General features: G+C 45.6%; 2 protein-coding genes across 10 annotated transcripts; one reads left to right on the forward strand and one right to left on the reverse strand.

Annotated features, from left to right (window-relative positions):
• Positions 1–7,646: 7,646 nt before the first annotated feature.
• On the reverse strand, positions 7,647–63,598 carry LOC144487211 (uncharacterized). Of its 4 annotated transcripts, none has more exons than XM_078205273.1 (5): positions 60,551–62,171; positions 60,133–60,209; positions 57,716–57,801; positions 57,439–57,497; positions 7,739–8,028 (listed from the first exon to the last, which is right to left on the reverse strand). In XM_078205273.1, exons 2-5 carry the CDS (start codon positions 60,150–60,152, stop codon positions 7,828–7,830), a joined length of 366 nt encoding a protein of 121 aa, XP_078061399.1. In that variant the 5' UTR covers positions 60,153–60,209; positions 60,551–62,171; the 3' UTR covers positions 7,739–7,827. The 4 variants fall into 4 exon arrangements, 1 of the variants encoding a protein (XP_078061399.1); XR_013496377.1 differs by lacking the exon at positions 7,739–8,028 and adding an exon at positions 32,971–33,413 and having other exon boundaries at positions 60,551–63,598; XR_013496376.1 differs by lacking the exon at positions 57,716–57,801 and having other exon boundaries at positions 7,647–8,028; positions 60,551–63,598.
• LOC144487210 (NACHT, LRR and PYD domains-containing protein 3-like) lies at positions 52,794–149,648 on the forward strand. Of its 6 annotated transcripts, none has more exons than XM_078205266.1 (11): positions 52,794–52,974; positions 77,210–77,304; positions 78,433–78,596; positions 87,930–88,101; positions 88,191–88,256; positions 108,514–110,251; positions 122,525–122,611; positions 131,459–131,629; positions 138,249–138,419; positions 144,254–144,421; positions 148,089–149,648. In XM_078205266.1, exons 1-11 carry the CDS (start codon positions 52,919–52,921, stop codon positions 148,198–148,200), a joined length of 3,000 nt encoding a protein of 999 aa, XP_078061392.1. In that variant the 5' UTR covers positions 52,794–52,918; the 3' UTR covers positions 148,201–149,648. The 6 variants fall into 6 exon arrangements, with proteins under 6 accessions (XP_078061392.1, XP_078061393.1, XP_078061395.1 ...); XM_078205267.1 differs by lacking the exon at positions 52,794–52,974 and adding an exon at positions 63,583–63,760; XM_078205268.1 differs by lacking the exon at positions 52,794–52,974 and adding an exon at positions 64,120–64,321.
• Positions 149,649–244,000: the final 94,352 nt, after the last annotated feature.

Below are 244,000 nucleotides of genomic sequence, written 5' to 3' on the forward strand. Positions count from 1 at the left end.
ACACACATACATTAATACACACATTTGTTGATAGAAGCAATCAGATTTAGACACTTACTCCCACTCACACACAAATTCAAGAACCAAAATTGCTGCAACACTCCAGAATAACGCACACTTAGGAACACTCGTCAGGTACTCTGTTGCTCACACACAAACACGCACACACACACTTGCATACTGGTACAGACAATATAGACACACGCAACACACACACGGTAGGGGGGCAGGATAACAGCTACTCCCTGTCCATTGATGGTGGGGTGATCAAGTAAAACCGCGTGACAGCCTGGAACTCAGGTCCACGTCCCATTTCTCACCTCTTGCAGCCTTCACCGACAATGGATAAACAGCGGATTCAGTCTCCTGCCCATTTCCGGCAAGAGGCTGAATAAATTATTTCAATTTATTTTAAAACAAATTTAAATGAAATTATCGAGCCTGGGATGGAATTGTGCGCCACACTTGCCTTTGCAGCCTCACCGTGAGAGGTTGGGTCCGGTGAGGAAAACAGCTGGCCACATGTATGAGGACGAGTCATGATGACCTCGCCGGGAGCACTGAAGGCCATTGAGGGCACCGGGCAAGGTCGAGGGCAAAGTTAGGTGCCCCTTGGGCAATGCCCACCGGGCAGTACCAGGGAGTGGGGCATGAGGTGGCGTGGTCTACAGGGGCGGAGCCTGAAGGTAACGGGGCCGACTCTGAACGTCGTTGCTGGGTCGGAGAGGGTCCCGTAACCATTGTGCCCGCTGTCTGTCGGGTGGGGTGGTCCCCGCTGCCACTCTGCACGTGATTGATGTTGGTAGGGAGGGGGACATCACTGCCTCTCTGCATCCACAGGGGGGTAGGGAGAGGGTCTCACTGCCTCTCTGCATGGACAGTGGGGTAGGGAGCGGGTCTTGCTGCCTCTCTGCATGGACAGTGGGGTAGGGTGGGGGGCATCACTGCCACTCTGCATGCACAGTGGGGTAGGGAGGGGGTCTCGCTGCCTCTCTGCATGCACTGTGGGGTAGGGAGGGTCTCTCTGCGTCTCTGCATACACAGTGGGGTAGGGAGGGTCTCTCTGCCTCTCTGCATGCACAGTGGGGTAGGGTGGGGGTCTCGCTGCCTCTCTGCATGGACAGTGGGGTAGGGAGGGGTCTCGCTGCGTCTCTGCATGCACAGTGGGGTAGGGAGGGTTCTCGCTGCCTCTCTGCATGCACAGTGGGGTAGGGAGGAGGTTTCGCTGCCTCTCTGCATGCACAGTGGGGTAGGGAGGGGTCTTGCTGCCTCTCTGCATGGACAGTGGGGTAGGGAGGGGGGTCTTGCTGCGTCTCTGCATGCACAGTGGGTTAGGGAGGGGTCTCGCTGCCTCTCTGCATGGACAGTGGGGTAGGGTGGGGGGTCTTGCTGCGTCTCTGCATGCACAGTGGGGTAGGGAGGGGGTCTCGCGGCCTCTCTGCATACACAGTGGGGTAGGGAGGGGTGTCGCTGCCTCTCTGCATACACAGTGGGGTAGGGAGGGGTGTCGCTGCCACTCTGCATGCACAGTGGGGTAGGGAGGGGGTCTCGCGGCCTCTCTGCATACACGGTGGGGTAGGGAGGGGTGTCGCTGCCTCTCTGCATACACAGTGGGGTAGGGAGGGGGTCTCGCTGCAGCTCTGCATGCACAGTGGAGTAGGTAGTGGGTCTCGCTGCCTCTCAGCATGGACAGTGGGGTAGAGAGGGGGTCTCACTGCCTCTCTGCATGGACAGTGGGGTAGAGAGGGGGTCTCACTGCCTCTCAGCATGGACAGTGGGGTAGGCAGGGGGTCTCGCTGCCTCTCTGCATGCACAGTGGGGTAGAGAGGGGGTCTCACTGCCTCTCTGCATGGACAGTGGGGTAGGGAGGGGGTCTCGCAGCCTTTCTGCATGCACAGTGGGGTAGGGAGGGGGTCTCGCTGCCTCTCTGCATGCACAGTGGGTTATGGAGACGTGCCCTGCTGACACTCTGCATGCAATTGGTGTGGGGGAATGGAGGGTGATTGGTCCAGGTGGTGGGGCGGGGGCTGGGTCTATATCTGGTCGGGGGCTGCTCAGAAAGAGCTGAGGACCCCCGGACTACCTGGGGGCAGCTGCTGTGTTGAAGCGAGCTGCAGCAGCAGAGAGCTGACAGATGTCTCTCTCAGACCAGGCAGCTCACTGCTGGCTGCAATTGCGTATTTGCAACCAGGTCGGTTTGGTACATGGTCCGTATCCCAGCCAGCGCTGTGAGAGCTGCAAGTGATGGGGCCACTGCTGTGGGTGGCCTAACAGCCATCGAGTTTTAACAGCACGAAATGAGGCCATTCGACCATTATGTCTGAACTGGTCATCAAACACCTATCCAATCCAATCCCATTTTCCAGCACTCGATCCAGAGCCTTGTCATAGAGTTTACAGAATGGAAACAGGCCCTTCGGCCCATCTTGTGCATGCCGCCCTTTCTTTTTGAACCATTAAACTAATTCCAATTGCCCACATTTGCCCCATATCCCTCTATACCCATCGTGCCCATTTAACTATCTAAACGCTTTAAAAAAAATAAAATTGTACCCGCCTCTACTGCTGCATCTGGCAGCTCGTTCCAGACACTCATCACCCTGTGTGTGAAACAATTGCCCCTCTGGACACTTTTGTATCTTTTCCCTCTCACCTTAAACCTATGCCGTCTAGTTTTAGACTCCCCTTACTTTGGGAAAAGATATTGACTATCGAGCTGATCTGTGCCCCTCATTATTTTATAGACCTCTATAAGATCACCCCTCAGCCTCCTACGCTCCAGGGGAAAAAGTCCCAGTCTATTCAGCCTCTCCTTATAACTCAATCCATCAAGTTCCAGTAGCATCCTCGTAAATATTTTCTGCACTCTTTCTAGTTTAATAATTATATGCTCTGGCGTTTGAGTTGCTGATCTAAATGCCTCTTGTGGTTGTTCCCGCTTCTACCATCCTTTCAGGCCGTGAGCTGCAGATCCCAGCACCCTGTGGATGGAAACATTTTCCCTCAATTCCACACAAAAATCTGCCCTTTACCTTAAATCCACGCCCCTCTGGTTATTGACACCTCTACTGAAGGGAAAAGGTTTCTTCCTATCCGTGTGCCACATAATTTTGTTCATATCACTCAGTCCCCCACCCCCCCGCCCCCACCTGAAAGCGTTCCCCACCACCACCCACTACACCCACTCCACCTCCAGCCGTCTCTGCTCTAAGGTAAAAAACCCAGCCTAACCAGCCTCTCCTCATAGCTGAAACTCTCCAGCCCAGGCAGCATCCTGGTGAATCTCCTCTCCACCGTCTCCAGTGTAATCACATCCTTCCTGTAGTGTGATGACCAGAGCTGTACACAGTTCTCTTGCTCTGGTCTAACCAGCGTTTTATAAACTTCCATCATCACCTCCCAGCTCTTATATCCTATGCTGCAGCTGCTAAAGGCAAGTATCCTACATGTCGTCTTAACCACCTCATCTACCCGTCTTGCTGCTTTTAGGGATCCACATATCTGCACCCCAAATTCATTCTGGTCCTCTGCACTTCCTCAGACTCGACCGGACATGGTGCATTTCCTTGCCCGGATAGTCGTCCCAAATGCATGGCCTCACATTCGTCAGGTGTAAATTACATTTGCCCATTTGCCCAGCCTTTCAGTTTCCTCAGCACGGTGGCACAGTGGTTAGCACTGCTGCCCCACAGCGCCAGGGACGTGTGTTCGATTTCTGGCTTGGACCACATCTGTATGGAGTTTGCACATTCTCCCCGTGTCTGCATGGGTTTCCTCCGGGTGCTCCAGTTTCCGCCCACAGTCGGAAGACTTGTGGGTTAGGTGGATTGGCCAGGATATACTGGACTTACTGTCAGGGAGAATTGCTTGGGTAAATGCATGGGGTTCAGGGGATATCGCCTGGTTGGGATTGTGCTCAGTCCAGACTCGATGGGCTGAATGGCCTCCTTCTGCACTGTAGGATTCTATGATTCCTGTCATCTAAGGCTTTCCTCCTCAATATTTACCACACCACCAATTTTTGTATCATCTGCAAACTTACTGATCACACCTCACACATTCATGTCTCGACCATCAATGTACACTCCAAACAGCAAGGGACCCAGCATCGATCCCTGTGGAACCCCACTGAACACAGGCTTGCAGTCACAAAAACAACCTTCCACCATCACCCTCTGCCACTCAGCCATGTTGAATATAATTTACCAAATTGACCCGGTTCCAATCGGAATCACTTCCTTGTTCAGTCTTCCATATTTGTCAAAAGCTTTTCTGAAGAACACGTAGACTACATCGACTGCACTTCCCTCATCTCCTCATCCAGTCACCTCCTCAATATATTCCAGCGAATTGTTAGACATGATCTCCCCCTGTCAAAGGAATGCTGACTATTGTTCATAAATCCTTACCTCTCGAAGTGGAGATTAATTCTGTCCCTCAGATTGTTTTCCAATCATTTCCCTACCACGGATATGGTGATGATGGTGTCCTGGCCGTGATCTTGGATATCTCCAGGGCACCTTGCAGGATGGCACTATGGCACAGTGGTTAGCACTGCTGCCTCACAGCATCAGGGATCCCATTTCAATTCCTGGGATTCCATCAGCACCAGTGAAGCTTCTTTTTAAAACTTTGTTCCATTCTCACATCTCGCCTGTTGGGATTTCTCCTATTACAAGAACGTGTGGTATTCCTCTGGAAAGAGTCCACTGTGAGCAAGTCCAGTTTCTCGCAGCTCCCCAATGTCCACATTCAGCCTTGTAAATTCAGTCTCGATCACAGCCGTCCCGTGTGCATCATCAACCTGCATAAGTTCATTGGTAAGGTCAGGGCACATCGTCCTGATGTTTCAGCTTGAGATGCGAAAGACTGATTTGATTTGAATTGATTCGGTTTATTATTTTCACATATAATAAATATGTGATCCAAGGCGGGAATCGAACTCAGGTCCCTGTGAGACAGCAGTGCTAACCATTGTGCCACCATGTTGCCGACTCAAGAACAGCTTCTCTGCTGCCATCTGACGTTTTAATGGACCCACATCGCATTCAGATGATCTTATTCTACACCCCAGCTCTGAGTCCAACATTACATTCTGCACTCTCTCCTTCTCTATGGTCGGGGTTACAGTGTTACAGAGTTCAGTGTTGGGCCAGGGAGATGGTGTCTGTGGACCTGTTGGGGAGGTAGGTGAACTGTAGTGTATCCAGGCAATCTGGGAGGCCGGAATTGATTCATGTCATGACTAACCTTTTGATGCATTTCATAACATTGGATATACAGTGAAAAGTGTTGTTGCTTGAGTGCCATACAGACAAAGCATACTGTACATAGAGAGGGAGAGAGGGCAGAATGTAATGTTGCAGTCATAGCTCGGGTGTACTAAAAGATCATCCTAATGCAATGTGGGTCCATTCAAACGTCAGATGGCAGCAGATAAGCTGTTCCTGAGTCGGCAGCATGGTGGCACAATGGTTAGCGCTGCTGTCTCACAGGAACCTGAGTTCGATTCCCGGCTTGGATCACTGTGTGTGTGGAATTTGCACATTCTACCCGTGTCGGCATGGGTTTGCTCCGGATGCTGCGGTTTTCACCCACAGTCCAAAATGTGCAGGTTAGGTTGATTGGCCATGTTAACTGCCCAGTAGCGTCCTGGGATATGTATGTTTGGGGGATTAGCAGGCTACATATGTGGGATTTCGGGGATAGGGCCTGGGTGGGATTGTTGTCGGTGTTGACTCGATGGGTCAAATGGCCCCCTTCTGCACTGTCGTGTTTCTATGATTCTATGAGTCGGTTGGTCCATGTCCTCACACACTTTTTATCTTTTTCTCCAATGGAACAAGTGGGAAGAGTTGATGTCTGTGGTGCGCTATTCCTGAATTAGGCTGGTTGCTTTTGTGAGGCAACGGGAAGTTTAGACAGAGTTAATGAGTGGGAGGTTGGTTTGAGTGATGGACTGGTCTGCATTCATCAAGCTTTGAAGTTTCTCGCAGTCTTGGACAGAGCAGGAGCCATACCAAGCTAGAATGTTATTTATGGTGCATCTGTAAAAGTTGGTGTAGTCACAGCTGACTTGCCAAATGTCAGTAAACCTCTGAGAAAATAGAGGCGTTCGGAGACTTTTTTAATTATAGGGACGTCATGGAGGAACCAGGAAAGGTTTTTCGTGATGTGGACCCTAAAACGTGAAGCTCTCGACTATTTCAACTTCATCCCATTGATGTAGATAGGGGCATGTACTCCACGAGGCTTCCAGAAGTCAATTTGCTTTGTTGACATTGAGGAGGAGATTATTGTTGTCGCCCCAGTTCACCAGATTCTCTGTCTCTTCCTCCGACCCACTGCAGGTGTCATCAGCAAACTTGGGAATCGAGTTGGAGGGGAATTTGGCCACACAGTCACCAGTGTATAAGGAGTATAGTAAGGGGATAAGGACGCAGCCTTACGGGGCACCGCTGTTCAGGATGATTGTGAAGGAGATGGTGTTAACTGTCCTTAATTTTGCTGTCTATGGATTAGGAAGTTGAGGATCGAATTGCAGAGGCAGGAGCCAAGCCCAGGGCCACGGACTTTGGACATGAGTTTCGTAGGACTAATGGTGTTGCAGGCTGAGCTGTAGTTGATAAACACGAGTCTGTGTTCCAGGGTTCACTGTCGGGCCAGGGAGATGGCATTGTGGACCTGTGGTGGATGTCGGTGATCTGTTGTGGATCCAGGCAATCTGGGAAGCCGGAACTGATTCATGCCATGACTAAGCTTTTGATGCATTTCATAATATTGGACATCAGAGTCACCGGACGATAGGCATTAAGGCAGCCTGCTTGGCTTTTCCTTTGGTACTGGCCTTCGTTTGAGTTTTACCTGGTGCATAGATTGGCAACCTTCCTGCCGAGAGAGGACTGATGCAGCTGCACTGTTCCAGTAGACCAATGTGGGACAGCAGTAATCGCACTGAGCATTATGGACGATAGCGATTCGCTGAACCCTGAAGCTTTCTCCCACTCTTCAGAGCAAACACTGGAAGTTGTGTTCTGTGTCAATCGAGTGTGAGATTACTATTTTTTCCTGTGTTGCGCTAACAGTGGCCACAATGCTGTGATCTCCTCTCCAGGGTACAGTTCTGTGTAAATATAATAGAGATTCTGTGCTGTCAGGGCATCAGGATCTCCCTCTGCCAATTGTTAGTATTGTCCAGAGGCAAGGGTCAAACCAGCCCTCTTTGGTACCAGCTCTGTTGCAGAGGTTGTCAGTAAACTGTCTGAGAGACGACAGATTACCATCCACAGGACTCCAGTCTGGATTTTCTGTCAGGGTTTACTCCCTCATCCTTCTTACCCTCCAAATCCCCCACAAGGGAGGGCGGCTATTTACTTGGAGCTGAGTTAGGGTCAATGTCGTGGACTCCCCGGAAATCTCACTCCCAAATATATACCACTGTGTTGCTACCATGGAGCAGCACGGTGACACAGTGGTTAGCACTGCTGATTCACAGCGTCAGGGACCTGGGTTCAATTCCAGGCTTGGGTCACTGTCTGTGTGGAGTTTGGACCTTCTCCCCGTGTCTGTGAGGGTTTCCTCCGGATGCTCCACTTTCCTCTCACACTGCAAAAGACGTGCTGGTTTAAAAAAAATAAGTGATTTTATGTGTATACATTCTTTTTTATTTCAACCCATCCTCAGTCCAAATGGTAACTTCTTTCCCTGAATCCTGTCTAATTTTATTCTTTATTTCCCTTCCTGACAGTGAACATAATCACAATTGTGACTCTGACGAGCAGAAACTGTGGTCTGTCCAAATGTGTGACTCGTTACCTGGTGGCCATGTCAGCGGGGGATCTGCTGGTCATTATCCTCGACCTGATATTCAGACACATTCCCATTGTTTATTGGGAACAGTTTGATTTCCTGCTGTCGCTGCCCGTGTGTAACATCCACGCCGTCCTGCTTTATGCAGCCACTGACTGTTCTGTCTGGTTCACCGTCACTTTCACCTTTGATCGATTTGTGGCCATTTGCTGCCCCAAGCTGAAGAGTAAATATTGCAGTGAGAAATCGGCGGCTGTGGTTCTGGGAACAGTGACGGTGCTGAGCTGTTTAAAGAACATCTTCTGGTATTTTATGTTATTAAATAGATATCTGCTGGGGAACAACCCCTGGTTTTGTGATGTCACAATGGATGTTCTGGAATCTCCGGTCTGGGGAACAATCGAGTTCCTCCACAACATTCTAACCCCGGCTGTCCCGTTCGTCCTGATTCTGCTGCTCAACGTTTTCACCGTCAGACACATTTTAATGAGCAGCAGAGCCCGCAGGAGACTCCGGGCTCACAGCAGTGGGGAGAATCCCAGAGACCCTGAGATGGAGAGTCGCAGGAAATCCATCATTTTACTGTTTGTTATCTCAGCCAATTTCATCCTCTTATGGTCGACATTAATGGTTTATTCAATATGGAGTCGGATGGATGATTTGGGCTATGAGTCGGTATGGTTAGATTACTATGTTATGGAATTTGGTTTCATGTTGCAACTCACAAGTTGTTGTACAAACACTGCCATTTATGCTGTGACACAGACTCACTTCAGGCAGCAGCTAATAAATCTGCTGAAAGCTCCCCTTACTGCAATTCTTCAACTCATCAGACCCTGACAGGAAACTACAGCTACAAGACCCCTGACTCTTTCTAATGGACTTTCAAATATAAATAACGAGCAGCCTCACAGAGGCAGAGAGAGTGACAGATAAAGAGAGAGAGAGGGCAGTGAGAGCAAAACTGGGAGTGATAGAGAGACGGAGGTTGACAGAGAGAGGGAAGGGTACAAATACATGGAGCGTGACACAGTTTGAAAGAGTTTCTAACAGATACAGGGAGGAAACAGAGAGAGAGAAATAAAAAGGACAGAGACAGATAGGGACTCTCAGAGCGAGAAAAACAGGGATAGAGATTGGGGGAAATGGGGAGGGAGATGGACAGGGAATGAGAAAGGGAGACAGAGGGAGACAGATGGCAGAATGTAATGAGAGAGGGAGACTAAGACGGAAAGGGAGACAGAAAGAGAGGCAGAGAGAAACAGAGACAGAGACAGAGAGCGTCAGCGAATTTGAAACAGTGAGACTGAAGGAGTACAATGGACACAGCAAGAGCAAAAGACAGAGCGAGGTAGAGAGAGAGAGAAAGACAGAGAAATAAGAAAAGGGCGACAGAGAAGGAGAGGGACAAGGAGAGTGAGACTGAGGGGGGAGGAGACACAGAGGAAGAGTGTAGAGAGCAGGTGAATGAGGGAGATGCAGAGAGACAGTAAGAGACACAGAGAAACATAGAACATAGAACAGTACAGCACAGAACAGGCCCTTCGGCCCACGATGTTGTGCCGAGCTTTATCTGAAACCAAGATCAAGCTACCCCACTCCCTATCATCCTGGTGTGCTCCATGTGCCTATCCAATAACCGCTTAAATGTTTCTAAAGTGTCTGACTCCACTATCACTGCAGGCAGTCCATTCCACACCCCAACCACTCTCTGCGTAAAGAACCTACCTCTGATATCCATCCTGTATCTCCCACCACGAACCCTATAGTTATGCCCCCTTGTAATAGCTCCATCCACCCGAGGAAATAGTCTTTGAACGTTCACTCTATCCATCCCCTTCATCATTTTATACACCTCTATTAAGTCTCCCCTCAGCCTCCTCCGCTCCAGAGAGAACAGCCCTAGCTCCCTCAACCTTTCCTCACATGACCTACCCTCCAAACCAGGCAGCATCCTGGTAAATCTCCTCTGCACTCTTTCCAGCGCTTCCACATCCTTCTTATAGTGAGGTGACCAGAACTGCACACAAACAGGCAGATATATATATATATATATATATATATATATATATATATATATACACACACACAGAGAGAGAGAGAGAGAGATACAGAGAGGGATGCACAGAAAGACAGAAAGAGACAGAGAGAGAGACATACTTAATGACTTTAACGATAACCATCAGGTGGAGTTATTGGAATATGAGCTCCCTGATTGAGACAGTTAATGCTGTCCAATCCGGGAGTCCTGCAGACGTATATAATATGGTGTGTCTAGGTTACCGGAACTCAGGGTGTGTACACTCTGGGTGTGGATGTGATGGACTGGTGGTTTTATCACTACACTATTAATACAGAAACTCAGCTAAAGTTCTGTGCACCCGGGTTCGAATCCCGTCACAGCAGATGGTGGAATTTGAATAAATATATCTGGAATTCAGAATCAGCTGGTGACCATAAAACCAGTGTCGATTTTCGGAAAAACCCATCTGGTTCACCAATGTCCCAGGGAAGGAAATCTGTCGTCCTTATGTGGTCAGGACTAAATGTGACTCAAAGTGGTTGACACTTAATTGCCCTCTGAACATGGGCAACTAGGGATGGGCAATAAATGCTGGCCGGCCAGTGACACCCAAGTCCCAAGAGTGAACACAAATACTTTGTGCTGGGAAATTTTAAACAAACGGTAAACAGTTTCTCACAGCTGGATAAATACCCAATCCCTCTGATCGAGCACCTAAACTCAAAGCTGGCAGGAGGATTCTTGTTTCCATTTATGAACTTATTCACGTGCACTTATACTGACAGCTAGATGAGGTTTCCCAGCGATATTCAACAATTCATACTCAGAGGAAGTTTAACATTTATAAAGTGTCAAATGTAGGCTTACATTAACACTGCAATGAAGTTAATGTGAAAATCGCCTAGTCGCCACTCACTGGTGCCTGTTCGGGTCACACTGAGGGAGAATTTAGCATGGACACTGCACCTACCCAGCACGTCTTTCAGACAGTGGGAGGAAACCAGAGAAACCAGAGTAAACCCACGCAGATACGGAGAGAATGTGCAGACTCCGCACAGACAATGACCCAAGCCAGGAATTGAACCCAGGTCTCTGGCGTTATGAGGCAGCAGCGCTAACCACTGTGACACCTCGTCTACGGTGATAGTTTGGGCAAAGAAATTCCAGAAGGACCTGCATGGCGGTGCAGCCCATAATATTGGCCCATATCCAGCTGTGGGCTTTATTACTGTCCGCCTACCATTATCGATTGGAACACCTTCCAGGAGGCCGAGTCGTTCAGGTCGGTGCCTTGAGTTGGCTGCGATTAACAGACACTTGTCATATTCCCAATGGAAGAGACGGTAATCATGAACTTTCTCAAAACGCTCCCAGTGGCAGCCAATAATATTCGGCTGTGGACGTAAGATTACCCATTCCTGAATGAATTGAAGCAGCGAGTGCTGATGGGGGAATCCAAATGGCCGTTACAGCCTGAATTACACCCATATTGGAATGGCAGACAGCAGCTGACTGTGGAAGATGGCACACGCCTATGGGGTTCAAGAGTGTCATCCTGAGCCAGGGTCACCATCCCATGGTGAACTTTACCATGGCCACCCAGGAGTGGCAAACTGAAGATCCTCCAAGTTGCCCTGTCTGGTGGCCAGGTATGGGGACGGATATTTGCCCATGGGTCAGTGTTGGCAATATCAACAAGGGCAGAAGTACCACCAATTACTACTCTTCACACGTGGGAATGGCCAGGACATCCGTAGACGTGGCTGCACACGGAGAGTGCCGGTCCGTTCATGGGGTCTATGTTCCTGATAATGGTAGATGCTGATTCAAAATGGATGGCCGTACACAGGGTGAGTTACTCAAACACAAGGACAAGAGTGGAGAAACTTCACACCTCTTTCATGACACCAGGGATCCCGCAGGTGTTTGTTTCTGAAAATGGACCACCCTTCATCAGCCAGGAATTTGTGCATTCGATGAAGTTGGACAGAATCTGACACGTTAGGGCAGTGTCATATTACCCATCATCCAACGGCCTGGCAGAAAGAGCGGCCCAAACAGTAAAAGCAGGTTCAAAATACCATCCCTCAGTCTCTTTGGACACCAAACCATCCAGATTTCATCTTCAATTACAGAATGACACCCTCCAACCCTCCCCCCGACCTCCCCTCTTCAACAACTGGAATAGCCCCAGCAGAGTTGTTGATGGGAAGTTCACTCCGCCCAATGTTAAGTCTGACCTTCTGAGGGCGGGAGCTAACACCCAGTGCCGTTCCCACCAGCCGGGAGAGGCACCTAAAGGCAGGAGATAGGTTATTGGTAAAGAATCATGGCAATGGATCCACGTGGTTATGAGGCACGGTCGAGTCTGGAACAGGGCCAGTTTCCTATCAAGTCCGCTTGGGAGATACCATCCTATGGGAATGCTTCAATCATCTACAAGCCATGAAGCCCCAAGCCGTGCAGGAAAAAGCAATTCCCAGCAGACCGGGAACTTTGGAAAGAATTCCAGGCACTCCGGCTCCTGTTCCTCATCTCCGCCAGTGGGAACCTCGGAGTCTGAAATGGACACAGTGGGTTTAGCCTCTCGACCACATTGTCACCCGATTAAGGGAACTCGGGCCACACGCTCATGGTGGAAGAGGCGAGCTCCGGTCTGCTGAACCCCACTCACTTCCGAGGCTGAGCAGCAGGAACCGGACCCAGCATTGAAACTCCAAAAAATGCTTCCAAGGTGGTCAGCCCTCGGCGGTTACTCAGACCTAGAGGGGGAGGGGGGGCAGTGACTTCAATCAGGTTCATGAGTTGGACACGGGCAAATATAAACTACCAAACTGAGGCCTGTGAAATGTGCCCACTCAGGGAGCTCCACAGAGTGCAAGCTGCAGAGAGTGAAGCACTGAGAGTTGGGGTAAGTGTGGGAGTTTAGGGAAGTGGTGGAGAGGTATTGCTGTGTCTTGTGTCCCTTACTGCCCGGTCCCTTACGGCCAGGTCCAGGGCGGGTAGGTGTCCCCCAGACATTACTGTTCAGAAAGTGACGTGAGCAGATGTGTTTATTGAGACTTTCAGAAGGCTTTCGACAAGGTCTCACATCGCAGACTGCCATGTAAAGTGAAAGCACATGGGATTACAGGCAATGTTTTGAGACGGATAGAAAGCTGGTTCACTGATAGAAAGCAAAGAGTTGGCAATAAATGGGCCTTTTTCTGATTAGCAGTCAGTGTCTAGTGGGGTTCTGCAGGAATCTGTGCACGGACCCCAACTGCTCACATTATATATTAATTATTTTGAAAATGGAACTAGATGTATCATCTCCAAATTTGCAGATGATAAAAGGTGTGTGAGGGTGAGCTATGAGAAACATGCAGACATGCTTCAGTGTGATTTGAACAGGCTCAATGTGTGGGGATGTGCAAAGCAGTTGCAGTAAAATGTGGATCAATGTGAAGTTATCCAATTTAGCAGCAATAATAGGAAGACAGATTATTATTTGAATGGGTGTAAATTGAGAGAGGTGGATACTCAGCGAGGCCTTGGTGTCCGTATGCATCAGTAAGTGAAAGTCAGCGCGCATGTACAACAGGCAGTAAAGAAGACAACTGTAATGCTGCCCTTCATAGGGATAAGATTGGAGTACAGGAAGAGAGATGTGTCATTGCAGTTGTACAGGGCATTGCTGAGGCCACATTTCGAGTATTGTGTGCAGTTTTGGTGTCCTTATCTGAGGAAGGATATCCTCGCTATAGAGGGAGTACAGCGAATGTTTACCAGGCTGATTCCTGGGATGGCAAGTCTGTGATATGAAGAGAGACTAAGTCGGTTAGGGCTTTATTCATTGGAGTTCATTCGAGTGAAACATATAATATTGGACCATGTTTAGACAGGGTAGATTCAGAAAGAATGTTCCTGATGCTCAGGGAGTTGAGGACGAGTGTTCATGGTTTGAGGATAAGCATCAACCTTTTAGAACAGAGGTGAGGAGAAATTTCTCCACTCTGATGACCTATGGACTTCGCTACCACAGAATGTAGCTGAGGCCAAAACCTTTTGTGATTTCAGGAAGAAATTATGTATCGCTCTTGGGGCTAAAGTGATCACGGGATATGGGAGCAAGGGATGGTCAGGATATTGAAGTTGATGATGATCCCTGATCAAACTGAATGTCGGAGCTGGGTCGAAGGGCCGAATGGCCTGCTCCTGCTGTTCCTATATTTCAATGTTTCTATGATTGTGAAGCTGAGGTGAGTCTGTACACGGTGTGAATCTGAACATGATCCGAGTCCGAACCTTGTGTGAATCTGAACAGCGTCTCTGTCTGAACCTGGGTGGGTCTGAACCTGGTGCGGGGCCTCTCGACATGATTGCCAGTATTCCACTTGCCTTCCTAACTGCCGATTGAACCTGCAGGTTAACCTTTAGAGAATCTTGAACAAGGCCTCCCAAATTCCTTTGTGCATCTGATTTTCTAAGCATTTCCCCATTTCGAAAATAGTCTCTGCCTCCATTCCTCCTTCCAAAGTGCATAACCTCACACTTTTCCTCCTTGTATTCCATCTGCCCCCTCTTTATCCACTGTCCTAACCTGTCCAAGTCCTTCTGCAGCCCTCCTCCTCCCCCTCCCCCCTCCCACTTCCGCAATACTCCCTGTCCCTCTGCATATAATTGTATCATCACCAAACTTAGCAACAGCGCCTTCATTTCGTTTTTCCAAATTATTAATGTGTATTGTGAAAGGTTGTGGTCCCAGGACCGACCCCCGAGGCACACCACTTGTCACCGGCTGCCATCCTGAGAGAAGATCCCTTCATCCCCACTCTCTGCCTTCTGCCAGTCAGCCAATCCTCTATCCATGCCAGGATCTTACCCTCAACACCATTGGCACTTAACTTATATAACAGTCTCCTATGCTGCGCCTTATCAAAGAAAGATCACCACCAATGCCACCACAATTTCCTCAGCTATGTCTTTTAGAAACCTGGGGTGTACTCCATCCGGTCCAGGTGATTTACCACCCACAGACCTTTCAGTTTCCCCAGAACCTTCTCCTGAGTGATGGCCACTACACCCACCTGTGTCCCCCGACTCTCCTGGAGCTCTGGCATCCCACTGGTGTCTTCCACCGTGAAGACTGATGCAAACTATTCAGTTCCTCTGCCATTTCTTTGTTTCCTATTATTCCTTCTCCAGCCTCATTTTTTAGTGATCCAATGGCTATTTTTGCCTCTCTCTTAACTTATATTGGAAAACCTTCTCCTCTCCTCTTTTATAATACAAGCTTGCTTACACTCATATTTCATCTTCTCCCCTCTTATTGCTTTTTTAAGTTGTCCTCTGCTTGCTTTCAAAAGCTTCTCAATCTTCTGCCTTCCCACTAATCCTTGCCACTAAGGATGCTTTCCCTTTTGTGTTTTTGCTGCCCTTGGCTTCCCCGTCAGCCATGGATTCCTCGTCCTCCCTGTGGCATGTTTCCTCCTCCTTGGGATGAATTTCTGTTGTGCCTCGCAAATAACTCTCAAGAACTCCTGTCATTGCTGTTCCACTTTCTCCCCTGCTCGGCTCCCTTTACAATCAACTCTGGCCAGCTCCACCTTCATGTCCTTGTAGTTATCTTTATTTAATTCAAATACCTTTACATCTGATTCCAGGTTCTTCCTCTCAAACTGCAGGGTAAATTCTATCATATTGTGGTCACTGCTCCCTAAGGGTTCCTTCACCTTAAGTTCCCTAATCAAGTCTGCCTCATTACACATCGCCAAATCCAGAATTGCCTGTTCCGTAGTAGGCTCTGTCACAAGCTGCTCCAAAAACCCTCTCTTAGACATTCCACAAATTCCTTTTCTTGGGATCCACGACCTATCTGATTTTCCCAGTCCACCTTAGAATCTTAGAAACCTACATATTGAAGTCCCCCATGATGATTGTAACATTGCCTTTTCTATCTCCTGATGTATTTTCTGCCCCTCATTCTCTCACTATCCTCATCCCTACCCTCAGACTGTACTTTACCCTTTACCTCCGCCAATCAGACACGATGTTTACATTTGAAGGCCAGTTTCCAATATTCAAAGTCTCTCTATTTTTCCCTTGCCTCCTTTTTCCCTTTTGCCTGTAATTCAGATTGATTCAATTATTTTGCTTGCTGTTCCTCCCTTTCCTTTTCTTTTCCCTGTAATTCAAATAGTTTTAATTATTTTTTATATTGAGTCACTTTCATTTGTAACTGAATTTCCAACGATTCTGACTGAGCTTCTGACAATTCCAAATGTTGTGCTATTGCCACAATTATCTCTCCTTTCTGTACTCTGTCAGGCAATGTCAACTGGAATGTGTTTCCAATTCCAAAAGCTTTGCTTTCGTCACTATCTGTCAGGTAACTTGCGTGACTTCCTCCACCCGCAGAAACTTCTGAGCCTCTGAAAGAGACATTAATCCAAACCACACTCCCTATTTAAACTGGAATACAACACCTGAAAAGAAAACACAAATCTGCTCAGCGCTCACTGTCTTTGAGTTCACTAATCCAAAATCAATCAAGAAATACAGGTTTCAATCCCGGAGCCCCCAGTTGTTCTCAGTCAGGTTGGATACTCCCAGTTGTTCCATGAAGCTCGAGTGACCTGTAACTCTTTACCTTGAATCTGGCTCGAAGGAGCACGAGAGGTTTCACTTCAGGTGGGAGTGAACTGACCCACGAGGAACTCTTATTCAATACAAAGCTTAATTGAGAATATTGTTGACATGTATAGTAAGACAATTAGCAAGAACATTTAACAATTACAAACAAGAAACACAACAACCACAATAATGTACAACTCTGAAGGAAATATCTCTAGTGTGTTCCAACCAAAGCCAACATCCAATCCACAAAACCCTCCAAATCACCACAATACAGCAGAGGTTAATGCCGAATTATTACACGTGTCCAGCCTCCTGGGCTGAATGCTCAAAATCCCTTGAGAAACTCAGCAGAGGTTGCAGTCGAGTCTGTTCCACAAAACACAGCCTTTTCAAAAGAGAAGGACAGGGAGAGGGAGAGAGATTGCTTCTGAGCTTGCTGCTAAACTGCTTCCCAAAACTAAACTAAAAGACCAAAAAAAAACCACCACCTGACTGCCACAGCTTAGCTCCACCTCCATGTAAGCTGCATGATTTAAACAAAATTGCTGAAAGGTCCACTCACATGACAACATTAACACCCTCACTCTCAACTCAGCACTCCCCATTACCCCAACACTCTCTCTCTCTCACCAACACTATCCTGTCACGTCAACACACCCCCTCACCTCAACACACCCCCGCTCACCTCAATACTCCCCTTCCCCTCTCTGCACAATCTCTATCACACAGACATTACACCCTTTCTCCTCAACACTAGCCGTCTCGCTTCTAAGTTCCCCCTCTCACATTTACATTGTCCCATAGAGGGTTAACATCAATTCCTCTCACCAGAACACGCGCTCTCAATTCAACACTCCCCCAATCAACACAACTCTCCCCCTCTCACCTGAACATGTTCCCCCCCTCACATCAATCCTCCCACTCACTTCTACATTCCCCCACGCACCACAACACTACCCATCTCATCTCGACGCTCCTCACCTCAAGATCCCCAAGATATGAATTTCCCGTCCCACACCGCATGGGAGTCGGAGCAGATGGGCACAGACCGTGTCAAGATCCAATTACCTCTGGTGGGATTATCCGAATTTGGGGAGAGCGCGGGGCCAAATCCGACACTCTGTCTCACATCAACATTCTCCCTCTCTCATATCAGCTCTCTCTTCCCATCTCAGCACTCTGTCTCGCCTCAGCTCCCGCCATCTCCTTTTAACTTTCCCCCTCACCTCAACAAACTCCCCCTCATCTCAATACACCGCCTCTCAACTCATCACTCTCCCCCTCACTTCCATAATAAACTTTCACTCCACACACAGCCCCCCACTCCACACAACTCAAACATCCGCCAGTTGTCCCTGCACTGGGTGTGTTTGCTGGGGAAATTGCAGATGGAGTTTTATCTTGTGTTTCCCCGATGCTACACCTGTCCCTGCAGATGCAGAAATAACCTGATTCTTATTGGAACCAGGTATTTAGGAACAGCAGTGACCGCACTCTCCTTTCACAACCTGCACAGATACATTACTGAATTGCTCTGATTGTCAATACACATCCAGGTGCATGGCTAACCTCATCCCTACTGCCTTTACCTTCCAGGTGTATCACCGACTTCATTCTTATTACCAACTGACAAACAGATACATCACTGACCTCACTCTTATTGTCGCTACTGATTCCCTGCGACCCCCGCGTTACAAAACGAATAAAGGCAACACAGCAGCAGCGTCACACAAACTGTCTCAAAAACCTTCAGCTCCTTCAATCATTCTGATCCTGGGCTGATCTCAACAACATAAAGTTTGAATGCAGAATGTAAGTTTGTTCCTCCACGAATACACTTGGATTAAATAATTGCGGAACAGAGCATCTATTTCAGGTCAAGCAGAGGTGGCAGTGTGGGAGCATGGTGCTAAATATCAGAATTATCTGTATCAATATCTGACTGCTCAGAGACCGGAATTAAAATAAATATATTCACTGCATGTGAAACATGTATAAAATGATATGCATTACAAAGTTACTGCTGGTGTTCAGTGACTGGAACTAATGTTATTCACCTTGAGATCTCTATAAATGTACCTCTTCTGTTCTGTACAGTCAGTTGGAGAAACGGATTTCGAAATGTTTTTCAATTAGATTGTATAAGATCTCCACATGCATTTTCACAAATTCCCTCAATAAATCCCCAGCTGAATTTAACAAGGCAGTCCCCACCAATTGAATTCTGGTTTTCACTCTGCGTGAGATGTCAGCACCACCGGGAATGTCACCCCGCTTGGTTAACGCTGACACACAGACTCACTGTTACTGGGAGATATTGCAAAGTGTTCTTGTGTTGGATCGGGTCATCTCACTGTCCCAATACTGCAAACAATCACAATATGGAACGGGTTCTCAGTTCTACACGGGACAATTATTCCCCATTTGGCATTGATTGCAATCAGTTGATCAATCTGATTTACTTAACTGGGGCAGTTTTCACCTGGCCTTCATCAATCGAGAGATTGAGTTTAGGAGTCCGGGGATAATGATGCAGCTATATAAGACCCTCGTCAGACCCCACTTGGAGTACTGTGCTCAGTTCTGGTCGCCTCATTACAGGAGGGACGTGGAAATTATTGAAAGGGTGCAGAGAAGATTTACAAGGATGTTGCCTGGATTGGTTGGCATGCCTCATGAGGATATGTTGAGAGAGCTCGGTCTTTTCTCCTTGGAGAGATGAAGGATGAGAGGTGACCTGATAGAGGTATAAAAGATGTTGAGTGGTATAGATCAGGTGGACTCACAGAGGCTTTTTCCCAGGGCTGAAATGGCTGCTACGAGAGGACACAGGTTAAAGGTGCTGGGGAATAGCTACAGAGGAGATGTGAGGGGTAGGTTTTGCACTCAGAGGGTGGTGGGTGAGTGGAATCGGCTGCCGCCAGTGGTGGTGGAGGCAAACTCGATGGTGTCTTTTAAGAGACTCCTGGATGAGTACATGGGACTTAATAGGATTGAGGGTTCTAGGTAAGCCTGTATATAAGCCGAGGTAGGTAGGGACATGACCGGCGCAACTTGTGGGCCGAAGGGCCTGTTTGTGCTGTAGCTTTTCTATGTTCTTTACAACAGAAAATGTTTGCAATTCATTCATTCGAATTCCCAAGTGTCTGAACTGTATTTAGGAAAGATCTGAAGGAGTATTTCACAAACTATAACAACAAATTAACAGAAGACAGTTATTATGAAAGCACGTGTGGAAAATATCATTATCAGTGAGGCTGCCCTGGGATTACTTCATGGACAGTGATGGAAACGTGTTTGATACAGAAGATACACGTCCCTTTTATCAGCCTGTTTGAATTGGCAGTGCAGCAAGACCATACACTTTACCCAGTGCTGTCCCTATCCTTGGAAATGTTCAATGGAAGCACAATTTACAGGAACCCAATGGCAAATACAGAAACATGGTTCAGAATGGGGTTCGACACAGAGTAAACACCCTTTGCAGTCAACTATTCAATGGGACACTGCAGAGTGAGCTTTGCTCTGTCTGCAATCCCGTGTGTAACTGTTCTGGGAGGGTTTCAGAGGTCAGTATCAAGAGGAGATGTATCTGTATTGAACTTTTCTTTACCCATACATGGGATTTTTTTCTGGCAATATACAGGGAGAGCAGAACTATATGTATCTCTGTGTCCACCTGCGCTCGAGTTCCTGATAGGACAGTGTGGAGAGATTTTCTGTGGACCTTACCCTGTTCTGCTCTTGCTCAGGTCTTTAGTGTTTGGACAGTCTATGCAGACATTTTTTGTGCATCTCACCCTTGCTACCCCTTCACTGGAGTTCTTGGTGAAACAGTGTGATGGGAGGTTTCTGGAAATCTCAGCCTGAGCTGCATCTGAACTCTCACTAGTTGCATCTGTCTTTGGAGAGTTTGATGGGGACATTATAGAGGGAGATTTATTCTACATTTAACGACGTACTGTCCCTATCCTGGGTATCCTGGGAGTGCTTGATGAGGACACTGGAGAGAGAGGTTTATTATGTATCTACCCCCCCACCCCGGCCAATGCTGTAGCCGTTCTGGGTGGTGCAGAGGGAATTTTACCGTGTGAATGTTTGATGGGCACAGTCTTAAATTTACTCTGTGTCTATCCCCATGCTGTACACGTCCTGGGAGTGTTTGATGGGGACATTGATGAGGGAAATTTACTCTGTATCTAACCCCGTCCAGTACCTGTCCTGTACGTTGCCCGTCTCCCAAGTTAGCATGGCTAATCCAACTAACTCCCACATCTTTGGAGTGTGGGAGGAAATGAGAGCACACAGAGGATTCCCACGCAGACAGGGGAGAACGTGCGCACTCCACACAGAGAGTGACCCGAGGCTGGATTCAAACCCGGGTCTTTGGCGCCATGAGGCAGCAGCGCCAACCAGTGTGTTACAGAACCTCACCCACACCACAAAATTCCCTTCTCACCTCCACACTCCCACTGTCACCTCAACACTCCCCCTCTCGCCTCCACGCTCCCCCCCGCTCGCCTCCGCGCTCCCCCCCGCTCGCCTCCGCGCTCCCCCCCTCTCGCCTCCGCGCTCCCCCCCTCTCGCCTCAGCGCTCCCCCCTCTCGCCGCAGCGCTCCCCCCTCTCCCCCTCTCGCCTCAACGCTCTCCCCCTCTCGCCACAACGCTCTCCCCCTCTCGCCTCAGCGCTCCCCCCCTCTCGCCTCCGCGCTCCCCCCCCTCTCGCCTCAGCGCTCCCCCCCTCTCGCCTCAACGCTCTCCCCCTCTCGCCTCAACGCTCTCCCCCTCTCGCCTCAGCGCTCTCCCCCTCTCGCCTCAGCGCTCTCCCCCTCTCGCCTCAGCGCTCTCCCCCTCTCGCCTCAGCGCTCCCCCCCTCTCGCCTCAGCGCTCCCCCCCTCTCGCCTCAGCGCTCCCCCCCTCTCGCCTCAGCGCTCCCCCCTCTCGCCTCAGCGCTCCCCCCTCTCTCGCCTCAACGCTCTCCCCCTCTCGCCTCAGCGCTCTCCCCCTCTCGCCTCAGCGCTCCCCCCCTCTCGCCTCAGCGCTCCCCCCCTCTCGCCTCAACGCTCTCCCCCTCTCGCCTCAACGCTCTCCCCCTCTCGCCTCAACGCTCTCCCCCTCTCGCCTCAACGCTCTCCCCCTCTCGCCTCAACGCTCTCCCCCTCTCGCCTCAACGCTCTCCCACTCTCGCCTCAACGCTCTCCCCCTCTCGCCTCAACGCTCTCCCCCTCTCGCCTCAACGCTCTCCCCCTCTCGTCTCAACGCTCTCCCCCTCTCGCCTCAACGCTCCCCCCTCTCGCCTCAACGCTCCCCCCCTCTCGCCTCAACGCTCTCCACCTCTCGCCTCAACGCTCTCCCCCTCTCGCCTCAACGCTCTCCCCCTCTCGCCTCAACGCTCTCCCCCTCTCGCCTCAACGCTCTCCCCCTCTCGCCTCAACGCTCTCCCCCTCTCGCCTCAACGCTCTCCACCTCTCGCCTCAACGCTCTCCACCTCTCGCCTCAACGCTCTCCCCCTCTCGCCTCAAAGCTCTCCCCCTCTCGCCTCAACGCTCTCCCCCTCTCGCCTCAACGCTCTCCCCCTCTCGCCTCAACGCTCTCCCCCTCTCGCCTCAACGCTCTCCCCCTCTCGCCTCAACGCTCTCCACCTCTCGTCTCAATGCTCCCCCCCTCTCGCCTCAACGCTCCCCCCTCTCGCCTCAGCGCTCCCCCCCTCTCGCCTCAACGCTCTCCCCCCTCTCGCCTCAACGCTCTACCCCCTCTCGCCTCAACGCTCTCCCCCTCTCGCCTCAACGCTCCCCCCCTCTCGCCTCAGCGCTCCCCCCCTCTCGCCTCAGCGCTCCCCCCCTCTCGCCTCAACGCTCTCCCCCTCTCGCCTCAACGCTCTCCCCCTCTCGCCTCAGCGCTCCCCCCTCTCGCCTCAGCGCTCCCCCCCTCTCGCCTCAGCGCTCCCCCCCTCTCGCCTCAGCGCTCCCCCCCTCTCGCCTCAGCGCTCCCCCCCCTCTCGCCTCAACGCTCTCCCCCTCTCGCCTCAACGCTCTCCCCCTCTCGCCTCAACGCTCTCCCCCTCTCGCCTCAACGCTCTCCCCCTCTCGCCTCAAAGCTCTCCCCCTCTCGCCTCAACGCTCTCCCCCTCTCGCCTCAACGCTCTCCCCCTCTCGCCTCAACGCTCTCCCCCTCTCGCCTCAACACTCTCCCCCTCTCGCCTCAACGCTCTCCCCCTCTCGCCTCAACGCTCTCCCCCTCTCGCCTCAACACTCTCCCCCTCTCGCCTCAACGCTCTCCCCCTCTCGCCTCAACGCTCTTCGCCTCAACGCTCTCCCCCTCTCGCCTCAACGCTCTCCACCTCTCGCCTCAACGCTCCCCCCTCTCGCCTCAACGCTCCCCCCCTCTCGCCTCAACGCTCTCCCCCCTCTCGCCTCAACACTCTCCCCCTCTCGCCTCAACATCCACCCCTCTCGCCTCAACGCTCCCCCCCTCTCGCCTCAACGCTCTCCCCGTCTCGCCTCAACGCTCTCCCCCTCTCGCCTCAACGCTCTCCCCCTCTCGCCTCAACACTCTCACCCTCTCGCCTCAACACGCTCCCCCTCTCGTCTCAACGTTCCCCCCCTCTCACCTGTCCACACTGTCTATCTCACCCTCTGCTATACCTGCACTGGAGATTCGTGTTTGGACAGTGTAGAGGGAGACTGTTTGTGTATCTGGGCCTGTGCTGCATCTACAATGAGGGTATTTGATGGGAGTGTAGAGGCAGCTTATCCTTGTAAATGTCTGATGGGCGCAAGCTGACGGATATCGAGCCTGAAGGTTGCCTGACTAAGTTGAACCTTCACTTTAGCAGCCATGAGACCGCCTGGTCACACAGTTAAGATGGGGTGGGAGTGACACTGGACCTCTGTAGCTGACATTGGAGTGTTTGATGGGATGTTGCAGATGATGTTTGCTCCGTGTTTAAGGGCTGTCACCGTTCCCTCCGCACTCTGGCTGGCAGCGTGAGGGGACAGACTGACTTCACACCTAATCCCTGCAGTAAATATCCTGGGAGTGTTTGTTGGATCAGTGTGTATTGATATAACACCATGTTGTTCCCCTCTCATCTGAAAGCTCCCTCCTCACATCAACACACTCCCTCTCACCTCAGTAACCGCCTCTCACCTCAACTCCCACCGTCCACAGCAACACCCCTCACCTCAACACTGAACCTCTTACCTCAAAATTCCCCTTCACCTCAACACTCTCTCTCTCACCCCACTCACATCAAAAATAGGATTGACCTTGTGAGTTCCTTCAATCTTTCTGATTCTAGGCTGCCATCAACAGCATAACGTTTCACTGTGCACCGTCCGTCTGTTCCTCCAGAACAAAGAACAATACAGCACAGGAACAGGCCCTTCGGCCCTCCAAGCCCGTGCCACTCCCTGGTCCAAACTAGACCATTCTTTTGTATCCCTCCATTCCCACTCCGTTCATGTGGCTGTCTAGATAAGTCTTCAACGTTCCCAGTGTGTCCGCCTTCACCACCTTGCCTGGCAGCGCATTAGAGGCCCCCAGCACCCTCTGTGTAAAATATGTCCTTCTGATATCTGTGTTAAACCTCCCCCCCCCTTCACATTGAACCTATGACCCCTCGTGAACATCACCACCGACCTGGGGAAAAGCTTCCCACCGTTCACCCTATCTATGCCTTTCATAATTTTATACACCTCTATTAAGTCTCCCCTCATCCTCCGTCTTTCCAGGGAGAACAACCCCAGTTTACCCAATCTCTCCTCATAACTAAGCCCCTCCATACCAGGCAACATCCTGGTAAACCTCCTCTGTACTCTCTCCAAAGCCTCCAGTAGTGTGGCGACCAGAATTGGACACAGTAATCCAAATGCGGCCGAACCAACGTTCCATACATCTGCAACATCAGACCCCAACTTTTATACTCTATGCCCCGTCCTATAAAGGCAAGCATGCCATGTGCCTTCTTCACCACCTTCTCCACCTGTGACGTCACCTTCAAGGATCTGTGGACTTGCACACCCAGGTCCCTCTGCGTGTCTACACCCTTTATGGTTCTGCCATTTATGTATAGCTCCTCCCTACATTATTTCTACCAAAATGCATCACTTCATATTTATCAGGATTGAACCCAATCTGCCATTTCTTTGCCCAAATTTCCAGCCTATCTATATCCTTCTGTAGCCTCTGACAATGCACCTCACTTTCTGCAAGTCCTGCCAATTTTGTGTCGTCCGCAAACTTACTGATCACCCCAGTTACACCTTCTTCCAGATCGTTTGCATAAATCACAAACAGCAGAGGTCCCAATACAGAGCCCTGCGGAACTCCACTAGTCACAGGCCTCCAGCCGGAAAAAGACCCTTCCACTACCACCCTCTGTCTTCTGTGACCAAGCTAGTTCTCCACCCATCTAGCCACCTCCCCCTTTATCCCATGAGATCCAACCTTTTTCACCAGCCTACCATGAGGGACTTTGTCAAACGCTTTACTAAAGTCCATATAGACGACATCCACGGCCCTTCCCTCGTCAACCATTCTGGTCACTTCTTCAAAAAACTCCACCAGGTTAGTGAGGCATGACCTCCCTCTCACAAAACCATGCTGACTATCGTTAATGAGTTTATTCCTTTCTAAATGCGCATACATCCTATCTCTAAGAATCTTCAACAACTTGCCCACCACGGACGTCAAGCTCACCGGCCTATAATTTCCCAGGTTATTCTTCCTACCCTTCTTAAATAACGGGACCACATTAGCTATCCTCCAATCCTCTGGGACCTCACCTGCGTCCAGTGACGAGACAAAGCTTTGCGTCAGAGGCCCAGCGATTTCATCTCTCGTCTCCCTGAGCAGCCTTGGATAGATTCCATCAGGCCCTGGGGATTTGGCAGTCTTTATATTCTCTAACAAACCTAACACTTCCTCCCTTGTAATGGAGATTTTCTCCAACGGTTCAACACTCCCCTCCGAGACACTCCCAGTCAACACATCCCTCTCCTTTGTGAATACCGACGCAAAGTATTCATTTAGGATCTCCCCTACTTCTTTGGGCTCCAAGCATAATTCCCCACTTTTGTCCCTGAGAGGTCCGATTTTTTCCCTGACAACCCGTTTGTTCCTAACGTATGAATAAAATGCCTTGGGATTCTCCTTAATCCTGTCTGCCAAGGACATTTCGTGACCCCTTTTTGCCCTTCGAATTCCCCATTTCAGTTCCTTGCTACTTTCTTTGTACTCCTCCAGAGCTCCCTCTGTTTTTAGCTGCCTGGACCTAACATATGCCTCTCTTTTCTTTTTGACCAGTCCCTCAATTTCCCTGGTTATCCACGGTTCTCGAATCCTATCCTTCTTTTTTACAGGCACATGCCTGTCCTGTAGCCCTAACAACTGTCCCTTAAAATACTCCCACATGCCAGATGTGGATTTACCCTCAAAGAGCCTCTCCCAATCAAGAGCTGCCAATTTCTGCCTAATCCCACGAAAGTTAGCCTTCCCCCAATCCAACACCTTACCCTTGGGACACCACTCATCCTTTCCCATCACTATCCTAAAGCTAATAGAATTGTGGTCACGATTTGCTGCATGTTCCCCTACCGAAACTTTGAAGACCTGACCGGGCTCATTCCCCAGTACTAGGTCCAGTATAGCCCCCTCTCTAGTCGGGCTATCTGCATATTGTTCCAAAGAACCCTCCTGTACGCATTTTACAAATTCCTCCCCATTTCAGAGTCCCAGCTCTCAGCGATTTCCACTCTATACCAGGGAAATTGAAGTCTCCCACTACAACAACCCTATTTTTCCTGCACCTATCCAGTATCTCCTGACATATCCGTTCTTCCACTTCCCTCGGGTTGTTAGGGGGCCTGTAGTATAGCCCCAACATAGTGACTGCGCCCTTCATGTTTCTAAGCTCCACCCAGAGTGACTCGTTACACGACCCCTCTGAATTGTCCTCCCTCTGCACCGCTGTAATATGCTCTCCAACTAATACTGCTACTCCCCCACCTCTTTTGGCCCCTCCTCTGTCTCGCCTAAAACACTTGTACCCCGGAATATTCAGCTGCCAGTCCTGTCCCTCTTTCAACCAAGTCTCTGTCACGGCAACCACATCCAAATCCCTCGTGAGCATTAAGGCCCTAAGTTCGTCTGTCTTACCTGCTACGCTCCTTGCATTGAAGTATAAGCACTCCAGACCTCCAGGCTCAGTGAGGTCGTCCTCCCCCAGAGTGCTCTTCTTCTTTGCCAGCTTTGTCCCAGTCCCAAGCTCGTCCCCAGCCTCTACACTTGTAGACCTAATATTTTGATCCCCACCCCCCTGCCATACTAGTTTAAACCCCCCCGAACTGCACTAGCAAAACTCCCAGCCAGGATATTCGTGCCCTTTCAACATAGTTGTGACCCGTCCTTCTTGTACAGGTTCCATCCTCTCCTGAAAACTTCCCATTGATCTAGGAAAATGAAGACCTCCCTCCTGAACCAGTCCTTTAGCCAAGCATTCAATTGTACTAACTCCCTATTCTTAGCCTCACTGGCACCAGGCATCGGGAGCAGCCCGAAGATGGCCACCCTGGAGGCCCTACTTTTTAGTCCATTTCCCAACTCCCTGAATTGCTCTCGTAGGATCCCCCTGCTCTTCCTATCTACGTCATTTGCATCAATGTGTACAATGATATCCGTTTCTTTATCTTCCCCTTTTAAGATGCCTCCTATCCGCTCGGTGACATCCATTTCCCCAGCACCAGGTAGGCAGACTACCATCCTGGAGTCCCGTTCGCAACCACAGAATCGCCTGTCTGTGCCTCTAACCGACGCATCCCCCACCACTATTGCTCTCCTAACCCCTCTCTTTCCTTTCCAGGCCACAGAACCTGACTCTGTGCCAGTGACCTGGTCAGAAATACCCGAGTGTTAAATAATTTCTGAATAGGGCACGAATATCCTGAATAGGGGCGGCACGGTAGCACAGTGGGGGGCGGCATGGTAGCACAGTGGTTAGCACTGCTGCTTCACAGCTCCAGGGTTCGATTCCCGGCTCAGGTCACTGTCTGTGTGGAGTTTGCACATTCTCTTCGTGTCTGCGTGGGTTTCCTCCGGGTGCTCCGGTTTCCTCCCACAGTCCAAAGATGTGCGGGTTAGGTTGATTGGCCATGCTAAAAATTGCCCTTAGTGTCCTGAGATGCGTAGGTTAGAGGGATTAGCGGTTAAAGATGTGGGGATATGGGGGTAGGGCCTGGGTGGGATTGTGGTCGGTGCAGACTCGATGGGCCGAATGGCCTCTTTCTGTACTGTAGGGTTTCTATGATTTCTATGATTTCTATAGCATCTATTTCAGGTCAGGGAAAGGTAGCGGCGTTGAAGCATGATGCTAAATACCAGCATTAACTATACCAATGTCTGATTTCTCCATGTCCCGTGTTATATTGAATTGGATGAGAATTTAGGAGGCATGGTTAGTAAGTTTGGAGATGACATCAGAATTGGTGGCATAGTGGACAGTGAAGGTTATCTCCGATTGCAATCGGATCTTGATCAATTGGGCCAGCGGGTTGACAAATGGCAGATGAAGTTTAATTTAGATAAATGCAAGGTGATGCATTTTGGTTGATCGAATCAGGGCAGGATTTACTGAGTTAATGGTAGAGCGTTGGGGAGAGTTACAGAACAAAGAAATCGAGAGCGGGGGTGAGGGAAAAACAGACATTGACAGCAAAACAGAGGTGTGGGTTGAAGTGAGGAGGTGGGATGAGACACAGGTTCTGGGGGGTGTCCAGTGTGGGGTCAGTGCCCAGCTCCCTGTCTCTGGAGAAAAGCCTCAGTCACAGCCCTCTGGGATTCCCAATTTACAGAAATAAACAACTAAATAAACAAATAAATAAATGTTGGGAGGCTGATTTTAAAAAGTCTCCAAGGAATGGACACAGCTTGTTCCCAGTTTAAAGAGGGGAGTTTATCTCTTTCTGTGACTGAGATGTTGTCCATTCAGACTCGGAATATACGTGGCGTTCAGCGTCTGGGTGGGAGGATTACACCAGGCATGAAGCTGGGAGAATTACATTTCTCCCCTTTGTCCCGTCCGGATATCGTCAAATTATTGCCCATGGGATCTGGCTGTGCATCAATAACCAGCTGCCTTTCCTGAACTCCAACTTGTAAACACGCAAATTTAAAATGGAACTGACTGTAAAACATGTGAGGGATGAGGGAGGGAAACGTTCCCAATTCCAGAGTCCTGACTGTGTTTTTAGAAGGGGTGGTGCCAGGGGCAGGGGCTCAGGACAGGGGATTACTATCACTGCCTCTGTCACTCCAGCTTTCCGGGCTGGAGAGAATTGTTGTGTTTCACTGGAGTGGAGCGAATCCTGCTCTTTGCCCCAAGGTTTAATGCAGCCTCTGTGACTAGGCCACAATTCAAGCCCGAAATGCAGCAGAAACAGATGGAGAGAGAGACAGACAGAGTGAGGGGAGAAATGAGGGGGACATAAAACAGCTGGATGTGGTGGGTTAAACTGAGGCGGTTAGTGGGAGCAGGGCTTCAATGAGGGATAGACTCTGCATTTTAATTCTGAGGGCCCGTTGGGGCGTGTCTCAGTCTCTTTGCCTCTGCCTCCATCTCTGCCTGTTGCAGTCTCTTTGTCTCATTCTCTCTCTCTCTCTGTCGCTGCCTGTAAACATTTACTCAATTGTAAAATCTTTGCAAACTAGATGCCTGTCAGTTTCGACATTACAATCATGCAGGAATTGAGAGAGAGAGCTCCACTATGAGAAAGGCTGCACTGAAATTTAAAATTCCCATTATTTTTGGGATCTTCGTATGCACAGGGTGAAAACTCCACACAGAGTGACCAAAGGTGGGAATGGAACGTGATTCACTGGCGCTGTGAGGCAGCAGTGCGAACCATGTGGCACCGTGCCCTTGAACGAAATGGCTTGCTCGGCCATTTGGGAGGACAGCTGAGAGTCAGCCACGTTGCTGTGGCTCTGGAATGACATGTAGACCAGACCAGGTAAGGACGGCAGATTTCCTTCTCTATGGACATTACTGAAGCAGGGGGAGGGTGAATGGGTGCAGAGAGAAATGGAGAGTGAGAGGGAGTGAGAGTGACAGGGAGAAAGAGGGAGACAGCGAGTTCCAGGCTCCCACCACCCTCTGTGTAAAACAACTTGCCTCGGACAACTCCTTTAAACCTTCCCCCTCCACCTTAAACCTATTCCCCCGAGTAATTCACTCTTCCACCCTGCGAAAAAGCTTCTGACTATCCACTCTGTCCATGCCCCTCATAATCTTGTAGACTTCTATCAGGTCTCCCCTCAACCTCCGTCGTTCCAGTGAGAACAAACCAAGTTTCTCCAACCTCTCCTCATAGCTAATGCCCTCCATACCAGGCAACATTCAGAAAAAACTTTTCTGTACTCTCTCCAAAGCCTCCACATCCTTCTGTTAGTGTGGTGACCAGAATTGAACACTATATTCTACATGCGGCCTGACTAAGATTCTATAAATCTGCAACATGATTTGCCAATTTTTAAACTCAATGCCCCGGCCGATGAAGGCGACCATGCCGTATGCCTTCTTGACGACCTTCTCCACCTGCGTTGCCACACAGTGACCTGTGTACCTGTCAAATTCAACAATAAACTAAAATGTAAAAAAGACAAACAAATTCAACAACAACAAACCCAACATTGAAAACCACGAATAAATTCAACAACAACCCCAACATTGAAATCCCAAATGCCTTCTTGACTACCTTCTCCACCTGCGTTGCCACTTTCAGTGACCTGTGCACCTGTACACCCAGATCCCTCTGCCTTTCAATACTCTTAAGGGTTCTGCCATTTACTCTATATTTCCGATCTGTACTGGACCTTCCAAAATGCATTCCCTCACATTTGTCCGGATGAAACTCCATCTGCCACCTCTCTGCCCAAGTCTTCAACCAATCTATTGAAGATAGATCGCCCCCTGCAATCCCTCACCCGCATCCCCTCCCCGAGCCCCACCGCTTCCTCCACCTCTGCCCCACCCCCCCACGCCTGCAAACCCTCCCCCATGCAACCGCTGCCCCGCAACGCCTTATTCCCTCCCCTACAACCCTTCTTCCGCAACCCCTTTCCCCAACCCCCGCAAACCCTCCCCACTCCAACCACTCTCCTGCCACCCCTGCCCCGCAACCCCTCACCCCCTGCCCCTCACTCCCACAACTACTCACCCCATCCCCCCAACACCTCGCCCGCTTCTCCGCAACCCCTCACTCCACAACCTCTCCACCCGCAACCCCTCACTGCCTGCCCCTCACCCCCATCCCCCGCAACTACTCACCCCAACCTCTCTCCCCCGCCCCCTCAATACCAATTGAGTCTAATCAATGTACTTGGACTATCAGCGACCATACCTTGTGTATTGATGTGTTTGTCCAGAAGCTTCTTCAATCAGAGAGTCCCTGCCTCCAGCAGCCACTCAGGCAGCGAGGTCCAGATTTCCAACACAGTCTGCTCAACATTCTGTCCCCACATCCCCTCTGAAACACACTCACCTTTAACCTCTGCCCTTTGGTCAAACCCAGACCAAGATGGCACTGGGCATGCGCTCTCCCCACATTGCCCCTCACAAAGATGGCACTGAACATGCGCTCTCCCCACATTGCCCCTCACAAAGATGGCACTGAACATGCGCTCTCCTCACATTGCTCCTCACAAAGACGGCGGCGGTGCAGGCGCACAACCCCGCTGTAAACATGGCGGCGGTGAACTCGGGGCAGAAACGGGGAACAATACTGGGCTCCCGCTGGGTACAAACGGGGAACCGGCGATTTCATTCTCTGAGTTTCCGCTGTACACAAACCTGGTTATGAATCCTCTCCGCCCACCCGCCGGACCATCGCTCCCCCGAGTCGCCATTCCACTCACTGACATCATACCCATTGCCATCCCGCACACTGCGCATGCTCCACTCCCAGCCCCGCCCCTCATTCACTCCGATTGGTTGGAGGACCAGCCCCTCCCGCTCGGTCCTCCAGTCTCGCCCCCTTCTCCTCCTATTGGTCCGGAGCTGCCGTCAATCAGCCGGGCATTGTGACTGTGTGAGATGGTGGGCGGGGCCACAGCACCAGGTTAAAGGTCAACAGGTCTATTTGGCAGCACAAGACACGAGCTTTCGGAGCACTACTCCTTGATCAGGGGAGTGGGAGATGTGTTCACAAACAGGGCCGACAGAGACACTAACTCAATTTACACAATAATGGTTGGAATGTGAGTCTTCGGGGAAGCGTTCTCCAAGGCTGCCTTCACCACACACGACAGCGCAGAGTCACTGCGCAGAGACTGATAGTCAAGTTCCACACACATGAGGACGGCCCCAACCGCCATCTTGGGTTCATGTCACACTATCTGGATGATCTGGATGAGGAAGTGGAGGGATGGGTTGGTCAGTTTGCCGACGACACGAAGGTTGGTGGGGTTGTGGATAGTCTGGAGGGATGTCAGAAGTTACAGAGGGACATAGATAGGATGCAAGACTGGGCGGACAAGTGGCAGATGGACTTCAACCCAGATAAATGCGTCGTGGTCCATTTTAGCAGGTCGAATGGGATGAAGGAGTACAATATTAAGGGAAAGACTCTTAGTACTGTAGAGGATCAGAAGGACCTTGGGGTCCGGGTCCATAGGACTCTAAAATTGGCCCTGCAGGTGGAGGAGGTGGTTAAGAAGGCGTATGGTGTGCTGGCCTTTATCAATCGAGGGATTGAGTTCAGGAGTCCGGGGATAATGATGCAGCTATATAAGACCCTCGTCAGACCCCACTTGGAGTACTGTGCTCAGTTCTGGTCGCCTCATTACACGAAGGATGTGGAAAAGTTTGAAAGGGTGCAGAGGAGATTTACAAGGATGTTGCCTGGATTGAGTGGCATGCCTTATGAGGATAGGCTGAGGGAGCTCGGTCTTTTCTCCTTGGAGAGACGTAGGATGAGAGAAGACCTAATAGAGGTATATAAGATGTTGAGAGGCTTTTTCCCAGGGTGGAAATGGCTGCTATGAGAGGACACAGGTTTAAGTTGCTGGGGGGGGGGGGTAGGTACTGGGGAAATGTTAGGGGGAAGTTTTTCACACAGAGGGTGGTGGGTGAGTGGAATCGGCTGCCGTCAGTGGTGATGGAGGCAAACTCAATAGGGTCTTTTAAGAGACTCCTGGTTGAGTCCATGGGACTTAATAGGATGGAGGGTTATAGGTAGGCCTAAAAGGTAGGGTTATGTTCGGCAAAACTTGTGGGGCCGAAGGGCCTGTTTTGTGCTGTAGTTTTCTATGTTTCTATCTGTAACCCCCACGACTTGCCTGGCCTTGCAGAATCTCACTAACTGTCCTGTCTGGAGACAGTACACATCTTTCACCGCTGCTCTACCCTCTCTCCACTCACATTGTCTGTACCTTTCAGACTTGCTTACCTGTAAAGACTCGCATTCCAACCGTTATAATGCACTGGCTAAAGCCAAACACAGTAAGAAGTTTAACAACACCAGGTTAAAGTCCAACAGGTTTATTTGGTAGCAAAAGCCACACAAGCTTTCGGAGCTCCAAGCCCCTTCTTCAGGTGAGTGGGAATTCTGTTCACAGACAGGGCTTATAAAGACACAGACTCAATTTACATGAATAATGGTTGGAATGCGAATACTTACAGCTAATCAAGTCTTTAAGATACAAAGAACGAGAGTGGAGAGAGCATTAAGACAGGCTAAAAAGATGTGTATTGTCTCCAGACAAGACAGCCAGTGAAACGTTGCCGGTCCAGGCAAGCTGTGGGGGTTACAAATAGTGTGACATGAACCCAATATCCCGGTTGAGACCGTCCTCGTGTGAGCGGAACTTGGCTATCGTTTTCTGCTCAGCGACTCTGCGCTGTCGTGTGTCGTGAAGGCCGCCTTGGAGAACGCTAACCTGAAGATCCAAGGCTGAATGCCCGTGACTGCTGAAGTGCATAAACATGAGGAGAGAAACAGTCAGTAACACAGGGTGCTGGGGGGACATGGGTTACTGAATTACAGTGTGAGGGAGCTGCATTAACATCAGTGCAGATTCAGTCAGTAACACAGGGTGCTGGGGGAGAGGGGATACTGAGTGACAGTGTGAGGGAGCTGCATTAACATCAGTACAGACACAGTCAGTAACACAGGGTGCTGGGGGGAGAGGGGTTACTGAATGACAGTGTGAGGGAGCTGCATTAACATCAGTGCAGATTCAGTCAGTAACACAGGGTGCTGGGGGAGAGGGGATACTGAGTGACAGTGTAAGGGAGCTGGTTTAACATCAGTGCCGATACAGTCAGTAACACAGGGTGCTGGGGGGAGAGGGGTTACTGAGTGACAATGTGTGGGAGCTGGATTAACATCATTAGAGACACAGTCAGTAACACAGGTGCTGGGGGAGAGGGGTGACTGGGTGACAGTGTGAGGGAGCTCTACTAACATCAGCAGAGATACAGTCAGTAACACAGGGTGCTGGGAAAAGGGGTTACTGAGTGACAGTGTGAGGGAGCTGGACTAACATCAGTACAGACACAGTCAGTAACACAGGGTGCTGGGGGAGAGGGGTTACTGAGTGACAGTGTGAGGGAGCTGGATTAACATTAGTACAGATACAGTCAGTAACACAGGGTGCTGGGGGAGAGGGGTTACAGAGTGCCAGTGTGAGGGAGCTGGATTAACATCAGTACAGATACAGTCAGGAACACAGGGTGCTGGCGGAGAGGGGTTACAGAGTGCCAGTGTGAGGGAGCTGGATTAACATCAGTGCAGATACAGTCAGTAACACAGGGTGCTGGGGGGAGAGGGGTTACTGAATGACAGTGTGAGGGAGCTGCATTAACATCAGTGCAGATTCAGTCAGTAACACAGGGTGCTGGGGGAGAGGGGATACTGAGTGACAGTGTAAGGGAGCTGGTTTAACATCAGTGCCGATACAGTCAGTAACACAGGGTGCTGGGGGGAGAGGGGTTACTGAGTGACAATGTGTGGGAGCTGGATTAACATCATTAGAGACACAGTCAGTAACACAGGTGCTGGGGGAGAGGGGTGACTGGGTGACAGTGTGAGGGAGCTCTACTAACATCAGCAGAGATACAGTCAGTAACACAGGGTGCTGGGAAAAGGGGTTACTGAGTGACAGTGTGAGGGAGCTGGACTAACATCAGTACAGACACAGTCAGTAACACAGGGTGCTGGGGGAGAGGGGTTACTGAGTGACAGTGTGAGGGAGCTGGATTAACATTAGTACAGATACAGTCAGTAACACAGGGTGCTGGGGGAGAGGGGTTACAGAGTGCCAGTGTGAGGGAGCTGGATTAACATTAGTACAGATACAGTCAGGAACACAGGGTGCTGGCGGAGAGGGGTTACAGAGTGACAGTGTGAGGGAGCTGGATTAACATCAGTGAAGACACAGTCAGTAACACAGGGTGCTGGGGGAGAGGGGTTACTGAGTGACAGTGTGAGGGAGCTGGATTAACATCAGTACAGATACAGTTAGTAACACAGTGTGCTGGGGGCGAGGGGTTACTGAGTGACAGTGTGAGGGAGCTGGTTTAACATCAGTGCAGATACAGTCAGTAACACAGGGTGCTGGGGGGAGAGGGGTTGCTGAGTGACAGTGTGAGGGAGCTGGTTTAACATCAGTGCAGATACAGTCAGTAACACAGGGTGCTGGGGGGAGAGGGGTTGCTGAGTGACAGTGTGAGGGCGCTGGATTAACATCAATAGAGACACAGTCAGTAACACAGGTGCTGGGGGGAGAGGGGTGACTGAGTGACAGTGTGAGGGAGCTGGATTAACATTAGTACAGATACAGTCAGTAACACAGGGTGCTGGGGGAGAGGGGTTACTGAGTGACAGTGTGAGGGAGCTGGATTAACATCAGTACAGATACAGTCAGTAACACAGGGGCTGGAGTAGGGGGGCGACTGAGTGTCAGTGTGAGGGAGCTGGATTAACATTAGTACAGATACAGTCAGTAACACAGGGTGCTGGGGGAGAGGGGTTACTGAGTGACAGTGTGAGGGAGCTGTATTAACATCAGTACAGACACAGTCAGTAACACAGGGTGCTGGGGGGGAGATGGGTTACAGAGTGACAGTGTGAGGGAGCTGGATTAACATCAGTACAGATACAGTCAGTAACACACGGTGCTGGGGGAGAGGGGTTACTGAGTGACAGTGTGAGGGAGCTGGATTAATATCAGTACAGATACAGTCAGTAACACAGGGGCTGGAGTAGGGGGCGACTGAGTGTCAGTGTGAGGGAGCTGGATTAACATCAGTACAGATACAGTCAGGAAAACAGGGTGCTGGGGGGAGAGGGGTTACTGAGTGACAGTGTGAGGGAGCTGGATTAACATCAGTACAGATACAGTCAGTAACACAGGGTGCTGGGGGAGAGGGGTTACTGAGTGACAGTGTGAGAGAGCTGGATTAACATCAGTACAGATACAGTCAGTAACACAGGGTGCTGGGGGAGAGGGGTTACTGAGTGACAGTGTGAGGGAGCTGGATTAACATCAGTACAGATACAGTCAGTAACACAGGGTGCTGAGGGAGAGGGGTTACTGAGTGACAGTGTGAGGGAGCTGGATTAACATCAGTACAGATACAGTCAGTAACACAGGGTGCTGGGGGGAGAGGGTTACTGAGTGACAGTGTGAGGGAGCTGGATTAACATCAGTACAGATACCATAAGACCATAAGACATAGGAGCGGAAGTAAGGCCATTCGGCCCATCGAGTCCACTCCACCATTCAATCATGGTTGATTTCAACTCCATTTACCCGCTCTCTCCCCATAGCCCTTAATTCCTCGAGAAATCAAGAATTTATCAATTTCTGTCTTGAAGACGCTCAACGTCTCGGCCTCCACAGCCCTCTGTGGCAATGAATTCCACAGACCCACCACTCTCTGGCTGAAGAAATTTCTCCTCATCTCTGTTCTAAAGTGACTCCCTTTTATTCTAAGGCTGTGCCCCCGCGTCCTAGTCTCCCCTGTTAATGGAAACAACTTCCCTACGTCCATCCTATCTAAGCCGTTCATTATCTTGTAAGTTTCTATCAGATCTCCCCTCAACCTCCTAAACTCCAATGAATATAATCCCACGATCCTCAGACGTTCATCGTATGTCAGGCCTACCATTCCTGGGATCATCCGTGTGAATCTCCGCTGGACCCGCTCCAGTGCCAGTATGTCCTTCCTGAGGTGTGGGGCCCAAAATTGCTCACAGTACTCCAAATGGGGCCTAACCAGTGCTTTATAAAGCCTCAGAAGTACATCCCTGCTTTTGTATTCCAAGCCTCTTGAGATAAATGACAACATTACATTTGCTTTCTTAATTACGGACTCAACCTGCAAGTTTACCTTTAGAGAATCCTGGACTAGGACTCCCAAGTCCCTTTGCACTTTAGCATTATGAATTTTGTCACCGTTTAGAAAATAGCCCATGCCTCTATTCTTTTTTCCAAAGTGTACAACCTCGCACTTGCCCACGTTGAATTTCATCAGCCACTTCTTGGACCACTATCCTAAACTGTCTAAATCTTTCTGCAGCCTCCCCACCTCCTCAATACTACCTGCCCCTCCACCTATCTTTGTATCATCGGCAAACTTGGCCAGAATGCTCCCAGTCCCGTCATCTAGATCGTTAATATATAAAGAGAACAGCTGTGGCCCCAACACTGAACCCTGCGGGACACCACTTGTCACCGGTTGCCATTCTGAGAAAGAACCTTTTATCCCAACTCTCTGCCTTCTGTCTGACAGCCAATCGTCAATCCATGTTAGTACCTTGCCTCGAATACCATGGGCCCTTATTTTACTCAGCAGTCTCCCGTGAGGCACCTTGTCAAAGGCCTTTTGGAAGTCAAGATAGATAACATCCATTGGCTCTCCTTGGTCTAACCTATTTGTTATCTCTTCAAAGAACTCTAACAGGTTTGTCAGGCACGACCTCCCCTTACTAAATCCATGCTGACTTGTCTTAATCCGACCCTGCACTTCCAAGAATTTAGAAATCTCATCCTTAACGATGGATTCTAGAATTTTGCCAACAACTGAGGTTAGGCTAATTGGCCTATAATTTTCCATCTTTTTTCTTGTTCCCTTCTTGAACAGTGGGGTTACAACAGCGATTTTCCAATCCTCTGGGACTTTCCCTGACTCCAGTGACTTTTGAAAGATCATAACTAACGCCTCCACTATTTCTTCAGCTATCTCCTTTAGAACTCTAGGATGTAGCCCATCTGGGCCCGGAGATTTATCAATTTTCAGACCTTTTAGATACAGTCAGTAACACAGGGTGCTGGGGGAGAGGGGCTACAGAGTGACAGTGTGTGGGAGCTGGATTAACATCAGTACAGACACAGTCAGTAACACAGGGTGCTGGGGGAGAGGGGTTACTGAGTGACAGTGTGAGGGAGCTGGATTAACATCAGTATAGATACAGTCAGTAACACAGGGTGCTGGGGGAGAGGGGTTACTGAGTGACAGTGTGAGGGAGCTGGATTAACATCAGTGCAGATACAGTCAGTAACACAGGGGTCTGGGGGAGATGGGATACTGAGTGACGGTGTGAGGGAGCTGCATTAACATCAGTACAGACACAGTCAGTAACACAGGGTGCTGGGGGAGAGGGGTTACTGAGTGACAGTGTGAGGGAGCTGCATTATCATCAGTACAGATACAGTCAGTAACACAGGGTGCTGGGGGAGAGGGGATACTGAATTACAGTGTGAGGGAGCTGCATTATCATCAGTACAGATACAGTCAGTAACACAGAGTGCTGGGGGAGAGGGGATACTGAGTGACAGTGTGAGGGAGCTGGTTTAACATCAGTGCAGATACAGTCAGCAACACAGGGTGCTGGGGGGAGAGGGGTTACTGAGTGACAATGTGTTGGAGCTGGATTAACATCATTAGAGACACAGTCAGTAACACAGGTGCTGGGGGGAGCGGGGTGACTGAGTGACAGTGTGAGGGAGCTGTACTAACATCAGTAGAGATACAGTCAGTAACACAGGGTGCTGGGAAAAGGGGTTACTGAGTGACAATGTGAGGGAGCTGGACTAACATCAGTCAAGATACAGTCAGTAACATAGGGTGCTGGGGGGAGGGGTTACTGAGTGACAGTGTGAGGGAGCTGCATTAACATCAGTACAGATACAGTCAGTAACACAGGGTGCTGGGAAGAGGGTTACTCAATGACAGTGTGAGGGAGCTGGATTGACATCAGTCGAGATACAGTCAGGAACACAGGGTGCTGGGGGAGAGGGATTACTCAGTCACAGTGTGAGGGATCTCGATTAACATCAGTGCAGATTCAGTCAGTAACACAGGGTGCTGGGGGAGAGGGGATACTGAGTGACAGTGTGAGGGAGCTGGTTTAACATCAGTGCAGATACAGTCAGTAACACAGGGTGCTGGGGGGAGAGGGGTTACTGAGTGAGTGTGAGGGAGCTGGTTTAACATCAGTGCAGATACAGTCAGTAACACAGGGTGCTGGGGGGGAGAGGGGTTACTGAGTGACAATGTGTGGGAGCTGGATTAACATCAATAGAGACACAGTCAGTAACACAGGTGCTGGGGGGAGAGGGGTGACTGAGTGACAGTGTGAGGGCGCTGGATTAACATGAGTACAGATACAGACAGTAACACAGGGTGCTGGGGGAGAGGGGTTACAGAGTGACAGTGTGAGGGAGCTGGATTAACATTAGCACAGATACAGTCAGTAACACAGGGTGCTGGGGGAGAGGGGTTACAGAGTGACAGTGTGAGGGAGCTGGATTAACATCAGTACAGATACAGTCAGTAACACAGAGTGCTGGGGGAGAGGGGTTACTGAGTGACAGTGTGAGGGAGCTGGACTAACATCAGTCAAGATACAGTCAGTAACACAGGGTGCTGGGGGAGAGGGGTTACTGAGTGACAGTGTGAGGGAGCTGGATTAACATCAGTACAGACACAGTCAGTAACACAGGGTGCTGGGGGAGAGGGGTTACTGAGTGACAGTGTGAGGGAGCTGGATTAACATTAGTACAGATACAGTCAGTAACACAGGGTGCTGGGGGAGATGGGTTACAGAGTGACAGTGTGAGAGAGCTGGATTAACATCAGTACAGATACAGTCAGGAACACAGGGTGCTGGGGGAGAGGGGTTACAGAGTGACAGTGTGAGGGAGCTGGATTAACATCAGTACAGACACAGTCAGTAACACAGGGTGCTGGGGGAGAGGCGTTACTGAGTGACAGTGTGAGGGAGCTGGATTAACATCAGTACAGATACAGTCAGTAACACAGTGTGCTGGGGGAGAGTGGTTAATGAGTGACAGTGTGAGGGAGCTGGATTAACATCAGTACAGACACAGTCAGGAACACAGGGTGCTGGGGGAGAGGGGTTACAGAGTGACAGTGTGAGGGAGCTGGATTAACATCAGTACAGACACAGGCAGTAACACAGGGTGCTGGGGGGAGAGGGGTTACTGAGTGACAGTGTGAGGGAGCTGGATTAACATCAGTACAGATACAGTCAGTAACACAGGGTGCTGGGGGAGAGGGGTTACTGAGTGACAGTGTGAGGGAGCTGGATTAACATCAGTACAGATACAGTCAGTAACACAGTGTGCTGGGGGAGAGGGGTTACTGAGTGACAGTGTGAGGGAGCTGGATTAACATCAGTACAGATACAGTCAGTAACACAGGGTGCTGGGGGGAGAGGGGTTACTGAGTGACAGTGTGAGGGAGCTGGATTAACATCAGTACAGACACAGTCAGTAACACAGGGTGCTGGGGGAGAGGGGTTACTGAGTGACAGTGTGAGGGAGCTGGATTAACATCAGTACAGATACAGTCAGTAACACAGGGTGCTGGGGGAGAGGGGTTACTGAGTGACAGTGTGAGGGAGCTGGATTAACATCAGTACAGATACAGTCAGTAACACAGGGTGCTGGGGGAGAGGGGTTACTGAGTGACAGTGTGAGGGAGCTGGATTAACATCAGTACAGATACAGTCAGTAACACAGGGTGCTGGGGGAGAGGGGTTACTGAGTGACAGTGTGAGGGAGCTGGATTAACATCATTAGAGACACAGTCAGTAACACAGGGTGCTGGGGAAGAGGGTTACAGAGTGACAGAGTGAGGGAGCTGGATTAACATCAGTACAGATACAGTCAGTAACACAGGGTGCTGGGGGAGAGGGGTTACTGAGTGACAGTGTGAGGGAGCTGGATTAACATCAGTACAGATACAGTCAGTAACACAGTGTGCTGGGGGAGAGGGGTTACTGAGTGACAGTGTGAGGGAACTGGATTAACATCAGTACAGATACAGTCAGTAACACAGGGTGCTGGGGGGAGAGGGGTTACTGAATTACAGTGTGAGGGAGTTGCATTAACATCAGTACAGATACAGTCAGTAACACAGGGTGCTGGGGGGAGAGGGGTTACTGAATTACAGTGTGAGGGAGCTGCATTAAGATCAGTACAGATACAGTCAGTAACACAGGGTGCTGGGTGGAGAGGGGTGACTGAGTGACAGTGTGAGGGAGCTGCATTAACATCAGTACAGACACAGTCAGTAACACAGGGTGCTGGGGGGAGAGGGGTTACTGAGTGACAGTGTGAGGGAGCTGCATTAAGATCAGTACAGACACAGTCAGTAACACAGGGTGCTGGGGGGAGAGAGGTTACTGAATTACAGTGTGAGGGAGCTGCATTAAGATCAGTACAGACACAGTCAGTAACGCAGTGTGCTGGGGGAGAGGGGTTACTGAGTGACAGTGTGAGGGAGCTGCATTAACATCAGTACAGACACAGTCAGTAACACAGGGTGCTGGGGGGACAGGGGTTACTGAGTGACAGTATGAGGGAGCTGCATTAAGATCAGTACAGATACAGTCAGTAACACAGGGTGCTGGGGGAGAGGGGTTACTGAGTGACAGTGTGAGGGAGCTGGATTAACATCAGTACAGATACAGTCAGCAACACAGGGTGCTGGGGGAGAGGGGTTACTGAGTGACAGTGTGAGGGAGCTGAATTAACATCAGTACAGATACAGTCAGTAACACAGGGTGCTGGGGGAGAGGGGATACTGAGTGACAGTGTGAGGGAGCTGGATTAACATCAGTACAGATACAGTCAGTAACACAGGGTGCTGCGGGGAGAGGGGTTACTGAGTGACAGTGTGAGGGAGCTGGACTAACATCAGTCAAGATACAGTCAGTAACACAGGGTGCTGGGGGAGAGGGGTTACTGAGTGACAATGTGTTGGAGCTGGATTAACATCATTAGAGACACAGTCAGTAACACAGGTGCTGGCGGGGAGAGGGGTGACTGAGTGACAGTGTGAGGGAGCTGTACTAACATCAGTAGAGATACAGTCAGTAACACAGGGTGCTGGGAAAAGGGGTTACTGAGTGACAGTGTGAGGGAGCTGGACTAACATCAGTCAAGATACAGTCAGTAACACAGGGTGCTGGGGGAGAGGGGTTACTGAGTGACAGTGTGAGGGAGTTGGATTAACATCAGTACAGACACAGTCAGTAACACAGGGTTCTGGGGGAGAGGGGTTACTGAGTGACAGTGTGAGGGAGCTGGATTAACATTAGTACAGATACAGTCAGTAACACAGGGTGCTGGGGGAGAGGGGTTACAGAGTGACAGTGTGAGGGAGCTGGATTAACATCAGTACAGATACAGTCAGGAACACAGGGTGCTGGGGGAGAGGGGTTACAGAGTGACAGTGTGAGGGAGCTGGATTAACATCAGTACAGACACAGTCAGTAACACAGGGTGCTGGGGGAGAGAAGTTACTGACTGACAGTGTGAGGGAGCTGGATTAACATCAGTACAGATACAGTCAGTAACACAGTGTGCTGGGTGAGACGGGTTACTGAGTGACAGTGTGAGGGAGCTGGATTAACATCAGTACAGATACAGTCAGTAACACAGGGTGCTGGGGGAGAGGGGTGACAGAGTGACAGTGTGAGGGAGCTGGATTAACATCAGTACAGATTCAGTCAGTAACACAGGGTGCTGGGGCAGTGGGGATACTGAGTGACAGCGTGAGGGAGCTGCATTAACATCAGTACAGACACAGTCAGTAACACAGGGTGCTGGGGGGACAGGGGATACAGAATGACAGTGTGAGGGAGCTGCATTAACATCAGTACAGACACAGTCAGGAACACAGGGTGCTGGGGGGGAGAGGGATTACTGCGTGACAGTGTGAGGGAGCTGGATTAACATCAGTACAGATACAGTCAGTCACACAGGGTGCTGGGGAAGAGGGTTACTCAGTGACAGTGTGAGGGAGCTGGATTAACATCAGTCGAGATACAGTCAGGAACACAGGGTGCTGGGGGAGAGGGATTACTCAGTCACAGTGTGAGGGATCTGGATTAACATCAGTACAGATTCAGTCAGTAACACAGGGTGCTGGGGGAGAGGGGATGCTGAGTGACAGTGTGAGGGAGCTGGTTTAACATCAGTGCAGATACAGTCGGTAACACAGGGTGCTGGGGGGAGAGGGGTTACTGAGTGACAGTGTGAGGGATCTGGTTTAACATCAGTGCAGATACAGTCAGTAACACAGGGTGCTGGGGGCAGAGGGGTTACAGAGTGACAGTGTGAGGGAGCGGGATTAACATCAATAGAGACACAGTCAGTAACACAGGTGCTGGGGGGAGAGGGGTGACTGAGTGTCAGTGTGAGGGAGCTGGATTAACATTAGTACAGATACAGTCAGTAACACAGGGTGCTGGGGGAGAGGGGTTACAGAGTGACAGTGTGAGGGAGCGGGATTAACATCAGTACAGATACAGTCAGTAACACAGGGTGCTGGGGGAGAGGGGTTACTGAGTGACAGTGTGAGGGAGCTGGAATAACATCAGTACAGATACAGTCAGTAACACAGGGGCTGGAGTATGGGGGCGACTGAGTGTCAGTGTGAGGGAGCTGTACTAACATCAGTAGAGATACAGTCAGTAACACAGGGTGCTGGGGGAGAGGGGTTACTGAGTGACAGTGTGAGGGAACTGGATTAACATCAGTACAGACACAGTCAGTAACACAGGGTGCTGGGGGAGAGGGGTTACTGAGTGACAGTGTGAGGGAGCTGGATTAACATTAGTACAGATACAGTCAGTAACCCAGGGTCTGGGGGAGATGGGTTACAGAGTGACAGTGTGAGGGAGCTGGATTAACATCAGTACAGATACAGTCAGGAACACAGGGTGCTGGGGGAGAGGGGTTACATAGTGACAGTGTGAGGGAGCTGGATTAACATCAGTACAGACACAGTCAGTAACACAGGGTGCTGGTGGAGAGGCGTTACTGAGTGACAGTGTGAGGGAGCTGGATTAACATCAGTACAGATACAGTCAGTAACACAGTGTGCTGGGGGAGAGGGGTTACTGAGTGACAGTGTGAGGGAGCTGGATTAACATCAGTACAGACACAGTCAATAACACAGGGTGCTGGGGGAGAGGGGTTACTGAGTGACAGTGTGAGGGAGCTGGATTAACATCAGTACAGATTCAGTGAGTAACACAGGGTGCTGGGGGAGAGGGGTTACAGAGTGACAGTGTGAGGGAGCTGGATTAACATCAGTACAGATACAGTCAGGAACACAGGGTGCTGGGGGGAGAGGGATTACTGAGTGACAGTGTGAGGGAGCTGGATTAACATCAGTACAGATACAGTCAGTAACACAGGGTGCTGGGGAAGAGGGTTACTGAGTGACAGTGTGAGGGAGCTGGATTAACATCAGTCGAGATACAGTCAGGAACACAGGGTGCTGGGGGAGAGGGATTACTCAGTCACAGTGTGAGGGAGCTGGATTAACATCAGTACAGATTCAGTCAGTAACACAGGGTGCTGGGGGAGAGGGGATACTGAGTGACAGCGTGAGGGAGCTGGTTTAACATCAGTGCAGATACAGTCAGTAACACAGGGTGCTGGGGGGAGAGGGGTTACTGAGTGACAATGTGTGGGAGCTGGATTAACATCATTAGAGACACAGTCAGTAACACAGTTGCTGGGGGGAGAGGGGTGACTGAGTGACAGTGTGAGGGAGCTGTACTAACATCAGTAGAGATACAGTCAGTAGCACAGGGTGCTGGGAAGTGGCGTTACAGAGTGACATTGTGAGGGAGCTGAACTAACATCAGTCAAGATACAGTCAGTAACACAGGGTGCTGGGGGAGAGGGGTTACTGAGTGACAGTGTGAGGGAGCTGCATTAACATCAGTACAGACACAGTCAGTAACACAGGGTGCTGGGGGGACAGGGGTTACTGAGTGACAGTATGAGGGAGCTGCATTAAGATCAGTACAGATACAGTCAGTAACACAGGGTGCTGGGGGAGAGGGGTTACTGAGTGACAGTGTGAGGGAGCTGCATTAACATCAGTACAGACACAGTCAGTAACACAGGGTGCTGGGGGGACAGGGGTTACTGAGTGACAGTATGAGGGAGCTGCATTAAGATCAGTACAGATACAGTCAGTAACACAGGGTGCTGGGGGAGAGGGGATACTGAGTGACAGTGTGAGGGAGCTGGATTAACATCAGTACAGATACAGTCAGTAACACAGGGTGCTGCGGGGAGAGGGGTTACTGAGTGACAGTGTGAGGGAGCTGGACTAACATCAGTCAAGATACAGTCAGTAACACAGGGTGCTGGGGGAGAGGGGTTACTGAGTGACAATGTGTTGGAGCTGGATTAACATCATTAGAGACACAGTCAGTAACACAGGTGCTGGCGGGGAGAGGGGTGACTGAGTGACAGTGTGAGGGAGCTGTACTAACATCAGTAGAGATACAGTCAGTAACACAGGGTGCTGGGAAAAGGGGTTACTGAGTGACAGTGTGAGGGAGCTGGACTAACATCAGTCAAGATACAGTCAGTAACACAGGGTGCTGGGGGAGAGGGGTTACTGAGTGACAGTGTGAGGGAGTTGGATTAACATCAGTACAGACACAGTCAGTAACACAGGGTTCTGGGGGAGAGGGGTTACTGAGTGACAGTGTGAGGGAGCTGGATTAACATTAGTACAGATACAGTCAGTAACACAGGGTGCTGGGGGAGAGGGGTTACAGAGTGACAGTGTGAGGGAGCTGGATTAACATCAGTACAGATACAGTCAGGAACACAGGGTGCTGGGGGAGAGGGGTTACAGAGTGACAGTGTGAGGGAGCTGGATTAACATCAGTACAGACACAGTCAGTAACACAGGGTGCTGGGGGAGAGAAGTTACTGACTGACAGTGTGAGGGAGCTGGATTAACATCAGTACAGATACAGTCAGTAACACAGTGTGCTGGGTGAGACGGGTTACTGAGTGACAGTGTGAGGGAGCTGGATTAACATCAGTACAGATACAGTCAGTAACACAGGGTGCTGGGGGAGAGGGGTGACAGAGTGACAGTGTGAGGGAGCTGGATTAACATCAGTACAGATTCAGTCAGTAACACAGGGTGCTGGGGGAGAGGGGATACTGAGTGACAGCGTGAGGGAGCTGCATTAACATCAGTACAGACACAGTCAGTAACACAGGGTGCTGGGGGGACAGGGGATACAGAATGACAGTGTGAGGGAGCTGCATTAACATCAGTACAGACACAGTCAGGAACACAGGGTGCTGGGGGGGAGAGGGATTACTGCGTGACAGTGTGAGGGAGCTGGATTAACATCAGTACAGATACAGTCAATCACACAGGGTGCTGGGGAAGAGGGTTACTCAGTGACAGTGTGAGGGAGCTGGATTAACATCAGTCGAGATACAGTCAGGAACACAGGGTGCTGGGGGAGAGGGATTACTCAGTCACAGTGTGAGGGATCTGGATTAACATCAGTACAGATTCAGTCAGTAACACAGGGTGCTGGGGGAGAGGGGATGCTGAGTGACAGTGTGAGGGAGCTGGACTAACATCAGTGCAGATACAGTCGGTAACACAGGGTGCTGGGGGGAGAGGGGTTCCTGAGTGACAGTGTGAGGGATCTGGTTTAACATCAGTGCAGATACAGTCAGTAACACAGGGTGCTGGGGGCAGAGGGGTTACAGAGTGACAGTGTGAGGGAGCGGGATTAACATCAATAGAGACACAGTCAGTAACACAGGTGCTGGGGGGAGAGGGGTGACTGAGTGTCAGTGTGAGGGAGCTGGATTAACATTAGTACAGATACAGTCAGTAACACAGGGTGCTGGGGGAGAGGGGTTACAGAGTGACAGTGTGAGGGAGCGGGATTAACATCAGTACAGATACAGTCAGTAACACAGGGTGCTGGGGGAGAGGGGTTACTGAGTGACAGTGTGAGGGAGCTGGAATAACATCAGTACAGATACAGTCAGTAACACAGGGGCTGGAGTATGGGGGCGACTGAGTGTCAGTGTGAGGGAGCTGTACTAACATCAGTAGAGATACAGTCAGTAACACAGGGTGCTGGGGGAGAGGGGTTACTGAGTGACAGTGTGAGGGAACTGGATTAACATCAGTACAGACACAGTCAGTAACACAGGGTGCTGGGGGAGAGGGGTTACTGAGTGACAGTGTGAGGGAGCTGGATTAACATCAGTACAGATACAGTCAGGAACACAGGGTGCTGGGGGAGAGGGGTTACAGAGTGACAGTGTGAGGGAGCTGGATTAACATCAGTACAGACACAGTCAGTAACACAGGGTGCTGGGGGAGAGAAGTTACTGACTGACAGTGTGAGGGAGCTGGATTAACATCAGTACAGATACAGTCAGTAACACAGTGTGCTGGGTGAGACGGGTTACTGAGTGACAGTGTGAGGGAGCTGGATTAACATCAGTACAGATACAGTCAGTAACACAGGGTGCTGGGGGAGAGGGGTGACAGAGTGACAGTGTGAGGGAGCTGGATTAACATCAGTACAGATTCAGTCAGTAACACAGGGTGCTGGGGGAGAGGGGATACTGAGTGACAGCGTGAGGGAGCTGCATTAACATCAGTACAGACACAGTCAGTAACACAGGGTGCTGGGGGGACAGGGGATACAGAATGACAGTGTGAGGGAGCTGCATTAACATCAGTACAGACACAGTCAGGAACACAGGGTGCTGGGGGGGAGAGGGATTACTGCGTGACAGTGTGAGGGAGCTGGATTAACATCAGTACAGATACAGTCAATCACACAGGGTGCTGGGGAAGAGGGTTACTCAGTGACAGTGTGAGGGAGCTGGATTAACATCAGTCGAGATACAGTCAGGAACACAGGGTGCTGGGGGAGAGGGATTACTCAGTCACAGTGTGAGGGATCTGGATTAACATCAGTACAGATTCAGTCAGTAACACAGGGTGCTGGGGGAGAGGGGATGCTGAGTGACAGTGTGAGGGAGCTGGACTAACATCAGTGCAGATACAGTCGGTAACACAGGGTGCTGGGGGGAGAGGGGTTCCTGAGTGACAGTGTGAGGGATCTGGTTTAACATCAGTGCAGATACAGTCAGTAACACAGGGTGCTGGGGGCAGAGGGGTTACAGAGTGACAGTGTGAGGGAGCGGGATTAACATCAATAGAGACACAGTCAGTAACACAGGTGCTGGGGGGAGAGGGGTGACTGAGTGTCAGTGTGAGGGAGCTGGATTAACATTAGTACAGATACAGTCAGTAACACAGGGTGCTGGGGGAGAGGGGTTACAGAGTGACAGTGTGAGGGAGCGGGATTAACATCAGTACAGATACAGTCAGTAACACAGGGTGCTGGGGGAGAGGGGTTACTGAGTGACAGTGTGAGGGAGCTGGAATAACATCAGTACAGATACAGTCAGTAACACAGGGGCTGGAGTATGGGGGCGACTGAGTGTCAGTGTGAGGGAGCTGTACTAACATCAGTAGAGATACAGTCAGTAACACAGGGTGCTGGGGGAGAGGGGTTACTGAGTGACAGTGTGAGGGAACTGGATTAACATCAGTACAGACACAGTCAGTAACACAGGGTGCTGGGGGAGAGGGGTTACTGAGTGACAGTGTGAGGGAGCTGGATTAACATTAGTACAGATACAGTCAGTAACCCAGGGTCTGGGGGAGATGGGTTACAGAGTGACAGTGTGAGGGAGCTGGATTAACATCAGTACAGATACAGTCAGGAACACAGGGTGCTGGGGGAGAGGGGTTACATAGTGACAGTGTGAGGGAGCTGGATTAACATCAGTACAGACACAGTCAGTAACACAGGGTGCTGGTGGAGAGGCGTTACTGAGTGACAGTGTGAGGGAGCTGGATTAACATCAGTACAGATACAGTCAGTAACACAGTGTGCTGGGGGAGAGGGGTTACTGAGTGACAGTGTGAGGGAGCTGGATTAACATCAGTACAGACACAGTCAATAACACAGGGTGCTGGGGGAGAGGGGTTATTGAGTGACAGTGTGAGGGAGCTGGATTAACATCAGTACAGATTCAGTCAGTAACACAGGGTGCTGGGGGAGAGGGGTTACAGAGTGACAGTGTGAGGGAGCTGGATTAACATCAGTACAGATACAGTCAGGAACACAGGGTGCTGGGGGGAGAGGGATTACTGAGTGACAGTGTGAGGGAGCTGGATTAACATCAGTACAGATACAGTCAGTAACACAGGGTGCTGGGGAAGAGGGTTACTGAGTGACAGTGTGAGGGAGCTGGATTAACATCAGTCGAGATACAGTCAGGAACACAGGGTGCTGGGGGAGAGGGATTACTCAGTCACAGTGTGAGGGAGCTGGATTAACATCAGTACAGATTCAGTCAGTAACACAGGGTGCTGGGGGAGAGGGGATACTGAGTGACAGCGTGAGGGAGCTGGTTTAACATCAGTGCAGATACAGTCAGTAACACAGGGTGCTGGGGGGAGAGGGGTTACTGAGTGACAATGTGTGGGAGCTGGATTAACATCATTAGAGACACAGTCAGTAACACAGTTGCTGGGGGGAGAGGGGTGACTGAGTGACAGTGTGAGGGAGCTGTACTAACATCAGTAGAGATACAGTCAGTAGCACAGGGTGCTGGGAAGTGGCGTTACAGAGTGACATTGTGAGGGAGCTGAACTAACATCAGTCAAGATACAGTCAGTAACACAGGGTGCTGGGGGAGAGGGGTTACTGAGTGACAGTGTGAGGGAGCTGGATTAACATCAGTACAGACACAGTCAGTAACACAGGGTGCTGGGGGAGAGGGGTTACAGAGTGACAGTGTGAGGGAGCTGGATTAACATCAGTACAGACACAGTCAGTAACACAGGGTGCTGGGGGAGAGGGGTTACTGAGTGACAGTGTGAGGGAGCTGGATTAACATCAGTACAGACACAGTCAGTAACACAGGGTGTTGGGGGAGAGCGGTTACTGAGTGACAGTGTGAGGGAGTTGGATTAACATCAGTGCAGATACAGTCAGTAACACAGGGTGCTGGGGGAGAGGGTTTACTCAGTCACAGTGTGAGGGAGCTGGATTAACATCAGTACAGATAGTCAGTAACATCGGGTGTTGGGGGAGAGGGGTTACTGAGTGACAGTGTGAGGGAGCTGGATTAACATCAGTACAGATGCAGTCAGTAACACAGGGTGCTGGGGGAGAGGGGTTACAGCGTAACAGTGTGAGAGAGTTGAATTGACATCAGTGCAGATACAGTCAGTAACACAGTGTGCTGGGGGAGAGGGATTACTGAGTGACAGTGTGAGGGAGTTGGACTAACATCAGTACAGATACAGTCAGTAACACAGGGTGCTGCGGGGAGAGGGGTTACTGAGTGACAGTGTGAGGGAGCTGGATTAACATCAGTACAGATACAGTCAGTAACACTGGGTGCTGCGGGGAGAGGGGTGACTCAGAGACTGTGCGAGGGTGCTGAATTAACATTAGTAAAGATACCGTCAGTAACACACGGTGTTATGGGGAGAGATTGAGCAGATTGGGTTTGTACTCGTTGGAGTTTAGAAGGCTGAGGGATGATCTTATAGAGGCCTATAAGATAATGAAAGGGCTGGATATGGTAGAAGTGGAGGGAATGTGGTGATATAAACAGGGCCTAGTTTTAAGGCTGATTAAATTGGATATCCTAAATTAAAGAATTGGGCACATTGAAATCAAACACAGTCAAACCGCAGGCAGGCCAATTGTACAATACACAAATGTGTCTGGGCCTGACCCATCAACCACCCATCAAAGGTCGTTACACTCTACTTGAGACTTAGCAGGAGATCATGGCACCTCATTGAAATGCATCGGTCTATTGTTAGAAGCCCAGATCGGGCCAGACTTTCTGTCACCAAGAGATCCTGTAGAAAGCTTACCTGATAACAAGTTTAACAACATGGAGATGGACACCTGGGGGGCGGACCCTGGTGTCCTGTCAGGCAGACATCAAGAAACCCACTGGGTATTGGAACCCCCTCCTGGGACCTCAGAGTAGTGTGAGGTAACGCATTTAGAAAAGGCAAATAAGCCGATGAAATACACAATAAATGGATGGATTGGGGAAAGAGAGGCCAAAGAAACAGAGATATGTTGGAATCCAGGACAAGCTGCATATACAGAATATTGGTCAAGGCATTAAATGTAAGAAGTTACATTAATCTTATCTTCTGTCTGCAAAAAATCCCTGTCTCTTCATTTCTGTGTAGTCTGTGTAATTTCTATCCCTGATCCTCTGCATCAATGAGATAGAAATTTCTTGCAACTTGCTGAAATGAAACAAATTGGAAATGTGATTGTCTCCCTTTTCAGTGAGGCTCACAGCTTTACCCTCTGTGTGAAAGCTGCTGCCCATCCTCAGCATGGAATTCAATTTAAACATTCCCCACTTACTGCAGAGAAGGGAGCGGCCCCATTCCAGGCATCAAATTCAACCAGTTTGACAACCTGCGGCTAATTCAACTGTCAACAAGTTTCATTCGAAATTTTACTTTAACTCTTCTTGTTCCAGAGATGTTCAGTAAATCCGTCAAATGATAAGAAACAAATTCCAACTGGGACTTCGGAATTTTGAGCAAACATTGATTTCCTGATATTTGTGGTTTCACCCCAGAGCCCAGGAGCCAGTTCCTTGTCAATGAGCTGAGAGAAGGACTGTTTCTATACATGGAGATTAACCGTTTAACTTCCAAACTGAATGATCTCTGAGCAACAATGGCTGCAGCTGTTGGGCAGTGAGCACGAACACTCCAGTTACATTTATTATTGTAAACCAGCAACAGAGACACCAAACACGGTGGATTCTGACCCAATGGAGTTATTCAAGAAGATGCTCAGAATTTCATTCACTCAGGATGACAAGTGAAGTGAATCTATGGCAGGTCATCGTCAACTGTCCTTATCGAGGATGACATCTACTCAGGGTAAATGGAGTTAAGATGCAGATGAGGCAAAATATAATTAATTAGAGGAATAGGCTCAAGGGGCAGAATAATTGCCTCCTGTAACTGTATTTAAATGTTGGTTGAATAATGAAGTGTGAAACTTCTGGAGGATTTGCACCTCCCTTTTAATCAGTTGATCTTGGATTGTTTATTTCAGATGGTGCAACATTTTTATTCAGAGAATGATCAGATAATCGGTTTCAAAGGTCAAACTTTAGAAACCATAGTTTGGCAAAAACACTTGCAATGTTCCATCCTGTGCCATTTATAGAATCAAGCCCCTAAACTTACTGATAGTTTTATTCTGGGTTCAACCAAAATCTCTGAACAAGAGATTTGCTGTCGATTGGTTTTATATATACATATTTGGAAATTACTGATTTATAACCTGACCCAATATGCTGAAGATTCTAGATCGGATCCACAAGGTTAAATATCAATTTTAATGTCAAATTGATAACAGTAAGACAGGTGAGAGCAGTGTGCTCTCTAACACTGCTTCCAACTCTCCATCTCTGTTGGGCGAGTCCCACTGGTTCTCCTGCACCCACCTGGCAGGACAAGACAACAACTCAGGTTGTTGTTTTACTGTGTGTAAATTACAGACAGTGTGGGCCTCCAAATGAAAAGAGAGAATCGAGCCAAAGTTTTGAGTCAGGATGACCCTTCATCAGAACTTTTATTTTAGCTCATACTTTAACATCCTAAGGCGTTCTATAAATATGTGAAGAGTAAAAGGATGAGACATGAAGGAATAGGGCCTATAAAACGTGAAGGCGGGAAAATCAGTACGGAACCAGTATAAATGGCAGAGGTGCTTAATGAGAATTTTGTCTCGGTTTTCACAGAGGAGAAGGACATGGGTGGATGTACTGTGGGCATGCGATGGACTGAAAAGATTGAGTATGTGGACTTTAACAAAGAGGTTGTGCTGGAATCTTTGAATGGCATCAAGAAAGATAAGTCGCCGGGTCCGGATGGGATGTACCCCAGGTTACTGTGGGAGGCGAGGGAAGAGATTGCAGAGCCTCTGGCGATAATCTTTGCATCGTCGATGGAGATGGGAGAGGTGCCGGAGGATTGGAGGATTGCGGATGTGGTTCCTATTTTCAAGAAGGGGAATAGGGATAGCCCAGGAAATTACCGACCGGTGAGTCTAACCTCAGTGGTTGGTAAGCTGATGGAGAAGATCCTGAGGGACAAGATTTATGAGCATTTGGAGAGGTTTAGTATGCTCAGGAATACTCAGCATGGCTTTGTAAAAGGCAGATCGTGCCTTACGAGCCTGGCGGAGTTCTTCGAAAATGTGACTAAACACATTGACAAAGGGAAAGCGGTAGATGTGGTTTATATGGATTTTAGCAAGGCGTTTGATAAGGTCCCCCATGCAAGGCTTCTAGAAAAAGTGAGAGGGCATGGGATCCAAGGGGCTGCTGCCCTGTGGATCCAGAACTGGTTTGCCCAAAGGAGGCAGAGAGTGTATATGGATGGGTCTTTTTCTAAATGGAGGTCGGTCACCAGTGGTGTGCCCCAGGGATCTGTTCTGGGACCCTTGCTGTTTGACATTTTCATAAATGACCTGGATGAGGAAGTGGACGGATGGGTTGGTAAGTTTGCCGACGACACGAAGGTTGGTGGGGTTGTGGATAGTCTGGAGGGATGTCAGAGGTTACAGAGGGACATAGATAGGATGCAAGACTGGGCGGAGAAGTGGCAGATGGACTTCAACCCAGATAAATGCATCGTGGTCCATTTTGGCAATTCAAATTGGATGAAGGAGTACAATATTAAGGGAAAGACTCTTAGTACTGTGGAGGATCAGAAGGACCTTGGGGTCCGGGTCCATAGGACTCTAAAATCGGCCCCGCAGATGGAGGAGGTGGTTAAGAAGACGTATGGTGTGCTGGCCTTTATCAATCGAGGGATTGAGTTTAGGAGCCCGGGGATAATGATGCAGCTCTATAAGACCCTTGTCAGACCCCACTTGGAGTACTGTGCTCAATTCTGGTCGCCTCACTATGGGAAGGATGTGGAAAAGATTGAAAGGGTGCAGAGGCGATTTACAAGGATGTTGCCTGGATTGAGTGGCATGTCTTATGAGGATAGGCTGAGGGAGCTCAGTCTTTTCTCCTTGGAGAGACTTAGGATGAGAGGAGACCTAATAGAGGTATATAAGATGTTGAGAGGCATAGATCGGGTGAACTCTCAGAGGCTTTTTCCCAGGGTGGAAATGTCTGCTACGAGAGGACACAGGTTATAGGTGCTGGGGGGTAGGTACAGGGGAAATGTTAGGCGGAAGTTTTTCACACAGAGGGTGGTGGGCGAGTGGAATCGGCTGCCGTCAGTGGTAGTGGAGGCAAACTCAATAGGGTATTTTAAGAAACTCCTGGATGAGTACATGGGACTTAATAGGATGGAGGGTTATAGGTAGGCCTAAAAGGTAGGGATATGTTCGGCACAACTTGTGGGGCCGAAGGGCCTGTTTTGTGCTGTAGTTTTCTATGTTTCTATGTTTAAGTTTCCTGACCTACTAGCTGTAATTGAATTAGAATTTGACTGTATTTAATTCTTAGAAATCAGGAACACAGAGAGACTAAGTGAGTTGGTAAAGCTACAGCACAAAAAAACCCTGCAAATCTATGAATAGTCAGTGTGAGGCCATCCACTTCAGTTCTGATGTTCTAGTAACAGCTAACTGCATTCTAATGTTCCAGTGCAGAGTTAGCTGCGTTCTAATTCAGTAGTTCCAGTGCACTTAGTTACAGGAGCTAAGTTCAGACATAATTGCCCCACTCCCATGAAGCACCTCAGCACAGCTCTGTGCAGTCAGGGTCAAGTGTGGGTCAAGACTGGCAGGCCCCTGTCACATTAGGATCTTCTTTGGGGTATGGATTTCTGGGGACACTATCCCCAGGGGGCACCGCAGGGGTGATCAGTGCCAGTAATAGGAATTTCTTCAAATGTGGACTTACCATCTTAGGAAACAACACCCTCCAAGCACTGGGTGCAATTGACCAAGAACTCGCAGAACTCAGACTATACACACAGCAAGCGAGATATGCAGTAGACTATCAGCTAGCCAGACAAGGAGGGGTATGCACCATCATCAAAGGAAAATGCATCACATATGTACACGACGAGACATTAAACATAACAGCAGCCATGTCCGGGATACAAAAGCAATTGGACAGCTTTAAACAGGGATTTACAGGGACTGATGGGTGGTTAGGGTGGCTGTTTAACACAGTTTGGGGAGCATACATTATGACGGGATTAATTTTAGTAGTAGCCATCCTGTTCACACTCTGCCTGGGCCTAACCTGTATTAAAGTGATATGTGCAAATATTGCATCAAGAATGCTACCCACTGCCAGTATCCAGATGCAAGAATTTAACCACACCACAGAGGAAGAGGAACAACGGCAAGGACGACATCTGTACAAGTCACTGTACCTCTCAAGATCGTCCATGGGGGGTCAGCCATGAATGGGACCCCCTGGACGAGAGGAGGGACTGAAGTAGGCCATTTTCCAAAAGCCATATTTTTATTATCTCATCAATATTCACCTCATTAAACATATTCATTTATTGGACTGATTGGCACCATTTATAACGTGCCCACAATGCAGAGGGGAACACCCGAATGGACATTCGTTTAAATCCCCCTCTGCACAGCTGAGAGACCTTTCATTTCAAAGCCGACAAAAGCTTTGCCCAGCAACAGCACGAAGCTGCATTTTAAACCGGCCTTTGGCCAGAAGATCGGGATATCTGCGAGTCAAGGCCTGGAGTGGGTTATATGGCATAACCGGACTGTCAATAAAATATTACAGGAATAAAATGGCCAAGGCAGGCAAAGAAACTTAATAAACTAGGATAAAAAGAATAAGAGATTAGATTAAATCCCCCTACACACAGCAGGACAAAATGACATTAACACCTAATCTCGCAAGCATAGAATACAGACACAAAACAGTAGAGATCGATGTAGATAAGGGGACACATCGAGAGGATAATGGGAAACACATTAAAACACCGGGGCAAGAACAGGCAGTCCCATTAACACGGACACACACCATACAGATGCAAATTGACAAGTCTCTCCGGGAACTTCCTGACCAGACAGGCCATTTTATAAATATTGTAAAAATGTATGAGCAAATGTTCCCGCTCGAATTTGGATTCCTATAAATATCCAGAGCAAATGTATAACCATTGAGATCAACGTGGCCAAGCACTGTTTCTAAGCTGGCTACAGGGGTCTCCCTGGGTTCCCAGTAATTGTACATGAAAGAAAAACGCTTTGAACCTTGCCTTGCGACTCGACTTCCTTGAATGCACTGGTACAAGGGACTTTTCCCTACAACAAGATAGAGAGAGAGTAACAGAGAGAGGGAAGGAAAGGAATGGAGTGAGAGTCACAGAGAGGGAGAGGAAGTGATTGAGATAGAGTGTGTTCGGCAGAGTTCCTGCAATGCTGAGTACAATGGCCTTTTAAAGTACCACGCAGAACACAACAAATAGGAGCAGAAGTGGGCCATTCTGCTCCTCCCATTGATAAGATCATGGCTGATCTGACTGTGGCCTGAACTCTACTTTGCTGCGTGTCTCCCCATAATGCTCAACTCACTCTCTGGGGAAAGTGGTTAGCACTGCTGCTTCACAGCGCCGAGGACCTGGATTTGATACCCGGCTTGGGTCACTGTCTGTGCGGAGTTTGCATGTTCTCCCCGTGTCTGTGTAGGTTTCCTCCGGGTGCTCCGGTTTCCTCCCATATTCTGAAAGACGTGCTGGTTCGGTGCATTGATCCGAACAGGCGCCAACTAGAGGAATTTCACAGTAACTTCATTGCAGTGTTAATGTAAGACTGACTTGTGACCAATAAATGAATTTTAACTTTGACTTCTAAACACTAACCACCCCCTGAGAGAACAAATTATTCCTCCTCATCTCCATCTTTAATGGGAGCTGTATGAATTTTAAACTGTGCCCTCCCTGATACTAGATTCCCCCATGTTGGCCCTGTTCTGTGATAATACAGATGTTTAAAGATTATTCAGTAGTTCTTTAAGGATAGCAGACACAGGGAAAGAAGAAGTGACTCTGTACACAACAGATATATTTCAAGGGTATATATATGAGTGGGCAGTAATCTTCTCTCAGAATCAGACAGATTGTGGGTTCAGCTCAGAGCCTCAAATACTAGGCCCTCAGCATCGATCAGAGACTCCGAACACAGCATGATGGGAGAGCGGACAAAGGAAACTGGTGTTGAATTTGTGAGCCTTGCTTTGTGGGAAGCTTTAGTGCTTGGGGAGAATGTCAACTTCTGAATGGACCTACCATATATTAAGCTGATCTTTCACTACACACTATCGGTAACTGCAACACTATATTCTGCACCCTTTCCTCTCCTTCTCCCCTGTGTACTCTATGAACGGTATGTTTTGTCTGTATAGCGCACAAGAAACAATACTTTTCACTGCATCCCAATACAAATCAATCAAATCAAATCCAATTAACACGGTGAAGTTTGGACCCTGTGGGGTGACAGTTGTCTGAATACAGATTCTATCTTATTGTAACATTCAGGTACCACGTGTACTGAGCTCACCAGCGTTCTGTCTGTATTGTGTGAATCCAGTCTTGAAATATCCACTAATATTGCTAATTCTGCCAAAACAGAAACAGAAAGAGTGTTTGAATTCTCCGTGATTAGAGCCCTTAATGATAAACAACATGGTGGATGAGAGGGATAGAGAGAGAGAGGAAGAGATACAGAGTAACAGAGAGGTCGGGAGAATGAGAGAGAGCAATGCAGAGAGTAACAGTTGTCTGAATACAGATTCTATCTTATTGTAACATTAAGCTACCACATGTACTGAGCTCACCAGCATTTGCAGAAGCCATTATATAAATACTGTTCTGTCTGTATTGTGTGAATCCAATCTTGAAATTTGCACTCATGTTGCTAATTCTGCCAAGACAGAAACAGAAAGAGTGTTTGAATTCTCCGTGATTAGAGCCCTTAATGATAAACAACATGGTGGATGAGAGGGATAGAGAGAGAGAGGAAGAGAGAGAGAGATGGAGCGATGCAGAGTAACAGAGAGATAGGGAGAGGGAGCAATGCAGAGAGTAACAGTTAGACAGTGAGGAATAGAGATTAATTCAGATGGATAGTGAGTGACAGGGGAGTCCGAGACACTCCATAAGCAAGGTAAAGATTTGAAAATGGAGGAGTGTTTCTTATCCACTTATAATAGATAATCCACACTCACACCACTCACATTTCACACTCTCTGCTCAGTCCTGTGTTGGGGGGTGTTGAGTGTCGGATCAGTGTTTGCTTTTCTCAAACCGCACTGATATTCCCAACAAGGGCAAGAGGTTTGTGTTTAAAAATGTAAACATTTAAAAGCAAAACTAGACCGGATTTGGTTAAATCTCATGGGATCCAGGATGAGGTGGCCAAATGGATACAAAATTGGTTGATGACAGAAGACAGAAGGTGGTTGTCGAGGGTTGTTCTATTTTCAAACTGGAGGCCTGTGACCAGCCTCAGGGATCGGTGCTGGGTCCCCTGCTATTTGTAATTTATATTAATAATTTAGATGAGAATTTAGGAGGCATGGTTAGTAATTTTGCAGATGACACCAGGATTTGTGGCATAGTGGACAGTGAAGAAAGTTATCTCGGATTGCAACGGGATCTTGATCATTTGATCGAGTGGGCTGATGAATGGTGGATGGAGTTTAATTTAGATAAACGCAAGGTGATGCACTTTGGTAGATCGAACCAGCGCACTACTTAGTTAGTGGTAGGGCATTGGTGAGAGTTATAGAACAGAGATCTAGGCGTACAGATTCATAGCTCCTTGAAAGTGGAGTCACAATGGATAGAGTGGTGAAGAAGGCATTCCACATGCTTGGTTTCATTGGTCAGAATACTGAATGGGATTTGGGACATCATGTTGAAGTTGTACAAGACATTGGGTAAGGCCACACTTGGAATACTGTGTACTGTTCTGGTCACCCTATTATACCAAGGATATTACTAAACTAGGAAGTGTGCAGAAAAGAACTACTGGGATACTGCAGGGTCTTGATGGTTTGAGTTATAAGCAGAGGCTGCAAAGACTGGGACATTTTCTCCTGGAGCATAGGAGGCTTCGGGGTGGTCGAACAGTGGCCTCGCTGGATTCACTCTGTCCTTTCAGATTCAGTCTCACAGGCCTGGCTGTGTTCACTGTGTCCTTTGAGATTCAGTGTCACAAGCCTGGCTGGGATCACTCTATCCTTCGAGATTCAGTGTCACAGGCATTGCTGGGTTCTGTCTGTCGCTTGAGATACAGTCCCATATGCCTGGCTGGATTCACTCTGTTCTTTAGGATTCAGTGTCACAGGCCTGGCTGGGTTCAGTGCCAGGTTCACAGGAGTGCCCGTGTCAATTAGTAGTTCCCTCTCGCTCGATTTGAAGTCCCAACTATCTCAATTTGGAGTGCCCCCTATCTCGATTGCGAGTGACCCTCTAACGATTAGGAGTGTCCCATCTTGATTTGGAGTGTCCTGATCTGCAATAAGGGAGCCTTCTATCTCGATTAGGAATGCCCCCCTGTTTAGATTTGGACCAGTGACTATTTCAGTGAGGTGTGCCCCCCGTCATTTCTGAGTGTCCCCGGTCAATTAGGAACGCTGCCTACCTCGATTAGGTCTGCCCCTCCCTCGATTAGGAGTGCCCCGTATCTCGAATGATGGAGCCTTCTATATCAGTTCGGGGTGCCTCCTATTTAGATTTGGAGCAGCGACTAATTCAATTAGCAGTCCCCCCCCCATCGCCATTGGCAGTGCCCCCCTCCCCGTTGCCGTTAGCAGTGCCCCGCCGTCGCCGTTAGCAGTGCCCCCCTCCCCCCGTCACCGTTAGCAGTGTCCCCCCGTCACCGTTAGCAGTGCCCCCCCCGCCGCCGTTAGCAGTGCCCCCCCGCCCCTGTCACCGTTAGCAGTGACCCCTCCCCCCATCGCTGTTAGCAGTGCCCCCCCATCTCGATTGGGAGCACGCCGTATCTCGAATAAGAGAGACTTCTATCCCGATTAGGTGTGCTCCCATTTAGATTTAGAGCAGTGACAGTTTCAATTCTGAGTGCCCGCATATCAGCTCGCACTGCTCCTGTCAATGAGGAGTGCCCAGGTGAATCACAAGTGCCCCCAATTTCAGTTTGGAATGCCCCCATCTTGATTACATGCGCCCTTATCTCGATTAGAAGGCCATGGACCAAATCCTGAGTGGAATGACAAGAATCCAGACTTACCTGGATGAGATCTTGCTCATGGATTTGACTATTTTCCCAGTACTTGGAGAATACCTTAGAGGTTGCAGGAGCACGGCCTGCAAATCAAGAGAGAAATATGAGTTCTTCAAGGACTCCATTGAATGCCTGGGTCATGAAATGGATTGCACAAGGCCCAAGATGGAGGTCATCATGAAAGCCCCAAGACCAGACAATGTGTCCCAATTCAGGTGATTTTTGGGTCTAATTGTTGTACCTGTTAATCTCAGATACTTTCAACCAGTTTACTTACTCCAAGGTTTTACCCCGGTGCCCTTATTTGCAAGGTGGACAAGGACAAACATAAGTAAAGATTCAACAAGTTTATTAAATAACACTATTAACCCTTAAATTACCCACATAAAACAAGAGGATACCCCAGCAGATTCAAGTATACTACCCGTAAAGATGCTTTGGTTAAACTGCAGGCCCGATTCTCTGAGTCCCTCTGGTCTGTCGTCACGAAGGTGAGTCTCGATGGCCGCTTCTTCCTTCCTTCCTTCCTTCCTTCTCTGGTCAGTCTTCCGAATGGTCACGGCTGTCTCCCCTGTCGAGTCTTCGCTCCTTGTGCCTCTGAGTGTGTCCCTTTATCCCCAGCCTGCTTGCCTTTCCAGAAACTTCTCTGGCTTCTGGCCAATGAGGTCCCAGGAGGGGGTTCCAATACCCAGTGGGTTTCTTGATGTCTGCCTGACAGGACACCAGGGTCCGCCCCGCAGGTGTCCATCTCCATGTTGTTAAACTTGTTATCAGGTAAGCTTTCTACAGGATCTCTTGGTGACAGAAAGTCTGGCCCGATCTGGGCTTCTAACAATAGACCGATGCATTTCAATGAGGTGCCATGATCTCCTGCTAAGTCTCAAGTAGAGTGTAACGACCTTTGATGGGTGGTTGATGGGTCAGGCCCAGACACATTTGTGTATTGTACAATTGGCCTGCCTGCGGTGTGACTGTGATTGATTTCAATGTGCCCAATTCTTCAATTTAGGATATCCAATTTTATCAGCCTTAAAACTAGGCCCTGTTTATATCACCACATAATCAATTACTATGACAAGCTCATTCCGGATCTGGCGACAGCATTGAAACTGATGCTCCAGTTGCTGGTGAAAGGAGAGCCGTGGAAGTGAATTAAAAATAGGAGGCTTCTCTGGTGCTAAAGCAGGCTTTGAAGAGATTGGAAATGCGAGTTCAATTTAACCCAAAGTTACCGCTGCACCTTAAATGCGACGCCTCGCCCAATGGGATTGGGGTTGTCCTGTCTCACGTTATGTCAAACGGAGTGGAAGATCCATAGTATTCGCTTCTAGATCATTGACGAAAGCTGAGGAAAAGTTTGCTCGGGTGGAAAAAGGAGGCTGAGGCATCGTCTTTGCATCAAGAAATTAAAAGCTCTGCCATGATGATGTTGTGACGGAGCTCGAAGGGCTGAATTACTGACTCCCATTCATAATTCCTAAATTTTATCTTCCATCCTTGGACTATTCACTGGGATACCGTCCATGGCAGCAGTTTGATTGCAGAGGTGGGTGTTGGTGCTGTCAGTCAGAGAAACACGGCAATGCGGATGCTCTGTCAAGGCTGCCTTTGCCTGGAGATAAAGATGTTCCCGCTGGAATGTGCACACAATGCATTTCACACAAGAAGATAAAGTTCCGGTAACCGCTAACCAGTTACCCGGAATGATCCGGTTATGAGGCAGGGTGTGCAACTTGTCCAGAGAGGGACGACGAGTAGAAAGCACCTGGAGTTACAGCGGTAAATGTGCGGAAGCTGGGAGTTGTCGGTGTTGCTGGATGTTTATTCTGGGCTATGAGAGCCTCAATCCCCCATCATTAAGAGGAAAGGTGCTGGAACGGGAGCACCAAGAGCACCCGGGGGTGCTGCCAATGGAAGAAACAACAAGAAGCTGTATGTGGTGCTGGGGTTGAAAGTGGGATGGTGCGAATGCTGCGCTTGGGGACGGAAGGTGCCGCCCTTGCTGCCTCTTGCTGGCTGGAATGGCAGCGAATCCACAGCGAGTCGCTGCTTCATCACAATCTGCCCGACTCCACCCACACTGGCTGTCAATCACTCTGCTGGAGCGGCTTCCTATTGGCTGTGTTCAGCTGATGGACAGCAGAATGGACCAATGGAGAATGAGGGTGCAGTGATGGATTGTGCAATGAATCAATAAGGCTTTTGACAAGGTACCACATGGCAGGTTGTTGCACAACCTACATCATGGGACCCAGGGTGAGGTAGTTAAATGGATACAAAATTGGCTTGATGACAGAAGCCAGTGAATGGTTGTCCAGTGTTGTTTTTCAAACTGGAGGCCTGTGACCAGCGGTGTCCTCTGGGATCAGTGCTGGGTCCACTGTTATTTGTCATTTATATTAATGATTTGGATGAGAATATAGGAGGCATGGTTGGTAAGTTTGCAGATGACACCAAGATTGGTCGCACAGTGGACAGTGAAGAAGGTTATCTCGGATTGCAATGGGATCTTGATCAATTGGGCCAGTGGGCTGACGAATGGCAGATGGAGTTTAATTTGGACAAATGCGAGGTGATGCATTTTGGTAGATTGATCCAGGGCAGGACTTACTCAGTTAATGGTAGGGTGTTGGGGAGAGTTACGGAACAAAGAGATCTCGGGTACGGGTTCATGGCTCCTTGAAAGTGGAGTCACAGGTGGACAGAGTGGTGAGGAAGGCATTCGGCATGCCTGGTTTCATTGGTCAGAACATTGAATACAGGAGTTGGGACGTCTTGTTGAAGTTGTACAAGACATTGGTAAGGCCCCACTTGGAATACTGTGTACAGTTCTGGTCACCCTATTATAGAAAGGATATTATTAAACTAGAAAGAGTGCAGAAAAGATTTACTGGGATGCTACCGGGACTTGATGGATTGAGTTCGAAGGAGGAGTTGGATAGACTGGGACTTTTTTCTTTGGAGCGTAGGAGGCTGAGGGGTGATCTTATAGAGGTCTATAAAATAATGAGGGCACAGATCAGCTGGATAGTTCATGTCTTTTCCCAAAGGTCGGGGAGTCTAAACCTTAGAGGGCAGAGGTTGAAGGTGAGAGAGGCAATTATTTCACACACAGGGTGGTGAGTGTCTGGAACGAGCTGCCAGAGGGAGGAGTAGAGGTGGGGACAATTGTCTTTTAAAAAGCATTTAGTTAGATGGGTATAGAGGGATATGGGCCAAATGTGGGCAATTGGGACGAGTTTAGGGGTTTAAAAACAGGGGCAGCCTGGACAAGTTGGGCTGAAGGGCCTGTTTCCATGCTGTATGTAAATCTGAATGATGACGCAATGAGGTGCCGCCCACTCAGTGACGTGGCTGGAAGCGGCCGTTAAACGGTTTCCGCGCGCGGCTGGAGGGGGCGTTCTGACGTCACTGCCGACGCACAGCACGTGACCTGGATCTGGCCAATCGGCGAGCGGACAAACAGCCGCCGCCGTCTCGAGTGCGGAGTTCAGGCGCCGCGCCGTTTCTCACTGCGTGTGCGGGGCTTTCCCAGCGGCGTTTCTCACTGCGTGTGCGGGGCTTTCCCAGCGGCGTTTCTCACTGCGTGTGCGGGGCTTTCCCAGTGACGTTCACACCGAATTTTTGAATAACGGTAAGGAATTAAATAAGAGAAAGAGTCTCCACTTCAGCGGCGCCGACTCTCGCTGACTGGGGTTGTCCCCAGTGGCAGCGAGTCGCTGCTTCATCACAAGCTGCCCGAGTGCGCCCCGCACTGGCTGCCAATCATTCTGCTGGAGCGGGTTCCTATTGGCTGTGTTCATTTGACGGACAGCAGAATGCACCAATGGGGAATGAGGGTGCGGTGAGGTCCCGCCCACTCTGAAAGCGGCTCGCGGTCACGTGGGAACGGCCGTTCACGGTTTCTGCGCGCGGCTGGAGAGGGGGGTCTGAAGTCACTGCCGCTCACAGCACGTGACCGGGATCTGACCAATCCACGAGCCGAAAAGCAGCGGCCGCCGACCGGAGTGAGCCTGCGCGAACTTCACTCCGGGAGGGTGCGGTCCGCTTCCTACTGCGCGCAGGCGCACTGCGGTTTTTTCACTGCGTATCCGGGTATTTCCGGGTCTGTGAATCACGGGGAGGAATTAACGGCCCAGAAAAAGTTTGAACTCCAACAACATTCAGCTTGAGGATTAAAATGTCGGTTTCCTGTGTAAATACAGCCTGTCTTTGTATCATATTAACAGAGCGGGGACGGTCAGTTACATTGTGGGCGGCGCGGTGGCTCAGTGGTTGGTGCTGCGGTCTCACAGCGCCAGGGAGCCGGCTTCAATTCCCGGCCTTGGCTCACTGTCTGTGTGGAGTCTGCACATTCTCCCCGTGTCTGCGGCCCTTTCCTCACACTCTCCAAACATCAGCAGCACAGGGGCACTGGCCAGGCTCAGTTGCTGCTCAGTGTCAGGGGGATTAGCAGGGTCAACACGGGGAGAAGGTCTGGGTGGGATTGTGGGCGGTACAGACTGGATGGACCAAATGGCCTCCTCCTGCACTGCAGCAATTGGATGATTAAATGTTTCACAGAAAGATCTGTTATTACAATTGAGGCCTTGTCTGTGTAAACACTGTACAGCACCATCTAAATTATTACAGTTCGATTAAGCAGACGCAGCATGGATTCTGCTTGACGAACTTGTTGGATTTTTATGAAGATGTGAATAGTGCCGTTGACGGAGGGGAACCGGTGGATGCCGTGTTTTTGGATTTCCAAAAGGCGTTTGATAAGGTGCCTCACAAAAGGTTGCTGAAGAAGATTGGGTCACATGGAGTTGGGGGTAGGATGTTAGCGTGGATTGGGGATTGACTATCCGACAGGAAGCAGAGAGTCGGAATAAATGGGTGCTTTTCTGGTTGGCAGTTGGTAACTAGTGGTGTGCCGCAGGGATTGGTACTGGGGCCTCAACTATTTACCATTTATATAGACGATCTGGAGGAGGGGGCTGAGTGTAGGGTAACGAAGTTTGCAGACGACACAAAGATAAGTGGAAAAGTGAATCGTGTGGACGGCGTAGAAGGTCTGCAGAGAGATTTGGACAGGCTGAGTGAGTGGGCGAGGATCTGGCAGATGGAGTATAACGTTAACAAATGCGAGGTTATTCACTTTGGAAGAAATAATAGCAAATTGGATTATTATCTAAATGGAAAGAAATTACAACATGCTGCTGTGCAGAGTGACCTGGGGGTCCTTGTGCATGAGACGCAAAAACCCAGTCTGCAGGTGCAACAGGTGATCAAGAAGGCAAATGGGATGTTGGCCTATATCGCAAGGGAGATAGAATATAAAAGCAGAGATGTCTTGCTGCATCTGTACAGGGCATTGGTGAGGCCGCAGCTGGAATACTGTGTGCAGCATTGGTCCCCTTATTTGCGGAAGGATATATTGGCCTTGGAGGGAGTGCAGAGAAGGTTCACCAGGTTGATACCAGAGATGAGGGGTGTTGATTATGAGGAGAGACTGAGCAGATTGGGTTTGTATTCGTTGGAATTTAGAAGGCTGAGGGGGGATCTTATCGAGACCTATAAGATAATGAAGGGGCTGGATAGGGTAGAGATGGAAAGATTCTTTCCACTTAGAAAGGAAACTAGAACTAGAGGGCACAGCCTCAAAATAAAGGGGGGTCAGTTTAGGACAGAGTTGAGGAGGAACTTCTTCTCTGAGGGTGGTGAATCTCTGGAATTCTCTGCTCACTGAAGTGGTGGAGGCTACCTCGTTGAATATGTTTAAATCACGGATAGATGGATGCCTGATCGGTAAGAGAATTAGGGGTTATAGGGATCAGGCGGGTAAGTGGAACTGATCCACTTCAGATCAGCCATGATCTTGTTGAATGGCGGGGCAGGCTCGAGGGGCTAGATGGCCTACTCCTGCTCCTATTTCTTATGTTCTTATGTTCTTACAATCTAGTGCTTGTATGAGTAAACGCAGCAACAGATCTCTTTTAGTGAATTCAGTCTGGGCCCTGTATGAGATCATGAAACTAAATTGCTTTTACAGCCGCACATTCAGCAAATGCACGGAAATTGACTGAGAGCTTGATTGAAAACGAGGATATGTGCACATTCAAAGTGCAACACGTGTATTGCCACAGCAGCCCCAAATCCCAAACTCTATCTCTAAAGAGAGAGAAAAGAACTGGTACCCACAATGTTTGTGCCTCATGGAAATCCCCTCCCTGCTCTTTTGCCCTGTCTGGGCTTCTACTGCGCAACTTTCACCTCACTGACTTTGTCGGCCTTGGCTCACTGTCTGTGTGGAGTCTGCACATTCTCCCCGTGTTTGCGGGGCTTTCCTCACACTCTCCAAACATCAGCTGCATAGGGGCACTGGCCATGCTAAGTTGCTCCTCAGTGTCAGGTGGATTAGCAGGGTAAACACGGGGATAGGGTCTGGGTGGGATTGTGGTTGGTGCAGACTGGATGGACCAAATGGCCTCCTCCTGCACTGCAGGAATTGGATGATTCTATATTTCATAGAAAGATCTGTTATTACAATCTCGGCCTTGTCCGTATAAATACCATTTAAATTGTATGAGTAAACACAGCAACGGATCTCTCTCAGTTAATTCGGTCTGGGCCCTGTATGAGCATTTGACAAGGTGATCCATAACAGGATGGCGCATCACGGTAAAGCTCATGGAATTGGAGGAAGTGCGTTAGCGTGGATTGAAAACTGACACGCAGAAAACAGAGTTGGAATAAATGGCTCCTTTTCAGACTGGAAAGGTATAACTAGTGCAGCACCGAAGGGATCAGTTCTTGGCTGACAATTGTTTTGTGACCTGGCAGAAGGAACAGAATGTCAGGTTTCCAAATTTGCCGATGATACCAAGTTAGTTGGAAGGGCATGTTGTGATGAGGATATTGTGATGCTGCAAACTGATACAGATAGACTGGGTGACTAGGTGAAAACTTGGCAAGTGGAATTTAATGTGGGCAAGTGTGAGGTCATGCACTTCAAGTAGGTGGAATCAAAAGGCAGATTGTTGTCTAAAAGGAGACAGACTGCAGGTGAGTAAAGTACAGAGAGATCCAGGTATTAGCTGGCATGTCCATCAAGGGGCAACAAGGTTTTGATTTGATTTATTATTGTCACATGTATTAAAATTGAAAAGTATTGTTTCTTGTGCACCATACAGACAAAGCATACCGTTCATAGAGAAGGAAATGAAAGGGTGCAGAATGCCGTGTTAAAGGCATAGCTTGGGTGCAGAGAAAGATCAATTTAAAGCAATGTCCATTCAAAAGTCATGGCAGCAGGGATGAAGCTGTTCTTGAGTCGGTTGGTGCATTACCTCAGTCTTTTGTATCTTTTTCCCGAGGGAAGAAGGTGGAAGAGAGAATGTCTGGGGTGCAGTGGGGTCCTTAATTGTGCTGGCTGCTTTGCCGAGGCAGCAGGAAGTGTAGGCAGAGTCAATGGATAGGAGGCTGGTTTGCGTGATGGATTCGGCTATATTCACGACCTTTTGAAGTTTCTTGTGGTCTTGGGCAGAGCAGGAGTCAAACCAAACTTTGATACAACCAGAAAGAATGCTTTCTGTGGTGCAATTGTAAAAGTTGGTGAGAATTGTAACTGACATGCCAAATTTCCTTCGTCTTCTGACGAGGCATTGGTGGACTTTCTTAACTATAGTGTCGGCAGAGGGAACCAGGACAGGTTGTTGCTGATCTGGACACATGAAAAATTGAACCTCAGGATCCTTTCTACTTGCCCAGGTTGCTGTAGACAGCGGCACGTTCTCCTCTACGCTTCCTGAAGTCAATGACAATCTCCTTCATTTTGTTGACATTGAGGGAGAGATTATTGTTGCCGCACCAGTTCACCAGATTTTCTATCTCATTCCTGTACTCAGTCTTGTCATTGAGATCCAACCCACTGCGGTGGTGTCATTGGCAAACTTAAAAATCGAGTTGGAGGCGAATTTGGCCACACAGTCATAAGTGTATAAGGAATATAGTAGGGGCCGAGAACACAGCCTTCTGGGGCACTGGTGTTGATGAAGATCGTGGAGAAGGTGTTGTTGCCTATCCTTACTGATTGTGGTCTCTTGGTTAAGAAGTTCAGGATCCAGTCGCAGAGGGAGGAGCCGAGGCCCAGGCAACTGAGTTTGGAGATGAGTTTTGTCGGAATAATGTTGTTGGAGGCTGAGCTGTAGTCAATAAATAAGAGTCTGATATAGGTGTATTTGTTATCTAGTGTTCCAGCGTTGAGTGCAGGGCCAGGGAGATGGGGTTTGCTGTGGACCAGTAGTGGTGGGAGGCGAACTGTTGTGATCCACGCAGTCAGGAGGCTGGGATTGATGAATGCCATGACTCGCCTTTCGAAATACTTCACAATGATGGATGTCAGAGCCACTGAATAATAGTCATTAAGCATGCTGCAAAGCTTTTCTTTGGTATTGGGATAATGGTCGTTTTCTTTAAGCAGATAGGGACCTCAGATTGTTGTAAGGACATGTTGAAAATGTCTGCGAATACCCCCACCAGCTGATCTGAGCATGATCTGAGTGCTTGTTCCGGTACCCCATCCGGCCCAGTCGCATTCCATCAGTTGACCATCGAGGAAGCTGCTCTCTAATCTGCAATGATGACCTCAGATACAGCTGGTACAATGGTTATAACACTGCTGCCTCATAGCACCGAGGAACCAGGTTCGATTCCCGGCTTGTGTGACTGTCTGTGCGGAATTTGTACATTCTCCTCGGGTCTGCATGGGTTTCCTCCAAGTCCTCCAGTTCCTTCCCACACTCCAAAGATGTGCAGGTTCTGTTGATTTGGTCATGCTAAATTGCCCCTTCGTGTCAAAGGGATCAGCAGGGCAAATACGTGGGGTGACAAGGATGGGTGGGATTGTGATTGGTGCAGACTGGATAGACTGAATGGCCTCCTTCTGCACAGTAGGGATTCTATGAGGTGTTAAGAAGGAAAATGGCATTTTTGCCTGTATTGTAAATAGCTTGTTTAAAAATAGGGAATTTCCACTTTCTTTCTGGCTAAGATGGAGTCAGCGAGATCAGACAGTGTCTCACCCGGGGAGGATGGAGCCATTGAGATCAGACGGTGTATTACCTGGGGAGGATGGAGGCAGTGAGATCAGACAGTGCATATCCCAGGGAGGATGGAGCCAGTGAGATGATCGTGTCTAACCCGGAGAGTGTGGAGTCAGTGCAATCAGACAGCGTGTAACCCAGGGAGGATGGAGCCTCTGAGATCAGATAGTTTGTGAACTTCATGAATGTGTTGATGAAAATACAGTAATTGAAACATTTCTAACACTCCTGTTGAATCTTCTTTTGATGTCAGGTAGGTGGGCTAATCTAGGTCCAAGCAACGGGAGTTTGGGTGGGTCGTCCAGTTACCCATCGACTGCAGCTATAAGAACATGAGAACTAGGATCAGGAATAGGCCATCTGGCCCCTCGAGCCTGCTCCACCATTCAATAAGATCATGGCTGATCTTTTTGTGGTCTCGGCTGAATTTACTCACCCACTCACCATAGCCCTTAATTCCTTTTATTCAGAAATGTATCTATCCCTGCCTTAAAAACATTCAATGAGTTGGCCTCAACTGCTTCACCGGGCAGGGAATTCCACAGATTCACAACGCTTTGTGTGAAGGAGTTTCTCCTCAACTCAGTCCTAAATCTGCTGCCCTTATTTTCAGGCCATGCCCCGTAGTTTTAGTTTCACCTGCCAGTGGAACCAACTTCCCTGCTTCTATCTTATCTATTCTCTTCATAATCTTATATGTTTCTATAAGATCATTCTTCAGAATTCCAGTGAATACAGCCCCAGTCTACTCAGTCTATCCTCATAAGCCAACCCTCTCAACTCTGGAATCAACCTAGTGAATCTCCTCTGCGTCCTGTCAATATGTCTTTTCTCAAGTAAGGAGACCAAAACTGTACAGTGTTCTAGGTGTGGCCTCACCAGCACCTTATACAGCTGCAACGTAATCTCATTGTTTTTAAACTCCATCCCTCCAGCAATGAAAGACAAAATTTTATTTGCCTTAATTACCTGCTGCACCTGCAAACCAACTGCTAGTGATCCTTGCATAAGGACACCCAGGTCCCTCTGCACAGCAGCATGCTCCAATTTTTTACCATTTAAACAATAGTCCATTTTGCAGTTATTCCTATCCAAATGGATGACCTCACATTTACCAACATTGTACTTCATCTGCCAGACACTCGTCCACTCACTTAGACTATCTATATTCCTTTGCAGACTTTCAGCGTCCTCTGTGCACTTTGCTCTGCCACTCATCATGGTGTCAGCTGTGAATTTTGACATACTGCACGGTCCACAACTTCAAATCATCAATGTAAATCGTAAACAATTGCAGTCCCAACACTGATCCCTGAGGCACATCACTAGTCACTGATCGCCAACCAGAAAAACACCCATTTACCCACACTCTTCTTTCTGTTAGTTAACCAATCCTCTATCCATTACATTACCCGTAACACCGCACACCTTTATCTCATGCAGCAGCCTTTGGTGCGGCACCTTGTCAAATGTTTTCTGGAAATCCAAATACATCACATCCACAGGTTCCCCACTGTCCACTGAGCATGTAATGTTCTCAAAAAATACCACCATCTTAGTCAAACGTGACCTCTCTTTCATGAACCCATGCTGCATTTTTCCAATGGGACAATTTCTATCCAGATGTCTCGCTATTTCTTCCTTGATAGATTCAAGCATTTTCCCGACCACATAATGCATTTGCTATTTTCCCCACCATCTGTTTTAGTACCCTGCGATGCATTCCATCAGGGCCAGGACACTTGTCTGCCTTTAACCCATTAGTTTGCCCAACATACCTCTTTTGTGATAATGGTAGTTTCCAGGTCCTCCCTGCCATAGTCGCCTTGTCATCAGTGATCTGGCAGCTATGTTCCCTGCCAGGTGTGCCTCAAATGGGAGAATGCGATATCTCCCTGAAACATAAAAGCTTTCCATACCTGGTGGAGAGGACCAGAGTGTGTTTGAACTCATTTCATCGTATTTTGCTTTGTTTAAGTTTTCTTTGAGATTCTGCTCATTTTTAAGAAGCCACATTTGAAGTTATCCCTTTGTTGATCTGGTCTATTTTGTTAAGATGCATGTTGCAAGATGCAGAATTTCACTGGCATTTCAATCTCTGAGCTTTTCCCTCGCATGCCAGCGCACCACAGTCTAAGTCACTTTGCAGAAATGTCCCCCCTCATTTTAGCAAAGAACAGAAGGTTTTCCTGTGTCAGCAGCTGCTGCACCCCTGGGAGGGAGAATTGGGAGAGGGAAAAGGTGAGAGAAGAAGGGAAAGGGAGAGAGGGAGTGAGAGGTGGAGGTGGGAACCAATTGTGGTTTTGAGTGGTTAGAAAAAACAAATTGTGCAAATTTATGGTTTCTGAAATTAATAATTTTCAGCAAACTGAGCAGTGGATGTTCGGTGAATTATCAACCTGGTAGATTGTGTTCAGTAACGGGTGAACAATCATCTCATTGAATGAAAATGAATGTTCACTTACTCCTCTTCCTGTAAGTTTGTAAATACCTGGTGTGGTTCCTTGATGGGGTGAGGTTCCTCAATTAACTCCTGCTGATGTTGGAACAGAGTCTGATCAATGAAAAGTAATATTGTCCCACACAATTGGTCAGAGCAGTGGAGAATAGGAAAAGTGAATGGGGAAGATTGAAGAGAGAGGGAGGGAGTCAGTCACAAGGTGTTTGGAAGGAAAGGAGGGAGGAACTCCTTGGTGCCATGGACACCAATGGATCTTGGCACAAGGACAATGAGAAGATGAGGCTTTATCAATTTCCGTTTAAAACTTTCCTCTTTGAACTGTTCTCTCTCTCCGCCTGAACTGTTACCTGTTTCTTTCTCTTATTTTTCTTTTCTGTTTTTGTCTCATATTTTCTGGATTTTGTTTTGTGTCAGTCAGTGACCAGAATGAGACTGAGCTTCCTCGCTGTTTAAGGGAGGGTGATTGACACCGAGATCCATCAATCAGAGAAGGGGAAGCATCGAAGCCCCGGCCTTGGTGTTAACGGATGTGCACGGACCATCATGTCCAGCACTATGCATGTGCATGACCAGAGTGCCCTCCAAGCTTGCACCGACCATGCTGTCTGAACTAAAAAAAAAACTACTCTTCTGGGGGCCATATACCTCTATCCCCATCCTATTCATGTATTTGTCAAGACGCACAAAGAACAAAAATTACAGCACAGGAACAGGCCCTTCGACCCTCCAAGACTGCACCGGCCATGCTGCCCGACTTAACTAAAACCCCCTACGCTTCCGGGGACTATATCCCTCTATTCCCATCTCATTCATGGATTTATCAAGACGCCCCTTAAAAGTCACTACCGTATCCGCTTCCACTACCTCCCCCAGCAACGAGTTCCACGCAACCACCACTCTGTGTAAAACATCTGCCTCGTACATCTCTCTTAAACCTTGCCCCTCGCACCTTAAACCTATGCCCCCTCGTAATTGACTCTTCCACACATGGAAAAAGCTTCTGACTATCCACTCTGTCCATGCCTCTCATAATCTTGTAGACTTCTATCAGGTCTCCCCTCAACGTCCATCACTCCAGTGAGAACAAATCAAGTTTCTCCAACCTCTCTTCATAGCTAATGCCCTCCATACCAGGCAACATGCTGGTATATCTTTTCTGTTCCCTCTCCAAAGCCTCCACATCCTCTGGTAGTGTGGCGACCAGAATTGAACACGATATTCCGAGTGCAGCCTCACTCGGGTTCTGTAAAGCGTCAACATGACTTGCCAATTTTTAAACTCAATACCCTGGCTGATGAAGGCAAGCATGCCATATGCCTTCAGGACTACCTTCTCCACTTGCATTGCCACTTTGTGACCTGTGTACCTGTACACGCAGATCCCTTTGCCTATCAATACTCCTAATGGTTCTGCCATTTATTGTATATTTCCTATCTGTGTTAGACCTTCCAAAATGCATTACCTCACATTTGTCCATCTGCCATCTCTCTGCCCAAGTCTCCAACTGATCTATATCCTGCTGTATCCTCTGATGGTCCTCATCCCTATCCACAAATCCACCTACCTTTGTGTCATCCGCAAACTTACTAATCACTCCAGTTACAATTTCCTCCAAATCATTTATAAATTACAAACAGCAAAGGTCCCAGCACTGATCCCTGAGGAACACCACTTGTCACAGCCCTCCATTCAGAAACGCACCTTTCCACTGCTACCCTCTGTCTTCTTTGACCAAGCCAGTTTTGTATCCACCTTGCCAGCTCACCTCTGATCACATGCAACTTCACCTTCTGCACCAGTCTGCCATGAGGGACCTTGTCCAAGGCCTTACTGAAGTCCATGTCGACAACATCCACTGCCCTCCCCTCATCAATCATCTTCATCACTTCCTCGAAAAACTCGATCAAGTTCGTGAGACACGACCTCCCCTTCACAAAACCATGTTGCCTCTCACTAATATGTCCACTTATTTCCAAGTGGAATAAATCCTGTCTCGAAGAATCCTCTCCAATAATTTCCCTACCACTCATGTAAGGCTCACTGGCCTATAATTACCTGGATTATTCTTGCTACCCTTCTTAAACAAAGGAGAAACATTGGCTATTCTCCAATCCTCTGGGACCTCCCCTGTAGCCAGTGAGGATACAAAGATATCTCTCAAGGCCCCAGCAATTTCCTCTCTTGCTTCTCTCAGTATTCTGGGGTATATCCCATCAGGCCCTGGGGACTTGTCTACCTTAATGTTTCTCAAGAACCCCAATACCACCTCCTCTTTGATCTCAACATGACTCAAACTATCTACACATCCTTTCCCAGACTCATCATCCACCAAGTCCTTCTCTTTGGTGAATAAACCTTGAAAGTCACTGTCGTATCCACTTCAACTACATCCCCTGGTAGCGAGTTCCAGGCACCCACCACCTGTGCAAAAAAACTTGCCTCGTACATTTCTTTTAAACCCAGCCCCTCGCACCTAAAACCCATAGCCCCTAGTAACTGATTCTTCCACCCTGGGGAAAAAGCTTCTGACGCAGCATCAACACTGAATATATCTGGGTGATGTGGTCTGAATACAGAGAGCATTATAACAGAGTATGTTTGGGTGATTATAGAATCATAGAATCCTACAGTGCAGAAGGAGGCTATTTGGCCCATCGAGTCTGCACTGACCACTATCCCACCCGGGCCCTATCCCCACAACCCCATGCATTTATCCCAGCCAGTCCCTCTGACACTAAGGGGCAATTTAGCATGGCCAATGCACCTCACCCGCACATCTTTGGATTGTGGGAGGAAACCGGAGCGCCTGGAGTAAACCCACGTGGACATGGGAAGAATGTGCAAATTCCACCCAGACGGTGACCCAAGCTGGGAATTGAACTCTGGTCCCTGGCACTGTGAGGCAACGGTGCTAACCACTGTTGCACCGTGCAGATTCTGGTCTGAATACGGACAGCATTATTACAGAGTATATCAGGGTGATTCTAGTCTGAATACAGACAGCATCAAACTGAGTGTTTCTGGGTGATTCTAGTCTGAATAGGCACAGCATTATAACACTGAGTATACATCCTGTTACTGTTACATTTTTCAAACACACGCTGTTTCTGTACATCTATCCTCAGCTCGGAGAGCAAATAGCCAATTTCCACTTTTCACCCAAAATGTGAACAGACCCGGGACAGAAACATGGGGAAAGTAGTGAAATATCAGACGGTGTGTAACCCGGGGAGGATGGAGTCAGTGAGATCAGACAGTGTGTAACCCGGGGAGGATGGAGTCAGTGAGATCAGACAGTGTGTAACCCGGGGAGGATGGAGTCAGTGAGACCAGATAGTGTTTAACCCGGGGAGGATGGAGTCAGTGAGATCAGACATTATGTGACCCTGGGTAGATGGAGCCAGTGAGATCAGAAAGTTTGTTAACTCGGCAAGATGTCGTGATTGAGATCAGACAGTGCCCAACCCGAGGAGGGTAGAGCCCATCGTTATCATTCAGACAGACACAATCCCAGGTTGAGGGTTCAAAATATCGGAATCCTCCTCACCATGTGGACTTGCGTTGGAGGGATGTTGCAAGGAGCAATCACTTAGAGCTGTCAGTTGCTTCTGTTCACACACATTCGCAGTTCTTGCTTCATTTGAGGCATTTAGGATTCCATGGAACACTTTTACGGGAAGTTCTCCTTGACTACACACATTTTCTGAAAAGCATGTAACTTAATTTTTGCAGTTCTGCCCCCTGTTTCCGATCTCGGTGCACCCACAGTAGATGAAGCGAAGGGGGGAGTGGTGGAAGTGAAGATGGGGAGGATGTGCGGTAACAGGAGGGAAGCCCCTCCCGTTCCTGCTTTGGCCTTGTAGGCTATTACTGGCTCCAGGAAGACCAGATTCGATAGGGTTCTCCTTCAGATAATTTACTCATTTTCTGTGGCCAGGTTTACTGCTGGTTTCCCTGGAAGGGGAGCGTGCCATGTCCACCGGCACGAGCGAGAAATTCCTTCCCTGGAGGGCATTGCAAGGTCTGGGATAGAGATTGAATCTCTTTACAGAGATTGTGTTTTGACGTTTCAATTTTCTCCTGATAGTCTACCTACTTGATGCCTTATCCCAAGGTAAGTAGTACAAGGAAGGACACCCAGAAACCTCACAGAAATAATAGAAACCCCACAGTGCAGAAAGAGGCCATTCAGCCCATCGAGTTTGCACCGACAACAATCGCATCTTGGACTTATCCCCACAACCCCACGCAGTTACCCCATTAATCACTCTAACTAACACATCCCGCCACACTAAGGGACAATCTTGCATGACTAATCAACCTAAGCCACACATCTTTGGACTGTGGGAGGAAACCGGAGCAGCCTGAGGAAACCCACAATGATACGGGGAGAATGTGCAAACTCCACACAGACAGTGACCAAGCCGGGAATCGAAGGCAGGTCCTTGGAGATGTGAGACAGTAGTGCTAGCCACTCTGCCACTATATCTCCCAATGCTAAACCAGTTTGTTCAGATCCATAGCTCTTAATGAGTATCTCAATTAAAGAAAGGGTTCCACAGGCTGGAAGATGTTTGGGATGAGTATTCCAGAGTGTAGTCTCTTGGCAGCTGAAGGCAAGGGGCCCATGTGTCGAAGAATCCAAATAAGGGCTGGTCAAACTTTCAGGAGTGCGGAAATATTGCCAACATCTAAGGCTGGACTATAATATCTGGCTGGGACGTGTGAGTCAGTGGATATATTTGAAAAGCTCGATTGAGGTTCCAGATGGTGTACAAGGATCTAGGGTTAATGAGACATGGTGCAAGTTAGGATACAAGAAGCAAGTTTCAGGGCAGTTAGTAAGATCATCTTGCATGTGTAACTCTTTTTTAAATTTGCTGACAAGCAATATATTTATGAGAAACAGATAGCCCACTGGTGGGACTCCAGAGAATGGGATAGGGAAGATAAACCAATGCCAGTGATATGTGCTCTGCGATTTACTGGATAAGCAAAAAGACAGGGATAATTTCCACCCAGCTGGAAGGCAGTGAAGAGGATGATCATGTGATCAACTGTGCCAAAGGCTTCAGAGACGCAGAGTCGGCTGAAGATACTTCACTGACCATTTTATTTCTGCTAGAATGTAATGTTTGACTTTGATAAGAGCTGTTTCAGTATTGTGGCATAGGTGGAAACCTAGTTAGATGTATTCAAACAAGCTCCAAGAAAGTTGTGTCTACATTTAGCAGGTAAAGTTATGGTCATGTGTTTTGGAGAAAAGGGAGGCTGGACATGGGCCAGGGATTTTCAAGGGCAAATGAGATCAAGATGATTTTTTGAAGAGGCAGTACCAACAGTCCCAAGGTGGTGGGGTCACCGTCAGATCTACCAGTTTTTTATATATATATATACATGGTGTTTGTGAGATTGTAAATATCAAAAGATCGTCCCCATATAAAATTTGGAAATCACATTGCTGCTTAAAGATACAAACAAGGCATTTTCACTTCACAGTTTCCATTTAACCCTGTTGTGGATTTATTTATTTCAGAGCACCAGAATCGAAAACACCTGTCACAAAAATGGCTGAAGGTTTCAACAGCGGAGTATATCCAATATCTTCAAAAAGATTGACATTGGACAATGGTAGGTTCAGAAAACACTCCCAAGTTTTCACCGTCCTGTTAATGAATCCAGACCTCATTCATGAACCTGCAGTTCACACAAGGAACAGAGAAGAATATAGCAGCAGCAAATTATAAACCAGTAAAGCTGATACAATGAAGTTGTGCTGAAAGCAATGTCTAGTGCATGTCGATAGGCATTGCTTACATAGACATCCAGCAGGCATTTGGACAGAGTTTCTTAAAATGTCTGTCATGCAATTGAAGGCACATTTTTGACCTCATTGTAAAATTGGTGGAAAAGCAAGGGATAGAGATGAGGCAAATGGACATTTAGGCTGACTGTCAGGATGCAACTTGCTGTGTTCCAGAAGCATCTGTGTTAGGCTCACAATTACTAACCAAATTTATTGACAGCCTCGATGATGGAATAAAAAATTGGATATATAAAACTGATTATGACACAAAGTTATTGAAACATCGTAGTCAGTACAGCTGGCAATATGCAAAGAAATATCAGTAAATTAAGTGAACTGGCACATTTGTGGCAAATAGATTAAAATGCAGGCCAATATCAGGTCCTTCACTTTCAATAAGGGATAGAACAGGGCCCTTTCCAAATGTGGAAAACCTAGAAACTTGGAAGCTCTACAGAACCTTGAGAATCCCTGAATATAGATTGTTAAAATATCGTGAAAAGGGAGCAAAAAGTAAAACAAACAATTTAATGTTGGATTTTATGTCCAGAGAACAAGAGCATGTAGGGATAGAAGTGATGTTACAAGCGAGACAAGCTCCTGAATAGACCAATCCCGGCTGTGGCGATTGCAGTTAAAATAAAGGCAAAACCTTTCAGGAATGAAATTGGAAAATGCTTCTAAACGCAAAAACATTTCCTGCAAAAAGTAATTGATATTGGTAATTTAACGTGAATTGCTTCTTACTAACCAGGGGTATGAAGTGATTTGGAGGTCAGCTGGATATATGGGTTTTATTCACAAATGAGATAAATATCACGAATGTTTTCTGAAAGATAGTTGATAACATGGCTCACGTGACATTTCAGTGGGTTGTTTTAAGTTTACGGGAAATTAAAACAGCCTGTATAGGAACTCATTGTGTTTCATTTTTTTCCAATTTCTGTTCACAGATCCAAACTCTAAAATCACTGAGTTCTTGACAAACTGTGAAGATGACCAACTGTTGTTGTTGACCAAATTCTACCAGGACAGACTAGAACAGGCGATTGAAGGAGTGGCGAGACTCTGTCTGATGTTTACAGCATGCGATCATATTGGTGTGAAAGAAAGTCATGTAAGTCCAGGATATAGTGGGTTTAGTGATTTTGTCCATTTTCACATCGCAGACCTGATGAAATTAGAGGAAGAATAATTTGCTGAACAATAAGAAGCCATGGTCTCTCTTGCTGCTCTCCTAAAAAGACAACTGTTCCAATACAGCTACAATGCTGGCAACATGGAATACACCCAACAACGTGTAAAAAAATGTCTATCCCATTTGCCCAAAACAGGACAAATCCATATGGAAAATTTGCACCCCACAAGCCTCCTCCCACTAAGTGGCAGAGATAAAATGAGTAATTACCAGTGACTTAAAGTTGCAGATACTTTGCAGTATGGGACGGCAAAGTGGCACAGTGGTGAGCATTACTGCCTCATAGCGCTGGGAACCCGGGTTCGATTCCTGGTTTGAGTCATTTTCTACGTGGTGTCTGCATGTTCTCCACGTTTTAAAGTTTATTTATTATTGTGAAAAGTAGGCTTGCATTAACTCTGCAAAGATGTGACTGTGAATATCCCCCAGTTGCCATACTCCAGCGCCTTTTCGGGAACACTGAGGGTGAATTTAGCATGGCCAATGCACCTAACCAGAGCACCCGGAAGAAACCCACGCAGACACTGGGAGACTGTGCAGATTCCACACAGTGACCCAAGCCGGGAATTGAACCCAGGTCCGTGGCGCTATGAGGCAGCACTGCTGACTACTTTGGAACCGTGCTGCCGAGTTTTTGTGTGCGTTTCCGTCGGGTGTTCAGCTTTCCTCCTACAGTCTGAAAGATGTGATGGTTAGGTGCATTGACCATGCGAAATTCTCCCTCAATGTACCTGAACAGGCGCTGGAGCGTGACAACGACAGGATTTCCTCGGTCACTACATTGCATTCTTAATGCAAGCCTCTATGTAACATGAATAAATACACTTTAAGCATTTAATAACATGATAATTGAAGTTCCTTTTAGGTACTGCCAGTATCACTTGCCTCCTGATCTCATTAAACCCTTGGTCCATTCATGGACCAACACGAGTGTCTGCCTCTGGCGTCACAACATTATTTGATTGAACTCTGTCATGGAATGCTAAGGCGATAGAAATGAATGGGAACTGCGCTAAATCTCTGCAATGGCTGCAGTCATACCTAGCACAATGATAGTCATGATTGTTTGAGGTCAATCATGGCAGACCCATGGCCCTGATACTAGAGTTCCTCAACGTCCTGTGTTCTCTGAAAATATATCCAGCTGTTTCATGACCTATCTGCTATCAATTGGTCAGAAGTGGAGGTGTTTTAGTATTGATTTTAAAATGTACAACTTAATCTGTAACTCCTCAGATATCAGGAACTGGACAATATCCAGTCTAGTAAATGGTCAGTGATATTCCTGCCACACAACTCCATCCCTGTTTGACACTAAGTCACATTAGCATTGCGGAAACCCCCTTCAACAACCATGAGAGTTACAATTGAAAACAAACTCAACGAGAAGAGTCAGAGGCTGGGAATTTTGCTGCAAGGCTCACTTCCTGAATTCCCAAAGTCTGCAAATAATCCGCAAGACAAAAATGGGCAACGTGACGGAATACACTCCACAATCATGGATTATTGTGTCCAACATTATCTAAGCAGCTAAACACTATCTAGAATAAAGCTGCCCACTTGATTTGCATGAAATTTGTTCTTAAAAATATTTCCTCCCACGTCACAATGTCAGCATGTGCACCTCGTAAAAGATGCACTGCAGCAAATCACTAACACTCCCTTAACAGAACGTCCAAAGCCTACGCCTCTACCACCTTGCAGGACAATGGGTGAAAGATAGGTCCTGTGTACCCAAGAGCTACTCATCTAGCCCCTTCATCCAACTGCCTCCTTCAATAATTATTTTGTACTGAGGCATCTTCAATTACACAATCGTATAAAAATATTTTGTGTTTAAAAATTGATTCATGTCGACCAAGCATCTCCAAACTCCTTGTATTCAATGAAGTAGTTTTGAGTTGCTGTCGTTGTATTATAGGAAACATGTCAGGCAATTTTCATACATCAAATTCCCATAGCTAACAATGTGATAATGAACATATAATGTATCTTCTTACGATGTTGATTGGGGCATAACTCTGACTCTTTTCTAAAATGGTGCTGTGCGACATTTTTCATCCACTGCAATGGGCAGATTGTACCTTGTGTAAACGTCTCATCTGAAAGACAGCACTTCCAAAAATGTAATCCTCCTCACTATTGTGGTTGAGTGTAATCCTAACTTCTGCGTCCCAAAAAAGAAAAGATCTGATTGCAGGAGGAGGAAGGATTATCTCACTGATTCAAATCAGTATTTCGTTGTTAAATACATAATACCACATAATTTTATTCCCACGCTACTAATGATAATGAATGCAACAAGATCTTTGTAGAATTTGACAGGAAGGAAACTGGAAAATAGGAAAGAAAAGGAGACACATAGCAAGTATTGTGATCTCAAAACGATCTGCAGAGGTGAAAATAGCCAAAGGATCTGTCAGCATCTGTGAAAAGGAAACGGTTTGGGTATAATTCTGAAAAAAAAAGAAAATGGTGTTAGTGGCAGTGAAAAAAGTAGAGTGAGAGGTAACAAAGGCAGGTGGGAGAAAAGCAGCTTAAAACACAAAAGAGTTGGAATGATGGAAATGTGTCAAACAAAAACTGGGAAAGGGACACAAATGAAAATTTTGGGAACGAAAACCCAACTGCTCCCCATTGTTGCTGTATATTGATTTCATTACTTGCTTTCAGCATCTTGAAAACTTGCACCAACACATCCTGTATTCTGCTCCGCCCGAGTGGAATTATTCCAACATTCACAAATTCTCACATTAACAATAATTGCTCAACTCTCGTAACATCCTTGTTTTGACTGCATGACAACTTAGAACATAAGAACATAAGAAATAGGAGCAGGAGTAGGCCATCTAGCCCCTCGAGCCTGCCCCGCCATTCAATAAGATCATGGCTGATCTGACGTGGATCAGTACCACTTACCCGCCTGATCCCCATAACCCTTAATTCCCTTACCGCTCAGGAATCCATCCATCCGCGCTTTAAACATATTCAGCGAGGTAGCCTCCACCACCTCAGTGGGCAGAGAATTCCAGAGATGCACCACCCTCTGGGAGAAGAAGTTCCTCCTCAACTCTGTCTTAAACCGACCCCCCTTTATTTTGAGGCTGTGTCCTCTAGTTTTAACTTCCTTACTAAGTGGAAAGAATCTCTCCGCCTCCACCCTATCCAGCCCCCGCATTATCTTATAAGTCTCCATAAGATCCCCCCTCATCCTTCTAAACTCCAACGAGTACAAACCCAACCTCCTCAGCCTCTCCTCATAATCCAAACCCCTCATCTCCGGTATCAACCTGGTGAACCTTCTCTGCACTCCCTCCAATGCCAATATATCCTTCCTCATATAAGGGGACCAATACTGCACACAGTATTCCAGCTGCGGCCTCACCAATGCCCTGTACAGGTGCATCAAGACATCCCTGCTTTTATATTCTATCCCCCTCGCAATATAGGCCAACATCCCATTTGCCTTCTTGATCACCTGTTGTACCTGCAGACTGGGCTTTTGCGTCTCATGCACAAGGACCCCCAGGTCCCTTTGCACGGTAGCTTAACATTGAAATGTTAAAACTGCATACAACCAGGTAAAGTTCCTTACCCCTTTCTCCTCAATCCCCAACATCAACAAGTTGAGCTTCTCTTTCTTTAATTTATACTTTCCTGGATGTGCGTGTCACCATCCAGGCCAGGATTTATTTATTTATTCCTAATTGACTGTGTTGATGATCTGACGTCATGGAGTGCTGCAGCCTATGTGGGGTGTAGAAGTTAAGGTGTTAAACACGAAATCCAGAATTCATGCAATAAGGGTCCAACTGAAATCATGGATGACTTAAATTTACACAGAGATTGGACAAACCAAACTAGCAATGGTATAGTAGAGGAGGCATTCCTGGAGTGTTCGTTTTAGACAAATGCATTGAGGAGCCAACCAGCGAACAGGCTATTCTAAACCAGATACTGTGCAGTGAGTAATGAAGGATTCATTCACAATCCTGTGCCGTTCCCTTGGAGAAGAGCACCTATTAAATGACAGAATGTTTCATTAAGTTCGAGAGTTAAATATTTGAATCTGAAACTAGGGCTCTGAATCTAAACAAATGAAATTAAGAGTGTATGTGAAGCGAATTATCAAGGATAAATGGTGGAACCTTACTAACGTGGTTGATGGTGGATAGGAAATGGTTTATTTTTAAACAACGTTTTCATGAATTACAATAGTGCTGACTTCCTGTCTGGCGCAAAAGAACCTGATGAAATGTGGCTCAAACGTGGCTTATTCAATAAATTAGGGATAATATTAAAACCAACGTGGAGCCATATAAAATTGGCATAGAAAGGCAGCAAGGCTGATGATGGGAAATGTTTTGAATTCAGCAAAAGAAGATTAAAAAATGATCCAGCGCAGGAATTAGATTATGAGATTAAAATTGCAGACAAGTAGAAACGAACAGTAAAAGCCTCAGTAAATATGCGAAGAGAAAAAAATAAATAAAGACAATGGAGGTCCCTTCTTATCAGAAGCAAGGACATTTGCAATGGAAAATAAAGAAATGGCAGAAGAATTGAACATAAACTTTCATTCTGTCGTCACAAAAGAGGGCACAGAAAAGAAAAAAGCAACTTCCAAATATGTTAGGGAACCAAATGAATATATGGAATTGAACGAAATCTGTATTTGTAAGAAAAATGTGATGGGAATATTAATGGGTTTAAAGAGCGGCAAATCACCAGCACCTGATACTCGACATCTGAGTATTAAAGGAAGTGGCTCTGAAAATATTGGATGCACTGGTGGTCATTGTCCAAAATGATATGAGCCCCTGAAGCAGTTCCTACAGAATTGAGGGTTGTAAATGTAATCCCACTATTTAATAATGTAGGAAGAGAAAAAAGAGCGTTACACACCAATTAGCCGGACATCAGTCGTGGGGAAGTTGCCAGAAAAATTTTAAAAACTAATTCGAAAACATTAACGGGAACGAAAAAAGCCAGCATGGGTTTATAAAAGGCAAATAATGCTTTAAAAATCGACAGGAGTTTTGAGGATGTAATTAGTAGAATAGTAAAGAGAGAACCAGTAGAAGAATCGCTTTTGTGCTTTCAGAAGGCTTTTGATATGATTCCTCATAAGTCAGTGGGCAAAATTAAAGCAGCTGGGTTAGGGGATAATTTGTTAGTGTGGATCCAAATTGATTTATACACAAGAAAAAGAGAGTGAGAATAAATGGCAGCAGTGACTTGTTCGGTACCACCGGTATCAGGGCTTCACACCAGCTTTTCTCAAAACATATAAATGATCAGGATGAGGGAACCAAATGTAACAGTTTCAAATTTACTGATGAAACAATACTGGGTGGGATTAAGGGAATGGAGGATACAAGGAGTTGTCAAAGTGGTTTGGACAAGGTGAGTGGGTGAGCAGATGATTGAGTGGCAGATGCAGTAGAATGCCACTAAATGTAAGATTATACACTGTGGTGTGGAAAAACAGGAGAGTATTATTCAAATGGTGAAATAATCGGAAGGGTAAACAGCCAGAGGGATCTGGGTGTCCTTGTACACCAATCAGTGAAAGTGCACAGGCAGATGCCTCAAGCAACTGGGAAGGTAAATGGAATGTTGCCTTCATTGCAAAAGGACTTCTGATCATAATTAGACTTGTCCATCTGCAGCTGTACAGCGCCTTGGCAAGACCACAGCTGTCGTATTGCGTGCAGGTTTGAAAGGATATATTTGTCATAGAGAAAATATAGCGGAGGCTGACACAAGAGTTGCCCGCACTGTCCGAAGAGGGGGGATTTGTTCAAGTTTGCCAGTTTCACTACAGTTCAGAAGGATGAGAGGAGATCTGATTGAAATGTATACAAGTCTAACAGCACTGGACAGACTACAGTTTTCCATGGTTGGGGAATCTAGAACCAGGGGGCACAGTCTCAGGATACGGGAGACTATTTAGGAGAGGAGGAGAACTTTTTTCACTTAAAGGGGAGTAGACCTGTGGAATTATCTGCCATTGAAGGTTGTGGAGGCCAAGTCACTGAATATATTCAAGAAAGAAATGCATTTTTAAAAGATACGGATAGAAGGCGAGAATATGGCATTGAGATAGATGCAGTAAGAAGTCTCACAACACCAGGTTAAAGTCCAACAGGTTTATTTGGTAGCAAAAACCACTAGCTACGAAAGCCATTTGCTACCAAATAAACCTGTTGGAATTTAACCTGGTGTTGAGACTTCTGACTGTGTTTACCCCAGTCCAACGCCAGCATCTCCACATCATTGTGATAGATGGTCAGCTATGATCTCAATGAATGGCGGAGTATGATCGGAGGATAAATGTTCTTCTTCTGCTCCTGGTTTCCATGTTTCTACATATGCACAGGTCATCCTTGCAGAATTCGCAGCCTCTAACCTGCACTTGTTGCCAAATTACCACCACATCCCTTCCTCAATGTAGATAACGGCGTTGACTAATAATGCATAGATCCGGGCTAATGGGCACATGCTTTCAAATAACCAGTATGGAAGATTTTGGAAATGAAAATCAACTAATACATGTTGAATTGAAATGTAGTTTCGGTAATGCTGACCATGAAAACATTATCCATTGATGTAAAAACCCATACCAACCAATAATGTCGTTTGTCGACTGAGATCTGCTGTCCTTGTCTGGACTACATGTGACCCCAGCTCTAAAACAGTGTGATTACGTCTTGAAGAGTCTAACAGGCAACTCAGCTTTATTAAATGGCTGCAAAGTCTAAAAGTATTGAAACCGAATGATTCACCCGGAAATTACAGTTACATTCCCAACCCTGTCGACCCTACAAATTTCATCATGTGGGGCCAGTGCTAAGATTCGGAAAGCTATCCCACTGACTAGTCAACCAGTTCCCTGAAACAATGAACCTCTCAACATCATACTTGCAGACAATGTCCCAAATACAACCATCATCATTGTTGGGTATGACCTGTCCCGCTGACAGGAAAGACCAACAAGACATCCAGTGGGGGGTGGATTGCCCTGGATGTCCTCAACATTGAGTCTGAACTCCCTGAAGTCTCATTAATCCGGTTGGAAGCGTGGCAATGAAATTGCCTGCTGGTTTCATCCTCCCATGCCCACTATCTGATGAACAAGTGCTCCTCCATGTAACACACTGTTTGGAGGAAGCACTGAGGATGGCAAGGGCAGGAAATATACTCTGGGTGGGGACTGAAATATCCATCAACAAGTCATGCTCAGTAGCGCCACCATTGAATGAGCTAGCAACGTCCTAAAGGGCATAGCTGCTGCACTGGGTCTGCAGCAGGCGGTGAGTGAATCAACAAAAGGTTTAACTTATTTCACCTCCTCCTGATCAGGCTGTCTGTTCCAGATGCACATGGTCAAAGTTGTCGGAGTGACCAACAAACTTTCCATTAGGAGGCAAAGTCCTGACTTACCTTCAGGTGTTGTGTGAATTTACCAACGAGTTAAACGTGATAGGTTTTGTACAGATCAGTTGAGTCAAAACTGCGCAGCCATTAGACAGTGTGATCAATCAGTAGGAGCAGCAGAATTGTATTCGACCTTAACGGCCCAGCATATCATCTGCTCTGCTATTGCCAGTGTATCAGTCCTAGTGAATGAACAGTGCAGGAGGGGATGCCATTGATAGCGCCGGGGGTACCTCAACAACAGGTGTCAAACTGGTGAAGGTTCAACGTGGGAATGCTTTTATAGCAAACAGCAGAACAAGCATGAGGGAAGTGACCCGAAAACTAATTAATCGGATCCAAAGCTCTGCATCCCTGCCGGATTCGACCATGGCTGGTGTGATTTATTAACTAACCATCTGGAGTATTAGGCGCCCCAAATATCCACGTCCTTAATGAAATATGTTTCAGTATGTCTGAGCATTCCAGTACAAAAGATAAAGCTGAAACATTGGCAAATATTATTTGCCAGAAGAACGCAGGAGCTGAAAGAAAGAATTAAAGCAAAATAGTGCGGATGCTGCAATGTGAAACAAAAACAGAAAACCCCGGGAAATCTCAGCAGGTCTGACAGCACCTGTGAGGAGAGAATAGAGCCAACGTTTTGAGTCTAGATGACCCTTCATCAGAGCTCTGACGAAGGATTATCTGGGCACGAAACTTTGGCTCTATTCTCTCTCGATGTGGAGATGCCGGCGTTGGACTGGGGTGAACACATTAAGAAGTCTCACAACACCAGGTTAAAGTCCAACAGGTTTATTTGGTAGAAAATACCATAAGCTTTCGGAGCGCTGCTCCTTCGTCAGATGGAGTGGCAATGTGCTCTCACACAGTGCACAGAGGCACAGAAATCAAGTTACAGAATACTAATTAGAATGCGAATCCCTACAACCAGCCAGGTCTTAAAGGTACAGACAATGTGGGTGTACCTTAAATGTGTCTGTACCTTAAAGGTACAGACATTGTCTGTTCCAAATTCCACCCCTCCCTCCTTGGCGGTTGAATTTCATTACAATCATTGAATTCCCCACTATCACGATGCTGGGGGGCGGGGCTGGGGGGCGGGGGGGGGGGGGGGGGGGGGGGGGGGGGGGGGGGGGGGGGGGAGGAGTTGCGGCTGACCTGAAACTGAATTGTACCAGGCACAAAATACTGGTGACGAGAGCAGGTCAGATTCTGTGGAGTGTGACTCGCTTCCTCATTCCCCAAGGCCTATTCATCGTCTAAAAGGCAGAGTCAGAGTGTGATGGAATCGTCTCCACTTGCCTGGATGTGCGCAGTTCCAACAACTTTCAAGATGCTCGACAGCATCTCGGACAAAACAGCCACCTGATTGACACCCCACCTCACCAACATCAGCATTCACACCCTCCACTGTCGACACACATGGCAGCGGTGTTTGCCATTTACATGATACACTGCCACAGCATAATAAAACAGTGGATCATATAGTCTATCAGTAATCTGATGTCATGTTGGGCACGGAAGTTCAGATGAAATTAATCCCATTGAAATTATTGCTGGTTCTCTGGAATTTCTCACTCTCTTTGAAAATTATTTTAAATTAAAAATTGGTTTATTCATATGTCGTTTAAATTAAGGACGGAATCAAAATGTGATCTATATTCAGTTTTCAGAACGGATCAGGACCCAGTCCAGGGACTGCCTCCTGTCCTCAACACCTGGGAAATCCCTGAACAGATCCTTTCCTTCTCATTCCCAGTGCTTACCTTTCACTCTGTTTTCCAATACGCTCCTTATTTTTCTTTACAGAAAGTAAATGAAATCGCAGACAGTGGGAACCTCGCGGACTGTTCCAAACTTATCCTAAATCTGGTGATAGAGAAAGGCCCTCGGGCTCTCAGGGTGATGTGGGAATCCTTTGTGGAAATGCACCGTGGGTTACCAAAGTTGGAGAAAATACTGAGAGAATTACCGACACTTGGTACAGTAAAATCGCACAGTGAATTAAACATTGCAGATTTTTCTGATATTGCACATAGCTGATTTCATGATTGTAATTCCTTTAATCAGGTCCTGATGCATTTGTTTACATGAACATCCCACAAGGTTTATCGGAAGTACCCAGTAACCTAAAAGGTAAGTGATGACAGTGAAGATTGCAAACTAATTATTTCACTTCTCAGAGTCTGAATAGTTAGTTGTCAGAATTTGGAAATCAGAAAATCGAAGTCTCGGAATCAGGGTTAAATATTGTTTGAATTTGTCGACCATCCTCATCTGTTCTGGATAGGTTCAAGTTTGCAATTCATCCGACCATACACATTAGGAGCAAATGTTGACCTCTCGGTCCCTCTAAACTGCTCCACCATTGAACAAGTCCATGGCTGATCGCATCACAACCTTCACGTTGCATTCCTGTTTTTCCCAATCATCTTTCGTCTGTTGTGCTTTATATTTTTTCACTGAACCAACTCTAAATTACCAGAACCTCATTTTCTTGTTCTGTGTATTTTCCACCATAGTCCATAAATATTTCGAATGCCTGAACTTCACTGAACCCCTGCCAAGTTTGTTTTTTCAAGTTTATTCTTTAAATAGTTCAAATCCTCAGTTAACTAATCCATTTAGGGGGATTAGCGGGGGTAAATATGTGGAGTTATGGGAAAGTGCTTGGGTGGGATGTTCTGTCGGAGAGTCGGTAGAGACTCGATGGACCTGGTGGCTTCCTTCCCCACTATCAAGGCTCGCCTTGTTAACATGCTCGTAATGTCTCTGTTTTGCAATTCTTAAACACCCTTCAACTTGTTCTGAAAGCCAAGTATCGAGAGCTCGGCGTGCCTTTGTGAGGGTGACCATCAAAGCTAATGAGTGCTGCTTATTGTGTTGCTGTTCTAAATCGTGAATTACCTTTTTACATTTGATCACTTTAATTTATTATTCTTCCTTTTGGAACAAGTAAATGATATGATGCGGCCCCTTAAATGTTCCTTTACGCTGTTTCATAGGGTCAGGGACAGTATTAAGTTATAGACAACGTTGTAATTATTTTCTCATCATTTAAGGAAGATGCATTCAAACGCCATCTCTTTGCAGTAGATTTTTGACCCAGGTCACAAGCCTATGGACTTATGATCAGAGAGAGTTATAGTGAGAATGTCACTGTCAATGATTCTATGAGACTCTGACTCAATTGTAAATAAATAGTCAATGCGAGAGTGAAAGCAGTGAGTTTTGGAGTAAAATATAAAGTCTCTGTTAACTCTCTCGTCTGAAGAAACTTCCATATGTCCAGCAGCCCAGATTCAGGAACATGATTTCTCAGTGATTTGCTTATATTGGAGCACGGGTTTGATGATGCTGAGAGCCAGTCTCCCATTTGGGACAGAACACAATTCGAATCTCACCCAATAAGAACAATCCTGTACTTTTAGCTGAGATAAGATTGAAGATTAGCTTCATGAATTGTGGGTCATTCTCATTTGGGGCACATGAATGACAGTTCCGTGCCTTCTCCTGTTCCGTTATGCAATACGAATTTGCCTTCATTGTCCGTATGTTGTAAGTGGACACAAAATTTCACCAGTCTGTGAAATACGATTGTTAAACCCCTTATTCCCCCTGATGGGTGAGAGGAAAAGAAGACCTGGTTTGCCCAAGATCTGCCCAACTACTATGTTCTTTATCTGACAAATGTGTTTCCTTTAAAAATGCAATTTTGCAGCTTTGATGTTTCAGCTGAGAGAGCATTTTTCCCTTAAGAGGTTTATATTACCCTTTTACATTCTAGCTAATTACCTTGAACACATCCATAATAATCTGCATTTAATTGATCTGACCGGAGTATCCAGCTCGGCAAGTAGCCTGATATCAGAGAAGAAAGCATTGAGAGAGGGGGAAGGAGAAAAATAAAGAAAAATGTACTGCCAATACAATGGCTTTTACATGGTTCCCTTGGGATCACTGTGATAAAAACTATATACATAAAACGTTTAACTGCAAATTTGATCCATTTCCAAGTGCTGAAAACCAAATGTGCTTAAACCAACAAAAGTGGCTCGCTATTCAACCCATCAAATGTCTACTTGAGTCTCATAACTATAATTCTCCAGAGCAGATGTTCCCATCAGTGTTACACCTTCCATTTTCAGGAACGTCTAAGCAATTTCCAACGGGATTTTGCATTCCAACTGTGGTACAATCAACACCAAAATAATTTTACCGTTCAGCATCCAGTAACTGGCCTTCCATGTGTGAAAATTTCCACTGAATTTTTACTAAGAATCCAATTACCCTTTCTCGACGTTTTGAAATTCCAGGCAGGTCCCCACTTGTGTAACAATTCCAGTCGATGTTATAACAGGATGGGATAATCCCAGAATGAAACTCTGGCTCAAAGGATTGCAATTTTTAAGAAGAAAAAATAAATAAACGTGGACTCAGAGTCACAGAACCACTACTTAGTTTTAGCAACAAGAAAGGAACATTTATTAAAAAATGAAAAATGGATTATAATAAAATACACCTTTACTCCTCATTTAGGTCATCCAATACACACAAGTTCTAAGAAGAACACGAATGACAATGTACAATTGCAGGAAACTATGATGGTCTCATCAGCCCACAAGATACTGTTTGCTATTTCTCCTCAGAATCCGCTCAGGTGCTTGTCATTTGCGAGTTTCCAAACTCCACTCCCCAAAAAAATGCTTCATGTCTTGTAGTATATCTCACATCGACTTTCTTGCACAAATCGTCTCTCGCACACATCCTCTCTGGCACACCCATCCTCTCTGGCACGCGCATCCTCTCTGGCACGCGCATCCTCTCTGGCGCGCGCATCCTCTCTGGCGCGCGCATCCTCTCTGGCGCGCGCGTACTCTCTGGCGCGCGCATCCTCTCTGGCGCGCGCATCCTCTCTGGCGCGCGCGTCCTCTCTGGCGCGCGCGTCCTCTCTGGCGCGCGCGTCCTCTCTGGCGCGCGCGTCCTCTCTGGCGCGCGCGTCCTCTCTGGCGCGCGCGTCCTCTCTGGCGCGCGCGTCCTCTCTGGCGCGCGCGTCCTCTCTGGCGCGCGCGTCCTCTCTGGCGCGCGCGTCCTCTCTGGCGCGCGCGTCCTCTCTGGCGCGCGCGTCCTCTCTGGCGCGCGCGTCCTCTCTGGCGCGCGCGTCCTCTCTGGCGCGCGCGTCCTCTCTGGCGCGCGCGTCCTCTCTGGCGCGCGCGTCCTCTCTGGCGCGCGCGTCCTCTCTGGCGCGCGCGTCCTCTCTGGCGCGCGCGTCCTCTCTGGCGCGCGCGTCCTGTCTGGCGCGCGCGTCCTGTCTGGCGCGCGCATTCTCATCTGGCACACATATCCTCGATGTGGAGATGCCAGCATTGGACTGGGGTAAACACAGTAAGAAGTCTCACAACACCAGGTTAAAGTCGAACAGGTTGATTTGGTAGCACCAGCCACCAGCTTTTGGAGCGCTGCCCCTTCATCAGGTGAGTGGAGTTCTCTGGCACACACATCCTCTCTGGCAAAAACGTCCTCTCTGGCGCCAACGTCCTCTCTGGCGCCAACGTCCTCTCTGGCGCCAACTTCCTCTCTGGCGCCAACGTCCTCTCTGGCGCCAACGTCCTCTCTGGCGCCAACATCCTCTCTGGCGCCAACGTCCTCTCTGGCGCCAACGTCCTCTCTGGCGCCAACGTCCTCTCTGGCGCCAACGTCCTCTCTGGCGCCAACGTCCTCTCTGGCGCCAACGTCCTCTCTGGCGCCAACGTCCTCTCTGGCGCCAACGTCCTCTCTGGCGCCAACGTCCTCTCTGGCGCCAACGTCCTCTCTGGCGCCAACGTCCTCTCTGGCGCCAACGTCCTCTCTGGCGCCAACGTCCTCTCTGGCGCCAACGTCCTCTCTGGCGCCAACGTCCTCTCTGGCGCCAACGTCCTCTCTGGCGCCAACGTCCTCTCTGGCGCCAACGTCCTCTCTGGCGCCAACGTCCTCTCTGGCGCCAACGTCCTCTCTGGCGCCAACGTCCTCTCTGGCGCCAACGTCCTCTCTGGCGCCAACGTCCTCTCTGGCGCCAACGTCCTCTCTGGCGCCAACGTCCTCTCTGGCGCCAACGTCCTCTCTGGCGCCAACGTCCTCTCTGGCGCCAACGTCCTCTCTGGCGCCAACGTCCTCTCTGGCGCCAACGTCCTCTCTGGCGCCAACGTCCTCTCTGGCGCCAACGTCCTCTCTGGCGCCAACGTCCTCTCTGGCGCCAACGTCCTCTCTGGCGCCAACGTCCTCTCTGGCGCCAACGTCCTCTCTGGCGCCAACGTCCTCTCTGGCGCCAACGTCCTCTCTGGCGCCAACGTCCTCTCTGGCGCCAACGTCCTCTCTGGCGCCAACGTCCTCTCTGGCGCCAACGTCCTCTCTGGCGCCAACCTCCTCTCTGGCGCCAACCTCCTCTCTGGCGCCAACCTCCTCTCTGGCGCCAACCTCCTCTCTGGCGCCAACCTCCTCTCTGGCGCCAACCTCCTCTCTGGCGCCAACCTCCTCTCTGGCGCCAACCTCCTCTCTGGCGCCAACCTCCTCTCTGGCGCCAACCTCCTCTCTGGCGCCAACCTCCTCTCTGGCGCCAACCTCCTCTCTGGCGCCAACCTCCTCTCTGGCGCCAACCTCCTCTCTGGCGCCAACCTCCTCTCTGGCGCCAACCTCCTCTCTGGCGCCAACCTCCTCTCTGGCGCAAACCCATCTTCACTGGCACATAGTTCCACTTTGGCACTCACGTCCTTTCTGGCACACACATCCTCTCTTGCGCACATGCATTCTTCTGTTGATTCCTTGACAATCTCTATCACTTTCATAAGAACATAAGAACATAAGAAATAGGAGCAGGAGTAGGCCATCTAGCCCCTCGAGCCTGCCCCGCCATTCAATAAGATCATGGCTGATCTGACGTGGATCAGTACCTCTTACCCGCCTGATCCCCATAACCCTTAATTCCCTTACCGATCAGGAATCCATCCATCCGCGCTTTAAACATATTCAGCGAGGTAGCCTCCACCACCTCAGTGGGCAGAGAATTCCAGAGATTCACCACCCTCTGGGAGAAGAAGTTCCTCCTCAACTCTGTCTTAAACCGACCCCCCTTTATTTTGAGGCTGTGTCCTCTAGTTTTAACTTCCTTACTAAGTGGAAAGAATCTCTCCGCCTCCACCCTATCCAGCCCCCGCATTATCTTATAAGTCTCCATAAGATCCCCCCTCATCCTTCTAAACTCCAACGAGTACAAACCCAATCTCCTCAGCCTCTCCTCATAATCCAAACCCCTCATCTCCGGTATCAACCTGGTGAACCTTCTCTGCACTCCCTCCAATGCCAATATATCCTTCCTCATATAAGGGGACCAATACTGCACACAGTATTCCAGCTGCGGCCTCACCAATGCCCTGTACAGGTGCATCAAGACATCCCTGCTTTTATATTCTATCCCCTTCGCAATATAGGCCAACATCCCATTTGCCTTCTTGATCACCTGTTGTACCTGCAGACTGGGCTTTTGCGTCTCATGCACAAGGACCCCCAGGTCCCTTTGCACGGTAGCATGTTTTAATTTGTTTCCATTGAGATAGTAATCCCATTTGTTATTATTTCCTCCAAAGTGTATAACCTCGCATTTCTCAACGTTATACTCCATTTGCCATATCCTCGCCCACTCACTCAGCCTGTCCAAATCTCTCTGCAGATCTTCTCCGTCCTCCACACGATTCACTTTTCCACTTATCTTTGTGTCGTCTGCAAACTTCGTTACCCTACACTCCGTCCCCTCCTCCAGATCATCTATATAAATGGTAAATAGTTGCGGCCCGAGTACCGATCCCTGCGGCACGCCACTAGTTACCTTCCTCCAACCGGAAAAACACCCATTTATTCCGACTCTTTGCTTCCTGTCGGATAGCCAGTCCCCAATCCACTTTAACACACTACCCCCAACTCCGTGTGCCCTAATCTTCTTCAGCAGCCTTTTATGGGGCACCTTATCAAACGCCTTTTGGAAATCCAAAAACACCGCATCCACCGGTTCTCCTCCATCAACCGCCCTAGTCACATCTTCATAAAAATCCAACATGTTCGTCAAGCACGACTTTCCCCTCATGAATCCATGCTGCGTCTGATTGATCGAACCATTTCTATCCAGATGCCCTGCTATCTCCTCTTTAATAATGGATTCCAGCATTTTCCCTACTACAGACGTTAAGCTGACCGGCCTATAGTTACCCGCCTTTTGTCTCCTTCCTTTTTTAAACAGCGGCGTAACATTAGCCGTTTTCCAATCAACCGGCACTACCCCAGAATGCAACGAGTTTTGATAAATAATCACTAACGCATCCACTATTACCTCTGACATTTCTTTCAATACCCTGGGATGCATTCCATCCGGACCCGGGGACTTATCCACCTTCAGTCCCATTAGTCTACCCAGCACTGCCTCTCTGGTAACATTAATTGTATTAAGTATTTCTCCTGCTGCCAACCCTCTATCGTTAATATTTGGCAAACTATTTGTGTCCTCCACCGTGAAGACCGACACAAAAAACTTATTTAAAGACTCAGCCATATCCTCATTTCCCACTATTAACTCCCCCCTCTCGTCCTCCAAGGGTCCAACATTCACTCTAGCCACTCTATTCCTTTTTATATATTTATAAAAACTTTTACTATCATTTTTTATATTAATTGCTAGCCTAGCTTCATAGTCTATCCTTCCTTTCTTTATCGCTTTCTTAGTCTCTCTTTGTTGTTTCTTAAATTTTTCCCAATCATTTGTTTCTCCACTATTTTTGGCCACTCTGTACGCAGCTGTTTTTATTTTAATACTCTCCTTTATTTCCTTCGTTATCCACGGCTGGTTCTCCCTTTTCTTACAATCCTTGTTTTTTGCTGGAATATATTTTTGCTGAGAACTGAAAAGGATCTCCTTAAAAATCCTCCACGGTTCCTCAGCTATCCTACCTGCCAGCCTGCTCTCCCAGTCTACCTTAGCCAATTCATCCCTCATCCTATCATATTTCCCTCTGTTCAAACAGAGGACACTGGTTTGGGACCAAACTTTCTCCTCTTCCATCTGAATCAGAAATTCGACCATATTGTGGTCACTAGACCCAAGAGGGTCCTTCACAATAAGATCCTTAATTCTACCTACCTCGTTACACAATACCAGATCCAAAATAGCTCGTTCCCTCGTCGGTTCCGTAACATGCTGTTCAAGGAAACTATCCCGACAGCATTCTAAGAACTCTTCCTCCATTCCACCCTTACCGACTTGAGTCTGCCAGTCAATGTGCATGTTGAAGTCCCCCATGATTATTGCCGTTCCGTTTTTACACGCATCCCTTATCTGCTTGTTTATAGCCCTCCCTACCTCAACATTATTATTTGGGGGCCTATATACCACACCTACTAGTGTCTTTCTCCCTCTACTATTCCTCATCTCTACCCATAATGATTCCACGTTTTGTTCCTCAGAGCCTATGTCATCCCTCAGTACTACCCTGATATTATCTCTTATTAATAGCGCGACCCCACCACCTTTTCCTTCCTGTCTATTCTTCCTAAACGCCTGATACCCCTGGATATTCATCTCCCAGTCCTGGTCACCTTTCAGCCACGTTTCTGTAATGGCCACTAGATCGTACCCACTCGTGCTGATTTGCACCATCAACTCATTTACCTTGTTCCGAATGCTTCGTGCATTCAGGCAAAGTGTCCTTATTCCAGCTTTTATCTGGACCCGCTTTGATGAGTCGCGAACACCCTCTCCCTCTACTCCCTTATCTAAATTACCGCCTTCATTCACTTGCACCCTCTCCTCTACCATTAATTTTGTAATTCCCCTTACCCCTGCATCCTCCACCCCATCAATTAGTTCCTTGATCCCAGTCAACTCTTCTAGCTCCCCTCCCCCCAACCTATCTAGTTTAAATTCTCCCCAGTAACCTTAGCCAACCTACCGGCCAGGATATTGGTCCCCGTGTGATTCAAGTTCCACCCGTTTTTTGTATACAGATCACCCCTGCCCCTAAAGAGGTCCCAATGGTCCAGGAACCTGAATCCCTGCACCAGTCCCTCAGCCACACATTCATCTTCCACCTCACTCCATTCCTGCCCTCACCTTCCCGTGGCACAGGCAGTAATCCTGAGATTACTACCTTTCCTTACCTTTCGCACTCTCTCACTCCATAACTCATTCAGTCACTCTCTCTATCACATCCTCCATCTCACACCCATTCACACACTTGCAAACTCTCTCACTCACTCTTTCACACTTTCCCACACACCTTCAGAACCTCTCTCACAGGTTATCTCTCTCTCTCTCAAACTTACTTTCTCTCACACCGTTTTTCATACTATGTTTCTCACCACTTCTAATTCACACCCACACATTCTGCTCACTCACTCTCGCTCGCACACTCTCTCTCATTAAGGTAATAAGGATCCACTTGTCCCGTAAAATGCTCTTGTCTTACCGGTATTACCCAATTATAGTTTCTGCCGGCCTCTGTTTATTGCCTCGTGTTCCTTAACTGCAACAGTTCTCTGGTTTGCGCAAAGTTGACCTTTTTCCCATCATGCTCTGCAGACATTTCGCTGTAAGTCCCCCTTTGATCAATTGAGCATTAGCGAATTGGAGCACAGTTGCGCCTCATCAAACCTCACTCTTGTCATGCAGCTTTAATATAAACACATTCCAAGCATTTCATTTAATGAGGCAAACAAGGACTGCAATTCAATTATTGCTTCATTTTACACTTCTCGTACCAATTCAAACATAAACAGTTGCAACTCATTAAATCTTCACTCTACTTTAACTAACTGAACATCAACTTTCAACTGAACTTTAACCCTTAAACTGCACTTTAACTTTAACTGAATATCAACTTTAACTAAACGTCAACTTTAACTATTTAACTGAAAATAGATACTACCCAGTTGAGGAAAACATTGGCCAAGAAATATCTTCGATGCAGAATCTATTTTCCCCTTCTCTGAAGCATCCTTCAGGGTACAAGTCTACTTGCGATGGTCGTTCTCTTTGAGTTATCGCTGCCAAACAAAGGACTCACATGGCTTTTTATCCACAATTCTTCACTCGCCTCCAGAAGATTATCTGTCATCCAGCCAATTGTGTAACCAGAAACCGATCACATGGCTCGAACATCCACTGAAATTACTTTTGAAAGACGCCTTTACGCTTCGTTCATTTTATATATCCCATACATAACAGCTATATAAATCAGAGACGCAGTGTTTCTGTTAATGTAAACAACTTCCCTTATCTGGGCCAATACAGGAATTTCAGAACACAGCTCCCAGACCAGTCTCTTTACGTCCGGTACCTCGTTTTAATCTATATGTTGAATAAAAATCCCAGCATGCTTCTCTCCCAGCGAGAATACCCTTTTTCCAGTCACTGTTGCCATTATTCTTGTTAAGTCATTGTGGTAGCCGTTCTTTCTCCGTCCACACCCTGTTTAAGCAGATACTCAAATCCATGTCATGTTACATTCGAAGTATATCGATCAGTAGTTCGGGCTTTCTTATGTACAATTATGTTTCTAACTTATTTTCCATTTCATCTCTCCGGAATTCAAATGATCAAAGTATGCATTTGTTACTTTAGCGTCGAAACGACAACAATAATTGCAACATGCAAAGTAATTCTTATCCATTGATGTATGTGTACTTTTGCACCCCAATTCCAAAATTCATCTCACCAGTTGGTTCCGTTTGTTGCTGCAATCAGTTGCCTGGTTTCCCCTCTTTGTTGAATGATTTGGGCAATAGTTTGGTGAATTGTATTTGTTTCTTGATCCATTGCCAGTCTTTATGTAAAATTACAATGTTAGTTTCACACTTATCATCGTAATTGCCCAAAGTAGTGTTTGATTCTTCAGTGACATTATTAATGTTTTCTTCCAGTTTATCTCTGTCGACCAGCTTGAGGTGGGCTCAGCATGATGGGATCTGGGCTTTAAAGCAAAGGATGGTGTTAACAATGGGAAAAGCTCTCACAGCCATATTCCTATTCTTTCAATTAGGTGGTAATACAATATTCCCCGTTTCCCTTATAAGGAACTTGGACACTGTCAATATCGAGGGTTCGGATTCCCATTGTACAATTCAGATGTTTGTCTGTTTTAAATCCACACAAGGCTTTTACGCTGGGATATACAAGATCATACATCATAGATCATAGAATCCTACAGTGCAGAAGGACGCCATTCGGCCCATCAAGTCTGCACCAACCTCAATCCCACCCAGGTCCTATCCCCATAACCCCATGCACTTACACTAGTTACGCACCCTGACACTAATTGGCAATTTAGCAAGGCCAATCCACTTCACCCGCACATCTGGACTGTGGGAGGAAACTGGAGCACCCAGAGGAAACTCACGCAGACACAGGGAGAATGTGCAAACTCCACGCACACAGTGACCCAAGCCGGGAATCGAACCCGGATCCCTAGTGCTGTGAGGCAGCAGTGCTAACGTGCTGCCCATCATAAGATCATAAGATCATGAGAACATCAGACCGTAAGAAAAACATACAGACGTAGGTTGTTCAGCTCCTTGGGCCTGCTCAGCCATTCAATAGAATCATCTGATCTGACATTCCTCATGTCTACATCCCCGCCATTTGCCATAACCCTTGATTCCCTTGCTGATCAAAAATATGTTTCTCAGCCTTAAAAATACGCAATAATTCTTCCGCTGCAGCTCTCTGTGGAAAAGAGTTCCAAAGACTCACAACCCTGTGGGAGAAGAGTCTTTAATTGGCGTCCCTTTATTCGAAGTCTATGCATTCTTGTCCTAGAGTGTCCCATGACTGGAAACATTCCCTCAGCATTTAGCCTGACAAGCCCCTTAAGAATCCTATCTGTCTCAATGAAATGAGTTCTCATTCTTCTAAAGTCCAATGAGTAGAGTCCCAACCTGCTTAACGTTTCTTCATAAGACAATTCCTCCATAGGTTCTGTGAAATGCCGTGAATTAAATCACATATTCCTTAAATAAGAGGACCAAAAATGTTCACAGTACTCCAGATGTGGTCTCACCAACACTTGCACACTTGCAACACGACTTCCCTCCTCGTACTCCAACACCATTGAAATAACGGCCAACATTCCAGTAGATTTCCTGATTACCTGCTGCACCTATGTGCCAGATGTCTGTGCTTCGTGCTCAAGTACCACCAAGGTACTTTGTCTTGTGACTTACTGCAGTTTTTCTCCATTTAGATAATACGCTTTTCTTTTGTTCTCCCTTCCAAAATGAACGACTTGTGTGGGATAGAGGGAAAGTTGGCCGATTGGATAGGTAACTGGCTATCTGATCGAAGACAGAGGGTGGTGGTGGATGGAACATTTTCGGACTGGAGGCAGGTTGCTAGCGGAGTGCCACAGGGATCAGTGCTTGGTCCTCTGCTCTTCGTCATTTTTTTAATGACTTAGAGGAGGGGGCTGAAGAGTCGATCAGTAAATTTGCTGATGACACCAAGATTGGTGGAGTATTGGATGAGGTGGAGGGCTGTTGTAGACTGCAAAGAGACACAGGATGCAAAGCTGGGCTGAAAAATGGCAAATGGAGTTCAACCCTGATAAATGTGAGGTGATTCATTTTGGGAGGACAAATTTAAATGTGGATTACAGGGTCAAAGGTAGGGTTCTGAAGACTGTGGAGGAACAGAGAGATCTTGGGGTCCATATCCACAGATCTCTGAAGGTTGCCACTCAAGTGGATAGAGCTGTGAAGAAGGCCTATAGTGTCTTAGCTTTTATTAACAGGGGGTTGGCGTTTAAGAGCCATGGGGTTATGCTGCAACTGTAGAGGACCTTGGTGAGACCACATTTGGAATGTTGTGTGCAGTTCTGGTCACCTCACTATAAGAAGGATGTGGAAGCGCTGGAAAGAGTGCAAAGGAGATTTACTAGGATGCTGCCTGGTCTGGAGGGTAGGTCTCATGAGGAAAGGTTGACAGAGCTCGGGCTGTTCTCTCTGGAGCGGAGGAGGTTGAGGGGAGACTTAATAGAGGTTTATAAAATGATGAAGGGGATAGATACAGTGAACGTTCAAATACTATTTCCTTGGGTGGATGGAGCTATTACAAGGGGGCATAACTATATTGTTAATGGTGGGAGATATAGGAAGGATGTCCGAGGTAGGTTCTTTACTCAGAGACTGGTTGGGGTGTTAAATGGACTGCCTGCAGTGATAGTGGAGTCAGACACATTAGGAACATTTAAGCGGTTATTGGATAGGCACATGGAGCACACCAGGATGATAGGGAGTGGGATAGCTTGATCTTGGTTTCAGATAAAGCTCGGCACAACATCGTGGGCGGAAGGGCCTGTTCTGTGCTGCACTGTTCTATGTTCTATGTTCTGACTTCACATTTTCTCAATTTATGCTCCAATTGCCAACTTTTTGCCCTCTTACTTAGCTTGCAATAAAATATTTATAGGTTATTTGAATCCATCTTGCAACTTGCCTTTCCACCTATTCTTGTATTGTCTGTAAATTTGGCTACAAAACATTAATTTCCTTCATCCAAGTCATTATTATATATTGTAAAGATTTGCAGTCCCGCACTGATCCCTGTGTAAACCCACTGTTTATAGGTCACCAACCTGAAAAGGAAACCTTTATGCCACTCGCAGTTTCCTGCCCATTAGCCAGTCCTCGATCCATGCCAATACACTGCCTCAAACATCATGGGCTCATATCTAATATCTTGAACTTTTTTGACGTACCTTGTAAAACGCCTTCTGGAAGTCCTAATGCATCACATCTACTGCTTCCCCTCTCTCCACTCTGGTTGAGAGTTCCTCGAAAAAGTCTAATCAATTAGTCAGACATATTTCCCTTTCATGAAGCCATGGTGATGCTGTTTAATTAGATTATAATTTTACAAATGTGCTGCTATTGCTTCCATCATAATTGATTCCAATCTTTTTCCACAATAGATGTTTGGCTATTCGGCCGATAGCTACCTCCTTTTTGCCTCCATCCCTTTTTGAATAGGGGTGGCACATTGGCATGTGGGGAAGGAGCAGGCAATTATCTTGTCTCTTTGATAGAATTCTGCTAATGTGGTACCCACCAGCTTTCCCTTCTACTGTCGTTGACTATTTTTCCTTTAGTTCGTGAATAGCGTGATTGGCGCAAACTCTGTATTTTATTCTTCTTTTAAGGTTTTGAATTCCATTCCATAACTGCAGACAATTAAATGATGGAAAAATCTTATCATCTGTTGCAACTTCATTGTCATTCCCAATATTTAACTTCATCTTCCTATCTGCAGATCATCTCATTGCTCTACACATAACAGCCCTAAAGTGTTACTGTAAAATTACTTTACAGTCATTAATTTCTAACATATTAGCATTTAATTAAGTATAACTTCAGCAACATATTTTTCATGCCTCTGTATATGTTAGCTGAGTTTACATTAACATTACTCCGTATGCATAACACACAAAAAACTTCATATTACCTTTAGAATTTGAGGCCAAGATTCAAATTGACCGTAAGCTGAGAATATGTTTAACTCATCACTTTTCGAACAACAAAAAGGTCTTGAAACTCAAAAGAAACATATAGACTAAATCATATTACTCCTTTTTTCTGAAAAACAATTTTAAAAAATGTTTATTAGCCTCTTAAACAGGATATAACTTCTTAAATACGAGTTGCTAATATCCATACAATCAATTTATTTAAACAGTTAAATATACAGGGATGGCAGTTTTAAGAGAAGGGTTATCAGTTGCAGCAGTGCCTGAGTTGAAATGGAAGTTAAGTGAATTTAAGCACAAATTCTTTAATTCGAAGGGTAACAAATTAGTTTAAATGTGTTCACCTTTTCTACAAAAAGACAAAGCCTTTACATCCCCAATTATCATTATGTTGTGATAAACAATCTTGAAGTCTTGAAGCTGGTCGACTTCCTTATTGTCTTGTGCTTCATGAGATATATATTTGAAAAAAACACAAAATATACATTTGGCTTGGAGCCAAGTTAGTTAATACAGTCCAGATATATCTGTCCATTTGAGAAAAACTGAAAGATAAAATCTGCTCTAAATAAAAAATCGCAATCCGTATATGAGATGTGCAATAAATTTAAACAGAGAATTGTTAAGTTTTTGCTCGTTGGAAATGAAAAAAGAACTAAAATTTTCAGAAGTAGTTACATCATTACTGCCCATTTTAAAAAAAATACAAATAAGTTATCAGCAACCGTGCCCAGGATTAAGGAATTTCAAAGTTTTGCCTGGTTTTAAATTTCATTTTTCATTCTGCTCATGACCCACATTTGATTATAAACTGTTTATTGAAACTCTTATTACAAAATCGTAATTAAGGGAAACAAAACATTAAAGCTACCAAGACAGCAAAGAAAAATCCATACCAGTGTTTTATTGGACATACAGACTCATCGGGCATGAATGCCTTGCATTCACATATCCTCTGCACAGCATTAAACTTTGCTTTCATTCATTGTTAACGATTTATAACTGAAAATAGAATATTAAAATAAAATAAGGGAATAGATTCAGACAGGAGTCATCATTCTTCTTTCTACAAAAACTGCAATTATCCTCCAAGCTAAAGGTAAATTCTGAAGAAATTATAAACAATGCCTTTCTGGTTTAACAGTCAATCTCTCTAAGCCATTGATAGGCTTTGAAGTTAAACCAAAGTGTAAATAATTATATTTATTGTCCCATCATCACCACTCTCCCGCCAAAACAAAGCAGGTGCTTTAAAAACTCCTGTATCATTTTATCACAGTTATCCTCTCCTTACTCAACCTATTTCAACATACAACAGCATGCATTTACCGAGAAACTTTAAACCAGCTAATGGAACCAAATCTCAGAGGGTTAACCAGCACAATTCAATGCCACAGACAGGAGGCACAGATTCGCTGGCAAGAAAAATCACACGGACCTGTCACACAACACAGAAACTTACTCAAACAAAAGTTTCCTTTTCAACGCACATTGTGTTTTAAATGTGCATTCAGAATGCTGTGATTCAAAGCCTTTTTTCCAGATTGTTAGTTAGCTTATCTATACAGGCGTGATATGTTTTATCTTTGACCTGAGCCTCCCACCAATTTACAGCACAGCAGCGGATCAGTATGAACCTCCGCTTGCATTTGCCTCTTGCCAATTTATTTACAACATTTCCAGGTGATGTTTCCAGGGGGTTTAAACTAATTTGTCAGGGGAGTGGGAAAGGGAGTTGTAGTCCAGAGGTCAGTGAGGGTGGTGAGGTATTGGGGAAGGTATCAGGGTCAAGGGTGGGTACTGGTAGACAGGAAGGTGGGTTGAAGTGTGTCTACTTCAATGCAAGGAGCATCCGGAACAAGGTAGATGAACTTGGGGCGTGGATTGGTACTTGGGACTACGATGTTGTGGCCATTACGGAGACGTGGGTAGAACAAGGACAGGAATGGTTGTTGGACGTTCCGGGGTATAGATGTTTCACTAAGTGTAGGGAAGCTGGTAAAAGAGGTGGAGGAGTGGCATTGTTAATCAAGGATAGTTTAACGGCTGCGAAAAGGCACTTCGTGGGGGATCTGCACACTGAGGTAATATGGGCTGAAGTTAGAAATAGGAAAGGAGCGGTCACGTTGCTAGGAGTTTACTATAGGCCCCCAAATAGTAATAGAGATGTGGAGGAAGAAATTGCTAAGCAGATTATGGATATGTGTGGGGGTCACAGGGTAGTTGTCATGGGGGACTTTAACTTTCCAAATATTGATTGGAACCTTTGTAGGTCAAATAGTTTGGATGGGGCAGTTTTTGTGCAGTGTGTGCGGGAGGGTTTCCTGACACAATATGTGGATGGGCCGACTAGAGGTGAGGCCACATTGGATTTGGTACTGGGAAATGAACCGGGCCAAGTGTTAGATTTGGTTGTGGGAGAGCAATTTGGAGATAGTGACCACAATTCGGTGTCTTTTGTTATTGCAATGGAGAGGGATAGGGCCGTACGGCAGGGCAAGGTTTATAATTGGGTGAGGGGTAATTATGATGCGATTAGGCAAGAATTAGGGGGCATAAGTTGGGAACAGAAACTGTCAGAGAAAGGAACTAATGAAAAGTGGAACTTTTTCAAGGAACAAATACTGGATGTCCTTGATAGGTATGTTCCTGTCAGGCAGGGAGGAAATGGCCGAGTGAGGGAACCATGGTTCACAAAAGAGGTGGAATGTCTTGTGAAAAGGAAGAGGGAAGCTTATGTAGGGATGAGGAAACAAGGTTCAGATGGCTCGATTGAGGGTTACAAGTTAGCAAGGAATGAGCTGAAAAAGGGGCTTCGGAGAGCTAGGAGGGGACATGAGAAGTCCTTGGCGGGTCGGATCAAGGAAAACCCCAAGGCTTTTTACTCTTATGTGAGGAATAAAAGAATGACCAAGGTGAGGTTAGGGCCGGTCAAGGACAGTAGTGGGAACTTGTGTATGGAGTCAGTAGAGATAGGCGAGGTGATGAATGAATACTTTTCTTCAGTGTTCACCAAGGAGAGGGGCCATGTTTTTGAGGAAGAGAAGGTGTTACAGGCTAATAGGCTGGAGGAAATAGATGTTCGGAGGGAGGATGTCTTGGCAGTTTTGAATATACTGAAGGTCGATAAGTCCCCTGGGCCTGATGAAATGTATCCTAGGATTCTGTGGGAGGCAAGGGATGAGATTGCAGAGCCTTTGGCGTTGATCTTTGGGTCCTCGCTGTCCACGGGGATGGTGCCAGAGGACTGGAGAATGGCGAATGTTGTTCCTCTGTTTAAGAAAGGGAATAGAAATGACCCTGGTAATTATAGACCGGTTAGTCTTACTTCGGTGGTTGGTAAATTGATGGAAAGGGTCCTTAGGGATGGGATTTACGACCATTTAGAAAGATGCGGATTAATCCGAGATAGTCAGCACGGATTCGTGAAGGGCAAGTCGTGCCTCACAAATTTGATAGAATTTTTTGAGGAGGTAACTAAGTGTGTTGATGAAGGTAGGGCAGTTGATGTCATATACATGGATTTTAGTAAGGCGTTTGATAAGGTCCCCCATGGTCGGCTTATGATGAAAGTGAGGAGGTGTGGGATAGAGGGAAAGTTGGCCGATTGGATAGGTAACTGGCTGTCTGACTGAAGACAGAGGGTGGTGGTCGATGGAAAATTTTCGGATTGGAGGCAGGTTGCTAGTGGTGTGCCACAGGGATCAGTGCTTGGTCCTCTGCTCTTTGTGATTTTTATTAATGACTTAGAGGAGGGGGCTGAAGGGTGGATCAGTAAATTTGCTGATGACACCAAGATTGGTGGAGTAGTGGATGAGGTGGAGGGCTGTTGTAGGCTGCAAAGAGACATAGATAGGATGCAAAGCTGGGCTGAAAAATGGCAAATGGAGTTTAACCCTGATAAATGTGAGGTGATTCATTTTGGTAGGACAAATTTAAATGTGGATTACAGGGTCAAAGGTAGGGTTCTGAAGACTGTGGAGGAACAGAGAGATCTTGGGGTCCATATCCACAGATCTCTAAAGGTTGCCAGTCAAGTGGATAGAGCTGTGAAGAAGGCCTATAGTGTGTTAGCTTTTATTAACAGGGGGTTGGAGTTTAAGAGCCGTGGGGTTATGCTGCAACTGTACAGGACCTTGGTGAGACCACATTTGGAATATTGTGTGCTGTTCTGGTCACCTCACTATAAGAAGGATGTGGAAGCGCTGGAAAGAGTGCAGAGGAGATTTACCAGGACGCTGCCTGGTTTGGAGGGTAGGTCATATGAGGAAAGGTTGAGGGAGCTAGGGCTGTTCTCTCTGGAGCGGAGGAGGCTGAGGGGAGACTTAATAGAGGTGTATAAAATGATGAAGGGGATAGATAGAGTGAACGTTCAAAGACTATTTCCTCGGGTGGATGGAGCTATCACAAGGGGGCATAACTATAGGGTTCGTGGTGGGAGATACAGGACGGATATCAGAGGTAGGTTCTTTACGCAGAGAGTGGTTGGGGTGTGGAATGGACTGCCTGCAGTGATAGTGGAGTCAGACACTTTAGAAACATTTAAGCGGTTATTGGATAGGCACATGGAGCACACCAGGATGATAGGGAGTGGGATAGCTTGATCTTGGTTTCAGATAAAGCTCGGCACAACATCGTGGGCCGAAGGGCCTGTTCTGTGCTGTACTGTTCTATGTTCTATGTTCTATGTGTAGGGACATAGTTCCTTCCCCTCCCAGTTCTGTAACATCGCGCAATCACTTGCTCACTTATTTGTTTTGGTGCAAATGGTCCCTTGGGTTTCTTTGCAGTCCATGTGAGGGTCGTGATCATGGGTGCAAGTGGACCTGATGGTTTCACCAAATACGCACCATAACTCCGTCCCTGTCGCTGTCTTCATCCAGCTCCATATTCCCAAATGTGCATAACAACCCACCACAGGTGACAGTAGCAAATTCAATTTATCACTGATTCCATCCACCCCATGGTTCTCAAAACTGCACATCATACCATTTGAGCTGAGAATATAGACACCAATTTATCACTCTATGTTTGCCTCGATTTCCGTCTGACACGTTGTGTGGTTAGACAATTTTTGACTGTTCTGTGTTTCACTTCACAGTTGCCTCGAATTTACTATATTTCTGCACTATCTCCCCAAATTCTTGTTTGCTGCATCCCTCTATCACAGCTCTCTTTCTCATTATCGTCCTTATCACAGTGTGTATGAAAGTGACTCGCCTGTAACACTTGCATATCATTATTTCGTTCAACTTCTGAGGTCATATGTCAGTTTCCAGTTTTGCTTCACTAAACCTCTGTTTTAACGTTGCATTTTCCAGCTGCTCCCCCTATGCCGTCTCACACCGGGTTCGATTCCTGGTTTGGGTTACTGTCTATGTGGAGTCTGCACGTTCTCCGTGCGCCTGCATGGTTTTCCTCCGGGTGCTCCTTTTTTCTCCCATAGCCCGAAATACGTGCTCTACGGTGCATTGAGTTCAAGAAGGCAGCTCATCACCAGAGTCGCAAAGGCAATCGGGGACGGGCAATATATGCTACCCCAGCCAGTGACATCCCGATTCCGTAAATGATTTTTGAAAAACTATCCCATGGACCCTGTCTCACAAACTATTGCACAATTTCTGTCACAGTACACTCTCTCTCCCTCACACACACACGCTGACCCACATACACAGTTATACACATGTTCTCACATACACATTCTCATACTCACTGTCACTCACTTGCGCACACACTCTCACACTCTATCCCTCACAGAGACTCACACACATGCACTCATACACACATTCTCAGACTCACCGTCACTCAGTCACACACAAAATCTCTGTCACATAATCTCTCGCATTGTCTTCCTGTCACATCCTTCTCACATACTCTCACAATCTCTTTCTTATCTACATCCACAACACCCTTATTCTTCCTCTCACACGCACTCTCTTCCACACACGCTGTGTGTTTCGCTGTTACATTTTCTCTCTTTACCTTACAGACATAGACATTCTCACTCTCACCTGCTCACTCTCACAATATTATCCTCTCGCTTTTTCTCACGCACACTATCTCCCTCTTCATCGCTTCCTCTGTCATTCTCCCCAACACAGTCTCACTCTCTTTATCCCTCAACCTTTCCTCTGTTATTATCGCATTCTGTTTAACACCCACAGTCTCAGGGAATTTTTCACTCTCATGTTCCCTCCCACACATCCTCTGTCAGTTTTTCTCCTTCTCTGTCACTCTCACATAATCTCACACACCCTCTCTCACACACTCTGTTTCTGTCTTTCTCCATCTCTCTCTCTCCTCTCTCTCTCTCTGTGCACTCACTCACACATATATATGCACACACAAACACCCCACTCACGCGCAGTAAGTATTCCTCAGGATTCTCGCCCTTTCTCTGCCCTGACCTGAACTCTGCTATTCGCTGTCGTGATACGAGCTCTGTAAGCTTCAAATTGAAATAGGAAAGTGGAGTTGTCAACACTTTCCTGCTTCTCCAATCACAGCCTCCTTTCTCCCCATATTTTCTTCATTTGTGGCCTAATGCTGTTACATGACAAATTACTTAAAAAGAGAAGATTGCGGAAAAACTTTGCAGATCTATGGAGGCAGAAAGGGAGACGGTGCTGGGATCAGAGTTGACTTCTGCAGAGCTGAGCATTCCGGCCATATTTATTGGACTGAATACACACAGTTCAGGGGCTGAATTTGGCCCATGGGCCATTCGTTGTAAAAGCCAGTTGTACAAAAATCTAAGTTGGAACTGAACTATTGCCTGCAATATTTTATGGATTGGTCAATTTTACCGGGATGTTTGTAAAATGCCAATAGAACTAACTTTCTCTCCGTTCTTATTGAAGATCTCCAACAGAAACACAAGGAGACACTCCGGGTACAAACTGAAACACTGAGAGTGAACACTATCCTCATAAAGGAGAAGGTTAAGATTTTCCAGCTGGTTGATCGATACGCTGAGCTAACAATTATTTCCGCTGTTCGAGATCGGACACTTGTCGAACATGAACTGCTGGCAAGAGGCCGAGACCATGAAGAATGGAGAGAGAAAGATCTGCGGAAAGAACTGGAAAAAATCCGAACTGATCAATTGTTCCAGAGCAGCTTTTCCCAGAGAAAATCCAAATCTGGGAGTTCAGCAGCAGTGAGCGGAGTCCCGGGAATTGGAAAAACAACAATGATACAAAAGATTATTTATGACTGGGCCACTGGGAAAATATACCCACACTTTCAATTTGTTTTCAGTTTTAAATTCCGGGATTTGAACACTATTAACTGTAGAATAAACCTGAGGAATCTGATTTTGGATCAGTATCCCTACTTTGGGAATATTCTGGGAGAGCTCTGGAAGAACCCAGAAGGATTGCTGTTTATATTCGATGGTTTGGATGAATTCAGGGACAGGATTGATTTTGCCGACAATCGGAGGAATACAGAACCTCAGTACATGTGCACAGATCCCGAATGCTGGTGTGAAGTGTCTGACATTGTATACAGTTTAATACAGCACAAGCTGCTCCCAGGATGTTCAGTGTTAGTGACCAGCCGCCCCACTGCATTGCGTTTATTAGAAAAGGCTGAGATCAGTGTCTGGGCTGAAATCCTGGGACTTGTTGGGAATGAACAGAAGGAATATTTCAACAAGTTTTTTGAAGATCAGACGGTGGCAGCAGCTGTTATCAAACACGTGGAGGAGAACGAGATCCTGTACACCATGTGTTACAACCCTTCCTACTGCTGGATCCTCGGTCTGTCACTGGGTCCCTTCTTTACACAAAGCGACAGGAAACGGCAGCAAGTTCCCAAGACCATCACCCAACTATATTCCTACTATATTTACAACATTCTGAAAAACCATGGCCGAGAGATTGAAAACCCCCGTGATGTGTTACTGAAGCTTGGTGGGATGGCCTTCACAGGAGTCTCCAAGAAGAAGATTGTGTTTAGAGATGAAGATTTGATTGAGTACAATCTACAACCTTCCCAGTTCCTGTCTGGGTTCCTGATGGAACTTTTGGAGAGAGATTATTCTGCCCAGAGTGTGGTTTACACATTCCCACACCTCACCATCCAAGAGTTTGTAGCTGCACTCACACAATTCCTGACTCCAGATCCCGGGGAGGTCGGGAAACTCCTCAGTGAAGCCCACAGTGAGGAAGATGGGCGATTTGAGATATTTCTCCGTTTTGTTGCTGGTCTTTCCTCCGCACAGTCAGCTCGACCCCTGGTGGAGTTTCTGGGTCCATTTCTTCATCAAACAACCTGCCGAGTGATTGACTGGGTGAAGGAGAAGGTTGAAGGGCAGATTGGAGACACAGAGACTGAAACTGGGAAGGGGAAGCTCCTGAACACAGTCCACTACCTGTTTGAGTCTCAGAATAAAATACTGGCTCGGAACACAGTGGGATCTGTGGAAACATTTTCATTTAGTGGATTGCGACTGACCCCGATTGACTTTGCGGTCCTGTCTTATGTCATTGGACTCTGTGATACAATAAAACACTTCGAACTACAGAACTGCGACATTCGATGTGAAGGACTGCAGCGGCTTGGATACATTCTGCACAAATGCCAGGAGTTGAGGTAAGTGCTTGTTTGGTCACATATTCAATTTTTGTATGGTTGAATCATTTATTATGTGACACAAATACCTTCCAGTTGGAGCAAAGATGGACAATCAGAAAACAACTTGACAAAATAAGATGAACGTAAAAATGCAAGGTGGAAAATAAGAATGATGCCCTTGCTAAAAAAAATTATAGACTTAATGATAACTCGAAGAGATTAAGTATTGCAATTAAGATGGACTAAATTAATGCCAACTAATTAAAATAACAAAATATTGAGATTCTAAACATAATAAACACATGAAGGTAAAAATCGTTAAAATTAACACACAAAATATACGCTGTACCGATCACAAATGATATCGTGATTGACTGCGTAAAGAAGTTTGTTGAAGGGCACATTGGAGACAGAGTGAAACTTGAAAAAGGAATCCCCTGAACCCATTCCACTACCTGATTGAGTCTCCGAATAAAGCACTGGCTTGGAATACAGTGGGATCTGTGGAAACACTTTCATTGATTGCTCCTGACAACGATTGACTTTGTCGTCCTGTGTCATGTCATTGGACACAGTCATGATGTGGAGATGCCGGCGTTGGACTGGGGTAAGCACAGTAAGAAGTCTCACAATACCAGGTTAAAGTCCAACAGGTTTATTTGGTAGCAAATGCCATAAGGTTTCGGAGCGATGCCCCTTCGTCAGATGGAGTAGTTATCTGCTCTCCAACAGTGCACAGACACAGAAATCAAGTTACAGAATACTAATTAGAATGCAAATCTCTACAGCCAGCCAGGTCTTAAAAGGTACAAATAATGTGGGAACATTAAACACAGGTTAAAGAGATGTGTATTGTCTCCAGACAGAACAGCTAGTGATGTTAATATCACTAGCTGTTCTGTCTGGAGACAATACACATCTCTTTAACCTGTGTTTAATGTTCCCACATTATTTGTACCTTTTAAGACCTGGCTGGCTGCAGAGATTTGCATTCTAATTAGAATTCTGTAACTTGATTTCTGTGTCTGTGCAATGTTGGAGAACAGATAACTACTCCATCTGACGAAGGGGCATCGCTCCGAAAGCTTATGGTATTTGCTACGAAATACACCTGTTGGACTTTAACCTGGTATTGTGAGACTTCTTATTGGACACAGTGACAGACTAAAACAATGAAATGTTGCATCATTATTAATCAGATGGTTTCGGCTGGCGAACGTGGAGTATCTTAACTTTTTTTATTTTGTCGCAACGGATTTTCAGGTCTAATTATTTAAAATATCTTCCAAGTATATATATTTTTATTGATTCGAGTGATATGGACGAGATCAACTTTTATTGTCCATTCTTAAATGCCATTGAGAAGCTGACTTCTTGAACCGCTGTAGTCCATATCTTAGAATCATAGATTTAGTACAGTTACAGAAGGAGGTCATGCAACCATTATGTCTTCATCTGCTCTCAAATGAGCATTCTGACACTGTGCCCTTCTCCCGATTTTTTCCATATCTCTGCAGATTTGTTTTCTGTTCAAATAATCATTGAATGCCCTCGTCATTGCCTCTATTAAACCTGTTTCCTCTTCCTTTGCAGGCGGTGCCTTTCAGAGCTGAACCATTTTGCTTTCTTTGCAAATCAATTTAAATGTTGTTCTTGATCCTTTTCCAAGTGGCACCAGTTTCTCACTATCTGCCCTGTCGCTCTCATGATTCTGAACATGTCTATCAAATCTCCTTAGCCTTCTTCTCTCCAAAGAAAAGAGTCCGAAACTATCAAACCCATCCTTGTTACTGAAGTTTCCCATCCCTGGAACTATTTGTGTAAACTTCCCCTGCTCTCTCTCCAATGCATTCACCTCCTTCCGAAAGTGAGGCACCCAGAACTATAAACAATACACCAGCTGAGGTCTAAATAATGCCTTTTATCAAAATAACCTCCTTGTTTTTGTAAAATAAGCCGCTGTTGATAATGTCATGATTCCAGCTGGACAGTCAGGTCTCAGAGCTGAAATTTGGCTCAATGGATCATAACTTTTATTTTGCTGTTTAGAGATCTTGAGGAACAAAATCACAGCTCTGCTTCTTAATCTTTAACAAAAGATGAACACCTTTATTAAACAAGAAAATTTCACTATAATACCTTTTTACTCACCTCAGTTATTTTATAAAATGTACGCAAATTTGTAAGGATAACACAAGTTACAGTGTAGAACGTATACCTTAATGTTCATAGGAAGCACGCAATTGTTGTAGACCAACATGCCAACTGTGGTACGACACCACACACTTTCAAACCAAGTGACAGATACCACCTAAAGAAACTTCAGTGGATTCCTCATCAACCACCGAGATAGTTGTCACAATGTCAGCAAACTACTCTCACTGGAACTCTGACTTCAACACGCGTGTGTCCAAACTCTACCCTTGAAAAACACGCTTTGGAATATTTTCCCTACCAGCGCTTTCTCAGGTGCCTTCACCAAGAAATTACCTCCAGGATCCATAACTGTCCTTTCACTATTTCTCTGTTGTGGTTTGCCTCGTCCATTAAGCTTCCACAGACCCATCAATGCCACAGAACACCATTGCTTCACAGGCTGTATGAAGTTGTCAACAACCTTATGATTACTTCAGATGGAAAGCGTACAAAAGATTCAGAGTAATTGGCGAAGATCAGGATCTAGATGAGTATACGGCTTGTAGGAAGGGACTAAAGAAGGAAATTAGGAGAGCCAGACGGTGTCACGAGAAGGCCTTGGCAAGTAGAATGAAGGAAAACCCTAAAGCGTTCTATAAATATGTGAAGAGTAAAAGGATGAGAAGTGAAGGAATAGGGCCTATAAAAGGTGAAGGCGGGAAAATCAGTACGGAACCAGTAGAAATGGCAGAGGTGCTTAATGAGTATTTTGCCTCGGTTTTCACAGAGGAGAAGGACATGGGTCGATGTACTGTGGGCTTGCGGTGGACTGAAAAGATTGAGTATGTGGACTTTAACAAAGAAGTTGTACTGGAATCTTTGAATGGCATCAAGATAGATAAGTCGCCAGGTCCGGATGGGATGTACCCCAAGTTACTGTGGGAGACGAGGGAAGAGATTGCAGAGCCTCTGCCGATGATATTTGCGTCGTCGATGGAGACGGGAGAGGTGCCGGAGGATTGGAGGATTGCGGATGTGGTTCCTATTTTCAAGAAGGGGAATAGGGATAACCCAGGAAATTACCGACCGGTGAGTCTAACCTCAGTGGTTGGTAAGCTGATGGAGAAGATCCTGAGGGACAAGATTTATGAGCATTTAGAGAGGTTTAGTATGCTCAAGAATACTCAGCATGGCTTTGACAAAGGTAGATCGTGCCTTACAAGTCTGGTGGAGTTCTTCGAAAATGTGACTAAACACATTGACGAAGGGAAACCGGTAGATGTGGTTTGTATGGATTTTAGCAAGGCGTTCGATAAGGTCCCCCATGCAAGTCTTCGCGAAAAGGTGAGAGGGCATGGGATCCAAGTTGCAGCTGCCCTGTGGATCCAGAACTGGCTTGCCCAAAGGAGACAGAGAGTGTGTACAGATGGGTCCTTTTTCTAAATGGAGGTCGGTCACCAGTGGTGTGCCCCAGCGATCTGTTCTGGGACCCTTGCTGTTTGTCATTTTCATAAATGACCTGGATGAGGAAGTGGAGGGATGGGTTGGTAAGTTTGCCAACGACACGAAGGTTGGTGGGGTTGCGGATAGTCTGGAGGGATGTCAGAAGTTACAGAGGGACATAGATAGGATGCAAGGCTGGGCGCAGAAGTGGCAGATGGACTTCAACCCAGATAAATGCGGAGTGGTCCATTTTGGCAGGTCAAATGGGATGAAGGAGTACAATATAAAGGGAAATACTCTTAGTACCGTAGAGGATCAGAAGGACCTTGGGGTCCGGGTCCATAGGACTCTAAAATCGGCCCCGCAGGTGGAGGAGGTGGTTAAGAAGGCGTATGGTGTGCTGGCCTTTATCAATCGAGGGATTGAGTTTAGGAGTCCGGGGATAATGATGCAGCTATATAAGACCTTCGTCAGACCCTACTTGGAGTACTGTGCTCAGTTCTGGTCGCCTCATTCCAGGAAGGATGTGGAAAAGATTGAAAGGGTGCAGAGGCGATTTGCAAGGATATTGCCTGGATTGAGTGGCATGCCTTATGAGGATTGGCTGAGGGAGCTCGGTCTTTTCTCCTTGGAGAAACGTAGGATGAGAGGAGACCTAATAGAGGTGTATAAGATGTTGAGAGGCATAGATCGGGTGGACTCTCAGAGGCTTTTTCCCAGGGTGGAAATGGCTGCTACGTGAGGACACAGGTTTAAGGTGCTGGGGGGGGGGCGGGGTAGGTACAGGGGAAATGTTAGGGGGAAGTTTTTCACACAGGGTGGTGGACGAGTGGAATTGGCTGCCGTCAGTGGTGGTGGAGGCAAACTCAATAGGGTCTTTTAAGAGACTTCTGGATGAGTATATGGGACTTAATAGGATGGAGGGTTATCTGTAGGCCTAAAAGGTAGGGATATGTTTGGCACAACTTGCGGGGCCGAAGGGCCTGTTTTGTGCTGTAGTTTTCTATGTTTCTCTGTTTCTATTTCTGAATTCTCGTTCGCTAACTTTACCCGGTTTGCACCACTCAGCTCTATCTTTTACTGAGTGCCTCTCTCTGTCCTCCTCTTTAACTTCACTAAGCAGAACCTTCATTAGATTTTGGTTGTCTCTCCCTTTGCCTTCATTTTTCCTGGCACTCCTCTGTTATTTCCCTGCTTTGTTACTGCTAGTTAGCTCTTGGGACTTCTTTCTACATGGCTGTATTGTCAGGCATGTACCGGCAGTCTCTGTGGTCTTTCTGCATGGGCTACTTGTTTCCGATTGAGCACAAAAGCTTCTATCCTTCAGTGTGGGCCTGTGGTTACAAGCAGATGCTTAGTTTTTCTGACCTCAATGACTGTTTCTTATGTCTTAAATATTTAGTTACAATGCAGGCACAGTTTAAAGTGAAAGCAAAACTCACACACATCTATAGACCAGGCAAATTAAAATCAGTGGCAGAGAAATTTCTAGAAACAACTATTCAGGATAGGATTAGTAACAGGGACAAATATGGGTTAATTCTGAAGAACCAACATGTATTTCTAAAGGGGGAACCGTGTTTAACTGATGTACTGGACCTTTTTGAAGAAGTAACAGCAGGGATGATGAGGGTAATGCTGCTGACGTGGATTACATAGACTTTCAAAAGTCATTCGATACAGTTCCACACAACAGAATTGTGAGGAAATTTCTTGGAATAAAATAGCAAGGTGCAGAATAAAAATAGTTGAATAAGCAATGAGTAATGATCAATGGAATTGTTCAGATCGGAAAACGTTTTGTTGTGATGCTCCCCAGTGTTTGGTAATGGACTCCTTTTGCTGATATATACTAATCTATGGAGTGTCGAGGGCAATTTAAAAAATTTATGGATTGCCAGAAAATTGAAAGCATTGTTAACTGTAAGGATGAAAGTGTTGACCTTCAAAACGGACATAGGCTATCTTGTGGAGTGGGCAGATAGCAGCCTTGCTTAACAAAATGCTGAACTAAAGTTGGAATCCTTTATTAGTGCACACATACAGAAACACGAAGTGAGCTTAAAAAATTAAACTTATGCTATATTTCTAATGTCCACAGAGATATAGCACTTAAACAGGGGTTATAACATAACAGTAAAGCCCAGGATACGGCATGCTTCATTAACTTTTGCTTACACCTTCCCTACTAACTCCAATGATCTATGCCTGTAGACTTACAGGTCCCCCTGCTTCTGCACTCCTTTTCAGAATTCTTCCTCTTACGCTGTATTGTTTGTTCATGTGCATCCTAAAACAATGCATCACCTCAATCCTCTCTGCTTTAAAATTCATCTGCCAAATATCTGCCCATTTCACCAGCTTGTCTAAGCCCGTTTTGAAGGTCTACACTTTCATCCTTACAGTTAACAATGCTTTCAACTTTCTGGCAATCCATAAACTTTGAAATTGCTCTCTGCACTCCATAGATTTATATCATTACTACATAGCAGCAAAATGGGTCGATTAGCAAACCCTGGGGAGCTTCACAACAAAACCTTTTCCGACCTGAAAAATTCCATTGATCATTACTCATTGCTTATTCAACTGTTTTTATTCTGCACCTTGCTATTTTATTCCAAGAACTTTCCTCACAATTCTGTTGTGTGGAATTGTATGGAATGACTTTTGAAAGCCTATGCAATCCACGTCAGCAGCATTACCCTCATCAACTCTGCTGTTACTTCTTCAAAAAGGTCCAGTATATCAGTTAAACATGATTTCCTCTTTAGAAATACATGTTGGTTCTTCAGAATTAGCCCATATTTGTCCATGTTACTAATTCTATCCTGAATAGTTGTTTCTCGAAAGTTCTCTGCTCCTGATTTTAATCTGCCTGGTCTCTCGATGTTGGAATTATCCTGTTTGCAATTCGACAGTCCTCTGAACCCTCTCCTTACTTTCAGTAGGGCTGGAACATTTTCTTCAGTGTCCCAGCTTTGGCCACTCTAGTATCCTTCAATATGCTTGGATGCATCTTATCTGGCCCTGGTACCTTCTCAACTATAATTACAGACAGTATGTCAAACAATTTCTCCTCATCAATTTTGAGCTATCCTAGTGACGACATTTCCTTCTCTGTCACCATGCCCTGGGCAACATGTAGATCATTGTTAAAGGGTGATGTTATGTATTAATTTAAAACCTCACCCCGCCTCCATTTGTACCTTCCCTCTTAGCTCCCTAAAAAGTATTTCCTGTCTGTTTACCAGCCTCTCCTATTTATATGCTTACAGAATACATTCGCTGCTAAGAGCATAGCTAATATTAATTTCTTCGGCTTTGCAAAACCCAGAAGGTTTCAATTCTTACTCTTAAGTGCATTTTTACAATTTGTTTAATGTGAGGAAAGATGTGAAGACCAGTGAAGAATGTCTCAGACTCTTTTGTGATTATTTTAAACAAAGCAAATATTTATTACACAGTAAAATGCACAACAAGAAAGTCAGTTAAATAACAGAAATGAATGGTTATCCAAAATATATTTACATTTACATGGTTCCAATTCTTATATATTACTGAATTCCTAGTTAAATTTTAACTTTTAAAACTACATACAAAATCCAGCAATGGGTGGTTTTTGATGCAAGGAGTCTGGATTTGTTTGCCCGACCTTTCCCTTTAAAGGGAAGATACTTCGACGATACCTGAACTATTTTTTAAAGATTGCCCAATGTTCAGCTAAGTTCTTCCAATAAGTTGTTGCCAATAGTTACCAGTAATCTGCAATACCCTCTGAATTGGAGTAGGGACAACTACTTTCTCAAAATTGACTTTCTCCAGACAGAAGTTTTGTGAGAGTGGATACAGCTTCCTGATGTGTGGGCTGCGATCTGAAAATGATTCCCTGCATAGGGCGAATTTGGCTCTGATATGCTGTCTTCATTTTTGATCTTCCCTTATCTGAAATTACCTGTTTAGAATTTACATGTAATTACCTTTATTGCAGGAGCTCAACTTTTAAAATTTCAATGTGAAATCCGCCCCACCTTCCATTGTTACCAAACATGGCTGAGTAAACACTTGTTCTGTGTCGCTATGCTGATCAGCAGATCTAAGCTGTAGTTCTATCAACTCAAAATCTAATTTTGCCATCTTAATTAATAGCTTGTGTTACCTTGAACCATAGACCCCACAGAACACATTCCCAATCATACAACTTCTTATTTGTAACAGGGAAATCTCCTTTATCTTGGCTGTCAGTCTTTTCTCAAAATCCTTCTTCATTTCTTCAATATAATTTTTCACTTCCGCTCTGAACACTCTGAATTCAACCTCAATTGTATGTTTGCACCTGACACCTGTCAAAAATAAACCCTTTCTTTGTTTTCTTAATTTCTATCTTCATTTTCATCCAATGAACTCTGGATTTCTTTGTCCCACCTTTCCCCTGTGAAATAATATATTTTGACTATGCCCAACTCATTTCTTTTTAAAGTAGCCCATTGTTTATCTACGGATTTCCCTTCTAAGTATTCGTTCCAGTCGCTCCAGTCCAGCTCAGTTCTTGTCCCAATGAAGTCAGCTCCCCCCTGGTGAATTATTCTAGCTCTAGATTTCCCATTGCCCTTTGCAATCAGGGCATTCCTTCTTGGGATAATGAAAACAAGAACAAAGAACAGAACAAAGAACAATACAGCACAGGAACAGGCCCTTCGGCCCTCCAAGCCCGTGCCGCTCCCTGGTCCAAACTAGACCATTATTTTGTATCCCTCCATTCCCACTCCGTTCATATGGCTGTCTAGATAAGTCTTAAACGTTCCCAGTGTCCCCGCCTCCACCACCTTGCCTGGCAGCGCATTCCAGGCCCCACCACCCTCTGTGTAAAATACGTCCTTCTGATATCTGCTGCTGTGCAAAACTCTCCAGCAAACATTAGGAATGTTGTTTCCCTCTGTATAACATTTGGTTAATTGAAATCCCCTATTGCACTTATGAAATTTGTTTGCATCTCTCTGTAACTTACCTGTAGCTTTGTTCCACAACATTATTTCCACTCGTTGGCGGTTTATAGATCTCATCAAGCACAGCAACTGCACTTTGTTCCCCTTATATCTAGACAAGTTGATTCTGTCCTTGAACACTCTGGGACATGGCTCTCTCTCCAGCAATGCAATGCTTTCATGGTTTTAGATGGTGTTGTCGAACGGTCCGTGGTGAGTTTCTGTTTGGCACCTTGTAGATGGTACACACTGCTTGCATTATACATCTGTGCCAGGAGGAGTAAATGTTGAAGGTTTTGTGTAAAGTAACAGTCAAGGGAGATGCATTGTGCTAGATGTTGGCAAGCATCTTTATTGGTCCTTTGGAAATCGGGAGGAAAATTAACCCCCACTGGATTCCTGGCATCTAACCTGCTCCTGAAGCCACAGTATAGAAATGGCTGGTCAGTTTCTGGTCATGATAACACCGATAATGATGGTGGGGCATTCAGGACAATGAAAATGTCAATGTCAAATGAGATCGTTGGATTCTCTCTTCGTGTGACAACACTATGACATCGAGAAATGTATTTGTGTCACTTTTATAGTGCAGGAGTTTTTTTTAGCACTTGGTTCCATTATTGATGCCGCTTTCTTTGTAACCGGCAGCCCATGTTGAACCTGCAGAAGCATAATTGTTCCTATTTGCTGGGCTAATGCAGTTTTGTTTTGTAGTTTAGTCTTTTCCTCTGGCGTTTGCAGATTAGGGCTTGATTAGATTGATCGACCCGAAAATTCGCGTGACTGGGAGGGTCTAACCTCACAGAGGGCAAACAAGCTCAGTTGTTTCCTAGAAGCGGTGGCAAGAAGTAGCTCTTTCTCCCTCTGAAGATTAGAGACTGGGACCTGCTCGAAAATAGATCTCATTCTCTGAATTTCTGCTGTTTGTATTTATTCCTTTCTCTCGAGATTGCTGTATGTGTGTCAGAAAACAAGTGTCTATCGGGATCTTTATCCACATGAGCTATATGTTCTTGCTCCAATTGATTCTGAAGAAGGAGATATGTCTGTGGGGAAATTGCTTAAATTGAAACGATAGAGATAGTTAGCTGCTAAGAATTATAAGGCGTCGTGTTTAAGTATGTCAATTCATAAATGTTAAGCTAATTCTAAATTTTAACTGTTGTTAAATAAAGTTTTTTTTTAAAGAAACTACCTCATGCTCGCACTAATGCCCAAAACAAATAACGTTTGGGTTTATGCTAACTTAATAATATACCTTCCAGTTTCTGACCCGGTTCCGAACCCTCAGTCTATTCTGAGAGATTGCCTCTCAATTGTTAGTCCGAGTGACTGAGTGATTGCCTCTCATTTGTCAGCCCGTCCCTAATGCTTGTTCCATATCCTGATGAGTTGGGAATGGTGCTGATTGTCGAAAATTTTTATTATTTTTTGCAGGATATGGGCATCGCTGGCAGGGCCAGCACTTATTGCCCATCCCTACATGTCCTACATTTCAGACGGCATATAAGAATCAACCACATTGCCGTGGGTCTGGCATCATATGTAGCCCAGACCAGGTAAGGACGGCAGATTTCCTTCCCTGAAGGACACTAGTAAGCCAGAGAGGTTTTTACGACAATTGACAAATGTTTCATGGTCATCACTGGACTTTTAATTCGAGATATTTTAATTGAATTCAAATTTCACCATCTGCCACGGTGGTATTCGAATATAGGTCTTCACCCTGCGTCTCCGGACTGCCAGTCCCGTGATAATACCACTACACCATTGCCTCACCTGAAAACCTCTCACTTCATGATAGAGGGAATGTTATTGATGAAGCAGTTGGAGATGGTTGTGCCAAGGGTACTCCTCTGAGGAACTCCAACAGCGAGGTCCTAAAGATGAGATGACTGTCCTCCAACAAATACAACTATCTTCCTTTGTTCTGGTATTAGACTAAGTGGCAGATAGTTTCCCCCCTCATTACCACTGACTCATTTTTTCACGGGCTCATTGATGCCGCACTGGGATAAAATGCTGCCTTGATGTCAATGACAGTCACTCTTGCTTCACCTCCTGAGTTCAGCACTACTCTCCTTAGTTGCATCAAAGCTGAAATGAGGTAGGGGGCTGACTGGCCCTGACGGAACACAAGCTCAGAGTCAGCGAGCAGATTGTTGCCAATTACCTACCACTTAGTAGTTGTCTCGATGACGCCTTCCATTACTTTGCTGATGATCGAGAATAGACAGAGTGGTGATTATTTTTCTGTAGAGGACATAGCTGGACAATTTTCCACATGATCGGATAATTGCCAATGCTGTACCTGCACTCGTACAGGGATATGGCAACTTCTGGAGCAGAAATCCTCAATACAATTACGGAACGTTGTCAATACCCATTATCTTTGCCTTATTTAGTGCCTTCAGCTATTTATTGACATCCATTGGAGTGAACTGACTTCACTGAAGACTGGTATGTGTGATGCTGGGGACCTCTGTATGGGTCAGCCACTCGCACATCATGGCTGAAGATCGTTTGAAATGCTTTTACACTGATGTGTTTGTCTACTCCATCATGAGTATGGAGATATTTACGCAGAACTCCTGCTGTTGTTTTCTCATCCACTAAAATTCACGATTGAAAATGGTAGGGGTGCAGAGCTCAGATCTGATCCGAGGAAACCTGAATTTCCTGAATTAGGAAAATAGCTGCTGTTTTAAAGACACAAACTTCTCCATTACCCAATTATACCCAGGATAAAGGCACACACTGGACAACCGGGAGGAATGACCAGGAATCTGTTCCACGGACTGATTCTCACACGCAGTGGAATGTCTCCACTAAAACTGTCAGTGAGATGTAACAAGATTTTCCAATATTCATTTCCCTATGTGTGGATCTTGCGGGAGGAGGGAAGTCCCGGCAATTTCAGAAATAAAAAGAAAGCAGCCGTACCTGCCGAAAATGCAAATCCTGTTTCATGGGGAATAAAGTGGTGAACACCCCTCCCATAGAAACTAAGAGGACAGGGATATTTCAACTTTGTTATGGGAGAATAAACATTCCTTGTCTAAAATCCAGTGGGATGAATTTTACAGCAGCAGTTCGCACACTTTCTCAACATAACTCACTCCGAGGTGTTGCACAGATTAATAGAATGTAACGAGTTACAAAGTACAGGGAATCTCCACTTTATCATTTAATTCTCAGAAAATTATACTTTTGCATGAAATCCCGGATTTAAGTAAAAGCAAAAATGATTTAAATTCCTGGAAACTTGGCAGGAACAGTCATTGAGATTCAGGAGGGTTGTTCTGATAATCAGGAATTAAGACCAGAATAAAGGACATTTTTCTTTTAAATTGGTTAGTTCACGGGATGAAGGCATCGCAGATTAGGCCAGCATTTATTGACCAAAACTAAATACCCTCACCTTGTCAAGGGCAAATAGCAGTGGGCAATAAATGCTGGTCTCGCCAGTGATACCCATATCCCATCGACAATTCAACCAAAAATACATTTTGAGTGGGATGAAAGTGGTTTTCACCAGTTGTTCATCAATTTTCACTGTTCACTATTTTCTTTTCCATTTAATTGAAAGGAAAATCCAGCGAGGCATAATATTGTAACTTTAATCAGTTCCCCACTGGAGCAAAGTTTCTGATTCAAATATTAATCACGCTCATTTTTTGCTGGTGAAAATTCAGCTGATTTTAATGCATTCCTCTCTCTCTCCATTTAGTCTGAGTAACAATAATTTGGAAGATTCAGGAGTGAAACGACTATCTGCCGCTCTGAGGAATCCAGACTGTAAAATACAGAAACTGCAGTAAGTACCAGACTGTGAGAGATTGTGCTTAGAATAACTGGCTGTCTGACACTCTAAATTACTTTTAGTATCAGTAATAGTGTCTTTAATAAACACGGCATATTATCCTTACTCTCAGTCCGAGTGTTATAGGTAAAAAAAAACACGGAATTAATTTTGTTCCTGTAATTATTTTCTGTCTGATCTCCAGGCCGGAGGGAGCCTCAGATGTTCTCACCTCTCCTCTTATTACAAGCCGGTCACTGATGGGTCTGAACCTGAGTTATAATACACTGCAAGATTCAGGAGTGAATACTTGAAATATTCAATTGAAATTATGCAACAGAATAAAGAGATGTGGAGAACACTTAAATATTTATTCAATTCCAATATATACCATGTCACACGTTGAATTTAGTTGAATTAGTCATTCAGATGATAGATGGTTACGTCTGTAAGCTTTTAATTTTGCTTGAAAATCGAAAACTGCTCTACATTGGAAAAGCATTGAACAAACTACATTGAATTCTGTGAGTCACAGCACAAATTTCTGTTGGATGGAGCTTAAGGATCTTCTTAAAACAGAGGGGAGAGATCAAGGTGGAGAGGATTCGGATGGGAATTCCAGAGCTTACAACCCAGGAGCACAAATGTTTGGCTCACCTGTCAATGACAATTTTCACAGAACAGCATAGTGTGAATTATGTTCCAATTAACAATGGACAGTGTTGTTCATGCAAATGATGATACTAAAAGAACCGTTACTCTCAGTATTTGTGTTATTTAAAACGCTATCCATTATTAATAGACGCACAGGTTTGCCAGCCAAGCTGAAATAAAAGAGGTAGCATGGATTATGAAGTAATCTAGGCTACAGGAAACAGACAGTAGTGGTGACGTCGTTCTTCAATGGGTGTAGCATGCAGTGGTGTTCCCGAACTGTAAGTGCAGTGTTGGTGCGACTATGTTTCTTTTCGTATTTGAATAACTTAGACTTGGATATATCTGAAAATGAGGTGTGAAACTGCAGACGTTTACAGCACATGGCCATTTGCATACCAAACAGCCGAAACAACATATCATAGACCGAGCTCAATCATACCAAAACCATGGCTGAGATCAAACTTCTGCAGTCCTGCCGCATCTTTTCATGAATGTTGTTCGACATGCCAGAAATGATACACGTGCCTCTAACATGTTACAAATATCAACATTGCCACTGATCAGGGAGCCCAGAACATCAGTGCAAACGACGAGACTGAACAATTAGCAGCCATCGTCAGCCAGAAGTACAGAGTGGATGGTTAATCTCAGCCTCCTACTGAGACGCTGAAAATTACAGATGCCAAAATTCAGCCAATTAACTTTGCGATATGAAGAAATGATTGAAGGCACTGTACCCTGTGAGCAAGAGCTCACGACCCACGCTCCAGAACTAGGCCTTCACCTAGCCAAGATGTTCCAGTACAGCTAAAACACTGTATCTACCTCACAATGCGGAAATACGCAGGGCAAATCCAATCTCGCGAATTACTGTCACATCTGTGTACTCTTGTTCATCAGAACAGTGTCATTCTTCCAATGCTTTGTGAACATCACTGCATGAGTTCCTCAGGATAATGTCCTCACCTCAACCACCTCCAGCTTTTGATCAATGACCTTCCTTCCATCATGAGGTCAGAAGTGAGGGTGTTCACTGATGAATGCACAATGCTCAGTACTAATCACAATACCTCAGAGACTGAAGTTGTCCATGTCCATATCAGCAAGGACGGAGCAAAATTCAGAACTGATTCCCTGCACAAGTATCAGCCAATTATCAGCAAGAGGGAATCTAACCACCACCCCCTCAACGTTCAATGGCGTTGCCATTTCTGAAATCCAGCCCCCTCCTCCTCCCCTCACCCCCAGCATGAACATCCTGGGTGGTAGGGATCTCACTGTAACCCTTGACCAAACACTGAAATGTAAAAACTATGGTTCCAAGAGGAGCTAAGATTCTGGAAATTCAGGAACAAATAACTTTTCTCCTGTGTTCCAAATGCATGTCCACCGCCCAGAAGGCACACTCAGCAGTGTGACGGAAACCTCTCCGCTTGCTTTCAACTCCAGTAGGACTCACCACCATTTGGGATGGCACAGTCGCACAGTGGTTAGCACTGCTGCCTCAAAACGCCAGGGACCCGGATTCAATTCCAGCATCGGATCATTGTCTCTGTGGAGTTTACACATTCTCACCATGTCTGACTGGGTTTCCTCCGGGTACTAAGGTTTACTCCTGAAGTCCAATAAAATGTGGGTTATATTGATTGGCAATGCTAAATTGACACTAGTGACAGGTGATCAGCAGTGTAAATGTGTGGGTTTACGGGAGTAGGGCCTGGATGGGATTGTGGTCAGTGCAGATTCGGTGAGCCCAGTGGCCTCCTTCTGCACTGTAGGGAAACTATGATTCTCGAGGGTAATCATTGCCTACAAGATTTGGTTTTGCCAATGACTCCATCATCTCATGAAAGCATTAAGAAAGACAAGCGCTACCCACTGAAGAGATGGGTAATTGTGTCTGTGTGTAACCTAAACAGAGTCACAGCGGATAGGTACAGCAGCTACTACAGGGCAACTTGAGACACAATTGAACAGGCCAGAGGATTTCTGAAGTTAACGTGTTCCTGCCTGGATTAATCGAGTGGAGCCCTTCAATATACTCATCGAATGTCTTGAATGTTCTGGTACTGTGCTGTGCTCACTAGAACCTGAATGGACAAGGGGAGAAGATTTGAAAGATGGGGATGTCGTTGAGTGTAATGACTCTTCTATAATGAGGATATGGATGTTTACCAGACGCTGCAAGATAAGGAACCCCATAGAACAGAGAAGGGATCCCCCAATGACGTGGCTGTTGTCCTCCTTGTTGCCTGAGTCAGGGAAGAGTCCGGCAGACTGCGGACCTTCTGTACAGAAACTGGAGTTGTCTCTGTCATCGCAGCTTTGTGAAGTGTTGGTGTCATGGTCAGAGCGGAGCACACCAGAGGCATCCTGAAAAGTGTCCGAGATGCTGCAGGCAGCTGCTCCTCCATACATTCAGGGCAAACTGGACCCTCAATGCTCATTTGATGGGTCAGAGGACCTGACAGTAACATCAGGCACAATTTACCTCTCTCATAGAAATTCATAGAAACCCTTCAGTGCAGAAGGAGGCCATTCGGCCCATCGAGTCTGCACCGACCACAATCCCACCCAGGCCCTACCCCTACCCCCACATATTTACCCACTAATCCCTCGAACCTACGCATCTCAGGACTCTAAGGGGCAATTTTTAACCTGGCCAATCAATCTAACCCGCACATCTTTGGACTGTGGGAGGAAACCGGAGCACCCGGAGGAAACCCACGCAGACACGAGGAGAATGTGCAAACTCCACACAGACAGTGACTCTCCCAGCCATTGCTCTGCAGAGTTTATTGAGGTGGTGAGAACATGCAGGTTCATGTGTATTTCCTGTGGATGATATGCTGGATGTAACTCTCCATGAGGTCATCACTCTCTCGATGGGGAATGGCATTTGTGCTCATTCATGAAAACTGGTAACACTGCTGGCCTGGATTGACTCCATCATCCTTTGTGTATGGATACACACAGCCTTTGTAAACTCCACGGGATGTTAAAATACCTTACGCTGCAGCTCCAGTATCTGCTGCGTTGTTCAAGACTCCAGCCACATTTCATCTTCCTGAAGGTGGCAATGCCCTGTCTCCTCGAGAGTGTGAGTGAATTCAGCTATTACTGCCTCCATCAGCTCGCGTTTCTCTGTGCTGTCCTGTATTGCCAGATTGTGAACCATCTGCTAATCGTACGAGGCATGATCTGCTGCAGTAGAGGTTATGGGGGAATAATACGAGATTCCACTCTGTGCTTCCGTCCAACTCTTCCGAGGTGGACATCTGTCTCCTGTCCAGAACAGCTGTTGATTTGTGAGAGAGACGGAAGAATGTTGGAGAGGGATCAACATTCCAACATGTCCTTCAGAAAGTTGCTAACCTGAAACTCCATCTGAACAATGGTGAGCACACATTCACCAGAATTTGGATTCGTCAGTGTCTCTGCTGTGCCCATGTGTTCAGCTACTTAGTCTATCTGGGATCTACAACCCATCTCATGATCAACGATTGCCCATCCAGTTTCCACGTATCCCAGCTGCAGCACTATTAAGGAGGAGGCATTTGCAGTCTTAAAGCGCATTAAGGTGGATAAATCCCCTGAGCCTGATTAAGTGCATCCTCAGGTTTTGTGGCAGGTTAGGGAAAAAATTCAGAAGACCTTGCAGAGGTATTTGCCTCTGTTCTTTCCACTCGTGAAGTTCTGGAAGACTGCAGGATGGTTAATGTAGTTCCGTTGTTTAAGAAGGATAGCAAAGACAAGCCAGGGAATTACAGGCCGGTGAGCCTGACATCAGTGGTGGGTGAGTTACTGGAGGGAATTCTGAGACCTATCAACATTTGGATAGCCAAGGTCTGATTCCGGATAGTCAGCATGGCTTTGTGTATAGGAAGTCATTTCTGACAAATCTTGTAGACTTTTCCGAAGAGGTAACCAAGAGGATGGATGAGGGTGGGGCAGCAGATTTTGTTTATATGGACTTTAGCAAGGCCTTTCAAAAGGTCTCGCATGGCAGGCTAGTCTGTAAGGTTAGGTCCCATGGGAGTGAGGGGAAGCTAGCAAATTGGGTCCAATATTGGCACGATGGTAGGAAGCACAGGGTAATGGTCAAAAGTTGTTTGTCGGACATAAGGCTTATGACTAGTGGTGTGCCTGGGTTCGGTGTTGGGACCGTTATTATTCGTAATTTATGTAAATGATTTGGATGTGAATATACAGGGCATGGTTTGTACGTCTGCAGATGACACTCAATTAGAAAGTATTGTTAATACCGATAAGCATAATCAAAAATTACAGGGCGATGTTAATCAGCGAGGGAAGCGGGCTGAGGATTGGCAAATGGATTTCACGACAAGAAAGTGTAAGGTGTTGCATTTTGGAAAGTCAATCCAGGGTAAGAGTTATACGTGAACGGGAGGAATGTTGATGGACAGAAGGACCTGGGAGTACAAGGACATAGTTCATTGAAATCGGCGTCACAGGTAAACAATGGTGAAGAAGGAGTTTAGCATACTGGCCTTCATCAGTCAGGGCAGTGAGTAGAGGAGTTGGGACATTATGTTACAGTTCTATAAGTCGTTAGTGAGGCCGCACTGCATTGTACTGCAGTGGTCGCAATATTACAGGAAAGACGTTGATAAAGTGGAAAGAGTGGAAAGAAAATTTACGAGGACGTTGACAAGACGAGTGGTCCTGCGTTATAGGTAGCGGTTGGCAAGGTTAGGGCTTTTTTCCTTGAAACGTAAGAGAATGAGGGGTGACCTTATTGAGTTGTGTAAAATCATGATGGGCAGAGATAGGATGAACGCATAGCCTTTTTTTCCAAGGGTAGGAGAATTGAAAACTAAAGAGCATAGGTTTAAGGTGAGAGGGGAAAGAATTAAATGGGAACTGAGGGGCAACTTCTTCACGCAGAGCGTGCTGCGTATAAGGAATGAGCTGCACGAACAAGTTGTTGAGGCAGGTTCAATAGCAACATTTAAACAGCACTTGGATAAGTACGTGCATGGGAAAGGATTAGAGGGATGTGGCCTAAATGCAGACAATTGGGACTAGCTGGGAGGGCACCTGGTCGGTATGAACTGGTCTGGCCGAAGGGCCTGTTTCCGTGCTGCATTGCTCTATGACTATGGATCACTGACTCATCTTCCATTGTAAGAAGTTTAACAACACCAGGTTAAAGTCCAACAGGTTTATTTGGTAGCAAAAGCCACACAAGCTTTCGGAGCTCTAAGCCCCTTCTTCAGGTGAGTGGGAATTCTGTTTACAAACAGAGCATATAAAGACACAAACTCAATTTACATGAATAATGGTTGGAATGCGAATACTTACAACTAATCAAGTCTTTAAGAAAGAAAACAATGTGAGTGGAGAGAGCATCAAGACAGGCTAAAAAGATGTGTATTGTCTCCAGACAAGACAGCCAGTGAAACTCTGCAGGTCTAGGCAACTGTGGGGGTTACAAATAGTGTGACATGAACCCAATATCCTGGTTGAGGCCGTCCTCGTGTGTGCGGAACTTGGCTATCAGTTTCTGCTCAGCGACTCTGCGCTGTCGTGTGTCGCGAAGGCCGCCTTGGAGAATGCTTACCCGAATATCAGAGGCCGAATGCCCGTGACTGCTGAAGTGCTCCCCAACAGGAAGAGAACAGTCTTGCCTGGTGATTGTCGAGCGGTGTTCATTCATCCGTTGTCGCAGCGCCTGCATAGTTTCCCCAATGTACCATGCCTCGGGACATCCTTTCTTGCAGCGTACCAGGTAGACAACGTTGGCCGAATTGCAAGAGTATGTACCGTGTACCTGGTGGATGGTGTTCTCACGTGAGATGATGGCATCTGTGTCGATGATCCGGCACATCTTGCAGAGGTTGCTGTGACAGGGTTGTGTGGTGTCATGGTCACTGTTCTCCTGAAGGCTGGGTAGTTTCCTGCGGACAATGGTCTGTTTGAGGTTGTGCGGTTGTTTGAAGGCAAGAAGTGGGGGTGTGGGGATGGCCTTGGCGAGATGTTCGTCTTCATCAATGACATGTTGAAGGGTCCGGAGGAGATGCCGTAGCTTCTCCGCTCCGGGGAAGTACTGGACAACGAAGGGTCCTCTGTCCACTGTGTCCCGTGTTTGTCTTCTGAGGAGGTCAGTGCGGTTTTTCGCTGTGGCGCGTTGGAACTGTTGATCAATGAGTCGAGCGCCATATCCTGTTCTTATGAGGGCATCTTTCAGCGTCTGGAGGTGTCTGTTGCGATCCTCCTCATCCGAGCAGATCCTGTGTATGCGGAGGGCTTGTCCGTAGGGGATGGCTTCTTTAACGTATTTAGGGTGGAAGCTGGAGAAGTGGAGCATCGTGAGGTTATCCGTGGGCTTGCGGTACAGTGAGGTGCTGAGGTGACCGTCCTTAATGGAGATGCGTGTGTCCAAGAATGCAACCGATTCCGGAGAGTAGTCCATGGTGAGTCTGATGGTGGGATGGAACTTGTTGATGTCATCATAGAGTTGTTTCAGTGATTGTTCAACATGAGTCCAAAGGAAGAAAATGTCATCGATGTATCTAGTGTATAGCATCGGTTGAAGGTCCTGTGCGGTGAAGAAGTCTTGTTCGAACCTGTGCATGAAGATATTGGCACATTGAGGTGCGAATTTGGTCCCCATGGCTGTTCCGTGTGTCTGGATGAAGAACTGGTTGTTGAAGGTGAAGATATTGTGGTCCAGGATGAAGCGAATGAGATGTAAAATTGCATCTGGAAACTGGCAGTTGTTGGCGATGAGCACTGAGGCCGTTGCAGCAATGCCATCGTCATGGGGGATGCTGGTGTAGAGTGCCGAGACATCCATTGTGGCAAGGAGCGCTCCTGGTTCAACTGCTCCATGTGTGCCGAGTTTCTGTAGGAAGTCCGTCGCGTCGCGACAAAAGCTCGGGGTTCTTTGTACAATGGGTTTCAAGATGCCCTCGACATAGCCGGAGAGGTTCTCGCACAGGGTCCCATTGCCCGATACGATGGGACGGCCGGGTGTGTTTGCCTTGTGTATCTTCGGGAGGCAGTAGAGATCATCCCCACACCCCCACTTCTTGCCTTCAAACAACCCATCCCCACACCCCCACTTCTTGCCTTCAAACAACCGCACAACCTCAAACAGACCATTGTCCGCAGCAAACTATCCAGCCTTCAGGAGAACAGTGACCATGACACTGCACAACCCTGCCACAGCAACCTCTGCAAGACGTGCCGGATCATCGACACAGATGCCATCATCTCACGTGAGAACACCATCCACCAGGTACACGGTACATACTCTTGCAATTCGGCCAACGTTGTCTACCTGATACGCTGCAAGAAAGGATGTCCCGAGGCATGGTACATTGGGGAAACTATGCAGACGCTGCGACAACGGATGAATGAACACCGCTCGACAATCACCAGGCAAGACTGTTCTCTTCCTGTTGGGGAGCACTTCAGCGGTCACGGGCATTCGGCCTCTGATATTCGGGTAAGCGTTCTCCAAGGCGGCCTTCGCGACACACGACAGCGCAGAGTCGCTGAGCAGAAACTGATAGCCAAGTTCCGCACACATGAGGATGGCCTCAACCGGGATATTGGGTTCATGTCACACTATTTGTAACCCCCACAGTTGCCTAGACCTGCAGAGTTTCACTGGCTGTCTTGTCTGGAGACAATACACATCTTTTTAGCCTGTCTTGATGCTCTCTCCACTCACATTGTTTTCTTTCTTAAAGACTTGATTAGTTGTAAGTATTCGCATTCCAACCATTATTCATGTAAATTGAGTCTGTGTCTTTATATGCTCTGTTTGTGAACAGAATTCCCACTCACCTGAAGAAGGGGCTTAGAGCTCCGAAAGCTTGTGTGGCTTTTGCTACCAAATAAACCTGTTGGACTTTAACCTGGTGTTGTTAAACTTCTTACTGTGTTTACCCCAGTCCAATGCCGGCATCTCCACATCATCTTCCATTGACATAAGGAAAACACGGCCTGGACACAGCCACTCTTGGTGTATTCCCTGATGTTGTGTGTGCTCTCTTCCATAAGCACATAAATATATATTTCAGATTTACAGCATCAATAGTATCTTGCTTGCTGTATGAACTGAACTGTTTCTTGAATGCCTCACGCTGTATTTTATTATTGTTAATAATCTTATTCTTAAGAACGCTGAGGTTTACACTAATTCCAGATTTTTTCCTTTCTCTGATTCTGCAGGCTGGAAAAAAACGCTCTCACAGACTCTTGTGCTGCGGATCTCTCCTCCGCTCTCAGTACAAGCCCCTCCCTGAGGGATCTGAACCTGGGTGAGAATGCACTGGGAGATTCAGGAGTGAAACTACTGTCTGCGGCTCTGAGGAATCCAAACTGTAAAATACAGAAACTGAGGTAAATGTCAAACTCCGTGACATTTTTTTAAAACAATAATGAGATACCTAATGGTATATTGCACACCCTATTATTAGAATAATAAATAAACACAGTCCATTATTATCTGTAAGAAGTCTTACAACACCAGATTAAAGTCCAACAGGTTGGAATTTAACCTGGTGTTGTTTGACGTCTTACTGTGTTTACCCCAGTCCAACGCCGGCATCTCCACATCATTGTTGTCAGTGTCAGGGATAGAGCTGTGCGGAGACAATCAGTCAGATTGTCACTCCACACCCAGCTATTGACGTTCAAATGCGGCCTTATCTTTCTCGCCCCATCTTCTGAATCGGGTCAGGTAGGAATGTGTAGCGCAGAGGGTTCGAGAGCCCTTCAGTCACGGGCAGGAAAGTTTAACGTAAGGAACCATGACTGCAGTTTTGCAGAGTTCAGGGTGCATTTAGGCAGAGGGGTGTAGACAGTACAGTGTGAGTATGAGTCAGCGAGTTGGGGTGTAGTCTGGGGGGTTGTATTCAAGCAGTCAGGGCAATTGGGGGAGTCTCTTGGGAGATGGGGCCAAAGGGCCTCTCCCTGTGCTGTAATAATCTATGACATCCCAGGGATCGGAACTCATATACCAAAAACTGCATTTTCGCTGACTCCTGTGATTTCTCTCTCTGATCCCAAGGCAATGGGATGTCAATCCCACACATTTTTGTGCCGAAAGTTTGGGGGAAGAATGTGACGGGTGTACCCTCTGAGGACTTCTTCACCTGCTCAGAGGGGTACAACTGTCATCCAGTCGCACAGACCTTGGTTTGTGAGAGAAAGAAGACTGAATAGAGACGATGTATAATCCAACACGTCCTTCAGGCTGTTCCTTGTGACCAGTGATGGACACACATGCTGTACGTTTTGTGCTCACTAGAGGGCCTCCTGTGTCCATCCATTCGAACACTCACTGTCAGCCCCACAGCCCTTCTTATTGTCAGCAATTTCCCAGTCTGTCTCCAGGTCTCTCAGCTGCCTTATATGGACGCAAGGGTGGCAAGACCTGAACGCTACCACCATATTTAGTTCATTCCCTGACGTTGTGCGCTCGCTTGTACACACGCATAACTTTCCATTGTTACTCACCCATTAAAGACGCACACTAGGCTAGGCTGGTTGCAGCCTGACTGTCCATCATGTCTCAACAGGGATGCCACCTGCACGCGACCGCTTCATCCTGACAGTGTACCTCTGACTGATTGAGACCCTCCACAGCGAGGCTGACTTGTCTCGGACAGTCCATGCAGATGGCTGGATATTGCCAGAGTCTGGTTGGGGTTAACCTTCCTACCAATTTCACTTCCATTCAGATCTGACCACAAATGCCTCACATTAAATTCTATAAGCTGCTTCACTCATCTTGTCAGAACAGATCAGTTATATAATAAAGTCATCAGGTATATATTGAAGTAAAGGGAATTTGTGTTCTTCACAATGAATGATTTGTTAACATTAATAGGCATAAATATATAAGCTAAGTGTCTAACATAATTACTCTCTTCTACTCCCTGGCTCCAACGGAGGTTTCTCCCCGTCCCAGAACGTGCCACCATGCTCCCATTTGGCTCAGCTTCCCGCCTGGCCTCTCCATAGTATCAAGCCCAATACTCAAAATATCGCCCCCTTAAAGGAGCCACGCACCTTCCCTCGCACCACCCTCCCACCAAAACCACAAACTCCTGAGACCGCCTGTGAATGGACCAGAAGTTGCATCATGAAACATAGGCTTGCATGACACAAGATTACACCAGAAACATCCCAGAGAAAACTCATCACAAAGTGACTTGATCTGGAGACTTCCAGACTCTGGAGATTTGTCGCAACTCGGTACTGGGTCCTTTGGTCAGTAAAGAATCTGGGTGGAGACGCACAATGCAAATGCATCAATCCGGGATGGACAACCTCCTCAGTAGCCATGATGTGCCCACCAGCAGCCTGTACCAGTCCAACGCCAGCATCTCCACAACCTGTTGGACTTTAACCTGGTGTTGTGGGACCAGTTACCATCCTCAGTAGCGGCTGCCGCGTCTGCTTTGGAAACTGTTGGTTGCCTCGGCTCTACATTAAAAACACTAATCGCTGTATCAGCAACTGGCAAACGCAAGTCCACCACAGGACACACCTGCTGGGTTCCCGTATCCCTGCCACTCTCTTCCTCAGATGATCCATATGCTTTTTTATGTGGCGACCATGTACTTCGGCAAGAAGTCTGATCCAGTTTTTCAGAATGAGCATCAACCACAATGAAATAAGCCCCATGAACTGTCCTGTGAATTGTGCATGCAGTCTTGACGACGACTGTCCCAACCACTCCCATGTATGTATATTTGTTAGTGGTGGCAATGACTCCTGGTCTTCACACCTCATGCACTGGCTGGCTATTCTTTCGATTTATCGATGCCTGGCCACAAATTATAACTTCAAGCGAGTGATTTCATCCTACTTTGTCCAGTGCTTGTGTCATGCAATTCGTGTAATAATAGCTGTCGCCCTTGTGGTGGCACTATAACACGAGCCTGCCCAAAACAAAAACACGCCAATCCTGACTTGTTTTCGCCATCCTCTGCTACAGGTATGGTCTGATTTGCTCTGACTTATCGGAACGTCATCCTTGTGACACAATCCTCTTTACTTTTGATAACACCGGGCCCCTTTTGGTCCAAATATTTATATGAGTAGTTGAGACCGGTAAGGTTTCTATTCGGCGCAGCACTGACAGTATTGCTTGTGGTACAGATGTTGACGGCACAGCCTGTGGCATAGGGAGGTGGCCGAGCATGTCCCTATTCGGTATTTACGTCCCGGGCCTATGCTGGAAAGACTAGCTGTACGCAGATAGCAATATGCCCCATCTCTGCAGCCTCACAGACGGAATTGTTGGCACTGGTTTATCTTTTTGGTATAAACCCGTCAATTATTTGTGATCTGATGCTATGTGGAAATGGCTACCAAATATATATAGATGAATTTCCTTCACTGCATGAATTACCGCCATGCTTCTTTGTCAATCTACGTACACATTTTTCAGTTGATAACGTTCGTGGCAAAAATGGGATTTGGCTCTCTGTTACACCTGACATCGTGTGGGATAAGACTGCTCCCACGTCGGATTGTGATGCATCACAGCTAAATACTAATGGTTTGGTTGGATAAAAATGTGTCGATGACACTGTAAGGCTTTGTTTAATTTTGAAAATGCCTCTTTTTCTGCTTCTTCCCATTTCCAGCACTGTTGCTTCATCGAAAGCTGAAGTGGTGCTGAACTTCTATACACGTTTTCTAAGAATCTGTCGTAATAATTCACCATTCCTGTGAAGGATTTTAACTCCGATATATTTTTAAGCCATGGTTACATTCTTAAGGGTTCAACGATATCCTCCAAAGGATACAGACATTTGGTGTCTATCCTGAAATCGAGATCTGTAATTTCATCTGCCTGGAGAATACATTTTCTCTCATTTCAAACGGACCATTGAGAACTGCCTCTAAGTTTGCCCTGTTCTCTGCAGGGCGTGCTCCCGTAATTAGGACATCATCCCGGAACACCACTACTTGAGGAATTCCCAGCAATAATTGTTTCTTTTTACGATGGAAAATAGTACTGGCTGATGAGACTCCAAAGGGTAAACATGTGTACTGTTTATCTCTTTGTGGGCGCTGATAGGAACTAATTGCTGGGAATCTTCATCCAACTCGAGCTGCTAGTTGGCGCGACTGAAATCGAAATTTGTGTACTTAAAGCCCGCTGCTAGTTTAGCATTTGGTCATCAAATTTTAAAGTTTAAGGCTAATGTTTATTGATTAGTATCACTAGTAGGCATACATTAACGCTGCAATGAAGTTACTGTGAAAATCCCCCAGTCATCACACTCCGGTGCATGTTCGGATACACTGAGGGAGAATTTAGCATGGCCAGTACACCTAACCAGCACATCTTAGACTATGGGAGGAACCCGGAGGAAACACACGCAGACACGGGGAGAAGGTGCAGACTCCGCAGTACTCTGCCAACCCTCTCAATCTATCAATCAGACTGGAGAGAGTCTCCGTTGGCTGCTGGAATGCAAAATGAAATTGCTGCCTCAACAGGAAGTCGAGGGTTAAAATAATCTTTCACCATTTCGACGATCTCGTCAAAAGACTTATGACTAATATCAGGCGATGTTGGATACCTCACTAACCTGAAATGTGTTGGACACAAACTGTGAGCAGTATCACCTTTTGCTTTTCCTCCACAACGATCTCATTAGCGGCAAAGGAATAATGCACCCTTTTGATATGCTGTCCCCAGTTTTCCAATGATGGAAAATGGCTCAATCGTTCCGATGAAAGGCATTGTAAATGTCTCTTCTTAGCTTCGACCCTCACTCTCCTCCCACTCTAGCTGCGCACTGCAACCTCCTGATGAATAAGAATATTTTACCTCATCGCTAGTGTAGTAATATCGGAGGTGACATCATTGTGGCGTCAAGTAATTACTGGTTAGAAATAATATTTTTTACATAGGGCCTGACGTAACCGCAATACACGACTACACTCTCCTCCTCCCTGGCTTCGACTGAGGCTCCTCCCCATCCCAGGACGCGTGCCTTTGCTCCCGATTGGCTCAGCTTCCCGTCCAGCCACTCCTTCGGGACCGACCCGATCGTGACCTTGAAAAGATCGCTCCTCAAAGGAGCCACATCACCACAAGGTTATTGATGTTTCTGCCTCACTGCAAACACATACCTCATATCTGCTCAGGTCTTGGCAATCTCCACCCAGGCCTGCTTGGGTTGACATGGCAGATCATCTCCTGAGGGAACTGGACCTCACTCTGAACCCGTGCAGCCTTGAGGAGGACTTCCCATGGATGTATCTTTGAATTGAAGTTTTATCGTCTCCTGCCATGTCAGTCCTTTGTTGGGTTACCAGGGCTCCCTCACTGATCCCTCTAGAGCTGCTGCCGTTGAAAGCGCTGCTGGCTGCCCTTAAATATGTTGTCAGTATTGCCTGAAACGGGACTTGCCCTGCAGTGAATGATTAAGATCTGGAATGCTCTGTCTGTGAGTGTGGTGGAGACACGTTCAACTGAAGCCTACCAAAGGGAATTGGATTGTTGCCTGAAAAAAGCAAGAATGTGCAGGGTTACGAAGGGAAGGTGGGGGAATGACACTTAGTGAACTGCTCATTCATAGATTCTGTGCAGACACCATTGGCTGAATGTCCTCCTTCTGCTCCGCAACAATTCTATGATTCTGCTTGTGCTGCTGGAGAGAATGGCATCCTCGCCTCTCAGATACTAAAGTACCGGTTCTGGTTAAAGTGTGGAGTTGGCTAGTTCAGTCATTTCGGTGTCTGGAGTGTGATGAAGAATGACGCTAATATCGAGGGTTTGATCCACATATCTGCTATGGGGGTCTATAGAGATCCACCGCCACCCATTCTACCACGCTTGCTATGTTGTGTCCCTGAAATATCGGTGAATCTCAAGCTTTTACCGTCATGAAATTGTTACGGTGCCAAAGGACGTCATTTGGCCCATCTTGTCTGCACCAGTTCTCTAAACGAACATGATGAATTGTATCCTTATCCTGCCTTTTCCTCGTTTCCTTAAACATTGCTTCTATTGAAATATTTATCTAATTCCCCCGATTCAATCTGCCTCCACCACAGTTCCGGGCTGTGCATTCCAGACCCCAACCACTGGCAGCGTGAAAAACGTTTTTCAAACATCATCTTCAACCGCATCGCATCACTCCGGGGCCACCGCTTATCCAATCTCCCTCCCGAGTGACTCAGGGTAAGGACGTGGGGATCCTGTACTTTTCTATTTCATCAATGTCCTTTAGGGAAGGAAATCTCTCACCCTCACCTGGTCTGGCCGACATGTGACTCCAGAGCTACAACAATTTTATTGACGCTCAACTGTCTTAAAAGGGCAACTGGAGATGTGCAATTAATACTGGCCAGCCAGTGATGCCCATGCCATAGAATCATAGAATCCCTAGAGTACAGAAGGAGGTCATTCGGCCCATCGAGTCTGTACTGACCACTATCCCACCCAGGCCCTATTCCCGTAGTCCCGCATGCTTACTCTGCTAATCCCCCGGATATTAGGGTCAATTTAGCATGGTCAATCAACCTAACCCACACATCTTTGAACTGTGGGAGGAAACCGGACCACCTGGAGGAAACCCACAAATGAATAAAGAAAAACATCGTTTTTGACATTTAATTACTCCTGCGCTTCCATTTTGATCTTTCCTCGTCATCCATCCATCCCCAGTTCCCTGTGACTTAAAACAACATAATTCCCTGCTATTTCCAAGCACTACGGAAAGCTAATTGAACTCCAATGAAAGCTAATTGAACTGAAACTAACTCTGTTCCTCACTTCACAGATACTGCATGACATGCTGAGAGTTCCCAGCATATTGCTCTTATATTTCAGAATTTCAGCATCAATAGTATTTTGTCCTCTATTAAGTGAAGTCTGTTTCCCGAATGTCTCACGATGTAATGTACATCACTATTTTTAATAATGGTATTCTTAACGAAGCTGGAAGTTCACTGATCCCGTTACTATTAACTCTCTGATTTCCAGTCTCCATAGCAACAGTCTCACAGATTCTTGTGCCAACGACCTTGCCTCTGCTCTCACGACAAACCAGTCACTGATAGATCTGAATCTGGGTGATAATAAACTGGGAAATTTAGGAGTGAACCGACTGTCTATGGCTCTGAAGAAACTGGAATGTAAAATACAGAAACTGGAGTAAGTATCATACTGTTTAAGATTCTACTTAGAATAACTGAATATATTTTGTATTCGTATAAATAAGCGATGTCATTACTGTTGGTGTCAGTTATTAATAAGGAAAACTGCATTTACTCTGGTTCCTGTTATTTCTCTCTCTGACCTCTGGGAAATGAAATGCCCGTGCTATAGTATCATTGTCCGCGGACTGGTAATTCAGAGACGTGGGATAATGCTCCGGATACGTTGGTTCAAATCCCACCATGGCCAGTGGTGAAATTTGATTCAATAAAAATCTAGTTTAAAGAGTCTAATATTGACCATGATCATATTGATCCTCTTGCCCCACTTGTGAATATGATCCTCTTGATCATATTGACAAGTGGGGCAGGCTCAAAGGTTCAAATATTCTAATCGTCCTCTTTTCTATGTTTCTAATAATGGGAAACAAATAATTACGAGAAGAGTTAACAGGAATGTTGGGCCTTCATTCACTGTAGCATACAAAGAAAACATCGCAAGAATATTTGAAAAACAGGAGGTAAATGGGGAGTAAAAACGTAAAACACAACCATTCGGCTGGAAAAACCTACTCAGAATACAATTAGAACTGAAACTTGACAAGTTTATCACTAGGGTCTTAACACAAGTGGCTGCAGAGATAGTAGATGCATTCGTTATGATCTTCCAAAATTCCCTAGATTCTGGCAAGGTCCCAGTGGTTTGGAAAATCAAAAATCAAACACCTCTATTCAAGGAAGAAAGGAGACAGAGAGCAGGAAAAAATATAGTTTTCTGAGCCCATCGCCTCTCAAAGGGGATGTTTGAGAACAGAGTGTAGAAAATGATAATTCAATCATGCAGTCAACACGTGAAATTGAAATCATGTTTGACTGAACTATTTGATATATTTGAGGAAATAACAAACAAGGAGAACCTGTAGGTGTGCTTAACTTAGATTAATGCATGGTATTCAGTAAGGTGGCACATCAATGGTTACTGTACATGATTGATAGAGAATTGTTTAATTTTATTCAGTGGATGTGGTTGGACTGTGATGTGGATTGGCTGGACCAGTTTAATTGAACTGAATGGTTTGTTTGACCATTATAGAGCGAATTTTAGGAGTCCTAATATTTGTGAATCATGATGCAGATTGCCTTCCCTAAAGGACATTAGTATATCAAGGTTTTTTATGACGAAAATTCGACTTTTTAACTCGTGATTTTCATTGAATTCAAATTTCGCCATCTGCCATGATGGCATTCAAACCCGGATCCTCAGAGCGTTACCCGCAAGCTCTGGATTACTAGTCCAGTGACATTGACAGTATATCACCATTTTCCCCATAAACTAGCAACAAGCAGAGTATTGTGTAAAATGGATGATTTTCATTTTGGCAAAGCTGGTGCTAATGGAGTACCGCAGGGGAGAGTGCTGGGGCCTCAAATATTTACTATCTGTACAATGAATTGGAAGAAATGGCCGAATTTGTGCAGCAAGATTTACTGATAATACAACGGTAGGAAAGTAAAGAATCAAGAGGCTATAACTTGACGAAATCCCTTTGTGGATTATTTAAGTTAATGTGAAAAAATATTAGCTGAAGGACTTTAATGTGAGAAGGTGGAGCTTGTCCACTTTGTCAGGAAGAATAGAATAGCATTAGACAATTGAATGGAGAGAGATGGCAACTCTCTGATACAAAGGGATCTGGGTGTCCTGCCACGTCAATGACTAAAAGTTGTTAAGCAGTTCAGCAAGTGATCCGGAGCACAAATAGCACGTTAGCATTGCGACAGCTTAGCCAATTAAAGTGTCTGTGTCGAAAAAAAATATCCTAAGTTCACATTGATCCGAATTCCCATTGAGGTACGTAAAAGGTGTAGCGTTTTCAACAAAAATACATTGATTTAATGTGATGAAAATCAACAGAAGTGTTCCCACCAATGGTGATGAATAAAATCAAGGATTGTGTTAGATGAAAAGAAGATATGCTAAAATCATAAGGCTGAGAATTCTGCAAGGGTGGAGCAAGAGAAAGTTCAAGGAAGGAAAAATAGAATATGAGAGTAAACTAGTGAGAAACATTAAAAACAAACTCTGAAAGATTTTATACAAACATAAATATCAAAAGATTCGCGGAAACAAATGTGGATCCAACACAAACGAAGTCAGTAAAATGTATAAAACGAATAAAGTAATAGCAGAGACTCAAGTACTTACTTTGGGGGGCGATTTCACCGTTGTGCCGCACCGGCCGATGCATGGGCCGAGCCGGTAAGATGCTGACAGGGCAGAAAAGTAAGGTTCACGCCCGATTTTGCGCCTCTCGCGATCTTATCAGTACCAGATATCCAGCGTGATCAGCCATTTCTGGAACAGGGTTGATTTTTTAAAAAATAACATTTAAACCTCATTTTCCTTGAATTAATGAGTCTAGGAAGAAAATATCCGGGGTCATTTTCCTCTGTGACCCTCAGACGAGAGTTTGTCTCCGGTGAGAAACAAAGCTAGTCCCCACCAATGGTGACCAGCGTGATGCCCACGCCGGTAGAAGTGGAAACCATTGAGTCCCCTGGGGCCGCCGAGGACAAGGGGCGCGGAGGGGGGGGGGGTGCCATTTTGGACGTACCAGCTTGGCACCACCAACCTGACAACCTTGCAATGTCCACCAGGCGCCAGTCTGTTTCAAGGGGGCAGGGGCAGACCGGCAAGGTTGGGTGCCATCAGTCATTGGGTGGGGCGTGGGGACACGCTGTGCACTCTGCATTGGGATCTGTGAGATGGAGGGAGGGCGGAACCGCTGTGTATTCTGCATTGGGATTGGTGGTAGAGAGAGGGTGTCAATCAGGAGTGGCCATGGGTGGGGCTTGGACCAGCGATCGTGTTGGGGGGAGTCAGGCACCCAATTAAGGGGTGAGGGAGGGTTAAGATGGGTGGCCGATCATGGGGGGAGAGAAGTGAAAGGGTACTGTTCCCGGTGGGACGTGGGGTCAGGATTGGTCGCGTGCCATCGCAGTAGGTGGGGAACGGCGGGGGGGGGCGGGGCGGTGTTTCAGCCATTCAGGCTGGCTGAGAGCAGCATAGACTGAGTGACAGATTTGTGATGCTTGAGACCTGCGCATGCACAATGACGGCCTTCCCTGCTCTCAGCCAACGTTCAGGTGACATAAGCCCTGTCCACCTCCATCTACAGGTGAGAAACTGCTACTGTTTATTCATGCACTGAGTGCATATGATGGCAGATTTGAACTCACACAGAAAACGGATCTGATCCGCTCCCATTTTCATGCCCGTCCTGGACTTGGATTTTTTATTGTAAAGTTCAGCCCTTTTGTGTCTGCTTTCACCGTGGAAAATGTTTTAAATGTCCCAGAAATAATGGAGCTTCAAGGGACTGGTGTGAATGAGTCAAGGGCAGATGTTAATATTAGTGGAAAAATTGCACTCGGGAAATTAATGGGACTTAATGCCTGATTATCTTCATTCCAGAGAGTTGAAAGAGGTGTTTGTAGAGATACTACATGCATTGATGGTCATCGTCCAAACTTCTATAGATTCTGGAAATATTCCTGTAGATTAGAAAGTGACAATGTAACTCTGCAATTTAAAAATGGATGTTCAGAGAAAAATGGAAAGTACAAACCGGTTCGACTGATAGCAATAGCAGGGCAAATCCTATACTTCTGAAATGAAAGATGTCATACCAGAACACTTAGGAAACAATTGCAGGATCAGTCAGGGTTAACATGACGTTATGAAAGCTGTTGGATGTTCGGAGGGATGTAACCAGCAGAATGGATAAGGGGGAACTTATGCATGTTTTTTTTTCATTTTCAAAGTGTTTTTGCAGGGTCACTGAATATGTTCAAGACTGAGTTAAGATAGATTTCGGATTGACAAGGGTATCAAAGTTTATAGGGGACAATTAGGAAACGAAGTGTGAACCACAGTAAGATCAGCCAATAAGCGATCAAATGATGGATCTGAAACGAGGGGCTGAATGGCCTATTGCTACTCCTAGTTATTCTGTTATTATTACAAAGCATCCTTCAGACTGCTCTTTGTGACCAGTGCTGGACACACAAAAACTATTACTTCTCCTCACAAGAGGCTACCTGTACCCATTCATTAGGCCATTCACTCTCAGCTCCACAACCATCTCACCAGCAGCGATTGTCCGCTGTGCCCCCAAGCTTTCCTGATCCAGCAACTCATCATCCTTTGGTGTAAGGATGGCAAAATCTGGACGTCTCCAGTCTTCTTGGCTCGTTCCCTTGTGTTCTTTGCTTTCTTTCCAAACACAAATTTCAATTGTTACGCACACGTCTAACACGTGTACAAGCCCATGGTTGTCCAGCGTGTTTACGAAGGGATGAATGTGACCCTCGAAGCCCCTCAATGAGGCCTCCGGAGCGTTTTTCCTGAATCTCAGTTACGCAATGGATTTTGAATACAATAATTTGGATGGTGCTTTCTTGTTTGTTAATGTGGTGTGGCCGTCGCTGGCTGGGCCAGCATTTGTTGCTCATCCCTAATTGCCGCTGACCGGACATTTAATAGTCAACCTCGCGGTTGTGGATCTGGAGTCACATGTGGGCCAGACCAGGTAAGGAAAGGCCTTCAGTGAACCAAATGGTGTTGAACGACTATCGACAACGGCTTCGTGATCATTAGAGTGTTAACTCAAATGTTGTATTGAATTCACATTTCACCTTTAACAGTGGCAGGGTTGAATCTGTGACTCCAGAGCATTACTATGGGGCACCAGTCCAGTAACATACCATTATGCCACCACCTCCCCCGATAGAACCAAAATGTGACTTATGACGATTAAATTGAAATACTCATCGATATTTAATACTCGTTATTGTACTCAGCAGGGTATTCACCTTGTCAGAATACATCAGGACATTGATCCTTTTTCCGCACTGCAACCACTTTTCTCACACATGTGCACCTCCTCAGCAATTTCCTTCCAGCCAGGCTGTGTCGATGGGATAATCTCCTCCCATCTTGAGGGAACAGGACCTCCATTCGAGCCCGAGCAGCTGGCAGGAGACCCTCCAGCGAGGCAATATTAACTGAGGGGCAACGTTTGATCTGCATTCTGTCATTTACGCCCTTCATTCAGTTAGCAGAGCTCCATCCTTGCCCCCTCCAGAGCTGAAACTCCTGCTGGCTGTCTTGGAGGTGGTGCTGCCATTGTCTGAACCGGGACTGCCACCTGCCCACGCTGCCTGAGTGGACAGCTCCTCTGCCTGCCAACTGTTACTTGTCCACCTGTGACAGTATCACCTTCATAGCTCTGCCTATCCTGCCCACACGGACACACTCCCCATGTTGGGATTTCAGAGCTTCTGGTAAAATCACAGCCATTATCTTCAACCTCACCACAAACTGCATTCCCAAACCACTGACCATCCCATGTCCCTCCCGAGCCACTCCGACTAAGGAAATGGGAACCTTGTGATTTGGTCTTGTCCCATCATCACTTTTTTGTCACTAAATCACTCCTGTAATTCCATGTTGTCCTTTCTTCATTTCTGCCACAGCCACCCACCGTTGTCACTTCAAACCCCTCAATTCACTGTCATTTCCCAATTCCAATGAACGCTCAAACTTTCAACCTGTTTCTTTCTTCACCAGTATTTACCTGCTGAGCATTTCCAGTTAATTCTACTGATGTTTCATTTTCAACATTAAGAGTATTTCCTCATTCTATAGAAATGCAAATTGTGCTTTTCAAATGTGTCACAATATTCATTATTATTGTTATTAACAGTATTATTTAAATGACTTCTGATTTACTCTGATTCATGTTATGTTTCTCTCTCTCTGATCCCCAGTCTGTATAGAAACGCTCTCACAGATTCTTGCACTGAGGATCTCGCCTCCGCTCTCAGCACAAATGAGTCACTGAAGATTCTGAACCTGGGATCAAACTCATTCACAGACCAATCTGTCCCTCCACTCTGCCGCCTCATACAGAATTGCAGGAGTCTACAACTGATTGGGTGAGTTTATGTTATTTAAAATAATCATTAAAATTTAAATTGGATTTTAAAATGTAAATCGACCTGAACTTTCAAAGCAGATTGCCGCTGTGCATGAACATTCTCCCAATCTGAAACTGCTCCATTTCCCACTCAAGGTCTCCTGCACAGAGACGCTGGGGAACTCCATTAGAGCAGAGTCAAATCAAATCAGGTGGGAGAAAAGAGAGTAGACACCATATTTACAGCACAATGACCCTGAGTAGATCCATTGGTGTGGAGATGCCGGCGTTGAAGTGGGGTAAACACAGTAAGAAGTTTAACAACACCAGGTTAAAGTCCAACAGGTTTATTTGGTAGCAAAAGCCACACAAGCTTTCGGAGCTCTAAGCCCCTTCTTCAGGTGAGTGGGAATTCTGTTCACAAACAGAGCTTATAAAGACACAGACTCAATTTACATGAATAATAGTTGGAATGCGAATACTTACAACTAATCAAGTCTTTAAGAAACCAAACAATGTGAGTGGAGGGACCATCAAGACAGGCTAAAGAGATGTGTATTGTCTCCAGACAAGATAGCCAGTGAAACTCTGCAGGTCCACGCAACTGTGGGAGTTACAAATAGTGTGACATGAATCCAATATCCCGGTTGAGGCCGTCCTCGTGTGTGCGGAACTTGGCTATCAGTTTCTGCTCAGCGACTCTGCGCTGTGCTACCCTATTTACAGCAGTGACCCCGGGGAGCTCCATCAGAGCAGAGTAGAGTCGGAGAAGAGAGAGAATACACCCTATTTACAGCAGTGACCCCGGGGAGCTCCATCAGAGCAGAGTAGAGTCGGAGAAGAGAGAGAATACACCCTATTTACAGCACAGTGACCCCGGGGAGCTCCATCAGAGCAGAGTAGAGTCGGAGAAGAGAGAGAATACACCCTATTTACACGACAGCGCAGAGTCGCTGAGCAGAAACTGATAGCCAAGTTCCGCACACACGAGGACGGCATCAACCGGGATATTGGGTTCATGTCACACTATTTGTAACTCCCACAGTTGCGTGGACCTGCAGAGTTTCACTGGCTGTCTTGTCTGGAGACAATACACATCTTTTTAGCCTGTCTTGATGCTCTCTCCACTCACATTGTTTTGTTTCTTAAAGACTTGATTAGTTGTAAGTTTTCGCATTCCAACCATTATTTATGTAAATTGAGTCTGTGTCTTTATATGCTCTGTTTGTGAACAGAATTCCCACTCACCTGAAGTAGGGGCTTAGAGCTCCGAAAGCTGCTGTGGCTTTTGCTACCAAATAAACCTGTTGGACTTTAACCTGGTGTTGTTAAACTTCTTACTGTGTAGATCCACTGGAGCAGAGTAGAGTTAGGGAGGAGAGGGCACACACCGTACTTGCAGCACATAACCCCGGGGAGCTCCATCGGAGCAGAGTAGAGTCGGGGAAGAGAGAGAATACACCCTCTTTAGAGCACAGTGACCCCGGGTAGCTCCTCCAAAGCAGAGTAGAGTCGGGGAAGAGAGAGCACACTCCCTATTTACACAACAGTGACGCCAGGAGCTCCATCAGAGCAGAGTAGAGGCGGAGACGAGAGAGAATACACCCTATTTACAGCACAGTGACCCCGGGAGCTTCATCAGAGCAGAGTAGAGTCGGGGAAGAGAGAGCACACTCCCTATTTACACAACAGTGACGCCAGGGAGCTCCATCAGAGCAGAGTAGAGTCGGGGAAGAGAGAGAATACACCCTATTTACAGCACACTGACCCCGGGGAGCTCCATCAGAGCAGAGTAGAGGCGGAGAAGAAAAAGCATTGATCCTATTTACAGCAGTGGCTGCAATATGGTCAGATTAATGAATGTTATTTGATGGTTGAAGGAAGCGGTTTGTTGATAGGGTGGGTGAGGAAGGTAAGTGGGTGAATGGTAAGTTGACGGATGACGAGATGGCCAGTGTGGTAGTTGCAAAATCTTGGATGGTCAGTTGGGTGAAAGTGAGGGCAGTGTGCAGATAGTCCCTGGTCAGGAGACTATTCACTTGTATTCGGGTGGTTGTGTTGGGGGATGTTGACGGGGTGATTTTCATTGGTAGGAGGCTGGTTGGGTATTTAAGTGTGGGGTTATGGGTCATATTAGAACATCAAGGAATTGGATCATCAACATAGGCGTGGTTGCAGTCAGATAGAAAGTGCAGTTAGGTCGTTGGTTAGTGGACGGCTAGTTGAGGTGGATAAAGGGTGGACTGGTGGTGTGGTTTTATTTGGTCCTGGTGGTAGTTGCAGGGTATCAGAAGTAAGTAGGGTTGGAGGAGGTAGTTGAAGTGGATTAGGGGTAGCCGTGGGGCGCGGGGGAGGGGTGCTAGTCAGGCAGATTTGGGCTGGTTAGGGACTCGGACTATGGATTTATTTAGGTTTTACACTGACGAACATTTCCTGTGTCACTATCTAGGTAAGTTCTACAGATCTAGAATCATACAGATCTACAATCGGTACAGAATGAGGCCATTCGGCCCATCGGGTCTGCACCGACCACAATCCCACCCAGGCCTTAGTCCTGTAACCTCACACATTTACCCTGTTAATCCTCCTTGACACTAGAATCAATTTAGCACGGCCAATCAGCCAAGCTGCACATCTTTGGACTGTGGGAGGAAACAGCACCACCCAGAGGAAACCCGCACAGACACGGAAAGAACGTGCAAACTCCACACAGGCAGTTACCCAAGCCGGGATTCGAACCTAGGCCCCTGGCGCTGTGAGGCAGCACTACTAACCACCGTGCCACCAATCTATCCCTGGGCCAGAATTTGAATTTGCTCGTGCGGGCGGCCACCCACCCTGAAAGTTCCTGCAATTGGGTGAAAAGATGTGGGGTGTGGATTTCACCATCATCGCACAGTAGCACAAAGCTTCGTTCGTTAAATAGGAACAAGAATCACACTTGTTGTCAATAAAGACGGCAATTCAGCCCAAAAAAGGCCAATTGAATGCAATTTGTCAAGGCCCATCTACTTTCGATACAGTTGACGTTCAACCGAGGGGCCAGGCAACCTTTACTTTCTTGGTTCAACCTTGATGGGGTGGAGGAGGGGGAATGAAGTGTCTAGGCTGAAATGCAATTTTTAAAAAATGTGCCTGGGGACTGAAGTTTGTATTTGAATGTTTTGCCTGGACTCTGACTGCATGGTTACTGCATGGCTATTAATATTTCACACTTCTGCTGCTCCCTCAGACAGCTGTGCAGCGGCTGCCACCCACCCTCCCCATACCCCCAACCCAGAGCAGCACAGTAGAAGCGGCAGCCCCACACCCTCACTTTTATCCCATTTTCGTGCCCACTCTAGCAATCCTCATTCTGTTTTTGGACCAGCCAGTGTGAAATTGTGCTCTCGAAACCACAGTGGGCAGGAGCGCGTTTTGCATTCAGGGTCAGCGCCCACTGAAAAGAAATCATCAGTCACACATACCCGAATGTATCTCAGACATTCACACAGCGTGCTGAGCAGCCGAGAAATTCCCCATTAGAAACTTGAACCGCTGGGACAATGCCCAAATCGATCTGTGTGTCAAGATGTCAACAAGGTCCCCATATCAGCTTCTGAAGATTTATCCCATCAACTCCATTCTCCTTTTATTTACACTTGTTCAATCCGTTTATTTCATGTTTTATCTTGAATCTGTTTCAGGCTGGAATGGAATCAATTCAGCTTAAATGGAAGAGATGAGCTGAAGTCGCTGCAGGGATTCAGACCAGGACTGAGGGTGGAACTTATTAACATTCCTACTTTTGCTCCCTGAACATTTCAATGCATAATGATTGCTGCTCTCATTCTGGGAACAGTTCAATTTATAAACGTCGCTGCTCTCATTCTCAGAACGTCTCAATTTTTAAGCATTGCTGCTCTTATTCAGTGAGCATTTCAATTTTTAAACATTGCTGCTGGCATTCTCTGAATATTTCAGTTGACAAACTGGGGTGTGGAATGGACTGCCTGCAGTGATAGTGGAGTCAGACACTTTTGGAACATTTAAGCGGTTATTGGATAGGCACATAGAGCACACCAGGATTATAGGGAGTGGGATAGCTTGATCTTGGTTTCAGATAAAGCTCGGCACAACATCGTGGGCCGAAGGGCCTGTTCTGTAAACATTGCTGCTCTGATTCTTGGAACAATTGATAAACAGAGACTCAGTGAAAGAGTCATAAGACTCATCCGCCCAGCTCCACAGCCCTGCTAGTGCTGGATATCTGGGGTTGTAAGCTCCCCAATTGGGCACTGGGCAAATATACAGACAGAAAAAAAAACAGTCTGTGTGACACTGACAATTATACCCAGTATTCCTATGTTTTTGCGTAATACATCCAGGGTTCGTGCTCAGTATCAGCGCCCAGTCACCCTGCTGGGAATTGAACATGGCGCGAGTTCAGGATGGAGACAGGGTCTGTTCAGCTGGGATGGATCCCACTCTCCAAAAGGGACAAGCGCCCAAAGAACGCCTGACCCAGAGAGTGTGTCCTGTTGGGGAGGTTCCAGTAGATTGTGCAACTGGGGAATTAGACTGAAAGTCTCAATGTTTTTCTAATTTCACTCAGTAAGAAAGCTGTGAAACTAAAAACTGAATCAACTTACCCTTACTTGCTGTCAATAAACTCGATCCACAGCAATGATTTGCTGCGAAGTCTTTTCCGGCCTGAGAAGGGGACAAACCTCCTCAATACTTGAAAATATTAATCAGACTTAAGACATCAAGAATAGGAAGCAATTTGTAATCATGAATGAGCGGATTAGAACAACAAGCTCACACAAGAAAGATGAACCGCTGTCAGATATCACCTGGGAGCACAGGCTGACTGATCAAAGGACAGAGGGATAAGACTCTACGGTTTAATCTAAAAAAAATCACAACTCAGAAATGTCAAATTCATCACGAAAGAGTGATCAGAAATTGATACATTATATAGTGGAAGGAACAGGTGTTAGGAAGAAAATAAATTATTTTTATAGGTTTTCACGTACACCAGAAATGCAGCCACTGGCACCCACTTATTCCTTATCACGAATTCTAGCTGACACCCTCTCTGATTCATTGTGCTACCTACCTGTCTATTAATTGTGTCTGATTAATATTTCTGAGTGACCCTGACTACAACTATTTTTATTGGTTATGTGTATGCTCCTTGCTAAAATTATGATAATTATTTTATTGAGCTAAATAAACATTACCAGCGGATGATTTGCTAACGGACTTGTTCTCTCCAGATTTGACCAGGAAGTCCCAATTCATTCACACTGGAGCTTGTGGGGATTTGAATTCAGGGTTGAAGTTAACTCAGACTCAGTGGGAACTGGGTGTTATCAGACAATTCAGTCAAAAAAGATTATTCACTTCTAGACATAGTTTAGGAGGTGAAACTCAGACAGGTCTACCACTGTGAGAATAACTCTCACTTTATCCTATTTGAGATTGTGGGAGCAGCTTTCACCGAGTCCTGAGCTGAGATCGGGGGAGAAACTGTTTCCTTGCTGAAGACTCCACTGAGCTGCTGACTTGAAGGATCCATCGTCCTCAGGTTCGAGACCCAGCAATTTTCATGCACTAGTCACACTGCTCTGGCCCAGTTGATACCTCCCCTGTGAAAGGTTATCATCAGAGAATGAAATCTTACACTGTCAGTGAGCTGGTCTGACAAATTGTACCTGGATCCCAGAGTGGAGATCCATTATCTGTAGATAGGTAGGTGTGGGTAAACTTCCCACGTGCTCAGATATAAAACGTTTTACTTGAAAAAATGCTTTTATACATTGCAGGTGAGAGATACGAAGTATTTTTGTTGCTAACCGGTGTTGAGTTAATCCACACCCGGGGATCTCTCTGTTTGGTCAGAGACTGAGCCCAGAACTCTGGACTATAATCTATGTTCTGACTCTAGTCCAGAGAATGTATTCTTAATCTTATTACTTTCTCAGAGGGCAACCAGGAGATGGCAATAAATGTTCATTTCAGGAATGCAGACAACTGATCAATTATTTATTTGTTAAATACGTTTCGTCCAGGGGTTGAGGTCTCACTGTGTCCAAATGTTTCAGCATTTTTGTGTTATCTAATAATAGCAGGAGCGAGCGGGCAGTTTGATGCTTCTTCTCGATAGAAAATTAAAAAAATTAAGGAGTGAGCTGAGAAGGACTTTTAAAATGATGTAAGTTTTTAATTGGAGCAGAGAAGATGTTTTCACTCATGGAGGAGACTGCAAGTGTGAATGAAAACAAAAACAATCACAATAAACCCCCCCAACAAATTCAGGAGCCATTTCCTAACAAAGAAAATGGTGAGGTTCAATAAATCAATGCATGAGGGAGAGATGAACAGGATATGCTGCCAAGCTTTAATGAACTAAGGTGGTATTTTCTGTTTTCCAGCCTCCGCAGTATTTTGTTTTTCTATTAAGGTGGACTGGGACATCTGCAGAACAGACACACCAGCAGAGTAATTTCACCGAATGCCCTGGTTCTATGTCAGAAAGGCAGTGAAAATTGTATGTAATGTTTTGGTGATTAACGATCAAGGTCGAGTGCCGGAGCCCTCGACCCCAGCATGCTTTGAGTGCAGTGAACAACAGGATTCAATCTACTCAGGACTCTCTGCCGTCTCTTGTGATTAAAGTGATACCACCATCTGCTGGCGGCTCATAGCTACTGCAGCCGCTGCTCTTTGTGAGCCTCAGACACGTTCAGTAACTCCCACGTCTGCTTTCGGGAACCGGCTGCTGAAGTGTAAATATTGATCAATATTGACAGGGATCGAATTTTGCAGCAGGAAACTCCGCTGTTGCATTCACCATTTTATCGCCAGACATAGTACATGAAGTATGTTCCGAAATAACTCATGATGTGGAGATGCCGGCGTTGGACTGGGGTAAACACAGTAAGAAGTTTAACAACACCAGGTTAAAGTCCAACAGGTTTATTTGGTAGCAAAAGCCACACGGAGCTTTTGCTACCAAATAAACCTGTTGGACTTTAACCTGGTGTTGTTAAACTTCTTACCGAAATAACTCCTCAGAGGCCGGTGTCCCTTTACTAGATTGCCTTTATTTACAAACTCTATTCCACTCCTCGCGTCTTTCTGGAACACAGTAAGACTCCAGACTGTCAGAAGTCCTGACACTCCCATCTTTCTACGCAGGGGTGGCTTCCTGGTTGGACAGGCATTCATTACCTCAATCAGGGAGTTCATGCTTCGAGAGTACAACCTCATGTACCTTGTTGAATTCATTACACCTCTCCCCCCCCCTCCCCCAAATCCGAGGAATCTTGGCGGTTCATGCGCCTCATGTGTTTCTTGCGTCGTTTCAACGCTGGGTCCGGTTACTCCAAATCGGTATCCAACATGGCACAAATGTATGTACAGGTGCTTATCTCGTACAGCGCGAGCGCCAGCAGTCTCATTGCCATCTTCCTCCGGCGGCAGAGGAGTATCCGCGGCTTCATCTGCAGTGTGCTCTTCAGACTCCGTGACCCTAACAACGGGGGATGGAGAGGCAAGGCTTGCCGGTCTGCGAGGGCCCTCCTCGGTTCTCGGCCCACTTGTCATCGTTAGCTCCGGAACCAACTGTGATTTCAAGGCCCCCACCTGGTCCACATGCTTTTCTTTCAGGATGGCCTCAGCCACACGTATTAGGTTGGATTCTGTCTCCGTCCTACACTCGACCGTTCCAGGAAACCATTTGCCCATTTGTCAAAATCGTGGGGAGAGAGATAGAGCCTGGTAAGATGCACTGTCAGAGGGTCGGTATTGACTAGAGGGGGCGAATAGTCACCTGCGCGATTTAGTTTTTGTGTTTTATGATAGGATAATATTTGCTACTTCAGAGGTTGGAGACACTTTGTAGGAATGAGTGGACAGGTGATATGTGAATTTCAATTCATTTTGTTAGGAATAACATGGGAGAGTGTGTAAAATAAAGGGTACATATCAAAAGGGGGTTAAGAGCAGAGCCTATGAAGGAAAGCTTCCAAGTGTTGTTAAAAAATCAAAGATCTAATGTCATTAATGGTGGCAATGTTTAGAAGAGTGAAGAGTTTGGGTTGAATGTTTGTAAGTCAGATGTCAGCTCGATGATGTGCTGCATTTTTGGTAAGGAATTTCGGTTGGATAAAGTAGCGGAACATTTCAGGGAGGGAGGGCAGGGGGAGCGGGGGGGGAGGGGAGGAGGCAGGGGGGGAGGGTAGCAGGGAGGCGGGGGGGGGGAGGGGGGTGGGGAGAAGCGGGGTGGGAGAAGGGGATGGGGGAGGAATCCATTTAAAATAGTTGCTAGAAACAATTATGAGATAATTATAACTTTCACACAACAGTAGGTGGAATGTAAACTACAGTGCTGAAATTCTCCTGAATGCAGGTTCAATTGAAGCATTCTAATGGGTCTAAACTGTTTTCTGAAGTAAGCGGATAGTCATGGGGTAAAAGTGGGAATATAGAAATTAGCAAGTTTCTCATTTAGAGAAGACAGAATGAGCCAAATGGATTCCTCTGCTTTGTAGAAATTCTATGTTCCTCTTCACTGGGAAGCTCTTATTCAGCACTCTTCATTTGTGCTGCTTCAATTGAAATCAGTACATTACAGATGCATGGCTATTATAGAGTCATAAAGGTTTACAGCATGGAAACAGGCCCTTCGACCCAACGTGTCCATGCCGCCCTTTTTTTAAACCCCTAAGTTCATCCCAATTGCCCGCATTTGGCCCATATCCCTCTGTACTCAACTTATCCATGTAACTATCTAAACGTTTTTTTAAAGACAACTTTCTACCCGCGTCTACTACCACTTCTGACAGCTTGTTCAAGACACTCACCACCCTATATGTGAAAAAATTGCCCCTCTGGACACTTTTGTATCTCTCCCCTTTCACCTATGCCCTCTAGTTTTAGACTCCCTTACGTTTGGGAAAATATATTGACTATCTCGCTGATCTGTGTCCCTCATTATTTTATAGATCTCTATAAGACCACTCCTCAGCCTCCTACGCTCCAGAGAAAAAAGTCCCAGTCTATACAGCCTCTCCTTATAACTCAAACCATCAAGTCCTGTTAGCATCCGAGTAAATCTTTTCCGTCGTCAATATAAACTGCAAGGTTTATTTTAATTTGCTATCTATATTACTGCGACCAAGAAAGATTTCAAGGAAGAAAAATAGAATATGAGAGTAAACGTTCAGATGACATAAGCCCTGTCCACCTCCATCTCCAGGTGAGAAACCATTACTGTTTATTCATGCACTGAGTGCATATGATGGCAGATTTGAACTCACACAGAAAACGGATCTGATCCGCTCCCATTTTCATGCCCGTCCTGGACTTGGATTTTTTATTGTAAAGTTCAGCCCTTTTGTGTCTGCATTCACCGTGGAAAATGTTTTAAAAGTCCCAGAAATAATGGAGCTTCAATGGACTGGTGTGAATGAGGAAAGGGCAGTTGTTTATATTAGTGGAAAAAATTGCACTTGGGAAATTAATGGGACTTAATGCCTGATTATCTTCATTCCAGAGAGTTGAAAGAGGTGTTTGTAGAGATACTACATGCATTGATGGTCATCGTCCAAACTTCTATGGATTCTGGAAATGTTCCTGTAGATTAGAAAGTGACAATGTAACTCTGCAATTTAAAAATGGATGTTCAGGGAAAAAGGGAAAGTACAAACCGGTTCGACTGATAGCAATAGCAGGGCAAATCCTACCTTTTTGAAATGAAAGATGTCATAACAGAACACTTAGAAAATAATTGCAGGATCAATCATGACTTTATGAAAGGGAAAACATGTTTAGCAAAGCTAAATACAAGAGTGTGCATGGTGCTTTCTTGTTTGTTAATGTGCTGTGGGCATCGCTGGCTGGGCCATCATTTGTTGCTCATCCCTAATTGCCCCTGACGGGACATTTAATAGTCAACCTCGTGGTTGTGGATCTGGAGTCACATGTGGGCCAGACCAGGTAAGGAATGGCATCAGTGAACCAAACGGTGTTAACCGACAGTCGGCAACGGTTTCCTGATCATTAGATTAATAATTCAAATTTTTTATTGAATTCAAATTTTACCTTTAACATTGGCGGGATTGAATCTGTGACTCCAGAGCATTACTATGGGGCACCAGTCCAGTAACATACCATTATGCCACCACCTCCCCGATAGAGCCAAAATGCGACTTATGACGAGTAAATTCTAATACTCATCTCTATTTTATACTCTTTATTGGACTCAGCAGGCTATTCACCTTGCCAGAATACATCAGGACATTGGTCCTTTTTCGACACTCCAACCACTTTTCTCACACATGTGCACCTCCTCAGCAATCTCCTTCCAGACAGGCTGTGTCGATGGGATAATCTCCTCCCATCTTGAGGGAACAGGACCCCCATTCGAGCCCGAGCAGCTGGCAGGAGACCCTCCAGCGAGGCAATATTAATTGAGGAGCAACGTTTGATCTGCATTCTGTCATTTAAGCCCTTCATTCAGTTAGCAGAGCTCCATCCTTGCCCCCTCCAGAGCTGAAAGTCCTGCTGGCTGTTTTGGAGATGGTGCCGGCATTGCCTGAACAGGGACTGCTCCCTGCCCACGTTGCCTGAGTGGACAGCTCCCCCTGCCTGCCAGCTGTTACTTGTCCACCTGTGACAATATCAACTTCATAACTCTGCCTATCCTGCCTACACGGACACACTCCCCATTTCCAATCTCCATGTTGGGACTTCAGGGATTCTGGTAAAATCACAGCCATTATCTCTATCCTCACCACAAAGTGCTTTCCCAAACCACTGACCATCCCATGTCACTCCCGAGCCACTCCGACTAAGGAAATGGGGACCTTGTGATTTGGTCTGGTCCCATCTTCGTTTTATTGTCACTAAATCAATCCTGTAATTCTATTTTGTCCTTTCTTCATTTCTGCCACAGCCACCCACTGTTGTCACTTCAAACCCCTCAATTCACCGTCATTTTGCAGTTCCAAAGAAAGCTCAAACTTAAACCCTGTTTCTTTCTTCACAAATATTTACCTAACCTGCTGAGCATTTCCAATTTATTCTACTTATATTTCATTTTCAACGTTAAGAGTATTTCCTCATTCTATAGAAATGCAAATTGTGCTTTTTAAATGTGTCACACTATTCATTATTATTGTTATTAACGGTATTATTTAAAGGACTTGTGATTTACTGTGATTCATGTTATGTTTCTCTCTCTGATCCCCAGTCTGGATAGAAACGCTCTCACAGAATCTTCTGTGGAGGATCTCACGGATGAGTTGTAAAATTGCATCTAGAAACTGCGGACTTCCTACAGAAACTGGGCACACATGGAGCAGTTGAACGAGGAGCACCCTCGTCACTATGCATGTCTCGGCACTCTACACCAGCATCCCCCACGATGATGGCATTGCTGCAACGGCCTCAGTGCTCAGTGTCGACAACTACCAGTTTCCAGGTGCAATTTTACAACTCATCCGCTTGATCCTGGACCACAATGTCTTCACCTTCAACAACCAGCTCTTCATCCAGACACACGGAACAGCCATGGGGACCAAATTCGCACCTCAATATGCCAACATCTTCATGCACAGGTTCGAACAAGACTTCTTCACCGCGCAGGACCTTCAACCGATGCGATACAGTAGATACATCGATGACATTTTCTTCCTTTGGACTCATGGTGAACAATCACTGAAACAACTATATGATGACATCATATGCTACCAAATAAACCTTTTGGACTTTAACCTGGTGTTGTTAAACTTCTTACTGTAATACAATAAGAGGACAGGGAATAGTTCCGTCACTATGGTAGCAGAACAGGGACTGGGACCAGCAATGTTGTATAAGAACAGGGAGTGGGCCTGTCAACTTGGTAATACTGCAGGACTCCGTCTATTTCTATTGCATCAGATCAGCGCCTGTTCCTGCCACCAAGTAACCTAACAAGCACATAGACCAAAAATGCAGTGAAGGACCTGCCACGGGTTCTGTCACTTTGACGACAGTGCAGGGATTTTGTCGGACACTGGTACCAGAACCGGGACTGTGCCTGTCAGTATGGCAAAAGTACAAGGACTGATACTATTACTTTTGTAAACAGAATAAGGATCAGGTATTTCACTACGATAAGAGATTAGAGACTGTGGTTGCCACTATTAGGAACATAGAAGTGACAGTTCTTGCCATTGGTGTAAAAGATTAGGGGATCGATACAGCAGTCCGGTAACAGGTCAGGCACTTGAGCTGCTATTGTTGCCAAAGATCAGGGAATGGACCATCGCTATTGTAACAGATCTGGTAAGTGAACCTTGTTTCCTCTGCTGGTCAGTTTTCTTATTCCCCTTTCTGTCTTTGATGTTTATCGTTGATTCTCCCTCCTGTGACTCCTTGCGTACTTTTCCATACACCTGACATGTTATTTTAAACCCTTCAAAACCACTCGAGTAAATCCTTCCATCGGACATTAGTGTTGGTCCAGCCCAGTATCAATGGTCCTGTTTATATTGGTCGCATTTCCCCAGAGCCTGTCCCAGTGCCCCAGGAATCTGAAACCTACCCCTCAAACTACCCCTTTAGCTGCATATTCATGCAATATATCATGCTACTTCCAGACAGAATATCACGAGGCTGGTCGTAATCATAAGATTACTATCTTTGAGGTCGAACTTCTAAACTTTCTTTCCAACCGCTATATTCTACTTTTAGGACTTCTATGTCGCTGGTACAGATGTGAACCACATGCATTCGTCGTTCACCCTTCAGAATGTCCTGCAGCTCCTCTGAGCAATTCTGACTCTAGCACAAGCTACATACCAGCCTGGAGTGTCATTTTCGGCTATAAAAACTTTTATCAATTCACTTTAAACTGTAGATGGTGACAATTAGACAGGAAGCGGAGAGACGGTGATATAGAGAGAGAGAGGGAAAGAAGAGGGAGAGAGAGATAGACAGGAGGCAGACAATGACAAAAACTGGGAGAGAGAGATTGAGGAATACAAAAAGGACATGGAGATACATATCCCCTAAATCTATTTCAGTAAGTGCTAAGTGCCCTCCTGCCCCAAACACATGCCCGCGAGCACAGACGCTGGAATCTTGTTGAATTGTAGCTATTATTATGAACTCCCACAAACACCAATGGCAGAGTGCGCAGTGAATCTCTGTAATGATGTTGGTAGATGGATGAATACTGTTCCAAGGCCACGGGGAGAACACTTGAACACTTCTTCAGACAACGTTTTCAGATTCTGAATGTAGGATATTCGGTTACAACTATGCTAACCAGGGGACGGTGTTGTTTAGGGAGTATCAGTATATTAGCTTTCCAGGGTTCTAGGTTCATGCTCCTGGGATGTGATTTAAAATCCATCACAGTTGGTGTATTTAAAATTCATTCGATACAACCCTCAATTCAAAGGTAATCTCAGTAATGTGAACCATGGCAATAATGTTGGTTTCGTGAAAAAAACAACCCAGTTCACTGTTACCCTTAATGGTAACCTGTCCAGTTTGCTAAATGTGTTTAAATGCAATTATGGGCACACATCAACCTGGTTTACCTGCAAACGCCGTGTGAAGTAACCAAGTCTCTCACATCAGGACCATTGCTGTGCACAAAATGCTGTCTCTTTTGGCCACGCCCACACCCCACGAAATAATGAAAATGAAGTGGAATCAAGGTGAAAATAACTCATTTTTATTTAGCTGAGGAATTTTACCTTTAACACAACGATTTAGTGTGATCTGGACTTGCTGCCTGCAAGGATAATGGAAGAGATACGATATTAACTTTGTCAATGGGAATTCCACCGACAAATCAAAGGGAACATAATGAATGAGCTCTTGAAAAGGGAACAGAGACATCATTCGGCTCAGTAAGCAAAGAGCCAGCGGGCACACGCTGGGCCGATTTTCCTCTTACCTGCAAAATAATTTTTCTTTAAAGCTGTGAACAATTCCTCTCAACCAGCACTTTTTCAATCACTTCACAGTGATTGTGGATTTATGAAAACCAGGCACGGGAGACACATTTATATATATATATATATATGATTCCTGTGTCGCTTTATCTCAGTTAGTAAACAAAATCTAAAACATGTCCAAATAAGTTGTCTATGTTTGAGCCAGTCCGCAGTGCGTGTATGTGTGGTTATTAACTGTGTGATACTCTGCGATTATATAAAGAGCATCGGTGTTCCAGTCACTTGATTGTGAATCTGAGAAGCTCAGTGCAGAATGAGGAAGCCTCTAAATTTTCTGTTTTTCTTCACGGTGCTGCTGCAGCCCATCACTGCCGAGAGAGGTGTGAATGCGAGGATTGTACTTACAAGTGAGGAACTTTCTCATGACAAAATATACTGCCCCCTGAAATCTGTGCTGCCACTCGATTCGATCATGGCTGCAAGTGTCTTAACTGCATCCACCGATCTTGGCTCTTCAACTTTAATGACTGTTTCCACGAATCCTCACTCGAATGTTTAATATTTTTTCCGACACTCCCAGCGCCTTAATATATTCTGTCAATCATAGCTCATATTTGCTATTCCCTCCATGGCCTTGCCTTAATTCTTTAATCACATCCAGCCCAAAATTCAATCGAAATATTTTTGTTCCCAACAATCTAGCCTCCGTTGCAATCTAAGAGTTTGACAAATCTACAATTTGCAACTGTTTAATTTCCTCCACAAAGCTCACCACTTCCTCTTGCTTATACTTCAAGATGGTCTTTGATAGCAAACTCTTTCAGAACGATTTGGTCACCTATCTGGAAAATTGGCTCATGTAACTCAGTGTATTTTTCTTACAGGCCACTCTTCTCCCTTCAAAGCACAGTATCAGTTTCATCATTATCGTTGTAAACAGTTCTTCTGCGTATCAGGCGTTGCTGGGCCATAATTAGAAAGTGTGAAAAATAACATTTCGCTCTGATTTCTTTTGGATTCATTGAGTAAACGTTGAATAGTTCAGTGTATTGTGTTCCGAAGTTAGACGACATAAGACCGGTGATCATGATCTATTTACCTCGCTTAGAATACACTTTAAGAACTTTAAACTGTGAAGCTGTCTATAAGACTCGGTTGGCGACATTGAGAACATCGGGCACAACCCAATTCTTCGTATTCTTATTCGAAGCAGACCTGGTATCTCGAGGGCACTGACGAGTGGCATCAATGAACATTACTTGTTTCACTCTTTCCAGGATATGGCAAGAATGGAGGGATTTGCAGAAGAGGCTGATGTCAGGATGATGAGGTCGAGGGTACCAGGGAAATGTTGCAAAGGTGAATGAGATATGCATATGCAATGCGCCCTCTGCGGAACCCGTCTGAGAATCAGACTGAAGCGATCTGTAAGTTGTGTAGTGCAAACTCCGCTACGTTGTGCAGTTTCAATGTCACCTGGCCCACTGCTTTCTGAATTAGTCCAAAAAAATAAAAGTTACAGCATTGAACACAGCATTTTGTCACATCTTTTTGTCACCATTTTGTCATGGATGGAAGGGTAGTTGGAATGTGTCAGAGCCGCATTGACATGTTGCAGCGGCAGTAAATCCAACAAAAATAATCTTACAACCAATTTCCCAGGTTCTTCGAGCACTATTCCTGGGATTATCCTGCGAGCAAGAATATAGAGCCACCAGCAGGTGAGTGAACAGTGACATTTAATGGTACGTGATGGATCTTGGGTCCCCTCTGCTTTGACCCCAGACTCTATGATCCTTCGAAGCATCAGATCAAACACAAGAAAGGAGAAGGCGTACTTGGCCCCAGCTGTCACCACCCCAGCTGATTCACATGTACCACTTCCAAGTTATGTTAAAATGATTTGGAAGGGATATTGAAAGTAACAGTACACAGTTGCTGCAGTTATATGCTGATCAGCACGAATGCATCGATCACACAGACACCAAGAAACCCATAAGGCCATAAGACGTAGCAGCCAATTTTGTTCATTCGTTCCATGGATTTTATCCTGCCGTTCAATGAGATGGTGATCGATGTGATATGATGAATATTAAGGACAATATCCCGCCTTTTCCCCCATTCGATTTGCTTGTTAATTTAAAAAAGTCCACCTCGTGCTTAAAAATACTTTGCGATCTTACTGGCAGTGCAATCAATACATTTGCAGATTTCACATTTAATATTCAAGTTTGAAAAACATCATGCCAGGGGATGTATCTGCCTGAAATAGTTTCTTTTGTTTTACCCCTGTACATTTTTTTCACCAGTGATCATTATTGTACTAAATTCCTGCCCCACATTTCTTTCTTGAATATGTAATATTTTCATACTGATATTCTTGTGCTCTCCCGTGAAGACAGAAGAAAAATAATAATTGTTCTCCGCTGTCATTTGCTAGTGCATTCTTATTATGTCACCAGTGTCATTCTTTGAGTGTCCTTTGTTCAAATTGGAAATCATATCCTTTTTGGGGTAATGTGCTGGAATTTCTGAGGAGATTTGAGAAAACCCTTTTTCACTTACAAGGTGTTGTGAATCTTGAATTAGCTGCCTGAGAAGATAGTGGAGAGTCTGGAAACATTACAACCTTTGAAACATATTTGCATGATTTTTGATTTGATTTGATTTATTGTCACGTGTATTAGCATACAGTGAAACGTGTTGTTTCCTGCACACTATACAGACAACGCATACCGTTGATAGAGAAGGAAACGAGAAAGTGCAGAATGTAGTGCTACAGTCATACCTCGGGTGTAGAGAAAGATAAAATTAGTGCAAGATAAGTCCATTCAAAAGTCTGACGGCAGCAGGGAAGAAGCTGTTCTTGAGTCAGTTGGTACGTGACCTTCGACTTTTGTATCTTTTTCCCATAGCAAGAAGGTGAAGAGAGTATGTCCAGGGTGTTTGGGGTCCATAATTATGTTGGTTGCTTTGCCGAGGCAGCGGGAATTGTAGACAGAATCGATGGATGGGAGGCTGGTTTGTGTAAAGGATTGGGCGACATTCACGACTTTTTTCGTTTCTTGCCGTCTTGGGCAGAGCAGGAGCTGACATGCCAAATCTCCTTCGACTTCTGAGACAGTGGAGGCATTTGTGTGCTTTCTTAACTCAAGTGTCAAGCAGTTCAAAAACACCATTCAAAAATAAGGTACAATTTCAGGAGAATGGGATTAGCGTGAATTCAATGGTCGTTATTGTATGTGCAGACCCGGAAGGTTGAAGGACATTTCTTTGCATTCTATGCCTCTATGTCTTTGGCTCTTTTATTGCAGCTCTCTTTACAGAATAATTCTAACAGACAGAATAGTCGATAATTATTCTAACCTTTACTTGGCAACTATTGCACGCTTCAATCTCTCCGAGGATTAATTATAGACTTTGTTTCCAGTGTCTGTTCATCTCAGTAAACGGCGCCATTAATGTTTCCAAATAATCTCTTTTGTGTGTGTGCTGATTAACGTAAAAAATATGTACGGACACTTAAAGAGCCTCCTTGCGCCAATCATTTCACTGGGGAGATCAGCAAAGAATGAAGGCAGTTCTTTTGTTGCTACAGGGGATCCTGTTGCTGCTGCAGCCCGTCACTGCCGATGGAGTTGACAGTGCAAGTTTTTTTATTCGGAGTTCAATACCGTTCTCAGTAAACAATCCACAGAAACATCGATTGGAACTGGTGAAGACCATTCATGCCTTCAAGTCTGTTCGAATATTTAATCACAACAGGATTGGTGCGTGTGTTATCCCTCTCTGCACATCATGTTTCAGTAACATTTTGAATATTTCCAATTGACAAGCTCATAATCTCAGTTTCCAAACTTTCTTGAAACCATTACACGTTTGATGTAAGTTACCCCAAACTCCGTCGAGATTTATAAATTGTAGTAATCGTGTAACATGATTTCAAGTTATTTCATGGCCTTGCCTTACTACTGTTAACTTTCCCAACCCAAAAACACTTCGAGATACCGGTGCTCCTCCAATCCTGGTCTAGAAATTCCAAGCGTTTATCCAATCGACCAGTGGCTGCCACCACTTCTGCTCTGTGTCCAAATTGGGGGAATTCAATCGATAAACCTGTCCACTTTCTCATGTAATACATACTTCAAAACCAATCTTTTTCAGCAAATATTACTCAACTGTCCCCAACATGGGTTTATCCAGCTCAGAGTATTTGCTTTTATCACACTGCTTTACGGCAACTTGTACCGTTCCCATATGTTGAGACCACCGTATCAATTCCAAATGGCTCTGGTGCCCATCGTGCTTCATTGGAATACAACAGAAGAAGGCTGCATATTCCTGGCATACTGATATCTCAGGTAAACTATATCATAGAATCATAGAAACCTACAGTGCAGACGGAGGTCATTTGGCCCGTCGAGTCTGCACCATCCACAATCCCACCCAGAGTCTATCCCCGTAAATGTATCCTAACTAGTCCCCCCGACACTAACGGACAATTTAGCATGGACAGTCCACTTAACCCCCACATCTTTGGAGTCTGGGAGGAAACCGGAGCGCCCAGAGGAAACCCACGCAAACACGGGGAGAACGTGCGAACCCCACACAGACAGTGACCCGAGCCGGGAATCGAACCCGGGTCCCTGTCGCTGTGAGGCAGCAATGCTAACCATTGTGCCACTGTGCCGCCCATATGGAAGCAGTGTGCACTGTTCCGGTCTCCAGATATTTAGAATAGATTATACATTGAGCACTGTTTTGAGCTCAATACACATCGCTGAAGGAAATCCTGATACACACTCTATTCTTTAGGCTCTATATTCCTGGGCACGACAGCATTACGAGTACAATCCATTGCTTTGTCTTCCATTTACCAGGGTTAGATCACACACTTGAAGGAATATGAACAGTTAAGCTCAATTAAGGCCTTGGTTAGACCAAACCTGGAGCAATGTGAGCATTTCAAGATTCCATATATTCTGTGAAAGCAGTCTTGATCTGTGGCGGGTACTGTGCAACAGCATCAATAATAGTTATTATTTTGCTTTTCCAGACTGTGATGGTGAAAGTGCGATATGCCAAAGACATCCATGTGAATCAGACGAAGTTGAAACTTCTCAGAAATGTTTTGTTATTTTTCAAGTGGTGCGTGGCCGAATGAGAGAGAAATGGAAGATGGACATGACTTATCCACGTCTGAGGAACAGACGAATGCTGGTTATAATCTGTGTAATTAAGTCTTAGCTAGATTCTGAATTTCCAATGATCCCTGACCATCTGTATTCTCAATCTTGCCAATAAAACTCGCTCCATTTATCACCTCTGCTCTGTGTTGCATTTACATTTTGGCTCTTTTCATCGCAATTTTAAACTGGAGGGTGAAGGATGCCAGAAAGCGGCAGGGCCGCATTAACGCATTTTATTTCCAAATCACATGATCATACCTTACAGCCAATATTCCAAAATTGTTGATCGGCATTCATAAGAAAATGCTGAATCGCTGATAGTATAGGCATGCAAATATGTGATGCGACAGTTGCATAAAATTTGGAGAGGTTGCTCATTTGCAGTGTGAACAGTGGGTCCAGATTATATGATTCTCCAACGTCTGAGGGAAAACACAGGGATAGACATCAGCTCTGACGAAGAGTCCTCCTGACTCCGAATGCTGGCTCTATTTTCTCTGCACAGATGCTCTCAGACTTGCTGAGATTTTAAAGCATCTTTTCATTTTCGTTTCACATTCCAGCATCTAAATATTTTGTCTTTATCTCAGAGGAATGGACCACTTTTGCTGAATAAATCATGCAACCCAGTCTCCATGAATTGATCTGCAGTTTTTTTCGAAACACGGTTGGAAGAATTATTGGAGGCAGCAGGTCACAGAATGTACTCTAGCTGTAGAACCTGCATGTCTATTAGAAGGAGTCCAGAGAGTACCTGACCAATGCTGATCCTTCCTGAGGACTGTATCATGTATTCCCCAGAATCTGTCTGTGGCAGATGCTTACAGACTTGTAAGTAATGCAGATGCTTCGCTGCCCTGCATTATTTGTAAGTGTGGTCATACAATGACTTTGTTAACCTTAATCCCTCTCTTCACACTGAGATATTTCCCATAGTGCTGTATGGTAGTACAACTGTCATAATTGATAGACATGATGTGGAGATGCCGGCGTTGGACTGGGGTAAACACAGTAAGAAGTTTAACAACACCAGGTTAAAGTCCAGCAGGTTTATTCAGGCGAAGAAGGGGCTTGGAGCTCCGAAAGCTTGTGTGGCTTTTGCTACCAAGTAAACCTGTTGGACTTTAACCTGGTGTTGTTAAACTTCTTACTTTAATTGATAGAGGCAGAAATGGTTTAGCAGAAAGCATTTCACGCATTGCTGTGAAATGATACACAATGTACTTTAAGGTTGCTGATGTTAAATTGTTGTCAAGCATGACCATACAGAAATGTTATCGTGTGGTATGTCCCAGACTCGATTTCTGCCATCACACAAAGAAGAAGGCATCAGTTCCAGTTAAGGTAGTTCACTTCTGTGTGCGCCTGATTACTATAAGTCTACCTGATCCCAGGTTTATGCAGGAACAAAGAGTAAACATCAGTCTCCAAATGTTGCATGGAGAGGAACTCCTGATACAGGGATACAATGCTGCTGTTTGCGGCCTGCAGGGTACACCTGGCAGATGTGTGTTTTTAGTGCGGACCTTTAGAGTATAAAACATTGCACAACGGAATGCAGAATACTAAGCCAAACAGAAGCATTGCCCAAAACTCCTCATAGCAGGCAGTAGAAAAGATTTACACAGCCAATCTTTAACTCTGAAATAGGAACTAGAAAGCGAGTTAAAGTTTCTGTTCAGTGACCGCTCATCAGTACACAGAAAATGTGAAATGTAATCAGCTTAGAAGAAGTGAAATTCGGGATATGAGCAGGAATGAGCTAAATGACACGTATGAAATCTTGTGCATGATCGGACACATTCATGGGAAAATGATTTCACCATACAAAATCCAAATAGAGGTGTAACTAGTGAATTAAAAAAGTGTATTTCTAGATCCTGTGTGAATGACAGGATAGGAGAATTCCAAGAAGAAAATATAGGAATTAAGGATGAAAAAATGTAGCATTTATTAAGAAAACAAGGTAAGCAAAATAAGGCTGCAGCCACGATGTTGTTTATGTTGAGTGTATGGAGACCAATGTTCCTGAAGCTCTTGTTGAGATTTTTGGAAACACGCTCACAGTGCAAAGGTAAAACGGCCAGAATAAGAAATCATGAGTGTTGAGCTGACAATAGACAGGGGATTGGTGTTATACATTCGGAAATATAGGTATTCTCCTCTTAGCCGTCACACTATCTGAGCCTGGTATACCGAGTGCTGGGATCCCTTTCTGTTTACAACTTGCATCAACGGTTTGGAATGTGGATACAAGCTTAGATTTCTAAATCTGTAGAAATCACAAACGCGGTAAGATTACTCAATAGTTGACTCCACAAATTACAGGAGCGCAGTACAAAATTTGTAAAATGCATCGGTAATTACTGAATTAGATTAACTCCAGGAAATTATCAGGCCATATATTAAGGTAGGAAGGTAAGGAAGGCCATTTCATTTAATATGGAAGTTTCAATTTGTTGCAAGAAAAAAACGGATTTTGCAGTGAGACATCAGTCACTTACTTTTGTTGTCTACAGGTTTGCCACAATAAAAAAAACAGAGCACTCGTCATTATTTGCAAAATAATTGGAATATTGGGAAATATTGCTCAACGTGTATTGAAACTTAGCTGTAGTCTTGTTTGTCGGATTTTGATTTCAAATAAATAGTCATCTGAAAGGAGGTGAAATAATTTGGAAGAATGTTGTCAGAAATATTATTTGAGCTGATACAGACCTTCTGATTCCATGAACCTCATTTTCATAAATATTGAGAGTTATGAAATGCATGCACATTGAGCAAGGTGACCAGTGTTTTTCCAAACGAGTGGAGTTTATGCAGCATTTTTGGAAGGAGTGAAATTCACAGAGGCGCAGTGAGGGGATTTCTGACATTTGCATCTAGACAGATGATGACACGGCCATGGATTCGAGTGAGATGGAACAGAGGAACAGGAACAAGGCATTTACAGATCGTACACTCTGCACCATACACCTAAATTAGGGCCGCTCATTTAACGCAACTGAGGTCATAGAAAGCTCAAGGTGTTCATATGGAACCTGATCAGAGACCGTGGATAGTCCAGGCAGCGGGCATCATAGAACTGTTTATGCTGGGGTCTGTGGGGAGATACCTATCTGCATGATCATGAAAAGAGGTCACAAGAGTTGGGTGACAAGCATTTGCTTCCGATATTACATGAGCTGCAAGCAGAAATGCACTCTCCAACTTGGACAGAAAATTAAACATGACCATGTTTCCTACTTTGCAACAGTTCTTACACTTCACACGTGTCTCTTTGGCTGGGAAACATTTTACAAGCTGTTCTCAGTCGAACATTTTACAAGCTGTTCTCAGTCGAACAAAATATATCTAAGGTGCCGAAGAATAGCTACAAGGAACTTGAAATGTTCACGTTGCCTCTCACTCCAGAGGGAAGAGTATCCGAACCTGAATATATAAAACGGATGAGAGTTCCATGGAGGACAAAGGACACTCCAGGATGTCACTGGTGAAATAATAAGTGCTCAATTGGCAATGGCAGTGGAGCAACATAAGTACTTTTTTTTCTGTGTTCATGGAACAACACAGGAATATCATTCCAAAAAATATATTAAATATTCAAGGATAAAACGAGGGAAGGGAATTCTGTACAATAATGATCATGACAAAAAAAAATACTCGGGGAAAACAAAATGCGTACCGGCCGATATATCCCCCGGGATTCATGCTCTGCATCCTAGGGTATTAAAGGCGGAAATATTACTGGATGCATTGCCACTAACATTGCTAAGTATTTTCAAGCAAGAGATGGACAGTTTTTAAAAAAAAATTAGTAAGTGAATCAAACGGGGAAAAGGCGGGATAGCGGAGTTAATGTTTATCATACCATCTCACTGAATGTTGGAACAGATTCTCTGGACCGAATGACTAACGTCTGCTGCTACGGCTTATGACTTTGTGGGTGTGTCGGTGTCTGTGTGGGCAATTCACTCGTGGTGATGAGTATAACTGCGGCAACCAGTGCCCACGTTGTGTACTGCTCCTTTAAGTAGCTCCTCCAACTCAATTTAACATTGCTTGGATGTAGTACGTATGAATCAGCTGGGCTGGTCATAGCTGAGGCCAAATAAGCCTTTTCCTTCCTTGTGTTAGATCAGCTGCCTTGAGGCATCATAGGTCGTGAGTCAAGGTTGAGGGGACACAGGGCCAGTCCTGCACCATTACATGACACTATTCACTCAAGGGCTGGTGGATGTGTTCTGCCAGTCTCTCAGGATAATCTCAGAGTATTACTCGATGAAGCTGGGAAATTGAATGTAAGTTTGTTTTTGGGAGATATACTGGTGCTGCGACATGCAAATATGGGCCTGAAGCTTTCCAACCACCCTTCCATCCATGACAAATGGTGGTAGAAGAATAAGACATAGAAGTGCAACGCAAGGCTGTGTTCAATGCGTTGAATGTTATTTTATTGGAATGATTCAGAAAACAGAGTGCCAGTATCATTGGAATTAAACAATGCAGCAGAGCATCTGCTGAGTAACTTCTCAACAACTTATAATGAAACATACATTTTTTCACATTTCCAGTTTTGGTCCAGTAACACCTGATGTACAGATGAATTATTTACGGCGAGAGCGATGAAACTGCTCCTGTCCCTTGAATGGAGGAGCACCCTGTTTGGCTCGAGGTTGCTTTGCGCAATGAAATTATCCCGAATATATTCAATTAGCTCACAGTCCCAGGCTACCATTTTACCAATCTACTTTGCCGATGCTGTGTGTATGTTGAAGAACCTATGATAGTTGGAATGTTATTTTTGTATCTCTGTTGTGGGGTAATTTGAGATGGCCAATTATGTTTTACTTAAATAATGCAAAGCTCACCAGGCAAGTATCACTGCATGAAGAAGTAACATTTATTTAAAAGAAAGCATAATGGACAGCTGCGTGTAGAGATCATCAAAAGGGTTCAGAAGTTCTGGATTTGAACAGCAAAACCTCTCCGATGAACCTAACGTGTACAACCAGAAACTGATAATATATAGATTTTCTTATCGATCATTCACACCTCATATTAGTTTTACATCAATTACATTCAGTCTACATATATCATAAGTTCATAAGATAAAGGAGCAGCATTAGGTCCTGTGGCCCATCGAGTCTGCTCCGCCATTCAATCATGGCTGATATGCTGATGATACACTTTATCCTGCAATCTCCGAAAAACCCTTCAACCCATTACCAATTAACAATCTATCTGACTTATCCTTAAATTTACTCACTGTCCCAGCATCCACCGCAAGTTGGGGTAGCGAATTCGACAGATTCACAAGCCTTTGGGAGAAGTGGTTTCTCCTAAACTCTGTTTTAAATGTGCTATCCTTATCCTAAGACTATGAGCTCTTGTCCCAGAATCTCCCTCAAGAGGAATCATTCGCTCCACATCTACTTTATCCACAACTTTCATCATCTCATATACTTCAGTTTGATCTCCCCTTGTACTTCTAGTTCCTGAGGGTACAGGCCTAAACTGTTCAATAATATTACCTGACATATCCCACAGTCAATTGCATTTTATCATTCAGCATAACGATATTTTATTTGTCCATTCATCCTGGACACTAACTCCTGCCTTGGCTGAACTCATTTCCCTATTGCTAAGTAACTATATGCTCTCATAATAGAGGTAAAAGTGAAAATTCCCACCGGCTCACTGCCAATTTCAATTGACATGTGTTCCTGCTCCAGGTACGTATCTATTCTATGCCTAGGCAATGAATGTCCCTGTTCATAAAATTGCAAAAATATGTTTCCTCACAAGAAATTTCTGTTAAGAATTCTGCTAACTGCTCGGAGTCCAAGGCCTTTGGTTCTGAACGCTTCACATTTGCCAGAACCCTGCTCTTGGCTGAAATGAACAATGATTCATAGAATACTTAAAATGCATTTCAGTAATGTTTTAAAATAAGTAATTACTTGTTTGATTCTATTACTGCGTGTATACATGTGTAAAGCATTTGTCTCATTAGCTTTTGAAATTCACTTCAAGAATCATTTAACTCTTTACTGGTAGTACTGTCAGTGCCTTGTATATTTTGCTTAAACCTTAGTAGCTGGTTAAAAAATTCCCCCTCCAATGTCACAACAATTTATTTGTCTATATGCTATACTTCCGTGTTCCTAACTTTACACAGTCAAGAAACTATCCCTGCGGATGCTTCCTAACATGCTCTATTTCTCATCTCCAAGGAACCATGCTTTACTTCCAGCTTTTTGTAGCGAGAGCCATCTCTCACCACAGGTCAAATCTAATCGTTAATTCAGGGGCTAATCGGCCAGATGTGCTTCCTATCATGCTAAACTGTTAATTACCTTTCACTAGTTAGGTTCGATCACCCAATGTTCAGAATATAAAAAATGTAGGTAACCTGTGTGAGAGAAAAATAAATGACCCTTCCATTAAATTATCTTTGCGTAATGATCATATACATTTAACTCTCTCTGCGAGAGGTTTGATTGAACTGATAAGAAGTGGCCACCTGCAGACAGCTTGCAACATGACAGAGTAACAAGTTGTACGTGAGATATATCAGTCAGGCGAGTTAAGTTTCGAAACCAAAATATTCACCTCCAGAAAAATCTACAGACGTTCCTAATTTCACAATGTCAGAATCGCCGTCATTTAATATCCTTTGCGACTCTGACATATGCAAGTTACCACAATATTCCCACTGTAACCTCACGTTAGCAGTTGCTTGTTCAACTCGGCAGTGTGTGCACGTATATTGCACATGAGGCCTTTACAACTTAGAGGTCTTAATTGTGTTTTATCACCCCAGTGCAAGCAGCAAACATTCAGCTTATACCTTATACCTGTCTAAAATGTGCATCTCTCTTATTAGGCACAACATTTTGAACATTGTTAACTGTCCCCTAGAAATTGCTGGTGACCGATCTTCCTGTATTCCAGAGTTGGAGCATATACACTCACAGTGGATTTGGAGTGCGAGCCATATGCCTGAGCATGAAATTACAGTTTGCATTTGTAAGCAATAATGTTGCTTCTTTATGTGGCTCATGGTCTCACATGGATGTCCACTGTACTCTGTTGGACACAATGGCAATATCACACAACATGATAGAATATATCCTCAGTGTGCGGACAACACTTTGTCTCTGAACATACTCCGTACCAATCACAACTTGCAGTAATATCATCGACATATTATTGATGCAAAAGCGAGATTTGAAAGGAAAATACAATAAATGGATGTTTCCTCCTCTTCTGGATTTATTCAGAGCCTGGCGCTGGGCCAGTCTGTCTAATATAATTTTTTCTCTCTCAGAGCTGAGCCATGCTAGTCATCAATGTTGTTACCGAGCCAGTGTGACACTTGGGCATTGACGTTCTCCCATACGATGTGCAATTCGTGCCGGTGTTACTGCAAATTATTCTAAAAAGCATTGCTGAACTTCAATGCATCAGCTAGTCAGTGTTAGTTGGAAAATTGCAGCTTTTTCATCAGCTAAAGTAAGGTGATTACTGTGAAGCAGCAGGAGTTTTATCTGTGTCACATTTGATCTTATTCTGAGATTCCACGGGGCGTTGAGCCGACGTAGAAAATGAAAATGCTTGCATTCAAATAGCAACATTCAAAAGTAATGGATGACGGCAATTGTGCCACAATGATAAGCGCTGGTCTGTTAGCGAGAGGGGAAGGTGCGTTAGGGAGAGGTGAGTGAGTTTTACTGAGATAGGAGGCAGTATTATAGAGAGTTGAGGGAGTGTCAGGAAGAAGAGAGGAAGTGTTAGTAAGAGGGCACTGGGCAGAATGGAGGGTGGGTTTAAGAAAGGTGACCAATTGTTTGAAGCGATGGAAAGAAGCATTAGAAAAATCCGAGTGAGTGTTAGAAACAGGAGGTGGAGTGACAGAAAGAAAGTCGGGAACTTTAGGGAAAAGGAAACGTAAGGCAGAGGGAAGGCAGAGTTATAGATACGCGAGGGACTGTTCGACAGAATGAAAGCGATTATTGGGATAGTGGAGGGTATGCGAGGGACAAGGAAAATAATGATTTCGAACGTTAACCTTTGTTAGGGGGAGGGTTTGAGAGTTAGGGAGAGTGTTGGGTGTATAACGAGTGGGGAGGAAGTAGGAGAGAGGAGAGAGTGTGGAAGAGACGTGTGTGTAAGGGAGAGTTGAGGAAATATTTATTTGTAGGGGAGAAATTGTTATGGAGCCTGGAGGGAGAGCAAGATTCAAATGAAATAGAGAGACAGATAGACGCATGAAGGGGGGAAAAAAGGGGAGGGGAATGGGGAACAACATAAAATAGGAGAGAGAAACTATGGGTGACGAAGACAGAGAATGGAGGGCAGGTCCCAATGTGTGGTACTTCGGCGAGACCATGCAGACGCGAGGACAACAGACGAACATACGCTGCAAAGCAATTGCAAGACAGGAGTGTCCCCTTCCAGCCTGGGAGCACTTCAGCAGTCAAGGGCATTCAGCCTCCGATCTTCTGGTAAGTGTTCTCCAAGACGGCCTTCAAGACACATGACAACGCAGAATCACTGAGCAGAAACTGATCGACAAATTCCGCCTTTAATGAGCATGGCCTCAACCGGGATCTTGGATTCCTGTCAAACTACTTGTAACCTCCACCATACTGCTTGGGTTTGCAAAATCTTACGAACTCCCGAGGCTTGAGGCAATTCACATCTCTTTAACCTGTGATTTTCCCTCTCTCCACGCATACTCTTTGTACCTGAATGTATTCGATTGCCTGTAAAGACTCACGTCCCAACCACTGTTCACAATCCAGCCTGATTGTCTTGAAATTGTGTATTTTCCTACACATGCCGTGTTGATGAATTAACCTCCACTGAACAGATGAAGGAGCAGCACTCTGAAAGCTCGTGATTCCAAACACAGCTTTTGGACTCGAGCCTGGCGTTGTGAGACTTCTTTCAGAGAAAATGGAGAGAGGGAGAGAGAGATAGAGAGAGATAGAGAAAGACCGAGAGGAGTGGTGGTGGGACGGGAACGAGCGAGAGAAAGGGAGAGAGAGATGAACACTCAAGCAATGTGCATAACTGTGCAGTGGCACTGAATTTCTATTATGTATCATATATCGTGATTACTTTGGGAGTACAAGTTGTCTCATTTACTTTGCCACTTTCAGACCTTCCTCCCCTCTCAGGCAATATGCTGAAGCTTCGATTCAAGTAAGAAATGAGACATGGAAAAGAGACCTTGATCAATGAAGCTAGTTTTATTCACATGTTTCAGAAAGCAGTGGGTCATGGGAACTATATAAGGTAACAGAACCAGAAATTACAGAAATCACAGTCGGTGTCAGATGGCTGTCGCTGTGGGACTTGTTCGTTTTGGTCACTCTTTAATCTTGCAGCACTTCAATATCTTTAAGCATGTTTCCTCCAATCGGACCTCGTTTCTTTTGCAGCCATTCAGTCTGCATCTCGCTCCAGCTTCTGAACATGTCAAACCGCGCCCTGGGAAATAAAAAACAAGACTTCATTGATAACAGAAGTCAGCTGATAGCGCACATATTCTTAGCAGCTGTGACCCAATTGAATGTCAGCTCGGGGCTGCTCAGCTGATGTCCATCTCGTGTCGATCTGAATATGTAAAGACACTTTGCACTGAGTGATAGACAAACCTCCGATTCGAAGTGATGCACTCACTCCTCCATCGGCAGCTATGGGCTGCATGAGCACCAGGAAGGCTATTACGAGAAGCAGCAGCTTTATCATTCTCCAATGATCAGCTCAGGATTAGAATGCGATAGCTGAACACCGGAGCTCTCTTTATGAACGTAGGGAGTGTTGTGTAGTTAATAATCATACACACAGGGCGCCGCTTGTCTTCGCCTTGTAAATGTTGTGAGGACATTTCAGTAACTGAGTCGAAAATTAACTGGCATCAACTGTGTTACTTATCAGTTGGTGGGACACGTCTGAGTAATGATGTCTGATGTGGAGATGCCGCCGTTGGACTGGGGTAAACACAGTAAGAAGTCTCACAACACTAGGTTAAAGTCCAACAGGTTTATTTGGTAGCAAAAGCCACTAGCTTTCGGAACAGGCATGGTACATTGGGGAAACCATGCAGACGCTACGACAACGGATGAGTGAACACCGCTCGACAATCACCAGGCAAGGCTGTTCTCTTCCTGTTGGGGAGCACTTCAGCCGTCACAGGCATTCAGCCTCTGATATTCGGGTAAGCGTTCTCCAAGGCGGCCTTCACGACACACGACAGCGCAGAGTCGCTGAGCAGAGACTGATAGCCAGGTTCCGCACACATGAGGACAGCCTCAACCGGGATATTGGGTTCATGTCACACTATCTGTACCCCCCACAGCATGCCTGGATGTGCAAAATCTCACTAGCTGTCCTGTCTGGAGACAATACACATCTCTTTAACCTGTGCTTTATGCTCTCTCCACTCACACTGTCTGTACCTTTAAGACTTGATTAGGTGTAAAGACTCACATTCCAATCATTATTCATGTAAATTGAGTTTGTGTCTTTGTGCCCTGTTTGTGATCAGAACTCCCACCCACCTGACGAAGGGACAGCCTGTTCCGAAAGCTAGTGGCTTTTGCTACCAAATAAACCTGTTGGACGTTAACCTGGTGTTGTTATACTAATGATGTCTGACACACCCTTACCAGAACACTGAGTTGTATTTTAAAATAAAATACTGCATGAGTTATAAGTGGTAATTGGGCCCATTGTGACTCTTTAAAAATGCTGTCAAATTATCATCTATTCCCCTTGACCGTTATTCCTCGCCAGGCAAAATCTGCCCTCCGTAAATGATCAAATTCTGCATTTGAAAGAGACTGATGATTTATTTTTTCATTGGCATTGCAGTAGTGGAGTCCCAGAGGTAAAAGAAAATATTTTCGTTAAAACAAACATGTTTACCTTCAATTTATTGCTTTTGAAAATGAAAAAGATCTGTGTCTACTGGTTCCCCAATCTCCCACCTTCCAAAATCTCCAAAGGCCATTATTTGGAGAAGAGTTGTGGAGCTCACCCTAACGTTATGGCGCAATGTGTACCCCTTCTCCAAAACAACCAGCACAGATTTCCGAAGCTGAATCGCATTGCTATTGGCGGCAGACTGCTGTGCGCCAATTGACTGTATCATTTCCCACATAAGACATAAGACATCGGAGCAGAATTAGGCCACTCGGCCCATCGAGTGTGCTTCACCATTCAATCATGGCTGATATATTTCTCATCCCCATTCTCCTGCCTTTTCCCCATAACCCCATGATCCCCTTATTAATCAAGAACATATTTATCTCCGTCTTGAAGACACTCAATGAACTGACCTCCACAGCCTTCTGCGGCAAAGAGTTTCACAGATTCGCCACTGCCTGGCTGAAGAAATTCAGCCTCATCTCTGTTCTAAAGGATTTAGTCTGAGATTTTGTCCCCTGGTTCTAGTTATTTTTTTCGTATCAGTGGAAACATCCTGTCCACATGAACTCTTTCCAAGCCTCGCAGTACCTTTGGGAAAAGATATTGACTACCTTTGGGAAACGATATTGACTATCTACCTTGTCTATGCTCCTCATTATTTTATAGACCTCTATAAGTTCACCCCTCAGCCTCATATGCTCCAGAGACAAAAGTCGCAGTCTATTCAGCCTCTCCTTATAACTCAATCGAACAAGTCCCGGTAGCATACTGGTAAATCGTTTCTGCGCTCTTTCCAGTTTAATAATATCCTTTCTATAATAGGGTGACCAGAACTGCGCACAGTATTCCAAGTGTGGCCTTACCAATGCCTTGTACAACTGCAACAAGACATCCCAACTCCTGTATTCAATGTTCTGACCGATGAAACCAAGCATGTCGAATGCCTTCTTCACCACTCTGTCCACCTGTGAATCCACTTTCAAGGAGCTATGAACATGCACCTCTTCATCTCTTTGTTCTGTAACTCTCCCCAACGCCCTACCATTTACTGAGTAAGTCCTGCCGTGGTTCAATCTGCCAAAATGCATGACCTTGCATTTGTCTAAATTAAACTCCATCTGCCATTCGTCAGCCCACTGGCCCATTTGATCAAGATCCCTTTGCAATTGAAGATAACTTTCTTCACTGCCACGAATCCAGGTGTCATCTGCAAACTTCCTAACCATGCCTCTGATATTTTCAACCTATTCATTAATATAAATGACAAATAACAGTGGGCCCAGCACTGATCCCCGAAGCACACCGCTGGTCACAGGCCTGCACTTTAAGAACATAAGAACTCAAGAAATAGGAGTAGGCCATCTAGCCCCTCAAGCCTGCCCCGCCATTCAATAAGATGATGGCTGATCTGAAGTGGATCAGTTCCACTTACCCGCCTGATCCCCATAACCCCTAATTCCCGTACCGATCAGGAATCCATCTATCCGTGATTTAAACATATTCAACGAGGTAGCCTCCACCACTTCAGTGGGCAGAGAATTCCAGAGATTCACCACCCTCTGAGAGAAGACGTTCCTCCTCAACTCTGTCCTAAACTGACCCCCCTTTATTTTGAGGCTGTGCCCTCTAGTTCTAGTTTCCTTTCTAAGTGGAAAGCATGGCTTTGTCAAAGGCAGATCGTGCCTTACGAGCCTGGTGGAGTTCTTCGAAAATGTGACGAAACACATTGACAAAGGGAAAGCAGTAGATGTGGTTTATATGGATTGTAGCAAGGCGTTCGATAAGGTCCCCCATGCAAGGCTTCTCGAAAAAGTGAGCGGGCATGGGATCCAAGGGGCTGCTACCCTGTGGATCCAGAACTGGCTTGCCCAAAGGAGGCAGAGAGTGTGTATAGATGGGTCTTTTTCTAATTGGAGGTCGGTCACCAGTGGTGTGCCCCAGGGATCTGGGATCTGTTCTGGGACCCTTGCTGTTTGTCATTTTCATAAATGACCTGGATGAGGAAGTGGAGGGATGGGTTGGTAAGTTTGCCGACGACACGAAGGTTGGTGGGGTTGTGGATAGTCTGGAGGGATGTCACAAGTTACAGAGGGACATAGATAGGATGCAAGACTGGGCGGAGAAGTGGCAGATGGACTTCAACCCAAATAAATGCGTAGTGGTCCATTTTGGCAGGTCGAATGGGATGAACAAAGAACAAAGAACAATACAGCACAGGAACAGGCCCTTCGGCCCTCCAAGCCCGCGCCGCTCCCTGGTCCAAACTAGACCATTCTTTTGTATCCCTCCATTCCGTTCATATGGCTGTCCAGATAAGTCTAAAACGTTCCCAGTGTGTCCGCCTCCGCCACCTTGCCTCGCAGCGCATTCCAGGCCCCCACCACCCTCTGTGTAAAATATGTCCTTCTGATATCTGTGTTAAACCTCCCCCCCTTCACCTTGAACCTATGACCCCTCGTGAACGTCACCACCGACCTGGGGAAAAGCTTCCCACCGTTCACCCTATCTATGCCTTTCATAATTTTAAACACCTCTATTAAGTCCCCCCTCATCCTCCGTCTTTCCATGTAGAACAACCCCAGTTTACCCAATCTCTCCTCATAGCTAAGCCCCTCCATACCAGGCAACATCCTGGTAAACATCCTCTGTACTCTCTCGAAAGCCTCCACGTCCTTCTGGTAGTGTGGCGACCAGAACTGGACGCAGTATTCCAAATGCGGCCGAACCAACGTTCTATACATCTGCAACATCAGACCCCGACTTTTATACTCTATGCCCCGTCCTATAAAGGCAAGCATGCCATTTGCCTTCTTCATCACCTTCTCCACCTGTGACGTCACTTTCACGGATCTGTGGACTTGCACACCCAGGTCCCTCTGCGTACCTACACCCTTTATTGTTCTGCCATTTATCGTATAGCTCCTCCCTACATTATTTCTACCAAAATGCATCACTTCGCATTTATCAGGATTGAACTCCATCTGCCATTTCTTTGCCCAAATTTCCAGCCTATCTATATCCTTCTGTAGCTTCTGACAATGCTCCTCACTTTCTGCAAGTCCTGCCAATTTTGTGTCGTCTGCAAACTTACTGATCACCCCAGTTACACCTTCTTCCAGATCATTTATATAAATCACAAACAGCAGAGGTCCCAATACAGAGCCCTGCGGAACACCACTAGTCACAGGTCTCCAGCCGGAAAAGACCCTTCCACTACCACCCTCTGTCTTCTGTGACCAAGCCAGTTCTCCACCCATCTAGCCACCTTCCCCTTTCTCCCATGAGATCCAACCTTTTTCACCAGCCGACCATGAGGAACTTTGTCAAACGCTTTACTAAAGTCCATATAGACGACATCCACGGCCCTTCCCTCGTCAACCATTTTGGTCACTTCTTCAAAAAACTCCACCAGGTTAGTGAGGCATGACCTCCCTCTCACAAAACCATGCTGACTATCGTTAATGAGTTTATTCCTTTCTAAATATGCATACATCCTATCTCTAAGAATCTTCTCCAACAACTTCCCCACCACAGACGTCAAGCTCACCGGCCGATAATTACCCGGGTTATCCTTCCTACCCTTCTTAAATAACGGGACCACATTAGCTATCCTCCAATCCTCTGGGACCTCACCTGCGTCCAGTGACGAGACAAAGATTTGCGTCAGAGGCCCAGCGATTTCATCTCTCGTCTCCCTGAGCAGCCTTGGATAGATTCCATCAGGCCCTGGGGATTTGTCAGTCTTTATATTCTCTAACAAACCTAACACTTCCTCCTTTGTAATGGAGATTTTCTCCAACGGTTCAACACTCCCCTCCGAGACACTCCCAGTCAACACATCCCTCTCCTTTGTGAATACCGACGCAATGTAGTCATTTAGGATCTCCCCTACTTCTTTGGGCTCCAAGCATAATTCCCCACTTTGGTCCCTGAGAGGTCCGATTTTTTCCCTGACAACCCTTTTGTTCCTAACGTATGAATAAAATGCCTTGGGATTCTCCTTGAACCTGTCTGCCAAGAACATTTCGTGACCCCTTTTTGCTCTTCTAATTCCCCGTTTGAGTTCTTTCCTACTTTCTTTGTACTCCTCCAGAGCACCCTCCGTTTTTAGCTGCCTGGACCTCACATACGCCTCTCTTTTCTTTTTGACCAATCCCTCAATTTCCCTGGTTATCCACGGTTCTCGAATCCTACCCTTCCTCCCCTTCTTTTTTACAGGCACATGCCTGTCCTGTAGCCCTAACAACTGTTCCTTAAAAGACTCCCACATGCCAGATGTAGATTTACCCTCAAAAAGCCTCTCCCAATCAAGAGCTGCCAATTTCTGCCTAATCACACTAAAGTTAGCCTTCCCCTAATCCAACACCTTACCCTTGGGACACCACTCATCCTTCTCCATCACTATCCTAAAGCTAACAGAATTGTGGTCACTATTTGCCACATGTTCCCCTACCGAAACTTTGAAGACCTGACCGGGCTCAGTGCCTAGTACGAGGTCCAGTATAGCCCCCTCTCTAGTCGGGCTATCTACATATTGTTCCAAAGAACCCTCCTGTACGCATTTTACAAATTCCTCCCCATTCAGAGTCCTTGCTCTCAGCGATTTCCAGTCTATACCAGGGAAATTGAAGTCTCCCACTACAACAACCCTATTTTTCCTGCAACTATCCTGTATCTCCTGACATATCCGTTCTTCCACTTCCCTTGGGCTGTTGGGGGGCCTTTGGGGGAGTACGATATAAAGGGAAAGACTCTTAGTACGGCAGAGGATCAGAAGGACCTTGGGGTCCGCGTCCATAGGGCTCTAAAATCGACCCCGCAGGTGGAGGAGGCGGTTAAGAAGGCGTATGGTGTGCTGGCCTTTATCAATCGAGGGATTGTGTTTAGGAGTCCGGGGATAATGGTGCAGCTATATAAGACCCTCGTCAGACTCCACTTGGAGTACTATGCTCAGTTCTGATCACCTCATTACAGGAAGGATGTGGAAAAGATTGAAAAGGTGCAGAGGAGATTCACAAGGAGGTTGCCTGGATTGAGTGGCATGCCTTATGAGGATAGGCTGAGGGAGCTCGGCCTTTTCTCCTTGGAGAGACGTAGGATGAGAGGAGACCTAATAGAGGTATATAAGATGTTGAGAGGCATAGATCGCGTGGACTCTCAGAGGCTTTTTCCTAGGGTGGAAATGGCTGCTACGAGAGGACACAGGTTTAAGGTGCTGGGGGGTAGATATAGGGGAAATGTTAGGGGGAAGTTTTTCACACAGAGGGTGGTGGGCGAGTGGAATCGGCTGCCGTCAGTGCTGGTGGAGGCAAACTCAATAGTGTATTTTAAGAGACTCCTGGATGAGTACATGGGACTTAATAGGATTGAGGGTTATCGGTGGGCCTAAAAGGTAGGGATATGTTCGTCACAACTTGTGGGGCCGAAGGGCCTGTTTTGTGCTGTAGTTTTCTATGTTTCTAATCTCTCCACCTCTACCCTTTCCAGCCACTTCATTATCTTATAGGTCTCTATAACATCCCCCCTCAGCCTTCTGAATTCCAACGAGTCCAAAACCAATCTGCTCAGTCTCACCTCATAATCAAAACCCCTCATCTCTGGTATCAACCTGGTGAACATTCTCTGCACTCCCTCCAAGGCCAATATTTCCTTCCGCAAATAAGGGGACCAATACTGCACACAGTATTCCAGCTGCGGCCTCACCAATGCCCTGTACAGATGCAGCAAGACATCTCTGCTTTTATATTCTATCCCCCTTGCGATATAGGCCAACATCTCATTTGCCTTCTTGATCACCTGCTGCACCTGCAGAGTGGGTTTTTCCGTCTCATGCACAAGGACCCCCAGGTCCTTTTGCACAGTAGCATGTTGTAATTTTTTTCCATTTAGATAATAATCCAATTTGCTATTATTTCCTCCAAAGTGAATAACCTCACATTTGTCAAGGTTATAATCCATTTGCCAGATCCTCGCCCACTCACTCAGCCTGTCCAAATCTCTCTGCAGACCTACGCCCTCCACACGATTTAACTTTTCGACTTATCTTTGTGTTGTCTACAAACTTTGTTCCCCTGCACTCAGTCCCCTCCTCCAGATCGTCTATATAAATGGTAGACTTTTGAGGCCCCAGTACCGATCCCTGCGGCACGCCACTAGTTACCATCCGCCAACCAGAAAAGCACCCATTTATTCCAACTCTCTGCTTCCTGTCGGATAGCCAATCCCCAATCCACGCTAACACCCTACCCCCAACTCCGTGTGACCCAATCTTCTTCAGCAACCTTTTGTGAGGCACCTTATCAAAGGCCTTTTGGAAATCCAAAAACACTGCATCCACCGGTTCCCCTCCGTCAACCGCACTAGTCACACCTTCATAAAAATCCAACAAGTTCGTCAAGCACGACTTTCCCCTCATGAATCCATGCTGCGTCTGCTTAATCGAACCATTCTTATCCAGATGACCTGCTATTTCTTCTTTAATGATGGATTCCAGCATTTTCCCAACTACAGACGTTCAGCTAACCGGCCTGTAGTTACCCGCCTTTTGTCTATTTCCTTTTTTAAACAGCGGCGTAACATTAGCCGTTTTCCAATCCGCCGGCACTACCCCAGAATCCAACGAATTTTGATAAATAACCACTAACGCATCCGCTATTACCTCTGATATTTCTTTCAGTACCCTGGGATGCATTCCATCCGGGCCCGGGGACTTGTCCACCTTCAGTCCCATTAGTCTACCAAGCACTGCCTGCCTGGTAACCTTAACTGGATTGAGTACCTCTCCTCCTACCAACCCTCTATCGTTAATATTTGGTAAACTATTTGTGTCTTCCACCGTGAAGACCAACACAAAAAACTTATTTAAAGTTTCAGCCATTTCCTCATTTCCCACTATTAAATCCTCCCTCTCGAAAAACAACTCTGTACAACCATCCTCTGGCTTCTGTCAAGAAGCCAACTTTGTATCCAAGAAGCCAATTTTGTACCCAAAGTACAAAAATATTGTTTGATACGGAGCTCAAAACTGCTCACAATACTCCAAATAGAGTCCGACCAGAGCCTTGTACCGCCTCAGAATTACAAACCTGCTCTTTTATTCTCGCCCTCTCAATATGAATGCTAACAATGCATTTGCCGTCTGAACTGCCGACTGAACCTGCAGGTTAACCTTACGAGAATTTTGAACAAGGATTCCCAAGTCCCCTTGTGTTTCTGATTTCCTTCGGATTTCCCCATTTAGAAAATAGCCTGTGCCTCCATTCGTCTTTCCAATGTGCATACCTCACACTTTTCCACATTGTATTCCATCTGCCGTTCTTTACCCATTCGCCTAGCCTTTCCAAGTCCTTCTGCAACCTCCCCCACTGCCCCGCGCCACCCCCCCCCCCCCGCCTCCACTTCCTCAATACTATCTGTCCCTCTATATATCTTTGTATCATCTGCAAACTTAGCAACAGTGCCTTCAGTTCTTTCTTCCAGATTTTTAGAACATAGAACATAGAAAGCCACAGCACAAACAGGCCCTTCGGCCCACAAGTTGCGCTGATCATATCCCTACCTCTAGGCCTATCTATAGCCCTCAATCCCATTAAATCCCATGTACTCATCCAGAAGTCTCTTAAAAGACCCCAACGAGTTTGCCTCCACCACCACCGACGTCAGCCGATTCCACTCACCCACCACCCTCTGAGTGAAAAACTTACCCCTGACATCTCCTCTTTACCTACCCCCCAGCACCTTAAACCTGTGTCCTCTCGTAGCAACCATTTCAGCCCTTGGAAATAGCCTCTGAGAGTCTACCCTATCCAGACCTCTCAACATCTTGTAAACCTCTCTCAGGTCACCTCTCATCCTTCGTCTCTCCAGAGAGAAGAGACCAAGCTCCCTCAACCTATCCTCATAAGGCATGCCCCCCAATCCAGGCAACATCCTTGTAAATCTCCTCTGCACCCTTTCAATGGCTTCAACATCTTTCCTGTAATGAGGTGACCAGAACTGCGCGCAGTACTCCAAGTGGGGTCTAACCAGGGTCCTATAAAGCTGCAGCATTAGCTCCCGACTCCTAAACTCAATCCCTCGATTAATGAAGGCTAGTACGCCGTACGCCTTCTTGACCGCATCCTCCACCTGCGAGGCCGATTTAAGGGTCCTATGGACCCGGACCCCAAGGTCCTTCTGATCCTCTACACTGCTAAGAATGGTACCCTTCATATTATACTGCTGCTTCATCCCATTGGATCTGCCAAAATGGATCACTACACACTTATCCGGGTTGAAGTCCATCTGCCACTTCTCCGCCCAGTCTTGCATTCTATCTATGTCTCGCTGCAACTTCTGACATCCCTCCAAACTATCCACAACACCACCTACCTTGGTGTCGTCAGCAAACTTACCAACCCATCCCTCCACTTCCTCATCCAGGTCATTTATGAAAATGACAAACAGCAAGGGTCCCAGAACAGATCCCTGGGGCACTCCACTGGTCACGGACCTCCATGCAGAGAAAGACCCCTCCACAGCCACTCTCTGCCTTCTGCAGGCAAGCCAGTTCTGGATCCACAAGGCAACAGCCCCTTGGATCCCATGCCCTCTCACTTTCTCAAGAAGTCTTGCATGGGGGACCTTATCGAACGCCTTGCTGAAGTCCATATAGACCACATCCACCGCTCTTCCTTCGTCAATGTGTTTGGTCACATTTTCAGAGAACTCAACCAGGCTCGTAAGGCACGACCTGCCCTTGACAAAGCCGTGTTGACTACTTTTGATCATACTAAACTTCTCTAGATGATCATAAATCCTGTCTTTCAGGATCCTCTCCATCAACTTACCAACCACTGAGGTTAATGTACATTATAAAAATCTGCGGTCCCAGTACCGACTCCTGAGGCTGGTTCGTCGCCATTTGTCATCCTGAAAAATACCCTTTTGTCTCCAACCTCTGCCTTTTGCCAGCCAGCCCATCCGATATTTATGCCAGGATCTTACCCTTAACAATATGGGTGCTAAACCTATTTAACAGTCTCCTCTATGGCACCTTGTCAGAGGACTTCTGGAAATCTAAATAAATCTCGTACACTGGTTCGCCTTTATTTAACTTCCTTGTTACCTCCTCAAGGAACTCTTGACGAAGCCGTTTTGACTCTCTCCTGTTTTGTCATGCGCTTCCAAAGTACTCCACGATCTCATCTTTAATAATGAACTCTAAAATCTTGCAAATGACCGAAGCCAGGCTAACCAGTCCATAATTTCCCATCTGCTCCCTCCTTCTCTTCTTAAACAGCGGAGTTAAATTAGCTACTGTCCAGTCCTCTGGGATCCACCCTGACTCCAGTGATACCTGAAAGATCACCACCAATGCCTCAACCATTTCCTCAGCTATCACTTTTAGAAACCTAGGGTGCAGTCCATCCGGTCCAGGTGATATATACACGTTCAGATCGTTCAGTTTCCCCAGAACCTTCACTTTAGTGATGGCCACTACAGTCAACTGTGGCCTCTGATTCTCGTGGAGCTCTGGCATCACACTGGTTTCTTCCACCGTGAAGAATGGTGCAAAGTAACTATTCAGTTGCTCTGCCACTTCCTTGTTTCCTATTAATTCTTCTCCAGCCTCATTTTCCAGTGGTCCACTCTCCATTTTTGCCACTCCCTTACCTTTTCGACATTGAAAAAACTCTTCCTTTCTTCTTTTATATTACCAGCTAGCTTACACTCATATTTTATCTTCACACCCTTATTACCTTTTTAGTTGTCCTCTGCTCGCCTTTAAAGACTTCCCAATCCTTTGGGTTTCCACAAATCCTCACCACTTTGTATGCTTTTTTCATTTCCTTCCATGCTGTCCTCGTCGTCCCCTGAGCATGTTTCCTCCTCCTTGGGATGAATTTCTTTTGTGCGTCCCGAATAACCCCCAACAACTCCTGCCATTACTGTTTCACCGTACTCCCTGCTAGGCACTCTCGTCTCTACACTAACAGACCTTTGACTTCACTGAAACATGTTTCAATGTTTTTACGACAAATACATCCTCCTTTGATGTAATTCTCTCTATTATAGGCATTTCGTTCATTCCCTCTTTCCTTATTTTATCAACCTGTCTTATTGCCTCTTCCCCTGTCTGTCTGCCCGTCTGTCTTTCTGTTGATCTGTCGGATTCTCTCTCTCTTGATTTGAACGAGTGTTACTGATTGGGAATGCAATTCCGATGTAATGTAATTGGAATTGGGGAGTGTCAATTATACCAGACCCTGGAATAATTCACGCTGGTATAATTCACGCTTTTATTAATGCAAATAATTGTAAGAATGACTGATGTTGATTCACTGTGATTAAGGAGGAATGTAATTATACTTGGGACAGGGTCATCTGTTTCCAAGCAAACACCGAGATTACCCTGTATCTTCTAAGACCCATAAAGACATTGTTAATATCAAGTCACAAAGAGTTGTTACCGAAACTGTACCTTTGTTTCTAAGATGAGAGTCTGTTATGACATGAAACAGCACATTCTCAGTTTCACAAACATGGAAAGCTGAGTCAATCCAGAAAATAAAAGTTTGACTCTCATCAGACAAATTGGAATAGGCGCTGCCGTTCATTTGTTTCGAATGAGTAAAGGAACTTGTAATATGTCTAGAACAGCTGTCAGTCCCTCAGACAACTCATTCCATATTTTAAATATACCCTGTGCAAAGAGCCTCTCAGCAACCACCCCGCCCCCCGAGCCCATCGCAATTGCTGCTTGTGCCCGTCTCCTTACATTGAAGCTCTCAGCTCCTCCATCCTTTCCCCTATACTTCCGTTTTAAAAACAGAAAGGAAGAGCATTATTTAAATGGCGATATCGAGTGGTTTGCGGCTGTGCAAACCAATGTGGTTATCCATGTGACTCATTCAATAAACGTCGAGACGCAGGTGCAACACACAGTATTATGTGGGTAAATGGTAAGTTGGCCTTCATTGCAAGAGTCCAGAATACGGATGATTTACTGCAGTTATCCAGGATATTGATGACAACACAGCTGGAGTGTTGCGTCCACATTTGGTCACTCTACCTAAGAAATGATCTACTTCCCACAGGTGGACTGCAGCAGAAGTTCACAAGACAGATACTTGTGTTTGTTGAGACTGTGCTATCAAGAGATATTTCTTCGAACGGACAGGCATTCACTAAAGTTTAGACTGGCGTCAGGGGGCCTGATTGAAACGTATAGTAAAGAACATTAACAGGCTTAGCCAGACTAAATGCAGTCCAGATGCGTTCTCTGTCTGTCGAATTTAAAACGACTGTACACAGACTCTGGATATCTGGCAGACCATTTAAAATTTGAGGAAAAAATATTTCTTCCCTCAAATTGTAACGAATCTATGAAATTAACTGTCACAAAAGAATGTAGGGGCCAGGTCACCGAATGCATTCAAACCTATATATTTTTAATGAGTTTGATGACATGAAGGGTAATGGGGAGAATGCTGGATTATCGCATTGAGATAGACGATCAGCCATGACCATGTTCAATGGCACAGCAGGATCGAAAGGACGAATTATGTACTCCTGCCCTTAGTTTCTATGAACTTAAGCATCACATTCTCTTGTCATGCGATATTTCGCTGCTTCTCACACCCTGCCTTATTCTGGACTGAGGATTAAATAAATACCATTTAATCCGTTTTTGTTTTAACTATTTCCCTCTGAAGCGGTACTGCCCTGTCACCACTCGCCATTCTGTCTAACCGAGTTCTTGGTTACGTATGTAGCGCTGCTGCATCAGAGCTTGAACATCCGTGTTCAAGACCCACGCCAGGACATATTAGCCCTGGAATTCCGGTTCAAATTGCACTTCTCCCAAACATGTTGAAAATCCTCTCTGTAATATTTCCAAAGGTGGTTGGACAAGGCTGTACAAATGTGAGGAATGGAACAAACCTCGTGCGGAATTATTTTGTAATCTATGAGGAACGAGCTGTCCCGGAATATGAAAACCGATCTTACTGTCTCTCTGTGGGGACAATCTACCTCTTCATTACTGCTTCCTGCAGGCTGTCTCCACCAGCTCCCAGCTGTATCATTATAACTCGTTGAATGAATCCACTCGGCTGTAGATCTTCATCTCTAATGCTACAGACTTCAAGACGAGCCCAATATGGATCATCCAGTCGTTATTTTGGGTTAGGACTGTTGCAATTTTTTTTCAATATTGTGTTTCACATCGACGATCTGGCACATGTATCACCTGCCAGCTTCATTTGCTGATATCGTTGCAATGCCGGATTTTGAGGCACTTTCAATGCATTGTCTCAAGAAGTTCTCCTGGCTGTACTTCAAGAATTCAGAGCCACGTCCACCCCCCGTGCGTGCGCACACACACACACACACCCCGACCTTTCCCGATCTTGGCTGTCTGAAATAATATTGGAGATTAACATGGATATTAAATAATATTATTAACCGAAACTTGTACATTGATCACTATCAAAAAAAACTTCTCTTCTATCAATCGCTGCGCGCTTGGGGCCGGAGAGAACCACCCGCCCGCTCAGATTCTTCCAGGCCACCGCCCCACCTCACCCCACTGAGGAATGCGAATGACTCATTTTTGAGCTTGAAGCCTACGTGGCTACAATTGAGGATACTTCTGAATATTATCCCTCCTCACTGCAATAATTGAGCCCTTGATGAATGCAGCAAAGCCATCTCCTCTTTTGCACCACATCACCCCACCGCCAAACCCAGCCCAAACACATATGAAGAACGTCGCCTGAAGATTCTTAACCCCGGCCAATTGAGCTATCTGTCCTGCCACGTCCTCAAATATTTCAGTGTGTAAGCAATTATATCATAACGGCACTTGTTAATAAGCAAACCCAATTCATTAGCCTTACCTATAAAACTTGAATTAAAATAAAATCAAGAAAGCATGTCCATATTTCTTTGTGTCTCTCTTAGCACTCACTGCCAGATTGGCTGGTGTTTTTACATATTTGCTGTGAAAGACCCCCCCCCCCCCCTCCCCCCGCCCCACTGTGACTCATACCGATGCCAAATTAAACCCCAGCCACCCACACACAACACAAGGAAACCTCCTTGAAGTTGTGCTGGTCCGACTCCTGTTCACTTGGAACACATGTGACTGATAGAAGTCGAGAATTCTGTAGACAATTCCCCAATGGCGCAGGAATCTCAATATCTCATCCCTGCAGCACACATTAATCTGCTCCAGCCTCCGATTCCGATACTCACAAACATGTGACACTGCAGTAATCCAGAGATTACAACCTTTGTGCTCCTGCTGTTCAATGTGCCAGGGAGCCCCGTTAATCCTTGCTGCAACAACTCATACCGCTTTCTCCCTATGTCGTTGCTCCCCCTTCCTAATGTCCTTTCGCCATCCAGAGAAAGGGAACAAGGAATTCAGTTGAAATCTTGACGTCTATTTCCAAAGAGAAGGATAAATACTTCATAAAGAATTAATGAGGCAGCCCTGAGAATAGTGTGTGCTGTTTTGGCCCCCTTAATGGACGAGGTATGTAGGTGCATTTTAGGCTGTGCAGAGTCGGTTCAGTAGATTTGTTCCAGAAGTGAGAGGTCTCTCTTATGAAGAAATCTTGGACGTTTTAGGCCGATACTCTCTGGAGCTTGGAAGCACTAGAGGAGATCTCATTGAGCTTTCGTGCCATAGAGGGGGTTTGAGGAACAAAACATGAAGAGTGTATTTCATCATGTCTTGGTCAAATCAACTAGCTTCATCTGCAAAGAATTCCAATAGATTTGTCAGGCACGATTACTATTTTGCAACTCTTCTTCACTATTAGAATTTATTTGAGGATGTAACTGGTAGAATTGACCGAAGAGTACCAGGAGATGCGGTTTATTTAGACTTCAGAAGGCTTTAACCGCGGCCTCACACACTATACTGCTATGTAAAGTTGGACTACATCGGACTGCTGGTAATCTCTTGACATTGATAGAAGCTGGTTAGCAGACAGGAAGCAAAGAGTTAACATCAATGTTTTTTCTTCTGATTGGCAGTCAGAGACTAGTGGGGTTCCGCAGGGATCCTATGTGCTAGGGCCCCAACTGTTCACATCATACATTAACGATTTAGAAGAGATACCTGAATGCATTATCTGCAAATTAGCAGATTATACCAAATTCGTGGGAGGCTGAGCTGTGAGGAGGATGCAGAAATGATTCACCGTGATTTGGGCAGGTTTACTGTGTGTGCATATGCATGACAGATGCAGTATAATGTTGATAAATGTTAGACTATCCACTTTCGTAGCAATAATATAAAGACATTATTACCTGAAATGGTGTAATTTCAGAGAAGTGGGTACTCAGTGAAACCTTGGCGTCCTCGTGGATTGATCGCTGAAAGTAAGCGAGCAGGTACAGCAGGCGGTAAAAAGGGCAAATCGTATGTTGGTTCTGGACTTCGCCAACATTAAGAACATTCTGTCTGAATCTGCCCTCTCTCACCCTGTTAGAAATTAATAAGTTTCTATGAGATCCCCTCTCACTCTTCCCAACTCCAGTGAATACAATGCGAACCGACTGAGCCTCTCCACGTTTGACACACCTGCCATCCCAGGAATCAGCCTGGGAAACATTCGCTGTACTCTCTCTGTAGCAAGGACTTCCTTCCTCAGATAAGGGCACAAGACATGCACGCTATGCTCCAGGTGTGGCCTCACCAACGCCGTATACAATTGCAGCAAAACATACCTATCCCGATACTCAAATTCTCTCGCTATGAAGGCCAACATACGATTTGTCATTTTTACTGTCTGCTGTACCTGTGCGCTTCCTTTCAGCGACCAATGCACGAGGCCACCAAGGTTTCACTGCGGACCCACCTCTCTCAATTTACACCATTTCAAATTATAATCTATCTTTCTATTATTGCTGCCCAAGTGGATAACCTCACATTTATTCACATTATACTGCATCTGTCATGCATATGCCCACACATTCAGCCTGCCCAAATCACGATGAATCATTTCGGCAACCTCCTCATAGTTCAGCTTCCCACGGACTTTGTGCGATCTGCAAATTTGGAGATAATGCATTCAGTTCTCTCTTCCAAATCGTGAGTGTATAATGTGAACAGGTGGGGTCCTAGCACATAGGATACCTGCGGAACTCCACTCGTCTCTGATTGCCAATCAGAAAAAATCTACTAAGATTATTGTGTACAGTTTTGGTTACCTAGTTACAGGAATGATGTAAATAAGGTTGAAAGAGTGCAGAGAAGGTTCACAAGGATGTTGCCGTGACGTGAGAAGCTGAGTTACAGAGAGAGATTGAATAGGTTGCGACTTTATGCCCTGGAGCGTAGAAGAATGAGGGGAGATTTGATCGAGGTGTATAAGATTTTGATGGGTATAGATCGAGTGAATGCAAGCAGGCTTTTTCCACTGAGGCTCGGGGAGAAAAAAAACAGATTGCATGGGTTAAGGGTGAAAGGAGAAAAGTTTAAAAGGATTATTAGGTTGGTGGGGGGGGGGGGGGGGGGCTCTTCACGCAGAGAATGGTGGGAGTGTGGAATGAGCTGCCGGATAAAGTGGTAAACGTGGGGTCACTTTTGACATTTGAGAAAAACTTGGACGGAGAGGGGTGTGGAGGAATATGGTCCAAGTGCAGGTCAGTGGGACTCGGCAAAAAATGGTTCGGCACAGACAAGAAGGGCCTAAAGGCCTGTTTCTGAGTTGTAATTTTCTATGGTTCTATGGTTTTCTATGGTTAACACTTTGCTTCCTGTCTGCTAACCAGCTTCTATCAATCTCAAGACATTACAAGCAATCCTATGTGTTCTAACTTTACATGGTGGTATTGTGTGTGAGCTTGGCAAAGCATTCTGAAAATCTAAATAAACCACATCCACTGGTTCTTCTCGGACAACTCTACAAGTGACATCCTCAAACAATTCCAATAGTGAAGAAGATTTGCAAAAGATAAATCGTGCCTGACGAATCTATTGGGATTCTTTGCAGATGTAAAAATTTGAGTTGAGCAAGACACGAGGAATTACACTCTTCATGTTCAGTTCCTCAAAAACTTTTATGGTCCTTTACTACTCAATGAAATCTCCTCTGGTGCTTCCAATTTCCAGAGTGTATGCGCCTATAATGTTCAAGATTTCTTCATAAGAGAGACCTCTCATCTCTGGTATAAATCTCGTCCAATGCACATACATACCTCCTCGATTAAGGGGGCCAAAATGGTACACACTATTTTGCCTCATTATTTTTTTAATGAAGTCGCAGCAACACTTCACTATGTTTTTCTCCTACTCCTTAGCAATAGATGTCAAGATTTCAACTGTCTTCCTTGTTCTCTATTGTATCTGCATCGTATGTTCTGTTATTCATGCACGAGGACAGCCAAATCTCGATACATTTGATAGTGCTAAAATGTTTCTCGATATAAATAGCGATTTATCTTTGTATATTTTCGATCAAAATGGATACCTTTGCATCACAAATATAACTCCACATTTCCCATCGTTTTTGATCCACACTCTGAACTGTCTGCAGTTCTTACCATTGAAATTGCATAACTTGCGCACTGGCTAATGGATGGCCTTTGGATTATTCAAAGGGATTTGGAGTGAACTGCTAGATCGAATTGTCGGGTTGATTCTTTCGTGTCAGATCCTGTCACCATGTTCAAGGTTGTCAGACAGGAAGGCACCTAATGAGTGGTAAGCTTGGTTTCCTGGTAAATACTTAAGACACAGAAGAAGAGTTCAAGAAAACCTGTTTTAAAAGCAATTCAAAGGATCAACCTCGACCTCTTTAAACACAAATTGCATTTCACTCAGCTCCAAAATTACAACTCCCATATATTCGTTTTTGGGACGCAGGAAGTGCTGGTAGCGTCAACATTTATAATCAATCTCTAAGTGGCCAAAACGAGTGACTTGCAAAGCTATTTCTGATTCAGCCATATTGCGGTCGATCTGGAGTCACATGTAGGCCAGGCCAGATAAATATGGCAGTTTCCCATCTATAATGGGCATTAATGAACCAGATAGGTTGAGTATAATTTCATCACCAGATAACGTCAACCACCAACATTCAACTAAAGGCAAATACAGATAATTTAGAGATTCAATGCAGCACATGAATTCATTCAGCCCTTCGCAAATTTGCAACTTGAAAACAATTCGGGGTTCATTGGAACCTGACCACTTCGGATCAGGAGATGCAGAGAGCTGTGGAGAATCAGGAAATGGACAGGATTGCGAAGGTCGAGCATGAGCGAGCGTCGATATAGTTAGGGTGTGAGCTGCAGAAAGAAAAGATGGGAGCTCTAGACATTTAGAGTGGGGCTACTGGAGGAATGCTATTGCATCATGTATTTCTCAGTGAAATCAGGCACAGCACAGAAAGGTAATGGTATCAGTGAACGCAGTGATTAATAGATTGACCCTACAAAGGAAGCAGTTGGCGATGCTGGATACATACAATGACAATTCCAACCAGATTATTGTAGTGGCCCCTGACTTCAAAGAACTGCTGGGTCTTGGGGGCTTGAAATTCTGCTAGAATAAAACAATACGTTTCTGTAATGTTCTCAATTGAATTTTTGAATTGTCCTTGAGACCAGCCTCGTTCATTAATCTCCCTCAGGAAATAAATCGGCTGTCCTTTCCTAGTCTGAAATAGAATGGCTGTGGACCTATAAGGGCGTCTGATTCCGAACTGGCTCTTATTACGAATTAATACTGATGTGTCACATATTGACAGGATTGCAGGGGAGGTCAGAAAGTGCAATGTACATTTCGTACCTCCAATGTCGCCATCGAAATATAAACAATATCGAAGGCTCGCCCAACATCATCCCTGGATCGGATCCTGTCCATCTGGCCGGACAGTCCCGCCACAGGTGTTAGCAGAGTGGCAGACAGTCGGTGGGGAAGGATTAGTTTGACAACCTCAGCGTTGGGTCAGGACATTAGAATGACTTATGGTTTCATGGCAAAGATGGGGGTGATGATTCCCAGCGAGCACTCTCCCTCAACTGTTGAATCCTTGCTCCTCCATGCTAAATAAGTCAAAGGCGCAGCGGAGCAGGAGAAAATGCTCAGGTTATAAGATTGTGGGACAGTTACCCGGAATGGTTCTGTGGTACGAGTGCTGACCGAGTTGGTTGAGGGACAAATTACCTAACTCTGCCATAATAGGCCAGGGTCGGGTGGTGAGTGAAATAAAACAGCGTAAAACATAGTTGCCCTTGTCCTCAACAATATACATCTCGCAATCGCAGCTCTCCGTGAGAGCCATGGTAATGGTGACAATAGCAAAAACATTGTGAAGATTAGTGACGTCCGCACAATCAGCACGCACTCCCGGGTGTAGTATGGCTCTAACATTGTGTCAATGAGATAGATTCAGGGCAGATCTGAATGCTGAGAACACGCACGATGCTCTGTGGGCCATCAGCAGCAAAACTGTGTGTAGCACAAACTAACCTCAGGGCCATTATGTCCGTATAAATCCATTACCATCCCGTCCAAAGGTCAACATTGACTGAATCAGGATGCAGGAGAGGTGCACCAAATCTCTGCAGTTCGACCTCCTACGTGGTGGCGCCCTACGGAAATAAAAATGTGAAGAGTTGGCTTCAGATTGATCCCCATCCTGCATGATGTGGTATTGAGCTCGACAAAGTGAAATCCAATTTTTATCGCCTCCACCCACAATTCCCAAGTGGATTATCCATCTTGTCCTCCTCCTGAACTCCAAAGCATCAGTGGTGCCAGTCTCGTGCTAACTTAAACAACGCTATGCCACATCAAAAAGCATATGGAAACTTCAACAAAACCTTCAGACAGTGTTACTGAAGAGGCATAATGTCCCCAGAGAGAAATAATAACCATTGTTTCACACTGAGGGACAGTTCCTTGCCCACATCTTGTTAAACGGTGACACACTTTTCTTTTCAACACTTTCAAAAATAAAGTAGAACTGTTCTAAGGATTGAAATGTTGACAGATTGGCAAGTCCAAGTATAAACAGAATCCAAGTATAACATATCCTGGTGTGGGTCTTGAACGCCGAGCTTCAGGCTCAGATTCAGGAACATTACTTACTGAGTCGAAACCTCCGTCAGACAGGAAGGCGACACGGCTGCCTCACAGCGCAAGGGATCCGTGTTCGAATTCCGGCCGGGTCACTGTCTATGTGGAGTTTGCACATTCTCCTCGTGTCTGCGTGGGTTTCCTCCGGGTTCTCCGGTTTCCTCCCACAGCCCAAAGAAGTGTGTGTATAGGTAGGTAGATTGGTCATTCTAAATTCCCCCTGCGTGTCAGGGGGATTAGCGAGGACAAATGCATAGGGTTGTAGGGAAAGGACCTGGGTGGGATTGTGATCAGTGCAGACTCGATGGGCCGAATGGTCCCTCTCGGCACTGTAGGATTCTATGATTCTATTCGGCAGCTTAAGTGGACATCCATTTCTCCTGAGAAAAAAAAAACGCAAGTGACCTCCAGCTCCCAAGTGTTTTAGTATCTGCACTGTTTATTCCCCAGTCTTATCAACCACAATGAGATCCTTCCTAGGCCTTCGTCCTCAAGGTCCGCCAGGTGAATGCTGCAGCCACATGCTATACTGCAATGAGTTCACTGTACAAAATGAACACGAGCTCTCAGACGAAGTTGTGTGATGAATGAAATGCTCAAATATTCATCTGTTTTAAATGCAGGCCGAACTGTCATAATGTCTATATTATTGAAAATATGTGTGTGCTATCTCTCATCACAACAGTCTTCAATTTCACAAATAAAGGGCTGGGTTCCAGTACAGCTCTTTATAACTTGAAGTCAACATGTGTTTTGGGGTCTTAATAAGGTGCATTATCTTCTTGGATTTGGAAACTGACTGATGTCCTCGTCACCATTTGCAAATATCTGCATCATTCCTCACATTCATATTACTGGACTCGTCCTTAGACCAGTTTACAGTTAAACCACCCTGTGTTATTTGCAGACAGACTCCAGTACAAATCACAAGGCACATTTGAATTAACCATAAAACATAGTGACAGTCTCTACTTCTTACACTGAGATATAAATTTGGAAGAGAGAGAAATAAATACGAATGAGAGCGAGATTTCACCATAACTTAAAAATGTTATCTGATCTAGTGATATTGTGTCTAACGAATGTCAGTGTTGTAATATAGCAAATGTGACAACTAATTTGCTCAGAGTAAGGTGCCACAAATAGCAAAGGATTTCTTGGAAGATTGATCATTATTGGCCCAAGGACACCAGGGAGCGCTTCCGATCTCTTCGCCCAGTAGTGACCCTTGAAGTTGTTCTGAAACAGGAGATTAGCGCGTCCAGTAGGTACAGATGTACAAAATTGTCAAAAGAATTAAATGGAAGATGGCAAGATTTGTTTTTTATGCAGAGTTGTGAGTTGGAACACGCTCCCTATATTGTTATTGGGGAAAAATCCACTCGTCACCTCAAAGGATGTATTGGATTATTAATTGAGGGGAGGATCTTTTTACATGGCCAGGAAAGTGAGGATAACTTGATAACATTTTGAAAGCAGGAAGATGGATAAAATGGTTAGTGCCTTCCGTGTTTTATTCGTATTTGAAATGCAACAAAGTCTGCTGGTGAACCTTCCCGAGATCAATCATTACGAAGATCTTTCTCTCCAAATTTATTTTTTAAAAATGACTTGATTCCAGTTAATGTTGGACTCCTTTATTGGATTGCCCCTTCAACGTGTCCAAGATTAACCCAACGGGTGCTCATCTATATGATTATTAACTTTGTATGCCCTCAGAGTTGTGAACCTGTGGAATTCTCCACTACAGAAAGCTGTTGGGGACATTTCGTTAAATATGTCCAAGAAAGAGCTGGACGTGTCCCTTATTGCTAAATGGGATCATGGAGAATGGAGAGAGCACAGAGATGGGATACTGAAAGTGCATGATCATCCATGATCATATTGAACGGGGATGCAGTCTTGAAGGGCCGAAGGCCAACTCCTGCACCTATTGTCTATTGTTCTATGTTTCTATGTATGAAATATTCAAAATGTCGTCCAGATGTTCATTTCGACTGATTTAAGTGTAAAAGTGATGTAACGTGGATTTATGGAGAAAGAACAATAACACAGCAGGGAACAAAGGGCGAATTTGGGACATATTAGTGCTCCACCTCTTAGCATGAACCAGAATTCGACATTCGGTGTTAGATTTATGCAAAATGGGCCCAACTAATATTGTTTTATGTCGGGACGCCAAACATACTCTTCCCATTGTTTAAGCATCGCCAATATTCCGAAATATTAGAGAATTGTTGGATAGGTTGGAATGATCTCTACTGCCTCGGGAGTGTCGCGCCATATTGGAAACAACATTATCAGAGACATAGTTTTAGAAGTGTTAAACCTTCCCAGATGTCAATGAACATAGGTCGATGATAAACTTGAAAGCTGAGATAATTAGACATTTGCTACTCAATGTTAATGAGGATTATGGAACAAAGACCGTTATGTTGAGACAGGTCATGGATACATTGAAGCTTAATGGATGGTGCAACATACATGTGTGGCTGAACATCTTCCAACTGATCGTCTGGTTATCAATGCACTCAAATATATATTATTCATGACATATGTCTGCTACACGCATTTTACAATCTAACAACAGCACTGAGCTCACAACTTGAGTCTGTCTGCTCCCGCAAGTCTTTTGGTGAGTCCATGAGTTGTAGCCAGTTGCGATCAATAACGCTCGACTAAAATTTGGGCAACGCGTTCTGGAGAGAACGATGCTCTGCCTTGGCTTAGGCGGGAGGTCGAGCAGTACATTAGCCTTTATATGTTTCAATGTGTAGCCAATTTTAGGTAGAGTGTTTGAAATTATGTACTCAAGTTTGTAGCTTTGAAAAGTGTGAGGGCTGTGACACCGCAGCCACAAGAAATCCTACCATCCAGGACCGAAACACAGTGACATCAAATTTACAACATGAGCTGCAAGATGTCATCCAGCCTCCTTACACTGCACGTTTCAAAGCCAGTTCGAGGAAAAGGTCCTGACATACACGGGGCCGGTGCCAGCTTCAATTCACCTTCATGCGAATTAACCTTCTCACTGCAAAATATCAAGCCGTTCACTTCACTGTCGCTCGATCAATTGCAGGAATTCACTGCCTATCAATACTGTAGGTACATGTACGCCACATGGTCTGCCGTGGTTCAAATAGGCTGTTCAGCATCAGCTTCCAAAGAGCAATGTATAATAAATGTTGGTCCAGCTAGCGACAGCCACATGCCATGAATGAATAATAGTAATTACAAAAAAAGCTCGAACAGATTGGTCCCTTTGCAGCATATTCCAGGGGGAAGGGAAACATTAGTCATTGAAGTCGGACTCAAATGTCCTTTGTTCTTTAGGAGGAAATGGAAGGGATGTGAGGCCATGAAGGGCAATATCTTTTTTGGAGGAAGAGGCAAACAACAGGGTGAGGTATTTCATTCATGTGATTATGGGGCACCCCTCATTCTCTGAACCTCTACCACCTGAAACTCCAGTGCCCTATCCGACAGCTAGTTTATCCTCTCCTTGGAGTGGAGAACAATCTGATCTGCTGCTGTTTGCCAGCCTGCCAAGTGCTCACATTCAAAAGAAATGTATGTGCACAGTCCACGCATACTGCCACAAGGAGATTGCGGCGATTCAGCTCGTAAGTGTTAAATGTGCAAACCTTTCGCTTTTAACCTCTCCAGGTAAGTTAAAATTACGCTCATCATCAAATAGGCTCAAACGTCGGACCTGGTCTTTCACGTCGGTCTATTCCGAAACCCACAAAGCAGCGTTTATTTATTGAAGCCAGCAACATTTGGGTGCAAACTGTGTATTGTCAGCAGAATCGGGCAGTGAGATGTTGGATACTATGCTGGGGCTGATAAGTTACTGACAGATTCTGACACATTGCTCAAGGCTGCCAGACAGAATGGCAACTGGTCCTCAGTCAGTTCCACTTCCCAGGAAAATACTTAACGAACTGAGAAACAGATCAAAATGACCAAATGCTTATAACAACTCAAATGATCCGGATGGAATTTCTTACACACAGATATTTCATTCTGAAGAACAGCAACACTGATTCCACTCCTGTACATATGAGTGTTGTTCAGCCCAACCAAAACTGAGATGCAATTGAAGTCCCAATAAATGTAGATTCACAATGTCATTGCAACACAGGAATCCAGATCGACCCATCCAGTCCAATAAGTTAGAGCGCAGTGAGGGAACATTAACAGCAGGCCAGCCAGGAACACAGGACGGATAGCGGTGTGGGCTGGATGAAGGAAATAGTGACGTGTTTTCTGAAAGATAGGAGGTGCCGGAGCCTGGTGAGATTTGGGATGTGTTGATTTCCTGATCGATACATTGCATCAGGAATTACTTATTATACGATATATTTGGGCATACTAATCAACAGTAAACGATTGTTCAAATTCATTGATTATACAGTTACAGTTAATAGTGTTGATTTTTTTCACTTTTGCAACGTTTACATGCTTAGTTAACCAGTTACATTCTCTTATTGTTTGTCCAAAGATCATATGCAGTTATGAAAACAGTATGCCTTCATGGCTATATGATTCAAATTTCCATGTTATCTACGTCCTCGTTTGTTTATCAAATCTTCCATTTTCTTATTTCTCGTGCATATTGTCTGTGCAGCGCATCTGCAGCTGTGGGATCTTCTGGGAAAACTTTTCCGGGGTAACTCGGCTGTATTCAGTTCACAGCAGAAGTCTGCTGTACTCAGTGACGTTTGCCCTTGAACATCTCCCAATTCCATTATTCGTAAAAGTGATAACCACAGACTCATTGTGTTGACAAGGACCCAACTTTACACGGTGCCTGCATTCAATTATGTGTTGTGGCAATAATACTGTGTAAAATGCGATGAATTTAGAACAAGTCCAGCAGCTCAAAACATTATCATGATGCTGTCGGACATCAGCACCAAAATTCTGTTCAATTTGTATCTGCAACCACAGGCCCAGCATGTCTGAAAATGGGCCATCACCGTGAAGCCATCATTAACTTAACAATTACCCCCAAGTCAAGTGATAAATCACGGTTTAATAAAAAGTGCAGGAGAAGGAGTCAGGAGCAGCCACAGATTTGCCTGGAAAAATGAGGTGCTAAGCGAATGAAGCCGGAATAAAGGAATGCATTTAAATTCAACAGCAAGTGGCAGGCGGAGATCCATGAAAGCTCAGCAAAATGATCAGATCAAGGTTCTGCAGTCTGGTCAACTTTAGTGGTCGTGTCCAATCAAAAAATAAAGGTTACTCATTCAACCCCATCAGCAATGACGTGGTGCCCACCTCCTCTGTGTGGAAGTCAAGGCCAAAACATTTGTTTCGTCTGTAGCCGGAGTTCCCAACGAGATTATCCATTTCAGCTTCAACCTGGAATCCACAGCATCAGAGATGCCAATCTTTAACCAATTCGATTCTTTCTTCATGGCATCTCGAAAAAGCTTGCAGCTCTTGGTTACAACATGAAGGCAGTAGTACTGATGACAGATATTGTCCGTAAGGACATTCAGTGTGATGATGTTTAGCAAACAGGGACATTGCGTTGCTCATACCTTGCCATGGGTAATCACATCAAGTTTCCATTTCTTTCCCAAATCTTCACATAACCATTTCCCTACGTTTGAGAATCGTGTCCGATAGTCCAGTGAATGACCAAATTGAATATCAATCAGTTTTATCCGTGTTTAAGCTGAAGCTGAATTTAAAGGATAATCTGTCCTGGAGTTGGGCTTGTACCCGGAACATCCAACTAAAACCCAGAAGCACTGCCTGCTGAATCACAATCTGGTGACTGCGGTCAGGGCAAATCTTTACAAAGGGAAATAACTAATGAAGCAACTAAAGCTTAAACTGAGAAATTTGTAACCCTCTGCGCACATGCATCTAACAGAGTGAGAAAGATGGATGTGATATCATAAAAGAAGGGTGGAGAAGGAGAGGAAAGGAGGGCAGAAGAGCAAGCATCTTCAATTAAGCGGATTGACAAAAGAGGAATAAGCAAAAGCAAGGAAAATATTTGGTTTATTCGAGAAATAAATTGGAATTATTTGTCTGAAAGCACAGAGGAGGCAGGTTCCATGGTGTAATTGAAAGTGAAGGTGATCATTATCTCAAGATTCAAAATCCGCAGAGCCAGGGTTGAAGAGTGCATTTGGTCCAGCAGAGAGGCGGCAGCGATGTGGGAATGGAAATGGCCTCCTTCTCCATTGTAGCCATTCTATGAGCTGATGATGAGGACGAAGCGTGCGTGATGAGAGAGTTGGGGAGAAAATGGATTGAGAAAGAGAGAGAATCATATTGAGAGACGGAGCAGCGCAAAATAATGAAGTCAGGCACAACGAGTGAGAGGGTTACAGTGGGGTGGGGGTGGGGGGCGGGTAGGTGGCAGAGATTGAGAAATAGTTTCAGAACGTGAGAGACAAAAAAGCGGATTGAGAGAGAATGATAAACGTTGTGAGAGTGCCTCGAAGTCCACAGAGTCTGATACGTGCTCAACAGATATTAGATGTTATATTGACAAGATTGAAGCAGGACACACAATCACGATTAAAGTTATTGGTAAATGTAAAGAGACAAATGAAAAAAAACTAACTTCTAGCATTTGAAATTGTTGGACAACAGGTATGTCATACTTACTGACAACCACAAAAGTAACAGACGTTGTTATTCTGGATTTTCAGGAAAAAAAAACTTTATAGAGCTTCTATAGGTATGTTCGGAGCAAAAGGATAGTGTGGGATAAAATTGGTCCTCTTGAAGACCAGATTGTTGGACTGTGTATGGAACCAAAAGAGATGGGGGAGATACTAAATGGTTTTTTTGCATCCGTATTTACTGACGAAACGGGCATGGAGTCTACGGAAATAGGGCAAACTGGTAGGGAGGCCATGGAACCTTTACAGATTAAAGGGGAGGAGGTGCTCGCTGTCTTGAGGCAAACCAGAGTGGATAAATCCCCAGGACCGGACAGGGTATTCCCACGGACCTTGAGGGAAGCTAGTGTTGAACTTGCAGGGGCCCTGGCAGACATATTTAAAATGTCAGTATTCACGGGGGAGGTGCCGGATGATTGGAGGGTGGCTCATGTTGTTCCATTGTTTAAAAAAGGTTCCAAAAGAAATCCGGGATATTATCGGCCAGTAAGTTTGACGTCGGTGGTGGGCAAGTTATTGGAAGATGTGATAAGGGATAGGATCTACAAATATTTGGATATACAGGGACTTATTAGCGAGAGTCAACATGGCTTTGTGCGTGGTAAGTCATGTTTGACCAATCTATTAGAGTTTTTCGAGGAGGTTACCAGGAAAGTGGATGAAGGGAAGGCGGTGGATGTTGTCTACCTGGATTTCAGCAAGGCCTTTGACAAGGTCCCTCATGGGAGGTAAGTTAGGAAGGTTCAGTCGCTAGGTATACATGGGGAGGTAGTAAATTGGATAAGACACTGGCTCAATGGAAGAAGCCAGAGAGTGGTTGTGGAGGATTGCTTCTCTGAGTGGAGGCCTGTGACTAGTGGTGTGCATGATGTGGAGATGCCGGCGTTGGACTGGGGTAAACACAGTAAGAAGTTTAACAACACCAGGTTAAAGTTCAACAGGTATATTTGGTAGCTCAGTTTGGTAGCTGAATTACAGAGAGAGATTATTTGGTGTGGCTTTTGCTACCAAATAAACCTGTTGGACTTTAACCTGGTGTTGTTAAACTTCTTACTGTGTTTACCCCAGTCCAACGCCGGCATCTCCACATCATGACTACCATCGACACCGCAAACTGCCGGCTCCAAGTGGAGAGGATCTCCAAGAAGATCGCGCATATCGACACAGACATCAAGGTGTGGCTTTTGCTACCAAATAAACCTGTTCGACTGTAACCTGGTGTTGTTAAACTTCTTACTAGTGGTGTGCCGCAGGGATCGGTGTTGGGTCGATTGTTGTTTGTCATCTATATCAAAGATCTGGATGATAATGTGGTAAATTGGATCAGCAAGTTTGCTGATGATACAAAGATTGGAGGTGTAGTGGACAGTGAGGAAGGTTTTCAAAGCTTGCAGAGGGATTTGGACCAACTAGAAAAATGGGCTGAAAAATGGCAAATGGAATTTAACGCAGACAAGTGTGAGATATTGCACTTTGGAAGGACAAACCAAAGTAGAACGTACAGGGTAAATGGTAGGACTCTGAAGAGTGCGGTTGAACAGAGGGATCTGGGAATACAGGTACAGAATTCCCTAAAAGTGACGTCACAGGCGGATAGGGTCGTAAAGAGTGCCTTTGGTACATTGGCCTTCATAACTCGGAGTATCGAGTATAAAAGTTGGAGTGTTATGGTAAGGTTAAATAAGGCATTGGTGAGGCCGAATTTGGATTATTGTGTACAGTTGTGGTCACCTAGTTACAGGAAGGATGTAAATAAGATTGAAAGAGTGCAGAGAAGGTTCACAAGGATGTTGGCGGGACTTGAGAAGCTGAGTTACAGAGAGAGATTGAATAGGTTGGGACTTTATTCCCTGGAGCGTAGAAGATTGAGGGGAGATTTGATAGAGGTGTATAAGATTTTGATGGGTATAGATAGAGTGAATGCAAGCAGGCTTTTTCCGCTGAGGCGAGGGGAGAAAGAACCCAGAGGGCATGGGTTAAGGGTGAAAGGAGAAAAGTTTAAAGGGAATATTAGGGGGGGCTTCTTCACGCAGAGAGTGGTGGGAGTGTGGAATGAGCTGCCGGATAAAGTGGTAAACTTTTAACATTTAAGAAAAACCTGGACGGGTTCATGGATGAGAGGGGTGTGGAGGGATATGGTCCATGTGCAGGTCAGTGGGACTAGGTATAAAATGGTTCGGCACAGACAAGAAGGGCCAAAAGGCCTGTTTCTGAGCTGTAATTTTCTATGGTTCTATGGTTCTATAACTGGGGCATTCATACCTGATCCACTGTCCGAAGCATCATGGCCCCTGCTGTTTTCCTTCCCAAATGTTCTCACCCACAGTGAGGAGATTGCATTTTTGGGAATGTGTCCTTTAAATATAGCTAGGCGAACGCTGCAGCCTGATTTCATTCCCCTCATAAACTCGCACTAAAAACTAAGTGTTAGCTCCTACTTGTGTTCCATGTGGTGAAAATCCAGGGGAACAATTTCCTTGCTTAAGGTGCAGGCAGAGCTGACTCTGTTCCTAAGGTCTCAGTTGCAGGAAGGGCAAAGCAGAGAAAAGGAAAACAAAACAAAGTAACTTGCCTGTAATATGGCGAGCCTTATAGAGAAAGCAATCTCTGGCACCAGAAACACAACATATTTCTCTGTAAATGGAAGCATTAATGAATAGGAATAGGAAGGATAGAGTAGATTAATCATTACTCTATTGGAGTAAAGAGCACATGCAGTCAAATGCTCCATCTCAGGGACCTAACATCAGGGGAAGTAACCAACAAGATTGTTTACTTAGAAAATCATACCCCCGCTCGTTAGGCGATAACAGAAAAACTTTTCAGAGAGTGGTTTAATAATATAAGATTGGAACTTCAACAATGTTCTGTGTACTGACTAATGATGTCAGCGTCTTATGCAACAGGTGGTGGCATGGGGGGATTGCGATTGGAACACAAAACCGAGAGTCATTCTCTGAGGTCCCTGCTTCAAGTTACATTGCAGATGGTGAAATTGAATTAAAAGTCTGATGATTACAATGACTACATTACAGATTTACTAAAGGAAATTCACCTGGCTCATCAGTGTCCTTTAGGGAAGGAAATCTGCCAGCATGTCACTCCAGATCCCCAGCAATGTGGTTGAACCTATTGCCGTGACAACTGGGCCAGCAAGTCACTCAGTAAAAGGACAACTTTGGATGGACAACAAATGCTGGTCCAGATAGTGACAATAACATCCCATGCATTAATGAAACAAATGGGATTCTGAACAGCTTTTATCAACTTGAAATCGACAGCATATTTCTTGGTCTCAGGGAAATTTGTGTCTATTCATTGTGGACGTTGAACAAATGCCATTGTCCCCATGTGTATACAAATGTTCCTTCTTCACAAACAAACAACTAAAGCGTGTCAAAGATTGCTTTTTGCAAATAAAACTCTTTTTTTAAGACAGGCAGACAACGGTAAGAGTGGCATCACTCACTTTTATTTATCTTAAATCGTCCAAAACTCACAATTTTATAAATTAGCAGATGATTGTAAAACAAAACAATTCTGTAAAACCCAAAATTGTAACAGTGGACAGAGAGAGATAAAGGCAGGAAGTGATAGCAATAAGAAAGATGGACAAAAAAAAGAAAGGGAGAGACAGAAAACGAAACGGCCCACTCATTTAGAGAACAATCCGAGAAGCGTGAACTTTTCCAAAATCCATATCACCAATTTTGACAACATTGCGAGCATTTTTCGTAGAAATAGGCTCCATTCCCCTGGATTACAAAACATTTGCCGAAACGTACACTTTTCTGACCTACTTAGGAATTGTTTGTAAATCACATGATATACCATGGAAAACTTTGGTTTTGTATGCGGTACTTGAGCCGCACATTGATCTCTTGCAAGGCTGTTGATTATGGATTAATTTTTCAGACTTCACCTGGAGTTTCGTGCGCAGTTCTGGTCTCCTTGTTTATAGTGTGGAACAAATGTGAAACATGGTCGATGGTTCTGTTCCTCATATCCAACAATTAAACTACACTTTGAATATTATGTATGATGCCCTCTCCATGTCTCTCATTTCGGTCACACTGGAACATTGTGCACAGTTATTCTGCTCGTTCAGGCAACATGTAGTGCAGATTGTCCAGTTTTGTTATCTATATCCCTTATTTACACAACAAACGGAAGGCCTGAGTACACTTCGGCTCTGCATATCCGTCATTTTCACTGCACTTGACGACGGTGCGCACTTCTGTTCCCTACTTCCTTCATCGGTCAGCAATTGTGACTTTGCAAATCGAGTCCATTCCCCTAACTTCGTTCCCACCCAATGCATTCTACCGAGTTCCCAATGTCCATATATTTAATTGCTACAAAACCTGGAGAATTGTGTTCAGTTCTCTTCTCCACGTGCACCATTTCGGCAACACTGGGAGCATTATGCACAGTTCTGGCCTTAATATCCCTTCCTATCTTAGCGACATATCGTTCTGTGAAAAGTGCTGTTTGGACTGTTAAAAAGCTGGAAATCAAGTAAAATGTGAGCATATTTGTTCCAATGCTACCTGAATCTGAAGATGCGTGTATGCCTGAGGGATTGTACTTCAATTGGAACAATACAGAGAGCTAGTTTTTAATAATTATACTGTGTGATGTATAAGTCTTGTAACTGGTAAATGTTAAATGTTAATCCGCTTTGCTATCATCTAACTGCGATCTTTAATGAAGGTTGTTTGGTAAAAGCTTCCGAGTGAATCAACTTATGCTCATCAGAGACAATATAAAATATAAGACTTCGCGTCCAGGCGAACATTACAAAACGTTATGGAGTTTCTGGCCTGAGACTTCGCAGCCTTTCCTCTGACGTATCCCTTAAACCCACACATTGATCATGGCTAACCTTTATACACCTTTAAATTTGGGCAAAAATGGGGACATTTAGTATGGTGAATCCACCTAACCTGCATGTCCTGCGACTTTGTGAGGAAACCGGAGGAAACCCACACAGACACGGGGAGAACGTGCAAACTCCAAACAGAAATTCAGCCAAGGCCCGAATTCAACTCGAGACTCCTGGTGCAGTCAGGCTGTCTTGCTAATCAGTGTGCCAGCGCACCACCCATACATAGAACAAGATGATTTACAGACACAGAGTCAATAATGGGACTTAAGGCATCCAACTCCAGAAGGTTCTGATTGTTTCTATCCCAACGATGGAAGGAACGTCCAAAGTACTTTTGATTCGTGGACCATAATTTTTGATTGCAAAACATTTCATATCACTCCACTATGTCAGAGAGGTATAAGAGAATCAATTATAGGCGAGCTATACGGATACATGTTGTCAGACAAGACTGAAATGCAATGTGATGTGACTAGAAATGCTCCCGGGACTACAAGTCCAAACTCACAAGTAGAAATTGGAGAAACACCTGTTGAATTCCCTGGAATGACAGTGTTCAATATTGAATAGAATAAAGTATTCAGTGTGATAACGGACCAAATAAGGGTGAAAAGGGAAACTATATTCGCCTGTTAAGTACTCTGATTGGAGAGAATAGTCAAGGAGGACACGCCATGTATTGTATTAGAAAATTTATCAAACGTTGTTACATACAATAGATGATAAAATGTTTAGTTGCTCTGGGCACAGCAATCAATTCCAGATCAATGTGTTTGTTTAACAGTAGATTTAATGTAATTATGTTACATAAGGGTCTACAGGTCGACGCACAAAGGTGGACAACTGGATTCTTTGCGCAAGTCTTTCGCAGCCTCGTCGAAAGGTAGCCCGTGCATGTTCCACAGAGGCGTCAGTGTGCTGCTGGATTCTATCCTGGAGTGAATCAGTATTCCCATGTCCTGAAACCATGTTCACTTTTATGAGACAGGGTGGCACCTGGTAGCCGATCATGTCTCGGTTGGAGGCAAATAATTAACAGATGGGTAAATAGCTCGAAAGTAATAAATTGTTGTATTACACAAGGGGCCACAATAGGATGAGTCTGTTAACACCCTGAGTTCACTGTCCACAGTATGGTTGTCCATATTTATTGGTTCATAAAAACAATATCACTGCACATTTCTGATCCCTATCTCTCAATTAGGTTACAAAAAGATCACAGTGCACAGTTCTCGCTTTCATGCGACGCACTTAGACAAGATTGAGATCATTGTGCACTACTCTGATATCAATATCGTACATTTAGACAGCAGAGGGGACGATATACATAGTTAAACGGCACACTGGCATAATGGTTAACACTGCTCCCTCACAGCACCAGGGACTCGGGTTCGATTGCCAGCTTGGGTCATCTGTCTGTCTAGAGTTTGCACATTCTCCCCGTGTCTCCGTGGGTTTCCTCCGCATGCTCCGGTTTTTTTTACCGCAGTCTGAAATACATGCTCGTTGGGTGCATTGGCCCGAACAGGCGCCGGACTGTAGCGACTAGGAGAATGTCACAGTAACTTCATTGTAGTGTTAATGTCCGCCTTACGTGTGACTAACAGGTAATCGTTAACTTTACTTTATCTTCTTCACATACTTTTGGACCGCACTGGGACTATTAAGTGCTGCACGTTTCCCACATATCTTTTCTCTTGAACACATTTGGAATACTGCACATAGTTCTTATATCCAAACCCTTCATTTTGAATCCTCTGGGTTCATTGTGCACAGTCCGACCATCGATCACCCTCAACTGGACAAATCCTACGATACTATCCTTTGCTGCCCATATTTCTATTATGCATTGCCAGGAGTTATGAGCACATTTTAGGTCTCAATATTAATTACTCTGACAACAATGTGTCAGAGCAATGTGTACAGTTCAGATATTAAATATCTTCTGCAATATTGGTTGTTGTGCGCACAGTATCGTTATCCATAATCCACAAAGGCAAAAACTAAGGTATTGCTAAGAACAGTGGCAGGCTAGAAGGTTAGGAAACTGTCAAACATAAAGTAAGGAATAAAAAAGTAATGAAAGGAGCTAAGGTAAATTACAGAAGAAAACTAGCGCAAAATAGCATGAAGGATAGCAAAAACATCCATATAAAAAGGAAGAGAATCACTAGGGTGAAAGTTGCCCATTGGAAAATGGAACCGGAGAGTTAATATTGGAGAACACTAAAATGGCAGTGATGCTCAATCAACTACTTTGCCTCAGTTGTCACGGTGGACGACAATAGTACCATTCCTATAGGAACGCCAAGTCATAGTTAATAGAAAGGGTAAAATTTAGAACAATCAACATCGAAAGGGAAGAGGTACGCAGCAAACTATTAGGATTGAGGACAAATAGATCCCCGGGGCCTGATGGCCTCCATCCCAGGATTCCTCGAGACAGGATTTACTCCGACATGGAAATAACTGGATGCATTATCTAGAGCAACGTGTTTTTTGAAGGGGAGGTCCTGTCTCACTACATTGATCGAGTTTTCCAAGGAAGTGACGAAGATGATTGATGAGCATATGTCAGTGGATGTTGTTCAGTGGGTGGACTTCAGTAAGGCCGTTGACAAGGTCCGTCATATAAGATTGGCACAGAAGGTTAAGTCGCAAGGGATCACAGAAGAGTTGGCAAGATGGATACAGAACTGGCTTGGTCACAGAAGACAGAGGTAGCAGAGGAAGGGCGCGTTTCCGAATGGAGGGCTGTGTTAAGTGGTGTTCCTCAGGGATCAGTGCCGGGACCTTTGTTCTTTAAAAATGTATAAATGATATAGAGGAAAATGTAATTGGTTTGATTAGTAAGTTTGCAGAGGTCACAAGTGTTGTGGAATTGTGGGTAGCGATGAGGACCGTCAGAGGATACAGCAATGTATAGACCGTTGGAGACCTTGGTGGAGAGATGGCAGATGGAGATTAATCCGGAAAAAATGTGAGGTAATGCATTTTGGAAGATCCAATACAGATGGGAAATATATAGTAAATGGCAGAACCCTTAAGAGGATTGATCGCAGAGGAATCTGGATGTAAATATACACAGTCACTGAAAGTGGCAACACAGGTGGAGAAGGTAGTCAAGAAGGCATACGGCATGCTGGCCTTCATCGGCCGGGGCATTGAGTTTCAAAATTGTCAAGTCATGCTGCAGCTTTATATCAACTTAGTTAGGCCGCACTTGGAATATAGTGTTTATTTCTGGTCGCCACACTACCAGAAGGATGTGGAGGCTTTGGAGAGGGTACAGTAAATATTTACCAGGTTGTTACCTGGTATGGATGGCATTAGCTATGAGGAGAGTTTGGATAAACTTGGTTTGTTCTCACTGGAAATTGAGGAGCGACCTCATAGAAGTCTACAAAAATATGAGAGGCATGGACAGAGTGGATAGTCAGAAGCTTTTTCCCAGGTGGAAGAATCAATTTCTCTGGGGCAGAGGTTTAAGGTGCGAGGGCAATGTTGAAAGTAGATCCACGAGACAAGTTATTTACATACAGGGTGATGTGTCCCTGGAACTCGCTGCTGGGGGAGATCATGGAAGCAGATACGATAGTAACTTTTAAGGGGCGTCTTGTCGAATACACGAATAGGATTGGAATAGAGGGATATGGTCCCAGGAAGAGTAGGGGTTTTTAGTTCACTCGGGCAACATGGTTGATGCAGGCTTCGAGGGCCTAAGGGACTTTTCCTGTGCTGTAATTTCCTCTGTTCATGGTTCTCTGTTCTTTCTTCAATACTTCAAATACATTTGAAATGTCAGCATAAACGTTTTAAATCATAATTACTTGTTTAAAGCTCTTGCTGCATTTAGGTGCGTGTAAACTGTTCTCTTGTTCGCCTATGTTCCTTTTCTTTTAGAATAATTGAACACTTTGCTGGTTGTTCTGTCAGTGCCTGAATGTCTCATGTTTAAAAATCGTGTTAACCGATGAGTGCCCCAAATCCATCCCCCCTTCTGACCATTGGCGAGCCCAATACTGGGCCAGTAAATAGAATAGCCTAAAACTTCAGCGGTGATTGGTTCTTGATTTATTCCTTCTCAAACTTGATAGTCATTGCTAATGTTATATAAATTGTATATAACTGCATTTAAAACATGACCCTCGCTAATCCTAAAAATCCCAAGAAAAAACAATATAATCTCATGTCGTCCTTCAGACAGATGTCTGACAATACATATTTTCATGTGCTGGAGCAGAGCTTGGTAATAAGGACAGTTCCTTGTCCACCTGGATCGATCCAGGAGAACACGGAACTGTCCTTGTTACCAAGCGCTGCTGCACCCTCTATGGATTTTGCTGCTAAATAACAGCAGCATTTAAAAATTTGTATAAGCACAATGAACATTAAGATAGCAATGAAGAAGAACACTAACCCTTGCATTATGTTTGATCCAAAATAACCCATCCAGCCATTTGCCCAGTTCCGGAAGGAAAATTATGTTGGTTGATTACGTTTTTCGACCTCATTTCGAATGTGTGTGACCAAGTCGTTCTCTTCTCTGAAGTGTCAGGCATGAATGTGCAACACTTTGATCCAATCAAAGCACACGGTCATCCCTTAGCCGCCAAAATGAAGAATAGTATCGTTCAAATCTGCAGCACAACAGTCCGCATTGCAACCATCTCGTCACTCCACTCAATGAGAGCTGCATCAGTGTCATTTGCAACCTGTTTCAAAACGGACCTAACAGTTTCAATATCGATTAACATTCTTTCATATGCAAACGGGGCATCATTATACCAACGAATTGGTGTATTCTCACAAGGACACGTCGAACACTCCCAGACGGAAGAATGATACAAAAATGGGACTACATATCCAAGGAAACACGATGCTTTCCATCGAATAGGGAGCGATGGATATTCCTTGTTCCCAAAAAAATGCAGTAAGTTCAATTGAGAGTCCGATAAGTGGGTCTCCCCTGAAAGCAATATGAAAAGGTGTCGAACAGATCTTTATGATTTTATTATTTTATTATTTTTATTAATGACTTAGAGGAGGGGGCTGAAGGGTGAATCAGTAAATTTGCTGATGACAACAAGATTCGTGGAGTAGTGGATGAGGTGGAGGGCTGTTGTAGACTGCAAAGAGACATAGATAGGATGCAAAGCTGGGCTGAAAAATGGCAGATCGAGTTTAACCCTGATAAATGTGAGGTGATTCATTTTGGTAGGACACATTTTAATGTGGATTACAGGGTCAAAGGTAGGGTTCTGAAGACTGTGGAGGAACATAGAGATCTTGGGGTCCATATCCACAGACCTCTGAAGGCTGCCACTCAAGTGGATAGAGCTGTGAAGAAGGCCGATATTGTGTTCGCTATTATTATTGGAGTTTAAGAGTAGTGGGGTTATGCTGCAACTGTACAGGACCTTGGTGAGGCCACATTTGGAATATTATGTGCAGTTCTGGTCACCTCACTATAAGATGGATGTGGAAGCGCTGGAAAGAGTGCAAAGGTGATTTACCAGGATGCTGCCTGGTTTGGAGGGTAGGTCTTATGAGGAAAGGTTGAGGGAGCAAGGGCTGTTCTCTCTGGAGCGGAGGAGGTTGAGGGGAGATATAATACAGGTTTATCAAATGATGAAGGGGATAGATAGAGTGAACGTTCAAAGATTATTTCCTTGGTTGGATGGAGCTATTACAAGGGGGCATAACTATAGGGTTCATGGTGGGAGATATAGGAAGGATGTCCGAGGCAGGTTCTTTACTCAGGGAGTGGTTGGGGTGTGGAATGGACTGCCTGCAGTGATAATGGAGTCAGACACTTTAGGAACATTTCAGCGAATATTGGATAGGGACATGGAGCACACCAGGATGATAGGGAGTGGGATAGCATGATTTTAGTTTCAGATAAAGCTCGGCACAACATCGTGGGCCGAAGGGCCTGTTCTGTGCTGTACTCTGTTCTCTGTTCTCTGTTCCACGTTCGATCATTACTGAATGGGTTCAGAAAAGAGAAACGGCCTGGTTACATCTCCTGAGTGTTAACATTTGCCTGTGCCCAAGTTCACACCAAGGCCTTTTTTCATTCTTCACAGGTAATATTCCTTTTGGTTTTGTTTCGGCTTGTTCAACATAAAGTTGGGTGCTGGACTGAATGTGTTAAAAACAGAGGAGATTTCAGCAGTCTCTATCAATCCTGACAGATGATCGCCTCATCTAAAACCCACAACGATGATAACTCAGGGCCCACTCCAATATCCAATGAAGATTGAAGGTTTATGGTCGTACCCTCTGTTATTTCCGTCTTTCCATCCTTCCCTCACAGGTGCCATCCCATGCAGACCGGGTTACTGTTGTATTTTGTGACATAAAAAGTGCTGGATTGAATGGGGTTAATTGAAGCTGTTTGTCCAATGACTGTGATTAACATCAGTCTCCATGGATACGGCCAGTGTCACTGGAGGATATCCATCTTCTATTAATAATGCATTCCGTTCAGTGTGTTATTCCATAGAGTCAGCGGGAGTCACAACTCCGAGACTAACAGAGATCATCAGTTGCAGAGACAGTGGGAGGAGCGAGCAGACTCTGAGAAAAATGGACTGGAACGTTTCAACAATGGATCAGAATCTGGGAACAATGCATCGGAACATTCCACCCCCACCACCCCCACCGCCTGTTTATTTTGATACAAGTGGCACTTTCACCGAGGGTCTTTATTTCGTGACAAGTGATGGATTTTATCGGCTACCATTGTCACGGCGGATTCTAAGTGTACTCTACTTTGTTCAAGGATTTTACTATCCCATTCTGGCTGTGATTGGTGTCCCTGGTAAGTGTCAAGTCCAGTACTTACTTCTGTAAACCCTATTTAACTTTATTCCTGATCTTGCCATTTGTTCTGCACTGCTACTGTTGTTACCGTTGCTGTTGTGTCTCTGTGTCCATTAGTGAAGCAGACAAAACAGTGAAAACTGTTTGAGTGTATTTGATAGCTCAGATTATCTAAATTTCTCCCATTGTGGTATCGGGTAAGCCTCTATATCAGCGATTATATTTGTAAACTATCTTTCAATGTATTACTGTCTTTGTTAGTTGAGGATTGGGAACATGGGCATTGACTTCAATGGCTCTCCCAATCTCGTTTCCCTATCTACTGACAACATCCCTGTACCTAAGGTTAGTTCACAATGATTGCAGCCTCTGCTAACTCTTTTACCCTGAGCTGAAATCTGAACCCATATCCTCTCCATCATTAATCCTGTTACTGTTGCCTTCGGAATGTTATACTCTAGCTTCCCCAGCTGTCATTCCGAATACCGGACACAAGTATATCAGTTCTCTGATGACCAGCCTCCCACTTAGAAAGCTGCTGAACCAAAGCACATCTGTTGTCCATGTACCAACTCCCACCAAATCCCATTTACCCATCATTCGTGTGCTCATTGAATTCTGTCACCAGTGCTCTGGAAAAGCCTGAGGTTACTCACTCACCTGATCAAATCTCTCCATGATTTGTTCATCTGATTCCCCCATTCTCTATCAATTTCACAAAATGTCTCTGTTTGTTCACAGCCATACAGTACCTGAAAATACACACTCAACTCAATCTCCCTTTCCCCAGTCCCACAACATAAATCTTCCTGACAGCAATGTTCACTGCTACAGCCCCTCTCGTACCCATGATATGGAAATCTAGATCCACATACACAACAGCCACACTGCTCGTCTGCTCCAGTGTGTCCAGTACATCTCCCCATGCTAGGAAGGTTTCTTCTAACGGCTGTATCGAGCTTGGGCTGGGAATGGAAGGCGAGCGCCAAATGTGACATCAACAAGCCAGTTCAATCAATCGAACAGTACCCGAATTTAATATTCCCATTCTTACGTTTGAATGTCTTCTCGAGTGTGTTGCAACCCCTTTTTCCAGTTCTCTGGAGTAGTTCCGTTTAAGTATTTTTGAAATTCCCTGATTAAAGTCAATGTATGTCCCTCTATGTCTCGGGTTTGTATTTTGTGCTATGTGGAATCATTGGTGACAATGTGACAGAGTTCTGGAAAAAGGAAACCCTCTGGTTTGTGTCCCTGCTGTCTCCCGTGTGGAGCTCCATGATGGACAGGAGGTTTCAGCAGCTCTGTCATATGTGTGCAAAACTTGGACGTGGTCTGTCCACTGAACGTATGTGTTAGTCACACGCAGGTTAATTTGTGTTCTGCAACACGATGAACCTGGCATGGGAGCACAGTGGTTAGCAGTGCTGCGGCCACTGTCTGTGTGGAGTTTGCACGTTCTCCTCGTGCCTGCGTGGGTTTCCTCTGAGTGCTCCGGTTTCCTCCCGTAATCTGAAAGTCGTGCTGGTTAGGTGCATTCACCCGAACAAGCGCCGGACTGTGGCTTCTCGGAGAATTTCACAGTAACTTCATTGCAGTGTTGATGTCAGTCTTACTTGTGACTAATAAATAAACGTTACTGAAATTTAAATATTCCATGAATCGAGCTTGCAGCTGAGGAGCTATTGACTGACTCTTGTGATTGGAAAGTTATTGGAGGTGATGTGGATAGATTTCTGGAGGTTGTTTTGTGAGTTGCTGCATACCCTCAGGGAGGACCGAGGATTTGCTGGCTGAGCTCTGTAAGATGTATAATGATGCATTTGAATCTGAGAGCATGGTCCTGAATTTCAGTAACGATAACTATGATGGTATGAGGCATGAATTCTCCATGGCGGAGAAACATCAGATTTAAGGAAGACGCATACAAATTGGCAAGAAAATTGGGAAGAAAAAGCAATAGGCCTGAGGTTTGCAAGCCGTTTAAAATTCAGCAAAGGAGGATCAAGGGATTGATTAAGAAGTGAAAAATATGGTATGAAAGCAAGCCTGCAGGGAACATTAAAAAACAACTGACAGTAACAATTTCTGTACATATGTAATGACAAAAACGAATGTAGTGCCCTCGCAGTCAGAAACTGGGGAATTCATAACATAAGAACATAAGAACTAGGAGCAGGAGTAGGCCATCTCATCCCATGGGCCTGCTACGCCATTCAGTCAGATCATGGCTGATCTTTTTGTGAACACAGCTCCACTTACCCGCCCGCTCACCATAACCCTTAATTCCATTACTTTTCAAAAATGTATCTATCCTTGCCTTAAAACATTCAATGAAGTAGCTTCAGCTGCTTCACTGGGCAGGGAATTCCACAGATTCACAATAGTTTGTGTGAAGAAGTTCGTCCTCAAATCAGTTCTAAATCTGCTTCCCCTTAATTGAGGACATGTCCCCTCATTCTAGTTTCACCCGCCAGTGGAAACAACTTCACTGCTGCTACCTTATCTATTCCCTTCATAATCCTATATGCTTCTATATGATCTCGCCCCATTCTTCTGAATTCCAATGAATATTTTCCAAGTCTACTCAGCCTCCCCTCTGAGGAATCAACCTCGTGAATCTCCTCTGTTACCCCTCCAGTGCCAGTGGATCGTTTCTCAAGTAACAAGACCAACACTGTACACAGTACTCCAGGTGTGGCTTCACGAGCACCTTTTACAGCTGCAACATAACCTCGCTGTTTTTCAACTCCATTCCTCTGGCAACGAAGGACAGAATTCTATTTGCCTTCTTAATTACCTGCTACATCTGCAAACCAACTCCTTGTGATTCTTGCACAAGGACACTCAGGTCCCTCTGCACAGGAGCATACTGCAATTATTTACCATTGAAATAACAGACCATTTTGCTGTTATACCTACCAGAATGGATGACCTCACATTTCCTCACATAGTACTCCATCTGCCAGACCATTGCCCCCTCATTTAGACAATCAATATCCCTTTGCAGACTTTCACCGTCCTCTGCACACTTTGCTCTGCCACACATCATAGTGTCACCACGTCACTTGATCCCCAACTCCAAATAATCTATGTAAATCGTAAACCATTGCGGTCCCACACTGACCCATGAGGCACGCCACGACGCACTGATCGCCTACCAGAAAAACACCAAACTTTACCCCCACTCTTTGCTTTCTGTTAGTTAACCAATCCTCTATCCATGCGAAGACATTACCCGTAATACCATGCACCTTTATCTTATGCAGCAGCCTTTGGTGCGGCAGCATGTCAAATGCCTTCTGGAAATCCAGATACACCACATCCACAGGCTCCCCATTGTCCACTGCGCATGTAATGTTCTCAAAGAATTGCGCCAAATCAAGTCTATGTAACATCCTGGTAAGTATTTTCTGCACTTTTTCTTGTTTAATAATATCCTTTCTATAATTGGGTAAACGGAAGTGTACACAGAATTAGAAGTGCAGCCTTACCAATGTCTTGCACAATTTCAACAAGACGTCCCAATGCTAGTTTCCAATGTTCGGAACAACGAAACCAAGCATGCTGAATGCCTTCTTCATCACAGTGTTCAACTGTGACTCCAATTGGAATGAGCTATGAACTTCTACCACTAGATCACTTTGTTTTATAACTCTGCCCAATAACCTACCACCCTGCCATAGTTCGATCTTCCAAAATGCATCACCTCGCATTTATCAAAATTTAACTCCCGCTGCCACTCATCAGCCCAATTGATCAAGATCGTGTAATCTTCAAACTTACTTATCATGCCTCTTAAGTTATCATCCAGATCATTAATATAAATGACAAATAACAGTAAACCTGGCATAGATCGCTCAGGCACAACGCCGGTCACCGGTCTCCAGTTTGTAAAACGAAACCATACAACTACCTGTTGTCTTCTGTCATCAAGACAATTTTATCTTCAATTGGCTACCTCACCTGGATCCCGTGAGATTTATCTTTATGCAACAACTTACGTGCAGAAACGTGTCAGCATCAACCGCACTGCCTTCATCAACCTTTTTGGTTACCACTTCGAAAAAATCAATCAAATTCGTGAGACATGTTTTTCCACTCACAAAGCCATGCTGACTGTGCCAAATCAGGCCTTGCTTCTCTTTAAGCCAGTAATCCTGTCTCTCAGAATACCTGCTAACAACTTACCCACTACAGACGTTAGGCTCACCGGCCTGTAGTTTCCAGGCTTTACCTTCCAGCCCTTCTTAAGCAATGTCACAATAATTGCTAAGCTCCAATCTTCAGGTACCTCACCTGTGACTAATGATGATTCAAATATCTTTGCTCCGGGATCCGTTATTTCCAACCTAGCTTTCTGGGATACATTTCATCAGGTCCCGGGGATTTATCTACCTTGATGCGCTTTAGGATTCCAACACCTCCTTCTCTGTAACATGTACTCTTCTCAGGACATCACTATTTATTTCCCCAAGTTCACTGAATCCATTGTTTTCTCAGCAGCAAATACTGGTGGTACGGAAGCTCAGTGATTAGCACCGCTGCTTCACAGTGCCAGGGATATGGCTTTGATTCCCTGCTGAGGTCACTGTCTGCGTGGAGTTTGCACGTTCTCCCCTTTGTGTGCGTGGGTTTCCTCCACGTGCTCCGGTTTCCCCCCACATTATAAAAGACGTGCTGGCTATGTGCATTGACCCGAATAGGCGCCGGACTGCGGCGACTCGGAGAATTTCACAGTAACTTCATTGGCAGTGTTTGTTAAGCCTTACTTGTGTCGACTAAATATGTTTCATTCATTGGAAATGTTGAGTTAGTATCTCACCCATCTCTTGTGGATCCTTATGAGTCCCTACTCTCTCCCTAGTTACTCCTTTGCCCTTTATGTATTAGTAAAAGCTCTTTGGGTTCTCATTTTCTTGATATGCTTAAGCAATCTAGTGTCCCCTTTTTGCCCTCCTGATTTCTCTGCTAACTATACTCCGACACTCCCTATAGTTTCAAGGGATCCCAATTGTTTCAAGTCAAATGCCTCCTTCTTCTTCTTGACCGTGGCCTCAATATCCCGTGTCATCCAGGATTCCCTCGTTCCGCCAGCATTGCCCTTCACTCTAAAAGTAATATGCTTACCATGAACCCATGCTGACACACTTTTGAAAGCCTCCCTTTTACCAGATGTCCATTTGCCTGCCAACAGGCTCCCCCACGCAAATTCTGAAATTTCCTGTCCAATGCCATCAAAATTGGCCTTGCCCCAATTTAGAATTTCCACTTTGGGCCAGCCCTAACTTTCTCCATCACTATCTTAAATACAATGGAATTCTGGCCACTGGTCCAAAAGTGATCACTCATTAACAATTCTGTCACCTGTGCTCCCTTATTTCACAAGAGGAGGACAGGTTGGCCCCTCTCCAGTCGGGCTTTCCACACACAGAATGACAAATTCATTCTGAATACTCTCACAAATTCGTTCTCCATCCAAGCCCCTAATACTATGGCTGGCCCAGTCACTGTTGGGAAAGTTAAAGTCTCCATCTATTACCACCCTATTTTTCTTGGTGCTCTCATTAATATTCTTACACTCTGGAGTTTCTGATCTGGATTAGAACATTTGGCTGCTCTTTGAAAGGTTGAAATCTATGTTAGATAGATCGAACAATACAGCACAGAACATGCCCTTCGGAAAACGATGTTGTGCTGAACTTTATCTGAAACCAAGATCAAGCTATCCCACTCCCTATCATCCTGGTGTGCTCCATGTGCCTATCCAATAACCGCTCAAATGTTCCTAAAGTGTCTGACTCCACTATCATTGCAGGCAGTCCATTCCACACCCCAACCGCTCTCTGCGTAAAGAACCTACCTCTGATATCCTTCCTATATCTCCCACCACGAACCCTATAGTTATGCCCCCCTGTAATAGCTCCATCCACCCGAGGAAATATTCTTTGAACGTTCACTCTATCTATCCCCTTCATCATTTTATAAACCTCTATTAAGTCTCCCCTCAGCCTCCTCCGCTCCAGAGAGAACAGCCCTAGCTCCCTCAACCTCAATGTTCCTAGGTTTATTTTTGATTAGGGGACTTCAAGGCAGTGAGTGGTGAGCATATGTGTGTTTTCATTTCAGATGCTGTATTCAGGTTTACATAGGGATGATTTGTGAAAAAATTGCACTTTCAGAGGCTACGAAATTTCTGGGAGTGGAAGAATTCATGCAGATTGTTTTGCAAAAGGTGGCGAGGACAAAACTTTTGGAATTGGCAAAAACGTTGCTGTTGACATTACCTAACAGTGTAAGGAAAGGGGAGATAATTGTGGCGATAACACAGCATCAAAAATTGCCAAAAATACATTCAGAATCATTCGAAATGGAGTTCAACGACAAATGAAAAAAGCTGAAACATGAAGAAGAATTAAAGCAGCTTGAATTCGAAATAAAAGAAAGAGAGTAAAAGCAAGCAACATAATTGAAACAGTCTGAATTTTAGCAAGAAAATAAACTGAATCTGCTTGAATTCAGATAAGAAAAAAACAAAGAGAGTGGATAGCCCAAGTGGAACAAGAACAGTCAGAACCAAAACTTTGGGAAGCCGATAGTAAGCAAGAATCATATCATAAAGTTTCCTGTGCGGGAACACAGATTGCAACTTCATGAATGGGCTCTGGAAGGGACATGTGCCCTGATGCGGGATCACGTGTCTATCCAGTTTGGCAATGATCCGGTGGGAACGTTCACTTTTACACTTATAGTGAGCGTTTCGGGCAGTGGTTCCCAAAGGGTGCAGAGCGCCACACTGGCACGGCGAGAGAGGATGGCAAGTGTGGCAGGAAGATTCAAGGACAATCAAAGAAACATTTAAACCTTGATAGATATTTTTCCAAAGTGAGAGCAAGAGCATCAAGTGATGCTGAGGACGATGTCCCATGATCATCTTATAAAGTAGCTGTGTTCTATGTTATGAATCAAGCACTGCTAGGAGTTGGCTTTTTTGTTTTTGAATGTGTTTCTTATTATAAAAAATTTGGTGTGGTGCGAGCAAATTTTTATTCCGAAATTGCAGCCCAGTGAAAAACGTTTGGGAACCACTGGCCTAATAGATAACGATTTCATCGCAAGAGAGACGTGTCCGTGCTTGTTTTTAGAATCTGTTTCACATTTATCACCCACAGTCGTCTGTGGTCATAAACTTGTTTTAATAATTTTATTGCTGTAAACGAAAAGAATGCAAAATTCTGATAAATCAAATGAAATATGACTCAATATTGATAGAAACAAAACAGATTAAGTATATTATGTAATCACTGAGGTAATTGATTATTCAAGAACCTTCTTTCGCATTTAATGCAATTAAACTCAAATTCGTAAACCCGTCGCAATTTATTAGCATCCAGACCCGAGGGCTGCTGGATAAGTATCACACACCTCACAGAATCATCGAATCCCTCCGTTGCCGAGGGAGGCCATTCAGCCCATCGCGCCTCCACACACAAAAATCCCACCCAGGTCCTATAACCGTAATCCCACATATTTACGCTACTAATACCCCTGTCACTAAAGGGCAATCTAGCATGACAAATCAACGTAATCCGCACATCTTTGGACTGTGGGATGAAACCGGTGCACCCGGAGGAAACCAACGCAGACACGAGAGAATGTGCATATTTCGCACAAACAGTCAACCAAGGCCGGGAATCGAAACTGCGTGCCTGGCGCTGTGAGGCAGCAGTACTAACCACTGTGCCACCGAGCCGCCCCATCTTGTAAACCATAATTTTGAGGGAGGTTCCAAAGAATTGAACACACCAGTGCAGTGACTGCGCAAAGGTAATGATGACACACTGGAAGAAAAGGCAAATAAATGCAAGCACAAATCTATCAGCAGGCTTGAACACAAGCGGTTTCAGTAACAGCACGGACGCAGAGTGGTTAGCACTGCTGCTTCACAGCGCCAGGGTCTTGGGTTCGATTCCCGGCTTGGGTCACTGTCTGGGCGGAGTCTGAACGTTCTCACCCGTATCTATGTGGGTTTCCTCCAGGTGCTCCGGTTTCCTCCCACGTTCCGAAAGGCGTGCTGTTTCGGTGCATTGGCCATGGTAAATCCTCCCTCAGTGTCCCCGAACAGGCACTGGAGCGTGCTGACTCGGGGATTTTCACGGTAACTTCATTGCAGTGTTAATGTCAGGCCACTTGTGACACGAATAAAATAAACTTTTAAACTAACATTTTTATCAACAACCTTTCTTGATTAGTGCCCTGCACCCTCAGACGCTCTCCACCGACAGGGAAACATCCTTTCTCTCGATCCAGAATTTCAGTGACTTCCCATTCACAGGAAAATAGATCGACATATTGATTGTAGTCCTTCAGTACTTTTCATTCACAGAGATATACATTCTAAATATGTCTCTTTGTGCATCTTTATCCACACCACCCATCCATTGACTCTGTCTACGGCTCCTGCTGCCTTGGAAAAGCAGCCACATAATCAAGGATCCCACGCACCCCGGACATTCTCTCTTCCATCTTCTTCCATCGGGAAGAAGATACAAAAGTCTGAGCTCATATATCAACCAACCCAAGAACAGCCTCTTCCCTGCTGCCATCAGACTTTTGAATGTACCTCCCTCCCGTAAAGTTGACCTTTCTCTAGACCCTAGATATGACTGTAACATTCAGCACCCTCTTCTTTCCTTAGAATCATAGAAACACGACAGTGCAGAAGCAGGCCATTTGTACCAACGGGTCTGCACCAAAAACAATCCCTCCCGAGCCCTATCCCCGTAATCCCAAATTTTTACCCAGCTCATCCCTCTTCCTACATATCGTCGGATACTAAGGGGCAGTTTATCATGGCCAATGCACCTAACGCGTGCATCTTTGTATTGTGGGAGGAACACGGACCCAGAGGAAACCCACGCAGACATAGGGAGAATGTGCAAACTGCACACAGATAGCGACCCAAACTGGGGATCGAACCCAGTTCTCTAGAGCTGTGATGCAGCAGTGCCAACCATTGTGCTGCCGTCCCACTCACCAGTGTGCAATATTCATTCTCTGTATAGCGGGCAAGTAACAATAATTTTCACTGTTTACTAATACATGTGACAACAATAAATCAAATCAAATCAAAACAAATGAACGCAAAATTCAATAATTTAATTCATTCCTCCATCTTCCAACTTGTTACCCATTCTGTTATAATGAAAAACAGATCTGGTTCACTAATAACCCTTAGGGAAGGAAATCTGCTGTCCTTACCTCGTCTGGCCTAAATGTGACTCGAGAGCCACAGCAATGTGGTTAACTCTCAACTGTCCTCAGGCAAGTAAGGTGGGCAATAAATGCTGGCCAGCCAGCGATGTCCATGTCCCATGAACGAAAAATAAACTAACCATATACCTACATCCCCGGCACTAATCTTTGCAATACTTTATAAGTTACAGCCAACCAGCCTGAATGTGCTTTTGTATCCCGACTCACTGTTCCGTGCCTCCTCACAAATTATCTATCCAATCCAGGCTGTCAACCTGAGGTCCATGAGCCACAATATGACACCACGACTCTTTGCGCTGCACGCTGTGGGATTGTTGTAATCCAAGTCTATGACATCGACTGGCTCCATCGTGTAGGGCAGTTAACTCACTTGTCTACATGGCAAGGGTGTGATTCAGTATGCTACCAATGATATGAGTTTAATCCCCCTAAAGGCAGCAGGGATTTGTAAATCTTATCTCCACACCTTGTCCAAGAGTGGCATGGGCAGAGTGGATACTCAGATGCTCTTTACTAGGGCAGAAAAGTCAAGTACTCGGGGACATAGTTTTAAGGTGCCTGGGGAAAACGTCAGAGGAGATATGCGAAGCAAGTTTTTTTACACAGAGGGTGGTGAATGTCTGGAATGTATTGCCCGCAGAGGTAGTGGGAGCTGATACAGTAGCGGCATTTAAGGGGCAACTAGAAAAATACATGAATAGGATGGGAATGGAAGAACACGGACTCTGTAGATGCATATGGTTTTAGTTTAGGAAGGCATCATGATCGGCGCAGGCTTGGAGGGCCGAAGGGCCTGTTGCTGTGCAGTATTGTTCTTTGTTCTTTGAGTGGTGAACTGAAATGGGCGACACAGCGGCACAATGGTTAGCACTGCTGCCTCACATCGCCAGGGAGCCGGGTTCGATTCCTGGCTTGGGTAACTGTCTTTGGAGAGTCTGCACGTTCTCCGTGTCTGCGTGGCTTTCTTCCAGGTGCTCTGGGTTCCTCCCACAGTACGAAAGACGAGCTGGTTAGGTGCATTGGCCATGCTAAATTCTCCCTCAGTGTAACCGGAACAGGTGACGGAGTGAGGCGACATGGGGATTTTCACAGTAACTTCATTGCAGTGTTAATGTAAGCGTACTTGTGACACGAATAAAAACATTGCATTTACCGTATCTGTAGCTATCTATTTCAGAGCAGTGATGTTGGCTTTAGATTTTGGCGATGTTATATGGTTTTAATCCCTCGATTTATTCCCATACTTCCCCCTCCAGATGTTAACTTATTGGAGATCCTTGTTCTTATGAGTAAGTCCATTGGTTATCCTCTATTACTGCTATAGAAATTATGTGTTCCACTGTGAAAACAGATGCAGAATACAGGATCCTAGAAATAAAGATACAAAATGGTCCAGACGGGGAAATATTTCACACAGAGGGTGGTGAGTGTCTGGAACAAGCTGCCAGAGGCAGTCGTAGAGATGGATACAATGTTGTCTTTTAAAAAGCATTTAGACAGTTATATGGGAACATGTGTATCGAGGGATATGGGCCAAATGCGGGCAATTGGGATTAGCTTAAAGGTAAAAACTAGGCGGCATGGACAAGTTAGGCCAAAGGGCCTGTTTCCATGCTGTAAACCTCTATGATTCTATAACATAGGAACACAGTTTACTCAATCTCTGCTCATAGCTAATACCCTCCAGACCAGGCAACATCCTGGTAAACCTTTTCTGTACTCCCTCCAAAGCTCCGACGTCCTTCTGGTGGTGTGGCGACCAGAACTGGACGCAGTTTTCCAAATGTGGCCGAACCAACGTTCGATATAACTGCAACATCATATGTCAACTTTTACACTCTATGCCCCGTCCAATAAAGGAAAGCATGCCATAAGCTTTCTTTACCACCTTTTCCACCTATGCTGCCACCTTTAAGGATCTGTGGGCTTGCACACCCAGATCCCTCTGTATGTCTATACTCCTGATGGTTCTGCCATTTATTGTATTAGATCCCCTGCAGTGGATCAATCAAAATGCATCACTTCGCATTTATCTGGATTAAATTCCATCTGCCATTTCTCCGCCCAATTTTTCAGCCTATCAATATCCTGCTGTATTCTCTGACAATGTTCATCACTATCTGCAACTCCAGCAATCTTTGTGTCGTCCGCAAACTTACTAGTCAGACTAGCTGGACCGGAGGATGCAAAATGTAGTGTTAACGTCATAGTTAGGGTTCTAGAGAAACGTCAACTTAATCTGAGGGAAGTCCATTCAAAAGTTTGATGGCAGCGGGAAAGAAGATATTCTTGTTTCGGTTGGTACGTTTCCTCAGACTTTTGTATTTTTTTCCGAGGGAAGAAGGTGGAAGGGAGAATGTCCGGGGTGCATGGGTCCTTGATTATGCTGGCTGTTTTTCCCGAGGCAGCGGGAAGAGTAGCCATAGTCAATGGATGGGAGACTGGCTTGTGTGATGGACTGGGCTTCAATCATTACCCTTTGTAGTTTATTGTGGTCTTGGACAGAGCAGGAGCCATATTCAAGCTGTGATACAACCAGAAAGAATGCTTTCCATGTTGCATCTGTAAAAGGTGGTGAGAGTCGTAGCAGGTGTGCCAAATTTCCTTAGTCTTCTGAGAAAGTCGAGGTTCATTGTTGAATGCACTAAATTACTAAACATTTATTACTTTTCCTTTTGTGCTGTTCTTATTCAAAAGAGAAATAATTGAAAAGATATTACTCTGCTCGTTGCTGGTGTCCTTTTGTTCGTATCGATTTAAATTAGTTTCTTATCCATTCGACGGACATGGGTATCTTTGGCTGGCCAGCATTTATTGCCCATCACATAATTTTGAAAAGAATGCAGCTCATAACAAGACTAGTGAAACAAGGTAATACACTTCAGAAGGAGTGGTGATTAAACCCTATCATGGTCGAGTCAGGCCAATCGTCTTACATTGTTGGGGTCAGTCTGCAATGCAACGTGGTCAAATAACCCATAAATGTTCACTCGGGGGCCATCGTGGCCGCTTGAGTTGCTTTTGTTTTTAATTCCCATTGACAAATATGGAAATAATGAGGCGGTTCAGTAAATTTGACCACACAGCTGTCAGAATAATATTTTCCTTGGGACAAAAGGGATCGAGGGATACTGGGGGGAAGGAGGGATCAGGATACTGAATTTAGTGATCAGCCATGAGCATGATGAATGGTGGAGCAGGCTCGAGGGGCCTACTTATTTTCTATGTTTTTAAATATTGCCTCTCAATCTCAAGGGACTTCTCTATTTGAATCCTATCAGGAAGGGCATAAAATATTGTAACTCGAGAAGGAGCAGGCCATTCGGCCCTTCGAGCCTGCACCACCATTCATTTTGACCATGGCTGATTATCCAATTCTGTATCCTGATGCACTCTTCCCCCCATCACCCTCGATCCCTTTCGCCCCAAGAGCTGTATCGAATTTCTTCATAAAATCAGACAATGTTTTGGCCTCAACTACTTTCTGTGGTAGTGAATTCCACACATTCACCTCCCGCTGGGTGAAGAAATTTCTCCTCACCTCAGTTCCAAATAGTTTACCCCTTATCCTCAAACTATGACCCCTAATTCTGGACTCCCCCACCATTGGGAACATTCTTTCTGAACCTACCCTGTCTAATCCTGTCAAAATTTTACAATTGATCTACCTTTTTGGCAGATGGGGATTTTTCATCATTTCACTTCAAGTTTAAAGTTTTATTTATTGGTGTCACAAGCAGGCTTACATTAATACTGCAATGAAGTAACTGTGAAAATCTCCTATTCACCACAGTCTGGCACCTGTTCGGATACACTGAGAGAGAATTTAGCACGGCCAATCCACCTAACCAGCACGTCTTTTGGACTGTGAGAGGAAACAGGAGCACCCGGAGGAAACTCACCTCTACACTGGGGAGAACGTGCAGACTCCACGCTGACAGTGACCCAAGCCAGAAATCTGTCCGAAAGATGTGCAGGTTAGGTGCACTGGCCATGCTAAATTCTCCCTCAGTGTACCCGAACAGGCGCCAGAGTGTGGGGACTGGGAGATTTGTACCGTAACTTTATTGCAGTGTTAATGTAAGCCTACTTGTGACTCTAATAAATAAACCTTTATTTTTGAAATTACTGTTTTTTGCCCGCTATACAAAGCAGAACGGACATAGCGAAGGAAAGGAGGGGGTGCAGAATGCACTGTTACAGTCATAGCTAGGATGTGGAGAAGGATCAACCAAAATCACAGAATGCCTGCAATGCAGAACGAGACCACCAAGCCCGTGCCGACAACAATCTCACCCAGGCCCGATCCCCATAACCCCACATATCCCTGCTAATTCCCCTGACCTAACCTGCATATCACTGAACTGTGCGAGGAAACCGGAGAACCAGGAGGAAACCCACGTAGACACAGGCAGAACGCAGAAACTCCACAGGGACATGACCCAAGGCTGGAAATGAACCCAGTATCTGGTGCTGTGAGGCAGCAGTGCAAACCACTGTGCCATATGAGGTAGGTCCATTCAAAAGTCGGAAAGCAGCAAGGAAGAAGCTTGAGTCGGTTGGTGCGTGTCCTCATACTTTTGTATTTAATTCTCAACAGAATAAGGTGGAAGAGAGAATGTCCTGTGTGCGTGGGTCCTTGATTATGCTGGCTGCTTTTCCGAGGCAGCGGGAAGTGTAGACAGAGTCAGTTGATGATAGGCTGGCTTGCATGATAGGCTGGGCTTAACTCACGGCCCATTGCAGGTTAGATGCAGCTGTGGTTGTAAGGTGAACATTTGCTTTGATTGATTTGATATTTGGGGTGGCAATATGGCACAGTGGTGAGCACTGCTGTCCCACAGCTCCTGGGACCCGCGTTCAATTCCGGCCTTGGCTCACTGTCTGTGTGCAAAGAACAAAGAACAATACAGCACAGGAACAGGCCCTTCGTCCCTCCAAGCGTGCACCGATCATGTGTTCCCAACTGGACCATCCGTTCGTATCCCTATTTTCCCAGTCTGTTCATGTGGCTATCGAGATAAGCCTTAAATGATCCTAGCATGTCTGCCTCAACCACCTTGCTTGGTACTGCATTCCAGGCCCCCACCACCCTCTGTGTAAAATATGTCCCCCGCATATCTGTATTGAACCTTGAACTTGTGACCCCTTGTGTTTGACATTTCTAACCTGGGAAAAAGCTTCCAACTGTTCACCCTATCTATGCCCTTCATAATTTTATAAACTTCAATAGGTCGCCCGTCAACCTCCGTCTTTCCAGGGAAAGCCTCGTTTACTCAATCTCTCCTCATAGCTAATACCCTCCAGACCAGGCAACATCCTGGTAAACGTTTTCTGTGCTTCCTCCAAAGCACGTCCTTCTGGTAATGTGCCGACCAGAACTGGACGCAGTATTCGAAATGTGGCCTAACCAACGTTCTATATAACTGCAAAATCATATGCCAACCTTTCTACTCTATGCCCCGTCCAATAAAGGGAAGCATGCCATGTGCCTTCTTCGCCAACTTTTCCACCTGTGCTGCCACCTTTAAGGATCTGTGGACTTGTACACCCAGATCCCTCTCCTCTGTGTGTCTATAGTCTTGATGGTTCTGCCATTTATTGTATAGCTCCCCTCTGCATTAGATCGACCAAAATGCATCACTTCGCATTAATCGGATTAAATTCCATCTGCCAATTCTCCGCTCAATTTTTCAGCCTATCTATATCCTGCTGTATTCTTTGACAATGTTCAACTCGAGCAGCAACTCCAGCAATCTTTGTGTCGTCTGCAAACTGACTAATCAGACCAGCTGGTGCCACTGGGAGAATGCAATCTTTGTGTCGACCACAAACTTACTAATCAGACCAGCTGGTACCACGGACAGAACGCACCAACGTGCAGTTGGTACGTTCTCCCCGTGTCTGCATGGGTTTCCTCTGAGAGCTCTGGTTTCCTCCCACACTCCAGAGACGTGGGGGTTAGGTTGATTGGCCATGCTGAATTGACCCTAGTGTCAGGAGTAAATACATGGAGTTATGGGAATACGGCCTAGGTGGGATTGTGGTCGGTGCAGACTTGATTGGCCGATTTGCCTCCTTCTGCACTGTAGGAATCTGTGATTTGATGTTTCATATAGACGTAGATTTGTAGCATTGGTCGTGATTCTCCCATCGCGACCCACAACTTTTCTGTTGGGTCGCGGTGGGAGACGCGCATCAACGGCCGGGAACGCATGCGCATCTCCCAGAGCTGGCGAACAGTCGTCGGTCAGACCATGCTGGAAACTGGCGGGAAGGCAGGTAAGTAATTGAATGTGTTTTTAATGCATTTTAAGTATGTTAAGCAGTTCATTATTGGGACCTTTCAGTTCCTGATTGTATCTCCTACCCTTCCAGGAGAACTTCATTCCGACGGGTTTCAGACTAGCTCCCCACATTCGGGGAACTAGTGGGAGACCCCGCTGGAGTGGAATGGGGGGCAATCGGGACTCCCCAGGGGGTCGGGCGGCAGGGGCTGGTGCCCCCTGGGCATGGGCACCCTGGCAGTGCCAGTCTGTGCCCCGTGGCACTGTCCAATGGGAAAAGTGCCCATGCCCAGGGGGCACCTTGGCACTGCCTCATTGTAAGCTATACTAGTTCCTTAATAGAAAACTAAAGATTAATTCCTGTAAAATTACATTGTGCATCATGTCATTGAGTTGACAGCAAATTAGCATCATGGCATTGCTGTTTTAACGGGAGAATCTGGCCTAAAAATCTCTTACTTATAATGTTGTGCGGAATAAAAAAAGACATTCCTTCTCATTTTAAACATCGGCAGTGTGTGAAACATGGGAGCTACAAAAACTTAGCACTGGAGTTATTCATGACGAAGCTTTGCCCGGAAGGCTCCCTTCTCATTTGGATTGAAACCATCAAGTAATTCCCGGTGGCCACATGATGGTTTTGCCTTGTTAAGTTTTGCATGATTTGGGGTTGAATGGAATCCAGTGGTTCAGTTCCGTTTTTCCATTGGCTTCAAGCGGATCGAGTTTATACAGCTTGAAATTCCATGACATGACTTGAGCATGATCTTTGTCTAAGTGGAAGCCGGTGTCTGTTTTATGGTTCCTTTCCCAGTTAACTCTTTGTGTGCCAGTCCGTCATTTTAAAGTGTGCTTTCCTTACGTTTTTCCCCTTACAGTCCCTCCTTTTGGTCGGATTATAGCTTCAACAATACCTAGACCAACAATTATACATTCACATATACAAATTTTAGTTCTTCTCTGCTTCTTCGTTTACTCTGATGTCTTCATTTCTTCTGATGTCTTCGTTTCTTCTGATGTCTTCGGGGATCTTCATTAGGTGCTCTTCTTCGATGTACACACGGACTCCTGGCAAAATTCTCGTCAACATTATTTTAAAACAGAGTTTAAGTCATCCAACAGTTAGACAACAGACAATTATAATTGCAATGAGGATGACCAGTCCATGTAACAGGTACGACTCCCAGGACCCCCCCCCCTCCCCCCCGCCACTCGCCATTCCAGCCAACTACGTCCTCTCTTGGGTCCCTGTCTGAAGCAATCAAGTTGTTTCCTGATGTCGTTGATGACCTGTGTAATGTTGTAAGACTCATCTGTGACGGGTTATGCATTTATTGCCCATGATTGCACATACTCCCCCTTGTTGTGCTAACTGGTAGTCCACTGTGTATCCACTGTGTATTTTGCCATTTCTCAAATTAAATCGGGATAAATTGGGATAAATTGTTGAGCTACCTTCTAGTTGAAAATCGAAATGACCTGGAAGATTTATTGATATCACATGGACAGGTAGTTGGGAATATGTACACGTGCTAGAATTGTGAAACCTGATGTAGATGAGGGAAATGCTGTTCCAATTAAATAGCATCCTTATAAGTTTAACACTCTACAATTGGCGCAGTTTCAAAAGGAGATTGAAAGTATGCTCAAAATGAGATAATTAAATTGACTTTCAGCGAGGGGAGTTCACCCAAAGTGATAGCGCCAAATGCAGATGGCACAAATAATTATGTGTGGACGCCAGGGAAATTATTGCTGTTACAAAATCAGGCTCAGTCTATTCCTCGGTTGACCGACTGCATTGAGAAGGTGTGACAATCTTGTTTTCTCTCAAGACTTGATTTACTCAAAGTTGACTGGCAGGACCTGTTGACTGGTAGAAATAACAGTTAAGAAAACTACTATTTAAATGGTAAAAAAAGTGCAGCATGCTGCTGTGCAGGGGGACCTGGGTGTCCATGTGCAGGAATCTCAAGGAGTTGGTTTGCAGGTGCTACAGGTAATTAAGAAGGCAAATGGAATTTTGTCCTTCATTCCGAGAGAGATGCAGTTTAAAAACAGCGAGATTATGTTGCAGATGTATAAGGTGCTGGTGAGGCCACACCTGGAGTACTGTGTACAGTTTTGGTCTCCTGGCTTGAGAAAGGATATGCTGGCACTGAAGGGGGTGCAGAGGTTGATTCCGGAGTTGAGAGGGTTGGCTTATGAGGAGAGACTGAGTAGACTAGGGCTATACGTTTTGGAATTCAGAAGAATGAGGGGATATCTTATCGAAACATATAAGATTAAGATGGGAATAGATAGGATAGAAGCAAGGAAGTTGTTTCCCCTGGCGGGTGAAACTATAACCAGGTGGCATAGCCTCAAAATAAGGGGAAGCCGATTTAGGACTGAGTTGTGGAGGAACGTCTTCACCCAAATGGTTGCGAATCTGTGGAATTCACTGCCCAGTGAAGCAGTTGAGGCTATCACATTGAATGTTTTTAAGGTAAGGATAGATAATTTTTTGAAAAGTAAAGGAATTAAAGGTAATGGTGAGCGGGCGGGTAAGTGGAGCTGAGTCCACAAAAAGATCAGCGATTATCTTATTGAATGGCGGAGCAAGCTTGAGGGGCCAGACGGCCTACTCCTGCTCCTAGTTCTAATGTTCTTATGTTGTTATGTACCCTTATCCGAAAGGGCACAGGATATTTCAGTCTTTCTGAAACCAAATGGTTTTTACCACTTCAGAGTAATTAGGGAGCAGAAGTAAGCAAATGCAGACTTTCGAACCTGCTCTGGTATTCTATCACATCATAGCTGATCTCTCCCTGGTCTGAAATGCAACTTCACGATCTGTTCCCTATATCCATCTTTCTTTTTGTTTAGAAACATGTCTTTCTTGGAGTTTATGACCGTTTGAAGTATGGTAGGATGACTGATTGGCACACCAGGTGGGATAGTTCTTTTTTCACCCAAGAGTGCTTAGTTCCAGTGTGCTTGCTGATTCGTTAGAAGGTGCGTAGATTTCGGGCTGGGTGCAGCGTTCTGCATCCCTCTCCCTGGTATTTTTGGACGTTTATCTGACTTCAAGCATATCTGGGTGTGCTTTAAATTAGCTGCAGAATCCAATAACAAAACGTGAGAAAAGAGCTTCCCCTGCTAACCCAAACAGAGTCTGTTTATGGGGATTGTTGGAATGGAAGAGTCCATTTAATTGTTAAGGTTTATACAAAATCGTGGTGTTTCGTTATTTGTAATTGATACAAGTTAATGCTAATTTGCTTTCTATGTGTTAACTATTTCAAATAAAATGTATTTTCTAAAAGCTCCTTCGAGGATCACTCGAATCATGCCTGAAGTGAAACATCTCATGCTTACTCTTGCAAACTTCAAAGTGCAAAACATATAGATTATAAGAACAGGGGGCAGATCCAGGATTAAAATGTATCTTCCTTGCTTACATTTGGATTTTTGAACTCAACGATTGTGAGGGGTGAGCATATTTGTGTTTTCATTTCAGATCTTCTATTCAGGTTGAAATAGGAATAACTTGTGAAATTAAGGGTTACTCGGATGCGAAAGAGTTCTTGGGGTGGAAGAAATCAATGAGGGTGGTTTGCAAGAAGTGACTAAAACGAAGAATTTGGAATAGGCGAAAAAGTTGCAGTTGACATCACCTGAAGGCGCAAGGAAGGGTAATAGATAATGTTGGCGATAGCTCAGCGTTTAAAATGCCAGACACACAGTCAGCATCATTGGTAATGGCTCGAAGTCAATTTGAAATGAAGCAGCTCGAATTCTATGCAAGGAAAGACAGAGATCACCAAAGCCAAATAAAAGGATGCAATTACAGCAGGAAAAGATAGAGAAATGGAAGAACAACAAGCAAAAGAATTGAAACAGTTTGAATTCCAGATTGAAGAAGAGATAGGACAGCTTAAATTGCAGGCTGAGGAAAAAGTAAATGCAAGGCTAGCCCTAAAAAGTAAAGTTTATTTATTCGTCACAAGCAGGCTTACATTAACACCACAATGAAGTTACTGTGAAAACCCCCTAGTCGCCGCACTCTGGTGCCTGTTTGTGTATGAGGGATAATTTAGCATGGTTAATTCGCCTAACCTGCACATTTTTGGTTGTGGGAAGATACCAGAGCACCCGGAGGAAACCCACGCAAACACAGGTAGAATGTGCAAACTCCACACAGACAGTGATCCAAACCGGGAATCGAACTTGGGTCCCTGATGCTGGGAGGCATCACTGCTAACAACTGTGCCACCATGTCACCCACACGGCGCCAAAAAAAGCAAAACAAATCGGAAAAAGAGAGAGCATATGAAATTCGGAAACCGGAAATAAAAAGTGAACGTCAATTAAAATGGCGGCGGTAAAGGGAAGCGTATAGGTTGGAGTCGTGATGCAGGCGTTCAGGAAGAGCGCGACCGTGTTAGTCAAAGGCCAGGTGGGGTCAATTTAAATATGTGCAAGCGTCGTCAAGCTTTGATTAGGAGAATAAAGAAGCAAAATCAGTTTCTAAGTAGAGCTCATGAGGTGTTTGCGTCACTATCGGAAAAGCTGTCTGGGAATTCTGACGAAAAAAGCCATCGTGGGTGCATCTGAGCTTATGCCAGAAGCCTACAGACAATGGGTTCGAAATCTAAGGAAAGAACGTTGTCAAGCGTACATAGAATTTGAAAGCATCAAACCGAATAGTTTTGACAAGTGGATAAAGGCTTTGAAAATAGCTGAGACGTATGAAGCTCTTAGAGAAGGGATTCATGCGCAGGATTTTAAAAATGCATTTTCCGATGCAATAAGAACTCATGTGGAAGAGCATCGGGGTAAAAATGCTTGATGAACTTCAGAAATGACAATTGAAGAAAGATCAAAGAACAAGGACAATTATAGCAATGGAACAGGTCCTTCGTCCCTCCAAGCCTGAACCAACGAAGCTGTCCAACTGAACTAAAACTCCCTACCCTTCCAGGGACCATATCCCTCGATTCCCATCCTATTCATGTATTTGTCCAGACGCCCCTCAGAAGTGACTATTGCATCTGCTTCGACTATTTCCCAAGGCAGCGTATTCCAGGTATCCACCACTCTTTGTGTAAAAAAACTTGCCCCATACACCTCCTTTAAACATTTTCCCTCGCACCTTTATCTGATGCCCCCTCGTAATTGACTCTTGCGCCTTGGGAAAAAGCTTCTGATTATCCACACTGCCCTTGCCACTCATAATCTTGTAGCTTTCTATCAGGTCGCCCCAACACCCCCGCCACGTCTCCCCCCCCCCCCCCCCCATCGTTCCAGTGAGAACAAACCAAGTTTATCCAAACTCTCCTCATCACTAATGCCCTCCATACCAGGCAACATCATCTCTGTACCCAGTCGAAAACCTCCACATCCTTCTGTTAGTGTGGCGACCGGAATTGAACTCTCTGGGCCCAATCTTACCATTGCGTCGCGCGCGTTTCCAGGCGGGAAAACGTGGTAAATTCGGGTGTGCGGCCACTAACGCGATCTGCGCCCGTGTCCGCGCAGATGGCCACTTTACCAAGACCAGGGAATGGCCGTGATCAGATTCACGCCCGAAACGGGCACAATGCGACTTAAATGCATTTGCATGCATTTCACTTGAATTAATGAACTGCCCGCCCAACTTTATCAGCATTTCGCCCTTTACCACAGCGTTCGCCAATCCAGGATCGCGCTGAAATGGACATGCTGAATAAAAGTCTAATTCTGGCGCTCCAGCTGCTGAAGACGTGAGTTCAGAGCTTCCAACGGCTCTCTGACTCAGATCGTTGTCTGATTTGGGGCAGCGGGTGTGGGGGGGGGGGGTGGGTGGGGGGAGGGAGGCGGCCAGTTCATTCTCTGGCGAGGGGGGGTGGATGGAGGAGGAGGTGGATCGGATGTACCTCTGCGGTGGCGGGGGGGGGGAGTGTGGGGGGAGGGCAGTGCATCCAGATCATTGTCTGGGGAGCGGGGCGGGAGGGAGGAGGAGACGGGTCAGATATATCGCTGGCGGGGCGGGGAGGGAGGGGAGTGAGAACAGATCATTCTCTGGGGGTGGGGAGGAGTGAGGACAAATCAATCTCTTGGGAGGGGGAAGGGGGTGGGGGGCAGGAGAGAGGCGGATAAGATGTATCTCTGGCGGGGGGTAGCGGGGAGGCCAGATGGATCTCTGGTGGTGGAAATGGGGGAGGGCAGGGGAGGGTCCGCTGCCACTCTGCGGGCGATCTGTGGGGGGGGAAGGGGGCAGGGGGTCAAGATCGGTCTGGGTAGCGGGTGGGTGGGTGGATAAGTGGGACCGTGATGTCTGTTGGGGCCATCACTCCCGGTTTCACTCCCGGGTCACTTTCTCCGCATTTTATGGACCGGGAGCGAACTGACATGGCACGCTTTTGAAATTTATTTTCTAATTGCGCATGCGCAGTTCAGAGCTCCGATCGTTTCAGGTGCGCTAAGCCCCGCCCACAGCGCGAATGGGACTGGCGATTGTTTTTTTCAGTCTAAGTGCTAATAGGAGCGCCTGAAAGCAGATTTCCAACTCGCATCTAAATTGTGCCCAAATTCAGCACTTAGAATGAAAATGGTAAAATCAGACCGTAAAATTTAAGTGGGCCTCAACTAAGTTTCGAAAAGGTTGCAACATGGCTTGCCAGTTTTTAAACTCAGTGCCCCGGCCGATGAAGGCAAGAATGCCATATCCCTTCTTGAGTACCTTCTCCACGGCATTGCCACTTTCGGTGGTCTGTGTGACTGTACCCCCAGATCCCTCTGTCTATCAATACTCTTAAGGTTTCTGCCATTTATTGTATATATCCTATCTGTATTGGACCTTCCAAAAAGCATTACCTCACATTTGTCCGGATTAAACTCCATGCACCATCTCTCCGCCCAAGACTCCAACTGTTCTATATCCTGTTGTGTCCTCTGACCGTCCTCATCAATATCCAGAAATCCACCAACCTTTCTGTCATCTGCAAACGGACTCTTCAAACAAGTTACATTTTCCTCCAATTCATTTCTTAAATTACAAATAACAAATTTCCCAGCACTGATGCCTGAGGGGCGCCATTTGTCACAGCCCTCCATTCAGAAACACACCCTTCCACCTCTACCCTCTGCCTTCTATGACAGACATGATGTGAAGATGCCGGCGTTGGACTGGGGTAATCACAGTAAGAAGTCTCACAACACCAGGTTAAAGTCGAACAGGTTAATTTGGTAGCAAATGACACTAGCTTTCGGAGCGCTGCCACTTCGTCAGGTGAGTGGGAGTTCTACTCACTCACACGGTATTTTATACACAGTGGGAGTTCAAACTGTTTGTGAATGGAACTCCCACTCACCTGACGAAGGGGCAGCGCTCCCAAAACCAGTGGCTTTTGCAACCAAATAAAACTGTTGGAATTTAACCTGGTGTTGTGAGACTTCTTTCTATGACAGAGCCAGAGCAGTATCCGTCTCACCTGTGACCCCATGCCACTTTTCCTTCTGTGCCAGTCTGCATTAGGGGCCTTGTCAAAGGCCTTACTGAATTTCATTTAGACAACATCCACTTCCCTACCGTCATCAATTATTTTCGTCACTTCCTCGAAAACCTCGATCACGTTAGTGAGACACGACGTCCTCTTCACAAAATCATGTTGCCTCTGGCTAATACGTCAACTTATCTCCAAGTGGGAGTAAGTCCTGTATCGAGCAATCCTCTCCAATAACTTCCCTACCACTGATGTAAGGCTCACCGGCTTGCAATTACCTGGATTATTCTTGCTACCCTTCTTAAACAAAGGAAGAGCATTGGCTAATCTCCAATTATCTGGGACCTCCTCTGTCGAGAGTGAGGATACAAAGATTTCTCTCAAGGCCCCAGCAATTTCCTCCCTTGCCTCTCTCAGTATTCTGGGGTATATCCCATCAGGCCCTGGGGACTTGTCTATAGTAATGTTTCTCAAGAACCCCAATACCTCCTCCTTTTTGATCTCAACATGACTCAAATTATTTACACACCCTTCCCCAGACTCATCATCCACCAAGTCCTTCTCTTTGTTGAATACTGACGCAGAGTATGCATTTAATACCCTGCCTATTTCCACTGGCTTCACACATAGATTCCCTCCTGTTGTGGGAAAAATCCACTATTAGTCAGATCTCAAGGTTCCAAAAAATAGAGTTTCTTCAACGGAGCTCCGTGGAGACAAGGCACAAGTCAGTAGCAAACCTTCTCTCAGTAAAATGACGGGAATGGCGGTCCATCTTTATACTTTTTACACAATAGATGGACCGGAGATTTGAACATTATCACATCGTTATAGGCAGATACAAACAGATACAAACATTTAACATAGTATTGTTCTTATGAACGGGTACATTTCCTATGTCTGTGGCTGTCAATGGTTGGTTTCGGCTCATTCAGGTGCTAATCGGTTTTCCTGCATTCATATTTTCCCGCTCTTTCTATGACGAATCTACTCCCTTTGTCTCGGGTTTTCCTTGTCTAAAAGATGTCTCGATCTTTGGCTGGCTTCCTTAGGTGTTTGTTATCTTTAAATCACTGTCTGTGATTCTAAATGGCTTGTCTGTTGGGTTTGATTTCAAGTGATCTTTGTCTAAGTGGAAGCCGGTGTCTGTTTTATGGTTCCTTTCCCAGTTAACTCTTTGTGTGCCAGTCCGTCATTTAAAAGTGTGCTTTCCTTACGTTTTTCCCCTTACAGTCCCTCCTTTTGGTCGGATTATAGCTTCAACAATACCTAGACCAACAATTATACATTCACATATACAAATTTTAGTTCTTCTCTGCTTCTTCGTTTACTCTGATGTCTTCATTTCTTCTGATGTCTTCGTTTCTTCTGATGTCTTCGGGGATCTTCATTAGGTGCTCTTCTTCGATGTACACACGGACTCCTGGCAAAATTCTCGTCAACATTATTTTAAAACAGAGTTTAAGTCATCCAACAGTCAGACAACAGACAATTATAATTGCAATGAGGATGACCAGTCCATGTAACAGGTACGACTCCCAGGACGCCCCCCCCCCCCCCCCCGCCCCACCACTCGCCATTCCAGCCAACTACGTCCTCTCTTGGGTCCCTGTCTGAAGCAATCAAGTTGTTTCCTGATGTCGTTGATGACCTGTATAATGTTGTAAGACTCATCTGTGACGGGTTATGCATTTATTGCCCATGATTGCACATACTCCCCCTTGTTGTGCTAACTGGTAGTCCACTGTGTATCGTGTCTGCTGTGCATATAATCTCAGTTCAGCCATTTCTTGGTTAACAGCCTCCAGTGCTTTTGAATTGCTGTTTCCCAGGATTGTTAGTCCACAAACAATATGGTTTCTATTCTTTGCTCCAATTACCCCGGCTGACACCACCCCCCCCCCCCCCCCGCCTCCCAGAGATAAAGCTCCAAGGAACCCATATCCCAGTGAGGATCCCATTGTGCCCGGGGCTTCCCAGTCAGCGCAGAATTCCTTGCTGATAGCGCAAGTTACTATTCTCCTCCGAATATACCCCTTCTGTGGGCATGGAACAGTCAGTGGTCCGATTGTTCCTACTGCAAAACGGTTTGGGAGGTTTGGTGTTTCTGTCATGTAGGTACCATTGAAGAGGAACACATATCCCTTCTTAGCCCGGTAACACGTAGTGTGCCGATTATGAGTTTGCTCATACTACCAATTGTTCAGTTTACTTGGTTTCCCGTTTGATTCCACCACCTGGTCAGTATCAAAGGGATATGTCCATTTGGCTGAGCTTACGTGAGTTCCATTGCAGTGCCCACAAATAAGCTGTCTTCCCGCGGTTATATTTAAACATTTCCGTTCATCACAAATACAATCTGTCCCTTGTGAACCCGACAATGAAACAGCACTTTATACAGTTAGTGTTCGAGTAAATTTAAATGGTTTTCACAGTAGTGATCTTTGAAAGCACAGTCAAAATGATATCTGACAGCAAGGAAGACAATTTGTTCTGTGTCTTTGTCAAAGAATATGCAGAACCTGATGGGGTAAGGTCAAGATGACACAAAGTGTTCGAATTGCTTATCAGAGGAGGGGTTCCGGCCAATGAATAAGAAAGGGCACAGAGGTAAAAATACCTTTCTGAATGTTCCAGATCATGTTCTCCTCCTGATCTTGCCCAGTTCTTGGAGAACATTGCCAAAGCTAATTTATCATCGTAACAACTCAAGTACATTTGGAATGAGAACCAATGTAGGAAAAAGAACTGAAGGAATATTGTAAATCAATCAGTTCGTCAAATATGTGATTTCAAAAAGTGTCGACATTGGAAAACAAGGACAGAAATAAGTGTAGTACTGTGATCTCAGCATGTTTTGATTTTGTATAAGACATATATGTTTATTGCTGAATAGTAGCAATGTGGAACGGAAAGGTTTTGAAAAATGAAACCATCTTTGAATGTTGATAGTCCATTTATTTTTGTAGTGGGAGGAGTCACGCCAGTTTGCCTTTGAAAACTGTATTTTTAATCATGTTTTCTGAAGTTATAAGCAGACTTAGATATCTCTGCTTCAAAGTCCTTTATGGCTTAAATGGGGTTTTGTTTATTTATGCCTCGGGACTCCTATTCTTCCTGGGATTCTTATGATCCTTAACTGTCGGAGAAAGAATGATTGACAGTTCAGTTAACAGGAGTTGTTTAACTTTGAGTTTCGGGCTGCTGGAATCACTTTTGGTTTAGAAGGTGCTTGGAAATCAGACTGAACAGTTCTGTTTCATGCTGGCATGCTGAAAGCTGGCCTTTTTGCCTTCCTGGATTGAAACTTCGACTGTTGGTTGCTTGCTCGCTGGCAACTAGTGTGTCTCTGTCTCTTGAAGTGCTTTGCAGATTTTTTAAAAAGTGTCCAGCAATGGCACTATCGCTACCTCGAGGGCTGTTGGAGGTTACAAGGATGGGAAGTCAGAGTTTCAATTCTCCAAACAAAGGACTAAGTTCCAGCATTACGTGGACAGTCTTTTTTTCGGTGTTAAACATTTGACTGGGGTATGTTGATAAGGAGGTTTGTTTGTTTGGAACTTTTCATATAGTTGTTTATGTTCTTACATTATCATGGGCTTTTATCTCTTGTTTCTAATTGGTAGAAGTTACTGTGACAAGTTAATTATACTTTAAATAAAATTTGTTTCATCAAAGCTCCTGGTGGGTCACTTGAATCACACGTGATCTAACATCCTATGCTGACCATAGCCAAATTCAACTTGTAATATTTATGATCCAGGCGGACCTATAAAACTGTTTGGAGTTTCTGACCTGGGTATTATACCAGTGTGTGTGTCTGTGTGTGTGTGTGTGTGTGTGTATGTGTTTGTTTGTGGCTGTGTGTATATGTGTGTGGGTCTGGTTCTATGTGCGGGTGTGTGTGGTTGTGTGTGGCTGTGATTGTTTGTATGGCTTTGTGTGACGGTTTACTTGCATTGTATGTGTTGTGAGTGTCGGTGGGTGCAAATTTGTTTGTCTGCCTGAGTGAGTGGGTGGGTGGGTTTAGTCCTGCATGTGTTTGTGAGTCTGTGTATTTTTGTGTGTGTGTTTGTGTGAGTCTTTCTGCAAATGTGTACATTTGTGTATTTGCTTCAGAAAATATTGTTTATGCCTGTGTATCTTTACATGGTTCTGTTTTTGTTTATGTTTCTCTGTGTGTGCATGCCTGCATGAATATCTGTGTGTATCAATGAATGGGGGCGATTCTCCCAAAAAATACTAAGTGTCGAATTTGGATTAAAATTAAAATTGGAATAAACCGCGTTGTTTCTTCCAGCAGGAGTTTCAAAAAGGAGCTCTCACATTCTGTACTCTGCAAAGGTCACCAGCGTGTCCGTTAGCACAAATCAGTGGGTGGAGCTTATTCCCGTCCGAGAACACAACAAGGTAGCGCATGCGCCGATCTGTCAGTACCGAAAGCGACGCATGCGCCGTGGCCCACATTGCCAGTGGAACATAGAACATAGAACAGTACAGCACAGAACAGGCCCTTCGGCCCACGATGTTGTGCCGAGCTTTATCTGAAACCAAGATCAAGCTATCCCACTCCCTATCATCCTGGTGTGCTCCATGTGCCTATCCAATAACCGCTTAAATGTTTCTAAAGTGTCTGACTCCACTATCACTGCAGGCAGTCCATTCCACACCCCAACCACTCTCTGCGTAAAGAACCTACCTCTGATATCCGTCCTGTATCTCCCACCACGAACCCTATAGTTATGCCCCCTTGTAATAGCTCCATCCACCCGAGGAAATAGTCTTTGAACGTTCACTCTATCTATCCCCTTCATCATTTTATACACCTGAAGGATTGCTGGAAAATTGGATCGCAGTCCAAATGGGTCCCCCGCACATGGGGAGCAATTGTAAACCCTGGTCAAGTGAAATACTCCTATCTAAGGGGACGGGAGGCGGGTTGGCGGAGAGGTTCCTAGACCCAGATACTTCAGCTCTGGGCCCTCTAATTACATTTTTTGATTTTGATTGTATTTATGATTGAAAAATGTATGACCATACAGTGAAAAGTCATGTTTCTTGCGCTCTATACAGACAGAGCATACCGTTCATAGAGAAGGGAACGAGAAAGTGAAGAATGTAGTATCACAGTCACAGCTGGGGTGTAGAGAAAGATCAACTTAATGCAAAGTAGGTCCATTCAAAAGTCTGACGGCAGCAGGGAAGAAGCTGTTCTTGAGTCGGTTGGTATGTGACCTCAGGCTTTTGTATTACAACATGTGGTCATCGCTATTTAAAGAATTCATGCAGCTCCACACCGATTGCTGGCGTGGAGCTGATGGGGCTGGATATCCGGCTGCCGGAGAGTCACGGAGGTTACAGCGCCCAATGGGGAGCCCGCTAGACAGCCTCTAATTGAGTCTCTCAACCAGCTGTGCTGCTAATGTAGTGGAGAGGCTCGGAGAATCGCTGGCAGTGTATTTGTCTGGGAGAGTGTTTTATTGTTTGCCTTTGTCGGTTTGTGTTTGTGTGATTTTGTAATGCTGTGTATCTCGGGGATTGTATGTGTGTTCCTTTGACATCGGAGAATTTTTGTGTGTGTGTTTGTGTTCCTGTTTCTCCAGGAAAAAATGTATATGTGAGTGTGTGTTCCTGTGACTAGGAGAGTTTGTGTGTGTAGCGTTGTTCTCTTCTGCCTCGAGGAGAGTTTCTGCGCATGTGTCTGTGTCCATGTGTCTCTGGGAGATTGTGTGTTTTTTTTATTCATTCGCGTGACATGAGCATCACTGACTGGCCAGCATTTATTGCCCATCCCTAGTTGCCCTTGAGAAGGTAATGGTGAGCTGCCGTTTTGAAATGCTGCGGTTCATATTTTCTATGTTCTATTAGATGAGCCCAGAAGGGAAGGAAATTGTTCGGCGCAACTTGTGGGCCGAAGGGCATGTTTGCGCTGTAGCTTTTCTATGTTGTCTATGTTCTATATTCTGCGGGTTGTCGCACAATGCTGTTAAGGAGAGAATTTCAAGATTTTGATCCAGCGACTGCGAAGGAACAGCGATATATTTCCAAGTCAGGATGGTGAATGGCTTGGAGGCGAACGTGGAGTTCGTGGCATTCCCATGTATCTGCTGCCCTTGTCCTTCAAGATGGAAGTGGCCGTGGGTTTGCAACGTGCTGTCTAAGGATCTTTGGTGAATTGCTGCAGTACATCTTATAGATGCGACTGAAGCGTCGGTGGTGGATGGATTGAATATTTGCAGATGTGGTGTCAAACAAGCAGTCTGCTTTGCCCTGGATGGTAGCAAGCTTCTCGAGTGTTGTTTGAGCTCCACCTATCCAGGCAAGTGCAGTCTTCCATCACATTACTGACTTGTGCCTTGTAGATCGTGGATAGACTTTGGAGAGTCGGGAGGTGAAATACTCGCCACAGTATCCCTCGCCTCTGATCTGCTCTTGTAGCCACTGCATTTATGTGGTAAGTCGAGTTCAGTTTCTGGTCAATGGTAACCCCAAGGATGTTGATAGTGGGGGATTCATTGATGGTTCCATTATTGAATTTCAAAGGGCGGTAGTTAGAGTGTTCCTAATTGGTAGTGGTCATTGCCTGGCATTTGTGTGGCGCAAATGTTATTTGCCACTTGTCAGCCAAGCCTGGATATTGTCCAGGTCATATTACATTTGAACATGCACTCTTTCAGGATCTGAAGAGTCACGAATGCTGCTGAACACTGTGCAATCATCGGGGAACATCCGCATTTTTGACCTTATGACGGAGGAGGAAGATCATTGATGAATTAGCTGAAGATTGTTGGACCGAGGGCACGACCATGAGGGACTCCTGCAGAGATATCTTCGAACTGAGATGACTGACCATCCACAACCACAACCATCTTCATATGTATCAGAAATGACTCAAACCTGGGAGTTTGCCCTCTGAAACCCATTCGTTCCAGTTTTGCTGGGGCTCCGCGATGCCACAATCTGTCGATCTTGATGTCAAGGGCTGTCACTCTCTCCTCACTACTGGAATTCAGCTCTTTTGTCCATGTTTTAATGAACGCTGTAATGAGGGTAAGAGTTGAGTGAAACTGGCGAAACCCAAACTGGGCGTAACAGATCAGGTTATTGCTGAGCAGGTGCTGCTTGATAGCACTGTCGATGACCTCTTCCATTACTTTTACTGATGATCAAGTGAAGACTGATTGGGCGGTAACTGGCTGGGTTGGATTTGTCCTGCTTTTTATGTACAGGACATACCTGGGCAATTTTCCACATTGTTGGGTAAATGCCAGTTTTGTAACTGTATTGGAAGAGCTTGGGCAGGGGAGCGGCATGTTCTGGTGTACAAGTCTTCAGTACTATTGCCAGAATGCTGTCATGGCCCATTGCCTTTTCAGTATCCAGTGTCTTCAACTGTTTCTTGATATCACGTGCTGTGGATTGAATTGACTGGAAACTGGCATCGGAGATGCTGGCGAACACTGGAGGAGTCAGAGATGGTTCATCCATTCGACACGTCTGGCTGAACATTGCTGCGAATACTTCAGCCTTATCTTTTGCACTGAAGTGCTGGGTTCCTCCATAACTGAGGATGAGGGTATCTGTGGAGTCTCCTCCTCAGTTGCTTCATTGTCCACTATCATTCTCGACTGGATGTGGAAGGACTGCAAACCTAAGATCTGATCCGTTGGTTGTGGGATCACCGAGCTCTGTCTATCACTTGCTGTTTTGCCATTTGGCACGCAAGCAGTCCTGTTTGGTAGCTTCGCTAGGTTGACAATTCATTTTTAGGTAGGCCTGGTGCTGCTCCTGGAATGCCATTCCACATTCTCCATTGAACTAGGGTTGATCCCCTGGCTTGATGGTAATGGTTCGTGGGGGATATGCTGAGCCATGAGGTTGCAGATTGTGCTCGAGTACAATTCTACTGCTGTTGATGGCCACAGCGCCTCATTGGTGCCCAGTCTTGATTTGCTATGTCGGATCAAGTTCTATCCCATTCAGCACGTATAGCGCCACAAAAAGCAGTGGATGTTATTTTCAATGTGAAGGTGGGACTTCGTCTCCACAAGGACTGTGTGGTTGTCACTCTTACCGATTCTATCATGAACAGATGCATCTGCAGCGGCATATTGGGAAGCATGATGTCAAGTATGGTATTTCCTCTTGTTGGTTCCTTCACCATCTGCTACAGACCCAGTCTCGCAGTTATATACTTTCGGACCCGACCAGCCCGATCACTAATGCTGCTGCCAAACTTGGTGATGGACATTAAAATCCCCCACCGAGAGTACATTCTGCGCCCTTGCTACGCTCAGTGCGACCTCCAAGTGCTGTTGAACATTTTGGAGTCCTGATCCATCAGCCAAATGAGTACGGTATATGGTAACCAGAAAAAGGTTTCCTTGCATTTGTTTAACTGAAGACATGAGAATTGATGTGGCCCAGAGTCGATGTTAAGGACTTCCAGGGCAGCTCCCTCCCAACTGTGTACCACTGTGCCGCCACCTCTGCTCGGTCTGTCCTGCCGATGGGACAGGACAAATCAAGGGATGGTAGCGGTGGTGCCTGTCGTGTTACCTGTAAGCTATGATTCCGTGAGAATGACTCCGACAGGCTGTTGCTTGATTAGTCTGTGAGACAGCTCTCCCAAATTTAGCACTAGCCCCAGATGTTAGTGAGGAGGATTTCCAGGTTCGACAGGGCTGTTTTTATTTTCCGTAGTCTGTTCCAGTGCCCCGGTCGATGCCAGGTCGTCCGTCCAGTTTCAATTCTTTGTGGAGACTTTGTAGCGATTGTTACAAATGAGTGGCTTGCTCGGCAGTTCCACAGGCAGTTGAGAGTCAACCGCATTAATGTGGCTCTGGTGTCACATGTAGGCTAGACCAGGTAAGGACGGTACAAAAGGACATTGGTGAACCAGATGGATTTTTCTGACAATCGACAATGTTTTCATGACCATCAGGAGACTCATAATTCCAGATTATTTAACTGAATTCAAATTCCACCATCAGTCGTGGGGGGATTAGAACCCAGGTCCCCAGAACAATATCTGGGT

Source organism: Mustelus asterias, unplaced genomic scaffold, assembly GCF_964213995.1.
Source record: "Mustelus asterias unplaced genomic scaffold, sMusAst1.hap1.1 HAP1_SCAFFOLD_645, whole genome shotgun sequence".
Lineage (NCBI taxonomy): Eukaryota > Metazoa > Chordata > Chondrichthyes > Carcharhiniformes > Triakidae > Mustelus > Mustelus asterias.

Bases quoted from the DNA above. Each gene is read 5' to 3' on its own strand.
- LOC144487210 (XM_078205266.1), top strand. From the start codon at position 52,919: ATGTGGTTCCTATTTTCAAGAAGGGGAATAGGGATAGCCCAGGAAATT. The intron at 110,252-122,524 runs GTAAGTGCTTGT...CTCTCCATTTAG, and splicing joins CACAAATGCCAGGAGTTGAG to TCTGAGTAACAATAATTTGG. The intron at 138,420-144,253 runs GTAAGTATCATA...TCTGATCCCCAG, and splicing joins TGTAAAATACAGAAACTGGA to TCTGTATAGAAACGCTCTCA.
- LOC144487211 (XM_078205273.1), bottom strand. From the start codon at position 60,152: ATGAGCAAGATCTCATCCAG. The intron at 57,498-57,715 runs GTGAGCTCAGTA...CTGTTTTGGCAG, and splicing joins AATGGCTTCTGCAAATGCTG to AATTAGCAATATTAGTGGAT. The intron at 8,029-57,438 runs GTGAGCTCAGTA...TTTACTCTTCAG, and splicing joins ACAATACAGACAGAACGCTG to CTTGGGGCAGCAAATGGCCA.